Below are 214,291 nucleotides of genomic sequence, written 5' to 3' on the forward strand. Positions count from 1 at the left end.
AGTAAGGCGTTTTTGGCCCGAAAAAAACGGACATAGTATAGTAAGGCGTTTTTAGCCGGAAAAAACGACCATGTATAGTAAGGCGTTTTTGGCACGAAAAAAACGACATAGTATAGTAAGGCGTTTTTGGCACGAAAAAAACGACATAGTATAGTAAGGCGTTTTTAGCCGAAAAAAACGAGCATGTATAGTAAGGCGTTTTTGGCACGAAAAAAACGACATAGTATAGTAAGGCGTTTTTAGCCAGAAAAAACGACCATGTATAGTAAGGCGTTTTTGGCACGGAAAAAACGACATAGTATAGTAAGGCGTTTTTAGCCGGAAAAAACGACCATGTATAGTAAGGCGTTTTTGGCACGAAAAAAACGACATAGTAAGGCGTTTTTAGCCGGAAAAAACGACCATGTATAGTAAGGCGTTTTTGGCACGAAAAAAACGACATAGTATAGTAAGGCGTTTTTAGCCGGAAAAAACGACCATGTATAGTAAGGCGTTTTTGGCACGAAAAAAACGACATAGTATAGTAAGGCGTTTTTAGCCGAAAAAAACGACCATGTATAGTAAGGCGTTTTTGGCACGAAAAAAACGACATAGTATAGTAAGGCGTTTTTAGCCGAAAAAAACGACCATGTATAGTAAGGCGTTTTTGGCACGAAAAAAACGACATCGTATAGTAAGGCGTTTTTAGCCGGAAAAAACGACCATGTATAGTAAGGCGTTTTTGGCACGAAAAAAACGACATCGTATAGTAAGGCGTTTTTAGCCGAAAAAAACGACCATGTATAGTAAGGCGTTTTTGACACCCCTTGTCAATGAAATGGCCATGCGTTTTTGTTACCTCTGCAAGCTCTTCCAATGCAATTCACACAGACTGCTTTCGTCCAGGTCTACTCTTCATGCTGCTCTGCTTCTCTGGTGTGTCCCCCTCAAAAATAAACTGCAGAAAAAGATCTGAAAATACTTCACAGAACACAACCGAAGCATCGTTGCCTTGAGAAGGGTCTGGTTGCCGCTATTCATTCCCGTCGCCTCCAACAAGCTTGCGGCCGAGCATAAGCGGTGACGAGTCTTCTAAAAATCCGTCCGAAATTTGTGTGCCGGTTGTCACCTGCTGAGGCCTGCTGGAGAACTAAGGTCAGCGGGGTTGGCACATTGATGAGCTGAAAATGATGGCCTCAGTCCAAAATCCCCATCATGCAGTCAGTGTTAGTCGGTGCACACCCAGCGAGTTAGTGAGATCGGCGACGGCGGCGGCGGCAAACATGTCACATGACTTTTTTTCTCACTCACCCCTCTTCTGCTTCTTTTAAAGTGCCTCCTGTGCCAAACGGTTCCCCCCCTGCAAATAAAGAAATGCAGAAAGAGTAAGCGTGCACAGTTTTATGTCGCCCACGTGCGTCTCCTTTGCCAATTCGAGCCATCCACAGCCTGAAAAACAAAATGTAAACAAAAGGGTCAAAAGAGGGAAACCTGAAAAGGGGCACCTACTTGCCAATGGGAAAATCAGATGGTGGACTGGGACGATGCAAAACATTATTTGGAGCACAAGATCAACATCAGCGATGGATCAAAGAAGCAACACAGATCAGGAAATGGGGCACGGACGCAAATGGAAACTTTTATTGTTCTCGTACACGTGGAATTGAGTTCTCCAGAGCCCGCTGAAGAAGAAGATCGCAGGGGTCGAGATGTCACGCCGGCTTTTATTAAAAAAAAAAAAAAAAAGGCTGCACACACCTGACAGCTCCTGAAACGTTCTCTTGTAATATTCAGGAAACTCACATATGAGAACATGCAAACTTCATACAGGAAAGGCGGAGCCAGAACGGACGCCGGCGCGCTCACCAGTCGACCGCCGGGACCGATCGCAAATGCATGTCAACAAAGTACACAATAAAATTCACGTCTGGATCGAAGAGAATTTACACTTACTGTCAAACCTTCACAAAAGCTCCGAGAACCGACCACCAAGTCTTAACTCGGGCGCGGTGGCGGTTTTGGTTCTGGATGCAAAATTTGCAAAGTGTTGTCTGGCTCACTCTGTCAGGAGCGAATATACAAATAGATCACGAAGAAGGTGAATTTTTCAGTATAAGGACTTGTGAAGCTGACCTTAGGCCCCCCCCCCCGCCCCCCGCCCCCCCCCAACCCCTTTCTAGCTTGTATTAGAAGCCCTGATGGTGGAAAAAAGTCACCTTATTCATTGAATGAGCCTCATTATCAAGAAAAACAAACGGAGCCATCCGGAAAAAAGATTGGTCAGGCCGGCTCGTTGCGAGGAGATGTCCATGCGCCTTTTCGTACTTGAGCTTGTCCCGCGGGTCCTTTGCTCTTGTTGCGGTTGGCTCGGTTGATGGTGGCGATGGAGTGCGCCGAGGCGCTTTTCTTGCCAGACGCGTGCGACAGGCTGGCCCGCGCCCGGCTGGCGTTGTGGTCAAACTGCATCAGGCAGAAGATGAGGTCGGAGGGCACCAGCTCGAAGGCGTAGGGCGGATTCGTTATGACGTAGCTTCGGAAGACAGCCGGGACGCCGATTGAAAGACCACCTCGTTGATACTTTGGCGACGCCGAGGTACGGGAAGACTCACCGTTTGGTGCACTGACTTTGCGTGTTGACGTGGGCGTCACGGAGCCGATAGATGCCGAAGCAGAGCATGTTGTACGTTTTCAGCGCTTTGCAAAACAGGTCGCCGTAGCAACCGCCATCCTACGAAACACATCGCAAAGCGTCATTAGGTGACGGAAACATTTCGTACACCGGCACTACAATCTCGAATTTCAACAAGAGCGTCGGCGACGGAGCGTAACGAAAAGGCGGCGGCGGGGTCTCACCCCGAGGTCGGCGAAGGGCCCGTCGTGCAAGGCCAGCTGCGCCACGCGACAGCGGTCCCTGTTGGCCAACGTCTGCGGCGTGCTGTAGCCGCCGCGCAGGGCGTTCTCCTCCGCCAGCAGCCCCTCCAGCTCCGGGGTGGCGCCGCCCGTCACCAGCGTGCGGATCAGCGTCAGGATGTTGTCGTTGAAGTACGTCTCGGGTGGGAAGGAAGGGCAGCGAGGTGATGATGTCATACACGGCAAGCTTAGCGTATTTTTCATTTAACCCCCCCTCACCCCCCCTCATAGCCAGTGAAGGAAGTGCGGGTCAACTTACAGCGCTCATTAAGGAGTCGAGCACGCTGACGGCGAAGGCGGTGCCGCAGGCGAACGGCTGGGTCAGGTACAACTCCGTGTCGGGGTCGTCGTCGTCGTCCTGATCCAGGAACTGAACGTTGGAATCGTTAACTGTGAACATGACAAAATTAATGAGTTGGGCGGGGGGGACATTTAAATGTGACACATTGCAGCGCTTGGAACGGCTTGACAGAATGCGGGTTTGCTCCGGCGTGTTGGCGGCATACGGGTGTTCGGCTTACCCAGTTCGGTTATGATGGGAATGTTGGCCCCCGTCGTCACCGAGGTCTGCCGCACGATTCCGTGGAAGGGGCTGTTCTCGGGGGACGAGCGCTCCATCCCTGGCGGGGTGAAGCCTGCCACGCCCCAACACAACGGACGCAAATTCTTAGTCATCCACACGATATGCCCACACAATATGCTGGACACAAGTGGAGCTGGAACGGCTTTGTGACAAGTAGCGGATTCTGGAGAGCACGACTTTAAAAAAAAAAGATCTTCGTATGTGAAATTAGCAACATTTTGCTTGTCTTGGCAGCCTTTTTCCATTTTGCGTGCGGCGTAGCAGCTAAATGCTGCTTCACCGTGTCTATCGAAAGCAAAAGGATTCACGCTAGTCCAGGGGTGTCCAAAATTTTTGCCAAGGGGGCCAGATTTTATGTGGTAAAATGTCGGGGGGCCGACCTTGGCTGACATTCTTTACATTGAACAACAATATTGTTCAACAAATTTTAGTAAGCCAGTCTGTTTCACATTTCCATTTTTATTTTAATTTCAACAATCTTAAGAATTTCTTTTGGTTCCATGCGTGTTCCATTGCGCCCAACCTGCGGGCCAGACGGCACTGATTTTATGACGGGGGCCGAGGGCCGGATGAAATTCGACCGCGGGCCAGATTTGGCCCGCGGGCCGGACTTTGGACATACATGCGCTAGTCTGTACTTAAGCGTTTTTTTTGTTGTTGTAATGATTCTGGTAAGTGGACAAGATGGCAAAAGCACTCAAACCCAATCAATACTTTTGTTTAAAAAAAAAACGAGGTAAAATCAGAGGCGGAAAAAGTTTCATTTATGGAGTTTGAAATCAAGCTATCCCAACAGTTTGCGGAGTGACTTTTTCCGCCGCGTCTCGTCTCGTCTCTCAGTTGTATACGCTAAGACGCTCTGGACTCACGTTGCCGATGAAAGGCGCTCACCTTGGGAATTGGCCTGCAAGACGCCGATGCTGTCGTCAAAGAGCATGGACTTGATGTTGAGCGACGCCAAGATGCACTCTTTGTCCTGCAGCGACGTGTCGTCGATATTGTTCTGATTGGCCGACAGGATGACGCACATGTCGCAGAGATTGATGTTGACGGCCCTCAGGTCCGCTCGACTCAGCGGCGTGCCCTGATGCACAAGGAGGGGCGGGGGGGGGGGGGGGGGAGTAGGTTTGCCCAGCTCCATCTTTTCCGCCTTTCAAATGGCCGTTGTACATCGACGTTACCGCATTTCTATTTCAAAAGTTGTAGGGGGTGGATTTGCTGCGTTCTAATTTAGATTTGTTTCCGCTAAAAAGACGGGTTGATTCAAATATATGCATTAAATTTCATCCCTTGAAACTAAATTCAATAATTTGTTCAAAAACGCCGACGCGATGTTTTGTCACTCGCCCATCTATGGCATTTTCATTGAACGTAAGCCTTTCTGCTTGTTTGAAATGCAACATGCGTAAATTTGTCAGGGGAAAAACAATCCTTTCAAATTAAAATACATTTCATTTGTGATTTTTTGAAAGAATTGTAGCCAATACGAAACGATGATTGGATGATTCGACTAAATCTTCAAGGTGGTTCAAAAGAAGTGCGCGCTCGGTGACTGACGGGCAAGATGGAGACTCTGGGGAAATTGTGCAGCGTCTCCCACTCGCGCTTGAGGTACTCGAGCGAGCCCACGAAGACGATGTGCTTGAGCTCGCGGTAGTGGAAGTTGCTGGCTCGCAGCGGCATCACAAAGTTGCGCAGGCCGATCACCGCCGACTTGATGTCGCCGAAGACGCACACCACCACGTGACCGCTCAGCACCGTCATGGCCGCCTCGTTTCGAGTCTGACGAGGGGGAAGGACCAAAATGACCGCCAGGGCCGCATTTCTTTGGTTGGCACTTTTGCCACGCTCACCAGGACGACCTTGTCGATGTCCTTGGATGGGCACCAGTGGAACATCCCCGTGGAGTCGTACTTCTTCACGTTCTCGTCCACGCTTTCCATCTGCTCGTTGACGCTGATGAGGAGCGGCTCGCGTCTGAGGGCGGGAAGAGATTGGTCAGACCTTGGTCTTGATTGGTCGCGCTTGACGCAAAGATTTCACATGCCAGCCCACAAAGCCCCGCCTCTTAAATGCACTGGAACAATAGCTAGTGTTTTTTTTTTTTAAGATGTATATTTTGTTTGCATTTTTTTTTAAATCACGTTTAGCACGTCTTTAAGTCTTTTTCGTAAGTTAATTAATAAGTGGGGTGAAAAGAGGACGGCGGTTATCAGCTGAGGGCTTCAAACGACGTCAGCCCCGACTGTCAAGTGCTTCCATTTGCACTTCACAAAAAAAAAATGGCCGACATCAAAGTGGGCGACGTTATGTTCTTGAAATCCAAAGACAGCAGCCTTCTGTCTCCTTTTTCCAAATACGTCCAGTCCCCCCCCCCCCCCTCCCAACTCCCCATCCAGATGGGCTCTCTGGAAGAATGCGACATTAAGTACACCGTTAAGTATGCATGAAAATGCGTGCTGAAACAGGCCATCCCTTCGGGCTGCACTGGAGCCGAGCCATCAAGCGCCTCCTCCGGGGGTATAAAAAAAAATTTTGGGGGGGGTTTGGGGGGGTTTAAATGTATTGTACTTTGATATCGCATCATTTCCAATCTTGTGTCTTCTACACGAGGCCTAATAAACAGGAAAGCATCCCGTGCTAAATATTTCATCACGAGTCCGAGTTGGGGGTGGGGGGGGGGGGGGCGCAGGTTCGCTGTCACTTGGGCTCAGCCGTCGGCACGTACGACGGGCGAGGCGGCATCCGGGCAAACGCTAACCATTAGAAGAGTCCCGCAAAGCCTTCAAGGAGGCCGCGCGCGAACGCCGTTAGCCTATTAGCATAATTGTCATTTTTGAACAAAAACAAGAATTTTTTTTTTAACAAGCACGTTTTTTTAGTCCATTAAAAATGCCTTAAGTAATTACCGATTTGAACTTTTTTTCCCCCCTGACCCCATCACCTGCGAATGTGCTGGCCCATCCGAGCGTTAGAAAATAAACGCGGCCCCTGGAGCGCAAACGTTTGCGCACCTAGCGTTCCGCGTCGGCTCTCTTTGCGCACGTCATGCAAACTGTCAAAGGCGTGCTCTTCAAAATCCAAAGCCAATCTGGCCACCATGATTTATTCACCAAGGCCTGCAGGCCACACATTGACTGGAGATCCGCATTTCGCCGAGTACACGCTCGCCTTGTTGTCGCGGCGGAATCGCCCCGAGGCGACATCAGGAAACGCGACTGCAGGCAGCGCAGCTTGTCCGCAGTTGGCTCGCTCTCTCTCTCTCTTTTCAAGCAATAAGTTTTGGAGCGCAAACTAACGCTAGAACTGTATTGAAAGGTAACGGCGCCGTGCCCTGCAGGTCGCAGCTCGACACTGTGAAGCCAGAGTCGATTCCCGTCAAAGTGGAGCCGACAACAACGTGATCTGCGCTTCACGAGCATCCGCGTAATTACACGGGACAAGATAAAAGCAAGGTGGCGTCGGACCGTGCCCCTTCTCTGGCTGCGGCGATGGGCTCGGCGTGAGCCATCCGACGAGAGAAGAGTAGCCCGGGGGCCATGCGTCCCGGGACTGGCTGCTGCTATCATTAGTGGCACGCCGCTTTCAGTGCGCCACTGGCACGTTTGCCTTCTAAAGCGGGGTCACAGCGTGTGTGAACGTCTCCGCCGTGGTGGGCGGTCACAGTCGGTAAAGCCATCCCAAATGAAATTCTGTTTATTTTGTAGTATGGCTGCACTGTTTTCGGCATTTTTAAACGACTCCGATAGCATTTTTGAATTTACAAAGCGGCAACCAGCATTCATTTTATTTGAGACATTTTAAATTGTTAAAGATGTTTATACTGACGGCATTTTTATTATTTTTTTTGTTTTTTTTACACACGCGGTCATGGTTGAAGGGCCGTCCTACCTTGCGATCTTTGGCGAGGAGTTGGGGGAGTTCCTCATGCCTCCGTTGCGCTGCTTTTTTTTCGACGACACTATCGACTGTTGGTCATCTTCGACTGCAACGACAGCGAACATCGAGAAGCACAAAGTCACATCGCGGCCCCCGTGGCATGAAGACCGCCAAGGTAACAGTTAGTCGGTCCACAACTGAGCAAAATTGTCTTTGTAATATCGCGATTTGAGTGACGAGCCTGGTCACGGGCCAAATTCAAACTTGTAACCCCGCCCCCCCCCCCCCCACCTCCATCGTGCAATGTTGTGTTTTATACATGAATATACACATATCAAACACAGCCAACATGCTGGAGGGTGACACCATAATGGAAAAGGGCAAGTGAGGGAAGGTCGGGGGGGGTGGGGGGGGGTGGTGGGGTTGTTCCAGCCATGCTCCGACAACAATGTCCGCTGACGTGTTGGCGGCCCGTTGAATATTTCATGCGGCGCAGCTGACATCTGTGCACACGCCACCTCATTATTGGGCAATGCCGACACGCAGCGCGCACTTACCACCACTGGCGCTGTCGCTACTCGACTGCGCCTGGGGCCTTCTTCAAACACCTTGGGATGGACCGAGGCCCGCCTGGCTCATGACCCCCCCACCCACCCCGGGGCTCACCGAAAAGCCTCACCCAAGGGGGGCCGGTCCGCTGCCGAGATCCCTGCAGGCCTTGCCAGGTGTCCATTTATTTTTGTCCGTTTCTAAATTTTTTTTACAATTTTGTTCCGGTTTTGCTCACTTTACATAACCCCTAAATAAAATATGCTTTTTTTTCTGGAAATCTTGAATCGGCTATTTCGGTGGGTGTAACCCAAGCCAAAACAGTTGAACGTGAATAATATCGCCATTGAATAAGTCATGATGTGAACACTTATTCGCCATTAAAGCATTAATAGCGGCATCGACCTCCCTGGCACAAGAATGCTAATATTTGAATAATTTAACAAAAGACTCATTCCTATTAAACACCACTTAAGCGCCACGTCGGACATTCATATTTATAACAAACATGAATTAGTAAAAATGCTTTCAGGTGTTCCCGTCAATTGTTGTGCCACAGGAACACGGGCCGGCTGACAACGCGGATTAGCGGCAAGATTCCCAACTACGGTCTCCAAATGTGACCGGCGAGGTGGTTTGTTTGGTGGACCGTGATGTCGGAGCACCATCTGCTGCTAAGATGATGGAACAAAAAAAAATGAAATACTGGATGTATGACGTTGAAAATGAAAATTATTTGACAAGTCGGGTCATATTTTCAAAAGCGCCTGACGACACGTGGTCGCGTTGATAGTGCAGGGGGACGTTGCCACGTGATTGGTTCAAATTTCTCGGGAGGCAAATAGTGACGTGAAGAAGAAAAAACAGACTTACTTGCTTTGATGAAGCCATTATAGGTGTTTTTAGCTGAGAACAAACAGAAAAAAAAAGTTGTGACGTGGTTGATAGCAAACGGAGAATCACTTGAATGATTTTCACCAACAACAACAAAAAACACGGGAATGAATCATAAAATGTTTGGCTGTCATTTTGTAATTCAGCAGCACAAACCTGCTCGCAAATAAAATAAGACGATAAAATAAAATAAAGACGGTTATGTTGAAAAACCCCTGAACCATTGCCCGGGGGCGAAAATTACTCTTACATTGATGCAAAAATAAAAATAAAATATTCCTCAAATCGCCTCAGCCTGGGCAAATGGCATGCAAGTTGTCGTTTACGAGTGGTGCCATGCCAGTTTCTGCCACCCGGAAGTGGGTGGCACGTCACAGCGGAAATTTCCGGAAAAGGTCAGGCAGGGTGGGCCCCCCCCCCCCCGAGGCGGCGCGCTGACAGCAACGTTCAAACGGAGGCCCGGCCCGTCCTGACATGTGTCGCCCGCAATCGGAGGGTCGCGCCACTAACAGGCGAGCATCTGTCCCGCTGCCTGCTGGTGAGGAACTGTCACGCCGACTTTGGTCCCCAACCCACCAAAAAAAAAAAAAAAATGAAAATGCTAACATAATTTCCACGTCAGGCCATGTAAGGCTCTGCCGCCAGACTAGCAGCAAAACACAAAAGTGCGCGGACTCATCAGGAGGCTTTTGGGCTAAAAATGGATGACAGTCGACAAGGTTTTGCAGCAAATTGTACGCACGCACACATTGCGGATGCCCTGTGCAATACGTCAGCACAATCGAACAAGTCCTTGAAGACACAAGAACTCGATTTCAAATCCACTCATATCCTCTTTACGATACGTCTTAATTTGTAGAATGCTTTCATATCACCTGCTGGTATTTGACTTATTGTGTGGCACTCATATCCGTTCAAAATCTGTGCAGGGCACTAAATTATTAAAACAACAAATAAGCACGTATAAGGATCACATTGTAAAAAATTACTCATCGGAACACTTTTGACCATTTTCCTCACATCATCATAAAAAGGTGCAAATAGTTTTAAAAACTGGATGCGAGTTATTAATGGAATAGACACGTGGTAACATTTTTGAGTTAAGTTCAGACAGTAAAATAAATTAGTGACGTTTGTTTATTATATCAGCTTCTTTTGTGGTAGGGCTTTAGTGCCCTCTGCTGGTGATGTGGTGAATCGGTCCAAAATATCCAATTTAGCTGCGTACAGGTAATTGTATAATTTTGTTACTTTCTTCAAAACCTTTTTTTCCAGAAAATAAGATGCCAATAATCTTTGCACTTTAATCCTTATCTACACTGACGAATCGACTGCTGGAATATACATTTTTTATATTCCAATCTGTTCCGTTAACCTTAGTGGACAAAAAAGGGATTGGGACACCGGTCACCATTCCACAACTTACATTTCTTGCATCCGCATTTCTTTATGCGTTTGGGATCGGTGACGTCATCGTGGCATGCTTTGCAGTAGAACAACGCCCTGTCAACATAAACAAATCAATTGCAGGTAATCCCCAAAAAATTTTTTAAAGTAAGTGTAGACAGAGGAATCATTTGTCAGTCACCTCTTGACTTCTTTGGCGTCGCTGGCAATGAAGAAACCCAACATCCCCTCCTGCATCTTCACGTGGTTGCCAGGGTTGATGAGCGTGCTTGATCAATCAAAACCATTCAGAGTTTAGAATTTTTTTTTCAAAAATCTGAACTTCTTGAACATCAACGGATAGCTTACCTGCTCTCCCTCTGATCAGACTTGTACTCGATGGCTATCAGCAGCAGCTTCAGCTTCACGTAACACAATCTGAGAGAAAAAAAAAGAAAGAAAGAATGTACTCTCGAGATTTGATCAATTAACGCGGATTAATTTGTCAGGACCGCACACTCACTCGCAGATGACAGGAAAGGACAGGCCCACAAAGGCACTTGACAGGTACTCTGTGTACATCTCGTTGGCGACGCCCTCCAGGTAATACTTCTGCCACGTGTCCTCCTCGATCTGCGGGCGACGCCACCATCAAAATGCACTTTGGAGAGTTCGGCCTCCGCCGTGACGACGGAAGTACCTTGATGAAGGACCTCATGGAGAAGAGGTTGGCCAGCATGGTGGACAGGCCTTGAGCCAGGCAGCTCTGAGCGATGAAGCCCAGCTTCAGCTCAGCCAGGCAGATGGCGTCGTCGCCTTCCTTCCAGTTCCAGCTGGGGATGTTCAACAGGTGTGCCTGTCAAAACATCCAAAAAGGTGACCGAGCAAACAGAGTCATCTCAAAATGTAGCGACCGTAAAAAAAAAAGCAATTTTTAACTCTTTGTAACTCATAATCTGCTTTCCCGCCATGAATGATGGGTGTTCCACAAGGCTCAATACCGGATACTATTTTGCTTTGGATTGTTTTTAACATTTGCCAATGATTTAAATGTATAAACCTTTTTTTAAAATGATGACATTGCCTACCTTGTTGTGATACTGCAACATCTGAGTAATGATGCGGATCTTTGGGTGGTAGTTCTTGATGGAAATTACTCTATAGAACAACGTGACAAAAACATCAAAATATGCACATTTGATTGTCGTATTTTGGTTTTGCATTTTAATGTTGGCAGGACAGTAATATTGTAAGCTGTGCGACATGATGGCAAAAACAAAGGTTGGCAGCGGTTCACCTCATGATGTTGGAGGCATCTTCAGCATCCGGATCGGCACAATATTTGTTAGCGAGGATCAAACAGGCGTCGGCTGATTCAATCTGAGGGGCAAAAAAAACCACAACTTTATATATGCACGACAAATACAGCGGTGAAAATGTGCTGGGCACCCGTTTACTTTGACTCTGGCCAGATCGTGTGGGTTGAGGACGGAGCCCTGGTAGAACTCCACCTGGGTGAAGTGGCGTTTGAACAAGGCTTCCAGCTCAAGATTAGGGGAAATACTGACAAACACAAAAAGGAGCTGTTTTACTTTCAAAATAGTCTTTGTGCATCCAGAAAGTATTCACAATGCTTCACAACCTTCCAAATTAATTTGTGAGTCCGTGTTCTAAAGCAGCCCCCAAAACAGACAAATAAATCAGTAACGTAAGAAAATGTGGGAAAAGGGAAGCGCTGCGGATACTTTCCAGATCCACTCCAAGACCTCAAGATGAGTTTGATTCTGTCTTGTTACTCACTTATGGAGAAAAACAATTTCTACATTGACATCATCCCTGTCCTTGTGTAGGAAGTCTTTGAGGAAGTTGGAGACGCTCTCCAGAGTGATGTGGCCGCACACCACAATGTGCCTGACGGGAAGGCCACAGACATTTTAGTCACATTTCCAACGGGACGCGTGGAGATTGAGAGCATCGTGTGATGCAACAGACATGAGAAGCAATCAGCTGTCAGGTGATCGCTCCGGAAGGACGAATGAACACGGAATGAGCTGGAGAGGCATCAGAGTTGAGGGATCAGAGTTGATTTCAAAGGAGATTATGACATCCACACATTTTCCATTTTCATTTGTCCAAGAAACTATTTATATTTAATACGAGCTTAAATTTTTTTGCATGCGGCTCTACATTCGAGAAAATTGCTTAAAAACAAAGCACTTGAATTCCTGGTAGATGGAGGGAAACTATAGCGTCATAGTCCTATTCTTTTTCTTTTCTTCTTCGCTATTATTGTAGAACATAATTTAGCTTCCCAAAGGCATATTTGGATGTGTTGAATTATTTTATGTAATTTTATATTTTAGTCTTCCAGAGGCCCTTTTTCTTATATTAATAAACAGTTAACTTGATATTTTATTATTTTGTATATTTAATTTGGATATGGGGATTATTTCATTGAAGTATCTGATATGGTGAATGTCACAAAACATGTCATTTTTGGTTACTTTGATATCATTTGGTAAATCTGTCACTCAATAAGTGCAGGATTTAAAATTTCATGTTAGTGAAATTTACCTTTAAGAAGTTGTCTTTAAGTACTTTCTAAATATATTTAGCCTCTGCCGTTCAAAGTTTTAAGGGACACCAAAAGACTACATTTGGGATTAACTTTTTTGTTAAAAATGATTTATATCAAATTTTTATCTCACCGTGACTGTAAAAGAAAAAATGGCAGCAAAAGCAGAGAAAGGGAAATCGAAACATGATCCAAATTCAATCCAAGCGAGTGTCCACATTAAACTAAAGTGAAGCAGTTTCATGTCAAGATTCAATACAGGGAATGACATATTTCATACATACCATTCTTTAACATTTTCCAAATCCTTTGGACCAACTAAACACAAAATGTCTGCTTTTCTCTTTGTTTGCAGGTTTAAAAAAAAAAACTTTAAGGTAAACATGCTAATAATAAATTGCCACGCTTCCCATAATTGATGGCTTATAAAGCCATTATTTTCTTTGGAGGCATTTATGTCACTTTGGCAAAAAGGTGTTTAATCAGCTTCTTGCCGAGAGACGGATGAAAAAAAGCAATTTGTACTCTGTGCTTTGACTCTAACTTGCTTAACATGTTGAGCAACAACAAAGTACAGTCGCTAGCATTCACTTCCAACTGCTACTCGTTAGGTAGGGTAGTGGTTCTCGAAATTTGCCACCCAGTAGCACCTAAATAAGCAATAAATACTGTATTCTTAGCTCTCAAATTGTCACGATCCTGACCAACTTTGAAATGCACAAAGTAGTCGGACTGACTACTTTATGCTCATTTACTTTTTATGCTGATTTGAAACTCCTGTAAGCTTACTACCTGTAGAAAAAAATTACATGTTTTTTTGTGTCTGTGTGCTAGCAAGCATGACTTCAGCTAGCAGGACAACACCAAAAAAAGAAAAAAAAAAAGTACAGTGCACCAGTCTTTTCATCTCACTACCTCGGCAAGAAAACAAAGGAAACACATTTTGTCAAAATGTCACCAACGTATGGAGCTAAGTCCTGAGGGTGTAGGTCAGACTGAAGATAAAGGCCAAGAATGTTCCAGAAGCAAAGCGTCAAAGAAAAAGAAAAACAAGAAAGCACAGCCAAAGCCAATTAACATCGTTTTTTTTCCCCAGCACTGGGGGGAAAAAAAAAAACTCTAGCAAAGATACAGCACATAAAGTAACAACATGCTTGTTTTCATATGAATTTAAATACATTTTGTATATTTTAGTCAACATTTGTTAAAACTGAGATATTACTATTATTACGCGTTCACACGTTTGGGTACTCTATTATTTCAGCTCCTTTAAATGAATGTACTGTAAAAGGTATGGCTGGATTAAAGGATACGTGTGAGTGAACGCAAACACTGAAGACGTACACTACTTGCGCACAAACAAATGCACTGACAATAAGCGGCATTTTAAGACATGGAAACGTCACAAATACAAAGTGCCATTGAACAAGCACAATGAAACAGAAAAAAATCAAAGTTGCAACCTTATAATAGAGTGAAAATATTACAAAGCCAAAATTGTACTTGATACGGTTAAGTGAATAAAGTTTGCAAGAATAAACTAAATATGAAAAAAACCTTTGTCTCACAATGGAGAAATTCGAATGGAGAAAAAAAAGTACCGTATTTACCGCACGAAAAGGCACACCTTCCATGAATGGCCTATTATGTAATTGTTTTCATATCGTGGATTATAAAACGCAATCTACAATGCATCCACTCCTTTCGTTCGACTCGAGAGGCGTTCATGACCGCCTCCGAAAAACGTCAATTAACGATTACTTCAATGAAACTGTGTGCCTTATAGTGCGGAAAATACGGTCAACTTAAAATTGCAGTGCTATTTATAAGTAAGAATAAAGACAAACATGACGACACGAGTCAACGTGTCGAGATGGCGACTAGTTGGCTCAACCCCCCGACGGGGCAGCCACGTTGTTTTTAAACGGCAACACAAGAACGATACCTAGCGAGCGGACACGAAGCAGCAGCAGCAGCAGCAGTAGCGACGACAACACAAGCAAACAAGACGAACGAACCATGGCCCAGTTCTTCAGTCACGGTGTGACTTGAACGCGGAGATGTTTACATCCCATATTTCTCACCAGGAGAAAAGACAAGAAAAAGTCACACACACAAACCACACCAGTCAACATGATTGGACTTACTTTCTGCCTCTGGTCGAGTTATAACTCCCTCCATATTTCTTCCGATTAAGGATGAGAGCGGCAATTTCTGGCACGTAGCGAGCAAACATGGCCTACATGCGTGGAAAAGAAAAAGCAAAAAAAAAAAAAAAAAAGGAGGGGGGGGCATGCAAGAGAAGCCTTTATTGCGGCCTCCCGGGTAATACTTACTTTCTGCCATTAACAGCACTATAGGAACCACCGTATTTCTTGCGGTTGCCTATTAACTCTATGATTTCAGGCACGTAGCTCGCAAACATGGCCTAAGGAGCACATAGGAGACAGAAAAGGCGAGCAGAGAAATCAAGTGCGGGCCCACGACCTTGAAGATTTCATCCAAGTGCAGGAAAATGATTTTTTTTTTATTCTGGGAGGGCGGGGGCATTCCATGGTTAAGAATGACTAAAAACGTGATTCAATGTAGCTTGAAATTAAATCAGTTACATTGCAAAAAAAAAATATGTCACAGTGGTATCTTGACTTAGAAGTGATTTTTTTGGTATTATCAGCCATGACGGGGTTAATCCTTTTGCTTTGTGTTGGGAGATGGTAACGAAAAAAAAAAAAAATCACTGTGTTTAGAACAAAATATGTATGTCAAGGATGTTATAAAGAATGGCAGCCGATTCATCCGAGCTAGGAAAATGAATTTTAGAAAATAACTATAAAAGAGGAATCCTTAAGTGCCATGTTTTGATCAACAAACACACCACACAATGATTTTCACCGCTGCCCTCTCCCGAAGACGTCACATTTGTTTTGTCTATCAATATCTATAGAAATCACAACATCGTAGTTTGGTGCTGGCGCTGAAGAAAATACTGGACCAATTCAAGAATAAAGTCAGATAATTACAAAAGTATTTTTTAAAGTTTTTTTGTTTTTTTTTTGCAGGAATTGTTTATTTAAAAAAAGTCATTAATTTTACACAAATGACACGAATGGCTATTTTTAATATTTGACTAAACTTATATAAAAATATGCAACTTTATACAGATAATACAGTATATTTTTAAAAAGTTTTTAATTGCATTATTTTACGCGACTTTTTTTTTTAGGAAATGTTTTTGCAAGAACAAAGTTGCTATATTAGGAGTTATTTTAGTCACAAATATGACGTATATCATTTCAGAAAAAAAAAATTATTGAATATTTTTTTAGAGGGTGTGGTGGCGGGTAAATGACGCATTCGTTAGAGGGCCTAAGAGCAAATCATTGTAGCGTCAGTGTTTGTTGTGATCGAGAGGGGAGTTAGGCGGTTGTAAGGTCAAGAGGTCAGGAGATTGGCAAGAGGGGCACAAAGGGGCAGAGCTACCTGAAACCGCAAGGCTGAAACAACTCACAAGAAATAATCAACTTTAGTGACTTTAGTTAGTCACTACCACACGGCAATTGTGTAAATGCTGAGACATGACGTCGGCAAATCGACAACATTCCGAAAAAAATGTTCATATCGTAACTGTGAGAAGACATTTTGTTTAGTGATGCGGATGAAGTCGCAACATCAACAGGGACATTTTCTCTGTGGAACTGTCAAAAATTACAAATTATAAATAAAACAAAAAGCTGCATTTCACGGGAATTGAGTTATTACAAGAAAATTGCGTATTTTTCAGTCCGTTTTATGTTTTCCAAGTCAATACTTTTTGGAGGTCAAAAAAATGATCAAATAAGGGGCTTGGCTGTCATGATTTTTTTTTTTTTGTCAAAACGTTAGGAAGTCTAACACTCATCTCTCAGCATTAGCACAATCAAAACATGACATGCAACAACACGGTGGCATCCTCTGTCATTTTTTTTTTTTTTTAAACGAAGGAGAGGCTTTTCTTTACCAGACCACCAAGGATGAAGAAGACCATAAAGAGTCGGCCCAGGGTGGTTTTGGCGTAAACGTCGCCGTAGCCCACCGTGGACATGGTGACCATCAGCAGGTACACACATTCCCAGTAGGAAAGCGCCTGAGAATTCTCAAAGTTCTCCCAAGGATCGCCGGAATTTTCCACCTGGAAAAAGCACGTGATAGGTCCTTAAGTTCTGATATGGGGAAAGCTTACTCTTCATCAACGTGGCGTGATGCGATTTACCAAATGGATGAATCCGGCCGCCGTGAGCCACGTGCTGATGAAGATGGAACACAAGTTGACCAGCTTGATGGAGTTGCTGATTCAAACAAAGGTTCGAGTTATCATCCAGTCAGCTTGCCTGTCCAATTACTTCCAGTCAATGATGATGAGTCGGTTATTTTAAAACTTCACGCATGCCAAAGAAAAAATGTGGTAAAAAAATAAAATAAATAAAAAAATAAAATGGGATTAAATGGTCTTACCTCGTCTTGAGTATATTCAAAAACTGCAAAATTTCCGAGAACTGGATCAACCTTAAGGCCCTTAAGAATCTCAAGCCTGCCGGAAAAAAAAAAAAAAAGAAAAGTATAAAAAGAAAGAAAAGATCGTGCGTGTTAAAAAGGAACATGGGTGACAAAAAGAAATGACCTTGCACAAAATCGCACAGCGGCTTCAGCGGATTCATTTCGACACTCAATAAGGACACACGTTTACTTTCAACTACCAACAAAAGGTCCCGCTGCCGCATGCAACTTGAGTTCAGCCCCCCCCCAACGAGTGAAAGCGGATGCTGAATGAAGACCGTCAAAGCACGCCAGCAGGTGGGCGTGTCACCATCACACCAAAATGGACCTATCAGGAGTCTAAAAAAAAAGACTCAAAAAATTGATGACAAAATCGAATACTGAAAAAATAAAATGAAGATCATTTGATTCAGAAAGTATGCACAGAGCTTCACTTTCCTGTTTTTTTTTTTTTTGCGTTGAGTAATGTGAAATTGGAGTGAATTCCTTTTTTTGCTCCAAATGGATAAAGGAGAGGACGGAAGTATTTGCACCTGGTTACTTGGCGTCACAAAGCGGTCACGCGTGTCTTACCCCAGTAGGAGACGGCACGGAAGCAGGAAGCCAAGTGCGAGCCGCCGGCGATCTCCTGCTCGTCTTTATCGTGGCCGTTGCGGACCCGGTATCCGTTTTGGAAAAGCTCGCCGGTGGATTTCTTGCGCCGCCTGGCGGCAGGTGCGGTCCGGACGGCCCCATCGGCCCCCGTGTACGCTAACATCTTTGTCGGAATCATTTCAGCACGTCTTGGAGCTCAAACGAGAAACTTTCCTCCTCCGCGCTAGCCCGCTAGTGCGCTTATGGTGAGCTTAAAGTCGACAGGATATTGCCGCGGTGTTGCAACGGCGACGTATAAGCTTCTTTGGGTTTCATCCGGAGAAGCGGGAAGCGAGCGTGTCCATCAATCTGACCTCTGGGTCAGCCCCGAGAGCCCGCAACAAATGTCCCGTTCCCTTAAGCTTCGCAAAAGAACAGCTTGTTGTTTTTGAAAGGGGAAAATTCCCATCACATGGCAACGTGCGTGTGTGCGCAACGACGGGGGGGGGGGGGGGGGGGGAACTGGTGCGGTTTTTCTCTTTTGTGATTCGCTCGCTTAATCCCTGAAATAATGGCAGATGTTGTAAACAATAAGTCATAATTCTAGATGTCAAATATATTATTATGACTCAAATAAGTTACATTCAAAAATATGATGCCCGGAATATCAATATGATTAAAAATGATCAGAAAATGAAGCATGTATTCAAACGTCACGGATACGAGTGTGCCTAATGAAGTGGCCGACGGGACTACGACAGTGCTGCAGAACGTCCACTGGGTGGCGCCAGCTTTATAATTCAAGTCGCCCCTTCCACCTTCAATTTGAGCAAGACATTCCAAGTCCACATGACATTACGCAACACGTGATCACACTGTTTGCTTGGGAGCGCTTGGCTTTGTGGCTCGCCAGACAAGAAGAGGAGGAGGAGGAGAAAAAAAAATAATGCATTTAAAGCCGTCTGCAAAGATCCCCATAATCCTTCATTTCCTGTCACCATTAAAGCCTGTTTCTGTTTTCATGAGGGAGGGGTTCCAAATCACGGTCCAATTCCACACGAGCAACACTCTGCTTGAGGGTCCAAATTATTTGTAATATCGTTTCCCCAAAAAAAAGAAGAAAAAAAGCATAGAAATATGAATCGAATTTATAAGCTTACCGAGCCAGCTCCGGTTCAGGTAGACGGACACGAAGACGGGCGGCACCGTGAAGAAGTCCACCACCGAGTTGACCTCCAGCCAGAACCACAACTTGTCATTGGCCGCGATGAACTGCCCACAAACGACATTTTATCGGTCGGGATTAGTTTCACGCCAGCGCGCTTGAATTACAATCGCAACTTTTTATTCATATGCCGCCTTGCAAAGTGCTTTGGCTTTTACTCACTCGGAGGCCAAAGTAAAGGAGAAAGAAAATGTTGAAGGCCATGTCGATCTGCAGAGTGACGTCCTCGTAGAAGTTCTGACAAGACTCGATGGGACTGCGGGACACACAAAGCCGAAAGCAACAACACATGGGCGAGCGCCGCGCGACAATTTCGATTCACGATGGACAATTCATCGTCTTTTGGCTGCCGCAAAAGACGCCAGGGAAGCGTGACTTCATCGTTGGAGCAGTCGCTGGCATGCAAGCATCGCCTTGGTGCATATCCGTCGTTAACCCTTAAAAGGCTGCCACAGGTACACACACACACACACACACCCTGGTGCCGGTGTGCGTGTTTTTAGGTGGGGGCGGCGGTGGTGTCGAAAGCAGCCGTTTAAGGTTTAAGTGCATGCAGAAGTCACGTCCGCTCGCAGGAGGATGTCAGGTGACCATTAAAAAAATACAAATAAAAAATGTCGGGGAGTCTCACCCTCAATAAAGCTTTGTATCTGGCACAAATAAAGAGAAATCATTAAACCAGGCACGAGTTAGAAGGAACGCTGCATCGATTTCAACAGCTCTCTAGTCCATAAGCGCCGCAGCCTAGACGGGTCTGCTGGCTCGCTTCCAGACGGACCGCAGCGCCACCCGTCATCGGGTGCGCAGCTAATTACAGGAAGGAAAGGCTGGACTGCACCAAAGTGGACTTGTGGACAGAAACGAAAAAGGGGGGGGGGGGGGGGCGGGAGGTGGAAAATGGGCGCTGGAAAAAGGTCGAGGATTCAAAGTTGTGAAGCTCATCGGGTGAAAAGGGAACGAGAGCGACTACGTCCTAATGGGCACTTCCTGCTTTGTCTTCTTCTACTTCCGGCCGTCTAGTGAACGAGTGTACTTTCCTTTGTTTTCGCCTCAATGTCCCCCCCCCCCAAAAAAAAAAAATACTCACTCTGAGGAGTCGATGAAGTAGATCACCAGAGCTCCAATGCTGAGGGCAAAGACGAGCACCACCTGAAAGACAAGAAAAGTGGATGCTTCAAAATGTTGTTGCTAATGCTAACACCAACTTAGCCCGGGGTTACAAATCAAGGCGTGTTTACGTCCAGTAGTTGTGTTAAATGAGCAAAAAGTTTACTCACTCCTCATTTGGCATCTTCATGTCAAAGTGTAAAATACCGGAGGTGACAAATGGCGGCGTTCTCTTTCAAGCAACACACACACACACACACACACACGACCTTCTGTGCTAACGGCTAAAGCACTGTTGCACCAATACAAAATATTATTGTGGACTTTTTTTTAAGGTCCCTCAGTCAGCCTTTTTGTATAAAAAAATGTTTTTTTTGATGCAATGCTTCAACAATAAATCCACTGTTTTGTTTTGCTCTCACCGGTAATGAAGAAAATGTTATTTTCCAAGTTTTCAGACTTCCTAACGTAAGTGTCGGTAACGCGTGGACACGCATCCTCCATGATGAAAGCCCACATGGAGGCGGGAGGGGGGCGCGGTGGGGGGCTTTGACGCGTGAGGCGAGCCGCCGCTCATCCATTTCCAAATGACACAAAAGGCCGCCCAGAACAGGAGAGCAGCCAAGCATCCATAATGAATGAATGTGGCCCCAATTCATCTCCATGATGTGGAATTGAAGTGGCCAAAAAAAAAAAAAAAAGTCACCAGCATGAATTTTTAATCAACATTTTTCCTCTTTTCAGAGACAGAAAATCTCTTTATGGCTCCGCCAGACAAGCGAAAGCAGTAAAGCCTGCAAGGACCACAACTTGTGGATAAGTATAAAGTTTTTTTTAAACCTATTATTCCATTATTGATGTCATTAGATTCATATTCATACGGTCTGTATGCCACCATCCGTGTCGTCTATATTGCACTGTGCGCATGAATAGTTCATCGCCACGATGTAGTAAATAAGTTGTTTGGGCCTTGGAGGCTCATTAGCAGACTATATGACCGAGTGCACCGGGACGAGATGGTGACGTCAAGAAAGCACAGAATGGGGGCGCTTGTCAACATGGAAAAGAAAATAATGTCCACTGGGTAAGCGGCGCAACTTGCGATCTTTGCCCCCACCCCGCCTCATCTGAATTCTCACGGTATTTGCGAGTTCACAAAAACCCTGCGCTCCTTTGAGTGATTCACGCATCAATCTGGCTCTTGGCAGGTCCTTGCTTCAGCTTCAGGCACTCTGCCACCAAATGGCGCCAGCAAAGCCGACAAGATGCGGCCGCCGTCGGTTCAAAGCAAAAGCCCACAAATGTCTTTTGCCCAATGTTTTCTCAGAAAGTGAGTCGATTGGAATAAAACTTGGTGCAGAGGGTGCTTAAAAGTACTCAAAAAAATGGCCGCACGGTAACTAGCGGTCAGCACCTGAAATACAATCAAGCCTAGCTTGCGTGCCACATGCAACATGTCACCCGGCACATGAACGCCACTCCAGTGCTGCCGCCATGTTTGTCGTAGCGTCTCTGTTGTGATTTAAGCTTCCCCGGCAGCGGGCCAAACAGCCCCAAGAGCTTAGCGTGGCCGAGGTCCACTGGCGTACACCAACTGCGCCCACCACCAGCATCAACAATCATTCCAGGGACATGTTGCGCCAATTCAAGCGCTTTCTTGCCGCGCAAACGACGATCTCGCGCCAGCGTAGGGACCAATAAGGCATCGAATGACAGACGGGATCCCCCCCCTTGTGGCTCGCGTGTCATCGCAAACGCTTTGTCGTTCACGTCAACACGCTTTTATTTCAGGCTCCCGAGAGCCTGGAGCAAATAAAATGTTATTGACTCAAACGCTACCTGCTGCTAATTAAAGCAGAAGGCAGACTAAAAACGATTTTTGGCAACAATTTGGGGGGGGGGGGTCATTTTAGTTTATTTTTTTAAATAAGTTGTACTTTTTTAATGTATGGCGTATTTGTCTATGACAGGATTTTTAAACAATCACCTTGTAAGGACTAATTAAGTAAAATCAACAACAATTTGACCTTCCTTCATCTGTACGGACAGCAAAACTGAAATTTCAAACGAACCCACCCCAAAAAAACCCCCCGCAAACTAAGGGCATTGCTGCTATGATTAAAGTTTGTTTTAGAAAGTCTTATCATGAAGCTCATGACAGAAAACGATTACATTTGAGTTATTTCATGACTTTTTGTTAATTATACTCACATTGGTTATTACTCTATGTTCCGCGAAGTACAAAACGGGGTCGACTTCAAAGGGCTGAATGCACACACACGTCTGCCAGGTGAAGCTAAGCCGGCGTTGCTGTGGCGACACCGCTCGCTACTTCTACAGCTCGTGTATCAGGTTGAGCCAGCTGCGATTGGGGGTTAAAAAAAAAAAAGTAAAAAGAGCGTCGGGCCTCTTGTGGGCACTTTGGATTCCAACATAAAAATAAAAAAAAGATTGGGATAGCCTCCTCGATGAACTGAGGTCATTCCCCTCACGAGTGAGCCGCCATGGCAACCGCCCTCACTTGACCAGATGTGATCCTCGCGCTCTCTCTCTCTCTTTGCGAGAGGCATTATGGGATGCCAGCGTGTGACCTTAATACACCGTTCAAAGCTCTCTTTGTCCGTCTCTGCGGAGACGAGCCAGCCAGCAATCATCGCACGCCAAACGCCGAGGCTCAGCACTCACCAGGACTCGTCCCGTCAGCGTCTGAGCGGAGATCATCACTCCCGCCCAATCTTTCACCGACGTCATCCATCCCACCTCGCTGGCCGCCGCCGCCCCCGCCTCGTCTTTGTCGGCACGTTTGAGGACGCCGTCGGCCGGGGTCAGCCTGTGCACCTCCTGACCCGCCAGAGACGAACGAGCACCACAGAGGAAACAAAAGTGGGACATCTGTGTCAATACTCATATAGGATTCATAAAATATACATTGGAAATGAGAAGTCTACTAACCTCTTTCCAAATGCCAGGAGAAGGGAAAGCCTACTAGAACATTTGAACTTTATTTTAGGGATCATCAGCGATATCATTTTTGTGCAGTTGTCGAAATAGGCGCGAGTAGGTCCTTTTAGTTAATTACTTGCTGTCCTATGATGTCATTTCACTATGACGTATGCCGATATAAAAAAAATGACAAAGCACGTCCATGCGTGCAGGTCTCCATCAAGAACCTCCAGCGTATGTACAATCAAGTAAGAGCGGGTGTCAAGAAAGGCTTAGGCCACAAATGCAAGGCAACCTTGAGGCTGACGCCACCTCAATGTCCATTAAGTCATCCCTTCTTTCATGCCCAAAGCCGTTGCCGTCTTCTTATGGACTGGATTCAAAATATAGCTTACAATTATTTTGGAAAAGCACGAGACTAAAGAGACTCATGTGAATACGATGCTCCGGCACGGTTACCTTAGTCACTGTTGCTAAGGGCTGCCAAGCTGGACAGAAGGCGCTCCAAGAAGCGCAGCCTGACTCCACGCAACATGGGGTGGGGTGGGGGGGTGGGGGGGGGAATATCGATTTGGTGGTGCGCCACATGGTGAATTCTAGTCGAAAAAGCCATTTGACGCCTCATCACTCTGAAATCATTTTGTGCATAGTCATACCATAGTCATACCATAGTCATACCAAAGACTAAATGTCCTCGAACCGTGCAGCTCTCTCCCCAAAACCTCACTCATCAGTTAATTGATGGCGGCGCTGGAAAATGCTGTTTGCAACTAACTCAACTAAGATGAGAGGAGACGGGAGGTGTTCCTTGTGCACGCAAGTGCGTTGGAAGCGCACACGCCCTCCTCCTTGCATGCTAGTTGCTTAGCAACAGCAATAACAAAAAAAGCGACCGACGATGCATTTCTGATACGGATTTATTTCACAAGTGGGGGCGGTAAATGGACATCGAGGGTGCAGGGGTTGGAATGTGGGCCACCTCAGTTTTGAAAGTGATGCTTTTACTACTCAAAGAGCGTTTCTCCAAAATGCGACTAACTTGGACGTGTGAGATTTGGTGCTGCTATCAAAATGGCCCGGACTTCAAAACAAACTTTTTTTTTTTCCTGGTGAAAGAAGAGAGTATACTTTTCTTCATTTTTTTTTGGTGCTGATATTGCCACAGAATACAAAATTCTGTGAAAATGCGCTCAAGAGCCGTGTTGCTGTTTAAACTGTGCGGTTAACAATATGACGCATTTATGACCCGATTTTTTTTTCTTCCTGAACGCGTAGGGCGACAGTGTCAACTCTATTTCACTGCAATGCACGTATTTTTGCGGTGCTATTTAGGGTAAAGTTTGCGAGTGGGCAGTCAGTGGGTGTCAATGTGAGCCGCGATAGCCAACAAGTGTCAGCTGAGCATGTTTTCGTGTCTTTGATTGGCGCTCGTACCTTCTTCTTGTCACGACAGTGGCAGCAGACGGTCCACAGGTACTTGAGGGTCCGCCACAACAGGATGATGAAGAGCCCCCCGAAGAAGGTGACCATGGACGAGGCGAGGAAAGCCCACCACATGCGCTGGCCGTTGCTGTCGCACGGCACGTCGGGCGAGAAGGGGATGATGACGTTCATCTTGGCCATGTGCACCGACGGCTCCGGGCTCAGCCGCTCGCGGCTCTTCGCCATGTCTCGGCCGGGTAGTCGACTCGTTTCAAAGCGGCGAGACCCGCCGGTGCTCGGGGGCCATGGCGAGTCGAGTCGGCGGCCAAGCTCCGGCGACTGCCGAGCGGCCGCAAAAGTTGGCTGGTCGCGGCTGGGGAGCACCTTGCTTAGAGGATGGGAGGATCCAGGGTCGCGATGCCGACGCGGCTCGCTTCGTCGTGCGTCATCCGGTGCGTAAACGTCCAATTCTATCGGCAAAAATAAAGGCGACGACGTTGAATCCGCCTCGCGTTTCTTTTCCAACAAAACAAACAATCAAAAAGAATTGGTGGTGCGGTAAGAGGAGCGATTCACTGCTCGGTCTCCGACCGTCGCACGCTGCTGAGCGGCCTGGCTTGTGGCAGATGTACAGGTGGTGCTGGATGGAGGGATGGAAGGAGAAGGGGAGGTGGACGGGGTGATGAGAGAGGAAAAAGGAGGAGGGGCGGCGCTAAAGAGCGCAGACGTGATGTTTATGAGGGGCAGGAGGTGGTTCGTTTGGGGTTTCATAAAGCCGCCCATAGATTTGGAGTCTGCGTTTATTTTTTTTTGGGGGGGGGGGGGGGGTGCACAGTAAACATTGAATTAAAACAAGAGATTATGAAGTCAACGATATACAACGGGGCCTTGAGTTGCAAATTGAAACTGGTCCGTGACCACACTGCATCTTGAAGCACATCATGAGTCTTCCTCCTTGATCGCCTCAATTCATGCCAAAATTGATGACTGATCATTCTTAATTCAATGTCCCCTTGATGGATTATAATGGGCACAGATTCACCTGAAACAGGATGACTAAAATGCTTTAAAAAACAAATGTAAAAGTTGAATAATCAAGAGAAATGCTGCAGTACAAAAAAAGGAGACAACGTTGCCAAACATATTTATCATATAACCCAAGGCTAACCGCGAACAACAATAACAATACTGCAACTCTCCTTTTACTTTGAAATGATCTTTCATCCTGCACCTTTGGCCAGCTGATCATGTCACACGCTGACACTAAATCGGTGTGGGGGTGATTGTTACTGTTAACTGGTTCACTGTGATGTCACGGTGGGGCAGACGTGCTCACATTTAGCATTCCGTGGTGAGAAAGATTCTGTTTATTGTTGTAAAGCATCTGAAAAATGTGGGGTTAGCATTATATAAAATATGAATTAAAATATAGTTTTCAGTTTGGCGAGTTAAGTTGTGCATATTATCTTAAAATAACTGTCGATAAATAAATGGTTGATTTCAGTGAGGCATCAGTGGCGTCGCCAGTGGATTTGGCTCCGCCTTGTGGACAAACAGGGGAGAACATCAGTTTTCTCCAAATTATTTGTACAGTACGTCATTTTTTAAAATTGGTCTAGGTCAGGCGTGTCCAAAGTCCGGCCCGCGGGCCAAATCCGGCCCGCGGTCGAATTTCATCCGGCCCTCGGCCCCCGTCATAAAATCAGTGCCGTCTGGCCCGCAGGTTGGGCGCAATGGAACACGTGTTGCATTGACTGAGGTCTCGTAGACTGGTGAGTGATGTTTCATAGAGTACTGCTTCCCTCTAGTGGCTAAGTGAGTAATAGCATTCACTAAATGAGTAATAGCATTTAGACACTAGAGGGCATCACTCACGAGTTAACAAGACATCACTCCGTGTTTATATTGACTGATATGTCATATTTCAAATCATCCTTGCAGTTGTGGATATGTGTATTGCTTGTTCATTTCCCTGTTGTTCGAGTCAAAGGTTTTGTGACTATTGAAAAGTCATTTTATGTTTCAAATCAATCAATTTGCACTCAGGAGACTTCCGTTTAAGAAAAAGTCAAGTGAATAAGCAGTTGCATGTGATATACCTGTTTCAAATGAACCAAAAGAAATTCTTAAGATTGTTGAAATTAAAATAAAAATGGAAATGTGAAACAGACTGGCTTACTAAAATTTGCTGAACAATATTGTTGTTCAATGTAAAGAATGTCAGCCAAGGTCGGCCCCCCGACATTTTACCACATAAAATCTGGCCCCCTTGGCAAAAAGTTTGGACACCCCTGGTCTAGGTGAAGCCATGAAAAAAAATCTATAGCCCACTAAAGCAAACAAAAAATATATTTTTTTGTTTCTTGCTAAATTGACACTCCCCCTCCCCAGTGTTTTCTGGTCTCTCAATTTTGTCCAGAGGTGATTGTACATTTTCACTGGGAAAATGTACAATGTTTCTGAAAGAAACTACAAAACAATTTTGACAGATTTTATTGGGTTTTAGAATTGCATGTAAGAAATATTCTTTAAAAAGAATGCACAAAAAACATTCATCCTTCGTACCCTTTTTAATCACGGTAAAAACAAAACAAAAAACTTATGATTTTTCATTCCAACATTTGAGAGGTTGGAAGATAAGCGTCGCTAATCAGGACAACCGAGAGGCAAAACATCCCTTTAAAACAATCAAACTGAAGGAAGAACGCGAAACGCAATTGACAACTCAAGTAGTACGCGCGTGCACACACACACACAGTAAAAAGCTGCTGTTTAGCTCTTTGCATTACACACATGCAGTCATAATAAATATTAGAAAAGCTTGGCACGATGACATCATAATGTGAGGCCTGAAATGATGAATAGAGGGTGAAAAACAAAAGTTTATCCTCCATGTTAAATACCATTAAGCTACATCTCCACGTTTTGATCAAAACAAATATTTAGCGAAAGGAGCCATCTTGCATGGTGTGGTCCGGGTTGTGTTTAAAAGGAGTGCTTCGGGATCGAAACGCATTCATTCAAGTAGTATTCAATACTAGTGTAAACAACTATCTGGAGTACAGTACATCATTATCATTTAGTGTGCATGTGCAGTGGCTTAAAGTGAAACGTAATGAGTTAATGTACCGATTCACTGCTATGAAGAAGTCGTGTGGAATTTTTTTTTTTTTTTGTGTGCGTGTGCCTCACTTCTACGGCACCCCATCGGGGATCCACAGAACTTTATTCTGCTCCTGCTCCACAATGGTGACAATCTGAGTGCAAATGTAGGAGACGCTGCCACCTTGGACGACACCTGCGCGGAGGGGCAAAATAAATGGAGGATGAGAATATTTGGCTGAATTTACACAAAGAGGGTAGTTCTGATTTCAAGTTTGCGCCAATTCTCCTGCGTTCTCGTTTTCGGCAGCGTGCAAGTTTTGGCTTACCTGTGAAGAAAGGGCTGTACTCCTGCTCTGTCTTCTGGGCCGCCTCAAACTGCTCCTTGGAGAGCTTTTGCGAGAGTTTATCCCGGAGGTACAATGGATCCCTCTGCTCTCTGAGAACACACAAGAAATCGACGCCATCAATCCACACACAACACAGCTCATTTCTGTGTTTGTGTTCAGGCAGGGAGGGGGGGGGGACCGAGCATTTTTGCCACCCACGCGGGTACCAGTGCCACGGGTTTCTGACCAGGCTTTCCCCGGGACAGCTGGCACTCAGCTGACGACGACAAGGGAAGGGGGAGGGGGGAGGCTTAGCGGGAATCAATTTCCCCCTGCGTGTTTTGGACACGTGCAGCTTCAGGAAGCCTGTCGTGACCGTGATGGACTGTCACGGAGGGGCACGGCCGGAAGAGTTCAACTTTCTCCACCGTGTGATGACGAATGTGAAATTAAACCCGCACGTAGCTACGAACGTCACAGCAAGCCTCCAAATTGTCAGTGACAATAAAAGCTTTGCAATTTAGTGTCACAATTTAAAGTGCCGTGCATCAAGCTTTCACAAACAAAAAAAATGCAACACATAAAAATCATAAAATAAGAAATGAAGTGCTATATTTGAGTGAATTGTACTCTGTGTTCAGTACAGGTTTGTCAAGTAGAAAAAAAAATGAAGAAAACAAGGCACGGGGTTCACTCACTTGATCTGCTTGGCATTTTTGTAGCGAATGAAAATGACGATCGGGTAGACGTGAACGCTGTGGAGGCGTTCGATGGCGTGCGGGGCAATGTCGAGCAAACAGTGACAGTCCTGCGAGAGAACAACGCACCCAGCGCGGGAGAACGCACCATGGTTGTCAGAACACAAAAACTTGGTAAGGACACGCAAAATGAACAATCAATGTGGGAAAAGGGAAACGCTCTGTGAATACTTTCCCAACGCAGCCTATTGTGGGAGCGACAAGGTCTACCTTCTCCGTCATCTCTTTTATGGACGCCACAGTGGTGACGTCAAAATGGCCGCTGCGTCGCTTGTAGTCGATGAACACGCAGTCCTTCACGCCTCGCTCGATGGCCTGCTGGGACGCCTTCATGATCTCTACAAGAGAAACGCGCGGCATACTTTTGGCGTGTGAATGGGAAGCACGATGTAAAACATTGCCTGCGTGTCGACCGAATGATTGTGACAACGTCTGAAACACATCGATTCATATTTGACTAGTTTTCAATCAAGCATCTCGGCTTTCCAAGACTGGAAACCGTCAAACGTGTACCTTTTACTGTGAAGTTCTCAGAGTGAAGTGAATCTTACCCGGCAGACAGCGACTGAACTTGGCGGGCGCTTCGTTCACCAGCATGTCCTTGCTGGCCTCTGCGAGCGGCCCCAAGATCAGCACTGGTCTGGGGGCTAAGCACTCCACTTTCTGCACTCGTTGGTACATCAGGCTCACGCCGTCTGAGCGGGCGACAAGACGAAACACCGAGCTTTTAGGCGCCTTTGGACTTTTTGGGCTGCGTGTTATGACGCCTTTAAAAATGGACCGATGAGAGCAGTCCAAACATCGACTGACACCATGTAACAGAGGGGGAAAAAAAACGAAATCCTGCATCAGGTCAAAAATCAGACTCAACGGTGGGAAAATATGGCGCGATTGTTTGGGTAGAAGTGAATGAACAAAAGTAAGAAGAAACATGACAATGTGGCAAAAATGTGGGTATTTCCAGAGGCTGTTGTCATTAATGGATCACGCCATGTGTGAGGGGGGCGGAGACTCTTCACGCTGAGCTTTCTCGCCCCACGTAGACTTGAAATTCCAAAAATATTTCCCCCTTAAAAGTATAGCCGTCTCACCTTCTGTGATGGGCAAGTAATCGGACATCATGGCTTCAGATGCCATCATGTCCTTCCCGTCCTTGGATCCGTTGCGCTTGTGCTTCAGCCGCCGACGAAAGAAAGACCTGCGGGCGGCGGCGGACAAGGTTTTGCCGCCGTCGTCTTTCGCGTCGGCTACGCCGTGTCTTCTGTAGAGCTCCTGGTCAATCCTTGGGAGATAAGACAAAGTAGCTCCAACACAATGTTCCTCAAGATGAGAAGTGGCTCGACGCGTCGATCCATCTTCCGGGTTGGACTTGCATGTATTTGCTGGGAATCTGCCCTTTCTCCATCTTCTGTGCTTTCTCGTCAAGGTGCCACGCGGTCCAGTAGCCAAAGTTGCCGTTGGGCAGGGTGTCCTCCACGTAAAGGATGTCGTCCTTCTTGAAGCTCAGCTCCTGCTCCACGTCGGCCACCCTGTCGTAAAGCGATCTGGTGGAACACATCCCAAAGCAGGAAGTGATGGTCAACGAATGTAACACGCCGAGAAAATTGCTAGCATCGCAGCTGAACGTCATGGAACATATCGGCGATTGTGTGACAAGACCCCAAAAGTGTCATTTTGTGTACCTGATGAAAAATCCATCTCCGGGTATCTGACTGATGGCGGCGAGCTCGTCCACGCAGTTTTGTACCTTGAACGTGACAGTTTCGGCGGCCTTTAACAACTCCAGGTAAGCCTCCTCTTTGGTTTTGTTCTTCATGCTGACGCCATTGTACTGTTGGCAAAACAAAACGGATGAGTCAGTGGTCCAAGAGAAGTGAGTCAACGTGGAGTGACTCATCGTTTGAGGCAATTTTTTTTTCCAATTTTAGCTTGCGACACAAAAACAATCATGGCCGACCGACGGCTCGTAAACTCGAACCCGGGGCAGCGGCAAGTCAAGGTGCCATTGTCGTTAAGCGAGTCAGACGATACCTCCAGCAACAGGTCTCCAGGCAGGAGGCCATCGGGAGTTTTAGCAGGACTGTCTTCATCCAGGCTCTCCACCAAGATGCCACACAGATTGCCTCCGCAGATCTGGACTCCCAGCTCTGCCCGGATCCTCTTCAGCCTCACCAGACGCGGCTCCGCCGTGCGACGCGCGCCGGCGACGGGAAGCCTGCGCGCCAACGCGACACCATTGTGTCACCATTTCATATTTCATTCCACCAGCTCAACCTGCCATGGAAGTTCTCCGGAAGCGTTCCAGGCAATGCTAAAGTGAGCGGTCAGTGCTAACGATTAAATGTGTTCTCCCGGTGGTACCGAAAGGAGCTGTGAGGGCTGGCGACGGGGGTGGTCTGCTTGGAGGGGGGCGTCACGGTGCCCTCGTCCTGCTCGCTGAGGGCGTCGCCCACGGAGCGGTCGTCCGGGGTGCTGGTGCCGCTGCCCCGCGAGGTGGGCTGGGTGCCGATGGACTCCATGCGAGAGCTGAGGACGGAGGCGCACAAGTAGCTGAAGCGATGCGCTTTTTCCCGGCGCGGCGTCTCAAACTGCGCTACCTGGATCGCGAGTGATTGCCCAGCTGAAACATGTGAGGGTTGTACTGAGCCAAAATGGTGACCGTGTCGCACTGCTGCCCGATCACCAACCGCGCCTGCTGCTCGTTGGCATTGCGCAGGTTGATCCCATTAAACTGGAGAAAGACGACGATATTTGTCACACAAGCCGGTACATCGACAAGATCTTTGTTTTGTTTTTTTTTTTTTACCTCCAAAAGCTGATCACCATACTCCAAATGAGCTTGGTGAGCGATGCTTCCCGCAGTCACTTTGGACACAAACACGCCACCGGTCTCGCCGCTCACGATGGAGATACCCAGCGGCTCGGCGCCTCTCTGCACCGTCACGTTGCGCGGCTCCTCCAAATACGGCCTTCAAGGAGACGTGTTCAACTTCAGTGCAAAGTGGGCGTTATTGACATTCGTCTCTTTGCCCGCCAACCAAAAGCGCTCTTTACTGGACATGGTGAGAAGGTCGATTAGCAACAAGAAACAAACCTCAAGCATCTCAAAGAGAGGAACTTGGGCCGAGCAGCCAGCCGATGTTTGACAAAAGGATTAGAGACAAATCTGAAAGCAGGCAAACGAGGAGGGAAAAGGAAGGAAGCAGCAACGGCAGTTTTAATGAGCGGCGGAGAGGAAAGCGCGACAGACGGCCATCCGTCACGCCAGGCTTTTGTTTACTGCTTTACGAGGCACTTCATCGAGTTGAAAGCGGGCGGCACGTCACACTTTGAGCGATGGCGGCTGAAGGAGCCGAGCGAGGGGGGCGGGGGGGGCCGCCTTACCCATCCTTGCGGCCGTCAACGAGTGGCGCGCGGCTGACGGATATCCTGAGCTGCGTAGGGATGGAGCTGGCCAATTGGCCGTTGGCGAAGGATGACGGGTCCGGGCCGACTGGGGACTTGGGAGGCGTTGTCGGCGAATTGCACTCGGAATGGGAGCGAGATTCTGGAGGACGACGAGGCGGATGCGACAACATTTGATTTATTTATTCACATCTCCTCTGAGTGTCCATGGCGGGTGTCATTTAAAGTGTGAAAACAAGTTGGTGTAAAATCACTCCCATACCTCTACTATCAGATCCGGTGGAGCACGGATAACGGGTTGGTGGCATCCTAATGCGCTCAGCCCTGAACTGCAGCGCACTCAGGGAGACTGAGAATCAAAAAAAAAAAAAAAAAGAACAGTTGCATCCACAATTTGGTGTTGAATGAACCTAACATTCATTCATCTTCCTAACCGCTTGATCCTCACTAGGGTCGCGGGGGGTGCTGGAGCCTATCCCAGCTGTCTCCGGGCAGTAGGCGGGGGACACCCTGAATCGGTTGCCAGCCAATCACAGGGCACACAGAAACGAACAACCATTCGCGCTCACACTCACACCTAGGGACAATTTAGAGTGTTCAATCAGCCTGCCATGCATATTTTTGGAATGTGGGAGGAAACCGGAGCACCCGGAGAAAACCCACGCAGGCCCGGGGAGAACATGCAAACTCCACACAGGGAGGCCGGAGCTGGAATCGAACCCGGTACCTCTGCACTGTGAAGCCGACGTGCTAACCACTGGACTACCGGGCCGCCTGACATGCAACATAAAAATATATATATATATATGTATTTTTTTGCAGGGGGGTATTTGGACAATTTTTCATTTTGTGCGATTTAGTGGCACTCTTGGCCACTATAAGCGAAATTTCAGGATATTTCAAGATGACGTCAAAAGAAAACAAGCACAGTTGAGTATCTACCCAGTCTGGAGCTGGAGGGGAGGGAGTGGGTGCCGTGAGATGGTGGGCCGCTATCGCTGATGTCTCCAGCGAGCTTGTGGTTGAGGTCCACACTGTGGCGACCGTGATGCTGGGTGCTAAAACGTGCGGCCGGGGGCAAGTCGTTTACAATTTAATGATTGTTGGGGAGAAAAAAAAAAAACATGTTTTGAAAGATGTCCACTTGACTGCACCTTGCAAGTGAATGCGTTGTTTGGACGCTGGGGCTGGGCCCGGGTGGGCAGTTGCCGGTTTGCATCTCTTGACCCCAGGTGGGGTAGACGGCGTTCCTCAACACAGACGTCTTCGCCGGACACGGAGCGAAGCCTCGCTGCGTCGGGTCTGATATGACACAGTCATGTCCGTTTATATACGGTAGAGCTTTTCCATAATATTTGTAAACAAGAGGATGTCGTTTTTGCCGACTTACTGTAGCTGGGGGGTGCAAAGTGCATGCTGTAGCGATTATTTCGCATCGGGGAGAAGCGCAACAAATCCATCGGCTCAGGGGAGTGCTCGTCATTGGAGAAAGTGTGAACCTGGATGTGCAGTGGGAAAAAATAAATAAATGAACATTTTGGACAGACGATTTTCAGATTTGTATGTTGCATCATTGGATATTTTCTACTGACCTGCATTGGAGGCGGGATATGCAACGGCGTCACGTTCCGCCGCAGCGCCGGTGCCGATTTGGGCCGGCACCTTCTCTTATCCGGCTCCCGGTATTGAATCCCGTCGTCATCGCCCGGCGCCATGGATTCTAGTTGCGAAGCTTCAGCCGAGTAGTAAGCCTGCTTCCCGGCCTCGCCTTCGGTGACGGGACTACCGGCTCGACTAGGAGTGCCCGGGATGGTGGAGTCGGACGCCGAGCTATTCTGCTGGGAGTGCTTGAACCTGAACGAGTCGCTTCTGGCCGGCGGGGTGGGCGGACCTTGAAAGGATTCGGCCACCGAGCTCTGCGGCGAGTGTTTGGGCAGCTGAGAAAGCGACATGTAGTCCAGTTTTGGAGGCGCTTCCGGTCTCCTGAATGTGTTCATGTCAAAGATGGATTTGCGTTGTTTGGATCTCTTGTAGATGGAAAGCGGAGCGCACTCGGGGACGGACGCTCCGGCAATGACTTTGGGCCACGTGCCGCCGCCGGCTTTGCCCGGCGGAGCGACGCCGTCGGGGAGCACGGGCGTGAAAGTGAAGGGCCGGCGGTGCAAGTCCTGCCTCCGGTAACCGAACTCGGCCAGGGGCTCCGAGGGGCTCCGTGAGTGCAGGGAGTCGCCGGGCACGTGGCGACAATGAAGGCCGCTGGGGTCACCGTGCCCTTCCTCGTCGTCGCCCACCCGGCACCTCATCTCGCAGGCGCAGCCGTCAGCCTGCGTGCAGCACTTGCGCTTGGTGTTGCGGCAGCTTTTGCAGACTTTCTCAGATTCCCTCAGGCTTTCGTATAAACTCTGGCCGGAGCAGCTCTGTGGCAGGAACTGCCCACAAACAAGTCATAAATCCCGTAAACATAGGTGATTGAAAACTTGGCGGGAATAAGTGATATTATTTTAACAATCAAAGATTTATTGCACCCCACTTTGGTTCCGAGGTCTACTTTGTTTTGAGAGATGATTGACATTGGCGACAAAATTCAGTCATGAAGTCACTTCGCTGTAAAATTAATCATTTGGTGTGCCGGTGTTTCTTCATTTTATTTTAGGTGTATGCAATCGTCACCTTGGCAAGGGAGATGCAGAGCGACTCGCGACATGCCCTCAGCAGAGCGTCACACTCGGGCAGTGACTTGTTGTCGAGCGGGATACCGTTAATCTGGAAAGAGCAAACAATAAAAAGAGGGATTTTTGTTTACATCGAGGAGTGAATATGGCGTTGGGCAGCAGGGGGTGCTAGAGGCACGGCGTACTCACAGCTAAGAGCCTGTCCCCGACCGTGAGATTATTGTCACGGACTGCCGGACTGCCAGGCGCCAGCGAAGCAACAAAGACACCGCTTTCCAGGAAGATGCCACAGTCTGAGAGGATAATGTCGAGTCAATTAATCAGCCGGTCTGAGTTTTAACTAACCTCAAAGAGTGAAAGCCTCAACGTTGCGAAATAAGACGCAGATAGTTTTGGACCTTTGTGTCCGGAGAGGTTAATCTGGACTGGAGTGGCGACTCGTCCCCCGAGCGACTTCCTCCGTCGGACCACCATGTTGAGTACGCCCTCGCCGCTCAGCACGGCTTTGATGGCCTGCTTCCTGTCCTTGCTGGTCAGGTCAACGTTGTTGATCTTCAGCAGCCAGTCGTTCACCCTGTGCGCAAGACAATCGTCTTGTAGTTCAACCACTGCTCGACGCAAGCGGGAAGTCATTTAGTGTCACATACTTGGCTACGCTACTTAGATTTTTCAGGTACGGGGTGTCGCCGGTGTCAAGCGTTTACCTTAATCGGCCTTCCGCTAGACTTCCTTTGTCCACCTTACTGATAAACACGCCGCAATCTCCCGGTAAATAAGGATCATTTACCCCCTCGGCAATGTCAAAACCAAGTGCTTTCAAATCCATGTCCTAACGTGAAAAGAACGACGCTATTAGATGGGCCTTGTTCCACGGCTGCGGATAAAAACAAACGGTCGCCTCACCCTGCGCTTCTCAAACTCGACAACTTCCGTCTCCCATTCAACCGAGTCCATGTCGATGGCGGAATCGTGTGAACTGTGAGCCATCAACTGGCGGTAGCGAGCCTCCTTTTCCAATTGGTCCTCCATTTTTTCCCTGCATAACAGAGAAATGTACTCAATTTTTTTTCACATTTAATAGAAAGATGAGCCGAGCTCCACAACGAGAGCTGCAACTAGTGCAAGACCTCAAAAAAAAAAAAGGGGCAGGAGGGGGGCTCACTTGAGTTCTTTAAGCTCTCGCACGGCGTCGTTTTTCTGCTTCCTGGTGTCGTCGAGGTTCCTGAGCGCATCCGCCAGGTCGCTCACGGCTCGGTCCCTCTCTCGTCTCAGGTTGTCGCACAGCGTGCTTAAAGAGCCACGTCGCACTTGTTTTCAGCGCGGGCCGTTGATCAGCAGCAACGGGACGTCAAATGACACGCAAGCGGAGTCATCTCACCGAACGCTTTCCCTCTCTCCCACGATCTTGTCTCTCTCCTGGAAGGCCCAGTCTCTGCGACACTTGGCCACCTCGGCCTCCTGCAGGGCCTCGCTCAATTCCTGACTGACGGCCTCGTATTGCTTCCTCAGCGTCTCGATCTCCTTGTTGGCTCGCTCCATGTCCAGGGTGGCCGAGTCTTGTTTCTGGAGGTACAGTTTGGGTACACTTTGGGCATTTACACTCATGTTAAATGCAAAAATGCCCACGGGGCTATTTAAAAATTAAAAAGGTGAGTGCAGGGGGCTCAATTTTTTAATAATCATATGTACATACATATACACAAACACGCATATATTTTGTTGAAATAATGTATACATTGTTTAACCACCATAAATAGCAGAGTTCCAATGTATTATTAGTAGCATAATTTGTTAATGGTAAAATATATACACAAAATAGTAATACCTTGGTTCAAGCTCTACAACAAAAACAGCAACATATCTCTGTCACTCTCTCTCTCTCTCTCGCTAATATTTATTCGCATTTGATTTGAGACTATTTGTTGCGGTTGAAAAGTGGGTCAGGCATAGTTAAGTGAAATTTGCTTGCCCGTTTATTCGGTTATGTACGGCAGTTTGCAACCACTCGGAAGAGGGCGCGTAGTGATGACTTGAGTTGGGAGTGGATTTTACGTTTTGGGCGGGTGTGGAATTGAGCTGTTGAGAGCGATGAATAAAAGGACAAAGAAGTTGAATGTGAACTATTACTGAGGATTACCAGGCGGGATTTGAGTCAGGAAAAATCTCTAAGGCGGTCTTGCTCGACACTGAGAAAATAAACAAGGAGTTAGGGAGAGCGTTAAGACCGCGGTTGAACTGATTCCCGCGGATTTTATTGTTGGGATTAATTATTTGACCTTCCGGAGGAGGAAAAGCTCTGTGCACTGATCATTTTGTGATAGGCAACAAAAACAAGGCGTGGCAGCGTCCCAGCGGCTAGGAAAAAAAAATATGACTATTGTATTAGATGAAAAGATTATCATCGGGGGGGGGGGGGGGGGGGTTAATCCGTCCATTTGTAAATAAATCTGCCTTGTGTGCGTACCTGTCTGGCCTGGTAATACTCTTGCAGCAGCTGGTCCCGCTGGATGATGGCCTCCGTCCTCTCCTTGCGAGCCACGTCTCGCTCCTCACGCACCGTCTCCATGTCCCTGCAGGCCTGGCTCAGCTCCTTCTGTGCCTCCGCCTTGTCCTTCACCTCGTGGCAGTATTTTTCCAGAAGCTCGTTCTTCTCGCAGAGCGCCCGGTCCCTGTCCATCAGCGACGACGACAGTTCCTTCAAAACAGGCACAAAAAATCAGCTGTTGGCTCATGATGTTCTCAGGGGTGGCAAGTAAAATCAATGACATCATGAACTGACTCAAACAAATACCCCTTGACACATCAGAAATGCAAAAAAAAAAAATCTAAATACGGGCCCTTACCTGTCGGAGGGCCTCCAGCTCCTCATTGGCCACGCGCCGCTCCGATGAGGTGTTCTTCAGCTTGGCCTCGGCCACCTCCAGCCCGGTCTGGAGCCTCTCCACCTCCTTGATGACCTGGTCGCGCTCGCTCATGATCAGGCGGTACTCGCTGATGACCGAGTCGCGCTCGTCTTTGAAGTTTTCGCACTCCTTGGTCGCTTTGAGCTGCTGGGTTTTGAAGCGCGTGACCTCCGACTGCAGCCGCTCCATCTCGTGCTGAAGCTCCAAGTTCTGGGCAGCCACCTTGGAAAGCTCTTGCTGGTCCAACCTGCGACGCACGCAAGGCATATTACACAGGTGGGAGGAAGTCATAATTACGTGCGGGTTGATTGTTAATTTTTTTTTTTTTTCCACCCTGCCTCACCTCCGTATGGATGATGAGTACTGCTGCTGGTAGTGGATGGCGGCGTCCCTCTGCTTCATCAGCACGTCCAGCTGCTTCTGGAGGCGGCGGTTCTCCTCCTCGGCGTGGTCTAGGCGACTCAGGTCGGCGTTGTGGTTGGCCGTCTTGTCGTTGTAGAGCTTGCGCAGACCCTCGTAGTCGTTCCTCACGCTCTCCAGTTTGTCCACGGCGGAGTCGTATAGCTTGTTCAGGGCGTCCGAGGAGCCCTCCCGAATCACCTACAAATTCACACACAAACTCAACTGACGGAGGATAAAGCTGGATTTTTTTTTTTTTAAATAAAGGAAAAACATGCTACCTGTTGGTGCAGCAGGCGCATGTCGGCCACCTCCCGCTGGTGGTCGTCGCGCAGCCGGCGCAGCTCCTCGCAGATCTGCTTGGCGTGATCGTGCTCGCGCAGCAGCTGCACGTTGTCCAGCCTCACCGCCTCCAGCTCGTCCTTCAGCTGGCCGTGCTCGCCCGCCAACCGGCTGTGCAGCGTGCTGAAAAACACAGATAATTAGAAACATTCAGATGAATTATTATATTATGTTGAAAAAAAAATCATTCAGCTTCCTCTAGTGGTATGTGAAAGAATGGTCAAGCAGAATAAAGTTACAGTGGCTCGCTTTGCTCATTTCATAACGCTGTTGAGGCATACCGACGAAGAGGAAAAAGGTTAGCAGCAAAGAGAAGATTGTTTTCCCAGGAGTTGCGCAGGCTAAAAATAGTCCGTGTGGTTTAGTCTGTCAAAAGGCCAGATGTTCTCCCTTCAAGCTTATTACCGTGCTTATGACTTCAAGTGTGCTGGCAGTCAAATTATTGTCTTATGCAACAACACTTCAAAAAGCAAACTCGGAGCGTTCCTGTGGGGTCAAAATGAAGCCGCTGGGATATGACCAGAAATCATACGACAATGAGTTATAATTGAGTAGGGAAAAAAAAAATAAAGTTGTCATGAGAGGAATAAAACTGCTGTTCTAAGAAAACAAAGACTGGTTGTATGTTTTTTTTTTAAACTGAAATACGGGAGAAAAAAAAGTTACGATTTGATGTGACGACTGCGCCCTGTGCAAACGGTTCACAGAAGGAGCAGCTTAAACGGAGCAATAATCTTAATAATAATCTGTCGACATCTGTGTGTCTGTATCGCGGCCAGATGTTGCTCGGGAGGAGAAAGTGCTGCAGCATAACCCCCCCCCCCCTCCTCCTAACCCGTGGAGGCGACATAACAAATGCAGCGCCTGTGGGATCTTTGGTCTTTGGTCAGGGCGCTAATTACAGAGCGTCATTTGGCGCATCCTCTTCAAGACGGGCAGGCGTCACTTCCAAACTTTGTAATGTTGACTTTGAAGATTAAAAAAAATATAAAGTATATATTTTTTTACATTCGCTGGTTTGCAGACCGTCTCTCGGGCTATCAAAAAGATGAAATTAAGTTGATGGAACGGCTTTTAGGGCTTAACTCACCCGGCAGCTTGCGGACGGCGATGAAGAGTTCATCCCTATTACTGTCACACGAATAAAATCTGTTCGGTGCAATCAGTTGCACAAAAAACAAACAACAGCCCAAAAGGGGCACCTTCTCAAAATGTCCGCCTTCTTCAAAGATAAAATATTGTGAGAAATAAAATTGCAACCGAGAGTGAAAAAATGTGGGGGAGTGGAAATCTAGAGTGCTTGTGTTGCGGGCAGGCACTCACTGGTAGAAGTCTGCCTTCTTGACGGCCTCCTCGCACCTCTTGAGGGTGCCGTTGTGCTGGTTCTGCAGAGACTGCAGGTCGGCCATGGCCTTCATGCACTGCAGCTTCAGACGCTCGTAGTCGTGGCCCGCTTTCGAGTTGGGCCTGCGCCGCAAACACGCGCACACGGACAGGCGCTTTGAAATGACACAAACAAACTAACAGGAAGAGGCGCATTCATAATTCAATGCGCTCCGTGTCTGAGAAGTAAGCACGTCGTGCAAAAACAACGTGTGGTCACATTAGACTTGTTCACTGGTGCTCACTCCCCGCTGGAACACGGTTTCCAGTTAGACGACAGCAGTAACTTGACTCAAGAGTTTAACTCGTTCCGTGGCCAAGCAAGTAAAGAAAAAAAAAATCAAGTGTGCTTGCGCAGAGCCGTTCGTTGCCACTCCCAGTTCAAGTTTAGTGTCAAACTAATAAAACAGAGAGAACAATGTTTTGCATGATAACCAAATCAAAGAAGTTGGCACTCCCGGTTGAATTTCACTGTGAAACAAAACATGAAACTGAAAAGAATGACAAATTGTGTATTGAAATAAACCACATCACTTTGTCTTTGGAACGTCCACTAGCTTAATGCTAACGCACAATGCAAAATACCATCAATGGGCTGGCAAAGTTAGCATTGTTGTGTGTGGCGTTGAAATGTTCAACCCTCTTGCGACCTGTAATCATTTGATTACGATGATTTGATACGGTGACGACGTACCGGCAGTCGTCAAAAGTGCTCTCGGGCGAGGAGAGCGCCAGCCGCTTGCGGAGCTCGTCGCGCTCGCGGGTCACGTGGCGGAGCTGGAACAAGACCGTCTCCATCTTGTCGTGCACCCGCTGAGCGTCCACGTGGGCCAGCGGTGGCGAGGAGGCTGGCGTGGGCGTACCTGAAACACGAGAGAGACGTCGGCACAACTCGGACACTGGCCCATATTCAGATTCCCCCCCCCCCCCCCCATTTGTAAATTCTTGTTGTTGGTAACCTCGACACATGCCAGCAATCCGCCACAACTTCCTGCACTCAGGCCAATCACCAAAGCTACGTTTCTATTTCAGGCCACACAGTGGAGTCGCGGTGGGGGGTTGGGGGGGGGGGGGGGGGGTTGACCAAAAGAAGCAGGTCTGTGTGTATGCGTGTGGTGTGTGGCGTCACTAAATCCCTCTCACATCTGTGTAATCAGCAGCATGTGCTCAGTCTGAACAGGCCAGTGGCTAATAGAGAGCCCCAGATTCCACCAAATTGACGACAGTTCAATTTGCCACGCTGGGAAGGGGACCCAAGGAAGAGCACCGCACCTCTTTTGCAGACTGATCAGTCAATAGATCGAGACGGTCGACTATCTATTGATTGGCGCTGGCATGTTGTCGCAGGTTACAATCCTGGGAATAGCACCGACTCACCAACGCTGCTGAGAGAGCCGCTGCTCTCAGAATCTGACGGCATGGTGGACAAGACGCTGTACGTGGACCCTGCGAAGAAGCAAAAAAAGAAGCACTCAAGTCAGTCGGGGGGCTTGGGGGGGGGTGATCAAATCCAGCAGTGGACCCGACATCTTGAAAAAAAAAACAACAACAAGAAAAACAGAAAACGGTCCAGCTGGAGGAACAATATGGTGGGACTTTCCCCCGAACGGGCATGACGGGCCTGCGGGTCTGCCGGCCGAGTCTTGCTAATTATCGGTTGCGCCGGGAGCTTGAATAGCGACTGGCCGGGCCCCCAAAGAGGCCGCAGCCTTTTATCTCCAGTGACAAGATCACACAGCAGCTCACTGAATGCCCCCCTTCTTTTGTAGCCCACTGTGTGACTCACAAGGGACAGTAGGGCATTAACACAAGACACTGGAGGAAGACAGTGTTAGAAAGGCGGTCAGCTGGAAAAGCTCAACACTGTCCTTATTGTCAAACGGCAATTGTCAAGGGTCAATACAAACGAAAGTCGGGGGGTGGGGGGGGGCGGAGAGGCAAACTTCTGTTCAATTGGCCGTATTGGTTGAATGGCTTATAAAGACGTTACAGTAGACGCTCGAGGGTTGAAGACACGCCGCTGTTTAGAACTTTTTTTTTTGCATTGTAAATTATCAGATCAAATGCGCTTTAAAATTTTTGATGACTTTCTTTGAATAACTCATCAAGCAAACCAGACCGCAGCAATAAAAGTACTACTTAGACGCCATCTTACAGAAGGTAAACACATTGCAGTGAGTAGGGGGTTTTCATTTTGACAAAAGCAACACTTTTGCAGCATCTCGGATCATCTCTCGGCAATTATGGCATAATATAAACCTTTTTTTTTTTGAGGCGGGGAGCACGACAGCAGCATTTGGAAACGACTCTAGACGGCTGTCTGACTCCAAAAGTAAAGTGCAACCTGCTACAGGCCAGAATGGGATATATGTGCTTGTAAAACTACTCGCCAGTCTATTTTCAGAGGCGTACGAGTGCTGTTGTGGTCATTTTCATGCTTTCAGCTGAGGCAGTTGCCCAGAACCGTGAGTTTTGCGCAACATGACAAACTGTGTTCCAGTCCCTACTTCAAAAATGATCGATTGTGTTTGCGATCATCCGGAAAGAATGGAAGCCAGTATTTCTCCATTGAGGGCACCAGAACTCCAGCTGCTGTAGTGAAACAGACGATTAGTTGGATTCAGAATAGCAACTTACCCCTGTTTTCCCCCCCCTCAGGCGAGGAGTGAAAGAGTGGAGGGTCTTTAAAAAAAAAAAGGATGGGCCCTGGGAACGGCGACATCCCATGGATCAAGCCCGTTTTTGTTGTGGTGCTCACCAAAGTTTCCCATTCCCTTGACTGTTTGAGAAGAGCAATATTTATCATTTTCCACAGCAGATAAAGAATATATGCCTTTCAGTATTGTTAAGTTGGATCACTTGCACCACTTTCTGCCTTATTCAATGTGATGTGGTGAGTGGGTGGGGGTCGCCCTCGCGCCCCCTCAAATGGCAGGCCGCAACTGACCGGAAGCATTCTGTGTCAGTCCAGTCGTGTCACACCAAGGTCGCCGTGCACACCCGACCGACATCGTGTGCTGCTGGCTGTCACGTTACGGCGCTCACAGAGGAGGCCCGCGGCGCACATGCTAGCATCGTGAACGATTTTAACGATGCAAACCGAGAGAAGGTGGCTTCACACCTTGATTGCGGCTGTTATCCTCCTGTTGCATGCACACACCGGAGGAACCTGTCCGCCCTGTACTCCGTGTCGACTCTGCCCATTTTTTTGCTGCACCCTTCGCGAGCAGGCGCACAAAAGAGCGCATCAGCGGCAAGCTTTACACGTGCGCTGCCTAATTGTGAAATGCAGCGACTAAAAGGGTAAAAAGACAGGGAAGCTCACGGCGCAGTGCCCATCCTGCTATAAATAATACGAGGAGGATAAATACATAATTGACACGCCGCCGTTCAGCTCACTGACACGAGAGCAGAGGGTCAAAAACTAGGTGCTGATGCAAATAGGGCAAGAAATGGAGACAAAGTTGCAGGAATATTATTTTGTTAAAATCACAAAAAAAAAATCATTTTGGCACGAAAATGCAAAGCATAAAATTGCTTTTAGTTTGTGGTAACAGGAACACAATCAAATAAACCAAATTCAATTACTGGCAGTAAATCCTCCTTCAAAACAATACCTACAATTTGCTTTTATTTGATTTATTATATTCAATCTCTGACGGGTGATTTGCAAAATTGATCACCTCCGGTCTCTATACAAAATTACTGAAAATTTTCCCAGAAAATTTCCAGCATTTTTAAAAAGGGGTCTGCATAGTTAACGGAGTCACATGTTGTACTTTTGTGTGTTCCTGTTGACGCTTTGTCCTTCCAAAGCACTGCAGTCCACATTGATTTGCATTGGCTTTTAGAGCCATTAAAACACAGACTCCGGGAAAAGGGTTTGGGATGGAGGGGGGCAAGTTAGTGGCAGTAGCGTCACGTCAAAATTGCTCCCTGTGATTGAGTCGCAACCAATTCCAGGCATATTTCATCTACCCCCCCCCCCCCCCCCCAAAATCACCTGCAATTGGTTATTACATTTTTTTCCCGCCTTAAGTATCAATTGCTGGTATTTCAGCCATCACGAGTACCTGATGATATACTGGATTGAAATAAGAGCACCAGTACAGTGTATCGGATACCAAGTATTGGTACTCGTCCATCCCAAGGTTTTAGATGCTGACTTTTTCTGCAAAGATCAATAACAAATTGAAATAAAATGCTTACACCTGCTAAAATGGTTTGTAATCGCCTAAAGATTCTAAAAGATGGCGGTGGTAAGTGAATATTTGCCCAAATGAAGCTTCTCAACTCACTTCAAATCATTTCTTCGGGCTCAAGACCCAGCCAAATTCTATTATTCAATGGAAAAATTCATCGTCAAATGCTGAACAACAATACATATTTTGATAGTTTATATTCAGCCGTGTTCCACGCGTTGTTTCTCCTGTCAAATAGCAACGTTGGCTTCATAAAAGTTCGGAAACGCTGATTTAGAGAACACTATCATCCACGGATAAATTAAAGTTACAAGTTTTCGTCTTACCGGTGCCGTGGACCATAGGCCCTGTACCGGTGCCGGTGAGCAGCACCGGGCGCAGGTGAGGGTTGGTCTCCTCCAGGGCCGAGCAGAAGTCGGCGAAGTGGTCCCGGTCCTTGCGGAGCAGAAACTTGACGAGGAGCTCCACTTTCTCCGCGCCGCCGCCGCCACGGGCCAGCTCGTGTCGCTCGGCCGGGCTCAACGTGCCTCCCCGAGACAGGACCTCTACGAGCTGGTCGGCGTCGGTGACGGACTCGGCCAAGTTGTGGTGACACTTTTCCAGAAACTCCCTGTGCCGCGGATCCATGGCTCTCCTCTCCAACGGCACCACAATCACCTCCGGGCAGCAGCCTCGGTTCGCTTTTGGCTAATCAAATCCTTCCGCCGGACAGTTTCGAAGCTCTAAGCGAGAAAAAGAAGAAGCAAGAGAGGCGACCCGGATCAGTTGGTGCTGCTCGACGAGTAGCCATGTTTGTTGATGGCGCCGAGATGACAACACTTTTTTTCGACTCTTTCTGCGTCCCTCCCCGGCTAGGGAAAAGTCGTCGTCAAAGCCCCGCTCGCTCGATGCTACGAGGCGCTTCCGAAGTGCACGCGAGTTGTTGGGACATGTTGAAAAGTGGTGCGAAAGTAGTGCGAATTCAATTCGTGGTTTGCTTGGAGAGTCCGAGCGCAGGAAGAAAACGAAGGAAACACACTCATCTTTCAGAGCACGGGGAATTTCTTTTTGTTTTGTTTGTTAGGGGTTTTTTTTTTAGGATTTAAAGTGGGCGGGGCTTGGTGGGTGGACGCACCTGGCTCGCCGCGCACACACACACGATAGACGGATCGTTTTTGCAGAGGACAAAGAATATATGCACATATTGTTTTTATATTGCCTGCACATAAAGGTTCATAATGCAATTTTTTAATGCTAGTTTTGTGTTTCGATTGTGTTAGTAGGGAGCTAGAAAAAGTGTGCCAAACAAATAATGTGAGTGACTCGTGGGACAAGCTGAAGGTCTCAACAACATCTTGAAATGCACCACACTGTATCGTGTATTCCGTGCATAGCTTGCAACAAAGTCATCTTTATATCATAATAATAACAAGAGATCGAAATTGCAGCGTAATTACATTGCATGAGGTCCAAATCCTTGACAACGCAATCAAGTGCATTTAATCCTTTGCGCCATCATCTATATGGAGCGAAATCTACTTAAATGCAGGACGCCGTGTTCTTATAGCACACACACATGCACACACAGACTGCCCATGTTTAAACAATGCAAATGGTTATGTAAGACTTTCCCTGCAAAGAAAATCCATGTGGCTCCCGACAAGAATTTGGAATGTAAATTCCCCAAGTGGGGGCGTTGCGGGGCCATAAAAAAAAAAAAAAAGAAAAGCGTAAATGTCACACTGTTGTTGTCTCGGTGCGAGTCGTGCCATCATTTACTGCTGGCTGTATCTTCCAAAGACAGCGCAAATTAAAAGAAAAAAAAAAACAGGACCAGCAAGGTTGTTTTTTTTTTGTGGCAATTATGACATGATGAATCACATTCATCACCAAGCGGTGATGATAACCATAGAACAGGAAGTGGAACCTGGAACATAAAGCATCCCGGCATATCAGTGGTATAGATATATGAATAAAATACAATCAATTGTAAAATCTAAGCAGGTGTAAATGTGAATAAAATCAAGTAAAAAAGGTCACATATTTGACATTCTTCTAAAAAGAATTTTGTGGGGAAAAAAACAAAACATGCATTTTGATCAAAATTAAGGACAAATCTAACAACATTGAAATAAATACATTTGGCTCTCTCTTCTTGTAATAGACCATCTTTTATTGACACTTCTATTTTGTGTATTTCTTCCCATTTTCAGTCATTGCATTCCACACGCCAGTTACAGTTCATTAGCTACAAACACACAAAGATAATCCAGAGGTCATAGGTTAATTGGAATCTAATTTACCGATTGATTGCGGACCTAGATAGTGTCGTGTCTCTTACAACGTGAGCTGTGAGCGCACATGCGAGCGTGCCTTCCTTCTGCTTGAATAATTCAAGTCCCGTGTCAGGAAATTACTATCGGGGTCGCTGCAGGGCTGTTGTCCCCCTAAAAGCAAGATTGTCTATTTCCAGCGAGGTATCACCACAACCTCCCAAATATTCCCATCAAATAACCATCCACGCAGCCCCGTTTTGATAATGGATGAGCGCTAGTCAAGGGGAAAAGGTGCTGAGCCGAGCCGAGTCATTCGTGGGGCCCCGCGAGGCCTGTAGCCCGTCCACAAGATGGACGCTATTTATAGCCCGCAGCACGCCGCTCGCTCGGCTGTCCTTAACCGTTTCATCACATATTATGGCTTATGTAAGGCATATTTTGTTGCACCTTTACACACAATATGCTGTCCGGGAAAATGGAGTTCAAGAGAATTGGGGGAGAGGCGGGGGGGGGGATGGGGGGCAGGGGGGGGAGACGACGACACTCAAGCAGGTATGATGTCATTATTTTTTCTTTTTTTAATTGAAATAAAAATGATGCTATTAGTTTGTGTGTTTTGTACATGTCAAGCACTGACAAGATTGTCACGAAAAAAGACATTCAGTTGCAAAATATGTTGACAGTGCCCTCTAGTGGCATCAACAAGACTAAGGCCACAGACTGAGTTAACGCTCGGAACGAGCAGAAAAACAAAAAAAAAAAAGGTTCAGTAATCTCAAGCGAACGATATAAAGCGGTGGCTACTTTGCATAGGCGAGCAAGCGCGAGTACGACAGGTTCGCGTGCGGGCGTTCATTGCAGATATTTTGCACGAATGACCATTTGAAATGTGTTGGCAACCCCCAAAAAGTAACAAATCACATTTTGTACACTGTGCACATATATTTAAAAAAAAAAAAACTACTTGTAAATTATCACTTGGCAGGAGAGCCCATTGATTTGGCTTTTTTTAAATATAAGTGCACCTCTTTAAAAAAAAAAAAATTAAAAAAAGACCTACACAATACAGTGGTATCTTGACGTGCAAGCATAAATTTGAATTCGTCAAGGTACAGCGGTACTGATGTAGATGTGCACACAAAAACAAAGAAAAAAAAAAGGATTGGTTGCAATTTTAAAACGAGACTAACCAAACAAAATATGGCAAAACGGAAGCGATGCGACTACCGGTATTTTTTACTATTCACAGCACTTCACTTTTAGAGAATTTGACAATTTTGTCATTCATTCATGTCGTTCGGTCAGATAAGAACACACGCGGTTAGACGTTGTAGTTTGCATGAAATATCCAGGCACGCCCTTCTATAGTTTGGTTATATTCAAATATATAAATCGGGTCTATTTGGCAAGCGACGACTACAACAAACACGCAAAAAATAATCACGACGTATCCAATTAAGAGATAACGTGCATACGGACGAACTCGCTGCAGGTAGTTTTGAGTATCAACTGGTCGTTCCGTCCTTGTGAAAGGTTGTCATTTCTTAGTCATTACCACCGCAAAGCTTCAACAGCAGCTTCTTGTAGTCACCGGAGGTGTCACCCTGACAAAGACACAAACATTCAAAAACATTTTTCCCCATTATCACTCCCATCCCCCCCCCCAAAAAAACATGTTAGCAGATTGTTTGTGCCGTGCTTCAGTCAGAATATCTCATGGGATAAAAATTACAGTAGACTACACCCTTATACCTTTTACTTTTATTGATGTATAATTATTTATCACGTCCTTGAGTTCCTCCATAATTTCAAAATAAGACATTTCTGACTTAAAAAGAGGAGCAAAAATTACAAACCTTTCTGGTGGGCCTGAATTACTCTTGGACTGAACATTGGGTGATTGTGGAAGGAACGCGAGCGTGGCGATCAGACTTACGGAGATGTGAGTGTACAGTGACTTCCCGTAGGTCCTCACGTACGCCTGCCTGATGTCCATCATGTCAATCTCGGAGCGGGACACCATAATCCGGACCAGAGTCCTGTCCTTGGTCCCAGCACCCTGTCACCCGATTGTTAAATCGTTAGCCTGATAGCATCATTGTCACTTTCATAAAAATCCATTTTTATTTGATTATAAATCAATAACCCGCAAAAAGGTTGAGTGTAGGCAACTCCTTCTTGTTTGTTGGACTTGTTGTGATTTTACTTGCCTTCCCCCCCCCCCAAAAAAAAATGACATAGGGAGTTACAGGTTTAGGCTACCAAAATGATTCCTGTACCTGCATGGCCTTGTGCAGTCGCTCAGCAAAGTAGGCGGGGGTGTTCTTGATGCATTTCACTAGGGAAGGGACACACATATTCATGATATTCATATTAGTTACGACTGCGTTATTACACATCATCAGCTGCAACTCTACTACCTTTAATTACTGGCAAGAGATTAAAAAAAAAAAAAAAAAGGAAACAACATTGAGTTTTTTTTGTTAACCGTCTATGTGTGTGTGTGTGTGTGTGTGTATAAGGGTGCGTAGTTAAGATTTTATTTTGGTTGCATTTATACCGCGGCGAACATGGCGCTTGACTTACCCACCGCCACCATGCCAGACTCCACATTGCCCGACATTTCCCTGCAGATGCTCTTCTCGATGTCACGACCGCACATCTGCTGGTACTCCTGGAAGACTAGAACGAGAGTCCAACAATCAGATGTTCGACAACACGGGGGGGGGTTCACCCTGGTGGAGGATCTCAGGGGGTTTTTCAAGGAGGAAACGAAAAGTTAGGACAACAACATATCTACTCACCGGCCCGCAGGTAAGGCTTGCTACGGGCGCACAAGATGGCGTTGAACTGACTCTCGTCTGTGCCCACTTTGTTCTCCCCCGCGGCGTACAGTTTCTGTCAAGGAGACACGCAAAAACATTGAAGCACGAAGCCACGGCGAGACCAGAGTAGATGATTGCAGGGATGTACCTGAGCGTCCTGCTTGGCAAGCGATATGTCCACATTTTCCCTCTCGTCGCGGTTGCCCTGAAGCAAACCAACGGTTCAGTTAGCGCCGTCCATACACGACCATACGACTATTCGCGGAAGTATGTCTCTGAAAGTGCAGTTATCTACCTGGCAGAGGGAAACCAAGAGTCTTCGGAAGTGACCGGAGGTGTCACTGTTGATGGCGTCCTCCAGAGTTTTCCCATACTCTGGAAACAAGGCGAATTTTAGCGAATTGGAAGGCAAAATAGTCACAGTTCAGCCGTACTATCCGCTTTAATTGAATGGAGATAATCCACTCACTCTTAAACTGAGCCACTTGTAAGTCTTGTCAGATTGTTGTTGTTTTTTTTTAATATACAGAAATAAATATCAACCAACCTGCTTTGTAAATCCTCGCAATTTCACGAATATCCGCGTTGGAGCGAGACGAGAGGATCTCAATCAGGCAAGCTTCGTCTGTCCCAGCACCCTAAAAGAAAATTCTTCATTTCTCAATTTGTATTCTCTAGCATGACACTATTTTTTTTGTCTAGCTGAAATGGTAGCAAAACTCCAACAAGGCCCGAGTGTTCATTCAAAGACGAGTAAGTGGGAACCTGCCAACCTTTATTGCCTCTCTGAGTTCGGACGCGTCAAAGTGCGCCGGACTCTTCAGCATGGAAAGAACAAGATGCTCAAAATTTCCAGTCAGCTCAGACTTCAGATCGTGGAGCAAATCCTGCGGGAGGGAAATGCGGAAAATAAAACAAGAGAGCGGACGTCACGAGATTCTCGGTGTCCCATCACAAGATAAATACGAGTCAGTGTGCAAACCTTGCCATAAGTTGTTTTGTAGGCTGCCACCATGGGAACTCTTTGCTTGTTGCTGCGACTTCCCAAAAGCTCAATGATGGCATTTTCGTCTGTGCCTGTAAAAAGCATTCCATAATCTCAATTACAGATTTAGAAAACACGAAAATCCAAACTTGACAAGGCACTTGAATACGTTCAGTGTGGTAAGGTCAAACCAAAGGTCAAATTAAGTGACTCACCGAAACCCTTCATTGCCTTCCGAAGAATTTCCACATCCCTCAGGGGATCAGCCCCAGGGAAGTCCTTAATAGAGCCTCTGTAGCCCGTCTATTTATTCCAACAGAACAAAAGTTACAATTAGGAGTGCATTTTGCTATGTGGAAAACTTGTGTAGTACGAGTCATCTTACAGGGATGGCGGGTGCCTGAGGATTAGTTGGAACCCCGCTTCCATATCCCCCTCCGCTGGGGTAGTTGGGCGCAGGTTGCTGACCTGGTGCCACCCCTCCTGGGTATCCCTGTGGAGCGCCACCTGGCTGCAAACAGGGGACAGGTGTCAAAGGTCAGTGTTGTAGCGCACGACCAGACCATTCTGTTTATGGAAACAAGCTAGTTCAAGAACTCATCCCCCATGACAAACAATTTTCAGTGTACTGAGAAGGTTTTACATACTGCGCCGTAGCCTTGTGGTGCCGCTCCCCAGCCGCCACCTACGAAAATATATTTTTATAAAATTTTCTTCGAGCGACAGTCGAAAGGAAGCACTTGAGATCTTACCTCCTGGAGGCATGGACGGAAAGCCTCCACCTGGCTGAGGTTGTTGATATCCTCCGGCCTGAGGTGGGAAACCTCCAGCTGGGGCAGGGTAGCCACCACCCTGGGGAGGGTAGCCCCCCGCTGCTGGTGGGTACCCACCCCCCATCTGAGGGTAACCGCCTGCCTGTGGTGGGTAGCCACCTCCTTGTGGTGGGTATCCACCCCCTTGTGGTGGGTAGCCCCCGGCCTGTGGTGGGTAGCCCCCGGCCTGTGGTGGGTAGCCCCCGGCCTGTGGTGGGTATCCGCCACCTTGTGGTGGGTATCCGCCCGATTGTGATGGGTAGCCACCCGCTTGTGGCGGGTAGCCGCCTGACTGAGGAGGATAACCTGGGTAGCTCATCTCCACAACCTGAGAGTGACAAGAAGTAGGTACTTCTTTAAACGTCATGTCAACAGAAATATGCTCGGTGTGAAATCTCAGTTCCTCGTCCTGCAATTGGTTCCCCAAAACCATGCGTGTTCACTTGTATTATTTTTTTATATTTGTGCTTTCACTTGCACAAAGTGCACCGGAAGTTACTATTACACCACAAGCTCGTCTTAGCAATAACGACAAAATGACAATAAACGTCCTCTTCAAATATCGGATGAGACTATTTATTCGCCTGATGTCATTTGAAGTTACATAACATCAACCCATGCACCCCCGCCCCGGCAACCCTCAAGGGAGTTAGCTTCCTTTTAGCATCCGCTTTATTGGCTCGTTAGCTTGCTCGTTCGACGTATAGATCAGTGCAAAACGCCGTGTTTGCGAAAACTTGTGTTAGCGAAAACACAAGATGTGTGTGTGTGGGGGGGGGGCTAAAGAAGAAAATCGCTCGTTTAGTCACGATGCTAATAGGCAACCTTAAACGTTTTCCGTTGTTATTGTACGGGAAACTTTACATTCCAATGGCAATTTAGTAAGGGGGGGGGAACTACTGTGGTCTCATTCAGCAATGGACGTCGGCGTCTCGAGTGTCGTTTAAAAACAACAAATTTAAAATGAGAATTAAGTAGCTTTACTCACGTATCAGATGGTGGTGCGCGCAACAGGAAGAGAGGGTCGATCAGGGGAGTGGAAGTAGAGGGCGTGTCCTCGGAGCAAAAGTTAAAAAAAACTCCTTTGCACTCTGCTGACCATCTTATTGGATTTCGTTTGTTTTTGTTGTTCTGTTGCTAAGGACACTCGATTAGCTCACAAATTGAGGACAATGCAACAGCTCTGGAAACAATATTGGTCTGGTCATTTAAAGAATGCAAACGACTCATGCGCATACTTTTGTTGGTTTAAAAAAAAAAGAACTCGTGTTCTCCATCAGCATTCCTCGTCCCATCAACATTCCTTGTCCCATGCCTATTCAGCTGTCACTGTCAAACGGTTTCATCGTCAGACTGGATGAGGAATTTTATCTATCACGTTGTCAAATTATCAAGGTCAATACTTAAGCGGAACTAATGTACGAAGAAGCGAGCAACCGTTGGACTTATTTACCCGACGGACAGGTTGAACTGATCCATCGCTGTTCTTTGTTTATATTGGCACATATTCTTACTTGCCTCTGTAGTCACACTTAACAATGATTTTGACGCTTTACATTAAAAGTTAGATTGTGAAAATAAAAGATGTGGAAGAAGGACTGTGACCGTTTCGAGTATTTGCAAACGCTCGTCACGGAGTTTCAGGACACAGATAGTGATGGTGAGCTGCATCTTTTATATTTGTTTTTACGACTAAATTAATGTTTCGTGTTAAGTGACTGTCACACGACACGATGCATGGTTATGAACCTCAAGGAAAATATGGATACGTGTGTAGCTAAAACGATGTTATGTGTATAATTTTGTTTTCATTAGTATAATTTTCTTGACACTTGCAAATGTGTTTTCAGAGGCAAAGGAGCAAGTTCTTGCCAACTTGGCCAACTTTGCTTACGATCCAAAGAACATGGAGCACTTGAGGCAGCTCCAGGTGGCTGATCTCTTCCTGGACATGCTCACAGAAGACAATGACAACTTTGTGGAGTTTGGAATAGGTGACGATTCCCATGGCACATGCCGTTTTCACACCATGAAATTAGATTGAGCTGTCTCCTTGATTTGAGGGCCATAAACAAACAAACACACACACATTTTTCTTACCTTATACTTTGTTGTTTTTGCTCTTGGCTGCACCAGGAGGACTGTGCAACCTCAGCATGGATCCAGAATGTCGCGACCTCATTCTGCAGAGTGACGCCATCCCTCTGGTCACAAACTGCTTGTCCAGTCCACGGGAGGAGACGGTCCTGTCAGCAATCAGCACCCTCATGAACCTATCTACGCCGTTGTCACGTCCACGCATCAGCGACGTGGCCATCTTGGAGTGCATGCTGCGCTTCTCCCTATGCGAGAGCCCACGCCTGCGCAACCTGGCCCATGTCTTCCTGCAGGATTGCTGCAGCGAGGAGCAAGTGATCCAGGCCCAACAGGGAATGGCAGGACAGATGCAGACAGCACTTGGCATCCCGCTGCCCAAAGACTGAACGAGAAGGAGTTATTATGGGATTTCCAGTGGACCTTTGAGTCAACTATAATACAGACATGAGGGTGTACATCAAGATGATCAGTGCTCGCTGGCCATTCTTCAGGAAATGTTTGAAATGCACAAAGTGTAAGTGTAATCCTCTTTATTGGTGGAAGTAAGAAAACATTTGTACCTCAAGGCACCACTGTAGAGTCAATCTTTATTTACATCTTAAATACAACATTTAAAAGGACAAACGTGTGACACAAACACACACTGAAAGGCAACTTTGGGAAGCTATGTTGCATTCAAGGCCACAAGGTCAGTTTAGTTTGTTTAAAAAAGTGCGAAACAAAAACAGCACAACTTCACAAACAAAAGGCACATCCCACCCCCCCTCCCCCCCAAAAAATGGCAACAAGCCCTTTTTAATCAGGAACTGGACAATGTAAACAAACGATATCGGAGCTGTATTCAGGCATCCCGGGGAGAGCCGTGCACTCTGAATCGATACATGCAAGTGTAGTCTTGGTGGCCCCAGTTGGACAGCACCTGCACCTCGATAATTTGGAAGGCACGTTCATTCTCCTCCTGTAAAAAAAAAACAACAACCCAATTCCAATTTAACAGTCACTTGACTGCACACAATAGAAAAATGCCAACGTCTTTCCCATATCAAAAGGCGGGATTTATTTTTTATTTTTTAATTACAAGTTTTACAAGCGTCTTTACAGTTATGTATCAAATGTGAAAATGACCCTTATTAAAAGGTCTAGAGAGGGCCCAGGATGTCTAAAAGAAGCCCCTCAACTCACTTTCATAGTTCCCTGGTATCAAGATGCTGCCAAAGTAATCATTTGCTTTGGCCCGATCACTATCACTATTGACATTGCAATCAAATTGTCCCTAAAGTTAAAAGGTAGGGAGAAATCTTTTTTCTTAAGACATCATTTACAGCTGGCAATATGACGCATCGTGGTGCAAGCATGGACTCACAGTGACGTGATAGGTCTGCAGCGCTTCTCCGTCCTCCTGATACGTGTACGAGCCCAGAAGCGTCCCTCGCTCCTGACCGGCGTCATCCAGACCCTGAAAGACAAACTCGACTCAAATGCCGAGCCTCCATACAACTTCGTACACGGCGAGGCTTACGTAGACTCGGAAGTCTCTGGGGGCGCTGCGCAACGTGCCGCTGGGTGCCAAGGCTTTGGGGATGTGTTCCAAGGAGAAGGCAGTGGGGAGGATGCTCATGGACAAGCGGATCACCAGGAATCCCGTGGAACCTTGGAAGGCCCAGCAGTTCCCAGGATGAACGTTGGGCTGCGGGAACACAAGCAAACGTGGAGGTGGCCCTTAAAAATCCAAACTAGATCCTTAATTGGCAATTTCTATATTCAACTATATACCATAAAATGAACCATCAAAATTGTTCAGTGAATAGCATTACTGCCCGAGTCATTGAACTTTCTGAACACAACATCAACAATAAAGAATGATTCTTTGCATCTACTGTATGTAGATCGTCGGTCATCCGATCACTTTTTTTTTTTTTTTTTTTTAAATGTCCCAACTGAGAACAAAAACGGCGCATCACTTGAATGACGACTCTCGGAGACTGCGAGAAGTACCACAGAGGAACTCCAAACAAACTGAGCAGTGCTGCTTTGGTCTCATACGTCTCGGAACAGCGAGTGCTCAGGATGCTGCCTCCTGTAGGATGACAATGACATAAATTTAATAAAAATATATTTTTTTTAAAAACAGACGAACATCACAAACGGCGAGTCCCTTTGTCACCTCCGGACTCCAACGCGTAGTCAGCGAGGCCAGTTCGGTCATGGGAGAAAAGGCGCAGCGCGTTCTTCACCATCAGGTCCACATCCTGCACAACCGCAACAAGCCATCAGGTGGCAGAATGTATTTAAAAAATCTTTTTTTAATGTAACAAATATTATCTGCTTAGATATTTCTTAATAGGTCAGTTATGTGTAAAAGGACTTCACATCCTGACCTCTCTCGTTAGCGCCATTCCATCTGCGTCTTTGTGCACCTCCTCGCGGCGGCGCTGCTCGAGACGAAGGCTGACATTGCGGAGGATGCCGCGCTCCAGTGAGGCCAGAGACGCCTGCAGATCGTTCCCCAAGAGCAGAACACGAACTTCCTTCTGGACCTGAGATGAAATCTGTTAAGGAAGAGGAGAAGACGAGAAAACATGAGTCAGGCATACTTAGGTCAAAATGGAGGTTTAATGTTTAGCTTATATCACCCAGCCCTATTTGACGAAACAAATATGCCAAAGTTGCAGCAGTCTCACAGTCTCCTGGTCCAATTGCTGACATCCCAGAAAACCGTCCACATCCCGCCTGATGTCCTTCAAAGCCATTTCCAGACGTTCCACCTGTGCCATCAAGGCATCATGGGACTGACGGTCCATTGAAGCGCTGTGAGGGAGAGCGATTGCCATGTTGCAATTACAACACACAAAACGTCAGAAAAAAAAAAAATCTGCACCATCATGCAGTGTACGAATTGAAGCACAGGCGTGCTGAAGCTCACCTGACTCCATCCCGAGCAATTGCCGGTGCCACTGTGTCGATGGCTTCTTGCCTCGACGTTTCCTCCTGGAGTAAAAACTTTTGCTGAAAATATTGCCAATTTCATACCACATGCATGTTTGTGTGCTCATGAAGAGGGGAAAGAAAAGCGAAGGGGGGAGGGGGGGGGGGACAGCATACCTCCGCCTTGGCTGCCAGGTTCTGCAGATTCACCTCCACAAGATCCAGACGAGACATTTGGCTCTGCAACCAAAATAATTCCTGAACAGAGACAAACTACAACAATCAGTCAAGGGAAGTTGTTTCAATCACAACTAAAACACTAAGAACATGTTTATATGTCATTATAAACCAGGCATGTCCAAAGTCCGGCCCGGGGGCCAAATCCGGCCCGCGGTCGAATTTCATCCGGCCCTCGGCCCCTGTCATAAAATCAGTGCCGTCTGGTCCGCAGGTTGGGCGCAATGGAACACGTGTTGCATTGACTGAGGTCTCGTAGACTGGTGAGTGATGTTTCATAGAGTACTGCTTCCCTCTAGTGGCTAAATGAGTAATAGCATTCACTAAATGAGTAATAGCATTTAGACACTAGAGGGCATCACTCACGAGTTAACAAGACATCACTCCGTATTTATATTGACTGATATGTCATATTTCAAATGATCCTTGCAGTTGTGGATCTGTGTATTGCTTGTTCATTTCCCTGTTGTTCGAGTCAAAGGTTTTGTGACTATTGAAAAGTCATGGTGATACATTTTATGTTTCAAATCAATCAATTTGCACTCAGGAGACTTCCGTTTAAGAAAAAGTCAAGTGAATAAGCAGTTGCATGTGATATACCGGTTTCAAATGAACCAAAAGAAATTCTTAAGATTGTTGAAATTAAAATAAAAATGGAAATGTGAAACAGACTGGCTTACTAAAATTTGTTGAACAATATTGTTGTTTAATGTAAAGAATGTCAACCAAAGTCGGCCCCTCGACATTTTACACCATAAAATCTGGCCCCCTTGGCAAAAAGTTTGGACACCCCTGCTGTAAGCAGATACCAATTTTTTTTTCTTTTTAGCTTGGACTTACATTTATTGCAGTTGTTCTAATGCTTCTAGTTCACACTTTGTCGGAGTGCATAAGTGTAACCGTTACTTTTGCGACAATTGATATAAAGTATCGAAACATGGCCCCTTGTAGAGCGCCAACATATCCAACAACCAAAAATTGACAAACCACCTGCTCCCTCTGCCGTCGGCTGTCATCCATTCGCCTTCTCAGCTGGGCCAGTTGGCGTTCCACCAGTCTGCTAAGCCCGAGTTTGCCACTTTTGCCGTCGCGCTGCAGTTCCGTTTGGATCCGCAGCATCTCGCCGTGTCTCCGCTCCGCCCTCTCATCGCCGGCTTCCACGCGCTCCCAAAGCAATGCCAGGTTGCGCTCCAGACGAGCAAGCTGTGCGGTACTTGTACGAGTCTGGCTTTTGAAACAAACTTGTCCCTCTAACTTCCAGCTCCTGAGTGCAAACTGGGTGCAAGAATTTCAACATCACCTCCTCCGAGTCCCCCGCAGCTCCCCTCGTCGAAGTAGAAGCCAATCCATCGACCGTGGACAGGGGAGGGCCGTCAAAGATAGAAGTCCCCCACTCCGGGACCCTTACACTCGGTAGACCGTAGAGGCCAAACCAACACAAGCCTAAAAGGCACAACAAGACAATACTTGAAATTGTAGTTTTGTAGAAAATGATGACTGAGCAGGAACCTACTGAAGAGGATTGGAAGAGCCAAGAAGAGCGCAAGAGGAAACCTGTAAGGGCAGAAATTGGACATGTCTGAGTCGACATCATTTGTAGATGAACAAGCAATATTCAAGTTTGACAGGCGTCTAACTTAAGGCCAGATTTTTTTTTTTTAACACCATCAACGGTCCTTTGAGGGGAAACCAGAATTACAAATTGGCCCACGGTGTAAATTGGGTTGAACAACCTTGAATTCATATTAAAATAGGCGACTTAAGAATTAGCTCCACATTGAGTTATGGTTTTTCGAGTGGCTATGAATGATAAAAATCATTATTGGGCACTCTGTAATTACCGTGTTAGCAGAGGGCCGTCACTTCGTCTCCACTTGAACACACCGCCCAGGTCGGACGACCTACCTAAACACAAACGTATAGTTCAGTGACGATATGAATGACAAAATTAGCAGTCAAATAAAGATCTGAAATCAAACAGAAGAGAGAAAAAGAAGCCGACTACCAGGATGGAAAGATGTTCTCCAATCTGCTAGGAAGAGGAGAGCAACACTCACAAGAGAGAAATGTCAGCTACCAAACATCAAAATCAATGCACGCGTCTCGACATCTAGGGAGGAAGACATTAGCGACAGAAAGAAAACATCAAGCCGCCTCCCAGGATAAGAAACTACTTTTGGTCTGCGAGGAGAGGAGGGGGGGGGGGGGGAGATGACCTGTAGCGTGAGATGATGATGATGACAACATTGTCCTGGTCAAAGTCCACAACGCCGAGGTCAGCCAACACAAAGAGCACACTGAGGAAACAAGGCTCCTTCATAATGGAGACGCAACTTTGCATGAAGACACTTTAAGGTACATCTCCACAATCTAATCTCTATCTGCGGAGGTCTCTCAGTATGATGCATTAATTATACAAAATGGAGACCTCTCAGACAGCGTCAGAATTGTTACCGTTCTTTTGTTTTTAGATTGTGCGGATGTACCTAATGAGAGTATAAATCAGGGATGGGCAAACTTTTGAGGCGACGGCGGCAGCAGCAGCGGGAGCGGTGTCAAATTAACCTGTAAACACAGTGACGTTCCGCAACAAGCAGCGGAGCGCCGAGGCCCGAGCGGAGCGAACCGAGGCACCGGCGACGTGCGTCTGCTCCGCGTGCTGTTTCTCCTTGCAGTCATTACCTGTGCGTAGCAGCAGTAAGTGCATGAGGGAAAAACCAGGTGGGAAAGAGGACGCAATAAGAAGGCCTAAATACTGTCAGAAGCAACATCAATTATAAAAGCTGCATCATATTGCATTAAATTATTCCCCGATTTGTATTTTCGTCCTGTCATAGAGGCTGAAATTTAATTGGATGCAAAATCTGCGTCACTACAGCAGACCCACAATTCAACTGGCAAAATACGTCTGCCGCAATCAGCACGTTTATACTTGTGTGGTGCCACACTGCATTTTCGTGCGGACCTGACAGTGGCGGCATTAGGATGTGGCTTGAGTCAGTCTCGCTACCTGCTATATTAAGATATTTTGTGATGTTTTCTTTAATCAATGTATATCTTCTCAGTGAAAAACTGCTTTGAGATGATTGCATGACTTGGTGACTTGCTTGCCTAAGCAATTTCAGAGATGGACTCTGGAGCCTGCTTTGACGACTTCAGAGATAAACTATTTAGCCTGCCTTGACGACTTCATAGTCCGCTTTGTTTGAATTGTCAAAACTTGATTGAGATCAATGCCACTTGATTATAAAAGGAGGGGAGCGATGCTCCTCAGCAGAGTCCGCTATGGGTTTCCGTACAAACGCCTAGCTCGTATTGAAGCTCACTCTGCTGAGGGTGTTGGCTCTCCACCCTACTGGCACACGGTAAGAGTTCTTTAGCTTCATACAACTTGTTTGAACTGTGTTATCATTTCTGTGTGGGACCAATAAAGTGCCTATTGTTGGTAGCCAGAAGTGTCTTGTCGTTATTTCTGAGTGCCTATCTCCGACGATCCTTTATAAAACTTGATATTCATTCAAATTGAGTATCAGAAGTGTTTCAAAACACTACCCGTGATCAATGTAATCAAGTGAGCGCCAACTCACAGAGAGATCCGCCGGGGTGAAGCTCCCTCTGCGCACTCCTCATGTCTCCGCCGCGGTCCCTACGAGCTGCAACAAGCACACGGCAAAGGCAGTCAGGACAAAAAGATGCTTGCCGGCGACGCCACCGCCGCGGATGAAGAGAGATTTGCATTTCTCCACAGAAACAACCAAAGTCAAGAGAGGTGCAGCCCATTTGTGTGAGAGGGGAGACGACATGTGAGTGGGATGCAACTGCTACAAACAAGCGTTCCGAAAAGTCGAGTTTGAACACAATGCATCATGGGGAACACTCCGCTTTTCTTGATCCTCTGCAGACATGTGAATCAGATTGGTGCAGGCTGTTTATCATGTCCCAAAGTATTTTTTTTTCCTTAACACAACCGGCAAGTGGTGACAACAGCCCTGGGAGAGAAGGTGAATCCTCACTGAAGTTGAATCTACTAGTTCCTCAAAAGTTAGTGAGTTATTCAACCAGATCGGCCACCCTGCAGATGTGGGGGAAGGGGGAAAAAAAAAGACGCTTACAGGCAGCCCCCCCATGTTTTATGTCAACCTGACACATCTGCCATGCGCGCGCCAGTGCAAAGTGGCAACTGGCTGCCGCCTTCCTCGCGCCAATCAGAAGCCAGTCCAACCACAGCTGCAGCACATCTGCAAGAACCACACACGGCTCAGCGGGGAACTGTCATTCCCGCAGTTGGGGAATCCTCAGAGTGAAGCTGTGATGTCACAATTAGACACAAGAACGAGGATTGCAGTGTTGAGGAGATCATTTGATTCCATCCTCACCTGTTCTGGCTCGCCGTCTTCGGTCACTGCAGTAGATGGTGGACGCGTCCAACGTGGGCGATTGCAACGATGTGTACTTGGAGGAAAATGAGACGTTTGAAATGTCGGACTCCCTCCTGCCGCACTCGCAATCTTTGCAGGACACCCGAGTCGGCATCTGGACCCGGTGTTTGGGACAGCGGGCGTCGGAGCCAAGCAAAGTGCTGTTAGCCACCAAGCTGCTCTGCTCCTCCACAATGGTGCTCTCTAGAAAATATCAAACCATGTACAGCAGCTGACATACAGTATTACACATTCAAACAGCACTACAAAAAATCATTATACATTAGGTAGAGTGAATCTGAAAACAGCCAAAGTCAAATTTGAGGCTTTCACCAACCTCTGGGATCAAGGTCTTTGTCCAAACCTAGAGTACCACCAAAGCGAGATCATCGGATCATCAGTCAGGAGTCATAGCAGGGACATGAAAACAACATTCGCAGGGTTATTCCTTGCTACGTCTTACCCCAGAAGTTGTCAATCATTGTGCTCTCCTGGATGGAGGCCTCGTGGAGGGAGGATTCATCCAACAAGGATGAGAGCAGAGAGGCATCGGAAGCGTCGCTGTGGAGCGACTGGTTGGAGGATTTACGAGGTGTGTGGGTGAAGAGCGACTCTGAGCAGGATGCGGAGTGTTGCAGAGAACGGCGAGATTTCAACATCCTGAGGGAAGAATAGAAGGAGCGAGTGAGAACCAAACAAACTCGCCGAGATGCCGAGAGCGGGCGGGAAGACAAAACAGGTGAAAAGAAGAAGATAAAAGGCAAGGCGAATAAACGGCAAGTGATGTCTACCTTGTGTTTCTCCAGCCGTTTCCCTCTACGTGGAGGGAGGTGCTGCCGAGCGGCTGGCCGTGGTCCAGCAGGCCGTTGCCCAGACGTAGACTGCGCCTGGACATGGTGGCGGGCTCGCAGTCCGAGTCGGACGCTGCGGACCAGTAACTGGAGCTGAGCAAGCAGAGACAACATTTCAATTACAGTTGTCAAAATAAAAGACAGACTGTGTTGCTGTGAGAAGACAGTGTCAAATATTATGACATTTATGATTATTTTCCCCTCACGATTGCTTTTGGCAGTTCTTCTACAGTGGAGTAGATTACTTGTCGCACCTTTATCATTAGCTACCCTAAGGAACGTGAGGGCCAGGGACACTGACCTACCTAGCAAGTCCACCAACAACACACTAAACATGAGCATACACACACAGGTCTGTCCAGCCCCAGCTCTGTAGATCCTCGTCCTTGTCAGCAACGATCATTGCTTGTCAGGAAGACGTCTTAGGGCACGCATCTTTCTCACAACATACAACAAAAGCAACTTCCTGTCGGAGCCGCAGGTCAGTGCGCTGCTAAAGCCGCTCCCCTTCGTCCCACACAGATAACCTGAACTCTGACCAAGCTCTACGAGAGGACTTACCGCCAGCTATTGGCAAGCTGCCGTTTGACTCTGTCCACCTGCAGCAGATCAGCTGCTCCGGTGTGGTGCAAAACGTCACTCAGTCTTTGGGTCAGCTTCCTTGGATTAGACGGCAGTACGCACACTTGAGGCCAATTATTGAGAGCCGAGTAGAAGAGGAAGAAACAAAGTAAATATCTGTAACTTTTGTGAGTAGTTTATACGCCCTAGAATTTTCCGATAAAACCGACTTCAAATGGTGTTTAAAAATGGATAAAAACAAGACACTTTCACAGGTGCTATGAGGTCTTTAAATTGCAAATGTGAACTTTCAGCCAATCACATCGGAGTATTTGTATGTAGGTCACAAAAACACCAATCACATTACGTGGGTCGCGTAGCCCCGCCAAATATGAACAGTGGAGTTGTTTTAGCCGTTAGCATTAGTCGTTAGCTATGTAAAATGACATACTGGATACAAAAGAAGACAAGAGAAAACAAACACCTGACCAACTGGACGATCCAATGTCGGGATTTAGGCGAAACTTTCAGATAGCTAACACAAGTTTCACAGACAAAATGTGGCGAAAGCTTACTGCCCCTTCTTCTTTGTGATTATTATAAGCACCAAAGTTACACTAGCGCCTCCGTGTGGTTGACATGATAAGTGCCTAGAATAAGCGAACTGGCCAACTAGACATAACGGTGCAGAAAAGAACAGAGTACAAAATTTGAAAAAAAAGTGACTTTCATCATATAGATAGTTTACTTTCTGTAACATAATAATGATTCATTTTCTCATCACATAAAGAAAAGACAACATTTGAAGATAACTCTTCCACATGACGAAGGCGGATGTGAGCGATGCGAATCGTCTTTGCTTACCCGGATGTCACCCGGAAGTGAAACTATCCGGCACGCGGTCATAACATTTTCAAGCTTTCACACGTGTTAAAAGGAAAACAAAAAACAGGTTTGTCTATAAATTCTTTTGAAAGCAACTGAAATGTGGACATTATAAAACTATTTTACGACTGCGTGGTAGTTTGATACGTGTTTTATTCGCTAAACTAATCTGTGATAAATTTTCGCTAAGCCCACTTCGAAATATTTTCGTGACCACGAATGTTTAGAACGCATCACTACTCATATTTTGCGTCCATTTGCTGTTTGGGCACAGCATAACAAGAAGCATATTTTGGATTTATTGCCTAAAATATGGGTAACGTTGCACCCTCTCATTTTATATTGATTCGACTGATGTTTCAGGTTTAGAATCCACCATGACGTCTTTAGCCTACCAGCTGAAACGGCTGGCGCTTCCTCAGAATGACCTCAATTTACTGTCACGGAAAGAGGTTGCGTCTTTTCTTTTTGACCCCAATGAGGCGGCGACCCTCGACAGAAGCACCTTCTATGCTCTGGGTGAGTCTCTTGCCTCCACCTCCTTAGCTTCTCCATACTTTTTCATCCTGTGTAACCTTTCAAACCGTGCCTTTATGCAGGCTGTACGGGCCTAGAGGAGCTCCTGGGGATCGAACCAGCCCTTAAGGAGTTCCAGGACTCTCTCTTCAGCCGGGCATCGCTCACGCTGGAGCGCAGCGTCCAGTCGAAAGATGTCAACAAGAAGCTAGACGCCGACATCTCTTTGTTCCTCACCCGCATCTCCCCATACTTCCTCCTCAAGCCGGCACACAAGTGCATCGAGTGGCTGGTACACCGGTGCGTCATTTGTAATTTTAATACACCTTAACCACATTCACCATATTGGTACGCACCTTGGGGAGTATCACTGAGCGCCTTTTCACTCTCTTACTGATACTGACAAGAAATCGGATACCATCGTTATCTCCCTTCTTGTGTGTGTGCAGCTTCCATGTTCATCTGTACAACGTTGATAGCCTGCTAGCTTGCGCGCTGCCTTATCACCACACCAACACGTTTGTCCGAGTGGTTCAGCTCCTCAAGATCAAGGATGCCACACACCGCTGGAATTGGTTGCAGGCCCTGCAGGTGAGACGTGATGATGTCTCCCAAACGAAAGCTCACGATTCAGCTAGTCGGGAGCTTGCTAAATGTTTTAATTTGTCCGTGTTTGGTTGTTTAGAAACCGGGCGTGCCGCTGGCCAAAGGGGCTCTGGTCACCCACTGCTTCTCGGATCTGGGCTTCATGGACTTCATCTGCAACAACATCGTCACACGGTCCATTCAGGTAGCCACATGTCACACATGTTGGGATGCAAACGTCTCAAATAAATTTAAGGGGAATAGGTCAGGATGGGAAATATTTGCAATGAAAGGATTATAATGGAAAAGTATTCTTTTCAAGCACAAATACTGCATAATCATTTTGTTTTGTCATACATAGATGTGCAATGAATGATTATCTCAATAAATCTAAATTATTATTCAAATTATTTTTCAGTTAATGATTCAGGCTAAAAAAAAAAAATCAAATTTTTGTCAATATTGGGACATTATTTCAAATTGGGAGTGCAGAAAATGCACACACACAAATGGCATTCATCGTTATTTTGTTGCTTTCTTTCAGGCTTTTTCCGGACATTCCCAAAGTTTCTCCCAGCTGCGAGTGGTCTTCTCTTTCTACGCCTCCACCATCGTGTCAGCTCTGGACGCCGTTGACAAAGTGTCAGACACCATCATTTCCAAACTGCTCCCCTATGTGCAGGAGGTACGGATCCATTAACATTGATTACTTTTATAATATGAAGCGTGATATTGGATATGATGACATTTTGTCCCGTTGCCGCTTTTCAGGGTCTGAAGTCAAATCTGGCTGACTACAAGGCGGCCACCTACATGATCGTGTGCCAAATGGCGGTAAAAGTGGTGATGGAGGCCGGTCTGATCAACACGCTGGCGCTGCGCATCAGCAAGTCCATGCTCAAAGAGCCCGTGTTGACCAAAGAAGGGCTGGGCTGCCTCATCGTGCTGCTGCAGAGCCAGAAAGACGGCGCGGCCGGGTCCAGGTAGGACGGAGCAACGTGACCCAGGGAGCATTAACGACCTTGATGGAACAGATTCTTGTCATTGCCATTGAATGAGTAAAGTCCAGAGTGCGAGTACTTGTGTACTTGTGCTCAGATTCTGCAGCCACGTGTGTTCCATGCCTGCGTTGGCATCCACGCTTCAGCTCATGGCCGCCACCCACGACGTGAGCCCTCTGCTGCGCTACCTCCTGCCTCATCTGGTCCACGCCGCCTTTGGCAGCTCAGGTGAGAACGGAACCCAAGCAAAGCCTTGAAAATCAAACGATGGTGCTTTAAACGTTCCTGTGCTCTTTTTGTGTTTTCGATAGGTGACACCCACGTGTTGGAGTCGCTCCTGGAGTCTGTCCCCCTGACCAAAGGCCTGGATGATCACATGGCTCGGTAAACGTCTTTTTTGGTCTAAGGGTAGCCAGTCAAAATTATGTGTACATGTTCAGCTTCGCGTTCAATAGAATTATGGATCTGTTTGCTGCGCAGTTGGCTGCTCGATGATTACCTGAGTCAGACGGAGCTCACCGAGGACAACATCGACACCCTCAACCAGCGTCTGCAGCCCCTGGTGCGACTTTTCGAGTCCAAGTGAGTGCACGCGGTACCTGACGCATCCCCAAAAGAAGCTCAAGGCGCTTAAAGGTTGCCATTGTCGCGCCTCAGATACTTCGGGGCTCTGGACGGCGTCCTCTCCGGTCACGTGAAAGGCGTCAACAACTTGGAGCAAAAACGCCTCTTCCATCATTTCCTCTCTCTGTCCATGAGCAGTGGAAAATTCCAGGTGTGGTGACGAGACGGACGAAATTAAAAGCGTTAACTTACATTTGGCTGCTTCGTGATATTGGAAAAATGGGTGGTGACTCTGGCGATATTTGACACGTACCTAAAGACGTGTAGTTTTTATTATCTAATGAAGAAGTACTTAAAAATGTTTTTATTTATTTGTGGGAATCAGATTGTGGGCGACTCGGACACGTCGCTGCTGCTCAGCCTGAAGCACCCGCAGCCGTCACTACGAGTCTCGGCTCTGGAGCACCTGAGGAGCCTGGTTGCATCCGGGCAGGTGTGGCCGGAGACCTTGCGGCTTTTTCACGTTGTTTTGATGCTGCCTGGCTACGTTGTGACTTTTTTGTTTCCTACCCGCAGCTTCAGAGTTTGGATCAGGACTTCCTGAAAGACGCCGTCTTGGAGCGCTTGAAGGATGACGTGCTGGAGGTCGTCAGTGGGGCTCTTCAAACCTTGGAGGTATAAAACAATGGGATAGAACTTTTTTTTATTTTTTTTTGCACCTTTGTCCAGTTTTCACTTCAAGAAATAATTTTAAAGACCGGCATGAAAACAAATGAAAGATTAAAAAAAGTACACAACACACCAACTGAATGAAAAACTGCAATTGAAGCTCTGCACTTGTTTCTGGTTCCATCTCGGAGGTCATCTTTTTTTCTTCCCCAAAACTCCACAGCTATATCTTTCTGCCGAGTGCCTGATCCTGATCTCGAGATGGCAAAGCACTTTTAAAGTTTACATGGGCTTCACCCCCCCCCCCCCCCCCCCCACATGACCAGATGAACGCTTTGACTCTGATGATCAACAAAATATCTTTTGTTCGGCCTTTCGGTACGGCCTGCTTCATGATTGTTTTGGAGACCGGCACTAAAGGAAGAGGAAGAAATTAGGCATGATAAATCGATTTTATCAGGATTTATTTATGTTGTCAAATAAAATGTTATTTTTTATTTTGTGTGGCAATTAATTATGATATCAGTGTATCAAGTTTTGTTGTCGTTTTCCAGATGTTAATTGACGTTTTGGACACCGAGGCCGTCGTGTCCAATTTGCTGTCCCTCCTCCAAAGAATCGATCAACCCGAGGCTGACAGCTGGTTAGAACTTGCTCTTTTTTTTTTTTTATTCGTTTGTATTTTTCCAACTTTAAAAACTGTATCGAAATGAACTGAAACCTTTCCGCCTCCTTTTCGTTTTCTATACGGCGATGGATTTATTGCTTTTCTCCACCAGGCTGCCAGTTTTAACAGAAGCGTTGCGTTTACTGACCGATTCCCGGCTCGGAAAGGGGAGTGCCGAGCAGGCGGAGAAGATTTTCTGGGGCCTGCTGCCCTTCTTAGTGGTCACCACCGCTCGACCAGGCTGCGCTCAGCTCTGCTTCGCACGCTGCGTCGCCCGCTGCGACGTCCTCGCCCGGCATCCGCTCACCATCACCTGGGCGGAAGGTTGGCGCCAAAACCTCCCTGAGGTTTTCCTGATCTCCGTTTCGGAGCTGAAACCGTTTCTTCTGACCACACAGAACTGGACGAAGTGATGAAGCGGAGCTCTCAAGCCAACAAGGTCGGTTTGGCTAACCAGCATCTGGTTTCCACGTTGAAGAAGAACCTCGGCAACATGGAGCAATTGGACAAGCGTAACGCCGTAAGTTGTTTTACGCCATGTTACAGGCTTATTCCAAAACGAAACATCTCAAAGTGCATCGGCTCCCCTTCCTCCTCGAGCGAGGGCATTAGCTTAGCATTTCCATTGGCTTTCTGCCTGTAGCAGCCGGAACTAACTTTGCTGCTGCTTTCCCCCGTCAGCTGGAGAAGTTTGGAGCGTTGGGGGAGCAGCATCGCGGCGCCGGTGTCAGAGGCTCCGCTTTCTTCGTGGTGATGACGGAGACTCTTCTCCTGGGCCTGGAGCAACTGGGCGAAACGGAGCACTTGCTCACCGCCCGGCAGGTCTTCACCGTTCTGGAGGCTCCGCTGCTGGAAGTCATCAAGTTCGATGACGCCCGGGTGAGCCGCGGTTCCAAACGAGATGAGAATTGACTGTATGACTCGCACCGACATGTGACGTACGCTGAGATTCGAACGCTACCTCTGTGTAACAGGAAGCCCCGCCCTCTGTCGCCCCCGCGTCCTTCGGTGAGGCGCTCTCCTTGTACTTGAGCAAATGCGAGCAGAAGCCCGACGGACGGCACGAACGAGAATACAACCACATGATGGTCAGTCTCCTCCGAGACTTCATCTCTTCTCTCAGGTGTTGCGACGGCGTTTTTAAAGGTGACCGAGGCTTTAATCCGCGTTCGCATTTTGCCGTGACCACAAGCTGACTCTCTTGAGCGTCTTTCTTCTTTGCCAGCTGCTGTGTGGTGGAACCCGGAGAAGCTGGACACCAACACCTGCTGCTACTTGGGGCTCGTCTCCCGCCTCTTCGCCGTTGTCATCGGCGGCGCCGGCGAAGGGCCAATGGCCGGGAGCTTTCGAGAGCTCGCGAAGCTCCTTGTTAAGGTCGATTTATTTCAATAAAGCGTTCCCCCCAACACGATCTTCTTTTTTGGGGCCGTGAAATAAACGCAAACTTTGGACATTCCCTGCAGGTTCACCTGAGCCATCCGGCTGTCCTCTTCAAGTTTCTCTGCATGCTGTGGGGATACGGCGACAACCGCGGGGACCAGCTGGGCGTCCAGGTCGGTGTAGTCCTGCAGACCCGGGCGCTCTACGTGGGCGGCGCTTTGCTGAGCGCCCAGCCTGCCACCACGCTGGCGCAGCTTGCCGGAGCCGACTCGCCCGGTAAATCAATGAACGCAGTCAATACGAGGCAAATTTTTGAGCGTGGACATTTTACAAGCATGCTTTTGTCTGTGTGCATTTGTTTGTCTCTGCATGTCTGTGTGTTTTTTTTTTTTTTTTAAAGTGGTACCGGCATTGCTGTGCTGTCTGACCTCACCCATCCGGGAGATCCGAAGGGCTTCGATCAGCGCTTTGCAGAGCCTGTCGGTGGCCGACGCCACTCCCTTCCACCCGATCGTAGGAAAGCTTCTGAACACTTCAGAGGAAATTGTCGCCGACCCGTCGTACTTGAGCACGGTTGGGGGAAACTCGCATTTGCTCGCTTGCTCTCGCGCATCACGTCTGTACTGCGGTCTAACGCGGATGTTACCCTGCAGGCTCTGGGTGGTTTTCACGACGCATGCGAGTCCGCTAAAAGGAAGACGCCGCTGCAGGCGGCGTTAACGCAGCTGCTGCTGAGCATTCGGGATCCTTGCTGCCCGTCCTATACCGCCTCCTGCCTGCTCAGGGCGTTGAGCCGCGTCAATGGGCAGGCGAGTACAAGTCGGCGATGCCACAACATCTGCGCTCCGTGAGACGTTCTCGCAAAAGTTTGCGAGGACCGAACATCAACGGACACTCAATAGCTCTGCGCGCTCCCCTCAGGCCGTCCTTTCCGCTCTGCTGCCCCTGCTGGATCGGCTGCTCAACAATGACCCCGACATGTCCACCATGCTGCTGGACGAGTGCCAACTTTTACAACTCCTCCTGGGCAAGTACGACGAGACGGTGGCCCCGCTGCTGGCTGCAGACCGCAACTGTCTGGACCTGTTTGTGAAAGCCATGAAGACCTCCACTCCGGCATTGTCGGGGATCCTCAGCTGCCAGATCATGGCTCTGGAACAGGTCAGGGCTTTTATTTTGGAAAATAATTGTCCAGGTTAGGCGGCTTGGTGCGCTAGTACATCTGCGGTTCATTCGACACTGTAATTAAGATTAAGATTAAGATATCCTTTATTTGTCCCACGCTGGGGAAATTTACAGCCTCCAGCAGCAAGAAGAAAAAACAAACAATGAGGACAAGCTCAGTTAAAAAAAAAAAAAACGAACAAAATGGCTGGATCGCTGTTACAGACCTTGCCCAACTCATCCCGCAGATCAAAAAGCCATTCTTCAACGCCTTGGGAGATGAGAAGGTCCAACAGGAGCTGCTCAAGGTCATGTTTGACCTGCTGGTGGAAAGCAAAAGTCCGATCCTCGCCGACGCCATCGGCAGTGCTTTTAAAGCGGTAAGCGCGCCATCGCCGTCTTGTCTTTCAAATTGAAAGCCGGCAGCAGGCATCCGAATGGTTTGTGTATGTTGGTTGAAAGAAAAAAAAAACGAGAGAGAAAAACGTGTTGTTGAGACGGTGAACAATCAATCTCATAACCGCCACGATCTTTGTCTTTGTTATTGCAAACAGATCGCAGTGGATGCTCAGTTGGTGGCTAACGAGCTGGCGCCACCGGAGAAAGCCAAAGTCGCCGTGACGGTTCAGCAAACCCGCCGGAGCAGATTGATGCAAAGGTGGAGTTTGGCTTTTTAGCACAGGTGGAAGCGAGAAGTCCTTGAGAAAAGCGCTACTTGCTTTGCTTTGCTTTGCTTTGAGACGCCATAGATAGGCTAACAAAATAGTGGTTGGGCAACATAACATCACGAATCTCATGGCATTTCCTCCGTATTCTTCCTCGGCTTTGCTAACGACGGCCCCTCATCCCCCTCCCTCAGGAAACCTGACGAGAGTAGTGACGTATCTCCAGACGGGCCCACTGTTTCCTGGCGCAGAGTCACTCTGATCCTGGAGCTGCTGCAGCACAAGAAGAAGTTGAAGCGAGCCCAGACGTTGGTGCCGGTTCTCTTCGCGCTGCTTGCCAGGTAACGCCGGAAGACTCGGAACGGTAAAGCGCGTCGCCGATGCGACTTGATTTCCGTCGCTCCGTTTGTTCCTCAGGAGCCTGGAGGCAAGTTCTGCGGAACTGCCCAACATGGAGTACACCAAGCAGCTTTTGCTCAGCTGCCTGCTCAACGTCTGCAACAAAATGGCGCAGAATGAACAACCGAATGCGCCGGGTGGGTCCGGCGGCGGGGCTGCTTCTGTATGGTCACGTGGTCACGCTCTTGGTTTCATGTTATCATTTTTGTCCATCCAGACGTCCTGGATGAAGACAAGTTCAGCGTGGAGCTGGTGGTCCAGTGCATCCGAGCAACGGACGTGCCGCAGACTCATCATCACGCTCTGTTGCTGCTGGGCACCGTCGCCAACATCTTCCCTGTGAGTCGTTTGGACTTTTTTTGCGGGGCGGGGGGGGGGGGTGATCGTCTCACATCTGAACAAAACTGACTTGCGTTTTGTTGTTCTTCCAGGAGAAAGTTCTGCACAACATCATGCCCATCTTCACCTTCATGGGCGCTAACATCATGCGTCTCGACGACGCCTACAGCTTCCGAGTCATCGACAAAACGGTCCAGATGGTCATCCCGGCTCTGATTCAGGTGATGCGCGGCGGAGTTGGCTTTGCCCGTAATAGCCCGGTTGTATAAAACTATGAAACGCCCCGTGAGCCACGCCTTCTCATCGCACGGCTCGAGTTGAATTCCAATTCCAAGCGTAACGTTTTGGGCGTTTGTGCCGATTCTGGTTAATAATAATATTGGACTACCGCCCCCTGCAGGCCCGCGGCCAGTCGGACGACAGCGTGGACGCGGTGGTGACGAGGATCGTGCACGTCTTTGCCGACGCGCTGCCTCACGTGCCCGAACACAGGCGGTTGCCCATCCTGGCTCAACTGGTCGCCACGCTGGGCCCGGCCCGCTTCCTCTGGGTCCTCATGCTCCTCCTGTTCAAGCTTCACACCGCACGGGCGCCCGGCTCCGAAAGCGAGAAGGCAAGGAATTTCGATCGGCAATCGTTTCTCCAGCGGGACGTGTTTTGCTCAATCGTGTCTTGCCTCGTCGAACAAGATGTAGTGACGGCGATGACTGGTTTCTCAGGAAGCGGCGCTGGAGAGAGATGTGGACTTCTGGATCTCCGTCTGTTGCCAGTTCGAGGTGGCCGAGCAGCTCACGTCGCTCATCAACATCCTGAACTTCCTCATCAAGCTGCCCGACGACAAGGAGGATGGTGAGTGAACGCGGAGAGTTTTGCACCGCGGCAACAATATGTCATCCGCTCCGTGGTGGAACGTCCAATTCGTCTTGTGCGTATTCACCCAGCGTTTTGTTCTTTTGCCATACAAAGTATTTGACGTGCTCAGGAATGTTTGGGAAACACTTGTAACCGATATTTAGCGTCGTCGGCAGCCGCGGCGGCCAAGCCCGCCCTCGGCCGGCGAGGAGCCGGCAAAAAGAAGAAGAAGGAAGAGGAGGAGAAGGTGGAGGAGCTGATCTTCAGCGTGGAGGCCCACAGCGGCAAGGAGTTGAGACACTTCAAGTTCCTCTCGGTCTCCTTCATGGCTCAGCTGCTCGGCTCGGCCAGCTTCATCGGGAAGGTGAGCGATGTCTGGCGACGAAAGTGGAAGCAAATGATTTCACGTTGTCTCATCCTACTTTTTTTTTTTTTACCCCCCGCCCCCCCAGGTAGCAGAGACTCAGGACGTCGTCGATGGCGTCCGCGCAGAGTCTCTCCAGCAGCTGCAGCAGCAGTGAGTTTGCGTCTCATCTCATCAAAGATAAATCGGAAAAATGGTTGCTCGAAAAGGATCCTTTGTCCCAGGCTACTGGAGGACAACCTGCGTTACATTCAACGTGTCGCGCGCTGTGTGGAGGAGAACGCCGACAAGCCCATCGCAAAGTTTTGGAGAGTTCTTCTCAATAAGTCCTACGACGTTCTGGATAAGGTGAGGCCTTTCTCCGCTTGGTCACATTTTCTTCACGTACCAAGTTGGACAAATTTGTTTCCTTTCCTCCTGGCCAAGTTGAACGCTTTGTTGCCCACGGACACGTTCATCACGGTGATGAGGGGGCTGATGGGAAACCAGCTGCCGTCGGTGAGGAGGAAAGCCATGGAGCTTCTCAACAACAAGCTGCAGCACAAGACCCACTGGGCAGAGCAACAGGTACCGTCGGGAGAGCGCAAATGAAATGAAATACGCTCCCTCTAGAAGGAAATGGATCCAAATAAAGTCCAAATATCCTCCCGCCGCAGGTCAGCGTCCTCTTACAGCTCATCGGGGACCTCATCGCCATCGTGGGCACAACGCGCGGGAACGCGGCGGAGGAGGCGGCGGCGACTGAGCAGGCCGTCAACAGGCAGACGGCGCTCTACAGCCTCAAGCTGCTCTGCCGCCTCTTCGGCCCGGCTCATCAGGACGCCTTCGTGCCCGTCCTGCTGCGCATGGTGGAGATCGTCACCTCGCCGCACGAAGACAAGAACGTGATGGCCAGCGCCCTGCTGTGCGTCGCCGAGGTGGTCAGCGCCCTCAAAGCTCTCGCCATCCCGCAGCTGCCAAGGTTTGCGTCCAATGCGATGGAGCTCGCTAAAACTTGCCCAAACGGAGCGGCAAAGTCGGCATCCATGCATGTGGCCTGCCTGCAGGTTGATGCCGGCCGTGCTGCACGTGCTCACCGACAGGAAGGATCTGCTGACCTCTGAGATTTACTTGCTGAGCGCCGTCACCGCCCTGCAGCGCGTCGCCGAGACGCTGGCGCACTTCATCAGCCCTTACCTGCAGGATACCACCTTGCAGGTTTGTCAAATCAAGCTTTTCCACGGTTGAAACAAAAGCACATAATGTACGTACGGAAGATGAGGATCGGGATGTGTGATCGCACTTTTTAATCAAAAAGTTGCCACCTTGCAGCTTTAACGGTTTGTTTTGCGGCTCACTTGAATCCTCAAACAGTCCAAATCCCTTCCAGGTGTGTTGGCTGACGCGCCTACTGGAGGAATCTTTGCCGTCATCCTCAGCCGCAACCAGTCAACTGTCCCTGCGACTGGCCTCTCTCAGGAGCTCCCTGGCCAGCAAGCTCCCCCCCAGGGTCCTCTTGCCCGTCCTGACCAAGTGCTACACGGTCATGGTGGTCGACAAGAAGGTGAGCGAGAACACACGACGTTCGTTGCGGCCTGTTCCTGTGATGTGTCGCCACGTCCACCATGTTGGATGTGGCGAGCTTGTTCCTTCAGACAGCGACAGCCTGTGCACAAAGCTGCGCTAAGCAGTTACTGACCAGAGTGCTTCTCCCTCAGGACCAGCTGGGGGCGCTGATGAGCATCCTCAAGGAACACATGCGCCACATGGACCGAGAGCAGCTCAGCTTCCACCAATCGGAGCTCACCGGCTTCTTCCTCGCCGCCCTGGATTTCAGAGCCCAATTCTGCCAGGTGCGTTTGGTGCTCTCGCGCGAAGCGTCTGTCTGTGGGACCTTCTGACGTTTTTGCTTGGCGCAGGGCGACCTGGCGACGGCAGCTCAGATCGAGGGCAGCGTCATCGACTGCCTGCTGGTCATGGTGATGAAGCTGTCCGAAGTCACCTTCAGGCCGTTCTTCTTCAAGGTGACTCGAGCGTGCTGACCTTTTTGATTTTTGAAGAACTTTGACGTGCAATTCTGGCGAGATGAAGTCAACATTTGCCTTTTTCCTCAGTTGTTCGACTGGAGCAAATCGGGCCGGAAAGAGCGTCTGCTGACATTCTTCCGACTATCCGACTGCATTGCCGAGCGCCTCAAAGGTCTCTTCGTCCTGTTTGCTGGAAACCTGGTCAAACCCTTCGCAGACCTCCTCCAGCAGACCAACGTCTCCCAGACTGGTGAAGCTTGCATCTTTTTACCCCCCGCCCCCTCCCTCACCCCCGCCCCAACAACTCGGAAACTCATCAGTCTTGGTCTCCATTGTCCAGAGGAGCCGTTGTTCGATTCCGAGCACGGTGCCGAAAAGAGCCAGCTGCTGCTTTGCAGCGTGCTGGACTGCCTGCACAAAATCTTTTTGTACGACACGCAGCGCTTCCTCAGCAAGGAGCGTGCCGAAGCCCTCCTGGTGCCCCTCGTTGACCAGGTGAGCAATATGACGGGACGCCTGAGCATATCGAATAAAAGAAGACATTTTTTTAAATTTCTGTGGGCGCGCGCGCCGGTCAGCTGGAGAACAGGCTCGGTGGCGATGAGGAGTACCAGCAGAGGGTGACCAAACATCTTATCCCGTGCGTGGGTCAGTTTGCCGTGTCGCTGGCGGACGACACCCAGTGGAAAAGCCTCAACTACAACATCCTGCTCAAGTGCAGACACGCCGACGCCAAGGTGACGGCTGCCGGGCGCCTTTCGTGACGCCGGTTCGCGAGGCTCAAAACGGGAAGTTGACTCCTCCTCCTCCTCCGTTCTCAGGTGCGCTTCTCTTCGCTGCTCATGCTGATGGAGCTGGCGGCCAAGCTGAAGGAGAACTATATGGTGCTGCTTCCAGAGACCATCCCCTTCCTGGCTGAACTCATGGAGGGTCAGTACAATCTTCAGATAATACCTGTAGCTAAAATGCATGACAAATGTAAATCCATGCATTATTGACGAAAAGGAGCTAGTAGAGACCACAAGATTGTGGCCAAAGCTTTTCAAAATGAGGATCATAAAGCATCAACCATGCAGTTAGCATCAACGGTTGCCACAGTTACCACGAAGAAGTAATAAAAGTTGCTGTCTTTATCATTACATCCAGCAGCCGCACAAAGCACATTTTAAGCAGGATCAGCTTTTGGACCTAAAATCGTAGCACTCGCTAAGCTACTATACTGCACATGTCCTGTTGGTTTGTATTTGTGTTGCATGTTTATTTTCCTTTCTCTGACTGGAGAATGCGTTTGGTTCAGTGACCTCACGGTGTTTGTTTCAGTTGTGTTACTCAAGAGGTTGCCAAACGAGAAAGTTGCCTTCCTACTGATTGTTTATCAAAAGGCCTCGACTTTTTTTCATGCAACTCATTCCGGCTGCAATTGTGTGTGTGTGTGTGTCAATTCATTCCGTTTGTGTTCCAGACGAATGTGAGGAGGTGGAGCATCAAGTTCAGAAGGTGGTTCAGGAGATGGAGGACATCCTGGGGGAACCGCTGCAGAGCTACTTCTAACACGCACACAGTTTGAAACATCACGCACCATTTTGTGTGGTGGGGGGGGGGGGGCAATAACGTTACGGCGTGCCTTTGTTGACCTTGTCAGAGTCACTCCCATCATGAAAACGGGGGAGAATCATGACGTGGTTTTATTTGTTATAAACGGACCACTATTTGCACACATCCTTAGGATAAGCTATTTTCTATTGTCATCACCCTTTTGGAGCAACTAGTAAGTGCCCAACCTGTCAGAATGGTGTGACTGCCGCTTTAAGAATCCCGGTCAGCAAGCTTGCGTATTGTGCCGCTTGCATGTGCTTTTGATTTAAAAAAAAAAAACTTTTTTGTGTTGAAACTGTCAAAGTCTCAAAAGGCGCTTTTCGGTAATATGACTTATTTCCCGAATATTTTGTCGGAAATAAATTGTTTCAAGTGTGACATTTTAGTTGTTTTTTTTGTGCGTATGTGATCCTTTGCCCCCTAAAGCTTGACTGAGGAGTAGAGACCCGTATTATACTGCCCCCGAGGTGGCCGAGGCGTGCACACAAGGGGGAGGAGCATAATAATGAATTGAAAAAAAATATTTTTTAAACTTTTATTTTAATAGCTTTACTGTATGTTTTATAAGGTATAGAGTTCTATTTTTCTTTTTTTGGGGGGGGGGCGGCTGAAGCGGATTGATGATATTTCCATGAATTGCAGTGGGGAAAGATGATTTGAGATCCATTGAATCAATCAAAATCATGTCACCACAATTTTATACAGGGCGCCGCCACCAAAATCGACATATTACAAATTCGAACGCGATCTGTTTCGACATCTTTGATGTGAAATTTCAGTTGAACACGTGACCTTTTTTTTTTTTTTTCAAGGTTGAAGAATGACATTCATTTGCAATAATAATTCTAAACAAATATAACATCAATTCACTTGCATAAGCAGATTCGATGCAAACACCAACTGGCTTTTTGATCAAAAGAAAATTCATTTCAAATTCAAAAATTCAAAGTCTTTTTCTAGCACGCTTTTGGTTATTTGCTTTGGTATATTTGCTTAATTGATTCCAAATCGTCCACAGTGATGACGGGGTGGCCTTCTTGTGTTGTCAGTGCGAGCGATGATTAACCCGGGTGGCGTCACTCGCTGCTGGTGATGTCACACCGTCCCGGGCGAGAGAGTGCTCCTGCTCCCTCTCTCTCTCTCTTTTCTTTGTCTCCGTGTCTGTTGTCTTCATTTTCCCTTCAGCAGCATGCAGCGAGCCAAGACCGCCCTGCAGCTTCTCATCACCTCCACCACACGTCCTCTTTGCCATCGCCATTTTCACCGTCCTCATCGTCGCCGGCATCAGGCGGCACACTCCGTGGGGATTATCGGAGTGCCTTTCTCCAAAGGACAGGTGAGGCCCGGTGACCCCACGGCTCCTTAATCATCCGCTCGACCGACCTAACATACCACATAAAGAAACGGTGTTGCGTGCGTGTGTTTGATGCAGCCCCGGGACGGCGTGCAGCTCGGACCGGACGTGATCCGTGCTGAGGGACTCGTGCGGAAACTTCAGGGGCAAGGTGACGATTGGTCAGACGTTCTTACGCGACGGATTTTGACACGCGCATTAAATAATTCAGATGGTTCCAAGATACAACTTGTATAATTATAATTTGTGCAAATCATGTAACTCTTTTTTTATTGCGCTGTTTTTGTTGTAGTCTCACATTGATAACATCTTATTTGTGGCATGGAGAGAGATTTATTATTATTAAAAAAAAAATATTGGCGGCGCAACGTAATTTGCAGCCATGTGCACTCGCGAGTACATCAAGATTGCATTTGTTGGCTTTGTTATATTTGTAACGTGGCAAATGTAAACGCACTCGCTCGCTCTCTCACACTTTTACTTCGTTACATATTTAACAGCGGGCAGGTTACTGTGTCCACAACTGGTTGACTTTGCTCGGCACGACGCACAAAACACACACAAAGTTGACCGGCTGTGTTCATCTCACTTTTGGAGAGCCAGTTGTTTGTAGAGTAGTAGTAGTTGTTTGCACAGCGTGTGTCCCAACAACACATCTTTTTTTTTTTTTCCTAATTTTTCTACCCCAGGCTGCGCCGTGAAGGATTATGGGAACTTGTCCTATGAGGAGGTGCTGCCCGACGAGCCCGTGGGGCGCGTCAAACACCCCCGGGCGGTGGGCGACGCCAACCGGAAGCTGTCGCAGGCGGTGCGGGCGGTGAAACGGGACGGGCACACGGCGGTCGTACTGGGTGGAGACCACAGGTTTGGATCGAATGTGGAAAAATGGCGGACTAGCCTGTTGAAACAAGTCCAAAAAAAAAAAAATGTCTGTCAATCATCCACTGACAGGACATGGATGACACCGTAACCCGATCTATGTAACCTTCAACATATAGACACACGTATAACGTTTTGCTAACTTGGATGTTCCCAGCCTGGCCATCGGCTCCGTGCACGGGCACGCGTCTGCCGTGGGGGATGTGAGCCTGGTTTGGGTGGACGCCCACGCGGACATCAACACGCCGCTCAGCACGCCCACGGGAAACATGCACGGCCAGCCTGCGTCCTACCTGCTCCACGAGCTGCGCCCAAAGGTCAACAAAGAAGACACGCCACGCCATTTGGCCCAAAGGCGCAATTTGTGCTCTTCTGAAAGAGCGCAACTTGAAACGTCGCTCGCATTTGCATTGACGGCTAAAATAGTGCACAAGTGAGGTGGCCGCGAGTGTCCGGTGTGGCGTCAAGAGAGTTGACGTCCAAACGTTTGTATTTGTCAGGTGCCCGTCCTCCCCAACTTCTCGTGGATGACGCCGTGCGTGTCGGCCAAACATTTGGTCTACATCGGCCTGAGAGACCTCGACCCCGAGGAGCAGTGAGTCTTCCTTTACCACACCACACATTCCCAAAGTCAAAACAATTTGGAGTTCAGTTGTTATTGTTTCCGTCCATGTGTTCTTTTCTTTCTATTTATATTTTCCTGTTCCTGCACACGACTGTGTTCTTCTTACTGTTTGTGTATTCCCGTTCACCTCTATGTTCTTGTGCAAATATTGCTGTGTTTGGGTGTTCCCGTAGCCGTGTGTGTCTTGTGTTCTTCTTCCTGTGTCCGTCTATGTCAGGTGTGTGTTCCTGTTATACATTCCTCTTTTTGTGTTCCTGTGCCTGTCTGCGCCGACCAGAAACGTCACGTCGGCTATGCGTTGTGTTTTCCCGCCGCTGTGCAGTTTCCTCCTGAATCTGGTGGGCGCGAAGGCCTTCTCCATGACGCAAGTGGACGCCCTGGGCATCGGCCGAGTGATGGAGGAGACGTGCGACTTGCTGTGTAAAGGCGGGTAAGTACTCTAGCCCCGCCCCCCCACGCCCCCTCTCGAGTCTTCTTGACGTCACATGTCATCATTGAACACCGCCGGAGCAGGGCCAGAAGACCGATCCACCTGAGCTACGACGTGGACGCCTTGGACCCGGCCGTCACCCCAGCAACAGGGACGCCCGTGATGGGCGGCCTCACCTACAGGGAGGGCGTGTACATCGCCGAACACCTCGCCAACACTGGTTGGAAATCTACACGCTCACATTACAGACAACAAACTGGCTGCGTGCGTGTCTTGCTGCCAGTGCGCACGCGTTCCCGTTAATTCGTGGGTGCAATTTGTGTCCGTGTGTGTTTCAGGGCTGCTGTCGGCGGTGGACGTGGTGGAGGTGAACCCTGCCGTGGGCGTGTCCGAGCAGGACGTGCGCCGGACGGCCGGGGTGGCGGTGGACATTTTGCTGGGCTGCTTCGGGCGGCTGCGCGGAGGAAACCACCCGCCGAATTTCTGCCTGCCTGACGCGTGACCACGACGCGAAAGACCTGAAGCCCCTTTTAGCTTTTCAGCCACCCTCTCTTCATATCCCGCTTAAGGTCCTGGTACTGTTCTCACATCTGAGACAAGTCAGTCACTAGTCCAACCACCGTCTTTTTGTCCAAAAAAACTGAAATACTTCACCTGGATGCTGGTTCAAGCCAAAGAAATTCTCACGCAAGCCTTGAATGACTCAAGTCGCTTTTTTGTTTGTTGTCTTTGCACATTTTTGTCTTCCTTATTCCACTCACTCCACATTTGGACTGATGTTTCATTTTGAAAATGGGAAGACGGTGCCATCTCATTTGTAGTAGAGGTAAAAAAAACAAAAGTTAGACTGTAGTTTGACAATAAAATTCACTAATTGATAAAACATATGTTCTATGCAACCCGGCTAATGCAAACATGGCGTTTTGATTAATATTGCCTTTGTGAATATAAATGAAGCAGCAAAACACACTGGTCTTCATCCATCGCCACCATTTTGTCACTTACAGTCAACTAAAAATGACACCACGGTGTCCGGCGTGCTCAGGTAACTACCGTCAGAGCTCACCTCCAGCTCTGCTTATGGATTTGGTCGCGAGCTGAGCACGGCAGACACTTTTTAGCTGACTGTAAGTGGCAGGACAAGACAAAAGAATTCAAGAAGTATTACAGTTCGTCTGATAATGTGAACGCTCAGCAGGGCAACATCCGAAATACCACAAGTGCACAAATGTGAGACGTTATCGTCCACAGAGCAAAGAACGAAAAAGGGGGGGGGGGGGCTGGCTGCGAATTCTCCCAATCAAGCCAAAGGCACACTAGAGTGGAACAAAACACATTTAATTCTTCACGCAACCAAAAGGAAATTCATCTCAAAATATTCCAAGAATCAATTATTCAGCCTTGGCTTCATTTGAGGTCAGTGGTTTTTATATTTTTTTCTTTCTCCACAGATGATCACTGTCATTCATGGTAACAGCAGCACAATAATACAACATAGCATGTAGCTGAGTGCCGAAGTTGGGCTTGGCCCAGTTGACTCCCCTCGTTCAGGTGGAACTTTGCAGGCCGCAGCGCCTCCTGAACTCTTGACCTCGCTCGTGCAGCCACTTGTTGGCCACTGAGTAGGCAAGCCACAAGTACAATTTTTAGAGCATGGATGTGGATAGTGGCACCAAAAATAAAATCATTTTGTAGGGTTCGTGAATGATTCCAAACACCCCATTCATCCCCAGTGGCCCTTGTGCATCCCATCCTGCTGACCTGGGCCCCTTGGCTCCTTAGCTAAAGTCAATAGCCTCAAACTTGCGTTACCTTGTACTTTCAGAGAGTTTTCAATACGTATAAGTGAGGGGGGTGGTACTCATATTATGACATTTAAGGATTGGAACCGACAAAGTATTTTACAAACCAAGTACTTTCTTTAAAAAAAAAATACAAATAAAGTAAACAAGCAAGTATTCGCTTGCCGACATTGACGCCTCACGACGCTCCTGTCTTCGGTAGTCTTCAGAAACACTCGGGATCATATGCTCGTCTTCGGTAGTCATCGGAAACACTCGGTATCATATGCTCGTCTTCGGTAGTCATCGGAAACACTCGGGATCATATGCTCGTCTTCGGTAGTCATCGGAAACACGCGGGATCATATGCTCGTCTTCGGTTTTGAGATCACGCGAGAACGGAGCCTCGGAGGACTATGTGTGGATTCTGGACCGGTGGTGCAACAATGTATGTATTTCCAAAACTGTTACCGGTAAATAGACGCGTTTTTTTTGTGGAGTCTGCCAACAGGTCAATTATCTTTTAAGTTGAGAAAACTTCTAGTTTGGTGAGCTCAGGTGTTTGTTTCCTCGCCGCTTCTTGCACGTCGAGCACCAAACAGCAATTGTTTGGCTTGTTGCCTGTGATCAGTAATTTGACTTGATCAATAAAGATGATTAAGAAGAGCTCGAAGCAGCAGGACGGCCACTGCCTTTACCTCCTTTTTTCCAGTTTTACTTTTATTTTTAAACGTTAGTTAGGTGTAATTAGTTTATTTATTTTTATATGCGTTTAGGTATAAGGATTAATCGTTTTGTATTGTTTTTTTTTTGCAATATGCTGTATTTGTCAAGTGCCAAATGAAGAAAATGTGTTTATTTATGTATGTTGGGGCACAAGGTGATGACTGTCTTGTGCAAACTCACCCCACTTGCTCCCCACCAGGACGGGACAGGCGGCGTGTTGGGTCTCGTAGTTTCCCTGTCCGTCATGCAGAAGGTTGTACCAGAACACAGCCGAGCCCTGGACATAGACGACTATGCCATCAAAACCTGGAAAAAGCATTTACACTTCCAGGCACGCACCAAACACTTCATCAGGTACACCCTTGCCCGCACAACCTGATGACGTCCGACCACTTTGCGGTTATTCCCGAGACATGTTTTTTAAATGTGATTTTTTTTTTAATGTCCCACAAGCTCAGCCAAACATTTGAAGTGTACCCAATAAAGTGTCTGCTGTGTGGACCACGTGCGTATGCGAAAAGAAAAACAAACCTTGATGGGCCAGGCAATCGCACCCACGTTGGGGAAGACAGTAGCGCCCCCTGCCTGCACGTCACTTAACTGCAGCACAAATGGTGAAGCCGTGAAAATAAAAACGAAGCAAGGCTTTTTCTTGATGAAAATTGAGAATCCAATGAAGTGCGCTTTACTGACGTAAAGGAGCCAGGTGGCGATTCGGTTTCCCGTGCCCAGATGCGCGTAAGGCTCAACACTTTTGTTCGCTGAAAACTATGAATAACATAGCGCTCAAAAACTTGCATCGATTTTCCATTTATATCATCGATTTAGCTTGTATTTACCCGTTGGAAGTCGACGTGAGGTTCGTACTGTCCTCCGACGCCGTAGTTGGCCACCTGCACACATTTGAGCGCTCGCAGTTGATTTTTAAGATACAGTAAGATAAGATATTTTATTGATTTACATCGAAGGTGAGGAGGTGGATGTGAAAGGAACTTGTCACCTGCAGGTCCTCAGCGGTGGACACATCCAAGCCTGTGATGTCTCCGATTCTCCTGACCATCCAGCCGACCCTCTCGTGGGCCTTGTCCTTCAACCAAGCACTGCGTAGGGAGAGCGTGTGAGTATAAGTCTACACACCCCTGTTCGAGTGACATGGATTTTTGGTATTGGAAAACATGAGACAAGGGATTTGAGTTTTTTTTTTTAATCAGAAATTCATCCTTACTTTTGGGAGACCCTGGTGCGAACCGGGTAAGATTTCTCTGTCTTGCCGTCTCTGACTTTGGAGCGCATGAGCTAGCTCAGCCATCACACGATTGTTGGACAAGAGACACAAAAACACGTCAAGGAGCACAAAGATTCCGATCACTGCCGGGCTCAGGAAGTGTTAACACTGCAGAGGAAGCAATTTTGTCTTCCACCTGCAAAGATTTCCCGTATGTGATCGGGGACACCCTGAACGTTTTTAAAGTTTTTTTTTTTTTAATAAAAAGAAGCGCATAGCTGGCTTACTTGGGGTTGAGCCAACGCTTTGTAGATTGCCATGTCCTCCTCGGACACAATGTCGTAATAACGGACGATGCGGGGCTGGTCCCACAGCTCTTCCTCTTTGACGGGAGCGATCAGGAGGTTGGGATGGCGGTGGTTGTCGTGGTAACGGCAGGAGAGGAGGCTCCGTTTGAGCGGCGTCTGTGGCAAAGACAAGCCCGAGAGAATACAGGGGCTCCGGCGTCGGGGGGGGGGGGGATTTTGCCGCATCTTCTCACCATCTCCACGCTGTTGCCGCGACACAGCCGCTCGTACGCGCTGTGTTTGGGAACGCGACCCTTCTTGAGCGTTTCCGTCGTCTGCTGTTTCGCCAGGTGTTCCTCAAAGTACTTGAGATTCTGCTTGCCCCGCTCGTTTTCCGGGTCTAAAAGCCAACGGCAGCGGATGTTCCGCTTCAGTTTGAGCCCACGTTTTCCTTTCGGTCGACTCACCGATTTCCAGCAGCTTCTTGGTGGACACCAAGGCGGCTTCCAGATCTCCTTGCTTGTAGAGGGCGTAGCTGTGGTAGTCCAGGAGGGTGACGGGGCCCACGTTTTCCGGCGTCTCGCCCTGCTCCAATTGCAGGAGAGCTTGAGCCATCCACAGCTCGGTGTGGTAGAAGTCGTCGTCCCCGTACGCCGCCATGGCCACGTCGTAGCAGTCGTCCACCGTCAGCTTGCTCAGGAGCAAAGAGCTTCCTGTTTTTTGGGGGGGGGCGAGGATTGGACTTTGGACTTGAATTGCAATAGAAGTAGTTTGGGTGTCGCCCGCTCACCCGGCAGCTCCCCTTTGGCCATGGTGCCGGTGTCCAGCTGGTAGGTGTCCTGCAGCCTCACGAGGGCTTCGGCCACGCCCGTCAGGTCGTTCCCGTCGGGAAGGTGCTCGCTCCTGGAGTCCAAGTAGGACACGAAGCCTGAAAACGCAAAAGCCGCAGCGTCCAAACCGACTCGTGTACTTTTTTTTGGAGCCGAGCGTTCGGGCTTCGGGACGTTTGTGCGTTTTCACCGTGGGATACGTTGCTGCGCACCAGCATCTCCAGGGCGCGCCACTCTCGGTTCATCCTCTTCAGAAGTTTAAAGGCGTTCACGGGGTGGCTCAGGAAGCGTTCGGGATTTTTGATGGCAAACGCAGACATGTTGGCCAGCCTCTCGGACCACCTGAGCACACACACACACACACACACACGAAATGACCTCCACCGGATGCGAACATATCGACGCTATGGTTGGTTTTTGCACCTTTTGACCGTCTCCAGTTTGCTCTCCTCCGCTTGGATGTAATCGTCCAACGCGGCCAACAGCTGCTGCTCCGTGTACAGCAGCTCCGTCATGCGACCTCGTAGTTTGGTAATGTTAGTGAACGCAAAGAAGGACCGGGCACTTGACGCCAATCGCGAAAATAGAATCGCAAATAGACGCCACGGGAATTATAATAAGACGGAGAGGATCATAAAGCATCAACAGCACATTGACAAATGCGCCACCGGCACTTTACGCAAACGTGTCAGGACAATATGGGACAAATTCATTCATTCATCTTCCGAGCCGCTTGATCCTCACTAGGGTCGCGGGGGGTGCTGGAGCCTATCCCAGCTGTCTTCGGGCAGTAGGCGGGGGACACCCTGAACCGGTTGCCAGCCAATCGCAGGGCACACAGAGACGAACAACCATTCACACTCACACTCGCACCTAGGGACAATTTAGAGCGTTCAATCAGCCTGCCACGCATGTTTTTGGAATGTGGGAGGAAACCGGAGCACCCGGAGAAAACCCACGCAGCCCCGGGGAGAACATGCAAACTCCACACAGGGAGGCCAGAGCTGGAATCGAACCCGGTACCTCTGCACTGTGAATCCGACGTGCTAACCACTGGACTACCGGGCCCCGCCCATGGGACAAATTGTACCTGATTATTTTTAATAATAGTGATGTTATAGAAGACTCACCTATGGAAGAGTAGAACTCATCGGCAGCCAATGAGAAGCTGATGAGAATCACCAACAAGCAAAAGACCGCCATGTCTAAAACGGACAACAAGTAGTGCATGACGCACACAACGTCGACGCGTGTCCTCCGAAAAATGGTTCCACTTTGTCGACTTTGATCGTCGGGCGATAATCTTGATGATCATTTTGCCGCACAAGCCAGAAAACACCTCGATTATTACCACCATTGCACGTTTGTCAAATTCAGCACCCGAATGTTATCGATGCTAAGAAACGAAAGATGAATTAACTGCATGTTGATTTTTGTTGTTGTTGAAATAATCGAACCATCGGACCCACTCGATTTAGGGCCAATTCTTCCACGATCATTGTCAAAATTAATCTGTGACTAAATTAATCCATTAATTAAAAAGGTGACCAAATTAATCGAGGAGTAGATTAGGACCTCCTTCAACAGTTGAAACGAGGCGTCAAATTTTGACAGGTTAATAACCGACCCCCTGCAAGTAATCTCCAAAGATTGTCGACGAGGTTTGACGCACCTGAAGTGCCGAAGTCAAACCGGGCGGCCCGCCGTTGAGAATTAACCAAAGTCTCTGAAATGTGTCCCAATATGTTGGATTCCCACTTTTGACGGTTGCCGACTTGGAATCGCTTCTGCGAGTGATCGTTTGTCAGGTGTCGCCACGTCTTGCTATGAAATTGCTTTTGTTTCGCTTGTATGTTCCTTATTGTCCTTTGATGTTCATAAACAAGTTTGACTGGAGTTTCCTGTCGGCTCAATCACGCCCCAGACGTAAAAGTTCACGATGGCCGCGTTGTGCACCCGATCCGAAATCTACCACAAGGGGCCATATTGGATGTGGAGAAAAAAAAATACAATTTGATCAAATAAACGCATCCACTTTGCTGCTCGGTTGTGAATCGGTTGATGGAGCTGATTGGTGAAGGTTCGCTGTCAAAGTGCCCTTGGGCAAGTTGTTGAACCTCCAACTGCCTTTGAGGAATACAATATTGGGGTGGTGTAAAAAAAAAAAAAAAAACTAGTGTTTTGTCTATTTGCAAATAAAGGTCAGAGGTCATTTTGCTTCATGACGATGACAATCTCTTGATGAGCATGTGAAATCTGGCATGTGTCAGCGTTTTGGGGGTGGGGGGCGTGTGGAGGTGGGAGAGGGCTTGTTTTCCTTCTCGTGGGACGAATAAAGGATATCTTATCTTATCTTATCTTACTCTTGCTTTACCCTTGCCACACCACCACCACCAATCCCAGCCAGCTTTCAAAGCAGTTGCTCAGGACACTAAGCTCCTCCTCCTCTCCCAAGTGAGCAGAAATGAAAGCTGGATGTAATCCCTCCTCCTTCTTGCCCCCCCTGCCCCCCCACACCCCTCCTTTCTTTCCAATCAGTGTGGAGAGAAAGCAGCAGTCCCGCACGAGGATCTTCCACCGATGGCGGCATCACTTGCAGCATCCTCTGGACCAGCAGCGCGTGTGCCCGAGTCCCCCATCATCACCATGGCGGCGGGTGGCAGCTCCCCCACGGCCGCTTTCTTGCTGTGCCTGCTGCTAGGCTCAATCTCCCTGCAGCTGGACGCCGGAGGCACCGAGGAGGCGGCGGCGGCGGAGAAAGCAGACAATTCGATGCAGGATGAGCGCTGGCGCTACGGCAACCGCGGGATGGAGACCTGGAAGCCTTTCCGAGACGTGAGTTGTTGTCTTTTCGGCCCTGTGGCAAAAAAAAGCATACGTTTGTGTGTGTGTGTGTGTGTGTGTGTGTTTTGTGCTACTGTGGAGGTGCAAATGTTCCAAGTTTGTGGGTGAAATGGCTGGCAATAGACGAAGCCATCGGCAATGGCACCTGTAGGAAAAAAAAAAACAAAACAAAACAGAGCGTCATTTTGCCGTAAAATGAGCATTTTTTCTCAACAATGACATTTTACCTCTTCAAAAAAAATGTTAATATATTCTCTGAATAATTATGGATTTTTTTTCCTTCTCCGTTCCCACTTAAATGGTCAACTTTCACTTTTATTTTATTTTTTATTTTTTTTAATACTTGTGTAAAATCATAAAATATTCGTTGCTGCTGTGCCTGGGCCTCCACGACAGGAAGTGGAGGTTTGTTTACAATTTGCATTGCGCGGCGTGTCATGTGTTGTCCACCTCCATCCATCCATCCATCCATCCATCATCCACCGCTTATCCGGGGCCAGGTCGCGGGGGCAACAGCTTTAGCAGGGAAGCCCAGACTTCCCTCTCCCTAGCTACTTCTTCCAGCTCTCCCCGGGGGATCCCGAGACGTTCCCAGGCCAGCTGAGTGACATAGTCTCTCCAGCGTGTCCTGGGTCTTCCTCGGGGTCTCCTCCCGGTGGGACATGCCCGGAACACCTCACCGGGGAGGCGCTCAGGAGGCATCCGAATCAGATGCCCAAGCCACCTCATCTGGCTCCTCTCGATGTGGAGGAGAAGCGGCTCGACTCTGAGCCCCTCCCGGATGACCGAGCTTCTCACCTTATCTCTAAGGGAGAGCCCGGACACCCTGCCTGTCCACCTCATTCTTTTTTTTTTTTTTCCCCCTCTCTTTTTCTCAGGATGACGATGTTCGAAAGGTGGAGGACGGCGCGACCTTGAATGAGAGTAAGTCTCGCTTCAGAGACGTTTTTTTTTGTTGTTTTTTTTTTAAGCACCGTCTCTTTGCTGCGTTTGTAGACACGGCCGGCACCGAGGACCCGTGTCGCGATGTCAAGTGCGGCCGCCACAAGTTGTGCGTGGCGCACGCTTCCCAGAGGCCCGTCTGCATCACTCGGAAGAAGCTCGAGCAAAGGTAGAACCGCATGAAACCACCAGGAATTTTTTTTTTTTTAGCGTTAATGACGAGAAAAATCATTGCGCGGTCGGTTTTTGAGAAATCGCACAAGAATAACAGCTTCGTTTTAACATGGAAAAAGTTGGAGCTGTACAAAATAAAAAAGTCATGCAACTATTGTGAGGGGGTGGGGGGAGACAGTTTTGACATTTGTATTATAGTCAACAAAAAAAAAAAAAAAACTCCTTTTCCCCTCAGAATCCAGATGGTGGAGGTGCCGGGGAGGCGCGACCCCAACTGTCCCTCTTGTCCCCCAGCCGCCTCGGCACCCGTGTGCGGTTCCGACGGGCATAACTATGCCTCACAGGTAATCAACCCCCCACCCCCCCAAAAAAAAAGTGTCTTATGTTGTAGCCTTCCTCCAAAAAACATTTCCACTTGTGTTTGTTTTTCAGTGTAAGCTCCAGCAGCAGGCCTGCCTCACGGGCAAAGTTTTGAGCATCATGTGTGCTGGATTTTGTCCCTGCGCCGCCTCCATTACCTCCGCCAAGGCCGAAGCCAAACTTGGTGAGAATCTTCTTTCCTTCCTGTTTTTTTTTTGTTGTTTTTTTTGGGCCCACGCGCAAGAAAAGCAATCGATAGGCAACCGTCTGAAGAGATTCAACGCCCCCCTCGGGACTCGGTGCTCTTTGAGTCTGCTGCTTAATCCGGAATTCATTATTTAGAGTGTATGCATCATCCGTCACGGCAGCAGGCCGACGCGATCGATCGATGGTGCACTTTGTGGAAACGCCGATGAATCAATTCGAAGGCGGAGGGAAAAAAAAGGAACGTCTTTATTAGTATCTGCAGTTGAAAAGCAAACTTGATTAAATCATCGGCGGTGTGAAAAAGGAAGCAAGCGGACAAAACATTAGGAACAGGAACACAGTCAGAATAGAGTTTGGTTTATTTTTTGGATCTCCCTTTTTATTTTTATTTTTTTTAACTTGAGATCAGCGACTCTCTGAGTGACATCCCCAGTGGCACCCGGACTGTCTCTTGTGGTATCCCAAAGAATCAATTCATTAAATACAAATATGATTTCCGCCACTTCAAAAGTAGTGCAATCAAACATCGGGGAATGTAGCGATAACCGGTTTTATTGAGCTTGTTCCAAAACAACAACAAAAAAAAATCTTGTATAACCGGTGATGCTGGTTATTTAAAACGAAAACAAAAGAAGAAAAACGGGTAAATTCAGGCAGTTTTCCAAATTTCAATATACATCTGAGTGATGTTTTTAGTTGTTTTCCCGAGGCGTTTGTTCTCCAAATCCGTTTCCTTTTCAGAGAGCTGCACAGGCGAGGCGCTGGCCAGCTTGGGAAAGCGTCTCGGGGATTGGTTCCAGTTGCTGCACGGAAACGCCAAACACAACAAGTCGGCCAAGCCGGCGGCCGCCACTGCCTCAGGTTTGCTTTTGCATGCCCCCAAAAAAAATCTCCTGACCGTGGCAAAAATGCTCTGTGGGCAAAACGTATTCACTGCCATCCCCAGTCGGAATTGATCTTTGCCAGTGAAGGAGTGAAGTGACCAAAAAACAGCTAGCTTGTTTGCCGTTTGCAGCGCTGGAAAGGAGCTTGCTGGCCAGCTGCAAGGACTCCATATTGTGGATGTTCCTGAAACTGGACGCTGACGGCGACTTGCACCTGCGGGCCGGCGAGCTGGCCGCCGTCAACCTGGACAAGTACGAGCCTTGCGTCGGGCCGTTCTTCAATTCCTGCGACAGCATCGAGGACGGCAAAGTCTCCGTGGCCGAGTGGTGCCTCTGTTTCTGGAGGGAAAGTGAGTCACGTGCTACTTGACCCCAAAACGCGACCTTCTCGTAGTGTACATGTGAAATTTTTTTTTTTTGCCTTTTTGCGGTTAGAGCCGCCGTGCCTGGCTGAGCTGGAGAAGATCCAAGCGAACCACGTGGCCAAAAACAAGCCCAGTAAACAGATTTTGACCTTTAATTCTGTTTATTCTCCCTATTTGCCTCTTATTTTAATTTGTCCCTTTTATGTTTTGATGTATTTTTACTTTTACGTGTGTGTGTGTGTACAATAGTACGCACATACATACCCACCTGTGACGAGGATGGCTACTATCGGAAGTGGCAGTGCGAGCAAAGTGGCGGCGAGTGTTGGTGTGTGGACCAACAGGGCGGCAGCGAGGTAGCCGGCACCAGAATGCGCGGCAACCCCGAATGCGGTAAAGAATAAAAAAAAAAACACCCGCACGAATAAGTGAGTACATTTTGGTGGAGCATCAAATAATTCATTTTTCTTGTGCTTTCCAGATGAAGCGTTGGGATATTCCGGCCATTTCGGGAGCGGGGTGGGCTGGGAAGATGAAGAGGAGAAGGAGGTGGAGGAGGAGGAAGAGGAGGAGGAAGAGGAGGAGACTGATGATGGAGGCTACATCTGGTAGCAGCTGCCGCAGGGAGCCCAAACGGCGAGCCCCGTTCAGGGACAGCAAAGGAGTCCGAATCAGGAAAGATTCCCCATGAGGAGGTGACAAGCATTCTATTTTATTTTATTTTTTGGTCTTGGGGATTGCTAATTGCCTCATTCTGTATTCTGGACATATAATATGACCGCAGCAAAGTGTTAGCTTAGCGCAAGTATCCGAATGTTTGAGGTAAGGACAAGAAAATAAAGAGGTTGACACACCCAAATTCGGTGCAGGTGCATTGCTGAGATGAACGGTTGAAAAACATGTTTTGGCGTTTCCGTCCATGCAAAGGCAACGTTAGCAATATTGAATAACTAAATAAATTTGGAAATATCCGGATGGGAAAAGATTGCCAAGCTATGTTAGCTCAGCATATAGACCCAAACACACGTTTCTTTTGACGCAAAGTGTTAGCGTGTTTATTTCTCGCATCAGCGAGTCCGTTTTAAAATTTTAAAAAAACATTTGGAATGGAAGCGTTAGAACTTCACACTGGACCTTTGAAGTGTCGCTCATTTGCATACACACCATCCACTGTACATTTACACGCCTCGTCCGTCCATTCAGATGCATATGAGGTAGACGCTAAAGTCGGATTTTGTAGCCACACAATCATTTATTAGTAACAAAAAAAACTGTTTATTGCCCAAAAATTGCACACGGAATGTGATTTAGTGTCATTTTATATTTTTTTTGTGGACAAGCATGAAATGTCCATAAAATGTAGATTGATGTCCCCCCCCACGCCATCCTTACTTCTCGTAGTAGAACCATTTGTCAACTGAAATAAATAAACGGAATAAAATAAAAAACCAGAGCACAGTATTGTGTCAGAAATCAGACATTTTAACTCGATACACACCAGAAGTGGGGATGGGTTCCGCAGCTCCAAAAGGACCAGCCTGCAAAAACGGTTCAAGAGCACATATGAGGAAACGTACAAAAATGTCACGCGACATGCGAAGAATTTTCACTGAGCATTTTTGGGGGGAGTGCGGCCCTCGACTTATCCAACTTACTGAATCAACCACGGCGGCGGCATCTTCGGCCGAGCAACAAAATGGACTCTCGGAGACGCTTGTGTTCATGCTGATTAAAAAAAAAATGTATTCAATATTAATCATATGATACGGCAGCCCCCCCCCCCCCTGCATAATGCGTAGTTTTTTTGTTGGAGCTTTTCCACGCAGAGATATCTCCATGCCAGATGTAAAGTTACGCTTATGGTGGTGACAAACAGAGTCAACTGTGTTCGCGCCCACAACGGCGCAAACATGCGTTTAAAATTTTTTTTAAAAAATACGCCAGCTCACCAGTTTAACTCGCCGGCATCAGTCTTCTGAGCGATCAGGGCTTTCCAGAACTGGTGGGTGCTCTTCACCGTCTCGATGGCAAAGTCCTACCATACACGACAAACAATAACTACCAGGATGTAGGAGCACCTTCATTTGAAAAAGCGCAGCAATTTACAAGTTTTACCCTGCCCTTGAAGTGTCCGCTAAAGGCAAATTGATTTTCGGCTTTCCCGTCGGGGACTTTATATCGCTTGAACCAGTCCAGCGTTGCCTCCAGGTAGCCCGGCTTGAGTCGTGCCACGTCGTCAATGTCTGGTGGGGGACAAAACGCAATCGTCGCCATCCGCTGTGCGCGCCGCTTGACCGACCGAACGCTCGCCCGTACCGTTAAAGAGCGCGGCCTCTGGGTCATCCGCATTGATGACGACGACCTTCCAATCGGTTTCGCCCTCGTCGATGAGCGCCAGGGTGCCCAGCACCTTCACTCTGATCACTTCCCCTGCGGCGCACACCTGACGGAGGGAGCGCTTGTATTACAACTGCGAGATCAAGCCCACCTAACCAAGGTTAATACACCCGCTGTAAGGAATTTAGGCGTTTTATACCTTGTCCCCAATGTCGCATATGTCAATGGGGTCATTGTCCCCGCAGCAACCCGTGTCGCTGTCCTGGTGGTGAGGGTCCTCCCATGTCTGTGCCAAAACAAGGCACGCGATAGTTAGCAAGTGAAAATGTCCAAATTAGAAAAAGCCTCAAAACATTGACGCACACGCCCGAGTTTCTTCACTGTCGTACCTACCACGAGAAGACGTCGCCCGATATTTTGGGAACATACCTGCGGGATGGCTCCGTAATTCCAGATGTAGCCTTTGTGCGGGAACACGTTAGCCACGTAGCGCAGCTTGCCGTTCTTGACGTCCTGTTTCAGAGGATTGAGAGCGTCTTTGGTGGCTATCTGGGAAAAACAAACAAACTACGGTGTCATTTATGGGGAGTATGGCGTTAACATGACATAAGACAATCATGGACAGTACCTCCATCTTTGCGTTGGTCCACCTGGGCACCTCCACCACGGCGTGAAATATATTCTGCCGGATGAAAGAATGACATTTCGAATCTTGTTTTTGTGACCGGTGAAAATCCGATTGCGGCGGGATCTCGCGGTTGAGCGCAGTCTAGCTGGTCTGCGGGTGGGCGGGCTGCGCCGTTGTGGGAGTGTTTACAGCCGACCTTAATTGGAAGCGGGTCCTGGCATTCCCTTTAATTCTCGACAGGCACATCAAGATCAAATTCAACAAACTTGAATCGGATGTGGTCTGAGCGGGTGCAAATTCCCATACAGGGATCATATCGATATCGCAAGTCAGTAGCGGTGTCGGATCGATACTACCATGATGAGATATTGGTACCGTAGTTTGTTTCCCTCTTACTACAGATTTTGTCAATGAAAATAGAGCCCATGTGATATTTTCTTTGCCATCAAATGTCTTCATGGCGCAAATTTGACCTGAGCTGGGGTCAAAGGTCAAAGAAAATAACAATAAAAAGAGGACACTCACCTGGGCTTCATCTGCAAAGACGGGGATGTCGTGGAAGGGAGATATGTATTGGCCCTCTGCGTTTTCTGTGCAAAGTAGATATTATTTTTGTTTTTTACCTCCCAAGTGACGAGAAGAGCAGCAAAACGTGCCGGTTGACGAAAAGGCTTACTAAAAAAGAGCCTGTAGCCGACCGTGTTGGGTTGCCCTCTCGCCTCGGTGCTGAAGCTCATGGCGATGACCTCCCTTTTCCCCGTTTTGTTTCCTCGTCCGTAGAGCGGAGACGCTCGAGGCGGCGCGCCGCGCTTAAGCCAAGCTTTTGGATGTTATTGACTCGCCGCGAAGCTCTTGAGACGCTCCTTTCAGACAAAAACAGATGGTGCTCACTTTGCTTGCTTCCAATGCGCGCGTGAGCTGTAAACCAATTAGCAGGCCGGATTAGCTGTCTTCTTCCCATCTCGGGGGGGGGTTTGCTGCAAACGTTTGATAACGTATTTACAGGCTTGATTTGTTTTTCGTTTCGTTGCAGAATTCCACGGATGTGACTTGGAGCGAAATATTCATGTCGCTTTACATTAGGATTGTTCAATCATTTCCACAAATACACTTTTTTTTAATGCGAAGGTGTTTGCTATTATTTGCATCTAGAGGTAGAGATGATTGTTACCCATAAACATGTTTGGTTTTTCCACAAATAAGTACAATTTTTAAAAATTCTGCAATTATATTTCTGAAATATGACGAATGCCAAAGCACAAGTCTTTTAAATTCACCAACCTTGTTGACGCATTTCCATCAGCCACCTTGAGAGTCCAAACCAGTTCAAAACGTGACTAATAACAACGTGACAAGGGTAAATCGAAGGAAGAGGAATACCTTTATAAAACCAAAAATGATAAATTAAGGATGAAAAATATCCCACCCAAGTTTTGGTTTTCTTAATTCAGAGTTCATCCGACTCTGAATGCAATCTTCAAGTACAAAGGCCCCTCATTTCCAAGCACACAAAAGGATCAAAGGATTTTTTTTTTTAAGGCAAGTGACATGCAGTGCGCACATGTTGTTCACGACTCCTTTTGGGATAAAATGTCAAATTTGAGCGGCGACGTGAGAGCAGCTTGAGTGTTTACATCCAGAGGGTTGGACAGCACGTTGAGCCACTTGAGTGCCGGCATGGCCGACAACTTGTCCACTGGCATTTCTGCGAGATCAAGCGACAACGTAAACAGGTTATTCCAAGGAGAGCATGTTGCGTAATCATGAGGAACTTGATTGCTGTGAAGAAAACGACTTGGATAAAACCGAAAAATGGATCAAAACACTTGGATCGGACATCAGCTTTCTCTATTTAAAAAAGAAAGAAGATCCGCTCCAACTGCCCCCCCCAAAAAAGACATTTTTGTGTGTTGTCATAAAGAAAATCTCACTCTAGAATGTTTTACTGTTTAAAGACATTTAAAAAAAAAAGATATAATGACAAACGAATAAGTTATTTGTCAGCACTCTTTACAGAGGATAAAGAATGCATGCCTGTGAGTATCATTAGTGTCTGATGCTATTTGCTAGCCTGGCTTTGCCAATGCCCGTGACATGTTCAGATTAAGCTAGCGCACGTAAAGCCAAAGTTATGTGGTTGTTTAAACTAGCCAAGGTGTAATGAATTGCCCATTACCGGTGATGTTGTTCCCTTCTAGGTTGATCCGCTCCAACGTGGCAATTTGCGTGAGCTTCTCAGGGAACGCCGAGAACTTGTTATTGGCCAAGTTGATGCTGGTCAAGTGCCTCATTTCCTCCAACGAGTCAGGCAGTTTGCTGAGAACGTTTCCGTGCAAATCCAGTTCTGAAAAAATATACATATTTTTAATATATATATATTTTTTTTCCTTCTCTTAAATCCGCCAATCAAGGGAGCTACTGCTCGGTGACATTTGACTGTACTGTAAATTGGGCACCTCTCAGTTGAGTGAAAGTGGAAAAGAACTTGCTGCTAATGGCCTTCATCTCATTATCAGCCAGGGTGATGACCCGGATGTTCTCCGACACGCTGTTGAGAACCTTGAAAACGCCTTCTGGGAATGAGATGAGCTTGCAGTTGGACAGGTCTGCAGGGAGAGCAAAAATAAAAAATCAAGCGCACAAGTTCAAATGGGGGGTCAGAGCGGAAAAGAAACGCATCCTCTGCTCCCCTCTTCAGGTTTGAATACAAATGGCACCCAGCACAGAATACACAAATGGAGTACTGGACCTTCAATTAGGAGTTAAATTCGTTCTTTGATTGCAACAAAAAAAAGCCTGCACTTACCCAGGTGATCTTTTCCTTCCTCGACGGTTGCGTTGACCCGCCTAGCCACGTTAACCACCGCCTCCGCCATTTTGTGATGTGCCTATGGCAGATCACATTCCATTTAATTATACGTCACAGAAAATTTCATTTTTCATACCCTTACAAGTGAAGTATATGTGTCCTGAATGAAATTCTGTGATTTGGAACACATTTTTCTGAAGACTCTAATTACAATGATTAAATGCATATGATTTTTATTGGATTGTATACTATTCCATTCCCATGCAACCCAACACAAATTAGTGTCTTAACAGTTCCTCCTTTGTTGTTATTCCTTTACAAATGGTCAAGCTGTGTCAACTGTTTACCATGAATCTCGCAAGTGAGTCGGCCAAGGCGGAAGTGCATTTTCCTAATGGCCGACAGGGAGCGCCACCGTTGCTGAGTTAAAAATGGATCTACTGCGTTCCAACGGCCGAACGAGTTGTCGTCATAAATATCACGACTAAATGTGTACCTCCCACTAAACATGCATTATCGTTTCACGTAAAATACACACAGAGACAATGCTGGGGGATTTTAATCAAAATAAACTCGTACTCTCATAGACTAACTACAATGACACGTGATTTTGTGTGGTACTTGCTGCACGTCACTGAGGAAATTAGTTTCAACAGTCGCATTAGATGGCGCTCATGATGAGATACATACAGGAAGTACATTACGAGTATTTCACGAACATTTGAAGTTTAAAAAGAGGAGAGAGAAACGTACCCTGACAATCCTGCTCCGGAAGTTAGTCGGTAGCTAATGATACCTCCCTTGACAAATTTGACGTGTGGTATTTTTAGCTCAGTCGAGAGGCCAAATCAACCGGAATTGTCACCGGATCGCGAGAAAAGATGTCTAATAACGCAATTAATTTGGAAGCCAGGATACTACATTAAAAAAAAAAAAACTATAACAAAAAAGCCGGCTATGGTATCGGCATGTGGTAAACAGCTTCGCAAGCGTCAAAATTGCGCAGAATAATCGCAGCCCGATAAACAAAACGATTTCATATGATTTTTCGTTTGTTTTTCTACAAAGACCTCAACAACACATTTTAACATCTAACAATAAAAAAAATTGTAATATATTTTGAGTATTTCTGCTACAGTCGTCCGGTTACACAACTTGAATTCGCAAACTTTTCTTGCCGCAAAGAAATTTAAACTTAATTGTACATTTCCTACTTACCGTAATTGTATTTCCTACTTGAGTTAAATTCATCCTACCTGTCAATGCTGGTCCACTTCTCTATATTACCTTAAGCCTACTTACTTTTGCTCTGACCCTATGGAACATTTGTGGTTAGTCAGTGAAATGTATTCACCAGGCACTCTGGTCAATAGTTCTGTGTTCAAAACCTTACAGCATTTGCTAGATTTCCCTCCACCCCAATGCTTTTGTTTTGAAGCCGCACGAGTGATTGTGCCTAGCCTGAACACTCACGAGAAATGTTGACCTTTTTCTCTCCTTTGTGTTGTGACCTTTCCGCCATGACGTGCAAAAAGCTGCACCATTGTCATCAACAAAATGAAGGTTAAGGGGACAGAATCTTTGCAAAAATAAACATAAATATGGCCGCTTTTAATATCCACAATAAATATACATTAATTTACAGATCATCATACAGTGCATGGTGAAAGAAAAAGAGCTCCCCCATTTCCGGTATTAAGTGTGTTGTTTTGTTTGGTTTCAAGTCCGCTTCAGATCTGCTCACTGGCAGCCGCACTCGTCCACCATCATGTCCTCATGATGCCGAAGGAGCATTTCGCCGTTCTCATAGTAGAGCATACTTAGGGGGCTCATCTTGGTGGGGGCGCAGCATGGTGAGGCCACTCGGTTGGGGTGGTAATGTTTGAGTAAGCTCTGCGCAGGGAAAAGAGAGAGAGAGGACACGAGGGAGGCAGGCATCAGTGATGGGATTATGCAGTTCAATCGGTTCAGCCGCTCGACCGATTAATCGGTTGGTCGATATTACCCCATTTCTGAATAATTACAAAAGAAACATCAAGGGACCCCAAAATAAATTATTGTATTCATTACATGTTTTAATTAATAGATTGGTTAATCAGTTCTCTGGAGGGTTTTTGTTCTCTTTTTCTTCAACAAATATCAGAATCGCCCTGCAAAAATTCACATCAGTTGGACCGTAAGGAAATAAGGAGGTTGTTTCTCGCTTACCTGCATGTAAGCATGATTGGTTGGGTTGAGGTGGACCCCCAAGGGTCCTGGGCAGGATCCCTCGCAGCGATAAGCATTGTATCTTTTGGGGAAGATGATCCAGGACCCCCAGCCGATGTGATTAAAATCCACGTGCAGGTCCACTCTGCGGCACAGGGACTCATTCGCTCTCCACTCTGAGGCAGCGCTTGCCTGTTCCCCGTGACCCCGCTTGCTCCTGCGCCTCTTGCCGCCCCATCGCACAGGCCGCCTGCTCTCAGCCGGGCTCAAGAACTTGGAGCGCTCGGCCGTATGCAGCAAGCTGGCCTTGGCTTTGGGGTTCCGGTCGGAGCCGGTGTGCGAGAAAATCACCAGCAAGGCACGGTCGGCCGGGGGGCCCAGCTCGGGGAGCTCCGCCTCGGCCTTCCTCCTCGCCTGTTTGCGCCGGACCCTGAGCGAAGATTTCTGCCGCAGCCAGGCGAGGAGCGGGCTCGTCATGTTGAAGACCCTCCAGCTGCGGGAGGAAGAGACCAAGGAGGACGGGCCTAAGAGAACCACCGGCTGCGGCGTTTCGCGGCAGATGTCCGACGCTCCCTGGCACTCGGGGCCGTGGTGGTACACGGCCACCGACGTGTTGGGGGCGCTCGGCGGAAGTCGGATTCTCAACTCGGCCGCTTGGATCCGCTTGTCCGACAGCAGGGCGTGGAGGTCGAACGTGGCTGCCCACAGCCCGTGTCTGTGCGCCAACCCTGGTGGACAACCAGTGTCAGTACAAAACAACAAGTCAGTAAGTAGCAAGTTTGTCTGTTTTTCTTTGTTTGTCCGGAGAAAAGAAAGACGGGCAGGAACGAAGGGAAAAAAATTTTTGGTATGTTCAAACCAAAGCCATGTATCGTATAACAATATTGTTTTTGTCCCATCTTGGTGTCAAGGAACTTTGTTGATGTGAGGTGAAGGACTTTCATTAATTTTTTTTTTTTTAAAAAGACACAAAAGTAAATATGATTTTGTTGCAATGCAATTTCGCGTTCATAGTAGACAGGATGAAATAACCGCCTCCCCAAATATTTTGCATATGTGTTTGAAATTCAAGACATACATAGACTATTTAATCAAATAAATAGAATATTAACTGTAATCAGGGCGGCCCGGTAGTCCAGTGGTTAGCGCGTCGGCTTCACAGTGCAGAGGTACCGGGTTCAATTCCAGCTCCGGCCTCCCTGTGTGGAGTTTGCATGTTCTCCCCGGGCCTGCGTGGGTTTTCTCCGGGTGCTCCGGTTTCCTCCCACATTCCAAAAACATACGTGGCAGGCTGATTGAACACTCTAAATTGTTCCTAGTTGTGAGTGTGAGTGTGAATGGTTGTTCGTTTCTGTGTGCCCTGCGATTGGCTGGCAACCGGTTCAGGGTGTCCCCCGCCTACTGCCCGGAGACAGCTGGGATAGGCTCCAGCACCCCCCCGCGACCCTAGTGAGGATCAAGCGGTTCGGAAGATGAATGAATGAATGAATAACTGTAATCAAACATGAATGAAAATAATAAACAAGACAGGTAGAAGCCATTAATGGAATTAAATCTTTGATGTGATCGGGGGGGTCGGGGGGGGGGGGGATATTGTTATTCAGGTGTGGTTTAAATTAATCTAAAGGATGAAAGAGCATCTTCAAGACGTGAGTTTTGTGCATCACATGATCAACTTAATCCACTCAAATCGAAACGGGCTAAGCCAGCTGGCCGTTATTTATTTTCCATCTGGGCGAGTTGGGCTTTGTGCATTTCCTCCTCAATCCACACAAATAGGTACAAACACTTGACACCTAACAGCGAAATGGGAGCTACTGCCGAGTTAACAAATCCCCCCCCCCCCCCTGCGCCTCTAATCTAATCAGGGCCAAGTGTGAAAAGGCAGGGGGAAAGAAAAAAAAAAGAACTAAGGACACTTGTGTAGTTGAGATTTGAGCAGGAGGGGGCGCGTCTGGCGAGATGCTCAATCAACAAGACCTATTTAAGCAAAAAAAAAAAAACGGCGAGAAAGAGAAAAAAAGAGAGAGAGAGAGAGACAGGTTTGCTTTGAGAATTAGACTGGCTGATCCTCACCCCGAGTGGGATGTGGATTGCAGCCGCTCCGCTCGTCTGGCATCCCCCCCCCCCCCACCCAACGCCCTCCCCTTTGCAGGAATGTCATAAAAAATATTTCAGCGCAACATACCTTTGGCCATCAAACTCCTGACTGTGTCCGCTCGCCTCTCGGCATCTTGCTCGGCCGCATCCGACGCGTTGGCCTTGAAGTTGCGATACAGGTGGACCATGTAGGTGGGCAGGATGTGCCCACTTCCTCCAGCTGCGGCTCCTCCGTGCGGCCGAGCGGCATCGCGGGCGTGCCGCAGGTGGACCGCGCGGCTCGGCTGGTGCTGCTGCTGGAGAAGGAACAGCGGGAGGAGGACCGGCAACAGCGGGGAGGCTCGCAATGAGCGCATGTTGGCCCGCGAGAGCAATAACAACGATTTGGAGCCCACATCTCCAGGGGTGTCTTATATACCCTCAGACGCCCCCCCCCCACACCCCCTCCGGTGCATCACGGACCCCCTGCTCACCCCCCCTCCTTTCATGTTCCACAAGTAGCTGAGAACATTAAAGGAAGTTGACATGCGTCCTCAAGACGTGTTACCTGACAGCTCATCAGCCATTCAGCTGCTAATGAGGGCGCCTGGGTGAGTTGGGCTGCGTGTTTACAAGCAGGTCAACCCCCCCCCCTCCCGAACTTGCACTCGGTTTTGCCATTAGAGCGAAGGAGGAGAAATTGCGCTTTTCTACCTTATCTACTCCAAAGCGTTTCAAAACGGGTTATCCATTCACCTACTGATGGATGACACTGCACCGGGATCAACCGGGTTTCAGTATCTTGCTCAAGGACACTTTGACATCGTCACAATAACCGGGAATCGGCCTCTTCTTAATCAGATCAAATAATACATAATATAATCAATCAAGTCGACTTTATTGTCAAATATGTGAAACATACAGCGCAGATGAAATTTCTTTCCTCTCAACCACAGTGCAGAGAGAGGAGCCGCCGTCACTATCTAGCTTAGTAAAATATTTTATTGTTCACGATTAGTTGGCTAAAATATTTAACAAAAATCAATCCGACCTTTTTTTTTAATTAGTCCTTTTATTCACAGTAAATAAACGAACACATTTAAGATGTAAGAGACAATGTCTAGCACTTTTTTTTTCAAAGGGGTTGTCGAAATGAAGTCGAGTTTTGATTGTCATTTGGGATATTTCCCACGAACATCAATAAACTTAACTTAAATAACGTTTAAATGACACCATCTGTGCGTTTTGTGTTCTAACAACCAATACAAACACAAGTTACGATGGAATTATTTCAATAAGTTGTTATTTCGGTTGACTTTGTCATTCATCGATAAACGTTTTCTTCCCTGCTTTTTTTTTACGCATGCGCAGTTCGACTCCATTCTCCACCGTGGAAGCTGGCGTTTCCCTCCCGTCGACCTCCCCGAGAAAGAAAAAAATGAAATCAAATAAAGATCAAATCAATGGGTGACCCGGCGTGACGGGGGAAAACGTCAGCCACCGGCTCCATCCCCGTTCCCGGTTCCCTTCGTGCACCAAACGGTTTGTTTTTTGGACTCTTTTCGTCGTCCCGCAAGCTGCAATGGTGAGTTCGCGTCTTGTGAAAAGTTGGGGGGGGGGGGGGGGCACTTGGTTTAATTTTCGGGCACCCTGGCCAGGCTGCTACGAGCTCGCTGCTTCTCTTTCTCCTTTTTCCTTGTGTTGCAACGAGGATGCCAACTTTAGCGTCTCCATGCTAACTCGCGTCGTTTGGAACCGTTCGCCAAGGAACAATGCAGAACGTTGTCGCGATGCAAAGGTGCGGATCGAGGAGAAAGTGGGGCACAGGGGCACCCGTGTGTTTTTGGGGGGCACCCCAACCCCCTCCCACTCCTTTGGGATTAAGACGGCGCTCGAAAATGCAAAACTAGTGCAAATGATTTACTTTTGGTGAGATTAATAAAATCAAATGGAGAATTACTGACAATATGATTGCCCAATTTCGAATTCAAATATTGTCATTTGGATCATTGTTTCATCATCGGGGGTCAGTGAATAGCCCCCCCCCGCCAAAAAAAAAGCCCTACTCAGTCTTGATTGGAGGTTTGTTCATCTTCTCTGTGTGCCATTGATAATCACAAGTCAGAATATTTCAGGGCTCTGCCACTAGAGGGCAGAAGACGCATCAGGCTAACCACCTTTGGTGGCGTTTTTTTTTAGTTTTGCGCTCTAGCATCACATTTTCTTTGTCATGTTAACGAATCGTATCTGGGGGGGGGCATTATTGTTGGAATCTTGATGCCACATTTCAGGAGTATCCAAGCGGTTGGAATCTGTAGCAGCGTTGTGGAAATGTGTGACACGATAGTTTGATTGGATTCATTTCAACAGGGCATCTCTGGTGAAATTGTTCCCTTTCCTGGTTCCTCTTCTGAGACACACGCCAGCTCAGGAACATTTTGCGAAAGAGGATGTTTCTGTCAGTCTGTCAAGAACGGAACACTTGCTTTTTTTTTTTTCAAATGTGATGGGAAGTGTTTCAAATTGGCGTGTGAGTGTTTGGGACACCTTGGCGGCCGCTGTTGCTGCAACTGCTGCAAGAGTCTTGGCCCGGGAGGAAGGAAGGAACAGGTGTGGCTGCTTTCGATTTGCCTTTCGAAATCGTACTGTTGAGCTCATCGTTTTTGGAAAACGATGAGCTTTTGCCGGCTAGTCGGCTTGAAGCCGATTTATTTGCCCAGCTGTGTTTGCCTCCTGCATGACACGCGTTAAGCGCTAATGAATGCACTGATTAGAGCGTCGTACGGAGTTAGGCTTACGTGATGTCATCTGTTTGCGCTCGTCTCGTTTCGCTTGCGCGGCGTCTGGATGTTAAATTCAGGGAGGTCAGTTGTTTTTTGGGGGGGGGGACTGAGGTGACCAGATGTACCGGGGGACACGTTTCAGCCTTAAAAGTAACAATATTCTCTGGCATCCATTCTTGATCCTCTGTAAGGAATGAGTAGCATTAGTGCAGGTGGCCATGGCACACACACACACACACACACCAGAAGGAGCAGCACAGCATCTGTTGAATTGGAGCAAACATTGTGAGAGGTTTTTTTTGCCGTGTTTGTATAAACGACACCGTCGGAGGGTCCAAGTTTGAGAGTTGCTGGTTGAATTGTGTTCGGAGAGTCTTGTTAAAATCTCTGCGGTGTCTGTATGTGTGTGTGTGTGGGAGGCAGCGGGTTGCCAGGAGGCTGCGCTCGTAGCGATTGGATGGCGGTGGAGGAGCTGATGAGTAAGCCACTCGTGCGGGTCCGCCCCCACATCCCTTTTTTTTTTTTTTTTTAAAGCAGCGGCACTTGCTCTTCACACCGCTGCTGCGCCGAAAACACAACAAAAGTCTACCGCCCGCTTCTAGGACGCGTCCATTGACGGGATGCGCGACCGACCGCCTCCTCTCGCCTGCCTGCAATCATCAGCCGCGCACTGATTGACTCTCACGGATAGCAGCGATGCCAGCCGGGATGTGCTCCTGACACAACCACCGCCTGCCCTGGATAGCCATTCGCCCGTTTTAAAATTTTTTTTTTTAGGTGTACCATTTTTCTCGGATGCTGGACTCAGCAGCGGAGCGCTAGGTATGACGCTGATACTTGACAATGCAAACATGCATCAATGTGACTGAAAATCTTCCTTAACTACTATGACTGATGGTGTCATGCGGGTGTAGGCAACCTTTTGCGCTTAAGGGCCACGTTTGATTTTTTAAAAACCTACAGATGGTGATTTGTAAAAAAAAAAAAAAAAAAAAAATAGGTCTTGATGTCTTGACGAGTCGTTGGTTGAAATAATACCGTGAAAACAATTCATTTTTATCGTCGGTGTTAAACGGTTGCGGTGGGAACGCCGAGAGGCTTTCGGCTTGAATTTGGCCGCCGATGGAACCGCTTCCCTCGTGTTTATTGATCATGTGTCAATCCAGCAAGATGGATCGAGAAGTGTTTCTCAGGCAATCTGCTCACGTTCAGCCAAATGCCTCCGACGTCACTGGACGGAGCTTCACAATGCGGATGGACAATGACTCAAAAGCATTTTGCAAAGGACGCAAACGCTATGCAATGGCCAAGCTGATCACCTGACCCGAATCCCAACGAGCATGCATTTCGCTTGAAGACAAAACTGGCACTAAAATGCCCCGACAGGACCGAACCGGGAGCTAAATCTGGCACATCACCACGGTCCAATGTGGGGGTGTTGAAATCCCGAAAACCGAGTCTCTGTCCCAATACTTACGGACTTGACTGTACAAGTGGCCTGTGATTGACGGGTGACCGGTCCAGGGTGTAACCAACCTCGCGCCCGCTTTGGCTTTCTTGATTCCATTCGATCTTGGACTCCGGGCCAACTCGCTCAAGTTGCAATTCAGTGCAGGACCGCCGGAGACGATCGACCGTATTGATCAAAACACGCAAAATTCTGCGGTCGCTTGAGGTCGGAGGTCAGGGGGCGGACCGCAGAATGACTGCAGCTTGGGAAAAGTGTCTTCAACTGAAATATTTTTATAAGTCGATCTGCTGAGGCTTTTTTTTTTAGTAGCCTGTCATTGGGCTGTCAGGAAAGCAGGCGGAAGCGCTCCCGCAGGATTTATGTCCTATTCTTAGCACCGGCACATTTTTTTTTCTCCTTCTGCCGAGCGAGCGGTTTTGACCGTGCAAAACGGCGGTCGGACTGGCAAAAGTTGGGAACAACGTGTCGCCGGGAGTCCTCCTCTGCGGTACAGAGGAAGCACTGAGTTCATTTCCTTGCCGCAGCGCAGGAAAGCGCAATGTCCTTGCGCAATCTTACGCCTCGACTCGGCGCTGACACGTGCGCCCAACCTCAAAGAGGATGTTGCATAGCCGACGTGACCGAGCGCTTCCTGTTCGAGGCGCGCCGACGCTTCCTTGTGTCAAATTTGCTCTGCGGCTTTGTAAAGATCGGCTCGGAGCGAGACTTCAAAAAAAAAAAAGGATTTGAAAATCAGGAGCAAGTAAGTGTGCGTCGTATGAGGGGGACTGAATCGTTTGCTCCGATTGCATTTTGAAGCCAACGCAAGATTAGCTAGCAGTATTGTCGTTTATTATTATTATTTGGGGGAGGGGGGGGCTGTTTGAGGACAATGAGCATTACTCTTTGATCACGTTGTCCCGACTTTGGACTTGATCCAACATTGTCGGTGCGGGAAAGCTCTCCGGAGCGTCCGTCGAAGCGCTCCTTCGCATCCTTCCTTGGGCCACCAACAGATGCATCCTGCAGCTGCGGCCTCCTTCCTGCCTGGCGTGGTTTTTTTTGTCCCCAAAGACGATGGCAGGCAGAGGTCGGGCGGGACACCGGCGGAATTTCAATGGGGGGGCCCGCACTGGCGGGCGCTTGCGGTTGCCATGGTTTTCTTTACACCAGTCGCCGAGAGTTCACATTCAAAAAGGGACGCTGGCGGATCAGAGTGGGGGACCGGAGAAAATTTAAAAAAACGTGAGCTAGCTAAATATGGCTACAACCCCCCCCCCAAAATTCCTTATCCTTTTTTTATTTATTGCCTTCCTACTACCGCCAGAGGAAATCCGAATTGTTATTGGTCCCGTGAGGCCCCGGGTTGACTGGCGGTGACAAACTGGCCCTCTGATAAGTTGGATGTTTATGACTCGGCGCTATTTTCTGCCCGGGCCTCCGCCCTGCGAGTGAGCTTGGCTAATTCGGGCTGTGGCATGCTGGAACCGCTGTGGTCAAGTCCGCGCGTTTTTCGCAGTCCCTTTTCGTCATTGATGCAACGAAAGGTCCACGGTCCAGATCTGGTCCACGGTGTGACGGTTTCCTCTCGGAAGGCCAAAAATGCTGACGTTCTTCTTCTGAGATTTTTCTTTTTCTGCTTCTGCCGGTTGGATCGATGATGTTGACCAGATGGCCACCAGATGTACCTCCGTACCATTTTTTTTTTTTGGGACCGCCCCCCAAGTAGGATGACTTCTGAAAGCTCTGTGCCCAAGGGGAGGTCTTCCCCCGTCTCCCCTCCCCCCTCTCGCACCGACGCTGGCGGGGGAAGAGGAAGGTTTCTGTCGGGACGGAATGCCAAGTTCTCACAGTCCTTTTTGGACCATGGCAGACAACAAGCAGCGTAGAAAAGCCTCTGGAAGTGCGAGCCACTCGTAAGATGCCTCTTTGCGCTGACATTTTTTTTTTTTTTTGCGGTAGGCTGATGTTAAATCCGAGGCTCGGAGATGCTTTTGGTATGTGGCGAGGGAAAGGCAATATTTGACTTCCTTTTATGGAACGACAACTTGTAGATGGTGATGTAGGACTCTTAATATTTTCCTCAGGATGGGACAATTGTATTCGTATTTTTTTTTGTGGTTAGGACCACACCTAAAGTACTCGTGGTTTCTCGTAGACCTGGAGGTGGTCCAGTCGGGACCGGCCCATTCAAGACACAACAAAAAGGAAAGCGGCGGTCACTGGAGTTCGCATCCAGTCCGGAGACGAGAGGGAGGATGAACTCGTGTCATCCTCCGCAGAACGAATAGAAATTAATATGAGCAAAAATGGCCTTCCTGTGTCATCCTCGTATCCTGGTCTTGTCATGTTTCGTCTCAGTGACGTGTCAAAGGTCACGCTACCTTTTTGTCATTTCCCTCGCCTTGTCTCCTGCAGTTGCGGGTGGAGCATGGGCACGACTGCCAGCGCAGCGCCGCCGCCGCCGTTTGAAGGTGACCAAGGTGTCCACGACAACGGGATGGCCGACAGCAACCCGTCGCTCAGCATGAGCCCCTTTCACACGCTCAACGTCCACAACAACAAGGCCAAGTCCATTATCACCAACAAGGTCGCGCCTGTGGTCATCACGTAAGTCCCTCCCCGAATACGCCTTGTGTGGATTGGGTGCCGATCCCCTTTGATCACTGCCGAGGTGTGACTCCCTCTCTTGGTTGTGGAGAGACCCCCCCCCCCCCCACCACCACCACCACCACACCCCCCTGCAACATAAACTAGGGCCGCAGTAATTTCATATTTTTAAAATCGAGCATTCTACCGATTGTCGATGGAATAATCAAGTCCGTCGTTTAAAAGGCGGGGCTTGGTCTGGTGAGTGACGTGGGTGCCGTAACGTCACTCCGTGTGGAAAAGTGAGCGCCGCAAAGCTCTGAGGCCGAGATTTCGATTTGGGTTTTATTTTTTTCCCCCCTACTCAAATTGTTCAAGTGATTCCATTTAATAGTTGCAGCCCACCCCACCCCCTCCCCCTTCTTGGCCTCCAGCCTCAGTGTTTGCCCCTGTTATCATCTCATTCGTCAGCGTAGGCTTTGTAAACACCGGCTGATAATTGAATTGACTCCTCTCACCATGCTGCCGCTATGTGTGTGTTTGTTTTCACGTTTTGTGTGCACGTGCGGACGCACACTCGCAGCTACAATTGCAAGCAGGAGTTTCAGATTCACGATGACATCCGCAAGAGCAACTACAAAGTCGGACGGATATCAGACGCCATGCCCGAGCATTACCTGGTGCAGGTGCAGTATGCTGGATCACACACACACACACACATTCACACACACACACACACCAAAGGGCAACGTGGCGCAGGTACATTGTCATGCAGCGTTTTAAGAGGCGGTGAGTCGTCTTTGGTGTCAGCTTGTGGCTCTTGAATCAGGGCTTTGATCGGCCCACTCGCTCGCTTGGCAGCCTTGAGGCTCGGCTGCCAAGGATAAGTCGGTTCACGTCGCACGTGATCTTCACAACATCCAGGCGACTACTCTAAAAATGAAATTCACACCTCTGTGATTTAAAAAAAAAAAAAATTAGAATTTTTATGGTGCTACGGTGTGCACTTCGGCTGCATTCAATTAAACTTCCAGCGTGCAAGTGCTGTGACATGAATTCGCTTTTTTTTATGTGCTGGAAACAAACCTCAAAATGAAGCAAAAGCTGCCAATTATCCCATCGTGTCATTACTTCAGCATCTGTGCCAGTGTTGATGATGATGATGATGATGGTGACGGTACTTTTGAACTGGTGGACCTCTTTTAAATCACTGACAACATATTCCCATGCCAATAAACAAGATGCGCCACCCACAGCTTTTGGATGAGCGACGGTGTATACAAGTGTCCACTAGAGGGCAGCAGTTCAGACAAGAGAAGAAACACTTGACCTTTTGATAGTGTTTTGGAGCATTTTTTTTCACTCCGCCCATCCATCTTGGACAGTTGAAAACAATTCACACTCAAATGGACAGTTGAGGTGTGTGGCCAGATGTGTAATTGTTCCGCGCTTCCCTTCTAGGGCGAGTACTTCATGGTGCAGGACGTGTACAGCAAAGCGGACGTCCTCGGCACGACCGGCTCCTTCGGGGCCCCCAACTTCCGTCAGGTGAAGGGATCGTACCCGCTGTACGGGATGGGTCAGCCCAGCCCCAGCGGCTTTAAACGCGTCCTGCAGAGGCTCCAAGCGCAAGGACACGAGGTCACCCGCCACCTTTGACCTTTTCACAGGATTAGCTTGCACTCCTTCCTGTGCCGGCCTTCCCCCCCAAAAAAAATATTCATCCCATGTCTCTGGTTGGGTTTTTTTTTTTTTCTTGCCAGGAGGTTGTTTTTGTCTGCGTGCGAGAGGAGCCGGTGGTCTTCCTGCACAAGGGTGACGACTTTGTCTCGTACACCCCCAGGAGGAAGGAGAACCTCCACGAGAACCTCCACGGCCTGGAAAAGGGGCAGCCGGTGGAAGCGCTGGAGCTTACCGTCAGGAAGGAGGTGACTTTGACTTCAAAATGGGGCGGGGGCCACTTTATATAGAACGGCGCAGACGTACAGTACCTACGGGTAGTTTTTTTTGGATCGTGGTCCGGTGCTTTTTTTTTTTTTTTTAATTGAATTAGATTTTTTTTTTTTTTTGCTGTTGTTGTTGACTCTCAGCTCCACGACTTTGCCAAGCTGAACGAAAACACCTACTACGTGTACGACGACATTGAGTACCTGAAAGACGAGCCTCAGAAGGTGGTCATCACGTGCGAGGAGGACATCCGCGTGACCGAGGAGGTTTACAAGCGGCCCGTGTTCACCATGCCGGCTTACAGGTGCGCTCTTCGCTCGTCTCCTTTTGGGCGTGGCTCGGAAATTGCCGACCGAGCGCGTTTGTTGCGTTCTTCCTTCCAGATATTACAGATTGCCGCTGCCCGTCGAGGGAGCGCCTTTAGAAGAAGACTTTGATGCTTTTGTCGACATACTCAGGGTGAGTCCAACTAATGATTAGCCGGGTTTCTGTCCATAAATATTGGGACACGGAGACGCAAACTTCTTCATGTCTTCATGACTTAATTTCCCCCCTGGCAGGAGAGTCCCGGCTTGTCCCCGCGACACGACGCAACGCCGAAGCTTCCGGCCGTGCTCTTCAGCTGCCAGGTGGGCGTCGGCCGCACCAACCTGGCCATGATCCTGGGCGCCCTGGCCATCAACCGCGTTTGGGGCAACTCTCGCCCGCCTGCTCCGTAAGGCCGTATTTTCATCATCCGCTCACTGGATACCCATCAGGGTTTCCTTTTTTTTTTTTTTTTTTAAATGGGGAAATAATTTTTTTTTTTTTTTTTTTTAATTACTGATTTTTACATGACAATTTTAATAAATAAATAAAATGTTACATTTACATTTTAAATAAATGTAAAAAAAACCCAGCACACTTCAGCACACTTACGTCAATGAATATTTCAGGGTTGAGGAACCGGCAGAGGCGCGTACGGAACCCAGACCCGTTTTCCGCATCATCCAGTCTCTGATCGTCAAGCTGCCAAATGGACAGCAAGTCTTGGAGGAGGTGAGTTTCTCTCGCCGGATTCATTGTGGGAGAGTCGCCACGCTGTTTTTTTTTTTTTGTCGTCAGGTGGACCAGGCCATTGCGCTGTGTTCGGAAATGCACGACATCAAAGAGGCGATCTACGAGAACAAAAGTAAATTGGAAGGCATCGGAGACGATTATCAGATTCAGGTTGGGCTTTTCCGGTTACAAGTTAATGCTCATTTTTTTTCTTCCTCCTTTTGCTTAATAATTCATAATACACAAATGTTATTTCCGAGTTATGGATGAATTTAGGAGGTCTTAATAAGCACATGGAGGCCTTACCGGATGAATCTCCTTCTTTGCGTTGCCCATCAGGGAAGCGGCACCAAAGAGTACTTCCTCAACAGAACCCGGCAGAGCTTGGAGCGCTACTTCTACCTGATTGTGTTCAACGCGTACCTCCGCGAGCAGTATCCCCTCGCCTTCGTGACCAACTTCAGCCGGTGGATGTGCCGCCATCCTTGGCTCTACCGCCTGCTGGCACGCATGGACCTTTCCGAGCTATCGGCGTCGCCCGAGTTGGTCACCAGAGGAGCCCGCGTTCTGGTGAGTAGCCGTTACCTCCGCCAGGGGGAGCTGCGGCTGTTTGGTTGATGCTGGCTTTAAATTGTTTTTTGCCACTTCGATTTATAGTCTAGTAGCTCAATGCTAACAGATAATGGGAAATGCCATAGACAGGCTATTGCAATGGTAGCATCCGTATCGCCTTAGTTGGAAACCTTTAAACTGATAGATTTGTAAAACAACAGGAAGCAACAGATTGCAGACACACCTTTCGTTTGTTGTGCAGGTGGCCGGCGAGTATTTAGCGCCCGACGTCCTGAGCACGGCCAAGGAGATGAAGGCGCTCAACTTCAGACGCGTGCCCAAGATGCCCATCTACGGAATGTCGCAGCCCACGTCCGAGGTGTCTTGTTGATTCTTCCCCTTTTTTTTTTTTTTCCTGTCGCTTCCCCGTTCAAAAACGTGTTCTTTGCGCCTGTGCCTGCAGGCGGCCGCGGCCGTGCTGGCCCACCTGACGGACGAGAAGCGCAAGCACAGCCGCATTCTGTGGGTCAACCTGCAGGAAGAGCTGGTTTTAGAAGCCAACGGGCAGATCTTCGCACCCAGGGAGCCGTCGCGCTTGGATCAGCACGTTGCCATCCCAACGTCGGACCCGCTCATCATCGAGGTCGAGAGGAGGCTCGAATCGGAGCCGTTTTGACTGCAAATATAAACCATAAAACGTACCCCTCCCACCTGTGAAAGATTTTTTTTTAATAAATTACCTTCATCATATTTTAACACAAATGTCGACGCATAATGTACAGTTTAGAAAATGTTGTTGGGGGAAAAAAAATAAAAAATACTTGCACTTGGACTTTGTTTCGATTTAAGAAGCTGGAGGCGTCCCTCAAGGAAGAGATTCTGCGTGCCCAGAAGTGGCTGGAAGTGAGTCTTGAGCAAGAGAAGCAGATGAAGATGTTCAAGAGCGTCCTGACGGCGCGGGAGATCGTGGCGCAGCACCAGAAGGCCGCGCCGGCCCTCGCCTACAAGCGCATCCCTCTGCCCGACTGCGCCGCCCCCTGGGAGGAGGTAACCGCTAACTGCTAACCGCTAACAAGTGACCGCACAGATTTAATTCCCCGCTAACCTGAGCTCAGAGCGGAGTGACTGAATGGACCGTCTCGTCTCATATTTGTTGTCGTTTTTTGTGCTGCGGGCAGGATTTCGACACGCTGCTGGACGCCATGAAGGGCTCGCTGGCCGAGGACTCGCGCTCGGCCTTCGTCTTCAACTGCTCCAACGGCAAAGGCAGGACCACCACGGCCACCGTGCTCTCCGTGCTCACTTTGTGGCACTTCAATGTACGCTGCGCCGTTCTCGCGTCTCCGCGTGGCACGGCTATGAAAGCCGACCAAAGTAGGAGTCGTTTATCCCCCCCTCCCCCGCAGGGCTTTCCGGAGTTTCCCGAGGACGAGATCGTCAGCGTCCCTGATGCCAAGTACACCAAAGGGGAGTTTCAGGTAACATTTTCTTGTGCACACTGTTTTTTTTTTTTTTTGGCTAATAATAAATGACTGGACTTTTTAGAGTCAGATTTTATGGGGTTGCCATGGAAACCTTGTATGCCTCCAATAGAAAGAATCATCAAGTGCTCCTTGGGCACATGTGAGCTAATCCAAATCTCAAAAATCGAGTTACGCTGGCATGTGGGAAAGGAGAGCTACAGTTGCACACTCACACACACGAGAGTGAATTTCTTTTGGTGTGTCTATCTTCGGTTTGGACCCATTTACGGCTTTGTGCGGACCGCATCGTCCGCCGTAAATAAATCCCAGGGCTTCACAGCTTCTTCCAACTCTTGTTACATTTCAAAAAATGCAATGAATAGGGCCCGGAGCTCCTCAGGAGAATAGCAACAATCTGAGAGAGTAATTGACACCCAACCGCAAGATATACAGTAAGACTATATTTAGCTACCACAAGAGGGCGCCAAAGTACGACGAATACACAAAGCGGCCTGTTAATGAGCCGCCTTGTGCCCAACCCCCCCTCCATCGCCAGATTCTGGTTTAACAGGTTTTCCTTTTCTTTTCAGGTGGTGATGCAGCTGGTGCGCCTGCTCCCCGACGGCCACCGCATTAAGCGCGAGGTGGACATGGCCCTGGACTCGGTTTCCGAAACCATGACGCCCATGCACTACCACCTGAGGGAGATCATCATCTGTACCTACAGACAGGTCAAACTCTATCTCAGAACTGGGGGGGTGGGGGGAGGGGTGTCCTCTCACTACTGCAGTGTACACTTCACATATTTATCAAAAGATGCAGCGTCCCATAGAGGTCAAAAGGCAGCCTCCTTTTTCCCACCTCAGCTGGTGTCCGGCGCGCACGAACGAGAGGAATGCGGGCACGAGCGGCCGAGCGTGGAAAAATTGATTATGATGTAACTTAATGGAAGCTGGTTGGATAAGAAAAGGGACCAAGAGAAGCAGTGAAGGAAATGAAATGTTCCTTAATATCCGTCGCGGGCTTTCAGATAGCTCATCTATCAATTTCCAGTCTTGCCAGATGGAAAGTCCTCGCCGGATGCAGAAAGTTGGCGGGAAAAAGAGGGGAAGTCTTTCCGAACGATATGTACAATATGTTAAGATGTGTTGTTTGGATTGCTTTCCGTTGGTTTTCTGGGTGTAAACTAACAAAGCCGAAGGAGAACAAAAAGGAGCTTGTGAAAGAAAAAGGCTCGGCTTTATGGCCTTTTTGAACAAACGCTGCAATCATTGCGCCTCTGCGTTCCGTCAGCTGTTCCCGGAGGAGCCGGAGGCACCCGGGCCCGCTCGGGGGGCCTATCAATGGGACTTATTGTCTTCCGCCTACAGTCGGGGTCCGGGTCTGTCTCTCGGTGACGCCGCGTAGAAAAGCCAACGCGAAGAACGACCGCTTGCAATTTTGAGCTACCCGAGTTAAAATCCAACTTGAGATGAGGCTTGACTTATCCGCAGGCCACGTGTTGGCACTGCCGCCATTGCAGCAATCCCCCCCCCCCCCCCCCGCAACCCCCCCCCCCACCCCCCCCACCCCCCGCCCCTTTTCCCTTTCCTCTTTGCTTGAAAGCAGCAGTCCAGGTGCTAAACAGTGCCAGATGTTGCTGCAAGAGGGGAAAATTTCACCGCCACTCCGTCCCTCTTATAGCGGAACACCCCCCCCCCCCCCGCCCCCCACCCGTACTGCCTTAAAGACCCCCTCCTCCACTTCACCAGTGGTTGGAAAATGTGTCTTCCAGCGAGAAAAATATATGTTCGCTCAGAGACCCGGAGGATCCAGCAGCTCCCAGAGGGGGCCCACTAAATGAAGAGGTAAGGGGGAGGGGGGGGGGGCTACGAATCAGGCGTGACCTCCACATGGCGCATACGTCTCCCGACACTTGGGCCAAAAGAGCAGGCGGGCAAATTCGCCTCCTCCGGGGATATGTGCTGGCTAATGCACGTTGGGCTCCCCTGCGCTTGCGTTGACCCCCCCCCCCCCCCCCCGCCCCGCCGGGTCTGGCCTCTCTTGGCATGATTAGCAGCGGATGATAATGAACATGGCCGTCGAACCGAAGGCTTCCTTTGAATTCAGCCTGCCTCGGTGACAACGTCTCTGTGTGTGTTCCATCATGCGAGTGCGTTCACTGAAAATGAATTCAAAGGAATCGACAAAGCAAAACGTTCCCCCGCGCAGGCAATTATCTTCTGACACCAAAACTGCTAATTTGACATATTTTATTAAAAAAACCCAACTTGCTGCTAGTTAAAGTGGCCATTCCAACTGCACTTAGCATTGTGACAGATTCATTCTGCATGGAGCCAAATGAACTGATTCCAAACAATTGGGTGACACTGACTTGCCAAACTCATTTTGCTTGTGGAAATGCTTTTTGTTTTGGCGCAGTCATCATCGTCAAACTAAACAAAAAGAAAGACGACAAATGTTGAATTTAAAAAAAAAAAAAGGTGAATATTTCAATATTTCAAGCTCGGCTAACAAGCCCCCCGTCTCCCACTCCGGCTCTAGCAAGCTTGTTCTCTGGAGACCCTTTTGGAAATGACACACAACTCGTCTGAATTCCTCCCCCCCCCCCCCCAGACCCCCCACCCTTGCGCGCCGGCCAGGCCGTTGAAATGTTCAAGGTATGTCTGATATGCATTCTCCCAGAGGTCGTGACGCACGAGACTCGAAAGAGTCTTAACCGCAAGAGTACAGAGTTGCATTAATTTGCTGCCGCTTATGCAGTACGCGGTTTTCCAGCGAGCCCTGCTTCGAGAAACCCACTCTGACTTGGGGGGCGGGGGCGTGGGGGGGTTTAATGGTGACAATGTGGCTGAGCAACTGGAAAAAGACAGATGGCTGGAAGCCGTAGAAGCGTTTAACACGGGAGGCGTCTCCTCCTCCTTATTTATTTTGCGAGGCTTGCATCGGGGTTTTGGTTCGTCACCCCCCCCCCCCCCTATGCAAGCCGGCGATTGAGGGGCCAGTCCATCTAGGAATTGCACTTTGGCTCCACTTGTGAGCCCACCTGAAAAATCAGCACGTATGCTTGACATTTGCCGCTCTGTGCATTGAGTCACGCACGGGGGGGGAGGGGGGGGGGGGGCACATGTGTAGGTCGCCTGTGCGCTCCAGACAGGTCGGGCTTTGGTTTGGTTTAGGATTTGAGTGGGAGGCGCCCCCTACGCGAGGTGATGAATGACCGCTTGTGCGAACCTGGAAGGGCCAATATGGATCTATCTGTTTATCCCGCGGCAATCCCGTCGGCGGCTAATTGGCACCAGATGTCGGTCCGATTGACCTCTGGTGACCTTTTCACCGCGCGGCACGCACTTCCGGTTGGCACGGTGACTGAGAGAACCTGAAGAATGGGTTGAAAGATGATTTGAGCTTTGTTATGGCCCATCCATCCATCATCTACCGCTTATCCGGGGCCGGGGGCAACAGCTTTAGCAGGGAAGCCCAGACTTCCCTCTCCCTAGCTACTTCTTCCAGCTATCCCCGGGGGATCCCGAGCCGTTCCCAGGCAAGCTGGGTGACATAGTCTCTCCAGCGTGTCCTGGGTCTTCCTCGGGGTCTCCTCCCAGTGGGACATGACCGGAACACCTCACCGGGGAGGCGCTCAGGAGGCATCCGAGTCAGATGCCCAAGCCACCTCATCTGGCTCCTCTCGATGTGGAGGAGAAGCAGCTCTAAGAGCCCGGACACCCTGCGGAGAAAACTCATTTCAGCCGCTTGTATCCGTTATGGCCCGTTTGGCTCATTTAGAGGCAGCGATACTAGCGGGGGGGTGGGGGTGGGGGCAGGGATGCATTTTTGTAGCATTTTACGTGCTTAAAGGTCACTATAATCACGTAAAATGAAGTTTGAGAGGAGCTTTGCTCGAGGCCAAATTGCATGACTCCTTCTTGCGACTGTCTCCAAGATTCTCCAGAAGCTCCAAAATGGCATTGCTGAATCGCGTACATTTTTTTTTGTTTCCGCCACTTCGAAATGGTGACACGAGGGGAAAAAGATCCTTTCTCCCCACCCTCTCCCGTTTTGCGTCTGCCTCCGTGTCATATTTATGTATGTATGCGGCGGCGGAGACTACGTCCCAGACAGTTGTAAATAATGGAGGTCGTGTTAAGCAGTCGGGATAAAGATGTAGATTGTCGTTGGTATTTTTTTTACACACTAAGTGCTTCTTTGGGGTCCAGGGCACAGATGGTAATTGGGTTCTCACAACCAAGGGCTCGTATCTCGCAGCGCATCCTCTTTTTTTTTTTGTCCGAATGTTGTTTCTCCCCCTGCGAATCATTTGGGCTTCAATAACGGCTGTCTGGGAATGGACAGGAAACCCCCCCCTGACCCCCTACCCACACCCGTTGCGCCATTCCGCTCTGGAAGGATCGCGTTGTGGTGCGTTGCGCGCATTTTCAAAAGACCCCTCGTACTCAGTTGTGGGAAGTATGAAAAGCAAGTTTGCGGCCCTGATGAGAAGTGCTTGAGGCTGCGACCTCAATCAGAAAAATGTCATTTAAAAAAAAAAAAAATCTCCACTCCACCTTCAAGTGAAGTGCAACCTAATTACCTTTGCCTTTGTGAAAAGTCCTATTTTTCCACCTGACTTACACGGGAGACCTTGAAACTTTCCGTCTCGTCATTGATCAAAAGAAGTCTGTTTTGCAAGGAAATGTGCTTTATGTTTGCAAAAACTACCTTTTTGTTCAATTAGCTGCGCCTTGTCCTCTTAATGGCTTTCGTTCGGCCCTGAATCACGATGATCTTTATTTATTTTATTTTTTTTTAATTAGTGTTCTGAAAGGACAAGCCAGACATAAACCTGGTTTTATCTCCATTCCTGTCACCTTCATACACTTTGACTTTTTGCGACGTTATTCAATCACGCAGGTCTTGAATAAACTCGTCAACAGTCCAAACCACTCGGGAGTGTTTTGTTGAAGAAGGCTTTGAACCCCCCCCCCTTTTTTTTTTTGGTGCCCTTTTCCTTCCAGATCAAGAGCGGCAAGTCTGAGAAGGAGCGCCATGAACTCCTGCTGAGGAGCCTGCAGTATCTGGAGCGCTACATTTATCTCATCCTCTTCAACGCGTACCTGCACCTGGAGAAGAAGGACTCCTGGCAGCGCTCCTTTGCGCTCTGGATGGAGCAGGTAACTTCGACTCACCTGAATTTGTAGTCGTTAATTCCAGATATTGACAAAACAAGGTTTGGATGCAACATACTTGGCGCACCGCGAAAGCAGACCAACAAAAGGCCACAAGGTCTTGGTTGCGATTCCGTCAAAAGCGCTCGCGGTTTCTATCCCGACGAGAAGAGAAGGGCCAAAAGAAAAGAATGTTTGCAATTCGCCGAATGAAAATCCCCGCCGTCATTTTTGTCCTTATTGGGGCGGAATAAAAGCGGGGCGGCATTCCAAAATGGACAGGAACAATCGCTGAGAAAACAGCTGTCAGGGAAATATGCTGGGTCAACAGAGGCATATCCTTCCTGTTATGAATACCAAATATGTGCTCTGCGTCTGCAAAGTGTGTGCCCGCTCACGCTGGGAACCCGCACGGAATAAATACATACCGAACGCACCCCGCTGTCGCCGCGGCGCTCAAAGGAAAGGAACGCCGGCAAGTGTTTCTTGTGCCAAAGAGCATCATTTGTGTCACCGCAGGGGGTTCGGCTTGAAAATCAAATGTCTTGAGTTTGCACCGATCGATTTGAAATGTGGAAAAAGGTCTCACATGTCTGATGACGTCGCGAGCAAACGTGTCTAGCGATGAGGCAAAAACACAACCCTCCACCCCCAAAAACAACAACAAAAAATGGATGGCAATCTAGATTCTGGACACCCAGACCTGAATTAGATTAGACCTGAATCAAAAACGTGTCATCCAGACTTCAGCAAGATGCGATTGTCTTCAACCACTTGACTTGAGTTCCCTCCAAAACGCCTTCGGTCTCGCTTTGAGCTGTCATGAGCGCGGCCAGCGGGTTGCGTTGGCCCACTTGCTGCTGAGCCTGGCGCCTTCCCAACCAATCACAGCCAAATGGCCTCTGGGCCAGATCGTTAGCCTGTCACCAGTGACCGTGGCCGGATCATTCATGACAAGCCCCCAAGTGTCAGAGGCGGTGGCGGGGGGTCTTCGCCACCACACACACACAAAGCCGCTGTTACGCAAGCCTCCGTGTTTGATTGGTACTGTCCGTTCTACAGCGTGTGCCGGCCCTGCGGATGCGTGGGTGTGCGCGCACGCTAATTTGATAGCCGCCCTGAAGGCAGGAGCTCATTATTCACGCTCACACGTGGTGCCGGCTGATATGAAGTCTCCGATTTCCAAAGCCCCGCGCATTAACGTGGGCAAAATGAAAAATAAATAGGTTGTATACTGCGGCCGCAATTCACAGTCCTCAAGAGTGAAGACACTCTCTCACATTTTCGTTGAGGTTTTATCTTTTAATGGGACAACACTGAAGAAATGACACTTGGACGGATTGAATAACTGTGTAAATGCTGTGCGCCATTTTGTTTTTAGCTTTTGTAGCGTTTGAGAATTCACATTTTTGCAGATTTCTTTTAAGCTGTACTCTCTCCATTAAGATGGGTGTCCCGCAAGGCTCCCCCGTAGGGCCTCTACTTTCCTCTATTGTTTGACCACCACGCATCCACACAAACTTTACAAAAATTACCGTCCAGTATTTGGGCGGCGCTGCGGGTGTCATGTGCATGCTTTGAGTGCTGTGCAAGAATGTTTTAAAAGCTTCCTCCTCTTCTGCCCTCGTTACTTTTTCATGGCAAGTGGATCCTGTCCTTCTGCGGCAAATTTAGCTCCTAAGCCCTCCATCTCCTCGCCGAACCAAATCAAGAATTTGTGTCTATTTGGCTACTGCGGCGGCTTGCATCAGCTGATCTGTTTGCCGCGGTTTAGACAGCTGGGTCGCGGAGTCCATGAGTCAGGTTAAGTGCTGCGCTTTCGTGGCAGCGATCCAGACGTTCAAGCTGCAAGTCTCATCCGCTGGCTGACTTAATAGCTTCAGTGTACTGATTCATTTGTTCCCCGCGAAGGAAAAAAAAAAAAAGACCCTGAATGGAACATTATTGCATTGTAAAAGGGATTTGCAGTGCAGTGAAAACCTTGTTTATGGAGGGGGGGGGGGGGAGTGAATGGGGGGGAAGGGGTCCGAGCCCACACGAAGTTGGTGAAAATCTGCGCTGTAAAGAGCGCAAGGCATTTAAAGTTCGTTTGGAATACATTCTTCATTCCTTAGAATCTCAAAGTGCTACAAGCATCCAGACTGTGGAGCTTTTTCCCTTCTCAGCGCCTGCACTTTTTTCTTTTTTCTTTTTTTTTTTTTAAACACCAATTTTCTTGTCAAATGGACTTAATTCCTGTCAACATCTGATTTAACTCGCCAGGTGGCCTCCCGGGCGGGAGTGTACGAGATCCTCAATCGGCTGAGCTTCTACGAGTTCAACGGCCCGAGGGACGACGCCCCGCTGGGTCGGCTGCGCTGGCGCTGGCTGCAGCAGAACCGTTTTCCGGAGCTTCCTTTCCGAGGGCATTTCCTCTGAGGGGAAAGCACGCCGGCATGCTTTTCGCCTTTCAGAAAACAAAAAAAAAGAAAAAAGATAGACAGACGTTTTGATGGCTTTTGACTTGACAAAAATTGCAAGAGCTCGAAACTCAACCTGCGAGTTGAAGACGTGCGTTTTGATTTGACACATGCCGACATAAAAGATTCAACTGTTATCCATTTTTAAGCACGTCGGCTTCTCAGTGCAGAGGTACCGGGTTCGATTCCAGCTCCGGCCTCCCTGTGTGGAGTTTGCATGTTCTCCCCGGGCCTGCGTGGGTTTTCTCCGGGTGATCCGGTTTCCTCCCACATTCCAAAAACACGCGTGGCAGGCTGATTGAACACTCTAAATTGTCCCTAGGTGTGAGTGTGAGTGCGAATGGTTGTTCGTCTCTGTGTGCCCTGCGATTGGCTGGCAACCGATTCAGGGTGTCCCCCGCCTACTGCCCGGAGACAGCTGGGATCGGCTCCAGCACCCCCCGCGACCCTAGTGAGGATCAAGCGGTTCGGAAGATGAATGAATGAATATCTGGGATTGAATGTGTGAAGTTTGAAAAGACGGATGAATACGTCTTTGGGAGAGAATGAGTTTCAGTGTACATTTGTCCTGATAATCGGGTTCATGTTGTTTCTTTTAAAATGACTTATTTTCCGTAAAAAACGTCATTCTTGTAAAACGACAGAGGTATTTCCTGAGAATTGTGTTTACTTGTGTGATCGGAATTTGAGTTCACGGTTGTAAAATTCAGACTTTTGTATGGTCCTGTAATGAGTTGTTGTTCTTTTGAAAATTTCCGAGTCCGACTTCTTTTCTGAATCGTCCTCCGTAGCCACTAGTTTTAGCAAAGGGCTAACAAAAAACAAATCTAAACTGGTAGCTAAAAGTTAGCGACTAACATTGCCTTCTCTTTTTTTATTTTTAGGCACTTAAATAAAGCGTTCAGAATCAGGTGGTCTGCTTTTTATTTCCTTTTGTCATCAGCAGTAAAGAAAGAATTTCCCAAATCTGGATTCTAAGCTTCAGTTTGACTTTTTTTATTTTTATTTTATTTTTTTAGCGGTTCTTTTTTTTTTCACTAGGAATTTCTGCAACCTAGATGCTGGAGTTCTTGTTTTCTCACTTGGAAGTTTTCCATTGAGCGCTCGAGCCAAGTAATGATCCCTCTTTTCTGCTTCCTAGCCCCCCCCCCCCCCCACCCCCTTCTCACTTATCTCCTCATCATCTGGTGCTGTAAATGCACCGCCGCTGGCATATCCAGCCGGCCTCTTGTCTTGTCTGGCGTCTGCGCCGTGAAGGGAGAGGAGAGGCCGAATAGATGATGCATTGTGGCTCGGGCCTGACATGCTTGCGTCTTCCGTTGGCGGTAATGGGGAGCTTAGTTGGATCAAACGGGCTAATCTCACTCGCTGGGCTTTTCCTGCAGACGGCTCTTGAGTTGAAAGTGTCCTCTTTGTAAGTCTGATATCGCAGATCGCTTCCCGTCTTTTCTTATCTTTTGGAGCTCGGAAGTTGTCGCCGTTATTGCAGCCTTTCCGCAAACGGAAAATACGGCCTAATTCTCTCGGGAACTCGTCGTAGTTGATGAGCAGCAAAATTACCGTTTTGTTAGTCCCAAGGATGCGCTCCTAATATTACAAGTTTATTTTTGTAAAGTGATTTACCCTAATATTCCACTTTGATTCGGTTCATTTTGGGCGTATCCGTGCAACACAAATGGCGTCCTCGATGCCTGGCACGCTCGAGTATCCCCTTGAAAGCCCGTCGCCTCAGTCGATGAGGCCCCGTCACTTGAAAGCACGGCCTATTCCGGCCGGCCGGAACTCCGGCTCTCCGAACTCTTCTTAACTCCGAGTCGAGATAAGCTTGAGGACGTGAGGGTGGAGGGGGTAGGGGCGGCTCCCGGATGCTCCGGAGGGCCCCTTCCTTCTCTTTGAAACCGTCATTGCGATCCTCTTTAGCATGAAACCCTAACCGGAGGTTGTGAAGGATCCCGAGATTACGGCGGACAAAGGGCGCCATTGAGAGTCGAGCGGCGGGCGGAGGACGTTGCGAAAAAAAAAAGGAAAAGCTAGGCCACGACGGACAGGGAGGCGATAGGCGATCTGCCGTAAATGCCTCTGCGACGCAGCTCATTTTGTTTCTTCAGATGATCATAATCTGAAAGTTGAGATGCTCAAATTCAGTTGATACACACCTCGCCGCACAAGTTAATGAAAAACCTTTTGTTGGCGCCGACTCGATCGAGAGATGCCGTAATGTATCTGTTGAGATGTTGCCCAAGCCTATACATGCCAACAATCTGCCATATTGGGTGTCTTGAAAGGCGCTTATAAATAAAATGTATTATTATATTGCTCTGTTCTTTTCTTGCCCAAATCATCATTTAAGCCTGATCAAAATTTGCTAAATGTTTTTTCTTCTTGTTTTATCTCCAGGTGGCAAAACAATAACGTGCTATACGTGACAACAATCTCCCCTCTGTGCATCTGCACATTTGATCAAAATGTCCGTGGAGACTTGTTCTTTATATATAAATTGGATTACATTATTCTTCTTTGTTGTCATATCTTGAAAACCTTTTAAATATACTTTCTTGTCTACATGTGTTGCTCCATCCTCTGTTATTGAAACACCGGTTTCTTCTCAAACCACCTCTATGGATGCTAACTCTTAGCATGAATATTTAACTCTGAAAAAGGGTTCGAACACCACCAGGAAAAAACTAAATTTGCTCCGCCCGCAGATGTTTTGCGCTTTTGTCCGCTCGCGGTGACACTGGAGCTGTCAAGACAAGCGAGGAAGGTCAAGGCTGGGCATAACAACAAGCTCCACAAGTCTCTGGCTCTGCCACTCGGCACAACAAGGCCAGCAGCTGCTTCGCATCTTCTCCTCCAACCCCTTTCAGGAAAAAAAAAAACTAAACTTGCATATTTTCTCCGCGTGCTGGCATATTTCAACCGACACCGTAGCTCGTGCTAATCAAGCCCAGAACTGAATCCAAGTTGGTGGGATTAATTGTCTCCCGGGAGGGGAACAGATGTCTGACGTGCTGCTAATTAAAACGCACGAGAAGTTTAGATGTGAAAATCATTCGTCTTCCTCTTGTTCCGTGTGTGTGTGTGTGTGTGTGTGTGTGTGTGTGTGTGTGTGTGTGGAGCAAACCACAGCATTCGCTTGGATGGCGTAGCTAGTCATTTCCCCACAGCCTTCTAATTGAATACTCGGCTCTATTGCGGAATGTCATCCTGGCTCTTCGCGGCTTACAGTTGCGCTCGGAATGGAAAAAGAGCGCAAAACGTCATCCCGCGAGGCACTCGACAGCCTCCGTTCCCCTTTTCCCACATCTCCCTTTGCGACATGCTACGGTCAGGCCCATAAATATTGAGACCTGACAATTCTTAATTAATTTTCGCCTCGAAACACGACCACAATGGATTTGAAATGACACAGGCAAGATGTGCTTTAAACGCAGACTCTCGAGAGCATTTATGATGTAGGATTGTTCATTTGTCCCATTATGTTTGCTGCTTTCAAAACGGGGGCACGTAAACAATGCTTTGTAACTGCAACACTGTTCAACTGATTGGCATGTTCAAGTCTGCAGTTAAAAGCACGCCATGTTCCTTTCATTTCAAATCCATTCTGATTTTGTCTACAGACAAAAAAAAAGGACAATTGTGTCCTTGTCTCAAGATTCATGGAACGGGCTGTCTCTAAATCTTTTGTGGGTTTTGTTCAAAATCAAGAAGGATCTGTGAAAAAATGTTGTACATAAACCTGTGAATAAACAAATTTCCCATGGAAAACATACAGGACCTGAGTTGGACACCTATGCATTAGGACAGCAGGCCCTGAAATGTGTCCAAAATGGCCGCCTCACTTCCGGTTCAACTTCAACCTTTTGTCCTTGAGACTCCACTCATGAGAGAACCGCATGGCAAATGTCACTTCTTTCTGTGGATTTCGTGTTTTCGGCAAGTTTTATTTATTTTCAAACGTTTCAGCGACCGATCCGGAGTAAATTTGGATGTTTTGGATCGTCACCAGATTGCACATGTGTACAAATAAGATGAGGATTCTTTTCATTGGCCTCGTTGAATGGCTCTTCAAGTATGCTAATGAGTTGAAAAAGCATGCTTTCCATTCCCCCTCTTATGAATTATCTTTCACATTGTTATCTTTCGTTTTTCTTCTTTCGGGATGTGACGATCTTACTTTTTCTCCGGGTATGTGTTTTTTTTTTTTTTTTTGGTGGTGGTGTAGGGGTGCTCTTTTGGCTAAATATGTGCTTGTCTGAAGAGAAGGTAAGGCGGTCGCTACTTTTAGTGGTGCGCGCGCACACACGCACGGACAAACACTTTTTTTTGGGGGGGGGGTGCGTGAGCCTGTGCTTGGCAGCACACAAACGGTGCTTGCACGACTTGCAGATGTTCACGGAGCGAGTAGTAACTTTGTGAAAAGTTCCCGACTTGTTCCTTCCCCGGTTGTTTGTTTGTTTACTCGCAGCGGGCCCGGTTGCCATCCCTCCCTGCCGGCCCCCTTTGCCCCCCCCCCTCTCCCACACGGATGGCCCAGCATCGGTCTGTGGCGCTCAGCACAGGCCGAGAGACTGCGCGCAGCTTGCGGACTCGGGCGCCGGGGCGAGCCGCCGCCGCGTCCTCGCCAGCGACCCGCTTTGACGACTTGACACGGTGAAAACAAAAGAAACGGGGGCGGAAAAAGCGGAGCATCCAAGCCTCCGTTATGGGGTGCGTGCACGTTCTCATGTGCTTTTCACTCAGTCAACTTTTGCTGGAGCTTTCGCTTGCTGCAGGGAAATTTGGTGAGTGACTTTTCATTCCATGCAAATCGGCGTTGTTCAGAATGTTTTGGACGATGTGCTAATTGTGGCAACTCTTTGCACATCAGGCCTTGGCAGCGGTTTGTTAGTCTGTCGAACTTGCGTAAACAAATGAGAGAGAAAGACGTTGCAAGATATCCATGGAATCGAATGTTGCTGAAGGTAGTTTACGTTTTGGTCACTGTCGCGCCGCTGGATGTGGCCTGCTAATCGAAGAGCAAGCCTTGGCAGGGATTAAATGGCCAAAAAATGAAATCAATAGAACCCAATTTCCACCAAATTGCCTTTTAGGTTATTTTTGGTATTAGTCACTATGGCGCTATTGAAAGTGGTCAGCTCATCAAAGAACACGCCTTGGTGGAGGTTGCAAAATGTTATTGCTTTGTCTATTTCCAATAAATTGAAAGTTGGTAGCTGATCCAGACAATTGATCCAGATTCACGGCTTTATTTTGCCATCGGAAGTGAGCGGCGTTTACTTCGCCGGTAAACTAGTTATTTATGTGTAGACAAAAACATGATGCATTGCTACAAAATTATATTTTGTTGCTGATCCAGACGAGGTTCCAAATTCAGAGATTTGTTTTATAGAACCATCGAGAGTTGGGTAGATCGGGCGGGAGAATCCCCCCCCCCCCCCCCCCCCCCAAAAAAAACAGTTCCCAATTTCCACAAGATCATACTGCAAGGGTGCAGATCCATGGGAAGTTACCAGAGGCTAGTTGCTTTGCTAGTTCGCTAGGAATGTCCAGAAAATGTCATTTTGGTGCACACACACAAAAAAAAACACAAAATAATCAATTTCCACCAAAATTGCAGATCCGGAGAAAGGTGCAAATACACTGGAGCCGTCTTTTGCTGCTGGGGCGCATGGTAAGTGGCTGTCAAGTCAATGCAAATCAAGATTGGATTGCTAGCACCTAACTGTAAACTATTGACTTTCCGAATGGCTCTCAATATTTTTTTGTGAACACCACAGTTTTGTCTGTGAAATGAACGATCGTGTCGAGTGATTTTGTGAACGTGCCTTCAGAAAAACTTTCCGTCAAGTTACGAGACTACGGCCTGGTGGTGCCGTTCAGCACAGACGCCCATGGCCGCTTCAAGTCTCACGTGCTGTCCATGGATGAGGAAGGAAGGAGGAGGAGGTCGAAGACCCGCAGGGTGGCCCGCGCCGCCCCCCAGGCGTCCTCCCCGGGTCCTGAATTCTTATTCTTCAACGTCACCATCTTCGGCAAAGAGCTGCACCTGAGGCTGAGGGCCAACCGGAGGCTGGTGGCCCCCGGGGCCTCGCTGGAGTGGCAGGAGGATTTTGAGGCCAAGGCCGAGGAACATCTGCATGGCGACTGCGTGTTCACCGGCGACGTGAGTGACATGCCGCACGCCACCGTGGCCCTCAGCAACTGCGACGGACTGGTAAGCCCCGTGTGATTTCCTTACGATTAGCCTGCTAAACCAAACGACAGGCCTTGGGGGAGGTTAGTTTGTGCGGATATTGCAGAAATGACCATCCATTACTACCACAAGCAGTATACGACGATTGAGAACAGTTATTATATAACAGGTAACAGGTTATTGTTTGCGTCACTAGGAAGTAGCCTGCTAACCAAAGAGCCGTGGTGGGTGTCAGTTAGCTCCCAAAACAAAAGAAAACCACAAAACCCAGAAGATCCAGAGGAAGGTTCAGATACAAGGCTTTGTTTCTGTTAACTCGGGGGGGGTCGGCAACCCAAAATGTTGACAGAGCCATATAGGACAAAAATATACATATATATTTGTATGGAGCCGCAAAAAAATAAAAGCCGATAAAACTTCTCTCGATTCAAACGAGAAGAGAGAAGGCACGGAGTCGGACGCTGACGTGTCTGTTTGTCGAAGCTGTTAGCTCTGTGCCCGTTTCTTTATGCTTTATGCTTTATGCTAACCAACACCACAGCTCTCCTTTTTCGGAGCCGCAACATGTATTTATATCTATTTGAGCTATATTACCTTACTATCAAAATCTTTTTCCGTTTTCAAACATTTTTTATAAAGCGCCAGGGTGCCACTAGATGTCGCTACCCCCGTGTTAACTGCATAAGAAGTAACGAGAAGTAAGCGAGCTAGCTAACCGCAAAAACACGACGCGAGCTAGCCCCATTCGAGTCATTGGTATTGTGACATCACAATTAGCCTGCTAACTAAAGAACAAGCCTGATGGAAGTTTATCCGAACCAAACGAGGGCCTGTGTTTGTTTTAAAGCATGTTGACGCTAACCCAGTCAACAGGTGCAAACTTATGTTGATGACGTACAACGCTAAGTAGCACCCACGTTAATTAGCTCGCGACACATGGTGTTTAATTATGCACAGCGTTGATGACCGCTGATGCTAATTAGCTCCTCAATAACATCCAGATGGGCTTTGCATGCTACAGTCAAAATTGCTTCACTGAAACAAATTCATTCGTGAAGTTTTTTAATTAATTGTAGGCTCGAGGTCTTTAACAAAGACCTTTCGGCAAGTCTTGCGGGGTTTGGAAACCGCTTTCATGTTTTCTCAATTCAAAATTTGAACGGGAGTTGCGTTATGTGGCGTCGTCGTAGATTACATCCAATCAAAATGTGCAGAAACGTAAACTGCAAGCTTCAAAACAAAAGGAAAGGAGAAGAAAACGCAGATATTACAAATGGACTGAGGAAAACCCTCATCAGAAAAATGAACACTCAAGTCAAGCACGGAGCCCGAGCGTGTTTGCACTTGTTTACTTTGAGGGCTTGAGTCACACTTCCGTGTGGGTCCTCTCACATCCACGCCAACACAAAGACGGACCGACGTGTCTGTGCACGCAGGGCTTTTATTTATGCAGGATCCCCCCCCCCCACCCCAAAAAAGGATTGCGTCTGACTGATGTGTGGAAGGGCGCGTGATAAAAAGGGAGGAATGCGGGCCTCTTCACACCTGACACGCTCTTGTGTTGTTTTCAGTTCTTCCCTCCCGCTTTGATGTGCGAGGCCGATAGAAATGGAAATCGCCGGCAGATAACCAAGTACAAATCGCTTACCGTCGATACTGACGGAAGGTTGTCAGGTTTCAATAAACGAAGAAATACGCATTGTAGAGAGAAATCTTTGTCACCGTTGTCTGTAGCCGGAATTGAACGGCAGAGGCGATAGACCGTCACGTTAGCATCCGTAATGATAAGTCGCGATTGGTGACGTCGGCGCCACCCATGGCTGCGACGGTCGGTAATAAGAAACGTTGAAAACAGTCTGTGGCTCTCCTAGCCCAGATGCCAGGGCATAACGGGACCTGAATTGCTCACTTGAAGCGGTGGCATATCGGAAAGTGGCTCATAGCATGCTTATTTTGTTGTTGTTTTTCTTGTTTACTGGAGGTATCTGCTGCTTATCCCGCAGTTTGCGTTGTGTTTTCTCTGAAATTAGGCCCTGTAAATGTCAGGCTTCAAAGTGGTTGCTCGCGCAGTGAGGAATTTAGGGCGTCGGTGAGGCCAAGTGTGCGCGCGCCGCGTTTGCCTTTTAAGCGAGCCGTCAATGGCCTAACGTCAGTCCCCCGAGAGGGCTGCTATCCTTCCAAAAGATTAGGATGTACTATTCTGACATTTTTTTTCTCTTTTTAAAGCAGTGGTCGATGCAAATTGAACTCGGCGTACTTTTCAAGTCATCAAAGTGTTTGGAGAACAATTTGGAATAATTATTTTATGGCCGGCAATGGATTTCGGTAACCTCCTCACGACTGTTTATTTCAAGCAAAAGTGATGTTTTGATTTTTGGAAGAAGAAAAAAATGGTTACCATTGGGACGTTTGTTTCACAACATTCAAATGATTCCCTCACGATAGATGACTTGGAAAATTAGGAAGAGTGCCTTTTGTGAAGTGAAAAGCGAAATCATTTGGAACGCGTCGGCGGGTCGCCTGTCAGTGTTGACGACGGTCCAAAAGTAGCGTTCGTTCGTTCATCTGCTGGTGATTGTGCCCATGTGTCCATTCATATGCTCAAATGGTCCCTGACAGCCGCGCAGACTTAACGTCCGTCTGGTTCTGTGTACACTCTGCTCCTCTCTCCAGATGTTGCCTCGCTTTCCACCCCCGTGATGAAATGCCGAGGAAGTCTTACTTGGCATTTCCTGCAATCCACTTTTTGCCTCCGCGCCGCTGTCGGATGTCTTGGGATGAAAATATGTCCCCCCCCCCCCCCACTCTGCTTTTATGGGTGAAGATTGCGTGCTGGGCAGTGAGAAAATAGTCCAAAAGCTTTTCAATCTGTTGGTGAAACTTACTGTCTTTTCTAAAGCTTAATTCCAGCGTTTTCTAACAGCCCAAATATGGAAAAGGGGGCGTGGCTTCCCGCCAGGCCCAAATCGCACACGCCCACACGCACGATTCGGGTTCAGGTGTGGGAGTACAAAACTGAAACCAGATTCTCCCCAGCGCGGTTGCTCTCCTCTGCACCCTGAGGCCCTAGTTTGAAACCGATTCATTATCCCAAAACTTATTCTTCATAGATCGTCCGCTTGCTCGACAATCTATGACGAAGCCCCCCCCTCCGGCGTACTCCGGTCGGGCATCGGCGGGTATGAACAATCGAGGGGAAAACGGAATTCCCTGGAGTGCCGCTAATGATTCGAGCAGCGTCATGCGACACGGAGCCCATGAGCAAGCAGAGTCCAGCTGGAGACGGGAAATGAGCAGCTTTGTCTGGGTTCTGTGCCAAGATGACGTAATGAAGGTGCGGGCCGCTAAGATTTTAGCTGTTTGTATTCAATGCAATGACATGTTTGCACTGTGGGTGAGAGAGTAAAAGTCATTTCATCTGCGCTATACGTTCCACACCGAGCAGATTTGACAATAAAAGCCGACTTGACTTGACGACGCCGCACAAGTCGACTGGAAAAACGTTTAGGGTATGTCGTTGAGTTCCATATGCAGTTTGGGTAACCGCAGTAGCTCCCCCCCTCACCCCCCCCCCCCCCTTGTGGAAAAACTGTTGGTTGTCAGAATAAAAATCCCGCTGACAAACAAAAACACAACTTTTTTTTTTCTTTCTGTTTTCGTTCTTCTAACAATGAGACGGAGGACCGCAAGGAAATCGGCCGCTGTTCAAACTGTTCTCGTTGTTCACTTGCTGGAAGGCGCTCGCGCAACGTTGCCTTAAGTGATTCAATTGCAGTCAAGGCAACAATGTGAAAAGATGATGGGTGTCTCTCACCCCCCCGCTCCCCCACCCACACTTCCCTCGAGTGACTGCTGCAGTTATCAGAGGCATTTACCTTCACTTGAGGAGAAAATTCCATCCATCACAAAGAGGGAACTTTCTGATGACGGCAAAATGAAAGCCCCTCGCCATCATCTGCCATTTAAACACAAAGCAGTCCAGTTCAAGTCAGATGGGTCATTCTAAAATGACATATCTCACTGCGTCACTGCCCCCCCCCCCCACTCACTCGCCCTCACAACCTCCCCGAATTGGCCTTCGCTCTAATTGCCACCCTTTCGAGTTGTGATCAAGGTTGAGAGAGCGAGCACACTCATTTCAAAGCCTCGTTCTTCTTATTTTTCTTTCTTTCTTTCCTTTCCAGGCGGGCCTGATTCGCACCGAGAACGGCGAGTTCTTCATTGAACCCCTCGAGAAGGGCCGACAGGACGTGGAGGTGAAGGGCCGCGTGCACGTGGTGTACCGCCACTCGGCCGTCAAGCGCGGCGACGAGCTCCACAATGAAGGTGAGGGCTGAAAAACGACACATAAAAGATCCTCGAGGAGGAGGGGGGGGGGGTTGTCTTTAGTGCAGACCATCATGACAGACAAATCGCAGGGGGTTGTCGGAAAGTACAAGAAAAAATGGTCACATGACATCAGGGAAGGATAAAAAGAATGGCCAATATAATCATGTACACTATTTTTTTGGGGGGGGGGGTGCACACAAAAATCAACAGTTTCGATCATCAATAGGGAAGGAAGAGCTGTGGAAATTCTGCAGCGATTCTGACAAGGAGCCGGGCAGCCCGTTTTTTATTTTTTTATTTATTTTTATTTTTTGGTGCACCTAGCTAACGAAATAGGATTTGGTTGGTCATCATTTCCAGGCTTCTGGCTTTGATCTGGCTCGATAAACCCCGAAAGTAAAAGAAAAATTCCCCCGGGTAGACGCCGCAAATAAAGGAAGATGAATTCTGATCCTTTGAGGCCGCCTCGAGCGGCTTTTTGTGGGTTCTGGTTTTGACGTGGAAAGGTAAAAGCCCTCTACAATGAAAAACGACCTGCGGTGAAGTCAAAACAAAATTACGGGGAAGTCAAATTGCTGCAATCCGACTCGCCGAATTGAGTGGACGGGAAAGCAGTTGTACGCCGTCAATTTCCGTGTTGACCTTTGACACGTTCCACATTGATGCCCCGACTCGGTGATTTCTTGAAATCTTCCGCCGACTTCAACTCTCTCGCGACCTCCCGTCTTTCCGCTGCAGTGTCCGACAACGACTCCGTCGGCGGCGGCGCCGACCTCCCGGCCGCCGTGGACCTGCTCCGGCGCCGAGTGTCCGAGCCGGAACGCAAGCGGCGGCACGCCAAGAAGGACGACTACAACATGGAGGTGCTCCTGGCCGTGGACGACTCGGTGGTGCGATTCCACGGCAAAGAGCACGTCCAGAACTACGTGTTGACCCTCATGAACATCGTAAGTCGGGGGTGGGGGGCGGGGCTGTCGGGTTCCTTGAGTTCCTCAGATGTCAAGTATCATTTTTTTTTTCACCCCCAAAAAGACCTCAGCTATTTTTTTCATTTTTTTTTACCCCCCGTACTGTTTATGGATTACAGGAGAGGTTAAAACAAATCTTCAGCTCATTCATTACGGACTCTAGCAGCTCCTACCACCATAATCTACTTAAGCGGCCCAAATCCCTCAAGTCAGATTTTCACAAGGCGCCGGTTTCACTCGGTAACAGTTACCACCCGGAGCCCGCACGGTGGTCTGATAAGCTGCGCTGGCCCAATTAAAGAGTTGACTGGCAGGTGGGTGGAGGCGGAGCTCGCATTGGAGGTCCATCGTGGAAACCTGCAACGCGGCGGCGCGCTTCAGGCGATTGACAAATGAGCGCCATGAGCTGTACTTAATTCCATCACCGGCATCACTTTTCTGACCTGCTGCCTTTTCAAGTTTCGTCAGAAAATAAAAAAAAACTTTTTCTAACATTTGTCATTCTGCAGCTATCTGCCGTAGAACGTAAGCCGTTTTTTCCCCAAAAAACAACACCGGCTTCTGACCGCAAAGCGGAGAAAGAAACATGTCGAGCTGAACGGTGACTTCTACGCTAATAGCTGTTCGCTTTTGTGACGACAACAAATGGAAGCTTGGAGGTGGGTGGGTAAAAAAAAAGTTCCTTTGCCTTTGGTGGCAAAAGAAATCAATTATTTGAAAGTATATGAGTAAGAACCATGCCGTGAAACACGGCTTGGTTAACCCCCCCACCGCCCTGAGGGATTGATGACTTGAAGATCCCGTCCGCAAGAGGCCAAGGTGGCCACCTGACCGCAAAATGGCCGTGTTGATACGACGCTGCGTGCAAGCCAGAGACGCCCTCGCAGCCCACAGCTGCTTCTCCCATTTGGAGCCCAATTCCTGCCCCCGGTCTGAGTGTGTGTTTGGACATGTGTGTTCCTCCTGGCTTTGCAATTATCCTGGCGCACATGGCCCCCCGAGGACATACCAGGAACTTGCATCTGGAGGAGTGCGTGAGGGGGAGGGGGGGGGGGGGGGCAATATGCAACTTCAGCAATGACGAGTCTGGCGGCGGAAGCGAAATCCAACTGAACAGTTGCAGAGCAGCAAAATTCAGGTTTGATTCCGCCCTGGTCGAAAATGCAGGCGAGGAATGGACAGTCCGGCGCTTCATCGATCGAAGCGACGACTCGCTGACCCGTGTCTCGCTGACCCGTGTCCTAATTGAAGTCGACATCTGACGAAACTTTCACAGGTCTGTGTTCAGACTCCGGGTCATGTGGCAAAATACAACTCGTTCACCTCACAACGGCGCGGAAGGGGAGGCAGAGCGGATCGCGCGGCGCCGTAAAGCTTTGGCGGCGGCCGACACGTTTCTGGGTCAGCTGAGCCTTCCTCACGCATAACGTCACTCGTTGCGCTTGGAGCCCCGCCAAGTCTATGAAAACAATATCGGCCCCGGCCTTCGGATTTCATTTCAAATCTTCTTTGAATCTCGGAAGATCACTGAGGCCAAACTCTCATTTATTTGTTGACGTTGAGAGGACAGAAACCGAAACAAATGGGATTTTTTATTTTATTTTATTTTTTTTAGTTTGGAGGTCAAATCACCTTAATCCAAAAACTGCTGACAAAAAAAAAACGTTTTTTTGTCGCTCCAATTAAATGCTTCAGGTCCCTCGCTAACACGTTTCTACTTGCAGGTTGATGAAATCTACCACGACGAGTCGTTGGGAGCCAACATCAACATCGTCCTGGTGCGCATGATCATGGTCGGCTATCGACAGGTCAGACCGAGAAAATCATCTCTTATCTTGTGGGGGGCTGGGGGGGATGAATGCTGTATAAATCAAGTCGAGATGCGCTTTTTGCTGTGCCGCAGCTTTTTGGTTCGGTGTGCAACTATCGGTGACTCGGATGCAAGATTCTTTTTTTTTTTTTTTGGGGTGGGGGGGGGTTACTTTCCATCCCTTTAGGAGATGCTGTCTTAAAATACATGCATATTGACATCCGTTCTGTTATGCGACGTAGCGCGTCTCCCCGAAATCAAAACTGTGTCTGAAGCTTTTCCGCCTGGAAACGGCCCGCCTGGCAGGATGCTTCCTGCCGCCCGTTGTCAAAGCAGAACGGCGTTTGTTTGCCCGGCGCCACATTACGATGAGCTCCAACGCCCCCCCCCCCCCCCCCCCCCACCAACCCTTGACCCCACTAAAACCCGCTTTGCGCGCTCCTCCCTCGCAAGGCGCCTTGACTTTTTCCGAGCCGGCTACTCTGGTTTTTCTGTTTCTTCTCCCTGTTGTTGTTGTTGTTGTCGTTGAGGAACCCAAACAGTTGGCCAGACTGGTCAGGGATTTCATCAGCATCAATGATGTCTCGTTTTGGTGGAAATATTCTTGGTTGCCAATTTCTGCTCTGCCTCACGCACCCACGCAAACAAGACTTGAACTCGAGGCTGGGCCGAGTACAGTGAGGACGTATTCGAGGCATTCATTAAGCTGTACGCTTACTTATAATTAGTCGTTGATTTATTGTAATGAATTAAAGAAAAAAAAAAGCTTCCAAAGGGTGGCTCGCGTTACACTAGAATGTGAGTTCAAGATGCTTGCTAAGGTTTGTGAAGTTGCAGTAACTTCTTTTTTTTTTTTTTTTTTTTTTTTTGTTGCCTGGGCGGCAGTCCATCAACCTGATCGAGCGCGGCAACCCATCGCGCAGCCTGGAGCAGGTGTGCCGCTGGGCCAACACGCAGCAGCGCGCCGACCCCGATCACACCGATTACCACGATCACGCCATCTTCCTCACCAGGCAAGATTTTGGCCCCGCAGGTATGCAAGGTACTGTATTCTACTCTCGATCGAGGCCTGTGCAGACTGACTGCTGAATTCTGCTTGCGTTCACAAAGTGGAGGTAAGGTCCACGAGGGCCACGCGAAGCCCCCCCCCAAAAAATAAATTCCACAGTGTATCTTTTACCTTAAAAGCAACTTTTTTTTAATCGTGGAAAAACAATTTTTTAAAATCTCGTATTCAAAATTTTTTTTGAAACCGTAATACTTTGAACTCAAATGTACATGACTTCTCACCTTGAATGCACACCTTTTGAGCTCTTATTTTGAAAATATATTTTATGTCACAAATTAAATCTGAAACACTTTTTTTTAAACTGACAATTTACTCATCGAAAAATGTTTCAAGATGACTTCATCTGGAATATGTCCAACTTTATCGTAAAAACATCTATAGGGATTTCTTTTTAGTTTTTTTTCGACACATTCTTGACCTCAAACATCCAATTTTTTAATCTCACACTTGAAATTATACACAGCGTGGTTTTAAGCGACCGGTCAATCGAGTGAGCGGCTCTTCAGAAGCGCACACTGGACGTTTGACGTCCGCCCCCTCCAATGGTGAAAAAAAGGGGATTGCCCAACGTTTTTGGCATGGAGTGAAAAATCAGAAAGATTTCTCATGGCAAACTTTTCATATCAGCCGAACGGGGCCCTCACGCCACATACGTGTCCGGTCCTCCATTTCAGATCAAAACTTGCTGTGCTCTCGAGGTCACGTTTTACCTGCCGGGCCGCTGTTGCCTAGGCGACAGCCGTGTTTGTGATCACAACAACCAGAGGGGGGCTATTTCGGGGGAAAGATGGGCAGATCTTGTTCTCGCTAAATCGACATTGCACCGGCTTGTCAAAGTTTGACTTTTAAGCGGGGGATCTTCCGTGTTCAAATAAAAATCCGGACGACTTGTGACATTCCCATGAAACTTTGGCTAGCGTTGGCGCCTGCTCCCCGTTTGTTCTTCTTAAGCTGGGGGGGGGTGCCCATTACGTCGATCGCGATCGAGCGGTAGATCTCGGCTTTGACCCAAGTGGATTGCGAGGTGTTTAGAGGAAAAAAACTCAAAGATTTCCAAAAATAAAGTAATTTTGACTGTGCTGCTGCTTGTGCATCATTGGCATAATGTCGCTTTCCGATGCAAAGGGTCGACCGTCTGCTTCTTTAATCTTTTCATCCGCTTGCTGGGTAAAATAAATTGCTTTTTTTTTTCAAGCCATCCATTCCTCCGTCTTTATGGCTGTGCCGGCGCAAAGAAACATGACGGCGACATTAGCGCTTAGCATTTTGTTTTTTTTTCTGTCCATCTCCCTTTCTTTCTGCTTTTTTACCTGCATGCCAAAAACATTTCAGAAGCGGCATCGCTGCACACCTCTTGATCGAGTTGATTTGCTCCGTTATCCATTTGCATGTCGACGTCTTTGCTGACGGTGAAGGTCGAGTCAAAGGTGACGAGGCTCGCTGCGTTGCCGGCATCAACACGCTGCTTTTTGGGGTCTCGGATCGTACATATTTGCGCCTATGTGTAAATATAATCGCATGCCTTTGTGTAAAGGTCAGGCGTACATAATGATGGTGCAAACTCATGAGATGCGTTTCCATGGTGACCCGCATTTCTCGAATGACAATCGCGGTCGCGAGTGGCATAATTCGGGTCACGTGTCCAGCCTCCGTTTGCTGTCGGCCAGGTTACGCTCCGGTGACCGGCATGTGCCACCCGCTGAGGAGTTGCACCCTCAACCACGAGGACGGCTTCTCCTCCGCTTTCGTGGTCGCCCACGAGACGGGACATGTGTGAGTGCCACAACCTGATTACACTGGCTCTTTTTTTTTTTTTTTTCTTTTAATCCAAGTCACTTTGACTTGAGTTTTGAACGTACAATGAACGTTGAACGGAAAAGTAACCGTCACGTATATTGGCGCGTCTGCGTTTTGTCAGGCTGGGTATGGAACACGATGGGCAGGGCAACCGATGCGCCGACGAGACCAGCATGGGCAGCATCATGGCTCCGCTGGTCCAGGCCGCCTTCCACCGCTACCACTGGTCGCGCTGCAGCAAGCAGGAGCTCAGTCGCTACATCCAGTGCGTCCCTCCCCTTTCGCCCGTCCCATTTCGTCACACGCCACGCCGTCGTGCATATTGCTCCTTATTTTCGCCCCTCAGCTCGTACGACTGCTTGCTGGACGATCCCTTTGAGCACAAGTGGCCCAAACTTCCCGAGCTGCCCGGGATCAATTATTCCATGGACGAGCAGTGCCGCTTTGACTTTGGCGTGGGTTACAAGATGTGCACAGCTGTAAGTACGACCAAACCGGGCCCGCCCGCCGTCACGCTCCTTTCCGGGTGCAAACTCTGACCCACCGCTGCTTTGTCCTGCAGTTTCGCACGTACGACCCCTGCAAGCAGCTGTGGTGCAGCCACCCCGACAACCAGTACTTCTGCAAAACCAAAAAAGGCCCACCGGTGGATGGAACGGAATGCGGGCCGGGAAAGGTGTGGCACATTTCCCATTTTTCATTCATTCATCTTCCCGAACCGCTTCATCCTCATTAGAGTCGCGGGAGGTGCTGGAGCCTATCCCAGCTGTCTTCGGGCAATAGGCGGGGGACACCCAGAATTGGTTGCAAGCCAATCGCAGGGCACCATTTTTTCCTACAATAAAAAAAATAAAATAAAGTGAATGTCAAACCCATCAAATTCATTTTTCTTTTTAACTGAAAAACCAAAATAATGCATGGAACTAAATTATATTTGTATTTATATTTTAAAGTTTCTTCCATTGTACGGAACTAAAACTGTCATTTTTTTTTCCTACAAAAAATAAAGTGTAAAACGGATCAAATACATTTTTGTTTTTAACTGAAAAAAAAAATGCCTGGAACTAAATTATATTTGTATTTATCTTTTAAAGTTTCTTGCAAAGTACATAACTAAAACTCGTTTTTTTCCGACAAAAATAAAGTGAATGTAAAACACATTAAATAAATTTTTCTTTTCAACTGAAAAACCAAAATGATGCATGGAACTAAAGTATATTTTTATTGTTCGTTTTGTTTGAAGCAAAAGCAAATAAATAAAAAATAAAAATCGGTTGGCCAATGAAATTACAATTTTTGGTTGTCTTTTGCAGCTAAAAATGAAAACCGTAGCTTTGGATTGGTGCTTTGGCATTTTTGCTTGGCAACAGCATCTCCCATGCGTTCCCATGACAATGTCTAGTTTTGGAAGGCTCTGAAAATCTTGTCATTGCGTGTTTTTGTGTGTGCATGCGCGCTAAGTGGTGCTTCAAAGGCCACTGCATTTGGAGATCCAGCCAGGAGGAGCCTGAAGGCCACGACGGCAGCTGGAGCTCATGGTCCAAGTTCGGCTCGTGCTCGCGGACGTGCGGCGGCGGCGTTCGTTCCCGCACCAGGCAGTGCAACGACCCCCCGTGAGTGGCCGCCGCTAAGTTTAGATTGTGATCCTTTGTTCAGGTGCTATGACAACGTGTTGCCATGGAGCCTGTTGGTATCGTTTGGGATTTGCGAGCTGGAGCTTGGTATTCCATTAAAAAAAAAAAATTGCAATCAATGGCTATGTTGCATCATCAAAAAGCGCCCAGCGGACAGTGAAAGTTTGCACACCCACCGTCCGACGCGACGTACTCTACACGTGCGCGGTTTGTGCCAGGCCGGCCTACGGCGGTCGCGAATGTCCCGGCTCCGACTTGGACTACCAGATGTGCAACACGGAGGAGTGCGCCGGCCCCTACGAGGACTTCCGGGCTCAGCAGTGCCTCCAGAGAAGCAACAAGTATCACAACAACATGAAGCACACGTGGCTGCCTCACGAGCACGCGGACGGTAAGAGAACGGGAAAAATGAGCGGTGGGAGCGACGGCCGCCGCCGTTATCCCCTGTCGTCGTTTGTGTCGGCAGAGAGTCGCAAGTGTGAGCTGAGCTGCAGGTCCAAGGAAACGGGCGAGGTGGTCTTCATGAACCAGGTGATGCACGACGGAACCCGCTGCAGCTACGCGGACCACTTCAGCGTGTGCGCGCGCGGCGAATGTCTGGTACGTGCAAGCGTGCTCTCGCGCTCCGCAAACGCATCGTAACGTGCCATGAGAACATACAATACCATAATCAGAGCCAGAACCCTAACCTAAACCCTATCCGATACTTATTATTCATTCATTCATCTTCCGAACCGCTTGATCCTCACTAGGGTCGCGGGGGGTGCTGGAGCCTATCCCAGCTGTCTCCGGGCAGTAGGCGGGGGACACCCTGAATCGGTTGCCAGCCAATCGCAGGGCACACAGAGACTAACAACCATTCGCACTCACACTCGCACCTAGGGACAATTTAGAGTGTTCAATCAGCCTGCCACGCATGTTTTTGGAATGTGGGAGGAAACCGGAGCACCCGGAGAAAACCCACGCAGGCCCGGGGAGAACATGCAAACTCCACACAGGGAGGCCGGAGCTGGAATCGAACCCGGTACCTCTGCACTGTGAAGCCGACGTGCTAACCGCTAGACTACCGGGCCGCATACTTATTATTATTATTATTAACCAATTATTATTATTAACCAATTATTATTAATTATAAATTAACCAGATTATCTTTTTTATTGTTTTTATTTTTATGGATTAATCAGATTTTTTTAAAAAAAACATTCCGTCCAAATTTACATCACACAAAAAGAAGACATTTGAAATCATCACAAACATGCAGAATTATTCACTGGCTGCTCTGGGTTGGCTGCAATTGTATGATCTGTAGGTGATATAAAATAAAATATTTAGCAGGACTCTCAGAGTGAGAGTCATTCATTCATTCATTCATCTTCCGAGCCGCTTGATCCTCACTAGGGTCGCGGGGGGTGCTGGAGCCTATCCCAAGAGTCATTCAACAAAATTTATTTCTGTGATTTGCTGTGTTCAATCGCATTTGGGTCCTAGTACATTGATGAGTTGCTCACCCCCTGCCGCCTTTGCTCTTCCCTCCCTCTCGGCAGCACGTGGGCTGCGACAAGGAGGTGGGCTCTTACAAGGAGGAAGACAAATGCGGCGTGTGCGAGGGCGACAACTCGCACTGTCGCACCGTCAAGCAGTCGCTCACCAAGACGCCCAAAAAGAACGGTAACCCCAGCCATGCCGCCATCCACCTTTGTCAACGGTCGCAACTTTTTCGCATGCACTTCATGTCCGTGGCCGTCACTCACTTTTGCCACTCAGAAGGAAGAAATTAGCATGTGCGGTAACTTTACAAATATCACCAAAAGGCCTTTTCAGATGATTAAATTGAAAGAAAGAAAAAATTAAAATGGGCTGTATGTCTCTCTAGGAATGCTGAAAATGTTCGACATCCCAGTGGGCGCCCGGCACATCGTCATTGAGAAGAACGACACCTCGCCTCATGTCATGGGTGAGATGAAAACCTTTGTGGCTGAATTATTTATTTTTCTCCCCAAGGAAATGTCACGGGTGACTTGATCTGACCTCGGGCTATACACTTGCATGTTGGGGGGGAGGGATCGACACCAGGAAAAAAAAAAAAATTGGATTTCCTTCCCGACAGCGGTGAAGAATCAAGTGTCCGGCAACTTCATCCTCAACGCAAAAAGTGAAGACGCCGAGTCCAAAACCTTCATTGAGAACGGTTTGCGCTGGGAGTACACCCTGGAGGACGGCAAAGAGGCCCTGCGGACATCCGGTCCGCTATACGAAGGCATCTTAGTGCTTGTCAGTGAGTGCACGCACATCCGAGTCCATCTCTTCTCCCCATTTAATAGCGCTGTTGATTTGTGCGGGCGATCGGGCAGGCGATTCCGCGGGAAGAGGAAGCCAAGATAAGCTTGACGTACAAGTACATCATCCACGAGGACCTTCTGCCTCTCATCACTAACAACAACGTTCTTCTGGCCGAGTTGGATTCGTACGAGTGGGCGCTGAAGAGCTGGTCGCAGTGCTCCAAACCTTGCGGCGGAGGTCAGTGAGTGGCTCCCGCTCAGAAATACACTCAAGCGAGGATTCTCAAATGAAACCTAATCACGTCCACGTCGCCGCCGGGTAAAATGAGACGGCCGTAAAATACACCACAAGCTGCGTCGGTTCAACCGCGATTACCGTTGAAAGCCCGAAAGTTAAAATTAGACTTGTGTCAATCTCCACAAAGCTACACGGGTTAAAAATAAGACTGTTAAAAAAAAAAAAAAAAACAAACGTGGTGGAGCTTAGAATTTGACAACTGTAAAGCCCCACAAAATTGCGCCGCTTTATATGAGGCTGCTGTAAATCATGCAGAGATCGCTGCCTGGATAACTCTCAGCTCCTCAAATAAAATCTGACAAGTTGTCTGGGTTTAAAAAAAAAATTGAAATGGACAACATAAATGCGTCCAAAAAGTCTTGAGAGCGGCATTCCCTCATTTTGAATATTTTGGGCCTTGAAAGAACTCGATTGAAATCCACACAGAATGACGAAGCGAGGAATATTTTTGCTCCCTCAGGCATCCAGTACACCAAATATGGTTGCAGGAGGAAGAGCGACAGCCGTTTGGTGCATCGCAACTTCTGCGATGGCAACAAGAAGCCCAAACCCATCCGCAAACGCTGCAACGTCCAAGAGTGTAGCCAGCCCATGTAGGTTCACCCAGAGGTGCCCCCCCCCCCACCGGTTACGGAAGCGGTCAATGGTGGACCGAAGCGTGTGTTGCGTTTCCTCCAGGTGGGTGGTGGATGAGTGGAGCGCCTGCAGCAAGACGTGCGGGAAGCAAAGCTATCAGAGCAGGGCGGTGCAGTGCATGCAGGCGCTGCACAATGGCACCAACCGCTCCGTCCACAGCAAACACTGCACCCAGGAACGGCCCGTGCCCAAGCGAGCCTGCAACCACACGGCATGCCCCGCCCAGTGGAGAACAGGGGCCTGGTCGCAGGTTGACATACACACACACACACACATGTGCAGTGATTTCAAACTGAGTCCTTGATGAGCTTGACGTGATGAACGAGGGGGCTACGTGTGTGATGCTCTCCAGTGCTCAGTGACCTGCGGCGAAGGCATCCAGCAAAGGCAAGTGGTGTGCAAGGCCAGCGACAACACCGCGGGACAATGCCAGGGCAACAAACCCGAGATGGTGCTCCTCTGCAAGCCCGCGGATCCTTGTCCAGGTACACGGCCAACGGCTCGCGGGTGATTTAGAGAAGAGAAACTCGGTTTACCAAATATGGTACCACTTTGTGGTGTTGTTGTTGTTGTTTTTTTTTTTAACGCACTTTATTGATGGTTTTCACAGTCTCACCAAATACAAATACAAATTTGTTCGACTGGAGAGGCGTTCATGACCGCCTCCGAAAAACGTAAATTAACGATTCCTTCAATGAAATGACGAACATTGAAAAGAATGCAGCAAACCAGCAAATCAAGCTAAGAAATCACAAAATAAACCCTATAGCCCCCCCGCTAGAGAATTTAGTTTGTGATTACAGTACACAACAAATAGATAAATAACAACCACTTCTGAGACAGTCCAGTCTCCTACATTTTACTGACATATGATCGTTCTGTGGGGCTTCGCTCAAGGAAATGCCAAAATAAATTCTGTAGGGGGGGCTATAGAATTTATGTTGTAATTTCCTCGCTTGAATTTCTGTTTTGATGCGGTATTTTCAATTTTCGTAGTTTCATTGGAGTGATCGTTGACGTTTTTCGGAGGCATTCATGAACGCCTCTCCAGTCAAATGGAAGGAGCGCAGCTCCATCTAATGGATGCATTGTAGATTGCATCTTATAACCCAGTGCGTCCAATATATGAAGAAAAAAAGACAAAATAGGCCATTAATTGAAGGTGCGCCTCATAATCCAGTGCGCCTTTTAGTGCAGAAAATACGGTACGGTAAACACCACTCAGTTGACTAAAGATAGTCCAACAACTGTGGTTCCGTTCGGGTTGACCAGCAATGCTTCCACAAAAGGGACATTTTAAGTCACTGAAAATGTTTCCACTTTGGTGCATTTCGCCGAATGGTAGCAACATTGTATTTGCCGTTCCAGGACAACCGGTGCCCCCTTTTGGCTCGGAGAATGGGACCATCAAAGACGAAGCCTTGTCTGGCCACCCGGTGCTTCAAGTCACGTCAAGTATGAAACCTTTGGCGGACTTCCTTCCGGGTGGCAAACACTCGAGCAATCTCCAGTGGCACCGCCGGTCAATAAAACCTTGTCACGAGTTCAAATGTCTCTCATGCTCCTCTTCTGGTTTTCTTAGATGAGGCATGCCAGGGGGATAAATCCATCTTCTGTCAAATGGAGGTTCTCGCCCGCTACTGCTCCATCCCTGGATACAACAAGCTTTGTTGCGAGTCGTGCAACAAGAACATGGCCACGCCCCCTCCCAACCTCTCCAACGCCACCAAGACCTCGACTGAAGCCGGGTCCTCCAGTGATTCCCTCGTGGCCTCCCCCAAGCCTCTGAGACCCACTTCTGCTCAGAATCGGGCGCAAACCACTAAAGGGATCAACAGGCGGACGCAGTCCACCGGCCAGACTCCCACCGCTCGAGCGCCCACCGCCCCGACGGCCACAGGCAGCACCGCCCACTCAGGGTCTCTTCTACCTCCTGGCAAAGCATCACATGAGGAGCACAGCCCCAACAGCACTTTACACCCACTCGCCGCAAAGTCAAGAAGGGCCCGTTAAGGATCCGAGTGGGACTCCATCCACAGATGAAGAGCTGAGCGGTGACCTCGCGGTGGTGCGACATCATCTCCGACAATGCGGCATTTGAAAGACAGTGTTTTTCTTTTGTTTTTAACAAGGATTTTTCCCTGGACCTGTGATGGTTACCTCATCCAACCTCCAAAGAGTGACTGACGTACGGGCACTCTGTCCTCGGTGCTGTCCAAGCGAGGTGCGTTGAAAATGTGACGACTGCGTTGTTTCCTTCGTGTTTGCAAACGTGTACATTGTTTGAACCCCACATGTAGAAGGACTACTAGTGAACTCGTCTTGTGAACACATGGAGTCTCACGTCCGGAATGACGGGGCAAGCAAAAACAGGATTTTTGCTCCTTCAAACCGATCAAAGTCCCACATGACACTGCTAGAGTGCCCTCTTTGACCTTCTGCACTGGACCGCTAGCATGCTGACAAGACCTCATCCTTTGACGCCACACTGCAGGAAAGCTGACTAGACTGCTGAAGGAGACCCAATAATTTAACAGACTAGTCTGCAAGACTGTCAACCTGACTTGGAATTTAAACACCGGACTGCTAGAGTGCCGACTAGACCTAAACCTTCCACTTCAATTTGTCCACACAAGACATTAACAACGATAACTCTCTTGACCAGACTGCCAAGAGTGCTCATTAGACCTTCCACGTTAAGAGTTCTGAATGACTAGACCGACTGCTAGAGTAACAACCAGGCCTCTAAACTCGACACAAGACTGCCTAAGTGGTGACTAGACCTCTAACCTCTCCACCAGATGCCCTCAGTGCTGCCAAGACGGAGACCTTCCGCATTTAGACTGCTAGAGTGGTGACTACAGGGTGTCCACAAAGTCTGGCTACAGAGGAGATTGGAGTGGCCCCCTTGGTTCAAGCAGATTTTTCCTACTCCTTTTTGTGGGGTATGCGCAAGGAGAAGGTATACTTGGTGACAGATTCGAACCCTTTCAAGGACAGCGGTTACTACAGTGGACAGTTGATGTAATTGGGATTACAGGGTGCATCAAAAGGGTTAATCTTACGAGAGAAGACGTGAGCAGACGAGTCTGAGGTAACGTTTTGTGCGAATGTAAATAGTCGAAATGAGCCCGCCGGGGTAACAAAACAGTAATGATGCAAAAGGCGTATGTCGCATTCTCACGTGTGTACGTGTGTCGCCTTTTTGTTTAGTACATGCAAAGAGCTTGACAGGTGAATATTTATTGATGAGATTTTACATGCCACCCACAACAGTAAAAAGCTGCGGGGAAAACAAAAACGAGGTTGTCTTTTGATTTGTGGCATGGTGTCTGTTGTGTTGAGGTGCAACCAAACCAAATTTGAAATCCTAACCCGAGTATGCCACCTTCATTGGAAAATATAACTGCAGTTTGAAGCCCAAACCCTAATTTGAATACCGACTTTGAAACACTAACTCAAGTTGGAAACCTTAATTTGCAACCGTAATTTAAAAAGATGACCATGTATACCAAGGTGTTTTTTAAAGATAATCGTGTGCAGTAAGGATTTTTAAAAAGACAACCACATAAAGGAAGGTGTTTCTTTTTTTTCCTTCCGATGAGCATGTATAGTAAGGCGTTTTTAGCCCGAAAAAAAACTACATAGTATAGTAAGGCGTTTTTGGCCGGAAAAAAACGACATAGTATAGTAAGGCGTTTTTGGCCCGAAAAAAACGACCATGTATAGTAAGGCGTTTTTGGCCCGAAAAAAACGACAGTATAGTAAGGCGTTTTTGGCCGGAAAAAAACCACATAGTATACTAAGGTGTTTTTAGCCCGAAAAAAAAACCTACGTAGTATACTAAGGCGTTTTTAGCCCGAAAAAAAACTACATAGTATACTAAGGTGTTTTTAGCCCGAAAAAAACTACATAGTATAGTAAGGCGTTTTTCGCCCGAAAAAAACGACCATGTATAGTAAGGCATTTTTGGCCCGAGAAAAATGACATAGTATTGTAAGGCGTTTTTAGCCCGAAAAAAACGACAGTATAGTAAAGCGTTTTTGGCCGGAAAAAAACGACATAGTAAGGTGTTTTTAGCCCGAAAAAAAAACTACATAGTATACTAAGGTGTTTTTAGCCCGAAAAAAACTACATAGTATAGTAAGGCGTTTTTGGCCCGAAAAAAACGACATAGTATAGTAAGGCGTTTTTAGCCGAAAAAAACGACCATGTATAGTAAGGCGTTTTTGGCACGAAAAAAACGACATAGTATAGTAAGGCGTTTTTAGCCCGAAAAAAACGACAGTATAGTAAGGCGTTTTTGGCCGGAAAAAAACCACATAGTATACTAAGGTGTTTTTAGCCCGAAAAAAAAACCTACGTAGTATACTAAGGCGTTTTTAGCCCGAAAAAAAACTACATAGTATACTAAGGTGTTTTTAGCCCGAAAAAAACTACATAGTATAGTAAGGCGTTTTTCGCCCGAAAAAAACGACCATGTATAGTAAGGCATTTTTGGCCCGAGAAAAATGACATAGTATTGTAAGGCGTTTTTAGCCCGAAAAAAACGACAGTATAGTAAAGCGTTTTTGGCCGGAAAAAAACGACATAGTAAGGTGTTTTTAGCCCGAAAAAAAAACTACATAGTATACTAAGGTGTTTTTAGCCCGAAAAAAACTACATAGTATAGTAAGGCGTTTTTGGCCCGAAAAAAACGACATAGTATAGTAAGGCGTTTTTAGCCGAAAAAAACGACCATGTATAGTAAGGCGTTTTTGGCACGAAAAAAACGACATAGTATAGTAAGGCGTTTTTAGCCCGAAAAAAACGACATAGTATAGTAAGGCGTTTTTCGCCCGAAAAAAACGACCATGTATAGTAAGGCGTTTTTGGCCCGAGAAAAATGACATAGTATTGTAAGGCGTTTTTAGCCCGAAAAAAACGACAGTATAGTAAGGCGTTTTTGGCCGGAAAAAAACGACATAGTATATATAGTAAGGTGTTTTTAGCCCGAAAAAAAACTACATAGTATACTAAGGCGTTTTTGGCCCGAAAAAAACGACATAGTATAGTAAGGCGTTTTTCGCCCGAAAAAAACGACCATGTATAGTAAGGCATTTTTGGCCCGGAAAAAACGACGATGTATATAGTAAACCGTTTTTAGCCCGAAAAAAACGACCATGTATAGTAAGGCGTTTTTGGCCCGAGAAAAATGACATAGTATTGTAAGGCGTTTTTAGCCCGAAAAAAACGACATAGTATATATAGTAAGGCGTTTTTCGCCCGAAAAAAACGACCATGTATAGTAAGGCGTTTTTCGCCCGAAAAAAACGACCATGTATAGTAAGGCGTTTTTCGCCCGAAAAAAACGACCATGTATAGTAAGGCGTTTTTCGCCCGAAAAAAACGACGATGTATATGGTAAACCGTTTTTAGCCCGAAAAAAACGACCATGTATAGTAAGGCGTTTTTCGCCCGAAAAAAACGACATAGTATAGTAAGGCGTTTTTGGCCGGAAAAAAACGACATAGTATATATAGTAAGGTGTTTTAGCCCGAAAAAAACTACATAGCCTTACTATACAGGGTCGGGTTTTTTCGGCTAAAAACGCCTTACTATACATGGTCGGGTTTTTTTTCGGCTAAAAACACCTGACTATACGTGGTCGTTTTTTTCGGCCAAAAACGCTTTACTATACATAGTCGTTTTTTTTTCAGCTAAAAACGCCTTACTATAGATGGTCGTTTTTTTGGGCCAAAAACGCTTTACTATACATGGTCGTTTTTTTTCCGGCTAAAAACGCCTTACTATACGTGGTCGTTTTTTCGGGCTAAAAACGTCTTACTCTAGATGGTCGTTTTTTTCGGCCAAAAACGCTTTACTATACATGGTTGTTTTTTTCGGCCAAAAACGCCTTCCTATAGATGGTCTTTTTTTTGTCATCTTGTGTTCCTTCAAATAAAGCTGAAATAATCAACAATTCTTTGGTGTTCTTTTTGTTAAAGTCAGTCACATGCACAACAAAAATAAATGTAATACTCGTGTGCTGAAGTCCTGATAAAAGATTCGAGGAAAAGGGAGACTGGCAAGGTGCCTTGCAATACTGCTCTCCTGTGAATTCCAGGGTGAGTAGAAAAGGGGACACGAACATAAGTCAGCTGAATCTAAAGTATGGTCTTTTACCACAAACCAACTTGTATTTACAAATTATACTTATTCGACCGTGTCATGTTCAGGTGTAATGTATAAATAGGACAAAAACTCAGCCGAATGACTCAACCGTGATGGTCCAGTGGTTTAGAACTTTGATCTCGGGTCTGGCGACTGGGGTTCGATCCCCGCGCTCACCTACACGTGTGCATAAATGTAGGTGTGTAGAAAAGGGGACTCGAACACGAGACTGCTGAACCGAAAGTATAGTCTTTAACCACTAGACCAACTAGCACTTGAAGTTTAACAATTTGGAGGTTATACTTATTCGCATCAACAAGTGTGCACGCCAAAATTAAGAAGGACAGTAAAATACGACTTTCAACGCTGGAAGTCATCAGAACGGTTGGCCTAATAGTTAGAGACAAACGATGCCGTCCGGTGAGAGCGAGTTCAAGCCCCACCTCGGGTTTATTTAGGTTAATATGCGTCGAAAAACACAGGCAAAGTTTTAAAAACGCCTTACTATACATGAAATGACATACACAAATGAAACAAACACCACAGGTTAATTTTTAAGGATTTTTATTGATTTGACAAGCTTTCCCCGGCTAAAAACGCTTCACTATACATAGTCGTATTCGGTCAACATCACTTCACATGGTTGTTTTTTTTGGGGGGGGGCACAAACACCTTATACATGTTTGTTTCAAAAAAGGGGGGGGATAACCCCCCACCTTTGGTCTTTTTTTTAGGCTTTATTTCATTATTACTTTAAAATGCCTTCCTCTAGAGTCTAGACAGTCATTTTTAAAAAAACAATTTAAAAAACACCTGACTATCCATCATCTTTTTTCGGCCTTCAATTATTTTCTTAAAAAACGCCTTACTGTACATGGTCATTCAAAGCAAAATGCCTTTTAGACTTTTTTTGGCTTTCTGTCGGGCTTATTTACTCTTAAAGCATGGGGAAAAATTGAAATGAAGACATTCATAGAGCAGGGTGGACAACATTTGAGATGACTAAGAACACAGCGCAGAGTTCAACGGAAGCACATTTGCAACCAAAAGACTTTGCGGTCAGCGCACGTATGCTCGGTGGTGGGCGCGTTTAAAACCATGACCTGTGTCCAGTGAGGCGTGTTTTTAATCATTGTCATTTTTCCTCTCACGACTCAATTTTCTACGCTGTTGACAAACACAATGGAAAGTGCTCGGCGGCAACCTCTCTTGTGACGTGCCACTATTGAAAGAAATTGCAAGGTGTGGAGGACGCCTCGAGGACCTTTCGGGGCCCGACCAGGCTCGCCGCCGCCGCCGCCGACGGATGTTCCGTCGGCTCAGTAGGACCTGAGAAAGCGCACAACCAACAATGAATGCAAACCGGACGGCCTCAAATGGGTGCAAAGATGCGAGGTGGCCGCCTGCCTGGCTCGCCGCGCTGTTCTCCCCCGGGGGTGGAAAGACAAGGGGGCGGACGCCAGAAAGTATTGCGGCACGGGCGGCCCGACAAATCCACTCGTTTGAGCATCCCCGTCACCAGCTCCTTTTCTGTGTGTGTGTGGGGGGGACAACATTGATGAGCAGCATTGGGACATTTGTTTTGGTTCACTTCGCTGTCACATATAGAATGCAAAATGCAAAAAAATAGATACTGGATATTGGCTCATGTTTTGGGCAGCAAGACCACCTTTTTGGTCTTGATCGATTTTTGAGTTCACGGTCTGAATTTGTTCACTTGTCTTCTCCGAGTGACGCGCGGCCCGATTCCGAGAACATCACGTTTGCCTTCGTTTCGCAGCGAGTGTCACCTCTGTGGCCGGCCAACAAGAGCCACCGCTGGACCGCCCGCAACGAATCCGTCTGAAGGATCTGACAAAGCAGTTCCAGTACCTGTGGATGGGGAGGGGAGAGGGGAGAGGGGGGGGGATTTCGCCAAGAACGTTTGCGCTCATTTCCATCACAGGTTTCGTGAGGATGAGCGCAAGCAGGTCATCGCCGGACGGCATATCGCCGTGACGACGCGAGGTGGCTGTACCATGAGCTCTTGATCGTGGAAAGGTTTGTGGTGGTCCAGATGCTGCGAAGGAGGTCGACGCGGGTGAGACTCGGCAGATGCGGGGACCAGTCGTCCGGTTTGGGCAGAGTATTGGGTCTGGCGCCGGACGGGCTCTTCTGTCAGTCGAGCCTGCCATGGAGTGACGACAAAGCATTGTGATGGGTTGGGTCGGCGTGCGGATGAAAAACGCTGCATCGGAGAGCAGGAAGGGAGCAAAATGTCGGATCAGCTGTCTGAAATGTTCCCCCCCCCCCGATTAAAAAATGATCAAGATGGTAATCAGACTCCCGCAGAACTCGCTACTTGTTTGAATGAGGTGTGTGTGTGTGTAACTTGAGTGGTTCACAGAGGTGGGGCGGAGCTTATTTTTTGGCCATTTTCACTGCCAAAACCGCTCGCTGAAGCGCTCAGTCGGGGGAGGGTCCGAGTGCGCCGTACCTCCATTTCGGAAGATGGAGCGACTTTGGCTGCCAGCTCCCTGAGCTCATCTCTCCAGGCTTCTGAAAACATTGCTGGGCCAAAAACAAGCAAAGGCATTCTTCAAAAAGGCACAACATGAGAAAATGTCCCCCCCCCCTGACCTGCTTGGCTAGCCAGGTGAGTCCGATGCGGCGTCAAAGCCAACGCCGGCGCGACGGCTTGCCTCTGCACGTGACTCATGAGTAGCGGGTGCGGGAACAAGGAGGAGCTGACCAACCAGTCGTCTCTCACCGTGCACACGGGCCTGCCGTTGAGACCTGAGCGCGGACAAGGTGACTTCGAGGGACAAATGTCGCGCGTTCCAACACTTTTGGCTTTGTTGTCCGTTTTACTGCGCCGCACGCTCGCTCGGCTCGCTCACCTTGAATGTGCCTGACGCGATGCGGGTGCGGGTTGTGCCTGGAGAAGAAAGAGTGGTGGCTGAGGGCACCGAACCTCGGCGTGCTCGCCCTCGACGGCGCCTCCTTCCGCAAGGGGGTGAGCCAGCCGGGATCCCCGCTCGTCTGTCCGGACATATTTGGGGGGTGGGCGGGGGTTACTTCGGATTTGACATCGTTGTACTAAATCACAAACAAACAAACAAAAAAATAAGGAGCATGAGGCAAAATGCACCCGAGAACTTTGGCAAGCGATCCGCGTCGTCTGAAGTCCTGGCGGTCGCTAAGAAACAAGAGCAAAGCGAGACATTGCGTATCCTTCGCAACCGCTTCATTGACACAGAGGAGACAAAAGAGCGCACAATGCGCCCCGCCGGGCTTTGTGCGGGTCCAAACTTGAGCAGGTGGGAAGAGCTAAGGGAGGAGGGGGAGGTGCAAAAAAAAAAGGGGGGGGTGGGGGGGGGGTCAAGATGGGGAGGTGGTTGAAGAAAAGGAGGCAGCGAAGAAGGTGCCGAGCGAGACAAGACAACGCGAGCAGCCAGCCAGGCGCCATCTCCGCGTGCTCGGCGGCGGCGATGTCCGCGGAGCCCTGGCCGGCGTCGGTTCCCAGGATCACGCCGGAGGTGCTGCGCGAGGCGCTGCGCTACCACAACCTGAGCCGGCAGGAGTTCATCAGCACGTACAAGATCCCGCCGCTGGTGTACGTGGCGGAGCTGCCGCGCGGCGCCAAGATGGCGTTCGTGGTCATCTACGCGCTGATCTTCGCGCTGGCGCTGAGCGGCAACGGCCTGGTGCTGTCGGTGGTGCTGAGGAAGCGCGCCGCGCGCACCGCCACCGACGTCTTCATCTGCTCGCTGGCCGTCAGCGACCTGCTCATCACTTTCTTCTGCGTGCCCTTCACGCTGCTGCAGAACATCACCTCGCAGTGGGTCGGAGGTCAGTCTCGCGTGGCCTTCTTGGCAAAAAAACAACAACAGCAGCAGCAGCAGCATGGATCTCCTAATTTTTTTCGTTCAAACAACCCGAGACAAACTCCAATTGCAAAATCCGATTATTAGCGGCGAAACAAAAATCTAACTTTTGTTCATCTTTAGAAAGGAAAAAGCAAAACTTTTTCTTATCTCACTTTTAAAATTGGCAACCTACACGCAAAAAAAAAAATTAATAGAACCGACAATTATACAATGTGATTTTTAAAAAAAATCCAAGATATTACAATTTTATCTGCATAACTTTACAAATAATTCTTTTTTATTCCTGCTGCTATAAATTGTACTGTAGACTGAAAATTTCCCCAGTGTGGGACAAATAAAGTTTTCATCTTAATAAATGTGGAAGTATTTTTTTTCAATTCTACAAAATTTGTGATACATGCTTCAAAGTTTTTTCTATTATACTATTTGAAATTTTACATGAAAAGCACTTACCTCCAAATTTTGTGTATTCGCATTGACAAAGTGATTTTGTTCCCCTGAAAATTGGCTAAAAAGTTTTGCATTTTGTTCATTTGACTTGCATTGAAACAAAAAAATTCAAAACAAGCAAAATACACATTTTCTGACCTTATATAAAGAAGCATTTTTTGGGGGTAAAAATAGGATATCAAACCATAACATTATTTTCAAATGTAATTTTTCTTTTTGGGGGGTGGTGCGCGAGGAGGAGCGCCTCAGGCAATTTCAACATAGTTGACACGCAAGCAATCTTGTCGTCGGGCCAAGCACAAAACCACAAATCTCTTGCACCGCCATGTGATCACATAAGGGACATTATCGGTCAGGAAGAGCCCGCGCAACATCGTTGAGCAGCGGCAGCGTTGCGCAAGGGGGGGCCGCGGCATTAGCGTTCACTCAGGCGCAAAGTGACGTGATGCGACACGGGCTTTGTTTGCAGGCGTGCTGGTCTGCAAGACGGTTCCCTTCGTGCAGACCACGGCGGTGGTGACGGGCATCCTCACCATGACCTGCATCGCCATCGAGAGATACCTGGGCATAGTTTTCCCGCTTCGAATGAGGAGACGCTCCACATCCAGGAGAGCGTACAAGATGCTGGGTATGTCCCGTTGCCCGTTTCCTAGACTTCAAAGTTGCTCCCTCCACAAAACAGAACGTTGCAACGCAAGCCGGTTGTCAAATGGGGAAATGTCGCCCTCTGCTGGTCGCAGATCAACAATGCACCCTATTACGCCGTCATCCAACACGGCCACAAAGAGATAAAATGGCTCGTTTTCGAAAACCCTGAAAGATGAAGGCTTCCATGATCCGACTTGTCCTTTTTTTGGGGGGGTGGGGGGTTTGTTGCAGGGCTGGTGTGGCTGGCCTCGGTGATGGTGGGCTCGCCCATGTTGTTTGTGCAGCAGCTCAAAGTGAGTCGCAAAAAATGCCTCGACTCAAACAATTGGCGTTCCTCTTGGGAAATGTTCTGCGTCAGATGAAAGGACTCAAAATTGCGGGCGATCGTGTTTGACTAGCGCCGTTCTTCCGCGTCTTCTCATCTCAGGTCAAGTACGACTTTGTGTACGAGCGGCACCACGTGTGCTGCCAGGAGATGTGGCGCTCGCTGAGCGACCGGCGGGCGTACACCACCTTCATCATGGCGGCCCTGTTCCTGCTCCCGTTGGCCGCCATGCTCTTCCTCTATACCCGCATCGCCTTTGAGCTGTGGATACGCAAGAGGGTGGGCGACTCGTCGGTCCTCAACACCATGAATCAACGGGAGCTGGTCAAGATGGACAGGTAAGGAAAGTTGACGGACTTTGCGATTGCAAAAAAAAAAAAAAAAAAAAAAAAGCCTAGACTGAAAGCCGATCATTGACTTTGTCCTCCGCAGGAAGAAGAAGAGAGCCGTCAAGATGATGATGATCATTGTTGCGTTGTTCACCGTTTGCTGGGCTCCTTTCCACACGGTCCACATGCTCTTTGAATACTGTAAATACCCGCAAAAACCCGAGTCCTCGCCGCGGGTGTCGTCCGTCCGTCCGTCCGGGCAAAGGGTTGAATGTCAACTTGCTCCGTTTAGACGACCTGGAGAAGAAATACGACGACGTGACGCTCAACATGACGCTGGCCGTGGTGCAGGCCGTCGGCTTCTTCAACAGCTTCAACAACCCCATCGTGTACGTCTTCATGAACGAGAACTTCAAGAAGAGCTGCGTCTCGGCGATGTCGCGGTGCACGCGGCGCCCCGGCCAGCGGGCCCAGGTCCAGGCGGCGCCCGTGCGCTTCATCCGGCTGCAAACCAGAGAGGCCTTCCTCGATTTGGACTGTGGCGACGGCGCGAAGAGTCGCGGGGGTGGTCCGTCCGCTTCGTCGCGAGGCAAGCGCTCCCCGGGGGAGGTCGGGATAAAGAGCTCGCCGCAAACTCCCGACTCTCAGGGGAAATGAGCACCTAGTGCCGAGAGATGGAGATTTGGGGGGGGGGGGGCTTTGAAGCTGGTCGTGGTGAATCCAAGTGGCCATTTTCCAATTAAGCTCGTCTGAATTGAGAACGAGGCCCGGTCAGCCGTAGTCCAGATGAGTCCGTGACCGCCAGAAGGTCTGAAGTCTTTGAAGAGTCCTCGGGGCTGAATGTTGTTTCTTGTCGTGTTGGCTTTATATTGCAGCCGAGACGTAGTATCGTACTCTTGGGGGGGGGGGGGCATTTCCAAAACTCGTCGATGGAACTGAGCTTCGCCTGATCCGTGTCGATGTTTTTTCGGAGGCAAATTTTCGGAGGCAATGAAGGCAAAAGCATTAATTTGCACGAGACTTTGGTGTGTGTGTGTGTGTGTGGGGGGGGGGGGGGGTGGCAATACTGAAAATAATTTTGAGGCTTTTAGTGCACATTTCAATCTCATTTTTTTAATTTCTCATGTCAAGTGAAAGAATTCCATTTGACCACTTTCTTCACCCATTCACGTAGAAATGGAAACAACTGAAATAAGGGGGTGGGGGTGGGGGGACCCAGCAAGTGAGTTTGAGTTCCATTTCCTTCCACCCCCACGCTCATGAATCAAAACACTCCTTTGAAATGAGTGGAAAGGCCGTTTATCTAAACTCCAAAAACTATATTTTGGGTGTTGGCAGTTTATCAAAAAATAAGCACTCCATAATAATGCACTTTAAAAAAACTAAGAGTAGCATCATGATTCATCAAAAATACAATTTGCATATTCGCGTCACGCGGACGAATGAAGAAAAAATGGCTGCGATATGGTTCTCCTTGGAGACGACATAGCGAAACCCGAAGGAGTTTGTGTAGCGCCCGTGCCTCGAGGGGAATCATCGGGTTTATATTAAAAATAAATAAGTAAACAAAGTCATGATGTCATGTCCTTAAACCGAGCAAGTGTTGCTCTCCAATGATGGTGGAAATGACGCGACATAAGCAGGCACTTACAAGTCGGCGTCACAGGTCGTCTTTCCCTTGCCCCCGGCGGGCGTTACGTGAAGAGATTGTTGTGCAAGTCGGGGTTGTCAAACAGCAGAGGCCTTTTGGTCAAGGCGTGGAGGGGGGGCCTGTCGGTCTTTTGCCGCAGCTTGAACAGGCCTGTGCCGATGTTCATGGGATTGCCCGTGATGATGCTCTCGGACACGCCTGCAAATGGGAAAGACGTCGTCGTCATTGGGTGACAAATTGCAATTTCCCCCCCCGCAGTACACAAAGACGCCACTGGGGCTTCCGATGCCCACGTGCATCTGGGAACCGGGCGTTTTCTCCCTTTGTATTGGGACACGGACACAATTCTCATCATCCGGCCCGGTAGTCCAGTGGTTAGCACGTCGGCTTCACAGTGCAGAGGTACCGGGTTCGATTCCAGCTCCAGCCTCCCTCTGTGGAGTTTGCATGTTCTCCCCGGGGCCTGCGTGGGTTTTCTCCGGGTGCTCCGGTTTCCTCCCACATTCCAAAAACATGCGTGGCAGGCTGATTGAACACTCTAAATTGTCCCTAGGTGTGAGTGTGAGTGCGAATGGTTGTTCGTTTCTGTGTGCCCTGCAATTGGCTGGCAACCGATTCAGGGTGTCCCCCGCCTACTGCCCGGAGACAGCTGGGATAGGCTCCAGCACCCCTCGCGACCCTAGTGAGGATCAAGCGGCTCAGAAGATGAATGAATGAATGAATGAATGGGCTCGGCCCAACGATTCGATTAAAGTTGCCTTGCGAAACCGGTTGGTGGCTTCCGCCCTATGCTGGAGGTTATTGTCCATCTGCGCTGTGAAGCGCCAGCCATCCAATGAGTCCTCCAGCTGAAGGTAAAGCAGATCTTTAGATTGTCCCGCAGCGCATCACTCCATCCCTGCTCTTTTTTTTTTTTTAATCTGTGGTTAGATAACTAATTTGTAGAACGGAAGCGGTTCCGTTGGCAATTCAAGCCAAAAGTATCTCGGCGTTGCCGCGCAATGGTTTGACGAGAACAAATATATATCCAACACCAGCCTACCGCAGACGGAGTCCTTCTGGCCGAAGTAGGCGGCGTCGAAGAGGTGGTCGGCCGTTTTTTCAAAGGATGCCAGCATGAGGGCGCTCTCCTTCATTTTGGCCAAGCCGAACCTGGTGATGCCAAGTATCTCCCCCTATATGGTGGGGGGCAGAAAACCGTCCATTAGTATACTTGCTCTCCACGTGGTTATATCGTCACTCGCACACTATAAAACCTTTCCTATTATGTTTGGAGGCGATATTCTTCACTTTATTTCCTGCTGCTTGCACACCATTCAAGTGGCTCGCGGCGTTAAGGCACAAACGCTAGCAATAGAACGAGCGGCACCTTGTAGGACATGAGATCGGCGAGAAGCATGACGTGGCGCCGGTCGATACTCATCCCGTGGTTGACCATGGTGTACTGGATCTCATTGATGATCGTCAACCTGGCCGCCTCGATGCCCAGCGTCTTCTCCACCTGCGAGTGAAATCGAAACTCCACAACTCAAAAAAAAAAAAAAAAAAAGGGGTGGGGGCGGGGGGGACTCTGTTCTCAGGTCAGACTCCGTCCGGTCTCATTCGAAAGAAGCTGCAAAAAGTCACGCGGAAGGCGTCATGGTTTCATTCGCACCTCGTAGATGTTGTTGGACGTGGTCCTGCTTCCGTCCACGCCGTGGGTTGCCATGACAGCCCGTAGGTTGTCACCCTCCACCAGCAACTTGTACTTGCGCTTGTCGTTCTGCTCGTCGATGTGGATGACGGCACGGGTGACCTCGGGTATACCTTGAACCACCACCTTTGCGCGGTGGGGTGAGGGGAGGAGAGAAAAAAAAAAAAACTCGACTTTTGCCGCAATAACAAACCTTTCACCTTCGCACTCCCTGCTGCAAAGTGTTTTCCCGGACGAGCGTTTCTGCGCCGCTCTCACCTTGGGAAGCTCGGCCTTGAGCGACTGCATCACGTAGTACATGGAGCTTTTGTTGTTCTCCCTCGGCGTCACACGCACCACGGCCTCGCCGTGCACGATGACGTCGCCCGGCCTCAGGCGCAGCTTCGACATGCAGACCGAGTAACGTACCGTCTCGGCGTTCACCTACGAAGGGCAAAACGAGACCGTCGCGGCCGAAACCGTGCGAGAAGATGAGAGGGCTTTGCGTCACGTTTGAAAACGGACAATGCCGGGTTACGCCCAGGTGGCTTGAAAGTGACTCTGGCTAATGGCCAAAAACAAAAAACCAAACAGTGCTGTTGAAAATAACTGCAGAGCAATGTGACCAACCAGAATGTAAAAAAATGTTTGCTTCACAGTGCAGAGGTACCGGGTTCAATTCCAGCTCCGGCCTCCCTGTGTGGAGTTTGCACGTTCTCCCCGGGCCTGCGTGGGTTTTCTCCGGGTGCTCCGGTTTCCTCCCACATTCCAAAAACATGCGTGGCAGGCTGATTGAACACTCTAAATTGTCCCTAGGTGCGAGTGTGAGCACTGACGGATGTTCGTCTCTGTGTGCCCTGCGATTGGCTGGCAACCAATTCAGGGTGTCCCCCGCCTACTGCCCGGAGACGGCTGGGATGGGCTCCAGCACCCCCCGCGACCCAAGTGAGGATCAAGCGGTACGGAAGATGAATGAATGAATGAATGAATGCCAGACAAGTTACCAGTAGGTGCAGTAGATCGTCAGAAAACAAACAAGACCCAGCATTCATAATAGGCACGCGTCGAACGGTGTGCAATTTGGGCAAATAGTTCAAAGGGGGCGTGTTCAAAAAAAAAAAATTGCAGTGTTGCAACCAATCTCTGAGTTCCATTTTGGGGGAAGGAAAAAAAAAAAACCAACAACAAAAGCAAGGGTGAATCAGGTGGCACCTACTTTTTTTTTTCTCTTTCTCCTTTCTTCTTTCTACATACATTCTTGCTGCTGGAGGCTGTAAATTTCCCCAGTGTGGGACGAATAAAGGATATCTTATCTTATCTTACTTAAAGGATGATTAAGCCAGCACAGGTTGAACATGGACTTGAGGAAAATGGGCCGTTCAAGGGTCTGGTTTGTTTTCTGACAATCTACTGGACCGACTGGTAACTTGTCAGGCAATATACAATATTATAATATTATAATTACAATATTATAATATACAATAACAATATTTTTTTTAAAAACTAAAATTCAGGGATATTCTGGTGCGTCACATTGCACTGCTATTATTTTCCACAGCACTGTATGCCCGAAATAGGCCAAAAAATATATATATTTTTGGTTTTAATTGCTCCGCGGAAGCCGTGACAAGTGGAAAGCTCTGTACTAGTGACATCATCGGTGTTGTTCTACCTCCAGTTGGAGCAACCTTATTCGCTCCAGGGACAACTTGATCAAGATGAAGCAGTCGTCTGGCAGAAAAACCTCTTCGATGTATTCCGCAATCTGCAAAGGGAAAAAAAAAAACAAAAATCGGCGCTATTTTGTCCTTCCCTGAGAGGTAAGCCATGGCTTTGGGATACCTCGCCCAGGAGCGTTTTCTCGATCCTCCCCTTCACCAGCCGGGCAAAGTCGGCGTCGTCCTCTCTGTCCAAATGCGCGGTGATGATCGGGGTGCTGGAGTGAGGGAGGGGGCGGGGGGCAATGAAAATGCCCCGTAAGAAGCAATATAATGACATTTAAGTTAACTGCCTTCCAGTCGGACGACAATCGTGGGCGGTGGCGACCTATCCCTCGCCCGACGCTCCCTCAAAGCCTTTCGGCGTCCGACCTGATGTTCTTGGAGGCGTTGATGATCTCCTTGATGCGAGGCACGCCCAGAGTGATGTTCATGGACGCCACGCCGGCAAAGTGGAAGGTCTTCAGGGTCATCTGCGTCCCGGGCTCTCCGATGCTCTGGGCGCACAGGGCCCCCACCGCCGAGCCCGGCTCCATCTGCGCTCTGGGGGGGCGGGCGGGGGTAACGCGTTCAACCGAAATACAGATGCGTACGTGACCGTGCGGCCATGCCAACCTCATGTACTTGTCCCTGCAGGTTTCCAGAAACTTTTTCAGCTGCGTCGGGGTGATGCGGTCCAGCTGGTAGAGGACTTTTGGCTGCAGGGTATTTGAAAAAAGGTGAGCGGGGGCTTTAAAAAATTAAAAAAAAAAAAAAACTGAGCACATAGGCGACATCTACCTCACTGATGCCGTTGTCGTTGATGCCGTACTTGTCTCTGGTCTTCTTGATCTTTTCCGAGAAGCCCTTGATGAACTTCCAAATTTCCTGCCGGCGGCGGGAAAAGGAGTCACGAGCAACGCGACGCGCAGGGCATGCCGTCGTGAAGATGCCACGCAACCAACCAGCAGGGCGAACCGCGAGTCGGGCATTTCGGGGATCAGCTTTGTTGCAGGGCAACAACATTTAGCTCTGCGGTTTAACTCTCTTCAAAAGTAATGCACATGCCGTTTAAAAAAAAAAACAAAGCGCCTACACAAAAAGTTAAACACTTCATCAGTCGTGACATGAATGGATCGCAGAGAGTATGAAGCATTCGTGAAGATCAATAATTGACTTTTTTTTTTTTGGGAGGGGGGGTTGTTTACTGGAATACTCTACAGGTGTGGGGGAATAACGCCATCCATTTTGCAGTAGGGCTGTCAAAAGAAAACGTGGCCAAAGTGAAACCTTGCCAATGGAGAATGCGAAGTCATTCATTCATTCATCTTCCGAGCCGCTTGATCCTCACTAGGGTCGCGGGGGGTGCTGGAGCCGATCCCAGCTGTCTTTGGGCAGTAGGTGGGGGACACCCTGAATCGGTTGCCAGCCAATCGCAGGGCACACAGAAACGAACAACCATTCGCACTCACACTCATACCTAGGGACAATTTAGAGTGTTCAATCAGCCTGCCACGCATGTTTTTGGAATGTGGGAGGAAACCGGAGCACCCGGAGAAAACCCACGCAGGCCCGGGGAGAACATGCAAACTCCACACAGGGAGGCCGGAGCTGGATTCGAACCCGGTACCTCTGCACTGTGAAGCCCACGTGCTAACCACTGGACTACCGGGCCGCCGCGAATGCAAAGTCGTCGATCCGATTTTCTTTAGCCACGGGGGCCAAATTCTTGACCCGGCGTGCATCAACACGAGGCATTTATGGAGTTCTTCATCTCGCCGCGCGTACCTCCAAAAAGCTGCCTCTGCAGCACGCAAAGTCGGCTTTCTTCATGATGCCATCGGAGGCCAGGACCAGCTCGCCCTGGCTGAGGGCGGGCTCGTGCGCGCACGGGTAGACCGCCTGCGGGGACAGAAGAGGCAACGTGAGGGCAAGTAACAACCGCAGCGATTATGCCCGCTGGGTTTGACATTGATCAAGGGGAGGGGCAACTTGGAACCAGGAAGTCATTACGCTTCAGGTTTTTCTTTTCTTTTGTTTGTGTACGAGTATCTTTATTTCCAAACAGGACGCAAGAACTTCGGCTACCTGGGCATCTCTTCACCGCATCAGCCATCAATCGGTGGACCTACAAAAGAACCCCCCCCTTCGACATTTAACAGTGTAAAGACGCCGAGAGGACTGCCACATATATGACGACGCAAGCGCGGGTTTGTTAACTTTTAGTCGGCGTGTTATTTTACGTTCGAAAAATGTCAAGGCCCACCTTCAGCTCACTTTTGGTTTTTTTTTTTTTTCAGTGTGCAGATGTTTTGCCAAACATCTCGCGTTTTAACGAACACAAGCGCCGAGGACAAGTGGAAGACGTCCTTTGAATTTTTCAAGTTGTTAAGTGCGCCACTCTGGCTCCACTTTTTTTTCCCCCCTCCGAAATCATTAACTAAAGAGGCAGTTAAGGCTCAAATGTCAAAGCAAAATATGGAAAAAAAAAAAAAAAAAACACAACACCGACGAAAACATTTTTTTTTTTTTACACCATTATGGAACTACTCTACTGTGACTAATCCGAGCTGAATTTATGAAAGGATGACGCGGCTTAGCTCTAAAAATGGAGGTCTCATTCCCAAAAGCACGCAAAAGGCCAAATGCATCTCGGAAGGTATTTTAACGAGGTAAAACGCATACATTAAGCGCAGAATTTGCACTTTAACCATGTTTAACTCACTCACGTCAGTGCTCATAGCTACGCGTCGCTCTGGGGGGGGGAAACGACATTGATGGAAAGCAGGTGTCAAATTGGCGCTACTCTAAAGCTTCTTTTTAGCGAGGGGACGTGAGGAAATACTCAAAACTTGTACAGGAGATTCAATCGTGTGGAATCTGATCCAGGTTGAGCTCAACACAAAGCTGCGATTCTGTGAACGGCGACGGGGTCAGCTCAGACATGAGAAGAAGCAAAGCCCGCCCAGATTTACGTACCCGGATGTTGTCCAAGACCCTCTTGAACTCCAAGGGCTCATCCTTGCCCTCCATGTCGGCCGGGTCCAGGCCGTCGTCGCCGTACGTGAACTGGATGACGTCGCCGACGGAGCTTCGCACCGTCACGTCGTACTGGGAGCACAGATCCTCCAGGGACTTCACCAAACGCCGCTGTCAAAAAAGCAAACGAGAAGGGTGACGTCACCCAAATTTGAATCTTCCCTCAGGCTTTGACCAACAACGAGCATCGAAATCCATCGCCTCGGCAACACACGCCGCTCGGATCACGTTTCACCGACAATTTAATTACGGGGGGCCGCGGGGGAGATTTGAAAACAAAAAAAACTCGCCGCGAACCGGATTTTCTCCGCAGGATTTGCGAGGGCCGCGTCGCTGAAGATGATGGTAAGCTCCCATCTCACCTGCATGTAGCCCGTCTCTGCGGTTTTCACCGCCGTGTCCACCAGACCCTCGCGGCCGGCCATTGTGTGGAAGAAGAACTCTGTGGGAGTCAGGCCAGAGTAGAAGCTGTTGGCCACAAAGCCTTTGGCGGCGGGCAACTGCGAAAATGAGAAAGCTTAGCTAACAAAAAGGGGGGGGGGGCGAAAAAAAAATGGGAGGTGAGCACGATTATGTGTTGGCTCTTACTTTGGAGTGCTTTTTGAAATGCGGCAGGGAGCGATTTTCAAAACCATCCGGTACTCGAGATCCACTTATGGCCTGCTGGCCCACGCATGCAATCATCTGAGAGATGTTAATAAAAGATCCTGGGTGCACAAGAGAGGAGCAGGAACAATAACAACAAAAAAGTCTTAAGCGTGTGCGTGCACACGTGTAGCTCTTAAAAAAAAAAAAAAAAAAATGTGACTTGCCTTTGGAGCCACAAACCGCCATGGTCAGAGGACTGTTGCTCTTGTCCAGCTCCCTGAGGCAAGCGCTGCCCGCACGGTCTCTGATGACTGACAGCTCTTTCAGGATAAGCGCCTGTCAATAAATAGAAGGGTAAGGAGGGAGAGAGGGGGGGAGGGGGTAATGTAAAAATCACAGCGCGATTAGCGCCACCGAAAGCCACACTTGGCAATTACTCAAGTCAACATGCGGCGCGAGTGAAGCCGAACGCAAACGGCTGCAAATGTCACAGCCCCGCCGGTGAAAGAAAAGCAGCACGCCGCCGTTCAATAGAACCGTGGGATGCAGAGCTGCCCGTCGGCGGGTTGATGCGAGGTAAAGGTTAAGACGAAGACTTCATAAAAGCCAAACTTGGACATTGCAAAAACGTGACGTGCACTTCTATCGCTTTTCTCACGTCCGACTTGAAATTGAATTCAAGTTACGCGTTGCGGTGGATGCTTCTATCCGTCAAATGCAATCCAAGCATTTACTACCATTCATTCATTCATCTTCCGAGCCGCTTGATCCTCACTAGGGTCGCGGGGGGGTACTGGAGCCCATCCCAGTTGTCTCCGGGCAGTAGGCGGGGGACACCCTGAATCGGTTGCCAGCCAATCACAGGGCACACAGAGACGAACAACCATCCGCGCTCACACTCACACCTAGGGACAATTTAGAGTGTTCAATCAGCCTGCCATGCATATTTTTGGAATGTGGGAGGAAACCGGAGCACCCGGAGAAAACCCACGCAGGCCCGGGGAGAACATGCAAACTCCACACAGGGAGGCCGGAGCTGGAATCGAACCCTCTGCACTGTGAAGCCGACGTGCCAACCACTGGACTACCGGGCCGCCCATTTACTACCGGCTCATAAATATCTCAAGTGTGCTTTGCTTCATCACGCCCCCCCCCCCCAAAAAAAGGAAGTAAATAAAGTCAAAGAGGTCAACTTTGAGGGTTGTGCCTCCTAACAAGTGGGGGTAAACCTCCAAAGTCTCCTCAGCCGTGCAGCCGGGCTGCTGCTGCAGCCTGCCCGTCTTCAGGGCTTCGATGTAGTCGTCGCATTTGCGGTAGCCGTCATCCAGCAGGTCCCGCTTGGCCTTCAGCAGACCGTGGCCGGGCGTCACGTCCCCGATTCCGATGGAAAAGCCTCGGTTAGCTGGAAGCCGTAAGGGGAGTGGGGGGGGGGGGGGGGGGGGGGTAAAACATCCTAAATGTCAAACAAAAAGCCCTGTAAGCCCCCCGGGGAAGGAGGCGATGACGTACAGAGATACGCAGGGGCGAGTCGAGCGAGGCGGGACATGGCGTTTGCCGCCTCCAGCTGCCCCCAGTCTCTCAGCAGGATGTAGAAGATGTTGTTCTTGGAGCCCGAGCCCAAGGTGCTTTTGTCCATGCTGCCGCACATCAGCTCGCTGTTGTGGATGACCACGACTGCAAACAATTGGCAGGACCCCCCCCCCATGTTTGGCGTTGGCGTCAATTACCGAACCGATTTTCACAATTTCAAATGGCGCCTGGGTGCACTTTTCAAAAGGCTTACACGAGTCGTTGGGGCACAGGTCCTCGCCTTTCCCGCAATACTGCTTGCCCTTGGTCCGCAGGTTGGCCTTAACGGGGCAATCTTTGCTCGGCTTCAGGATGAGGCTGAAGATCTGCTTACCCGTCCACAGAGCCATGGGCTGAAGGACAGGACATTGAAAATGAAGTGGGGGGGCTACGTACATGCTGACAATAAAGCCAACAAAAATGACAGCTTGCGATCAGTTCAGAAGACAAAATCGGCACATGGCAAACCCCCCACTTTGGAGACCGAGGCGTACCTTCATGAGTGCCGGGCGAGGGAGCGCAATCCTGATTTTTTGATCTTTGCCGACGAGAATGGACGCCAGGATCTGACACGCTTTGGATCGATCGAAGAAGGTGTCCTTCAGTGTGAGGAGATAGCCAGCTAGGAGGCACCAACGTGATCGCTTAAATTCTTCATTCGCTTGACAAGGTCAAAAAGACGTCCACACGCACGCGCAAAATGTCCGCCGGGGTCAATTTCCAAGGAGAATATGCTCGGAATAATTAACCATCACAAATTAGGAAGGAGAAATCTTTCATTCGCCGGAGCCTGCCGTTACCTGTCAGGAAGTCCTGAATAGCAGCAATCAGCGGCTCGCCATTTCTTGGTGTGACAAGATTAGCTTTTGTCTGGGCGGGAGGGAAAAAAAAAAAAAGTGCGGTCATGGAACGAACACAACGGGGGGGGGGGGGGGGCAAAGAATTTCACAAGCTGGAGCGGTCCCGCGTACCCCCATTAGGATGAGAGCCTCGGCTTTGGCCTCCTCGGTCTGAGGCAGGTGGAGGTTCATTTCGTCGCCGTCAAAGTCGGCGTTGTACGGCGTGCACACGCATTCGTTGAAGCGGAAAGTCCGGTGAGGCATGACTCGGGCCTGCCCGATTGGGGAAAAACGGTCAGAACGTGGCACTCAAGCGACTCCGCAAATTTGAAAATGAAACAGTGGGGGGGGAGACAAACAAAAATAGACATTGGAAATATTAAAGAAAATGGAATCCTCACTTAACTGTCGGGGCATTTTAACACACACGAGTAAAAATAGATCCCCGACCGCATGGCTAACTGTTGCGTACCTTCACAATTAACGGCCATCGGTCACTCTGGTTTACCGTTCACAAATTCACTTGGTCACAGATTTTTTTGCGTTCACCCCTCCGCCGTTATTTGCTGAACATTTTACCCATTTGCTATTTTTGTGCACAGGCCAAAGTGACCCCCAATCCCCTCCCACCACCACCCAAAATGAAATAGTGCTTTGGCACCACCTAGTGGAATCTTGGGGCCAAGCACCAGCGTCGAACTGAGGGGGAGGAGTTTAATTTCGTCAAAGCATCCAGTCCAAGGCTGCTAGGATTGAGCAAAACTTACAATGTGCGCCATGATGCTGAGCTTGTGCAGCGAGGGCTGCCGGTTGAAAAGGACGACGTCGCCGTCTTTCATGTGCCGCTCCACGATGTCGCCGAAGCGCAGCTCCTGAGCCATCTTCTCTCGGTTGCCGTATTTCAAGAACCTGCCACGGAGCAAACGTGAGGGCGGTGGGAAAATTCCATTCGCTGAACGAGCGCTGGCGCCTCGCGTCACCTTTTCATTTGATTGTGTCGACTCTGGATGAAGTTGGCCCCGGGGTGAACGTCCGGGCCGTTGCGGACAAGTTCCCTCATGAGCTCCAGGTTGGCTTTGTTGACCTTTCGGGGTCACACGTTTGACACGGTCACGCATGAGACGCAACGAGATGAGTGAAATGCATCGTCAGGGGCGGGGCTTACGCGCTCCGGATAAGTCAGGATTTTGGCCACGTGCAAGGGTACGCCCACTTCGTCGATCCTCAAGTTGGGGTCCGGGGAAATGACGGTCCTGCTGGAAAAGTCCACCCTTTTCCCCGACAGATTTCCTCGGAAGCGGCCTGTGTCGTCACAGCGTTTGATTGGACAACATCGCAGTTCACGGTTCTTCAAAAAGCTTCTTTGATTTCGGGGCCGCGAACAAAACGGAACGCCTCGAGAGCCAAATTTGAAATCGAAAAACGATAACGGCTAGCTAAAACGACGTCGATTGACAGCTTCATTTGCAAGTAAGCTACGAAAATAAGTCCACCGCATACCTTGCTTGCCCTTGAGTCTCTGCACAAAGCCTCTGGTCCACTTCTTGGGCGCCATGTTGAGCGGGATGCCAGACAGCTCGCTGTTGATGTAGAGCGCGCACTGCAGCTGCAGGAAGTCCCAGTCCTCCATGAACATCTGCGTCTTGGCGCCCGTCACGCGATGCTGGAGGGAGGACAAGAGTTCAATTCCCCCCCCCGTGATGTCTCAAGGCGCAACTCTTTACAGGCCTTTTGCCGCTAGCATCCTACTGTGTAGGCCAGGCATGTCCAAAGTCCGGCCCGGGGGCCAAATCCGGCCCGCGGTCGAATTTCATCCGGCCCTCGGCCCCCGTCATAAAATCAGTGCCGTCTGGCCCGCAGGTTGGGCGCAATGGGACGCGTGTTGCATTGACTGAGGTCTCGTAGACTGGGGAGTGATGTTTCATAGAGTGCTGCTTCCCTCTAGTGGCTAAATGAGTAATAGCATTCACTAAATGAGTAATAGCATTTAGACACTAGAGGGCATCACTCACGAGTTAACAAGACATCACTCCGTGTTTATATTGACTGATATGTCATATTTCAAATGTCAGCCAAGGTCGGCCCCCCCGACATTTTACCACATAAAATCTGGCCCCCTTGGCAAAAAGTTTGGACACCCCTGGTGTAGGCAATTAGAATCTGGGCATCGGTTACTTGCGGCAGGTCTCAACTTTAAACCCCGGCGCCCAACCTTTTTGATGATGTCATTAAGGAAGATGATCTCGGTGAGTTTCATGGTGAGGTCGTCCTCGTTGGTGCCCGACTTGAGGTCGCTGACCACGGAGGGCCGGATGCAGATCGGCGGCACCAGCAGGCGGGTGAGGATGAGGTCGGACGGTTTGCCCGCTTCGGGGTTCATTAGCAGCAGCGGTACGTCCTCTTCGGGGATGCGGCTGAAGATGCCCTGCACCACCAGAGGGTTGAGGTTTTCCTGCACAGGAGACGCCAACAGTAAATAGTCACTTTGGAGTTGACCGATGATTGTTTGCGAATTACAAAAAAACGCAAAGAACAAATTGATACGTGGGCTGGCCCTGAGCGCAGAACATTTGGACCTGTGCTCGCGCCAAAAGGGGCTCGATGGCTTTGTTGTGCTCGATGGCCGTTTCAAAGGACTGCAGGAACTCGGACACGAAAGGCTCCGCATCCTTCTTGGTGGTTTTGTATTTCTCGTGGATGATCTTCAGCAGGCCGCACTTCTTCACCGTCCCTGAGGAGCAGGCAAAGACGTCTAAGAGCCACAACCGCTACAAGTCCCGCAGTGAAATACTTTTGTGGGATTCATCACCGTTGAACGCCGAACAATTGAGACAAACGCTTCTTTGGCGGCATTTGTCAGAGATTTTTTTCTTCAGCCCTCGCTTCTGCAGGTAGGGCAAATTGGGCCGCTTCAACACGTCCATGAAATGGAGCTTGTCCTCTTTACTCAGCATGATGCTCGAGCAAGTCTTGCAGATCATCTGGAGGAAAAAAATGAACATTTCTCAGTACATCCATAATGTTGCTTTTTTTGCCCCCCCCCCCCTCTCCCCCATTGTTTTAAAATTGTCCACGAGTTTTGCTTTTATTTCACTCCGGTACTAGCCATTTATCTCACAAAGTGCACTGGCCTGTAATATTCCTATGATGGCTTTGAAGTAGCCAACGTGAAAACATGGCAGCTCCAGATCCAGGTAGCCGTAGTGTCCCAAACAATCAGCCAGATTCTTCCCGCAGGTTAAACACGGTCGGTCTCTCTCGCTGGTCCCCTGTGTGACAAAATATATCAACACGTGCCTGGTGTTGTGGTTCAAATTCAGTGTTTAAAGCATCTCCATACCATGCGGTGATCCAATACTCCATAAGGCACCGGCGAGTGTTTTATGTCCTGGCTGTACAGGTTCTTGCTGACCACCTGAATGTGGGCCTGCTGACGCAGTTGATCAGCCGATTGCGTGCCGAAGCAAATGTGGCTTCTGTAGGAAGAAGGGGAAGAGAGGGGGGAGAAAAGCATGCATTCGTTTTACAAAATGCAGCTCTTTCTCACACAAACCGGAGCTTTTTGTGGAAACGAAGCACATCAAGCAGAACACCCCTCAAAAACGTTTGAGAAACTAACTGTGCTATATTTATTCCTTTAACAATGGAGTATGTTTAATATACACCGTGTTCTCAACTCTTAATTTGTTTTGCCTATGTGTATTTGAGTGTCAAATTTATGGACATCTGCAAACTCAGTTCGGCTCTTGACCATTACTTATTTTTGTTAAATCTGAGCCCTTGACTTTCTATGATTCATTTATCATTATTACGTGTTGTCCATTTCTGGGTTTGGCAAAATTCTCGATGATACCAGACTTCGACAATTGGACCATGCAGTTATGAAAGTTGGAAACTCGGGTTCAAAATAAAAAGGTCTCATCGAAAATCTAGAGCAGGCATGTCCAGCTCCGGTCCTGGATGACGACTGTCCGGCGCGTTTTAAACTGCCTTTAAAGAGCCAGAATATATGTGTACTGTCTAGAAAATGATGCTTGTATCTTTGAAATCAGCTTTAAATTAGCTGTCTGATAAAGCTGTTTTAAAAAAACAACCTCAAAAACCCCACATCATTGTAAACTGTCATGGCGTTAGCTTTAGCCGGTGAGCTACTCACATTTTCTTGGCCACGTCGGTCTCTCGGAACTGCTCCTTCGGCATTTTGGCAGCGCTTCGCTTCGCTTCCCACGCGATTCTAGATACAAGTGATTTATTCTTCTCTCATTATACGACATATAACTTCACTGCACCATGTTGTGGACGAGCTCGCCGAGCAAACAAACACGCTGCTACTAAGTACTGCACGTTGTGGTGTGTTCAGAGTCCAATGGTATTTTGCATGACAACGGTAAACTGCATACATTTTTTCACAATTTGGAAGAATCAAATCTATTGGAAACGTTCCGTCTCGGTCGTTCTAAAGGTGTAAAAAATACTCCGGGTATTCCAACACACCTCATACAATTTATCAGGTCATCAGCCAGCTGTGGAGAGGCAAGTGAACGATATCGTGGGAAAATATAAAGTTACAGGGTGCTTTGAACGCGGCATAGGAATATCGATCTATTTTTTTACATAACTTTATTCGTCTCCGTTTCTTCATATTGGAATTGTTCAACATCTTACTGTTAGCGAGCAAAAAAAGCAATCACAAGAAGATGGCTGACAAAAGATCCCCCAACAGTCAAAGACTGGACTAAGGTGGTTGGGGAAATTTTTGAAATGGAGAAACTGACATTTACTCTTCGAGTAATTTGAGACATTATGTGATACCTGGATAAAATTTACGGAAACCTAAGGAAGTGCTTGAACAGATAGTTGAGTTACCCTATTGGCCCCATTCCACTCAAGTTGGTTTATTTTTGTTTATTATTATTTTATTTTATTTCACTACTTTTCTCTTCATATGGCACAGTGTTCAGGACATTGTATATGTGGGAGGGCAGTAATTGTAACCCGTTTCACAGGGATGTCAATGTATGTATGTATTATTTCGATGCCCGGAACTGGTGTGGTTCTATGTACTTAAACACGTGACCATGTTTTTCTTGAAACCTACACCCTACTGTGAAGCCCTAACCCAAACGAGATTGTGCTTGAAATTGAAAAGAACCCCCACCCCAAAAAAAGACTCATCAGCATTTTTTTTAAAAAGTCCCCGTTTGAAGAACATAATGGCTCAAGTTCACATTTCTTGGCGAGACATTCAAGTGCATCCACTGACGACTAGCTGAGCTGGCCACAGTCCCTGATGGTGATCTTCTTGCTCGTGCGTCCCGAGCGCGAGCCCAAAGCCTCCATCTTCTTCACCACGTCCAGTCCCTCCTTGACACTGCCGAATACAACGTGTCGGCCGTCCAGCCTGTGATGTGGAAACGGCGCAACTTGGACAAAATTCAATTTGAGCACACTTTCCCAGTCAGTGCATACCAGTCGGTCTTGTCGGTGCAGATGAAGAACTGCGATCCGTTGGTGTCGGGTCCCGCGTTGGCCATAGACAAGATGCCTGCAGGAGCAAAGAGGGGTGTTTAGACTTTTTTTATTCTTTCAAAATAAGTAGAGCCCCCTCCCCTCATCCTACCAGGTCCGGTGTGCTTCAGCTTGAAGTTTTCATCAGGAAACTTCCATCCATAAATGGACTTGCCGCCGGTTCCATTGTGGTTTGTGAAATCGCCACCCTTCAAAAAAAAAAAAAAAAAGGGGGAGGGTGACACTAGGAGGACAGCAACAAAAAGATCTTACAGGTGCGTGCACCCACCTGGCACATAAACTGAGGGATGACCCGATGGAAGGTGGAGCCCTTGTAGCCAAAACCGTGCTCCCCTGTACACAGGGCCCGGAAGTTTTCTGCCGGAAGCAAATTAATTTCTTCAAATATACACGAAAAAATACATCGAAGAAGAAAAAAAAACAATAAAAAGGGGAAGAATGTTGCACAAAAAGAATCCTCCCAATTTCCTGGAAAGCAAGAATGAGCGATTACTGCACAACAACCAGTGCGTGACTCATTTGACATGGCTGGACAAAAACATACTAGTTGTGATGTTGACTTCATAAGTTTTCAGAATGACCAAATGGTGCAAAGAACTTTTTGCTTACCTGCGGTTTTTGGCACCACTTCAGCGTTCAGCTTGCCAAACCAACACAAACAACACACAACAAAAGGGGAAATGGAGCATTCATTAGTTCAATTGCGACTGAATAAACGTGTGTCCAAAATCAAATCAAGGTCAAGTATTGTTTTATTTTTTCCTCCGTTTTTTTCAATGTGTCCTCACCTCGAAGGTTACCCGACCGAGCGGCTCGTTATCGGCTGAAATGTCGAAATACACCGTCGGGTTGTTGTTGGCAGTTGCCGGGCCACTGCTGCACATTCTCGTGACGGTGTACGCCAGAGAGCATAGTTTCACGCGATTCGATATCAGCATCATTTTACCCGAGAAAGGAAAACTTCGGAAATCTGCCAAACAAGAGTGGAAAACTGGCCCAGGTCACTCGGCTCACGTTTCAAAGTCACGCCGTTTTTCTGTAATAGTAGGCGGAACCCGGAAGCATTTGCCGTCAAACCCGGAAGTAAACATGCTAGTGAAGTATCGTACAAACATCGCGACATTACAATGGCTACAAGGTGATCTGAATTTTGTTTTTAATGCTTAGCATGTAAATAAAATGTGACAGCTACTGTTGGTTTATGGCTTTAGTTAAAAAAAACACGCATTAAAAAAGGACCGCATATAATCCGAATACATATTTATTGGCTAAATATGAGGGTGTCACATGGCATAACTACATACAGCTCTGCAAGACTAAAAAACAAATGGGAAAAAAAATTCCACTCAGTATGAAACGACTGTACATAATACAATGTACAAACACAGACTGTGGCGTGTCCATGATATAAGAAAATGTGGATTTACTTTACAATCTTCTGGACCTGTTATTATTCCTTATTTTCTTCAGTGTACAAGCGACAGACTAGAATATTTAAAATGACACCAACAGTCCCAAAAAGGGAGCTAGGGGGATCAAACTAACAATTTTCCACTTCATGTACAGCGGTTGCAAGCTTTTTTTATTATTCTGAGGAAACAATGCACATTCCCAGGGATGTATGAATACATTTCTGTTCACATGTCTCTATATTCATTTACATATATACAGACATCCTTAGGACACGTGGCTTCGCTTTGCCCTGGACATCATTTCCAGGCCTTCCATGCTTCATTTTTATGTCTTTGTTATTCTTCTTCTTTTTAAAAACAAGACCCTTTGATGTGATTGTGCAATTACAGATTGAGGGTACACAAAAGTGGCTCACCTGTATGCAAGAAATAAACATGAACGGCTCAATTCAAACAGTATACATATACATACATAAAAAAATAAAAATAAAACGTGGCAGTGTATCGTCATTTTTTGTCAGTGTGCTGAACTGGAAGAAGTGATTTAAATGACATCTTAAAAGAAAGTGTAGGGAGGCTACAGTGAGAGACAATTGGTTTCTCGTGTTACAGAAGAATAAAAAAAGTTTTAAAAAAATAAATTACAAAGAAAAAGAATAAAGGGGTGAAATGTAGATAGTAAAAAGTTTTTTTATGTCAAAGAATATAAACAATACCATGTATTTCTTTAAAATATGCTCTTTAAAATACCAGCGTATAAACAACAATGATATTCACATTACATTGAAAGCCAGCAAGCACGTAAAAAAAAAGTACAAAATAAATTACCCAAAAAAGGGGAGGGGAAATTTATATTGCAACAAAAATTGTGATGATAATAATAATGAACAGACTACAGTGAGATATTGAATTTCTAGAATTACAGATGAAGAATAAAAAAGAAAAATACATTAAAAAGAAACACAGGCAACGCAGAAATTTCATGAGAGCAATAATTAAAGTCAGGCTACAGTGAGAGACAACCGATTTCTCCCCTTACAGAAAAAAATATGTTTTAATAAGCGTTGAAATAAATTACCACAAAAAAAAGGGGGGGGGGGCAAGAAGATGACTTGGTTATGGCCACAACCCTCCAACTTGTTTTTATGACAGAAATAATATCTTACCTGTTTTTTTTAAAGGACGATGTTTTAAAATATTTCTTTCAAATATAGTCTGACATCTTTAATATACCACTGTAGTTTGTGATTACACTGAATACCAGAAAATACAAAAATAACAAAACAAAAACAGGCTTCTGCTGGTTAAAAAAAAATACAAATAAAGATTAATGTTGCTGTAGGGGGCAAACAGACAGGAAATAACTTATATAACGTTTGAGGACCAAGAGGGACGACTTTCAAATTTGTTGTTTCGTTTCATCATCGTGATAGAAAAATATCCACAATATTTACAGCCACAATAGCCTTTCTTAGAAAAAAATACATTTGCATACTTGAACAGCACTCTTCCGCTTCCAACAGACAGTCAAGGAAAAGCGCCACAAATACTTGCCGTGGATCAACTTGAGCCTTGTGCACACGCGCACGCACGCATTCGTCATTTCATTCCCGCCCTTCCGACTTTGGTGAGCAGTTTACCAAAATGTGTTATATGCTTCAATTAGCTAGAGACAGACAAACAAATAAAAATCCAGTCAATTGGTGCACCGAGCGATTTCAGCAGCAGATTTTCAGCTTGGCACACTGCACATCATCGTCAATGCTGACAGCGAGAGAAGGAATGGGCATTTCATCAACTACGTTGCGAATGATCCATTTTGATATTCATTTTAGATGGAAGGGAATATTACAAAAAGTGATTTTGTAAGCGTTAAATGATTAAGAACCTGGATAAATTTGGCAGTTTACGTGACTAAAAAAAGTGAGAGGACAGTGGCCGAGAACTAGTATCTGACGTAACCGGCTTCTCCGCGATAAGGACACTCACGTGATCCAGGAGGAGACTGAGGGCCACTGCAACTTGAAGATTGTGGAGCACCATAATACAGGAAACTGTGAAGTTATTAAATCTCGTGTCGACGCTTTACTTTGTATTTATGGCTACCTGAAATGAATACAAAAACTGAAAATGGGGGCAGGGTGGGGACAAACCTGAAAAACTGAAACCCGGAGCACTGCTAATACTTTCCGGAAGATATCTTTAGCCCTTCACTTTTGGAGAATTTTTGAATTTGGAAGGGAGAAATGAATGATGTGCTTTTGAAATGAGGGGTGTGTACATTTCCGATGATGATGATGATGATGATGAATGCTACAAAGTGGACGAGTCAAAAATAGCTGCACAGTTCGAGTCGCCTCCCATTGAGGTGTTTTTTTTTTTTAATGTCCTTTCTGAAGCAAAACTGTACAAGAGGAAGAAGAGAAGGGGAGTGCATCTTTGTTGTTTTTGTCAAGTACGGAGCCTTTGGGGCTTTTTTTTTTTTTTCCTTCTTTCAGTCCATGTGCAGCCTGGTCAATTGTTTTCAAAGAGCGACAGGAGGTCGTCGTTGCTATTGCTGGGGAGGTCCGGGGGGTCCAAGTAGGACAACAGCTCGTCCGGGTTGGCCAGCTCAGGAAGAAGCTGCAGTAGGAGGAGGGGGGGGGGGGGGAGAGAGACAGAGAAAACGCACAATGGAGATCACGTGCTTGCAAAAGTGCACTTGCTCTCTTAGAATTGGGCAATCTCACATTTCGACACACGCCCGCCACCCTTTCGAGTGCCCCTGATTAGGCCCAAAATCAAGTTCTGACGTTCTAGTAGGCTTTTTATAACCACCAGAGATAAGTGAATGGACCATCTAGCGAACTATCCATTCATCCACCGATGAAAAGTTTGCCGTTTCTTTTGAGTTTCGAGCTCACCCTGCTAACATGAAGCGGCAAAACTCCTTTGAGCATTTTTTATTGCTCGCAGGAAGATGGACATCAAGCCGTCCATCTATCCGTCCATCCATTTTCCCATCTACTTCTCTATCATCCATACATCCTTCAGTCCATTTGTCAGTCATGATCCATCCATCCATGGCCCTCCAATTACAAGGGTTGTGTGTGCCGGTGGTACTCACGTCTAAAGAAGGTTCTGGCATGTCCGAGCCTGCTTGGCTGTCCAAACTGCTGGGGGTGTTGAAGCTCAGGTCGCTATGGGGGTGGCTGTTTGGACCGGACTGCTGCTGCTGCTGCTGCTGAGATGACGGAGGGGGCTGCGGGGGTTGCCGCGATGGGGGCGGCTGTCCGCCGTGGTGGAGCTGCTGCTGCTGCTGCCCCGATTGGCCGCCCGGATGCGGCGACCCGTGTATGCTTTGCTGCAGCGTGCTATGAGATGGCTCGTTGACGGATGGGTGAGGTATCTGGGAAAAAAAAAGGGGGGGGGGGGGGGAGAGAACCACGTCAATTACTTTTCTACTCTCCACATGGAGAGGACACGTTTTGTCACGGGGAGATTCGGGGCAACAGTGGCTCAGAATGGGGGTCCCCTGTTTATCCAGAAGAAGAAATTTGATCCGAGAAGAGACTAAGGGCAGGAAAGCGGAGACTGTGGCAGAACGCAAAGACGACATGCAAACAAACAACGGGGAATGGTCTGGTAGACTTCTCCCCACAAATGTTATCCAAAGGGAGACTAAGGGCCAACCCCAACTCACCGAGTCGGGCAAGGCGTGAGAAAGAGGCTTGTCGGTGCTCATCAGGTTGCTGGGCATGTCGGGCGGGTGCGACAGTTGTGGCCCGTGCACAAAGTCATTGACGGACGTCGCGCCCGGCGTTCCGTGCGGGAACTCAAAGTTGCCGTGGTAACTATTGCCTAGGAGAGAGAGCGCCACGTCACGACGTCAGCTTGGCTTTCCAAGCGGCGCTTCGCTTTCTTTACCGACCCGCTTACCTTGGGAGGCGTATTCACCGTTGTTGGAGGCCTGCTGCGAGGAGTACGGCGAGGGTCCGGGTCCGAGCTGGGCGATCATGTCGGTCACGTTGGGCATGATCATCTGGCTGGGGCTCATGGTTTTGAAGCGCTTGGCCAGTGGAGCGTCCGGGTCCTCCTTGATGTGGATCTCCGACTTGATGGCCACCGGCCGCCAACTGCACGTCGGGTCAATCGTCACCTCCTCCAACTCGGAGCTGAACGGAGCAAAGACACCAATCATTTGTGTACATTTGACAATAAAGTTTTATCCAACCCAATCACTTTTGAGAAGATGATGAAAATCAGATGAGACTTATTGCCTTACTTTTGAATGGCATTCAAGATCCCCCACATATACTGGTCCACCTCCAGCCCTTCTAACAATGCCGTTTTACTGAGAAAAAAAATAAAATAAAATAATTATAATAAAAAAACTCAACAGCGAAATAATCAGAATCAACTTGTTTTGAAAAACAAATCTCAACGTACTTGCACACAGGACATCGCCACGTGCCCCGCTCACAGTTCAGCTGTAGATACGATTCCAAGTCGAAACACTGCAAGAAATGACCACGATGATTGTGTAGACGTGTTCTCGCCCCACCCAACCGTTGTAGTTTTGGCGCTCGGGTGTACCTGAACGTGCTTGCAGTCGTGGCCCCTGGCTGGCAGCTGGATTCGCCGGAAGGTGATGGGACACTTGAGCGACACCTTGATGGCCGTCTGCTCCACGCCGTCCTCGCCGTTGAGGCCCGCGTTGCCCGAAGACGACGCCACGCTGCTGAAGTTCCTCTTGACTTTGGAGGTGAGCGACAAGCGTTTATGAAAAAGAAAGAAATGTCGGTGCAGATTCAAATATATATTTTGGGGTGAATTCCGGTGTTGGGGCTCCCGGCGTCTACCTTTGGTGATGCAGTGCTCAGCTGGTAGGAGCCTCTTCTTCAGTAAACCTTGGAGGACGGAACGCACCGATGGCCTGTGGACCAGCTGCAGCACGAACAAATGCGACTGCGGGAGCAAACGCCAGCGTGAATTTGACAACCTTTTTCGCCCCCACCCCCACCCCCACCCGACTACCCGAAGCGGGCGACGCTTACACAGCAACAGGCCGTGACGGTGATCTGGATGGTGTTCCTGCCTGGTTGGCAGACGTGCTTGAGGTGCAAGGGCTTGTGGGAGGTCTTGTTGTCGCCGCGCTCGATGGTGAGCGGGGTGGCGTTGACGCTGACCTGCACCGACGCCGGCCAGTTGGTGTTCATCTGCCGGTCCTCGTGGTGGTAGCACTTGAACTGCAGCTCGAGGTCCGACCTGGAAGCGGGAGAGCAACTTTTGAGTCATTGCCAAGATATTCCGATTCCGACTGGGAAAAAAAAACAACCTTTTCCTCCGACGACCGCCCCCCCCCCCCCCCCCCCCCCCCCGAGTCGGAATACTTACCTCCACATAAGTGTCTGGTGCACCGAGGGTCGTAAGTGGAAGACGTGATTGCTGACTGCTAGGTTATGCTCCAGCCTGAAGGGCTCCAGCACCACGCCGTCGCGCACCGGGAAGGTGAGCCGCAGCTCCTCGTTGTGGTTGCCTATCAGAGATGATGGGTGAGCGATCAGATTCGTGACTCCGGGTGACATTTCTCCGCTCGAAAATGAGAGACCGTTACCAACCGGGCGGTGGAGGAAGAGCGGCGATATTTGGTTTGATGTCGGGAGGAAAGGGAGGCTTCACATCCTGACTGGGTGATAAATACGGAGGGATGTTGCTTCCCGGGGTCATTGGAGGGGTGGGATTGCCCGGCACTGGGGAGTGGGGGTAGTTGCCCATCGGTCTGGACGGCTGGACGAAAAGAAATTGGAATATTTCAAACATAACGAAGGAGCGTGACCGGCGCAAAAGTTTGAGTTGCTAACGTGGACTTACCCCATTCATATTACCCTGGCTGTACTGATAACCGCTCCCGGAAAAGTTTGCCGTTTGGCCGTTAAAAGGCGGCTCTTGCTGTTGTGATGAGGAAAAAAAAACAAAAAAAAAAAGGAAGCAACAATGTGAGAATAAATTCCTAGCAGTCAGTCAATTCCACGTGCGCATTTGGAGTTGACGCCGAGTCGGCGTACCTTATAATATTGGCCCATGGGGCCACTAGGGGGCGGGTATTGGGACTGGAGCTGCTGCCCGGGCATCCGTTGCCCGGGGTAGTTGCTGGAGGGCAGCGGCCTGGAAGCGTTGGGTGTCGGGTACTGGCCCTGCTGGCTGGGGAACTGGCTGTTTGGTCCATACTGCTGCCCCCCGTAGTTCGGCTGCGATTGAGGTAAAATGAGCAATAATGGAAGAGGAAAAGTTGAAGGAAGATAAAAAAAATTCATCTATCCAGGCTCAGGCTCAGAATTTAGACAGCGACGCGTAAATATAGACTCACCTCCCCCGGATAGGGCCTTTTCATCCCCTGCATAGGCATGCCTTGAGGTCGCGGTCCCGCATAGCCTTGCTGGGGCACCCTTTGGCCGTGACCTCCAAAGGGTCCCATGCCTTGGCCCCTGGGCTGGTTCATCGCCATCGGGGGGCCGCTCATGTTGGATGCGTTCATGCCGGAGCCCATGTTCCCGGGGTGGGACGGGGGTCCGCGCGGTCCCGGCTGGTTCATAAACTGGCTATTGTAGGCCTGGTTGGGTCCCATCTGGAAAGAGGAACTCATCTGGAAGACAAAAATAATAATAATAATAATAAAATCGATCGGTTCGATCTGCGTCTCGAGAGAGGCGTCAAATGCTTTGTCCGCCGTGTTTGGGCTTACTGGTCCGTATTGGTTCATGTCCTTGTTCTGAGTCTCCTGCAGAGCGGCGACAGTGGCGGTGGCGGTGGCGGTCGCCGTGGCGGCGGCGGCGGCAACAGCAGCGGCGGCGGCTGCCGCCGCGGGTTGGGTGAAGTCTGAAGGAGGACGCGAGTGCGGAGGCATGCCCAGGCCTCCGGGTCCAGCGTTGGGGCCTCCGGGGTAGCTTGAAAAGAAAGGCGGCACATTACCTCAAATGCAACCTTGATTGTTCTGACATTTGGAGTTGTCATTCATTTTAGGCGATACCGGCATGTTGACGGAATACCGTAAAATGACGCCGGTAAATCGTTCAAGTGCGACGGCCATCTTACTTGCCGCCAAAGCCGCCTCCTGGGGGGTAATTGGGCCGGCCGTACATGCCCTGCTGCATGTAGGCCTGGTTGGCGTTGCCTTTGCTGGGGAACTGCTGCTGAGGGCCGCCGAAGTGAGAGGGGTTCATCCCAGGATTGTTGGCGGACATCCCCGAAGCCATCGGGTTGCCGCCGGGGTTCATGGGATTGTTGCTGTTGGTCAGGGGATTGCCCAAAACCTGCAGATGGGGGGATCAAGTTAGGAGAGCTTCACGGCTGCTCGCCGGCCGGGAATTGAATTGTCACCTGGCTCTGCGAGGTGTTGGTGACGCCCCAGACGGTGGTCACCACCGACAGAGAACCCGGAGGCTGATTGGTGTTCTGTTGCCAGGGAACCGAGTCGTAGGGAAAAGACCCATCTCTGTTGGGGGAAATCAAATCAAGCCATGAAGGCCGTTTTCCCTCCGAGCGGGGAAGCTTTGCAAGCGTGCGTGGCAAATGTTTTTTTTTCAGCAGGCTTCGTTCCAGGTCGCAAAGACAATTTTAATGGCTTCAAAGAGTGCGGCAAAGACATTCTGAACGTGTTCAAAATGTGAGCCTGTCTGATTTTGAGAAATCAATTGTCGGTCGGACAAAAAGGGCATGCGGACGCTAATTTTTTGTAGCGGTTTCGCTCTTTGGAGATTCCTCAAATGGCACAGACGGTTTCAGTTGGCGAACACTGACCCGTGCGAGAGACCGGGCTTCATGGAGCTCATGGGGGCCTGCATGGGCACTTTCCCCGGGGGCTCGTTCTGTCGGTTCTTTTGGTGGCGCAGCAGCAGGAGGCGTCCCAGTTCTTCGCACCACGACGACAGAAGAGCTGCCAAGAGACGGACGGGGGGAAGGAAGCAGAAAGAAGCGCATCACACGTTTTGCTCCCCAGCCGTAGTTGCTCCAAATGTCAAGCGCGGAAATGACCAACGGGGAGAGCCTTGGGGGCCCATTGGGGGTATTTGGTTCAACAAGGCCTTTAAATGAATTATCTATGAATTCGATGATCAAGTCATTGTCGCCCGCACATGAAAAACACATTTACTCGTAGCAAAACACAATTTACAAACAAGAAAACAAAAAAACGCAAGCATAAAACAAATCGACACTAATGAGGCGAGGCGCAGATGTGCTCGGCATCTACCTCGGGCTGCTCGCCCTCTGAACGACCCGAGAGACGCGTCCGCGGCGGACGGGGGAGGGGGGAGAGGGGCTGAGGTGTGGTGGGGGGGTGCCCGGGGGAGGTCAGAGACTGAAGGAGTCGGGTTCGGGCACCCCTCCGGGCTCATTAGAAGCGGCCATATGTGCGAGTGCGCCCGATCCGGAATCAAAGTCTCCTCATCTTACCCCGTTGAAAGACAGACGGGAACAGAATTCATTCAAACCAAAAAATGTCGACATCTATTAAACTAGGAAAGATTTGTACTCGATGAAAACATCCACGGATGACACAATTAACCGAAATGAAAACGCTTTTGCAGTTTTTGCTTCAGCTCAATCGACATTGCGCTTCTCCTTCTGGCGTGCATACATTGGCCACTTGGGGGCAGTATAATACAGACAGACAGAAGAAAATAAACCGTTGATGTTACACTTCCCTAAAAAGTTAACAAATTGCTAACTGCTAACGGGTGTTGACTTATCCTAAAAATAAGACACATTACTGACGTTGCACTTAAGGCAAAGACAAAACACTGACGATGCGCGATTGCCCATCACCTGAATCCCAGGTGCATCGTGGGACAGCCAACTTGGCGTTTACATAGCTTACTGCATTCGCGTGGTGACGGCAACGGTGGGCGAACGCATCAAGCCCCGCCAGCCGGCGAGACAAACGCCGCTTTGCGCTTCCATTTACAAGTGCGGCGAGGCCGGCAGAACAAAAGGCGACACCGGGGGCAGCCTTGCCGTCTGCAGCCCGTGATGCCGGCAGCTCATTTCAAGCCCTTCCGTAACATTCTCTCTCTCTCAAAACCCCCGCTGTAGCGCCCCCCATCCCCCTTTTCCACCTCCTTTCCCCCCACCCCGAGCGTCTCGGGGCCATGCCTCCTCCCGCCGTGTCCACTGACCGCCTGCACAATGCACATCAATTATTCATGGCTGGCTTGCAAAAAGGAAGAAAAAAAAAAAGGACAGCAACGCCAATCACAGAGGAAGCCATTGCTATATTAGTGCGCACAAAATACCCCCGAGAGAAGCCGGGAGGGGATAACGCACGAGCGGGAGGAGCGGTGGAGAGGAGCCATGTTTGTAGTCCGAAAAATAGAGAAGGCGACAAATGATTGAAGGCTTCAAGACGAGGAAGGAGATGGCGAGAGGGAGTCGAGAGAAAGCTTTATCTCCTCACCTTGATATTGACGCGGCTTCCTTTTTTCTGTCTAGTGATCCATTGCATGCTCTCCCAATACACACATGCCTTCTTCGCTGGCTCACTTACACACACACGCGCACAAACACACCACGCTCACTTCACCAGCAGCAGCAGAGCCTCCTCGCCAGCAGGCAAGCAGGCAGGCAGGCAGGCAGGGGAGGGGAGAAGAAGGAGAAAAGCAAGGGGGGTGGGGGGTGGAGGGTGGAAGCAAGCAGCTCACATTTCAAACTTGCAAAGAGAAGGGGTGGGGCCTAATGTGGGAGACTGTCTGTGCCTTGGCCTTGCTCCAGTTACACGACCCCCCTCCTTAAAAAAAAAAAAATGCAACATTTAGCAGCTAACACAAAAAAAAAATAGTGACTTTTCTTCGCGGGCGACTTAATCCATCACAATATTAATTAAAGAGCAACACAGGAGGAGGAGGAGGAGGAGGAGGAGGCTTAGTGTATGTGTGGCTTCCTGGTAGGCAAGGGAGGGGCCAATTAGAGCCCATCAGGCTTGGATAAATAATGGCACAAGCAAAAGAAAACCACCGCGAGCAACGTGGATTTAGCAAGCGCCCCAGGCGTCAAATGTCCCGCGTGTAGTTGTAGACAAAACGAAATCTTGGGGACGGCTATTGCGTTGGCGGATCCGTTTTCATCCATGTCAGGGAGCGGCCATTTTCTTCTGTGCTGCCCCCTGCTGCCGACCGAAACTGACGTCAAAATGTCACTTGGGCATCAATTTCATTCAACAGCAGAGGCCTAAAAATCCATTTTAATGTCGCTTCAGCAGTTGGGGCAATCGTCTTTCATCCTTGACAATTGCGCCACGTTCTTGTGGTTCAACAAAATCATCTCGCAACTCCCACTGCGGCGAGTTGATCATCATGCAACCGACTTGTTGGCGTTTGTCAAGTTCTGCCAGTTGAGCCGCTTGGCGGCCCATTTCGGTGGCCGTCGTGCGCCGACGCGGCTTCTGACACATTTTTGCAGCAAAGACAAACGAGTCTCAGCCCGACCAATTACCTCGCTGAAAAGCTTGTTTAGCTGCCCACATTTGTCCCAGCCCCCCCCCCCCCCTGCCTCCCCCTCATCTCTCTTATCCTTTCAGTCTTCAGAAGGCAGGAATTCCAAGAGACTATTGAGGCGCAAACAACCGGGAGTGTACCATTCCGCAAACATGGTGATGACGCTTTTGATTTTCTGGGCGGACCCCAACTGGCACCAATGGTGCGTGTGCCCCGTGATGATGATGATGATGATGATGATATGGGGGTTGTGATCAACAACCCCCCCCCTTTACTTTGATGCCCCCTGCCTAATCACAGATTAATACAACCGGCTAATCTTGCTCACAAAGAGGTCACTACTGGCACCCTTCCCCCCTGCCCCGCTGCATTGTGGGCTGTCTCCCCCCCCCCCCCCCCCCCCATTCACTCCCTTCCCCTCAGTGCATCCATTCAGGCTATCAGTTGTTCACCTCACTAAATGACACGGCGGCCTTTTCTGGTCTCGTCAGGCGCAGCCCTATTCAACAGTAAAAAGCAATTACGCTTAAAGTACGACATGCACCTCCAGGAAAAAAAAAATCCCTCATTTTGCCGAGGATCAAATCAAGTTCTCGCCAAGATCCACGTTTATTTCCGTGAGTTCTGCACACCCAAGCAGCAACGGACGGCCTAAATGAGCGTTTTCATAATAAACCGGGGCGAAGTCATCGATTTCTCCGCCCTTTGCATTGCACCGTTTGGCAGAGTGATTTCGATGAGCCAACAAAAACGCAACGGGAAGCTTTTCAATCTGATGAATCGAACCAGCCCGAATTTTTTTAACGGTCTCCTTGATCGATTTTCAACAGAAAAAAAAGGCAAAGTACGGCCAGCACCGTTCAGCCCGCAATGGTGGCGAGTCACGAGGAAAAGGGCCGCAGACGACCCCTGAATCTTGGCACTACTTGCAGAATAGCCGACATGTCCTCCAAATGTTTGTGATTTAGCGCGTTTGGATCAACAAGTGGGCCTCTGCGTCTTTCAAGTGCTCTGGAAACAAACACCCCCCAAAAAAAAAAAGTTTGGACACCCCCGCTGCCGTACGTTTCTGCCCCCCCCCCCGTCATGTGACTTGGGTTGCTGGGCAACGGCCCCATTGGGTGTCAGGGGAACGGGTCCCGGGGCCCCTGCGGGGGTGGGGAGGGGGTTGCCACGGAGGCGCCTAGACAAACCTTCTTGACAAGGGCCTCCCCCAAATGCGAGAGGAGGGGAGCAACATGCTTTTCGCAATGTTGGAATGTTTTGGCGCTGCGGCAAACACGCAAGCTCCAAAGAGGAAGCCCTCTTGACGGACGGAGCCATGACGGAAACTCACGATGACGTCACGACGTTTGACTTTGCATCAACTGATAGCGTTTAAGAAAACTGGCAGCCAAAGTTCATTCGGGGCTGGCCTCGAGCGATCGTATAAAACCTAAAAACCGTAACGGAGCATCAATCAGGAAGAGGAAAAGCCAAAACTCAAACAATACGCGGCGGCTCTGACCGAGAGCTGACAACTGCGCAAATCAAACGACTGGAAAGGAAATTCGCCCGCTGACGGCCTCTACGTCTTCATTAGCCACATGCCACAGCGAGCTTTTTTTTCCGAGCCGCTCAAATCGTCCTTCATGGCAGCAAAGCATGATGGACCTCATCACGCCTGATGCAACAAATAATAAAATTCTCTATGTGGAAGGGGAGAGAGGGAGGGAGGACTGCAAATTTTTACCTGCCGACTTTGGCGTGAACTTGTCCCGGTTGGCGGCGCAGACGGCCAGCAGTCGGTAGCCCAGGTCCAAGTCGAAGCCCTGCTGCGCCGCCACGCGGCTCACCACCTGAAGCGGGCGAGATTAGCGTCACTCGCTGGCGCGTCGCGCATTCGACCTCGCAGATGAGACACCATCAGATGCGGACTTACCGTCAGACATCCCATCAGGCTTTGCTCAAAAGGCCGCTGGAAGGCTCGCGGGTCGCCGCACCAGTCCAACAGCTCCGTCGCCGCCGTTTGGAAATTGGAGGGATTTTGTAAGTGCTGCCCAACAAAAACAAAGCGGTCTATCGTAAAAATTCCCACGACGCTACGAAAAGCCGTCCTTTTGGCGTCTCACCTGTTTGATACACTGCAGCCGGTCATTGGTCTGCTGTATGTGTCTGTCCATGGACGGGATGGAGTTCATGTCGATTGTCCCTCGGTGGCCTCCTGCCGCTCTACCGGCCGCCCATTAAACTGCAACACAGACAACACACGCGCAGCGTCGGCACAGGCGACCCAGCAAGGCAGAAAAGGCCCGTAATGCCGGCTCAAGGGCTCTCCAGCTGGCTTCAACGGGTCGAGTGGCCACTAATCTACTCCACTAGGCGGCGAAAGAGCTTTTCAGGCCACCTCTCGGAGGTGCTTGGGGGGACCTTAGTTAAACAACGGGGAGGAGACGTTTGACAATAAATTGTTGAAAGTCATTTTTTTTAAAAAATGTTTATCAATTGATGTTTTGTATTTTCACAAACATTTTAGGTTGACTCTGAAAGGATTATATACATAATAACGGGTTTGCTTGACCTGAAGAAATGACTTGACATACTGTTAAAAGCTCCAAATTGCACTCAAAAAATATTTTTTTTCCTCAGTCAAAGCTAAAATGTTCGATGTGATGAGTGCTTGGATTTGTTATATTTTTAAGTGATGTTTGCCAGTGCCGTTTTGAAATCTGCTGCTGTGCGGCCAGCAGGTGCATTCCCCGGCCCTCCCACAAGGCGGCGATGTGGGAAGCCTTTTTACAAGCTCCACAAATCCTCAACCTGCCGCCGCTTCCCCCGACCTTGGGCTTATTGATGAGCGCCTCCCTCTGCCCTTTCCCTTCACTCTCTGCCTTGCTTCTTTGCGCCTCACCCCGAGGTGAGTTATTGGAGGCTCCGCCACTTTGCTTCCATGGCGAGCGGGTTTCGTGCGCATTCATTTGGTTGCTAATTGAGCTTCTTTAAGGGATAGGATGACATCTACGCCTCAGGCAATTACTCCCTCCTCAAAAAAAAAATTGCCGACCCATCAAAGTGATGCATCCCGCTCAAATAAACGGTCCACTTAAATAAATGGCCTCCTTGGCCTAAATAAGCGCCTGCCACTCGGAGCGCTGTGCGAAGACGATGCTAGCCTAACAGCAGCCTCCATTACTCCTAATGTGCTTAACAGCAACACTCCGGGGGTGACAGACCCCCGCAATGCTGTGTCAAACCAGCCCGTCAACACACACGTGCAGCGAGAACTTGCGTTGACACCAAAGCACAAGAGCGAGGTGGCCCCGTCCCGACTACACTCGCCCGTAATGGGGCGAGCGGAGCCAAGAAGTGACGACAAAACAAGGAGCGGGGAGGGGAAAAAAAATGGTGATTTTACAAAAGACCGATTTAATCGGCCGATGCCAATTAGATGAGGATAACATTGTTCTGGCGTTGTTTGAGGAAGGCCAGGAGAAGTTAACGTGGCAGTGGGTCGGGGGCGGATTTGGGGGGTGCTTTAGACAGGACACCCCTTTATCCGTCCTCCTCCTCGTCCAGGTGCCTGCTCGGGAGACAAGGCCGCGTTTGTTGAGAGCAGCAAAAAGAGGATGGAAATGTGGATGACTTCCATTGTTGCCTCACAGAATGTGGCCTAATCCCCCAGCAGGCTCCATCCAAGAGCTGGCACGGAGGAGTATATGAGCGCAGCCCCCCCACACCCCCTCGCCCCGCATTTGCACAATCACACCTCCCCACACGGTTCCTTAACAGGCCTGGGAATGGATTTCTTTTATTTCATGTGGTTGGGTGTGCAGTGGCAAAATGTGAGTGAGGGGGGACCCGGCGCACACGCACATACACTTCACCGACTCCCCACCCCCCACCCCACAGGCAAAGCCTCCTGAAACTCCTGCGAGAGCCCCACACGTTCAGAAAAACACAAGAGATTGTTCTGCCACGAGACGCATCTGCAGCGTAATAGGAAAAGCAAAGGGAGCAGAGCAGAGCACCTCCCAGAGACCCTCCCCGCCTGCCTGCCCCCCCCCCCCGACAACTAGTCGGAAAGGAAAACACTCTAACCAAGTGTAACGCTTCACGTAGCCCCGCCTCCTCTATGCCATTTCACATGGGGAGATACTCCCCCCTCGATGCAACCAGCTACTCTTAATTTGCTTTTAGCCCTCACACTAATAGCAAATGGCTGAAAGGGGGTGAGGGTCAAATCCCCTGCTGGAAGGGGGTGAGGGGAGGGGAAGGGGAGGGGCTGCGTTTTGCTGTCTGGAACAGATGAGCAGCCATATAAGTGGGAGCAAAACCCGACCTGAACCTGGCCAAACTTTTGGATGTTGATGAGTTGGAATCCGTAAGATTGATGAACAGGATTGGGAACAAAACAATCTTCCAACTCATGAATGCTCCTCATGGTGCTGCAATGGCGTAAAATACCAAACGAGTCCACTCACGCGAGCCCGATTTTCACAACATTCCTTGCCATGCAACTCTTACCAAGTAAAACATGCGATATCCACAGCTCATTTGAAAAATGTGCTGAGTGGCCTCATCCTAGCAGCAATTGGGAAAAGAGGGAGGTTGGGGGGGCGTGTCTCTCTTGCTTCAATCAAAACAAGAGGCGGGGCGGCGAGGGGGCTTGCGCTTGTTTGATGTCCATCTCCTAATTGGTCAATGACAACACATTAGCCTGATGTGCAACTGAGTAGCTCGCTCCCCAAAATAAAATTATGGGTAGGAAGGGGGGGGGGGGCAGAGGGGTCTTATCTGGAGGTTAAGTGGCGTAAAATCTTCCCGTTACTAATGCATAATGGGAAAACACATACGGCTCTACTCACAGTCACACTCTGCGATAAGATGAGCTGACAAGTCTTCATTCACAAAAAAAAGGTACAAATAGCTGAAAATAAAACTGTACCATGTGATGAAGATCATCCATCCATCCATAAATCATCAAAGCCACTGATCCTCACTGTTGTTTCTCCATCGCTCAGTGCCCCCAGGTGGCCAAGGCAGGAAGTAGCACAAGTGCACAACCTGCGGACTGGCTAATCTGAGCCAACAACAAACCACCCACACGCTCATTCACCGACTCCCACGTCACTCACCAGGCCAGACCCCAAACAAAGTCACAGATACGACAGTACGTGAGGACGGCAACCCCGAGCGGACACACACACGATACTTGATACCTCACATGCATATTTTGTAGAACAACAGTTGTGACAAAAAAAAATCATAAATAATATAATCAACAATCAGCATATGGTTCAGTTTTTTTCGGGGGGGGGGGTTAAATAAATAAATTAAAAACTGACATCCTGTTTCTTGGAAGAGCAGCATTGCCAGTGTGGCACCATGAAATGTTTGAAAAGGTGCTGGATGCAGCGAAGGCCCATGAGCCCGGCCGGCCATTGTGTGGCTAATCTCATTAGCGGCTGCGAGGATCCCGGCTGCCGACTGCTAGCAGCACGTGCGCAAACACGTTTGTATCATGTAATTACAACAAAGCCACTTTCATGCCTTTGACTCGCCTCGAGTCGTCGTTTTTAATTAACATTCTGCTCATCCAGCTTTTATGCGGCAAAAATGCGCACGTACGAGACGTGCCGCAAAAGCAAAACAAAAGTGAGCATCCTCCGTCGCTCGCAGCTGCTCAAGGATAGCCACGGTTTTTGTGTACAGCAAAAAAAAAAAAAAAAAAAGAACAGTGCGAGCAGAGCTCTCAGCATCCTGTTTGATCAGCGCTGATCTCGACTTGCTAGAAATTTACAAGACATTTTGCTGAAATTTTTGGGTCGTGGTCCCTAATCATCGCCGGTAGCCAACTTTCACAAACAACAGCCCACCCTGCATTCTCACCTTTCGGCATTGTCAAATTTTCGGGAAAGAAAGAAAAATAAATGGTGAATATTGATCAGGTTTTCTGTACATCCAAAACCTGATGGAGCCGATGGAGAAACGGATGAAGAAATGCGACAAATGTGCTCCCCAAAAAAGCTTTGTAGTTGCCTTTAGATGCCACAAGATGGCGGGAAAATACCTTTCTCCATTAAACAAGGCTACGGCTGGACTAAATGAAGCTCCCGCCCTCATTTCAAGGTATTTATTCGTATCTTTTAAGTTGATACGCTTTGGTATCACCTGCCGTGACAATGAAATGGTTGGAAAGTGGTTACAGGAAGAAGTTTCCAGATGGTTTTGCGGCACAGCGATGGACAGTTATTGCTGGCAAACAAGAAGGTACAAGTGTGACATCACCTCCAGACTGAGCCGTCCGTACGAGCTGGTCATTAGGAGCCATTTTGTCCCTGCGTAGAGCCCCCCCCAACCCCCCGCATTACCCCCTCGTCTGGCCTCAGACCAGCCAGACTTCTGCCTCCAATGGACATCACCATGGCAACTGCCTTCATTCAACAGTTGCAAATAATGAAGACAATGCGTTTTCCATGTAGATGAGCTTTTTCCTTCAAAAGAAGATACGAGAGTCCATCCTGACTGGTTCATTAAAGGGGCTTAATAGTGCAATTTCTCGCCGGAGGATAGTCGGGTGGGGGGTGGAGGTGTGGGGGGGCGATACAACAGACGTCCTGAAATATGTTCCGACGACTCGGCTCGGAGAAGTTGTTTTGACACGTTGCGCTCACTGCCAACTCGAGTGCTGGTTAAATGTCGGAAACGGAAAAGAGCTTCGGGTAAAAGGAACTTGGACTTGCGTCCATGTTTTAAGCCAAAAGATGACAACCGTGTCCGTGTCGCATTATTAACGGACCCGAGTGTACAAAGTTTCAACGCAAAATATTGTGAACAGTCAAAATACTGCAAACTCTGCTTTGAAGACGGCTGGCTGGACCTTTTCCTCTCTTTGTATTTTTTTACATTTTAAATAATGAGGGGAGACGAGATGTGAAACAATGGAGAATGACTGACCGAGAGCAAAGAATTGAACTTTCCACCTTGGCACAAGTTCACCCGCGTCAACAAAAAGTCATGAAGGCCTTTTCACTGAATTTGTGTCAAAGCCTCGACAGCAGGCAAAGAGGGCGGGCGGTGCGCTTTCATTTCTCCTCGTAACACGCTAATGACTTGATTGTTTGGCTGGGCTGCAGCCACCGGGAGCTATTAGCATATAAACACCTGTGTTATCTCAGCGCCGCTGACAATTTCCTGGATAATTTAGCAAAAAGATGCCACGGCCGATTCCCGAGGAGGCGCCGTACGTGCGCGATCTCTCCATTTGCTCCGCAGCTGGCCCATTTGCAGACTCTCCGACGCTTGCCGGGGGAGGGCGGGCTTGATATTCGGGATAGCTAAAATGGAAAGAGCCCCGTTTAGCTTGAGAGGGAGGGAGCGGCAACCTTCTGCGATTCGTTTTAACACATTGAAAGAAAAGGAAACGCTTGCTGTTACCTTGTTACCTATGCAGGATTGGACCTCTCTCCCTTTCCCTTTCCCTCTCTCTCTCTGGCACCACCATCCCCATCCCTCCCCCTTCCCCGGTCGCAGTCACAGGAGCCGAATTGTTCTGCTCGAGCCTGCTTGGCGCAGGCCACGGATGGGAAAAGTGCAGAGAACACTTCCTGAGGGTTGAATCACAGAGTCAAGCCTCAGCCAATTTGTCGTTGGCAGCGGGTGGGGGGGTATCGCTGTCACCAGGCTTTTCCTGTTTGCCTACCTCTCTTGTTGTCTTGCTCCGACTTAGATTCAGACTTACAAACCGCTGTAGCGAAAAATGAAAGCTGCAGTTATGCATATCAGTTTCCATTGTGGATATGAAATGGCACCCATGCCCCAAAAATCTGACAGTGACTGCATGGAGGAAGCTACACATGCTAGCCACATGCTAAGGCGGTCAAACGAAGCGACGTCGGAGGTGAACCGAGGCCGGCCGACAGACGAGGAGGGGGTCGGGATGACCCCCTGAGCTCGGGGGTCGCGACTTTCCCCATTTAGCGACGCCGAGGCTGGGCAAAGCGATACGCTGGCTCTCCCCGAACAAGAAAAGCTCCGCCTTCCTTCAAGTGGTCAGCGAAGCCTCGCGATCCGCGATTCTGTCAATGACTCAAAACAAATAAAACGCTTGCCGCTTGCAAAACTTTTCATTTCCTGTCCCTCGCAAGGTGCCACCTGCAAAACGTTAACAAAAGCTTTCGGGCAGCGATCGGCACGCATTACGCGCAGAATTCTTCTGACATGCCCTCTCTCAGATGTTCTGCTTGGTGTTGAGCAAATGGGGAATCAAGTTCAGGAAATTAGCCAGTTCCTGCTGGGGAGGGTTGCGGGGGGGGGGGGGGGGGGGGGGACAAAGAAGGACGAGGAAAATTTTACTGCATGGCTTCGCACAGCCTTCTGAAGGGTTTTGCCGGTGACACAAAGTGGAAACCTGAACCCGAAGCCCTCGCTGCCTGCGCAGCAGCACTCTGACAAGACCAGTGTGTGACGTTAAGAGCATCATGAATAAGCAAGAGCGCAGCCAAAAATAATGTTTGAGACACGAGGACGATGAAGTAAAGCCGGCTGGCAAATGAGGTTAGGAGGAGCTTTTTGGGGAAAGGGGTGGTGGCGGGGGGGTCTGTGTCTGAAGAGGCCAGCGTAAGCAGGAAGTGTGTGAAGGGGAAACGGTTCATGCAGACTAACATCTGTGATATTTCTTCACGACGTACTCCAGCCACTGACCCCCCCGCCCCCCATACAAGATCCCTCAACTTCCCTTCGCCTAGGGAGGGGCTTCAAAATAGATTCTAGATATTTATTTATTTTTTGCTATTTGGTTAAAAGCATGAAATGCCATGTCAGAGGATGAAGAATGAAGCGTACAGAATTGTCATTTTTGTCGTTGCCGTCAGGCTCGTTTGCACGCGTTGACCAAAAATGTCTCATCGGAAGAGCTAACGTGCTAAGCAGCTTCACATCAGCAAGCGGGGAGGCGGAGGGGGTGGGGACACAACCACATATCGAATGGCATTTGGCCGGTCGGGTTTGCGTGTTTAATGGGGTTTGTGAGCGCCGTTCCATGTGTTCCGGCTTAGCGGCTAATTAAATCAAAAGCTGCTATATAAGACTCCCCGCCCCCCTGCCCGACCCTCCCAAAAAAGCACGATGCAAAATAATAAAAGATTGAGATCATGATAGATTTGGGATTAGCTAACAAAAGATGATTGCAATCAACAGAAAGGCTCCGACGGTTCCGCCCTCCCCCAACTTTGGTCCGTTCATGCTTGGGGTCGCCCAATTGGGGCGATGAATCGAATAAAGCTCCCTCGGCCACGTGATTAAACATTCTGCAAAAGGAGCCGCGCCGTCTGTTTGGACATATCGCCCTCGCCCTCGCTCGCCCCTCCCCTTCCCAGCCAAAAGAGAGAGAAGGAAAGGGGGCACAAGGTGCTGGGAGGATGGATTAATGTTTATTGGGCTTGCTCCGGGGTATTTGAATGAAAAAGCTCTAATGATGATTGTGATTAGGATTAATTCGCGACACGAGCAACAAACAACGGGAGCACTCGGGGAAAGACGCACTTGAACTCGAATGATTTAGCGCCAGCGGCTCCATTCGATTACACACACGCAAAGCGTCAAATTCGACTAAATCTAAATCTACGGAGCTGACGATCAAACAATCAAAAGCCTCACACTTGCATACTAGAGCCGTCTGATGCAACCCAGACATTCCCGATGCCCACGTGACCAAGCCCACCCACGCTCACATTGAGCTGACTGACCATTTTGGTCCGACAAGCGGGTGACCAAGCCCAGGCGAAGGCATCCGACGCAAGCCGGTGGACCTCCGGGCCGAGGCGGACGTGGCCCGGCGCTTCCTAGCCGCTCCCTTCCTGTGTAATCGGGTCGGCTCTCGTTTTCCTGTGTCGCTTCTGCTCAATTGTTCCCAAAAAAATAATAATTCTGCTGGGATTTTTTTTCTTTTGGTGAGGAGGGGGGCTGCAAGCTATTTAGTGCCACACCCAATTTTATTTTCCCATAAAGGTTTCTGCCATTTTTTTTAATTCATTCACAAATTACAAAAACAAATCCCCCCCAACAACCCAAATAAATGAATAATAAATCAGCACATAAACCAGCTGATTCCTCTCTCTGTCCTCAAGTTAAACCAGTTCTAAAGGACAAAGTCTTGTCAAAAGGTCAAATGTTCCGCCTGTAATTCATCTGTTTTTTGTTATTGTAAGTCTTAAGGGACCAAAAAGGAAGTTCTTTTATCCGCTGTATATTTTTTGTAATTAATCAGCCGCGTCATCTTGCCAAATACTGAGCGGATTTTGCCATTGGCCTCAACAATATCCTCAGGCCCTAATTTACATGTTAAAATTCAGCTGGGTTTGAATAATAACTCCCAAAAAATTGTTGCGATTTATTTATTTAAAGGATGGATTGAATTCATGACATTTGAATTGATTTCAGTGTAGAAAACGGATTTGGCAAACGAGTAGACTGAGTTGCGATTGAGGGCCAGTGTGGCTTTTCCGCCGCAAGTCAGATGCCACCGTCAGTCGAGCAGGCGCACTCATTCACTGTGTATCTCCACCCACACGGGCCCAGACAGACAATGAGAGCAAGAAGTCTACAAACATGCCTGCCCCCCACCCTCACCCCACCCCGACTCTACTCCGACCTCCCCTTGCCACCGCTCTTGGGACTTTAAATGTGGGGCTCTTAGAGTCAGCAGAGAAGAATTCACAGCGAGGCTGTTTCCAAAACAACAGCACGCATCTCCACTGATGGCAGGCGAGCATCGAGAAGGAAAACCGAGTGGCTGCTTTGAGCCGCCGTGCCCGTGAAGAGAACTCGCGCCGACACGACGGATCTGTCCGTAAATTTGGTAAACAAGACAAAATGACAGCTTGATGGACAAGTTCAGCTGTTCAACAGTCCAGGGTCTCTCGACACTTGAGAATGCGCCAACACATTTTCAATGGGAGACAGGTCTGGACTGCAGGCAGGCCAGTCTAGTGCCCGCACTCTTTGACTCTGGAGCCACGCTGTTGGAACACGAGTAGAATGTGGTTCGGCATTGCTGAAACAAGCTGGGGCATCCTAATGTGGGGGACTCTTCTCAGACGGGTGCAGACTCCCCACCCCCGCAATGGACACGAGCGAGACCTTTTTGTTCAACGTCAAATCGGCCAGAACAAGTTGTCCTGACCTTGAAGTAAACGCCACACGTCCTCCAACAGACGCCGACGATTACAGCCCCTTTCTAGGCCAGCACACATTACGGGCGCGCAACTTCCAAATGACCTACTTACAGCACCGTCGCAAATTCTCTTTGAACGGCTTTGTGTCGAGAGCCGAGACGTTGCATGGATCCTCTCGCGTATGATAGGAAGCAGACGTTTGCCGACTGCAGTCGCATGACTTGACTCCGAGTCAGACTTAAATGTCCAAATTCACGACTTGATGCCAGTTTACATTTACAGGCTGTACATTTGTTTTGCGATTGAAAGCAATTGGACATATTCTCGTCTGTGAAATTCAGGTAAGAAAAGCACAGAGATGACTCAAACATTCCTGTAGATGGCGGCGTTTGGCTTTTATATCGGCACAGCGATTGAGAAAAGAATGAACATTTGGCGGTGATTCTCAGCTCGTCGCATCGACTATAAGTGAGAAAAACGCAAAAGAAAAATATTTGTGCCAAAGTCGCTATTCTGTCTCTCCGTTTTTTGTTTTTAGTCACAATCCGGCGTTTTTGGTGGAACCAACCCATATCCTACTGCGGCTCACTGGCACCTGTCGTCGACCCAACCCGGATGGAGCCAAGTAAGCAGCAGCAGCGGCGGCAGCATCTTTTGGTTAGGTTGGTGAGGTCATGTTGTTTCTAAATGCAGGGAGGGCTATTTACAGAAACAACCCCCTCCCCGCTCCCACCCCCAATAACTCACTGCTACAAGCCCCCGCAGCAGATCTGCCACCACAAAGCTCCTTGTAGCGAGCAGTCATGCGGACAGATGGAGGGACTATTCAGAGCATCCAGCTATGTCCTCCATAACTGTGACATATTCCACCACGGCGCCCGCCACCTTCCTTCCAACGCACACCGACTTCTCAGTAAATGAGATCTGATTGGCTGAGGCCGAAAAAAAAAAAGCAGAGAATACGAGCTTCCTGTGGGGGCGGGGGAAAGATGTCAAGTAAAACCCCGACTTTGACACAAATATATATCATTTTTGCTAAAACTGTAAACCTACACAAATAAGACTGCAAAATACGTGGGGATACAACCATATGAAAATGCAACAATTCCATGGGAGGGAATTGTTGCGCGAAACCCGAAAGCTGCGTATCTGGCAGAACAAATGTGGATTAGAATATTAGAGGAAATCAAATCTTTGGCTTGACCTACATCCCCCCCACCATTGAGAGTCGTAATTATAATCCGCCGCATGCATGCGGGGCAACTGAATTTCGACATTGTGGAGGCCAAACAGTGAAACTGTCAAAGGATGAGCGATGGCAGGCGATGGGCGAACCATTACAGGCCATTGCATCCATGTCAAAGTGTCCTTGAGCATGAGGATGAACCCCCAGTTGCTCCTGATGCTGCGTCACGAGGTCGACAGCGTAAAGCGCTTTGAGTACCTGAAATGTATGAGTGACAGCCCCATTTAGAGAATATTGCCATTTGCAAGTCAGCTGGCACCTATCTCAAGGCCCCCGGCTGTATAAACGTCAAAATCATGAAAAGAAGATCAAGAAGCTTCTCATTCCAAACCACTTGGAGACAAACGGGAACCAACTTCCTCACCTACTTTTATCATTTTAGCAAGCTAGCAAGGGAACAAGGGGGCACGTTTGTTTACGGTGCAACAGGAAATACCAGGACAGGCACCATGACTCTGCGAGCCCGTCCAGCCCATGTGACGGCAAACACGCGCACACACACACACACACACACACACACACACACACACAGGCCAGATTGTTTGCATGGTTGCTCCGAGGCCGTCCGATAAGAACATTTGGAGAGGGAGAAATGTCAAAGCGGTACTCACGTCTGAAAGGATCTGGCATATGTGCGTGGAAAGGTGCGAGGGGGGGTCACATAGTGGATGTGCAAAAATCAAAACAGTTTGTGTGTTTGGTTTTCTAGCCTGGCCATGTGGCGGTGCCAACGGGCCCCTTTTCAAAGCCAGTAGTCATGAAACAAGCGCAGATGAGAATCCAACAGGAACAATTCCCATAAAGGAAGAAGAAGAGCGTCGTCACGCGAACATGCGCGGCGACAAAGACGCCAAACATAAGATTTCTAGTAAGGCCGATGAGAAAATTGTGGATTCTTGTGACTCGGCCCATTGTGAGTGGCGCCTGGCTAAGACAAAAGCGGCGTCGCCTGTGAATCGGGGCAGTCAGCTGCCATGCGCTAGCTCAAGGCATAGGGCCGGCCCGGCACATGTGACCAAGCCGTCTCTGCACGAGCGGCCGACAAAAGGCGGCGACGCTTTCGCACGGGTGCATCGCCGTTCGCGTCCTGATGCCGCGCCCGCTTTCACCATGTATCGGGATGTGGAGCTACGACACTGCGATGAGCAGTCACAAGGGTACTTTTTGACAAGACCCACCACCACCCCCCACAGTCGTTCACGACTGTCCAGATGTCACATTACATGACATGGTGTCATGAATTCGAGACAATCTGCGTCTCGGACCGGACAAGTGGCCTCACTACAAACGTGACACGAGAAATCTTCAATCTGCTTTAGATCCAGATGGTGCATTGGGAGGCCAAAACAGCTGATTACACACACACCCCCCACACACACACCAGGCAAGCAGCCTCGAGAGCTGCCGACAGTAGCCAAGTGTAAGTGAGTGCAACTGACAGCGGCGTTTGAGCGAGCGTCCTGGATGGGGGCTGGGGGGGGGGGTTGAAAGCAGGAAGCGGCCGGCGGGGGTGGCCATGAATCTTTCATGCACCTGGGGACTCTTTGCATAACGGGAGCAAGCTGAGCACTAATGAAGTCAAGAGCAGATCACCTTTCAATAGCTGTTTGTGCCCTTTTATGTGCTTGACTTGTGCCTCTCAAAGAAAAGAAAAAAAAAACGGAAATAATAGCCTAATTGCCGTGGGATTAGGCTGAACAGGCACCGACTTGAAGAGTCGTATTTACACGGAAAATTTATATTCCGAGAAAAAGGTGGAACGTCAATTGTCAAGTCAAAAATGCCGATACGCGAGCGAGATCGGCAATGAAGGGCGTCGATCGACACACTGCCGATCACAATGGGTGACGGATCAATTGGAGCGCCGCTATTCGGGATTTTACAAAATGAACTTGGAATTTCAGGGGAATAAACTGGAACTCCAACAACAAAGCACTTCTTCTTTTCACATCAATGTGAAACATTCTACCCTTGCGGGGGAAAAAAACAACAACAACAGTTGCAATTATGCGAGAACTTACTCAACATTGAACAAGAATCGAGTGGGAATTTTCTGAAAGTCATCAAGCGTTTCACAAGAAAAAGACGGAATATTCCGAGAATCACGTCCTCGCGCTTGGAGAAAAAGTTGCCATTTAACCCGCAACTCAAAACAATGAGACAAACCGGTTGCATTGAGGGTTGCGCCGCGGGCAGGTTTTTTTTTTTTTTTTTAAGATGAAAATGAATTCGGCGGATCGATTGGGTGAGGACGATAAATCGACTGCTAGTTGTCGAGAGGAGATCGCAGGAGCAAGGAGACACTTCTTAAGGGGCAGACTGGGAAACAAACCTCAAAGGCGGCTACAAAACGTCGAGTCGGCTTGTCGTTGACCCTATTAGCCAAAACCGCAAGCTAACGTCGGTGCTACGGGTTTTGTGAAATTCGTGGCCACAAATTTCTGCTATTAAAATAAATACATCACTTTGACCGAGCAACATTATCCCTGTTGATGTTAAAAAAGTTTAAAAAAAAAAAAAAAACACCGAACCCCTCTAAAAAGCAAGGAATTATTTGAACAATCCCTCTCCAGCGCCGCGATGGCTCCTAGTCTGCTCCCTGACCTCGACCTCGCAGCTCCTCCATCAGTGGGAGAGCCTTACAAGATTCCCGGCCCCCAGTTCAGGGCAGCCTATCTCGACACACACACGCATTAAAAAAAAAAAAACCCAAAAAAACGATTTGATGGATGCCATGCTCATCCGGCTCTCTCCCTCGACGGTGACTAATAGGCTAATAATTTAGCTGTCACCCTGGATGGCGTTGGTATCTTGCGCTTTCTCGCTGAGGGAACACCGCCCTAAAACCGGCTGACGTCAAGCACCGAAAAAAAATAAAAATATGACGGAGAGCCCGTCATGGGCCCGTCATGGGCACCCGGCACTCAAACGCACTATGTGGAAGTATGCTATAAATAGGTCGAAGAAAGCGCGTGTTGCAATCGTGAGAAAAGCTGCAAAAAAAGTTCTTGGAGTGGACGGCAAACGTCATGAAAGAAAAAGCCGCCGACGTTCAACGCGGAGCCTGCTGCGAGTCGGCTTCGCTCGTGGCATGTTTCATCGTTATATCTGTCAAGAAATTCATTTGCTGCCACCCGAAACCCATTTTGCGGTCTTTCTTTTGTTCTGTTGGAGTTGGCGTCAAATTTACCGTCCAAGTCAATTTTCCTGCCACGCCCACATAATCGCTTCTTTTCTCCACGTTTTGGTCAGCAACTGCTGTTTTGGGGTGAAATCAACTCGATACGGATGGCTAAAGGGTGGGGGAGGGGGGGGGGAAATAGTCGGTCTTTTCTTTTTGGAGGTCCGGCGCTTACGCCGTCACAGAACAGAATATTCTTTGAGTCGTGAAAGATCAAAGTGTTCAAAAACGGCGGCCATTGTTTTGAAGATGGTTGTTCCGGTGAATCAGGTTTAATTACACTCATCTCGTTTTGGATGAACACTCCAGAGCCAACTCCACTCATGTTGCTCACGACGGAGGCCCTTTTGTGAGCGAGATTCTTTTTCTTCTTTTTTTTTTTGGGAGGTGTTACTTGGCGCCAAAGGGATGACGGAGTCATGTTCTGGAACATTCTAGCAGTCTGCCTTTGATCCTTCGCGCCGACTGACAGCTCGTGGGCCTCGTGCGACGACGCAGGACTTTCACTTGACTTTGCCTATCAGCCCCCGGAGTGGAAAACCCTCGTCGTAACAATAATAGCGGGCCTTGGATGTTTTGAAACCTCAAGTATGGTGGCAGGCCCTGCTGCTTTTGTTTGTGCAGCGGAGGTGGACATGTGTGCGGAGGGAGGGGGGGGGGGGGGGGGGCTCCAAGGCCGGACCCTCTATCCTTCCTGTTCGCTTACCAGAGGCCTCTCGCACTTATCAGTTCCAGATCTCACCAGAACAGAAAAGAAAGAGAGAGACCACTGACAGGAAGGGGATTTTGAGCCCCGCCCCCGCACCCCCAATGTTTTCCTTTCACAGAATGTCTGTCCCTCACATGTGACAGAAGAAAGCAATTATTCATTCGGCATACACACCGCTGCCGTTGACAAACAGCCTGCAAGGCCTCAGACGTCATCAATGACATCAAGTGCCACTCACAGGGCTGGGGAGAGGGGGAGGGGTGGGGGGCATGAATAACAGATGAAGTCATGCCCCACTAAAAGCTCGAAAGTTACATTTACAAGGAGGATCTGGTGCAAAAATGATCCGAGACATTTTTTTTTCTTTTGTGCCGCCTTGGCTTCATAATTAATATAATTATAATAATCATTCGTAAATGTCTCACATGCTGAAGCGTCCGTTGCCTAACGTCCTCTTTTCAAAAAGCTCTCGAGGTTGTCAAATTTCAAGCCGTAGTATTGCAGCTAGTCGAGAAAAAAACAAATATCGTCAACACGTATGGGGAAAAAGAAAAAAAAAATTGCGAACAATGAAAAGGACTTCAGCGTTGCAACGGCTTTGTTGATATTTGTTTGCTTTTGGTGGCGGCCCACGGAAACGCGCTTCTTGCATAACACGAAAAACAAACGTGCACAACGATAAAGGCAAACGGCTTCAGAGCAACCGTGAGAGCTGCACAACGGACTCGTGATGTGCCAGGTGGCAATTTTTCTACCGATATCAAAAACGGGATCATTTCCTGCTTTGTATGGCTAATACTGATAACCGACTTTTTTTTTCTTTGATACGACAACAACGTCTGTAGTTGCAGCTTCAAAGAATGGAATGTTTCAATACTGCCTCGTAATGTGGCGAGGTCAGAGGTCAATAATTCATCAAATGATTTGAAAATGACCCCACGGATAGAGTGTAGATCATAAAAGCAAGCTAAGGCAAGATGGCGTTATTCATTCAACACGCTTCACATATTTGGAAAAAAAAATACAACAGTTGTCGTAGCAGTCGTAGTGCCAGTCGCCCCCCCCAAGGAGAACAAAATTCAGCGTTTCAAATTCTGCGTGCTCAATTCTCCAGGGAATACAAAAGCGCAGTTCAGGAACAGAACTTGAAACCGGACCGGACGAAAACAGGCAAATTGTCATTAATCACTGTCGGGCACATGATTCGTTTTCTGGAATCTGGGGGTTGGGGGGACAGACATCGCGTCTGAACTACCTTGCAGTACATTTTCCACAATAGTCGTTTTGCTTTATCCCACTCTGGCAGATGTTTGTCAGCGGAAGTGAATTATTTCTCAGCAGCAATCAAGATTAACTCTCATCTACGCTCTGCATGGCCCAATTCTTAATCCACGAAGCCATTGGCGTTATTGTATCATACACCGGACTAACCGATACCAATCACAGTCCGTCTATTTTTTTTTTGAACGTTCATACATCCTGTTGATGCTCAATTTGCGACTATTGTCGAGGCTCTCCCAGAATCTTCCATCAAGGCGCTGTTCACCGTCACCGATTTTGACCAGCAACGACACAATTGTACACAATTACTTCATTCTAACTTAAAATACAGCCAAACCCAACCCCCCCCCCCCCTCCCCAAAACAAAACAACAACTCACCTTTGTTGACGTGAATCCTCGACTCTTCTCCTCGGAAGACCCCCCCCACCCATCCACACAGCGGCAGGAGAAACACCCCCAGGACCCCGAGTTTTCTGGTCCTATGGAGAAGGGGGGGGGGGGGAAAGAGCTCAGTTAAACAAAAATAAAGGCGGCAAGTTAAAATGTAGACCTCCACGAGGCTTAAACTGTTCACAAGTCTGGAGCATCTTGTCGGAAATACGAGTCGTGCCGTTTGCCCCCCGCCCTCCCAACATTTTCACAACTAGTTAGCACTTGGTTTGCAACCTGTTAAGAAAATGTGTTTGATCAAGTCCAATTTGAGTCTCAATTGCGTTTACTGGCCCTGGCATTTCTGCCACTGAACCCCCCACTTGAGTTTTTCATTCCGTCAGAAATACACGCCGGCTGCGTTTTTATCCGTCGCATTTTGACGACTATTTCCCGCTTGATTCGCAGCCTGTTTGGGAAAGCACATCGGACGTCAAAGCCGGTAAAAATCTATCCAAGCGGATCGGCTCGGCTCCAGGTTGTGGTTGAGAGGACAAGGCTAAACGCTCAATATATACTAAGAACATATAATACAAAAAAATATATACATTTTTTTAAATCACCCAAAACAAGCAGAACTCCCTTGAGTCCCACATGTATTTTCTTATTATTATTGTGGCAGTTTTTTTCCCTCCTGTGTTGAAAAAGAAAGTGGATAGGGGTGCTGGGGGGGTGGCTCATTGGGTCGAGCTGCACAGGATGCATGCTTTTTAAAGCCAGACCCCCGCCCCCACCACCACCACCACCAGACAGCTCAGTGCTATTCATCAACAGTTTTTCCCGGGCAAGTGGCGGGGAAGGGGGCGGGGGGAATCAATCCTCTCCAAGCAGCAAACAGTTTATAATAACACGAGATGGGGGGGGGGGGGGGAACTGCAAGAGAATTGATTTGTTTAAGCACAATAACACGGCTCAGCGGCGCACACTTGAGTGAAGGGAATGACTGGCAGTGGGAAAGCGCAAGCAGTAATTGAACGGCTGGCTGCTGGCAGAGTGCATATGTGAAATACACACGCTTGTTATCGAATTAAGGGAGACTTTTTTTTTGGAATGCCCCGGCAGAAAAACAAACAAACAAAACAAAACACAAAAAAAAAAAAGCGTTATGAAAGTCAACTCAACACATGGGTCAGTGCCAGCGGCTGTAGAGGGCTTAGACTACTTCCTGGATTGGAAATGGGTGAAGTAAAAATCTTAATTATTTACATTTTTAACTTATACGGGCTATTTAAAAATAATGACATTTCAATTGAAGGTTATAAAAGAAATCCTCTCCTAAAACATTAAAAAAAAAAAAAACAGATTTGCGGCGCCATTAGATAAGACGGAGACATGCGGCGGCCGCCTTGTGTCAAGCCATCAAGGCAGAGAGGAATGGCCGCGCTGCTGATTGCAGGTTGGCTCGCTCGGAGTTGATTACCTCCGAACGCAGAAGCCTTTTCAAGCGCCGCCGCTCTAATTAGACGCAGTCTGACACGCGCACGCAAAACGCACGGCAGTGCCAAACCGCCGCACGACGGCGAGCCCCGACTATGTACACAAAATGCGAATAGTGACAATTTGCAAGCATCCGTCCGTCCGTACGTTATCTCGGCCGCTTATGACGTGCTAAGCGGTCAATTAGAGGTCATCAATTATCCAAATAGTTGAGAACTCATGAGCAAGAGTTCATTCATTCATTCATTCATCTTCCTAACCGCTTGATCCTCACTAGGGTCGCGGGGGGTGCTGGAGCCTATCCCAGCTGTCTCCGGGCAGTAGGCGGGGGACACCCTGAATCGGTTGCCAGCCAATCGCAGGGCACACAGAGACGAACAACCATTCGCACTCACACTCACACCTAGGGACAATTTAGAGTGTTCAATCAGCCTGCGATGCATATTTTTGGAATGTGGGAGGAAACCGGAGCACCCGGGGAAAACCCACGCAGGCCCGGGGAGAACATGCAAACTCCACACAGGGAGGCCGGAGCTGGAATCGAACCCGGTACCTCTGCACTGTGAAGCCGACGTGCTAACCACTGGACTACCGGGCCGCCTGAGCAAGAGTTATTTTTTTTAATTAATTTTTTTGGGATAGACTTTTGTGTTGATATTTGGACAGAGGGGGCGCCATAGAAGTGAGCGTTGGGCTAGGCGACGTACGACATAGCGGCTCTCACTGGCGCCCGGTGACCCTTCCCTTTCGCTTTAGCCGCTGCTCTTCTGTCACAAATCACCCCTGACACTTGCCTCCACTCCTACTCTTCGGTCCGCCTCCCTTCCGCACTCCCCGTTGCTCTGAGAGGAACACAAAACACACGTAAAAAAAAAAAAAAGATCACACACACTTGCTGGAATCAGGATTTAGCGTCGCAAACTTTACGATGGGGCGAATTCAAGCGGAATGCGGGTGGAAAAGTGGATTCATCTTTTTTTTTTCTTGCCTCCGTCATCGTTGCTTTTTGTGAAAAGAAAGAAAAAAAATAAGGGAAAGAAGATGGGTGGTGGGGCGGTGGGGGTGTTATGGGGTTCTCTGAGGAATCCGGGGCGGGTAAAAGGCAGCACATGACCTATTGGGAGGGAAAATGATTAAAGGCTGAGACGAACACAATCTGCTGGTGCCACAGGAAAGGGGGGAGGCATTTCTTGGGCCAATAAGTGAAGGAAGCATCACAGCGGAAGAGGGGAATTGAGAGCTTGGGGGGGGGGGGGGGGGACCTTTAGCGGCTACTGAACCTTGACCGCGCTGGCCGAGGCACATTTCCTTGCATCCGTTTTTTCAAGCTAGCCTCCAACGCGCATGCTAACGGCGTTTGCCCGTATCGATTTTTTTACAGCGGTCTTTGCGGAAGATTGATTGAATCTCAACAGCCGGGCTCCCGCTACGTCCGTGATGACACGTTTCAAATTCCGTTTGGCGACGGCCGCCGCCGACAAAACAGGATGCACAGGAGACGACGCGAGGGGGGCGGGCCGTGATTGCTGTGGATGCCCGGCCTGGCAATCCCACATCAACACCCCGTCGGACCTCGATCAGAACGCGACGGGCCTGGAGGACCGGGACTGGACTGGCCCCTTTGATAGAGCGTGAGACGGTGTCTCGGTTTTTAAAGTCACAGGTTGGTCTGGGGTGGGGGGGGGGGGGGGGGGGGTGACGACAACGAACTGCGAGCGGCAAATTGGAACGAATCAAATCTCATTTGAAATCTCCGTGAGCGGAAAACGCAGCCGAAGGAACTCGTCTTCTTTGAGAAAAGATGTTTTAGATGGTTTCTTTGTGGTACAACCTCGATAGTTTGTCTGGCGTGAGCACAGTAATTGGCCAGTTCTGCTTTTCGGGCTGGATTAACAAAAGGTCAATTGTATCCCCGAGAACAGAATGGAGCGCTTTCATTTCGGCGCGTCAAGCCGCGGCGGCTACCGATCAATACATGCTCAGCCGAGGAAGGCGCCGTCGCTCCCTTCCTCCCCCCTCCCCCCCCCCCCCCGCCTCTCCCTTTTCCAGCCCCATCCCGGCCTGTAGCGCGCATCCGAACCGCAGCGGACCGGCTCCCAATTCAGCATCTCAACAGAAGAACAACCAAAACGGAAACAAATCAATCAATCAATCAATCAATCGCAAACGAGGCAAGAACTTTTTTGGTAGCCACGGAAACTTTTCAGAAATCAATCAAAAAACGTTCCGCCCGTTAGCCAGCACGAAGATGACATTTGCGCGGAGGATGTGTTTTTAGAGGGGGTTGGTCAAACTAATGAGCGGCAAAATAAATAAACACATGACCAAAATTTATTATTATTATTTTTTTTTTTTTAATGTATGATGAAATCTGATGTTTCCATCTGATCGCAAAACGCTGGAAGCGCCCTTCAATATTCACATCCGGCGGATCAACGGCAGAAAGCCTGCGCTCTTATCAATCATTCATCCACTTTCCATTGAGAGACCAGACCGGGACAATTGCGACTTGGCGCAGTGAAAACAACAACAACAAAAACAAAAAGGGAAAATCAGCCAAAACCAGCCAAAAACAGCCACCCATCAGCCAAATCAGCACGGGTCTATTCAGGAAATGTGATTCGTTGTTTGAAGCACGGGGTAAAGTCAAGTGATTTTTTTTTTTGTTTTTGAGAAACTACGAGAGAAACCAAGAATGTCTTTTCGTTCTAGGTCTCCATTCAGATACTGGACTTGGATGTACAGTATGTGCATGTTGGAGAAGCAAGGCCTCAGCGAGCCTTTTCCACGGCTGCCTCAGGTCTTCCGCCCGTATCCGCCCCCCCCCGTGAATAGCTAGCCCAAGTAAATGAGGCACGGCGGCGCGCTTCGACGCGCTGAACATCCACCTTTGGCCCGTTCCTTCGACAAAGCCAACAAGGTGAAGCAGCAGAACAAATGTGCGCGTTTGCCTGCACAACAAAAGACAACATGCTCAGAGGCGAGCGACATCGCAGGGATCTGATTTCCTTTCCGCCGAGTTTGAGTCGTTACCATTTCTTGTAATAGGCTGGCATGAAATGCAGCGCGTTCTGCGTCACGATTCTTAGAAGACGAAAGGGGGGTAAGGGGGGGGACATGTTTTCTGCTCTACGGTAATCCCTGCTGGTATCGAAATGTTTGCTCTCTAAATATTTACCCACCCAGAGTCGCGTCTCGAGCTCAACGCACGCACCTTGAGACGTCTTTTTTTAAGAGTATTGCGTCCCACGGGAGACGCGACGAAAGCGCGGCAGACTGTTTTGCGAGCGACTCGACTCTTCTGAGCGCCAGGCGAGGCGCGCACAATCCTCCCGGCTCCTCGAAACAATTTGGGGGCAAGGAGTCATTTGCCACCGACAAACAGGAGGGGGGTTGAAATCCCTGTAAATGAAAATAAACATCTTCCAAACTTGGTACAGCACCCGCTCAAATCAGAAGGATTAAAAAGAAATGCCAAGTATATAAAATGGGGGTGAACGAGCCCCCCCCCTCAAACGAATACTATGACTCTGACCTGGAAAATGAATGCTATTTGGGCTAGCATTTTATACCTACAAGGTGTTCTGAAGCCACCACAACAACCCCAGTCCAGATTCCGACTGTCAAGTCCCAACCTCGCTCTTCCGCACACTTAAAGCGGACAACGAGGCGCTCTAAAGCCTACAAGAGGATTGGATCCAAACTAGCCTGCTGCTTAAAAAAAGCGGTGGTTTTGACGGCTGTTGGCTGGGCCCACAACCCCTCCCCCGCCATCCCCTCCGTGTGCACAAAGACACTTCGGACTTCTCATTGGGGGTCACAAAGGTCGCATTGCGTCTCTCTTCATCGGTAAGCCGCGGCCAGCCTTTGAACACCACGTTGAGGATCGTAGAGTCGCGACGGCAGCGGCGAAGCCGAACGGTCTGCGATGACGACCTTTTTTACGCGGCGTTATTAAACAGAACAAAGCTGGCGCCGATTGCCATTCTTGAGAGCGTTTAACTCGCGTTGAAAATAGCAGCCAAGCCAGCCGGCGAAATAACCTTGGCGTGTTCCCAAAAAAAAAAAAAAAAAAAAAAAGGGCGGGGGTTTTATCAATCCTCACAATCGTCTCGGTGTCTCTCTGCTACGAGGCTGCCTTGGCGGAGGCTGGGACAGAATTTTTAAAATGTGCAACAAGATGAGAATGACTTGCTCAGAACGGCAGTTGATTTGACTTTGCAACCCCCCCCGCAACATTCTCAAACTGCGGCCGCTCAGTGAGATGCGGTCCGGTGGCGAATTTTAAGGGCTAATATTAATCTCGTCGAGAAGAAAGTGTCGGTCGCACTGCCTGTCGTGGTTGTAACCGCTTTTGATGTCATATCAAAGTCCGCTTGCAAAAGAAGAGCCGGTTGTCATGCTGATGCGCTCCCAAATTGTCCGTTTGCTATACAAGCCGTGATTCGCTCTCAATAATTCCGCTGGATAAAGACGCGATCATATTGTAGATTGAGTAGATTGAAAAAAAAAATGCAGCTAGCCAGACATATTTGATTGCGGCTCTCAAGCGCGATAAAGACTTTGCCGCTCACTCCCCAAACGCATCCGCTCGGATTTTATGACTCTGGTTAAAATGCGGGTGTTAAATATTCATGCTGCGTTGAGGGCTCGCACCCGTGAAGCAGTCTCCCACGCCGCCTCATCTTCTTTCTCCTCACAGAAAGTAAGAAACTTTTTTTATCATGGAGGGGGTGGGGGTTAATATGGGGACAGATCAGAGAAAGAACTGCGTCTGGGTGCCCTGCCCTCCCCCCCCCATCACTAAAGAGTCATAAACTACCACAAGTGGCGACTCACAAGGGTCACTCTGCAACAAGGAACTCCCCCCCTGCCGCCCTTTTTTATGTCTACCCCCCCACCCCCACCAGCCAGCCTAGATTAGGTTTCACATTCCAACCTCACAAATACACAGACACCGAGGAGGAATGAGACACCTCCACTTTTGTTTGGGACACGTCTGACCTCGACACTATTTCATCAGTGAGCACATTTGCAGCGTCAATCAAATCTCGGGCTGCGTCCCGGTCGTCCTCGCCGTTCCCCACCCGGCCGGCCGGCATGGGCGCAGCGCTCGTACTGCGGTGCGGATGACTAACAAACGACTGGCGTCGGCTGGCTCAAGGAGAATCGGTTGAATCGGTCTCATCCAAGTTTGCCGGCTAAAGAAGGCTCGGCGCCGATAGCCGTTGACGGTAATGAATTTGGGTGTCAACTTGTCTGCTTGCTTCAACAAAAGTAATTGTGAGCTTGCGGCGTCGATTCCATCTCGGCGAGTTGGGCTAGCCAAAAGAACTTGCGGTTGGTTGTCGGCTAAAGAAGTTGCGCCTGCAAAGCCTGTTCATTCAGTTTCAACTAAGAAGAAGCCACCGCCGTCAGGGCTGTCGATTCCGTCCCAACGAGCCTACCCGTTGAACTTTGCGGGCTGAGTTTTTCAACGACAAAAAAAAAAAAAAAAAGTCCGATGAGCGCCTTCCAACTCAACACGACGGCAAATGATTGCAATGAAGGAGTGGGAACAAGTAAGCCGCGTGTTGCTAATTCGCACGTCGTCTCCCGCAACTGCGTTCAAGCACTCGGAAAGCAGGCCTTAGCATACGTTGAAATGCTAGCTGGAATCGCCAACGGAGCGGGTTGACTGCGATTCATCACAAGCGTGCCCCCCCACACTTTCCGGCACGGTTGCAGCTGTACGAGCGGGCAGCTCCATTGTCGGGACTAACAAGAGGGCGCAGAGGTCACTTGCATTTTCACAAGAGCTTTGCCGGAGGGGCGAGCGGCACGCTAGTCTGTTTGGTATGGATCCGCGCTAAAGCTCCCCTACTATAGAGTCACATCATCACCGCTCTATTATAGCGGGGTTGGGGGGGGGGGGGGGGTAGATTAGATTAAGTGAGATTATGCGGTGAAAGGGGCTCCCTTAAAAAGAGCAAAAATAACACACTCGGGGTTTAGCGTGCGAGTCAACAGCGGGATTACGGCAACGAGCGGCGCACTGAAATCCAACGCTAATACGCACAAGTGTCCCTCCTTTGAAGTCAAAAGCAACAAACGTGTTGGCGAAGTCCGCCGCGCACCCGGCGACACGACTGGACGCGGCGCGATTCATTTTACGGGAGTTCCTGATCGTTCGCTACTAGTTTTGCCGCCATTTTTAATTTGCTAGTTATTTAAATGGATCAAGTACCGCTGCATTTGAATTTCACTTCAGAAGGTAGCTTGTAAAACCTTCGAGAAGAGCTATCTTGTTTTGGGGGGGTTTTTTGCTCCAAAATGCAGTAGCCGAGACTATCGGGAACGGTGCGTACAGTCAAAGTACACAAAAAAAAAAAAAAGAGAAAGAAGCAACTGCTATCACCGACGTGACCCAAAATATAGAGCGAGTGGTTGCACACTGTAACGTGATTAAACGATTGTGTGGTCTGGCCACATTCCCGGCACCTCACCCGCCGCAGATTTTCCTTCCCCGAACCGTGTTTTCAAAATAGAAGCCTCATATTAACAGTCAACAGTCAAGACGACAGCACTCCTGCGTTGTCCCCCCCCCCCCTAAATCACCGCAAAAGCGCGCACATGCCCGACATGCACCGACACATGCAAGCTATAAGGATTCATATTCAGACGCTGACGTATTACCCGTGAAATCTTCAAGAGTTTTGACGACAAAGCTCACAATCACTTCAAGATGACGGCGAACGTTTGCAATCACCTGTTTCATGTACGGCGCCGAGAAGTAGTCGCGAAGGGCCCCCCTCCCCCAACTCAAAAAAAAAAAAATCTTGGTTGACAAGTGAAATTAATGACTGTCAATCACACACACACAAGTGTAAAATCTGTCAAAAGTCAAGTGACAAATTACAATAACGACGACGTGGTTGTGTCATTACAAAACAAGCCTAAAACAATTCTTTCAACCTGATGGCCAAATGTTTGCATTGATCCATCAACTGAAAAAAAAAAAAAAGTGGCAAAAACTTCCTCAGCGTCCACTTTAAACTTGAGTGTGGTTTTCTCGCCCCTGCTGACTAATGATTGACCGGAAGCTACGAAAGTCCCTTGGATGGCCTCCACTTTGAGCACCTGGCCATGAAACATTGACGCGCTGTCCAATAAATCGCAACAATTAATCCGCTGCTTGTTTGGCCAACAAACAAAGACACAATCCGGTCTTTTAACTTCGACTGCACGCTTGGAACCACCTGAGCACAAAGTCATTGACTCGCTCATGAATCATACGAGGAACTGCAGTCACGTGACCAGAAAGTGCCAAGTGATGAATCCCCCCCCCCGCCGTCACCACATCGCTGCCAATCTCTCGCTATCGCGCATGAATCACATGAACAACATTTTTAACTGTCATGAAGCCTCTTGGCAATCATTGTAAGAATGCCTTGCGTGTCGCGGAACACACATCAATCTAAGACAAAAACAGTCCGTCAAACAGGTCACGGGAGCTAATCGGATTTCCCACTGATCAACTTGGCACCTGAAGGCAACATCTTCAGACACTTTGTTTTTGCAGCTAAATATCAACACGCGCTGGATGTAATCAGCCGAGAAAATTCCGGAAGGCGGAACGTCCAGACTGAAGATCTTCTCCTGTCGTGTTTTTTTTTTTTCTTTTGGGGGTGGGCGGGGAGGAGGAGATTGCTTTTTTGGAAGCAGCTCCAGACGGCGTCCTCCGCCCGACCGCGTGATTCATCCCAAGAGACGAGGAGCTTCGCAAACCTCCCACAAGCTCCACCGCAGACCGATGGAGTTTTTTTTTTTGTTCCTAAAAGGAGAGCTGAAGAAGAGGTCTAAGTGGAATTCCCAGGATGAAATCGACAAAGATGACGTAAAGACATTTGTGCCTCAAAAATCTCTCGGGGAGCATTCATTGCTTTTGCTTTTGAATGTTTTCTGACCCCCCCCCCCCACTTTTTTTTTGTATCTCCCTTCAGCAAAAATAAAGAACAACTATTGCCCAAATCAAGTTTTTAAAATGTATTATTTGAAGCCTCCATTTTTTTCCCCACATTTACTAAAATGATTTTTTTTCCTCCCAGTTTCAAGGTAAATCTAATAATCTCCATTTCAGGTATTCTATTCTAAATTCAAATGAATTTACGTTGCAACGTGGACTCAGTTATTTGAAATCGTTTTCTCCACTTTTTGTTCTAAAACCAGTGTTTTTGTCAAAACTAACCCACGTTCTACTGTCGATTACGACAGATTGGATTGAGATTGAAACTTTTGTTTTTAAACTCCTGGTTTAGAAAGAAAAAGTCTACTTTCCTGCTTGGTAGATTGATATCGTAACAGGATACAATATTGTGTGGGTTTTGAAAGACAAATCCAAAATTTGGGGAAGTGCCAGTGCTCCACACTTCTAACATTTCCCAATAGCGGGGCAGGAAGTCAAGGAGTTAATAAATAGTGGCGGGCCAGACGCACGTGCTGCGTTGCAGATCGGCGCCTCAATGTGCCTTTTGTGTGACGGCCGGCTGGCTGGCTGGCTGGCGTTTCCACACGCTTGACATGAATGGAAGAAGGTCAGGCTCGGTGGGCTCGGCCCCCGCGGGTTAGTAAGGAAAAAAAAAAAATGGCTAGTGGTGTCCCATATGATTTCTTATGATCACGAAGCCACTGGATGTTTGACTGTTGCCAAGGCCAGGTGCACAAATCAGAAGCCATGCCAGGGGTGACATGACACGAATGTAAACAAGGAAGAACACCGCCGCCAGCAGCAGCAGCAGCAATTTTCTGGATGCGGCATCATTCATCACACAACAACAAAAACAAAGCAAAATGTCTGCAAATGTGTGCCACCTGTCTGGAAGTCACTCACTTCTCCCAGCAGTGCAGTAAAGGACACCGAGTGACAACCCTTCATTAGAAACAATGTAGTCAGAATGAAGCGTATCGTCAACAGTGCCATGCACGCCCTCATGCGTATCATAACTCTCCGCTGCTGCCAAATTGGGGAAAGAAGCATTCAATTTCAGTGGAAATCGTGCACTGCGGTGACCACTATTGAGGCTTGTCCACTCATCCTGCAGCGTGCACGCATCGGCTCAATAGCGCACAACAATGAAACAAAAGGTCGGTGCTCTGAAGAAGAAATACAAAATAAATAGCATCGCAAAACGGCACGGAGCTGTTTTGCACACCGCGGCGCGAGAGATGAATCACGCCGGATGCACGCAAGCCATCGCCGGCCGAGCCTCCGAGCACCGACCGCGGCTAAGGCGAGCAAATGCCTCCCATCCCCCGGCAGCGAGCACCGCGGATCCCGGCGGAAGCGAGCGCAGCGAGAGCGGAGGTGTTTCCACCTCCGTGCCGGTGACTCTCCTTTTGTTAGCGGGTCGGAAACAATCTGAGCCCGAGTGGCGAGGACAAAACAAGGCAAAAAGCAACTCGGGACGGAGCGAGCCGAGCGGCCGCCTCGGCTGCGGCGAGCGGCGGCTGAGTTTGTGGCTACTCACCGGCGGGGGAAACAGACAAAAGTCCTCGCTGATCGTCGCCTCTTGTTTGTCAATTGTGTCCCCGCCAACGGCTCAACGTCAGCCGCGAGCAGAGTGGGGAGACTCCGGCGGAGCTCAAGCGAGTTGAAGTGTCAAATTACATGGGCTATTCTATTACCACTGGGGACTGGAGCGCCGCGGCTGAGCGCAAAACCCGGCCCGGAGTTTGGTGCTCGAGATGGGCGCTGCTGGCCGCCCGCGAACCGATAGGCGGCTCGGATCATAAATGGGAGGAAAAATAGCGATCTGTAATGTCATACTTTACAAACACACGCTGCTATTACGCAACTCGCCGGAATGTAAAAAAATGAAACCATATTTATGGCATTTCAATGGACACAGTGCCACTCCAAATGGCGAGTGTGCCTGTCAACTGCACGAATATGAGGTGTTCTTCACGGAGGATAAACAATACATGCCTGTTAGTCGGCCAACTCGATTTTATCCGTCCACGTACAACTCCCTTTTTTTTCAAATATCTATTGCTTTGCTAGCACGTATGAGTCATTGTGTATTGCTTTGTTAGTATGAAGCTAAATTGACTTGTTAGTTGAAGCTATTTAGTCGTTTTGAAATTGACAAAAACAATAGGGAAAGAAATACACGTTGTTCCGATTACTCATCAAATTATGTAAAAATGACCCATAAGGTAAAATACAAAAAACACGGAAACAAATTGACTTACCGGGGCTCAAGTCTACTCATAGTCAGAGCAATTAACTTGATGTTGTCCATTCTGATGAGTCATGTGGCTGACTTTTGTTCTCTTCCTCCCGACATCCCAGCAGGTTTCAGTCACGGGGCTGTGTGGCAGTTCAAAGACAACTTCAGTGCACCATTACGGCAGCAAAACGGGTTTAGTATCAGACAAAACACTCAAACAATGTATTGCAAACATGTTTGATCAGTTATGTATTACACGGGGGGGGGGCAGAGAATAAGCTTGAAAATTATTATATCTATGTTGTTGCCACATGGAAGAAAAAAAAACAATCAAACAAATCCATGTCGTGGCTGACAGGCAGCAAACACGGCATTGCTGCACTACCCTACCCCCCCACATCCACCCCTCGGGGTCTTCCAGCCTCCATGTTTTGCGGGCGGCCGCTCCCTGATGGAAAGCTCTGAATAACAAAGACATGTTTGAGAGCAGCACACTGCACAGGCATCAGCAGCAGAGGCAGCCATGACTGTGCCAAGCAGCATCACACCCACAGAGGTGGCGACTCTTACACTCGGATGGAAAATAAACACGCTTTGGGTTCACCGGAACCCAATTAGCGGGTCAAGAAGGGACCGACTACCGAGTGGGTGAAATCACAAATTCTAAACTTGTCATCTTAACCCCGAGTTCTTGGGTTAAATAAAGACCTCAACAAGTTGGCTCAACTGAAAAGCCGCGTTCCTTTGGAGCCAACCTCGGGGGTGAAATCATTAAAATAAGCCCACCTTTGGACTTTGGAGGTGCAATGATTAATCAACAACGAATCAATGATCGGATTAATCACTAGTTGTTTCGGAGAGGTAATTCCTCGTTTCGAGACCTTGTTTCACTTCAAATGGAGCAAAACCTCGCAAACTTCGCCTCTTGGCAGCAAATCTTTTTGCGACTTCTGCAGACCTCCATGAAAGCAGGCCGACGCGCATTCCGGACACTCCTGAATCACAACAGGCGGCATCACATCATCGATTAATTGACTGGACATTATTGTCGACAAGAAAAAAAAAATGCAGTCGGTCAACCGCTGTACTTTGTGACTTGTAGGACACCCCCCCTCCCCGCCTCCCACCAACTCCCTCACACTGACCCACCGTGGCCTCTTTACAGCCAATCAAAAGTGACAAACCAGCCTGTGTTGCCGTCATTGACTTTAAATTAGGGATGGAAGGAGAATTGGGGGGTGGCTGACTAGACTTGTGTGTTTGAGACCAACCCCCCCTGCCTCCCTCTTTTTGGCCTGTGTGTCTACCCCAGCTGTCTAAAGTTAGGGGGAGGGAAAAGGCCCGGGACAATAGATGCCATTTGTCCTGCTAAAAGGTGACAGGAAGCATTGATTTCAGCCAGCGCGGGTGTGCTTCTTGTAAAGCATCCTCGCTCAACGATTAGCCTCCCAAAGCCTGCGTTCAGCAATGAATATAGAAATAATCGTTATTATTCAGTGAATGCAAATATCAGCAACAAATAATTAAATAAGCCGTAAATAATCAAAACTTTTTTCTTTTTTTTTTGCCACACAGCTTCTCACTAAACGGCAGGAGTATTCCTCATTCTTTGCAGAGGATAAAGAATACATCTCTATGTACTGTGACATTGACATGCACCGTCTCTTCAAATATGGCATATCTTTGCGATACGTTAGCCCGTCTATGGCTTTTTCCATCATGTGTGAGCATTAAGCCAGTCGCATTTCAAAAAGTTCTCTTCATTCAAGACTCTGAATTGCCCGCCTCAGTCCAGTGTGCATCTGTTCCCTATTGTAATCGGGTACTTGAACGATCAACCAGCAGCGTGTGCAATTTGTTGCTCCGCCGGACTAAATTGGATTTGAACTTTACAGATGTTTTCTCCAAATCGTCCAATTGCTGATGTTGTATATTTGCCTTTCCGCAAGGCACCTCACAGTCGGCGTCTCGCTGAATAAAAGCCCGCCGGCGGGGTTGGGGAAATATGGCGGCGGCGTGAATAAATGTGGTTTTCCGTCTTTTCTGCTTTACCTGACAGGAGGTTAACAAGCCATTTCCAGCCCCATTACGGCGCCAAGTGGAAAGAAAGTCAATTACGCTCAAAGCCAAACTGTGTTTGTCAGCCGGGTGATTTACTCTTGTTGCAAATGTGAACTTTTTATTACCGGCGCGGCGTTATTACATTTAATGAGACCAGCGGTGAGAGTGGGGGGGCGGAAGAAACAAAGAGAGAGAGAAGAAGAATTCTTCACGTGCGTGCAAACCGTGCAATGACATTTTAGTAAAGGCACAACTGCTATCTTCCCAGATGGCTTCCTCGCCCCTTTAAAAAGAAGAAATGCCATCTTAATATCAGATCTATCGTAACCCTTACATGCTGTCCAGCTCAAATTTCAGTTTGACGGCAAAAAAATAATTAAATAAAAGGTGCGGTCATGGCTCTTTGCGGAGGATAAAGAATACATGCCTGCGAGGACTGTTATGACTGGTCTAAATGTGTTGCTCCACCATTTGTCTTTGAATATTTGTTACTTCAAGGGATACAACACCAATGCTGGTCGTTCGCCCATCTATGGCCTTTCTCATGATGTGTTCGCAATAAGCTAGCAGACAGGAAGGAATTTTTTTTTTTAATCCACTTTTACTAAGATCAGCTGAGTGACTTCCTCCCGTGACACAGACGAGCGAGCAAAGATGTAACGCAACAATGAGTCATTTTGCCACGCCGTCACGACTGCAACAGAATATTTAGACGCGAAAAAAGAGGAAGCGCAAGGTGGGAAGTTGCGGGCATCAATATTTCTTCGCCACTTGCAAAGGAACGTGACAAACGAAGAAGCCCGCATGATGGTGCTTCGCATCGGCATCATTCATACGTCAACCGACGACGACCGTCAATCATTTTGTTGTCATTTTGGAAGAGTATGCCAGGTGGCACTTTGCTCATCTTCCAGCCGAGCATGTTTATTTTCCCCAATCGGTTACTTGGGCACGTTGCCATAGCGATGGGCTTTTTTTTTTCCGCAGAGTGGACTTTTCAAGGAGAGAGGCAGGGTCCATTGATCCGTTTCCGACAAAGGACGGAGCGGGCGCAAAAGCCCAGATGGATTTCATAGATCTATTATGTGACGCCGCTCGTCCCCTTTAGCCGGATAACGATTTGCTGTCGGCGGCACAAGGAGTTAGCGAGGGGGCCCGCGAGCTCCGGAAGGTCGCGGCGGCCCCCGTTGTTGGCTTGACGGTAAAACGCTTTCACTTGTGGCCCTGTATTTTCATCAGCAATTCATCACAGAGCGCAATTGTCGGAATTCTCTGCTTGGAACAGGGGAGGGGGACAAATGATTGCCACGACAGAAACTAGCGGCTAAGCTAACATCCCGATATGGAGAGTAATTATATTTGATCAAACCGGTTCCATGATCACTGCAACCGTTCAAGCCAAACGATGTCAAATTTGTTGCGAGTTTGCCACGGACGAAGGAACGCTGGAGTCATACCGCGCGTTGATAAGTCGGCCGTGCTACGAGGCCTCACGGCCGACTCTGGAGGGGATCCGGTTTCAAGCCAAAATGGCTCCCAGCTGTACGAGAGCAAAAGCGGAATTTATTCCTTTTTTTTTTTGGGTGAGTCTTTACATGTGAGAGGTAAATAACATCAACTTGAAAAATATGAACCGGTGAACGAGATGCATCTTTTGGCCGGCGGGGGTTGCGCGTGCTCGCACGAGGAGACCAGCGCGTCCCACCTCCCCGACAGGAATCAGACAGCAAGCCATTGATTTTGCCGTGACGTCCCCGACCCCCGCCCGTCCCCCCACCCCTCCCTTCCTTAAAGACTCAAGACGACTGGGGTGGGGGAACATCCGTGTCATTCGGCTCCCCCCCCCACCCCCAGTCAGTGAGCCTCCTGCCCCCCATGCAGCTCAGGCTGAGGCTGGCAAGCGCCCGCCCGCTGCCCCCCCCCCCCCACCCACCCACCTTGCCTCCCTCGCTCCTCCCGTCTCATTTGGGCCTTTGCGGAGCAGCTGCTGCCCACACAACGCAGGGAGCGGCGCGGTATTCACATGTGAGCGCACGAGTCACCAGATGTCACCTTTTGCTGCCAGGCCGCAGACAACGTGCACAAATACGCACACTGGCAACATCCCGCCTCACGGAGAGCAGAGTGCCCCCCGCCCCCGGTCGGGGTGGACACTGACACCTACAGTCCACTTGGCATCTTCACACGCAAACTTGGTCATTCTGAGATTTTCTTTTCCAAATCCACTACCACCACAAAC

General features: G+C 48.5%; 19 protein-coding genes and 1 long non-coding RNA gene across 29 annotated transcripts; 8 read left to right on the forward strand and 12 right to left on the reverse strand.

Annotated features, from left to right (window-relative positions):
• Positions 1–1,590: 1,590 nt before the first annotated feature.
• On the reverse strand, positions 1,591–26,166 carry LOC127604081 (calcium-activated potassium channel subunit alpha-1-like). Its single transcript, XM_052070903.1, is given in 29 exon segments — positions 1,591–2,327; positions 2,329–2,509; positions 2,589–2,707; positions 2,833–3,027; positions 3,149–3,279; positions 3,411–3,524; positions 4,364–4,556; positions 5,030–5,254; positions 5,326–5,449; positions 7,364–7,457; positions 8,774–8,806; positions 10,221–10,297; positions 10,383–10,469; positions 10,550–10,618; positions 10,704–10,813; positions 10,881–11,036; positions 11,269–11,338; positions 11,478–11,560; positions 11,638–11,743; positions 11,981–12,091; positions 15,092–15,183; positions 16,753–16,923; positions 17,005–17,080; positions 17,247–17,322; positions 19,022–19,133; positions 19,249–19,342; positions 20,174–20,235; positions 22,879–23,034; positions 24,571–26,166. Coding segments are annotated over 29 exon segments (3,513 nt in total). The 5' UTR covers positions 24,805–26,166; the 3' UTR covers positions 1,591–2,165.
• A 1,573-nt stretch (positions 26,167–27,739) lies between these two features.
• On the reverse strand, positions 27,740–45,242 carry LOC127604086 (disks large homolog 5-like). The gene is made up of 33 exons (XM_052070909.1): positions 44,380–45,242; positions 41,229–41,297; positions 40,546–40,714; positions 39,792–39,935; positions 38,408–38,591; positions 38,071–38,327; positions 37,668–37,974; positions 37,289–37,519; positions 36,203–36,387; positions 35,987–36,112; positions 35,728–35,860; positions 35,529–35,653; positions 35,223–35,398; positions 35,014–35,117; positions 34,823–34,915; positions 33,745–34,581; positions 33,516–33,651; positions 33,307–33,454; positions 33,095–33,210; positions 32,415–32,501; positions 32,132–32,294; positions 31,554–31,716; positions 31,345–31,478; positions 31,109–31,273; positions 30,779–30,962; positions 30,430–30,578; positions 30,121–30,291; positions 29,839–30,029; positions 29,299–29,442; positions 28,958–29,085; positions 28,688–28,797; positions 27,990–28,099; positions 27,740–27,856 (listed from the first exon to the last, which is right to left on the reverse strand). Exons 1-33 carry the CDS (start codon positions 44,678–44,680, stop codon positions 27,753–27,755), a joined length of 5,844 nt encoding a protein of 1,947 aa, XP_051926869.1. The 5' UTR covers positions 44,681–45,242; the 3' UTR covers positions 27,740–27,752.
• A 1,621-nt stretch (positions 45,243–46,863) lies between these two features.
• On the reverse strand, positions 46,864–52,083 carry LOC127604083 (annexin A4-like). Its single transcript, XM_052070907.1, has 15 exons — positions 51,919–52,083; positions 50,871–51,258; positions 50,766–50,803; positions 50,504–50,629; positions 50,334–50,421; positions 50,116–50,210; positions 49,907–50,020; positions 49,681–49,771; positions 49,429–49,508; positions 49,282–49,338; positions 49,113–49,206; positions 48,895–48,990; positions 48,588–48,646; positions 48,245–48,367; positions 46,864–47,912 (listed from the first exon to the last, which is right to left on the reverse strand). The coding sequence occupies exons 2-15, from the start codon at positions 51,247–51,249 to the stop codon at positions 47,853–47,855; spliced, it is 1,500 nt and encodes a 499-aa protein (XP_051926867.1). The 5' UTR covers positions 51,250–51,258; positions 51,919–52,083; the 3' UTR covers positions 46,864–47,852.
• Positions 52,084–52,311: 228 nt separating this feature from the next.
• armc7 (armadillo repeat containing 7) lies at positions 52,312–53,596 on the forward strand. Its single transcript, XM_052070908.1, has 3 exons — positions 52,312–52,590; positions 52,781–52,924; positions 53,067–53,596. The coding sequence occupies exons 1-3, from the start codon at positions 52,515–52,517 to the stop codon at positions 53,411–53,413; spliced, it is 567 nt and encodes a 188-aa protein (XP_051926868.1). The 5' UTR covers positions 52,312–52,514; the 3' UTR covers positions 53,414–53,596.
• A 200-nt stretch (positions 53,597–53,796) lies between these two features.
• LOC127604082 (SUN domain-containing protein 1-like) lies at positions 53,797–61,998 on the reverse strand. Of its 3 annotated transcripts, XM_052070904.1 has the most exons (21): positions 61,809–61,998; positions 61,399–61,551; positions 61,071–61,267; positions 60,945–60,971; positions 60,566–60,811; positions 60,302–60,427; positions 59,777–59,842; positions 58,755–58,871; positions 58,031–58,094; positions 57,703–57,743; positions 57,490–57,632; positions 57,180–57,413; positions 56,130–56,210; positions 55,951–56,015; positions 55,709–55,835; positions 55,406–55,576; positions 55,192–55,276; positions 54,989–55,104; positions 54,547–54,714; positions 54,391–54,483; positions 53,797–53,985 (listed from the first exon to the last, which is right to left on the reverse strand). In XM_052070904.1, the coding sequence occupies exons 1-21, from the start codon at positions 61,859–61,861 to the stop codon at positions 53,869–53,871; spliced, it is 2,490 nt and encodes an 829-aa protein (XP_051926864.1). In that variant the 5' UTR covers positions 61,862–61,998; the 3' UTR covers positions 53,797–53,868. The 3 variants fall into 3 exon arrangements, with proteins under 3 accessions (XP_051926864.1, XP_051926865.1, XP_051926866.1); XM_052070905.1 differs by lacking the exon at positions 60,302–60,427 and having other exon boundaries at positions 61,809–61,997; XM_052070906.1 differs by lacking the exons at positions 58,755–58,871; positions 60,302–60,427 and having other exon boundaries at positions 61,809–61,997.
• A 901-nt stretch (positions 61,999–62,899) lies between these two features.
• On the forward strand, positions 62,900–76,031 carry heatr1 (HEAT repeat containing 1). The gene is made up of 45 exons (XM_052072399.1): positions 62,900–62,971; positions 63,268–63,423; positions 63,504–63,720; positions 63,870–64,011; positions 64,106–64,210; positions 64,550–64,690; positions 64,777–64,988; positions 65,104–65,234; positions 65,318–65,390; positions 65,487–65,588; positions 65,664–65,781; positions 65,956–66,063; positions 66,147–66,245; positions 66,794–66,882; positions 67,019–67,230; positions 67,305–67,426; positions 67,588–67,785; positions 67,881–68,052; positions 68,132–68,280; positions 68,370–68,562; positions 68,687–68,859; positions 68,940–69,095; positions 69,208–69,447; positions 69,699–69,830; positions 70,005–70,108; positions 70,310–70,456; positions 70,533–70,651; positions 70,732–70,853; positions 70,946–71,074; positions 71,254–71,466; positions 71,573–71,702; positions 71,882–72,069; positions 72,158–72,222; positions 72,294–72,417; positions 72,496–72,636; positions 72,726–73,030; positions 73,116–73,266; positions 73,439–73,612; positions 73,767–73,901; positions 73,968–74,072; positions 74,163–74,325; positions 74,416–74,570; positions 74,654–74,812; positions 74,897–75,005; positions 75,538–76,031. The coding sequence occupies exons 2-45, from the start codon at positions 63,282–63,284 to the stop codon at positions 75,624–75,626; spliced, it is 6,453 nt and encodes a 2,150-aa protein (XP_051928359.1). The 5' UTR covers positions 62,900–62,971; positions 63,268–63,281; the 3' UTR covers positions 75,627–76,031.
• Positions 76,032–76,725: 694 nt separating this feature from the next.
• Positions 76,726–79,658, forward strand: arg1 (arginase 1). The gene is made up of 8 exons (XM_052072392.1): positions 76,726–77,007; positions 77,104–77,176; positions 77,715–77,889; positions 78,062–78,221; positions 78,405–78,499; positions 78,852–78,959; positions 79,043–79,179; positions 79,298–79,658. The coding sequence occupies exons 1-8, from the start codon at positions 76,861–76,863 to the stop codon at positions 79,459–79,461; spliced, it is 1,059 nt and encodes a 352-aa protein (XP_051928352.1). The 5' UTR covers positions 76,726–76,860; the 3' UTR covers positions 79,462–79,658.
• A 623-nt stretch (positions 79,659–80,281) lies between these two features.
• On the reverse strand, positions 80,282–85,649 carry LOC127604954 (prolyl 4-hydroxylase subunit alpha-1-like). 2 transcript variants are annotated; one of them, XM_052072389.1, is made up of 15 exons: positions 85,481–85,649; positions 84,939–85,013; positions 84,232–84,328; positions 83,999–84,150; positions 83,769–83,906; positions 83,446–83,691; positions 83,233–83,378; positions 82,979–83,155; positions 82,692–82,762; positions 82,467–82,566; positions 82,306–82,359; positions 82,160–82,234; positions 81,998–82,066; positions 81,647–81,743; positions 80,282–80,577 (listed from the first exon to the last, which is right to left on the reverse strand). In XM_052072389.1, exons 2-15 carry the CDS (start codon positions 85,009–85,011, stop codon positions 80,507–80,509), a joined length of 1,566 nt encoding a protein of 521 aa, XP_051928349.1. In that variant the 5' UTR covers positions 85,012–85,013; positions 85,481–85,649; the 3' UTR covers positions 80,282–80,506. The 2 variants fall into 2 exon arrangements, with proteins under 2 accessions (XP_051928349.1, XP_051928350.1); XM_052072390.1 differs by lacking the exon at positions 82,160–82,234.
• A 683-nt stretch (positions 85,650–86,332) lies between these two features.
• Positions 86,333–91,016, forward strand: LOC127604955 (testican-2-like). The gene is made up of 10 exons (XM_052072391.1): positions 86,333–86,643; positions 87,531–87,576; positions 87,649–87,763; positions 88,004–88,112; positions 88,201–88,312; positions 89,077–89,196; positions 89,351–89,569; positions 89,655–89,717; positions 89,834–89,977; positions 90,066–91,016. The coding sequence occupies exons 1-10, from the start codon at positions 86,389–86,391 to the stop codon at positions 90,194–90,196; spliced, it is 1,314 nt and encodes a 437-aa protein (XP_051928351.1). The 5' UTR covers positions 86,333–86,388; the 3' UTR covers positions 90,197–91,016.
• On the reverse strand, positions 90,886–93,972 carry ppa1a (inorganic pyrophosphatase 1a). The gene is made up of 12 exons (XM_052072394.1): positions 93,831–93,972; positions 93,226–93,412; positions 93,075–93,139; positions 92,550–92,603; positions 92,351–92,470; positions 92,121–92,207; positions 91,901–92,027; positions 91,700–91,827; positions 91,534–91,619; positions 91,240–91,309; positions 91,083–91,122; positions 90,886–91,001 (listed from the first exon to the last, which is right to left on the reverse strand). Exons 2-12 carry the CDS (start codon positions 93,284–93,286, stop codon positions 90,973–90,975), a joined length of 867 nt encoding a protein of 288 aa, XP_051928354.1. The 5' UTR covers positions 93,287–93,412; positions 93,831–93,972; the 3' UTR covers positions 90,886–90,972.
• LOC127604960 (uncharacterized) lies at positions 92,466–93,139 on the forward strand. Its single transcript, XR_007963437.1, has 2 exons — positions 92,466–92,648; positions 92,685–93,139. It is a non-coding gene; the product is annotated as an uncharacterized LOC127604960 (long non-coding RNA).
• lrrc20 (leucine rich repeat containing 20) lies at positions 93,912–96,774 on the reverse strand. 4 transcript variants are annotated; one of them, XM_052072395.1, is made up of 5 exons: positions 96,577–96,774; positions 95,356–95,437; positions 95,006–95,155; positions 94,726–94,893; positions 93,912–94,254 (listed from the first exon to the last, which is right to left on the reverse strand). In XM_052072395.1, the coding sequence occupies exons 1-5, from the start codon at positions 96,607–96,609 to the stop codon at positions 94,118–94,120; spliced, it is 570 nt and encodes a 189-aa protein (XP_051928355.1). In that variant the 5' UTR covers positions 96,610–96,774; the 3' UTR covers positions 93,912–94,117. The 4 variants fall into 4 exon arrangements, with proteins under 4 accessions (XP_051928355.1, XP_051928358.1, XP_051928356.1 ...); XM_052072398.1 differs by having other exon boundaries at positions 96,615–96,766; XM_052072396.1 differs by having other exon boundaries at positions 96,661–96,765.
• A 120-nt stretch (positions 96,775–96,894) lies between these two features.
• ndr2 (nodal-related 2) lies at positions 96,895–100,046 on the reverse strand. The gene is made up of 3 exons (XM_052072677.1): positions 99,755–100,046; positions 97,567–98,294; positions 96,895–97,251 (listed from the first exon to the last, which is right to left on the reverse strand). The coding sequence occupies exons 1-3, from the start codon at positions 100,020–100,022 to the stop codon at positions 97,099–97,101; spliced, it is 1,149 nt and encodes a 382-aa protein (XP_051928637.1). The 5' UTR covers positions 100,023–100,046; the 3' UTR covers positions 96,895–97,098.
• A 971-nt stretch (positions 100,047–101,017) lies between these two features.
• On the forward strand, positions 101,018–119,110 carry pald1a (phosphatase domain containing paladin 1a). Of its 3 annotated transcripts, none has more exons than XM_052069545.1 (19): positions 101,018–101,230; positions 106,297–106,488; positions 107,051–107,153; positions 107,929–108,108; positions 108,231–108,395; positions 108,558–108,718; positions 108,798–108,873; positions 108,975–109,129; positions 109,350–109,452; positions 109,519–109,623; positions 109,792–110,022; positions 110,267–110,383; positions 110,468–110,647; positions 110,854–111,051; positions 111,183–111,323; positions 111,411–111,482; positions 112,058–112,198; positions 116,483–116,638; positions 118,895–119,110. In XM_052069545.1, exons 2-19 carry the CDS (start codon positions 106,310–106,312, stop codon positions 119,048–119,050), a joined length of 2,619 nt encoding a protein of 872 aa, XP_051925505.1. In that variant the 5' UTR covers positions 101,018–101,230; positions 106,297–106,309; the 3' UTR covers positions 119,051–119,110. The 3 variants fall into 3 exon arrangements, with proteins under 3 accessions (XP_051925505.1, XP_051925504.1, XP_051925503.1); XM_052069544.1 differs by lacking the exon at positions 101,018–101,230 and adding an exon at positions 102,962–103,250; XM_052069543.1 differs by lacking the exon at positions 101,018–101,230 and adding an exon at positions 105,613–105,794.
• Positions 119,111–123,514: 4,404 nt separating this feature from the next.
• On the forward strand, positions 123,515–143,408 carry LOC127603181 (A disintegrin and metalloproteinase with thrombospondin motifs 3). 2 transcript variants are annotated; one of them, XM_052069277.1, is made up of 23 exons: positions 123,515–123,875; positions 124,712–124,765; positions 124,926–125,308; positions 129,472–129,613; positions 130,355–130,563; positions 132,309–132,392; positions 133,280–133,427; positions 135,131–135,236; positions 135,382–135,525; positions 135,607–135,739; positions 135,823–135,936; positions 136,722–136,873; positions 137,113–137,285; positions 137,361–137,494; positions 138,439–138,562; positions 138,768–138,848; positions 139,002–139,165; positions 139,246–139,411; positions 139,932–140,064; positions 140,150–140,357; positions 140,460–140,592; positions 141,476–141,562; positions 141,690–143,408. In XM_052069277.1, exons 1-23 carry the CDS (start codon positions 123,797–123,799, stop codon positions 142,118–142,120), a joined length of 3,582 nt encoding a protein of 1,193 aa, XP_051925237.1. In that variant the 5' UTR covers positions 123,515–123,796; the 3' UTR covers positions 142,121–143,408. The 2 variants fall into 2 exon arrangements, with proteins under 2 accessions (XP_051925237.1, XP_051925235.1); XM_052069275.1 differs by having other exon boundaries at positions 123,516–123,875; positions 133,280–133,436.
• Positions 143,409–146,952: 3,544 nt separating this feature from the next.
• tbata (thymus, brain and testes associated) lies at positions 146,953–149,585 on the reverse strand. Its single transcript, XM_052072245.1, has 6 exons — positions 149,140–149,585; positions 148,880–149,035; positions 148,737–148,810; positions 148,278–148,427; positions 148,051–148,132; positions 146,953–147,790 (listed from the first exon to the last, which is right to left on the reverse strand). The coding sequence occupies exons 1-6, from the start codon at positions 149,291–149,293 to the stop codon at positions 147,633–147,635; spliced, it is 774 nt and encodes a 257-aa protein (XP_051928205.1). The 5' UTR covers positions 149,294–149,585; the 3' UTR covers positions 146,953–147,632.
• Positions 149,586–149,602: 17 nt separating this feature from the next.
• qrfprb (pyroglutamylated RFamide peptide receptor b) lies at positions 149,603–152,865 on the forward strand. Its single transcript, XM_052072244.1, has 6 exons — positions 149,603–150,091; positions 151,049–151,207; positions 151,459–151,520; positions 151,655–151,890; positions 151,985–152,082; positions 152,174–152,865. Exons 1-6 carry the CDS (start codon positions 149,626–149,628, stop codon positions 152,536–152,538), a joined length of 1,386 nt encoding a protein of 461 aa, XP_051928204.1. The 5' UTR covers positions 149,603–149,625; the 3' UTR covers positions 152,539–152,865.
• A 221-nt stretch (positions 152,866–153,086) lies between these two features.
• polr3a (polymerase (RNA) III (DNA directed) polypeptide A) lies at positions 153,087–167,468 on the reverse strand. Its single transcript, XM_052072247.1, has 31 exons — positions 167,093–167,468; positions 166,277–166,412; positions 166,068–166,205; positions 165,746–165,917; positions 165,513–165,667; positions 165,149–165,388; positions 164,437–164,599; positions 164,102–164,238; positions 163,917–164,020; positions 163,704–163,845; positions 163,069–163,209; positions 162,898–162,967; positions 162,592–162,719; positions 162,312–162,450; positions 162,038–162,202; positions 161,758–161,930; positions 160,753–160,864; positions 160,529–160,647; positions 160,303–160,440; positions 159,881–160,051; positions 158,690–158,803; positions 157,703–157,789; positions 157,538–157,620; positions 157,295–157,465; positions 157,047–157,140; positions 156,877–156,969; positions 155,484–155,648; positions 155,187–155,351; positions 154,902–155,033; positions 154,575–154,707; positions 153,087–153,730 (listed from the first exon to the last, which is right to left on the reverse strand). Exons 1-31 carry the CDS (start codon positions 167,134–167,136, stop codon positions 153,576–153,578), a joined length of 4,179 nt encoding a protein of 1,392 aa, XP_051928207.1. The 5' UTR covers positions 167,137–167,468; the 3' UTR covers positions 153,087–153,575.
• A 280-nt stretch (positions 167,469–167,748) lies between these two features.
• On the reverse strand, positions 167,749–169,537 carry ppifb (peptidylprolyl isomerase Fb). Its single transcript, XM_052072246.1, has 6 exons — positions 169,254–169,537; positions 169,075–169,105; positions 168,734–168,822; positions 168,557–168,653; positions 168,406–168,481; positions 167,749–168,337 (listed from the first exon to the last, which is right to left on the reverse strand). Exons 1-6 carry the CDS (start codon positions 169,404–169,406, stop codon positions 168,202–168,204), a joined length of 582 nt encoding a protein of 193 aa, XP_051928206.1. The 5' UTR covers positions 169,407–169,537; the 3' UTR covers positions 167,749–168,201.
• Positions 169,538–170,026: 489 nt separating this feature from the next.
• LOC127604873 (zinc finger MIZ domain-containing protein 1-like) lies at positions 170,027–209,551 on the reverse strand. Its single transcript, XM_052072243.1, has 23 exons — positions 209,290–209,551; positions 198,296–198,396; positions 182,458–182,576; positions 182,268–182,381; positions 182,079–182,184; positions 177,657–177,792; positions 177,237–177,351; positions 176,952–177,169; positions 176,602–176,803; positions 176,227–176,502; positions 175,925–176,107; positions 175,731–175,808; positions 175,478–175,646; positions 175,254–175,395; positions 174,914–175,124; positions 174,719–174,824; positions 174,453–174,613; positions 174,306–174,373; positions 174,142–174,210; positions 173,796–174,031; positions 173,560–173,717; positions 172,984–173,265; positions 170,027–172,499 (listed from the first exon to the last, which is right to left on the reverse strand). Exons 3-23 carry the CDS (start codon positions 182,524–182,526, stop codon positions 172,392–172,394), a joined length of 3,207 nt encoding a protein of 1,068 aa, XP_051928203.1. The 5' UTR covers positions 182,527–182,576; positions 198,296–198,396; positions 209,290–209,551; the 3' UTR covers positions 170,027–172,391.
• Positions 209,552–214,291: the final 4,740 nt, after the last annotated feature.

This window comes from Hippocampus zosterae, chromosome 7 (assembly GCF_025434085.1).
Source record: "Hippocampus zosterae strain Florida chromosome 7, ASM2543408v3, whole genome shotgun sequence".
Taxonomy (NCBI): domain Eukaryota; kingdom Metazoa; phylum Chordata; class Actinopteri; order Syngnathiformes; family Syngnathidae; genus Hippocampus; species Hippocampus zosterae.

What these genes read in the sequence shown, in the direction of transcription:
- ppa1a (XM_052072394.1), bottom strand. Translation starts at nt 93,286, where the DNA reads ATGAGCTTCAGCACCGAGGCGAGAGGGCAACCCAACACGGTCGGCTAC. An exon ending in ATTACGGAGCCATCCCGCAG is followed by an intron (nt 92,208 to 92,350) that starts GTATGTTCCCAA and finishes GTTTTGGCACAG; the next exon opens with ACATGGGAGGACCCTCACCA. An exon ending in AGAGGCCGCGCTCTTTAACG is followed by an intron (nt 91,828 to 91,900) that starts GTACGGGCGAGC and finishes GTCCCCCACCAG; the next exon opens with ACATTGACGACGTGGCACGA.
- armc7 (XM_052070908.1), top strand. Translation starts at nt 52,515, where the DNA reads ATGTGGAAGAAGGACTGTGACCGTTTCGAGTATTTGCAAACGCTCGTC. An exon ending in TCAGGACACAGATAGTGATG is followed by an intron (nt 52,591 to 52,780) that starts GTGAGCTGCATC and finishes ATGTGTTTTCAG; the next exon opens with AGGCAAAGGAGCAAGTTCTT. An exon ending in CTTTGTGGAGTTTGGAATAG is followed by an intron (nt 52,925 to 53,066) that starts GTGACGATTCCC and finishes TGGCTGCACCAG; the next exon opens with GAGGACTGTGCAACCTCAGC.
- lrrc20 (XM_052072395.1), bottom strand. Translation starts at nt 96,609, where the DNA reads ATGAATTTAACTCAAGTAGGAAATACAATTACG. An exon ending in CACTTTCACTCAACTGAGAG is followed by an intron (nt 94,894 to 95,005) that starts GTGCCCAATTTA and finishes ATATTTTTTCAG; the next exon opens with AACTGGATTTGCACGGAAAC. An exon ending in AGAAGGGAACAACATCACCG is followed by an intron (nt 94,255 to 94,725) that starts GTAATGGGCAAT and finishes TTGATCTCGCAG; the next exon opens with AAATGCCAGTGGACAAGTTG.
- LOC127604083 (XM_052070907.1), bottom strand. Translation starts at nt 51,249, where the DNA reads ATGAGCTACCCAGGTTATCCTCCTCAGTCAGGCGGCTACCCGCCACAA. An exon ending in GAAGGCAATGAAGGGTTTCG is followed by an intron (nt 50,211 to 50,333) that starts GTGAGTCACTTA and finishes TGCTTTTTACAG; the next exon opens with GCACAGACGAAAATGCCATC. An exon ending in ACAAAACAACTTATGGCAAG is followed by an intron (nt 50,021 to 50,115) that starts GTTTGCACACTG and finishes TCCCTCCCGCAG; the next exon opens with GATTTGCTCCACGATCTGAA.
- LOC127604082 (XM_052070904.1), bottom strand. Translation starts at nt 61,861, where the DNA reads ATGATCGTTGCTGACAAGGACGAGGATCTACAGAGCTGGGGCTGGACA. An exon ending in AACGGCTGGAGAAACACAAG is followed by an intron (nt 61,268 to 61,398) that starts GTAGACATCACT and finishes TTCTTCCCTCAG; the next exon opens with GATGTTGAAATCTCGCCGTT. An exon ending in GACGGCCCTCTGCTAACACG is followed by an intron (nt 57,744 to 58,030) that starts GTAATTACAGAG and finishes CTGCCCTTACAG; the next exon opens with GTTTCCTCTTGCGCTCTTCT.
- tbata (XM_052072245.1), bottom strand. Translation starts at nt 149,293, where the DNA reads ATGTCCGGACAGACGAGCGGGGATCCCGGCTGGCTCACCCCCTTGCGG. An exon ending in CTCCATCTTCCGAAATGGAG is followed by an intron (nt 148,428 to 148,736) that starts GTACGGCGCACT and finishes ACTCCATGGCAG; the next exon opens with GCTCGACTGACAGAAGAGCC. An exon ending in CTTGTTGGCCGGCCACAGAG is followed by an intron (nt 147,791 to 148,050) that starts GTGACACTCGCT and finishes ACACACACACAG; the next exon opens with AAAAGGAGCTGGTGACGGGG.
- arg1 (XM_052072392.1), top strand. Translation starts at nt 76,861, where the DNA reads ATGCAGCGAGCCAAGACCGCCCTGCAGCTTCTCATCACCTCCACCACA. An exon ending in GTACTGGGTGGAGACCACAG is followed by an intron (nt 77,890 to 78,061) that starts GTTTGGATCGAA and finishes GGATGTTCCCAG; the next exon opens with CCTGGCCATCGGCTCCGTGC. An exon ending in GACCTCGACCCCGAGGAGCA is followed by an intron (nt 78,500 to 78,851) that starts GTGAGTCTTCCT and finishes GCCGCTGTGCAG; the next exon opens with TTTCCTCCTGAATCTGGTGG.
- qrfprb (XM_052072244.1), top strand. Translation starts at nt 149,626, where the DNA reads ATGGGGAGGTGGTTGAAGAAAAGGAGGCAGCGAAGAAGGTGCCGAGCG. An exon ending in CACCTCGCAGTGGGTCGGAG is followed by an intron (nt 150,092 to 151,048) that starts GTCAGTCTCGCG and finishes CTTTGTTTGCAG; the next exon opens with GCGTGCTGGTCTGCAAGACG. An exon ending in GAGCTGGTCAAGATGGACAG is followed by an intron (nt 151,891 to 151,984) that starts GTAAGGAAAGTT and finishes TGTCCTCCGCAG; the next exon opens with GAAGAAGAAGAGAGCCGTCA.
- heatr1 (XM_052072399.1), top strand. Translation starts at nt 63,282, where the DNA reads ATGACGTCTTTAGCCTACCAGCTGAAACGGCTGGCGCTTCCTCAGAAT. An exon ending in TTGCGACGGCGTTTTTAAAG is followed by an intron (nt 68,053 to 68,131) that starts GTGACCGAGGCT and finishes CTTCTTTGCCAG; the next exon opens with CTGCTGTGTGGTGGAACCCG. An exon ending in GCCATCCCGCAGCTGCCAAG is followed by an intron (nt 73,031 to 73,115) that starts GTTTGCGTCCAA and finishes GCCTGCCTGCAG; the next exon opens with GTTGATGCCGGCCGTGCTGC.
- LOC127604086 (XM_052070909.1), bottom strand. Translation starts at nt 44,680, where the DNA reads ATGGATCCGCGGCACAGGGAGTTTCTGGAAAAGTGTCACCACAACTTG. An exon ending in GGCAATCACTCGCGATCCAG is followed by an intron (nt 31,274 to 31,344) that starts GTAGCGCAGTTT and finishes CTCCGTCCTCAG; the next exon opens with CTCTCGCATGGAGTCCATCG. An exon ending in CTGGAGACCTGTTGCTGGAG is followed by an intron (nt 30,579 to 30,778) that starts GTATCGTCTGAC and finishes TTTTGCCAACAG; the next exon opens with TACAATGGCGTCAGCATGAA.
- LOC127604954 (XM_052072389.1), bottom strand. Translation starts at nt 85,011, where the DNA reads ATGGCGGTCTTTTGCTTGTTGGTGATTCTCATCAGCTTCTCATTGGCT. An exon ending in TGAGTTCTACTCTTCCATAG is followed by an intron (nt 84,329 to 84,938) that starts GTGAGTCTTCTA and finishes CCAAACTACGAG; the next exon opens with GTCGCATGACGGAGCTGCTG. An exon ending in CGATTGCCTGGCCCATCAAG is followed by an intron (nt 81,744 to 81,997) that starts GTTTGTTTTTCT and finishes GTCTATGTCCAG; the next exon opens with GGCTCGGCTGTGTTCTGGTA.
- ppifb (XM_052072246.1), bottom strand. Translation starts at nt 169,406, where the DNA reads ATGATGCTGATATCGAATCGCGTGAAACTATGCTCTCTGGCGTACACC. An exon ending in TCCCTCAGTTTATGTGCCAG is followed by an intron (nt 168,654 to 168,733) that starts GTGGGTGCACGC and finishes TTTTTTTTGAAG; the next exon opens with GGTGGCGATTTCACAAACCA. An exon ending in GCTGAAGCACACCGGACCTG is followed by an intron (nt 168,482 to 168,556) that starts GTAGGATGAGGG and finishes TTGCTCCTGCAG; the next exon opens with GCATCTTGTCTATGGCCAAC.
- pald1a (XM_052069543.1), top strand. Translation starts at nt 105,715, where the DNA reads ATGCCAAGTTCTCACAGTCCTTTTTGGACCATGGCAGACAACAAGCAG. An exon ending in GACAGCAAGTCTTGGAGGAG is followed by an intron (nt 109,453 to 109,518) that starts GTGAGTTTCTCT and finishes TTTTGTCGTCAG; the next exon opens with GTGGACCAGGCCATTGCGCT. An exon ending in TGTCGCAGCCCACGTCCGAG is followed by an intron (nt 110,384 to 110,467) that starts GTGTCTTGTTGA and finishes CTGTGCCTGCAG; the next exon opens with GCGGCCGCGGCCGTGCTGGC.
- LOC127604955 (XM_052072391.1), top strand. Translation starts at nt 86,389, where the DNA reads ATGGCGGCATCACTTGCAGCATCCTCTGGACCAGCAGCGCGTGTGCCC. An exon ending in CAAGGCCGAAGCCAAACTTG is followed by an intron (nt 88,313 to 89,076) that starts GTGAGAATCTTC and finishes TTTCCTTTTCAG; the next exon opens with AGAGCTGCACAGGCGAGGCG. An exon ending in GCGCGGCAACCCCGAATGCG is followed by an intron (nt 89,978 to 90,065) that starts GTAAAGAATAAA and finishes TGTGCTTTCCAG; the next exon opens with ATGAAGCGTTGGGATATTCC.
- polr3a (XM_052072247.1), bottom strand. Translation starts at nt 167,136, where the DNA reads ATGCCGAAGGAGCAGTTCCGAGAGACCGACGTGGCCAAGAAAAT. An exon ending in GGGTCTTGGACAACATCCGG is followed by an intron (nt 158,804 to 159,880) that starts GTACGTAAATCT and finishes CTGTCCCCGCAG; the next exon opens with GCGGTCTACCCGTGCGCGCA. An exon ending in AACGCCTCCAAGAACATCAG is followed by an intron (nt 157,141 to 157,294) that starts GTCGGACGCCGA and finishes CCCTCACTCCAG; the next exon opens with CACCCCGATCATCACCGCGC.
- ndr2 (XM_052072677.1), bottom strand. Translation starts at nt 100,022, where the DNA reads ATGCGCTCATTGCGAGCCTCCCCGCTGTTGCCGGTCCTCCTCCCGCTG. An exon ending in CAGGAGTTTGATGGCCAAAG is followed by an intron (nt 98,295 to 99,754) that starts GTATGTTGCGCT and finishes GTTGTCCACCAG; the next exon opens with GGTTGGCGCACAGACACGGG. An exon ending in CCAATCATGCTTACATGCAG is followed by an intron (nt 97,252 to 97,566) that starts GTAAGCGAGAAA and finishes TTCCCTGCGCAG; the next exon opens with AGCTTACTCAAACATTACCA.
- LOC127603181 (XM_052069275.1), top strand. Translation starts at nt 123,797, where the DNA reads ATGGGGTGCGTGCACGTTCTCATGTGCTTTTCACTCAGTCAACTTTTG. An exon ending in GTTACAAGATGTGCACAGCT is followed by an intron (nt 135,740 to 135,822) that starts GTAAGTACGACC and finishes TTTGTCCTGCAG; the next exon opens with TTTCGCACGTACGACCCCTG. An exon ending in GAACAGGGGCCTGGTCGCAG is followed by an intron (nt 140,358 to 140,459) that starts GTTGACATACAC and finishes GATGCTCTCCAG; the next exon opens with TGCTCAGTGACCTGCGGCGA.
- LOC127604873 (XM_052072243.1), bottom strand. Translation starts at nt 182,526, where the DNA reads ATGAACTCCATCCCGTCCATGGACAGACACATACAGCAGACCAATGAC. An exon ending in GTTCACGCCAAAGTCGGCAG is followed by an intron (nt 177,793 to 182,078) that starts GTAAAAATTTGC and finishes GTCTCTTGGCAG; the next exon opens with CTCTTCTGTCGTCGTGGTGC. An exon ending in ACATGAACCAATACGGACCA is followed by an intron (nt 176,503 to 176,601) that starts GTAAGCCCAAAC and finishes TTTGTCTTCCAG; the next exon opens with ATGAGTTCCTCTTTCCAGAT.